The following is a 257999-nucleotide window of genomic DNA, read 5'->3' on the forward strand; positions in this document are numbered from 1 at the left end:
GAGGAGGGTGAGGAGAGGAGAGGGAGAGGGTGAGGAGAGGAGAGAGGAGAGGAGAGGAGCAGGAGAGGAGAGGAGAGGAGAGGAGAGGAGGGTGAGGAGGAGAGGAGAGGAGAGGAGAGGAGAGAGGAGAGGAGAGGAGGAGAGAGGAGAGGAGAGGAGAGGAGGAGACGTGCTGTATCAGCTGTTTCCAGCAGACTGATGGTTTTTGTTCAGATCTAATAAGCAGCAGTTTAACACTGAGTTGTACCTGAGGAAGTTACATCATCCTCATCATGTCCGACCTGCATCTCTGTCCTGACTGCAGCTCTTTGATGGTTATCGGAGATTAGTGTTGCTCTGGTCAGAGGGAAGAGGCTGCCGGCCTGAATCACAGTCTAAATTAACGAGCCGTGTTCACACGAGAAGAGCGAATCTGATCCGAGGCCGCGGCTGCTGCGTCGACACGGGAAGAAAAACGTTATACTGAGCAATTTAAAAGAATCTACAGCAGGTTTGAGTGTTTACCCCGTTAAATCCCCGTCACCTGAAACATCGCTGCTCAACAGTTTTGAAAAATAACGTTTCACTTCTGTTTCCTCAGTTATTTTCTATCACAGTAAACATGCACAGACTCTGAGTCATGTTTGTTACGTACCGCTCTGAGTGACTGCAGCTCAGACACCTGTCGTCTGTGGTGCGTTCAAGGACCCTCCAACTTCAGCAAAGTCACAGTCGGCTGGTGAAATATGTTGTTTTAATAGAGACACAGACATGAATGTCAAAATTATTGACTGTTTCTTGAAAATGAAAAACATTTGTGTTCTGGAGATGAATCTGAGATCGCTGCTGAAACTGAATATTTTTTGGGTTTTCTTTAAAAAACATCTGAATGTCACTTTGGGAATTTTTCTGACATCACCGCTGAAGACTTGATTAAACGGAGTGAATGGAAAAACAAAAACAGGAAGTTTAACTAAATAAATGCACCAAAAACAATATTGACTAATTTATAATGTGACATGAATAAATAATTGTGTTTTAACTCACTCATACAGACGTCCTGAGGAGCAGTGAGGATATCTTCTCTGACTCTGATCTAAATTGTTTTTTCTCCGGTGTTTATGACTCGAGACCTGATGGAACGGGAATCTTTCAAAGTTCCTCAACGTTTTTTTTTCCATCTGTGAAACATGGAAACACAAAATTTTCAAGAGGACAGAAAAATCGATGTATGTTGTGTTGAGAGAAATTAAAACGACTCTTGTGGTCAAAATGAGTATTACAAAAACAAACACACAAACATTAGCATTACAAAAGAAACATTTTTCTCTCTGCCAACTTTTTCTTTCTACTCTGTTTCAAACACAAAACAAACCACTTCTCGAGTCGAAGATTAAACAATTTAGATCAGAATCACCAGAAACACAAATTAAGTGGCTTATTAATTTATTTATTTATCTTGTTTTTTTATTTTGGCAATTTCCAAGTTTAAAACAAGCGTACACGTTCAACAGATCGGCCGGATGTCAAACTTTTTTTTTCGTAGCAACCAAAAAGTTCCTGTTAACTGTCAAATACCAAAAATGTAACGATGAAGAGTCGTTCCTGATTTGCAGATTTTCACCTGTATACGTTCTCATATCGCCTGCTGCCAATTCATATTTGAGAAGTTGGACTTTTTTGTTGAATGAAAAAGTTTTGGTGACTCTTCACTCAGATATAAACGGAGACTCGCTGTGATTATATCAGTTCACAAACTCAAACTAAACATTTCAAAGTATACTGAGCACTCGGAAACAGTCAGGGGAGTAAAGGAAACTGGCTCTAAGATAAATTAAAGATAAGTACTGTACGGTCCTTTAAATGGCTCCAGGAGGCCTGTCAGCAGTACGGTCGCTTCCACACTGAACAGTCTGGTTTCCTGCAGTGAAGAGGACACAGAACAGAAACATCAGCGCAGTATTGTCCAGCCGTCTGTGTGCAAGCGCAGAGGTCGTCTTTTCTAAATGTTTTATATTGAAGCATCTGATTCTAACTCGTCTTCATCCACACAGACACAGTGAAGAACAGGAATCTCCGTCTGTTATGAAACAAACTGTCTGAAAGTCGATTAAAAGAGTCACTGCTGTTGGTTTGTGATCTGACTCCTGATTGGTCCGTCACTGGGAGAAACAAACACGACGGCTCGTTTTATAAAAGGGTTTTTTATTTGTATGAAGATGCACTTGTAACCTTCAAAATAAATTTGTTTATTCATTTGGTGGCTGTCGGTTCCGTCCTCTAAACGTGCTCTCAGCTGGAGGACTGAGGGGAGACGGAGACACTGTGACATCACTGATGACGGACTCACAGCGCCACCCGGTGGGCCTCACCAGAATGACAATGTAATAAAAGCTATTATGTTTACCTTACTGCTATTAATTAACGATGTGGATGACGGTGTAAATAAAGGATACTGTGGAGTCGACTCTTGTCTCTGTGGACTCTTATTTTGAAGTTCTGATTGAAAATATAAACAGTGGTACTCACTCAGGTGTGCAGACCTGCAGTCCTTGAGATGAGCTCAGGGGCTCAGAAAGGCTCCAGAATATGCTGATTCAGGGATTCAGAGGACCTGTTGGGATTTCTCAGAATAAAGGAGGTTTAATTGGATCCAGGGACCTTGAGGACGTTACAGAAGCCCTGAATGATTTCCAAGAGCTGTTTTAAGAGTCCTGAAAGAAAGTGGCGCTCCCTCCAAGACTCCTGAAGGTGATCAGGGAGTCTCTCAGTGGTTTCAGAAGACCTGTAATGGCTTTAGGGCTGCCACAAACGATTATTTTGATAGTCGACTAATCACCGACTATTTTTTTCGATTAGTCGACTAATCGGATCATACGTAAATTGAATGTATAACATACAGTTTATCGCACCAGCATGCAGCTGCTCTTATATAACAATCATTAGCTTTCAGCTTGAAGTGTTACTTACTAAAAATGAAGACAATTAAGATGATAGTTCATTAAACCTTTAATGAAATATAGGGGTGCAACGACTAGTCGACAAATAGTCGACTACTAAATTAGTCAATGACTAATTTAGTAGTCGACTAGTCGTTAGTGACGTCATCGTGTGTGTATCCCACGGCATGCAATGCCACGCTAAACAGTGTTTCACCATAGCCAATTGAAATAGCTCAGAGTGAGACATCTCACTTTCCCCAACTAAATAAGAGCCATTGTTTTTTGTGCAATTCATAATCTGAATACTTTGATAATCGACTAGTCATCGACTACTATAACGACTAGTCGACTAGTCGTTAGTGGCAGCCCTACGTATACTTCGGTCGTCACGATTCTTCAAATTCACGATTCGATGTGACTTTCAAATTTAATGTCACAATTTGATCTGATTTTGACGGCTGTGTACGGAAGCCCGGAGGAGTAAGTGAAGACATTATTTCTCTTGTGATCCGTTTTCTAAGTCTGATCTAAATTGTTGTATGTTTATAACTTGAGAACTGTTGGGAAAAAATGTTTTGCAGCACAATCTTTATAAGTTCCTTCATATTTTTCCATCTGGGAAAAAACCTTTTAGGAGAAATTTTTTTTTTCATGTGAAATTGAGTGAAAACACATTTGTTCACTCGGTTTGACACGTGAAAAAACAATTCTCAACATTTTTCAGAATATTTTTTCTTAAAAACATGTTTTCTCTTTTTTTAAACCAAATGGGAACAAGTGAAGAAAAAAAAAGATGTTTTCTACGTCTTGTCTAAACGGTTTTCTCTCCTGTGTTTATGACCCGAGAACTGGTCTCAACAAAACGTTGCAGGATAATCTTTCTAAATTCTTAAAATTGTATCTGTGAAACCAAGTTAGTAAAAAAATGAGTGTGAGAGGATTCAAGTTAAACACGGGAGAGAAAACAGTTTAGATAAGACGCAGAAAACAGATCATCAGAAAAAACACAAAAAAAACAATCTTAACTTGACCCTCAGGGCTGCCGTACGTGGCCATCCTAGCTGAAGAAACCTCAGAATTGAAAGTCACATTGAATCGTGAACTTAGAGAATCAAACATCAAACTATTTGTTTTGCTTCTTAAATATTTTTCCCCACTTGGTTCTCCACCAGTTTTGTCGAATAATCTTTCCAAATTCATTAATCTCTTTTTCCATCTGCGAAAACACGAGTCGGAAAAATTTCAGGAGAATTTTTTTTTTTTTTTGTGAAACCAATTAAAAGAAACAGTTTTGGCAGGAGAAATGTTTTTTATAAGGTCATCTTTCTTAATGTTTTTGTAATTCTCATTTTGACCACAAGAGGCTGAAGTGCACCATGTTCATGTTGAATAGGACTACAAGCGTTCATGTTTTCTTCCAGCTGAGTTTTAATTTCTTCAGATTTTTTCCCAAAACTTGTTTTTTTCAAACATTAAAAAATATTCTTTTGATTTCAGTTTCAGAAATCAGATGAACAAAAACATTTAGGAACTTATAAAGATTATCCTGCAAAACCTTTTTTCCAACAAACAATTGAGATCAGATTTAGAAAATGGATCACCAGAAAGTTAATGTCTTCAGTCACCTGTCAGGACTTTTGTCCTTCAGGACGTCCCAGAGATCTTCGGAGGGCGTGAAGTAATTTTGGACCAGATGTTCTTGACGGTGACACAAACTTCTCGACTCACATAAAACAAAACAAAGGAAGCATTTTCCTCCGGTCGGTCACAACGAGCAGCGTATTCTATATTCTGCTGTCATCCTCAACAGATGGAGTATGAAACCCTTCTGGTTATTTTTTCTTTTCATTCTAATTTGAATTTTTGTAAAAAAAAATATACAAGTGAGTTTTCCTCCCGAGACAAACAGCACTCAGTGCCTCGTCAGGAGAGGTGATTAAGTCGGTCAGTCCATGTGTGTTTACCATGAAGCTGTTTCAAATCAGAGTTCTGCTGCCATCTGCTGGTGTAAAGACGTCATACAGTAAATGACTTCACTGATCCAGACTTCGTATCTTTCTTTCTGAGACACTGTGACATCGTCCACTATGAATATATTACATTTATAAATGGATAAAATGTGATAGTTTGTGTAAAATGTTTTGTTTTTTTTAAATTACCAATTTCCTTTTTTTAATTAAACACATTTTCTCACACCAGTATTTTGTGTTTTATTTGGATTTATTTGAAAAAAGAAGCAACTGTAATCTTTTTAATCGAAACTGAATCTGAACGGAGATTAATTGATTAATAATAAATCATAAACATCCCTAGCGACGGGAAAAAGGTTCAAATTAAAGCTTGAATTAACTCAAATTTGTGATATAAAGAAAATGAACATGAGGAAACAAACATTTGTGGTAAAATGTGAGATTTTGAAACACAAATCATTTGAATCAGTTTTCAATCGTGTGATTTTATTATCTCAGTAAAAGTCATACAGTCTCATTAAAGCTGATTTACTGCTTATTTGACAGCTGGTCCTGACATCCAGAAGACAAACTACAGACTACAGATGTTTCTGTCAAGTAGTGACTTCATCATATTTGTGCTACAGACGTCTGCACCGCCTCGCTATCAGCAACATAAAGGATAAAAAGGTTTTCACAGAAAAGTCAGTCTGAGCTGTCGCCTCCTCCTCCAGTGTACAAACGTCTGTCAAAATATATAATATAGAAAAATACAATATGTCTCTTCTTCGTCCGTTTATCGTCCACAAAAAGCTTTTAAATCGTTACTGCAGTGAACAGAATGATGTGACGTTTGGTTGATCGGCTCTCTTCATCCATTCTTTCTCCTCTGACTCGAGAAAAACGGAAACTAAAAGTAAAACCTGGAGATCTTTTAAATCTGGAACATGGACTCTGATAAAATACTTTGTGTTTTACTTTGAAATGTTTCTGTAGTTAATAAAAACAGACGACGCACACGGACACTAAAATAAATAAAATCAACAGCGCTGTGAAGGAGACAGGATGAGGGACGTGTTCGTCCACGACACGTCTGTGCATGAAAACTGAGCTGCAACGATTGATTGATTAATCGCAAACTATATTGGTAATCGATGAATCGCTTTGAATGATGTTCTCTCTGACTGCAGCTTCTTAAATGTGAGTATTTTCTGGTTTCTTTCCTCCTCTGTGACAGTAAACTGAATATCTTTGGATTTGGGGGCGTTGTCCACATGTTATTGACCAAACGACTGATGGATTAATCGATAAATAATCTTTAGTTGCAGCTCTACATGTTGTTAAGACATCAGCCTTGGTCAGCAGCCTCAGCTCTGCTGTGTTTTCTGTCCCATGTGTGTGCGAATGTGACGTTTGTAGTTCGAGTTGTCGCTGAACCTGCGGCCGCACTCGTCGCAGCTGTACGGCTTCTCACCCGTGTGAATCCTCAAGTGTTTCTGATAACCGTCAAACCGCGTCAGTCTCTTCCCGCAGATGTCACACGTGTACGACTTGTCCACTTTGGTCTCGACCTTGCGGTGGACCTGGACGTGTTTGGCCCAGTGGCCGCGCTGAGCGAACGCACGGCCGCAAATGGTGCAGATGTACGAGTCCACCACCTCGGACAGCGGCGCCTCCAGGTCGACACAGTCGAGCTGGCCGTTACCTGAAGCTGGATCTGAAGCTTCAGGGGCGTCCTCGTCCAGGTCTGAGCAGGACTGCTGGACTGAGGTGCCGGGCTGCTGGTCCAGCTCCGAGTCCTCCGAGGTCATGTGGTCGTTATCCCGCTTGTTTCTCACACTGCCGCTCTGGAACAACAGGAACTTCACGCTGTTCTGCTCCAGATTCTCCTCCTGCTGAGGAGGCCACAGCTCCTCCTCCTCCTCCTCCACCTTGATGTGAGGAGACTTTATCTCGCTCAGGTCCAGACTGGAGCTCCAGTCCTGCTGCTCAGAGACACCTGCCAATCACAACCAAGAACAGAATCAGAACACGTTTAAGAACTGCAGCCGGTCGCATTTACACCATGTTCAAAAATTAAATCATGATATGATGCAATGATAACATCGAGCTCACATTTCTGTCCTCATGCTGCGATTAGAGCAAACAGACACCAGAGTTTGATCCCATGTTGACACATCACGTTACTTTGTACAAGTTACTTTATGTGATCTTGTAAACATTTGATGTAACATACTGAGCCTGTTCACACCTGGGAGTAACATGTGTCTGAGTGACCACCTGTGATCTGATGTCACTTCCTGCTCTATATGTAATCAACCCGTCCATCACTGGGACAAACAGACTCCATGTTTCTGCTCAAAGACAGAAAGAAGTTCATGCAGAACATTTGCTGAATTTACAAGAAGGAACAAATAAGTGAGAATCAGTCAGAGACAGAGTTTCACACAGTTTATAAAGTTTGTTTTAACTCAACAACTCTTAAAATCAGCTGATTTGTTAAGGGAGTCTGGTGATGTTGTGGTCTGACCTGTGCTGCAGGTAGTTACAGTTAAAGGACTGTGACTGTTGACAGAACTGTGTCAGAATCTGCTCCTTCACCTTTAAACACTAAACAGTCAAACAGTTAGAAATCGGCTCATTATCGATCAGCTGACTCCCCCTCAGCTTCTGAATCGGTGTCTGACCTGAGCTGTTGACCTGCAGGGAGATCTGCGGCTTCCTGGAGAGGTCCAGCAGCCGGCGCTGGCGGTCGATCTCCAGCTTGGAGCGGGAGATCTCCTCCTCGTACTCGGCTATGGTTCTCCCGAACACCCCGAAGATCTCCTCCGCGGCCTCGGTGAGCCGCTGGTTGATGAGCAGCCGCAGCATCTCGATTTTAGACATTTTAACGGCAGTCTGGGAGAAAACCCGGAGAACTTCACTCACCGGAGCGTCGTGCTCGGTTGTTTATTAGCTACACTTCCGGGTCAGTGTCTGTACGCATGCTCAGTGAGGTATTCGCCGGTAACGGTCGTGGCTCTACCGCCCCCTGCCGGAGAGGAAGTCTGAACGCAGGCTGTGAATCTGCCCAGGAGCTCACTGATGTTAAAGGCAGAATTAAACATCCACGTGATTTCAACTGATCTATCTTAATGCACCAGGGCCTCCCGTTCATGACGTCACTTCCTGAGAGCGTGTGATGTTCTCACAAAATGTCAGACTGTAAGAAAATCCACAGATTAATTCTTGTTTAGTCAAAAAGTATTTTATTGCCACAATTCATGTATTAATGTGGATGAACCACAAGAACATGAACAGAGTATTTCAGCATTAAAAACTGAAGTGGAAACACAGGATACATTTCATACATCTGGTCTGTTTGTTTCTTCCATCCACACGGCAGATTCTTCAAAACCAAAGTTCAGAGTTCAGATTTCATGTAATCTTTCAGAAACATGTGGTCAATTCTTTTTAAATATAAAACTATTAAATATTAACACTTGTCGGTATTCAGTCTGGTTTACATGTAGTGCAGCTTTTACCAGCTTTCGTTTTATAGAAATATATTAAATACAAGGAAACACAGTCAATCTATGACACTTCTTCTTTGACTGCACCTCATTTAAAGAAACAAGGCACCATTTTCAAGTTAATTTCACAAACCCAGGCAAGTAGTGTCACAATATGGAACACCTGTTTCGAAGTCATGACTGACAAAAGTATCAGTCCCATGTGCAGCACATTTAAACAGGTTGTATGATCTGTGTTTCCATGTTTCTTCCGTCCAAACAAAGCAGCTGCTGCTGTGTTCAGCCAGGCATCAAATTAAAAGTCCTCAAGTTCCTGAAACGACACCTCGTCTTTTCAACAACCCTGAAGAGAAAAACAACACAGGAAGAAGAACACGTCAGCATCATCAGTTACATCCTACTTTCAACAGTATATAAAGTAGAAACTCGTTGAGACGTGTCGTTAGTTTAGTTTGATTCCAGAGGACTTTAGACTTGTGAACACTCACAGGACAAGACATTTAGTTTGAGTGGGTCATTTTTGTTTTTTACCATCTCAAGTTAGTTCCTCCTCACACATATAAAATCACTGAGTCTGTAATGTCACTGTAAGTTCTGCTTGTGACGGCTCTGGAGATTTCAGTGAGGAGAAGCTGGAGCACCTTTAACAGATCTGTAAAGATCATTTCATGTTAAACAAAGCAGAATAAATAAATAGCCTGAGTGTGAGAGGCTTTTCCTTTACGTGTCTGAGTCAGCAGGATCTGTGGCTCCTCGTCTTTCATGTCGATGAGCAAAAACTCAGATGGAAATAACTTACTGTCTGCACAGAGGTGTGTGGAGTCAGGACTCTGGTTTCAGTTTCTGAGAGGTCTGATCGTCTTCAGGAGCTGAAGGTAATAAATCATTGTTAACACATTTATTTAGTACAGAGCTACAGTAAGTACAGAGTGTGGGTCAGACTCTATGAGCAGAAGGAAATACTAAATACTCACTGTGTGAAGGGCCCTGGGCTGAAATGAAGAGAGAATAGAAAGGGTTACTCTGTGAATCACAGCTGTAAGCATCTGTCTCTTTTGGCACCTTATAAGCTCATTGTTGAGCCACAATGACAATACTAGCATGCTGATGGTTAGTTGGTATAACAGCCACATCTATATATAATGTTATAATGTTAGATATAATGTTAGCAGTAAACTGCAGACACACGTGTTGAGATTTGTACCAAATGTGCCATAATAACGTTCACATCACATGTTTATTAGCTGACTTTCACATCTGGAGGTGGAGAGGATGGTGTTGGTGTTACAGCCCTTGTGGCTGCTGCAGTTTGAGTCTTCTAAGTGTGACACCACAGGATAATTTAAGGAGACACTTCCAGCTGTTTGTGACGACAAAACCAGGCATTTTAATCCAAACCATGATGTTTTCTAACCCCAACCAAGTGATTGTTGTGCCCAAACCTCACCAGAGCATCAGCACAGTGCTGTGACAAGAGAGAAAGAAATCTGAACCTAATCAAACGTGAAGTTTCCTACTGGGATGATGAGGAAGATCAACTCATGATTTACATGAAGCCTCAATTTATGATCAGCTGAACTTCAGACTGAGGACTGTAGTTTTGGTTCTTCACCTCCTTCAGGACAGATCACTTCACATGGACAGCAGAGAGGAGGACTAACAGCAGTAACAAGTTTCAGTCTCTCACCTTTTCTCTTTCTGTAAACTGTGACTCCGATGACCACTGTGAGGATGATCAACACTGCGAGCACTGCAGCCACAGTGATGGGGAGTGATGAGGACTCCTCAACTGAACAACACAACAGAGAACAGAATCAGGTTGTTTGCAGGATGCAGGAAGACAACATCCATCTGCAGATCTGCAGATGAATTATTGCCGTTATGATTTACTAGTTTGTTTAAAAAACTAATTTGTAGGATTCAGAAAGCTCATGATGTGAGGCAAGACTGCTTTCACCCCACTCAGCTGCAAAACCTAATGATCCAGTCAGCACCACAGACGTGACTAAAGGCATTAAAACACCAGTGTTGACCCCCACTGCTTGGTAGAATCACATTTTCCAGCTTCACCTCCAGCACTAAGCGATGGTGCTAATACTGTGGACTGTGACCTGTAGTTTCCCCAGTAAACACACCACCATCTTCAGCTGTTGCAGTCCCTCCTGACTGGCCGGCTGCAGAGTGGACAGGCTGGATGTCCGAAGGGCGGGCTGCCCCTCCACAAGCTGCCCGGTGGAAAAACACCACCTTGCTGAAACCAAGTCCTTCAACCTTGGTGTGTATGAAGAGGCAGCCCTTCCTGCAGAATCTCTGCCTCGCTCAGACAAACAGCTGTGAGCTGAAGGGGGTGGTGTGTTTACCCGGGAAAGTACAGCTGGCAATACAGAAACACAGACATGCCACATGTATAAATGGCTTAGGCCACATGCATAGGTTACGTCGTAGACTCTGCACAGAGCCTATGTTCGACTGTAAATCAGCCTTTAATGCTAAGCTAAATTAAGTTAACCAGCTGCTAGCTGTAGCTTCATATTTACCTCACAGACATGACAGTGGAATCAGTCTTTTTACTTTAACTTTTAACTTTTAAGTACTTCCCAAAATGTCAAATTCTTCCTTTAAGTACAGTACATGTACTTAGTTACACTGTCTAAAGGAAACATCAATGTAGAAACTGAAAAGTGGATTCAGACTCTTCAGTGCTCAGTTGACATTATATGTAAATGTCAAACAGGTTAGCAATAATGATGTATTTCAAAATGAGCCACACATGCTAGCTCGCTACAGTACTGTCTGTTGTATAATATACAAACAGTCCAGTCCATTCTTAATGTACCCCAGTTAGTCTTGATCTGCGCTCGGTCCAGCTTGGTCACGATGTCCACCTCAACACCTTGGAGCTGAAAAACACAGTCGTACCTCCTCCAGTCGTCAGCTTTGATCAGTGAAATATTCAGGTCCACACTCATCTGGAAGGCTCCATCATGGTTGCTCAGGAGCTCACCGTGGTCCACTTCCTCATGAATCTCCTCTCCATCTTTCCTCCAGAAGATCGAGGCTCTGTCAGGGTAGAAACCTGCGGCAAGGCAGCTCACTGGAGACCAGGGAGTCTTCTGGAGGAGATACACCAAGGGAAGCTCTGGAGGGAGAACACCAGGACCAAGAGAGGTCACATTTAATCTGAACTAAACTGAGGATCAGACGGTGCCATCAGTAGATCAACGTGTCACCAGGCTGCTCAGTACTAAAACTACAGTGAGTAACTGTCTCAGGAAATTACCGAAACCTTTTTAAACTTGAAACTTTAGATTTGTGAGGAGTTTTCTAAAGATTTAGGTTTTAAGAAGGAACCCCCTGGCTCGGAGACAGAGACGGGGAGTAAGACAGTATTGTGAGAGTCTGACGTGTTGGTTTGGATCTCAACATGAGAGTTGATGTCAATAACAAAGATATAAAATAAAGCCAGCCTTTTGATTTACAATGGACTTAACATGTGAATCAGGTGAGGTAACTGGTGAAAAATGTGATTTAAAGTCAACGTGCTACAGATCAATATTTAATCAACATTTCACATCCTACACTGCTCATCTCATTTTCAGGTTGTGAGTGAATATGCTACCACTCAAAACTGAGTGTTTTTGCCTTTTCAATCTGAATCTAAATATATTTGAGTGGAGATTTGAAAAGATTCGGGTACGTTTATTTGACACTGGAGGATTTATGTACATACACACGCACATACATGCATAAGGTTAATCAATGAAATGTATGTTATCAATATTAATTAATAATCTTCGGAGCACCACCCTGGAATCAGTGATCAATAATGAAATGATACACTTTTAGTCTCAAGGGCCAGAAGTTTACCAAAAATTGTTAATATTAGAGAAATATTAATAATTAAAGAGATAGAAGACGTAAATCTGAGCACTGACGTCTCAACCAGCTGTTTTTATAAAATTAGATGTGCAAAATAATCACAGAGAAATAATCACAACTGCTTAGTTACAATCAACAATGTTTATTAAATCAAACAATCAATGTCATTGATCCATAAACCAACTCACTAGGGAATATTCAGACAAAAAGAAAAGAAGGGGAGAAAACAGTCTCTGCCTCATCCAGCGCACTAAGAACTGTGGCCTTGGTTGAAGCAAATTCAAATACCCTTAACACACCCTCATGTTTACTGCTGCAAAGCCGGGGCTCCTTAAAAGCGACGCATTACCTTGACATGCATCAGGCATGCTCTGCGGCACTATAGCCTTCAGTGACGTCATGGTCATCTGCCAGCTGAATGACATACATTTCATTGATTAACCTTATGCATGTATGTACATAAATCCTCCAGTGTCAAATAAGCTTCCCCGAATCTGCTCTGCTGGCTTGAGAGGGTCTCGTAGTTAGGCTTCTGGTTTTACCTACAGGCCTCTCTATTGTCTGCAACATCGGGATGAGGTCCCAACATATGCATGTATGTATGTATGTATGTATGTATGTATGTATGTATGTATGTATGTATGAATGAATGAATGTGTGAATGCCTGCATACCTGTTCTCTGCAGCATGCTCTTCCCGTAGTACAAACTCTTCTTCAGCCTCTCAGGGTACTCCTCCATCAAACGGTGCTCAATGAATTTTAACCCACCACTGTTCTTGTTCCACCTATACTGGGTGCTAAGAGCCTCTGGTTTTATAGCGATCCATCTCAGTGCCTTCACATCAAATGTTAAGAGGTCTTCTCCGTCATAACTAATTACATTAAAAACATTAACTTCTCCAGTCTCATCATCCCATTCACAGCCATGAAACGCCTGGGCAACATGGATGCCTGAGAGAGCGAGAGAGAGAGAGGAGCAAACAGACATCAGTGACTCTGTCTCATCAGATTTAATTTGTAGCAGAGTTAGAACATGCCGTCTGGATAAAAGATAAAATACCACAAAAGATCAGTGAATACCGAAGAGGAGAAGGAATACTAGAATTAAAGTAATGGAAAATGTTAAAAGATCACAGTATGAAAATAACTTAAAGCATCAGACTGCGTCACATCTATTTTGCTGATGCTTTAATCCTCAGGGACTTACACTGAGTGCATACGTAACAAAAGCAATATATATAAAATATATCTTAAATCAGAAAATAGTCATCAATAAAAATCTTGTTTCAACAATACCTCAACAACAGTCAACTACCATGCCAGCAGCTCAAGTTATTTTGGCTCAGCTGTGCTATCAGCTAAATACTCATCGACATGCTAACATGCTCACGGTGGCAATGCTAACATGATCTCTGGCAAATGTAATGTTCACTATGTAGCATTCTAACATTAGCTAATCATCAGTAAACACAAAGAGCTGAGGCTGATGTGAATGTCATTAGTGCTGCATGTAGGACTTGATCAAAATGGAACCCAAATGTGAGACACTCAGAGGCTTGTAGGTACCGAAACAAAAAAACAAGCTTTAATGCAACCAGAGCTGTAGTCCATAAAAGTCAGAGTCCAAAATCCACAACAAAAGGCAGGGGAAAAAGCTAGCAACAAAACAGGAGCAAAACTTAGAACAAACCAGAATACCACGAGGTCTCAGGCAGCAAAAGCAGGTAAAATATGATGGTAGGCAAAGAAAGAGAAACACAGTCTAACCAATGAAGAGTGAGGGGAAAACACAGGCTTAAATACACAGGAATGATTGATGGAACACAGGTGAGCAGCAAAGAGGGCAGAAAAACACACAAAGAGACGAAGTGGGAAGTGAAACATCTGGATGAATTCTACAAAATAAGACAGGAAACGATGAACCAAAAATCATCATTCACCGCAGGTATTTGGTCATAAACCAAAGTATTGGACACATTAACATGTTGACCTGATGATGGCGCTAGATGACAGTGAGAGGTTCACCAAAGCAAACAGGAGTTTTCCTCTAAGAAACATGACCATCCAACTAGGTGCTGTTGAGATATTTCAGCCTGACAGTCCCACGGATCTGTGCCACAAGAAGAGCTAAAAACCCTTTTAGCAGTAAGAAGTGAACATTCAGTGAACGTACCTCCAGACTGGTTGAAGCGCTCCTTATAAATCTCGATGTGGGCTCTTGCACGCTGCTCTTGACCTATCCAGTACGAAGTTTCTCTCTCCCAGTAGTCTGGATCGTCCTCTGAGACTCGACTCATCCAGGTCTGCGTAGGAACCGTTTTCCTGGTGATGCTGTCATAGTAATCTGTTTGATATCCATCAACAAACACAGCAGCCACAGTGTCGGGGAAATTTGGGATCTCAAGGGACGCAGTGTGGACATACTTCAAGGAGTGTATCACTGCAGAGAGAGGCAGAAACATTCAACACTCAAGCAGGTCGTTTTTTAAACAGCTCAATGTATCAGGTATTAATGACTTTTTCATTGGCCGTATGTGAGCAGATTGTAACGTGACATGTAAAATGAGACCTTCCCGTCTCTCTCGGTTGCCTACACAAGCCTGTGGGTGATTTGTTGAACTTGTTTAATGCTGCTGGACTGTGGGTTTCTTTGTGTTTTACAGTTCCAGCTCTGCCCTCTTACAAACTTTTAGTCTTGTCATGATTTGACGTCATACAGCAGCAGGATAATGAGCCTCAACACACCTGAAAGCTTCGACACAACTACTGAGGACCAAACAAGACCAAGGAGTCCTGGATCGTCCTGGACCGTCCTCCACAGTCACCACAACCACATTCAACATTTATGGGGGCACTTGTAGTGCATCTCAAAAAATTTGAATATCATGGAAAAGTTCATTTTTTCCATAACTTAATTCAAAAAGTGAAACTTTCATATATTCTAGATTGATGATAACAGCTCATGAAAATCGAAAACTGTCCTAACATGCACTAAACAAGCATGATCAGGCTGGACTCACTTAATATAGATCTACAACATACAAAATATCATGTAGATAGACACTAGCTGGCTGCTGGTTTGGAAAGTCTACCTGTATTCCAGGTGTGACCGTTTCACTGGAGTTCATTTTTACTGGTGAGGGTCCCAGGTGTGCTGGCGCGTGGTCTGAGGATCCCGCCTCGGGAGGGTCCTCGTCCCTGTGCGCTAACCAGGAAACACCTTCCGATCTCATGCATCTAAATCATATATATGTGTATTATCTTTAACGTGGCCTGTACAGCACTGTTCATCCCCGGAGATCCCGCAGTCTGCGACCCGCAAACCACACAATGACAGTGTAGGTGACTGTGTCGATGCCGGTGCAAATCGTCCAAATGTGCATGTTGCGAAGCGCGAGACGCTCAGTAACAGTTACTGCACTCTTTCACTACAGGAAGCTGTTAAATGTGATCTTACCCGGAGCTGCGACACGACATGAAAGCAGGAGCAAAATCAACCTCATCATTTCTGTTCACAAGTTTTAGAAGAGAGAAAAGAGGAAGTCCTCACTCCGTCTTCTTCTTCTTCTTCTTCTTCTTCTTCTCTGAGTTTATTGGCGGCTTCTTCCTGATCAAAATACTCAAAGTTCAGACAAATAGGAGCACAGAAAAGGCTCAGACGTCATCAGTTACTAGGGCGATTTTAGGAAATGAGGTTTATTGTGAAAGCAAAACTATTTTAAAACTTTTATTGTGCAGACAATATTCATACTCACAAATACATTAAAGGACACAAAGTTAACCTCTTCATAACCTTCTTGTTTGTTTCTAGAAATAATAAATAAATAAGGTTCAGAGTTATTAAATGTAGATATGAAATGTTGCTGAGAGAATGACAGACTAATATTTAATATACTTTGATTTTACTGCTGTGACCTTTATTAAAACCAAAGAGAATATTCTTCAGGCTTAAAGTGAAATTAAAGTCAATATCATCAATAATGAACCTACTCAAGTCCTCCCACGAACCTGAGGTGGCAGCAGATGGAGGTTTCAGGGAGAACGTCACAGAATAAACGCTGATATCCTTCTTCACCTTGACAAGATAATGATCTGCTGGGTTTTATCCATTAATGAGTTTAAAGGAGAATTAAATGACAACATGGGAGAAGTCATAATTTATACCTGAAGAAAAGAAGAAATCTAAATATGATTGTTCTGTCGTTTCCTTCCCTGAAGAGGTAATATTAAAGAATATTTATGGTAATTGTTTGTTTGAATATTCAAATTATTTACCAGAAAATCAGCCCGTCCGATCCGTTTTTATTCATGAAGGGACAATCAGAGTATCAGAGACAATAATTACAACTTCTGATCACATTATTAACCCTGAAGAGCTGTTGTATTAAACTGCATTAGATTGGACAGGAGTAAAAACGATAAAATAGAACATAATAAAACAAAATAAATTACATTCAAATACAATAAAATAAAATATAATAAGTGTCTGTTTCAGGTTCACATCAGCTCATTTCACAGCAGTCAGTTGCCTCTCAGTGGCTGCCAGGATGGTTTGGAGTCTCAAGCTAAAGATCTGTGAGAAAGTTTGTTTCTTGGATGAAACTGTTTCATTAAAATCAAATTTCAAAACCAAAACCTCAACAGGAGACCTCACCCTGTTCACCCGCTGTTCCTCTGTGGTCTGAATTCAAGGATGTGGTTCATAAATGTTGGCACATTGACACATTATTACAAATCCAACACGCCCACTTCCACCTCTGATTGGCTCGTGTCCATCATTTTTGTATGACGAAAGGATTGACTGCAACATGGTCCTGTAATATTATTTTTTTCTGACGGGAGAACAGCAAACAGCAAAGTTCAACTGGAAGCAAAACACCTTAAAACCTGTAACCTGGCAACACAACACAGTAGCTTGTCAGTGGCCTTTTGCTTCTAACTATGACGCTCTACCTGGCACTCAGACCTAATGTGTGATATGCAACTTCCTGTTAGAAAATTGATTAATGTTCTGTTTGATAAGTGAGTGCTGATGTTTGGAAAAAAGTGGTGTTAATATTCTTTAAAGTCAAACAACCGATGAAACCAACACTTTACTCAGCTGTCTCTATCAGCACCTTGATACTGACATGCACTTGGTACTGTACTGGTTTTCTTCTGCTTTCAATACTATTGAGCCTCAGATTCTGGCTGATTAACTGCTACATGTTTTAAATCTTGACTTTAATATTATCTGATGCACCTGTCCATCTCTTTTAATGTATTTTATGTACTTTTTAAGTGCTCTCAACTGCTGCACAACTGGTCGAATTCACAAGGTGTCATCAGCCTGTTACGCACTTTAGAGTGACAAAACCACTGCCTGTGTATTTCAACATATTTCCCTGCAGTGTTTGGCTGAACACACATCCTGCTTCATGAGTTGCTGTGTTGCCTGTCTGTATAAGTAAAGGCAGAAGCCTTGGTGATGTGAAGGGTCGTCATGTTCCTGCAGTAATCTTGGCCTTAACACTGAGACGACCCTGAGCAGCTCTGAAAACACCCAACCATGAAGCCAACATAAGAGACCTACAGCAGGCTGTGTCAGCCTTCACAGCCCCTGAGGGAAGTTTATTTTGAAAGGTTCAGTGTCCCGGTCATGTTTTGGGGCAGTCGGTATTCAGGCCTCTTCTCTGACAGGGGTGTTTGTAGAAGCAGGAAAGCTGACTGAAGCGCCTGTTGCAGACGGAGCACCAGTACGGTTTCTCGCCGGTGTGCGTCCGCAGGTGCACCGTCAAGTTGCCTTTCTCCACAAAGCCGTGGCCGCAGTACGTGCAGACGAACGGCTTCTCGCCCGTGTGGCTGCGGACGTGCCGCACCAGCGTCGCCCTCCTGCCGAAGCTTTTCCCGCAGACGGTGCAGCCGTACGGTCGTTCGCCCGAGTGGATCCTCATGTGCGTCCGCAGGTTCCCCCGCAGAGTGAAGCTCTGACCGCACACGCCACAGTGGAACAACGCCTCTCTGTGGACTCTGAGGTGAAGCTTCAGGTTCTCGCTCGGCTCCAGATGTTTCCCACACAGGCCGCAGTCTCTCACATGTGCTGAAGAGTGAGTGAGCAGGAAGCTAATCCTGTGGAAGGACTCGCCACAAACTTTACAGGTGAACAGCGGCGCCGGCTGGTGTGACAGATCAGTGGAGTCCTTCGCCCTCAGAGATGAACTCTGTCCTCCGGCGTCTTCTGTCTCCTCTGGTCTCCAAAGTCCTGCATCCTCTCTCCAGTAGTCTCCGCTGTCTTCCGTCTCAGAGTGTTCAGCCAGGAGTTGTCCGTCACTCGCTGCGTCTAAACCAGCGGCTGGATCAAAGTCACTGTTCAGTTCGGACTCGTCTCCAGCACCGACTTCAGTTTTAATCTGAGCTGCCGAGGTGCCGGCGTCCATCTCAACCAGACTGTCCGTGTGGACGGTCAGAGTGTTCGTCTGGTCATCAGGACACGTTTTTATCCAGGAGGACGTCTGCAGAGGGACTGCAGGGAGGACACAAATCAATCAATCAATCAATCAATCAATCAATCAATCAATCAATCACACTGTGGGTATGTTTCCTAATCCCTCAGCACTGACTGACAGGAAATCAATAACTGTCTGCAGGGATTAACATTAACGTGGTGATATTATAATATACTCCACTACATTTGTCTCACAGCTTTAGTTACTTTTCAGATTACAATGTTTTACACTCTTCCTATTAGTAAAAACCACGAATCTCCAAATGTGGTGATTCTGAATTTGGCTTTTTCTGATAAACTGAAGGACAGAGTTGATAAAAAGGTCCAGATTTAGTGACATCTACTGCTCGCACGACAAACTGCAACCAACTGAATACTCCTCACCTCTACTAGGAGTCCCCAGGATTTTTTTTAACCGGCATGAATTTTCTTGAATAAAACAATGTAAAAACTTCTATTAAATTCATGGAATTTTTATTCATGATGTATTATTTATTACAGCCTATCTGAGTGAAATGCATCGCTGGCCTGGAAGTAAATGAATAACTTAACATTAACATTAGCACATTAAAACTTTATTCACAGCAGCACCGGGTGTTTACATTGGATTAACTTCCTTTACGTTGAGTTTCCCCTGCAACCAACAGCGGAGGCATGTTTGTGACAATTATACACTAAAAACGAAATAACGCAAAAGATGACATGTTTTGATAACGTTAAGCCAGAAAAGGCGTTTCAGTGGAGAACATTTGAATTGAATTAGCGTTTAAAGGGCTAAAATCTGGTCACCTCATAACATCAGCTGATACATAATAATGCAGCAGGAATATGAACCCATAAACATCAGATATCACAGGAAAACACTCACAAAGAACATTTTACTGCAACAACAGTACTTTTACTTTAAATACTAATTAATACTTACATTTACTTGAGTAAGGTTGTGAATTGCTTGTAGTATTGGTATCATAGTATTTTCACTGTGGCATTAATGATCTTCGATAACAATATGAGTATTTCTGTGCTGTAGTTTTGTTCTGTAGTAAAGAAGTGTTAAACACTGACCCGCTGCCTGGCTCCACCGGCCCTCCTCCGACTTCAGGCTGTCCAGCTGTCGCTGCTGCCGGTCTATGTGCTCCCGGTACCGGGACACGGTCTTCACGAACACTCCCAGGATGTCGTCCACCGCCGCCGTCAGCCGCTCGTTGACGAACATCCTCAGGGTCTCCATCTCTGCCTGCGGGCTGCTCAGAGCCTCCACCGCTGCGGCCGGGAGCGGAGACGAAGGCGGGAAACACATCTGCTGCTCTGCCGACATGTTTGTTTTAACTCTCGCGATGATTTGAAGCGTTTTAATCTCCGAACAACGAAACACTTTGAGTCCGAATGGATGAAGGTGAAGACGACGGTGACAGAAACACGACGCAGCGCAGAGAGACTGAGCAGAGAGTGATCTCTGCCAACAGACTGACTGCCGGAACAAAGTAAACAAAGTGCCTGAGCTCCCACGCTAATACAGGTCCGTCGGAAACGATGTTTGCTCATCATGGTTCCGGTGGAACAAAACGTATTCAACAAAGAGTGGATAAAAACTTGGTTAACAGTAACGTAACTGTAGAGACCCAGCTACTCTGATAATGTAATGAGACTCTGAAGTGAAATAACCAGTGGGGGCTGTGGGGAGTTTTATTCCTGCCACCTTTTAGACACCAAGGGACCAATATGCTTTTGACCCTTTTTGTGAATTGTTAGTTTCCCCACCAGCGACCCCTGTCCTTCAGGTTTTGCTTTCTAGGGAAACGTAACCGATACATACATATATTACATACATACTGTACAGTGTACAAACATACAGGGGTAACAATCTTCTATCATCTTTGGAGGGAAGAACTACATGAAATTTCCTCAAAAGTATTTCCCGAGGGATCCCTATGGAGGGGCCCCACCCCTGGGTTGGGAACCACTGAACTAAAGTAGCTCCAACACTGACAGTCAAGTTACTGTAAAACCAGTACTACTGTACTTTTACTGTTGACTTTAAATACAAAAATCTGGTCATTTTTGTGTAGATTTTTCAACAAGTCAAGAATAATTATTAATTCCTTGAACCAAAAACAGATAAATCAATATTCCAGAGCACACCAGAATATGATGAAACTTTTTATTAACAGTTTATAAAAACAACAGAGAGAGAACTACATGTTTCACATGTGGCTTCATCAGATTCGCTCTGTGCTTCATTGCCAACAGCTGTTTCTTTAAAGGTGCAATATGTAAGAATTTAAGTTAAAACAGCCGCCACAGTTCCACTGAACTGAACTGTCAACATTCGTTTCTCTTTACATAAAATAAAGAGATCCAAAAAATTAAAATCTGGCTGGTTCATCTACAATAGTACAGAGAACAACGAGATACAGGATCCATCCAACAACAGTACAAATTACATACATGTACTCATAAGATACATATCTTGTGTATATGCGAGGAAAAACTACTTTGTTTTCTATGAGCAACAGATGCAAACGAACTCTAAGAAGGTGAAATTAACTGACACGTTTTTAACGTGAAGGAAGGTATCGAACAATTATATAATACAGTGATGTCCCTGCAGTCACAGTCTTAACTGGTCTTAATAAAATCCACAGTCCTCTTAGTCTGATACCGAGACAACACTGAGTAAAGACGTGGTCCTTAGTAGACCTTCAAAAAGTATTCTTGAGACGAAGACTGACGTCGACTATCCACAAGACAACCACAGAGTGAATGTTTTGTCACAAACACTGCAGCTCATTTCTCAAGTGACGTGTCGTTTGTGGTTTGAGTTGACCCTCTAGTGTAAATCTTTCACCACATTCAGAGCAGCTAAACAGTTTCTCCTGTGTGACAAGTCATGTGTTGTGTGAGATTTTCTTTTTGTTTGAATCTTTTACCACATTCAGAGCAGCTGAACGGTCCCTCCCCTGTGTGTATGGCCATGTGGATTGTCAGACTTTCCTTTCGTGTAAATCTTTTGCAACATTCAGAGCAGCCAAACAGTTTCTCCCCTGTGTGACGTGTCATGTGTCGTATCAGGTCTGCGTTTCGTATGAATGCTTTACCACATTCAAAGCAGCTGAACGGTTTCTCCCCCGTGTGACATGTCATGTGTAGTTTCAGTTGACCCTCTAGTGTAAATCTTTCACCACATTCAGAGCAGCTAAACGGTTTCTCCCCCGTGTGACATGTCATGTGTAGTTTCAGGCGATCCTTTCGTATAAATCTCTTACCACATTCAGAGCAGCTAAACGGTTTCTTCCCTGTGTGACGTGTCATGTGTCGTATCAGGTCTGCGTTTCGTGTGAATGCTTTACCACATTCAGAGTAGAGCATGACACGGGAGTGGATTTTCACTCCCGTCCCATCCCACTCCCAGAGAAAAAATCCCATCCCATCCCAATCCCGGGCCGGAGTAAAAAAAAAAATCCCATCCTGTCCCACTCCTGTAGAATGCCTCCCGCTCCCATCCCGCTCCCACTCAAAATTACTCCCACTCCCATCCCACTCCGTTTTTTAGTGGCCGGCCCGGCCGGAAGTCAAAGCACTGTTGGATGTGTAGTTCTAACGCAAGTCAAAATAGTTTTGGCTCACTGAAAGATGACTACAAAAATGGACGTGTCTGTCCTTTTGGTTGTTTAACACGGCTGAAAATCATCATCTATTAATGGCGTTCCCGCTCCTGCCCGCTCCCGTTAATTTTTATTCCCATCCCGTCCCAATCACGGGATTAATAAAACTTTGACTCCCATCCCGCGGGAATCCCACGGGAATCACGTGACCCGCGGGAATTCCCGAAAAATGTCATGCTCTAATTCAGAGCAGCTAAATGGTTTCTCCCCTGTGTGACATGCCATGTGTAGTTTCAGAGTTCCCTTTCGTATAAATCTTTTACCACATTCAGAGCAGCTAAACGGTTTCTCCCCCGTATGTATGGCCATGTGTTGTGTCAGATTTCCCTTTCGTGTAAATCTTTTACCACATTCAGAGCAGCTAAACGGTTTCTCCCCCATGTGTATGACCATGTGGATTGTCAGACTTCTCTTTCGTATAAATCTTTTACCACATTCAGAGCAGCCAAATGGTTTCTCCCCCGTGTGTATGGCCATGTGTTGTGTCAGATTTCCCTTTTGTGTAAATCTTTTACCACATTCACAACAAGGAAACAGTCTCTCTCTCGTGTGGATCCTCCTGTGCATCATCAGCTTTGAGTTTTGACTGGATCTTCTTCCACAGTCAGACGAGATGAATGCTTCCTTGTCAGAGCTACATCCTACACTGACTGTGACTTCATTATTTATCTGAGAGTTTAAATCTGACTGAGGCTCTCTGGTCTCCTCCCAGTCACCATCACTGACTTCAGTCTCAGGTTCAGAGGAGTCTTCAGTCTTGTCTTCGGAATCAGGTTGTAAATGTTGATCTGGATCTGAGGTCCTGGCTGCTTCTGGTCCTCCACAGTCCTCTCCATCAGCTTCTGTCTCCATCTGTTCAGACTGTCTTTGATGAAGCTGTGAGGACTGAGGTTTCTCTTCATCACCATCATCTTCACTCTTCACAGGGACATGAGTGAAGGTGAACCTGGTGGTCTCAGCCTCCTCCTGATTGGTCCAGAGTTCCTCCTGTTCCTCTTTAATGTGTGGGGGTTCTGGTGTCTCCTGGTCCAGACTGGAGCTGCACTCCTGCTGCTCAGGGGGAACCTCTCCTTCACTCACTGACCGCTGGACGTCTGCAGGACAAAGGAGACAGACAGATGTTATAGAAAAACAACAGGAGCCAGGCTGGATCACTTTGGGATCATTGTAGATACACAGATTCTTCTATGTTGTAGCTGGTGACTGTAGCCATCTGGACATTTATCATCAATCCCATAATTTGTCTGGATGACGACAGGAAACTCTTGGCTGCTGTTCGGTCACCGTGCTCTTTGCAGCGTTGGTGCCAGACTAAATAAAGACAGAGACTAGTAACTGATAACAGTCGCTTTCCTTCATTTACATTAAATGTCTGGCAGTAGTTTTATTCGGTCTGTGGGAGTATCGAACAAGAAGGAGCTGTTTGATGAGGAGCTGCAGGCGACAGGCAGCAAACCTCCAACTTCACAGTGAAGTAAGTAACTCCTTCTCCCTCATTAACGTTATCAAGTTCTCCGTTTTCACTGAGTTTAAATCTGACATATTTCCAGACACTTTAGCTCTTCGCTCTGACAACAAGTGGTCTTCCATCGTCTCATCAGTCAGCTGTCATTACTCTCATCATGTTACGAGTGAAATGTGACTCCTGCTACTCTGTGCTGCGACTCTGCTGCTGGCGCTGCTGCTACACACACTGGAGCAGTTTGTAACTGTAGCGTCCATCATCAAGCTAAGTTTGGATTTTTTAAAAAGCAACATGACAGTGGGCAAGTAATGTTGGTGTAATGATACGACCACCAAGTCCATGATCAACCTTTGGCCTAAGTGGTCTGGTACCGAGTACAGGATGAACCAGCTTATGCTCAAACATGGTGTTAGTAAAGTTAGCTGTAGGCTGGATTACGACGTGGTCGGAGGATCCCAACTAACCAGGAAATGCATTCCAATCACTTTGTTTATGGAAATAAATAATATACATTTATGTATATTTTTCTGAATGCAGCCTGTACATAATCATCACACACAGACATGCAGGGGTCTCCAACCTGCAAATCAGTTTAAGACGTTCGAGACTTTTTTATGGGGGAGCTCAATCTTTGAAAATATTCTGTGAGTGAGAAGAAGTAAACAGAACCAACCTGCTCTGTGTAACTGGACCTGAGGCTTGAAAACAGCGTCCAGTAGTTTCCGTTGTCGACTCAGTTCCTCCTCGTACTCTGCTATCGTTCTTTCAAACAGCTCAAATATCTCTTCAGCAGCCGCAGTCAGTCGCTGCTTCACAAAAACTCTCAGCGTTTGGACTTTAGACATTTTTACTGACTCACACGAACTTTTCCTCCAGAAACACTCCGTTAAAAACTGTCTGCTCTCCATCACACACCCGCTCTGTTGACAGCTAGCATGCTAAGCTAACGTGTGTAGAAACTGTGAACGTAACGACGGGACTCGACGCCATTTTGCTAGCGACAGGGAGTAGACTCACTTCCGGGTGTCACTTCCTGTCTCCCGTCAAAATAAAACCTCGATTTGATGTCGTCACTTCCCTTTGTGTTGTTACCTCCAGTGCCAAGTAAATAAGATATTAACCTACTCATTTTATGTTTTATATTTATTTTTTATAGAAATAACCCTATTTTACTTGATTGTACTTTATAGGTTGAATGTTTTTTACTCTGTACTGTCTTGATCAGCTGACTAAATACAGTAAAGAAAATAAGAAGTCTCATCCTGAGGAGAAGCTTTGTGATGCTTTAGAGAAACTCTGAATAAAAACAAGAAAAAAAGTCTGACTTTAACTGCAGGTAAAGTATTTTATTTCCTTTAGTAGAAGATTATAGCAGAGGACTGATGATATCAAACATAAATGAAAATAAATCATTTTACACTTTACATATTTATCCGCCATTAAACTGTTGTTTCCTCTGTGTTGTTCCTTATTTTCACTGGGTTTGTGTCTTCTTTGGTGAACAGCAGTTCAGGTGTAGGATTTATAATTCTTCCTGATGATCACTCTTCTCTGGGCCGCCTGTCTCGTGTCTGCAGCCTCGCAACTCTTCTGTCTGGACCGTCTTCACAGGGTCTGTGAGGACGTCTGAATTTAGCATCAACATCCGATTCTGACACCCAAGATAAGTTCACAAAGCTGTTCAGACCTGGTATCAACATCCGTCCTGAGAGATCTGATCGCATGTGACCACATTCGTTTAGCAGCGTGTACACACATATTAACGGACTGCCTGTTCAAATGATGTCCTCTGGGAAGAAGAAGCCACAACAACAGTCAGAATGGATCACTCTGTCTGATCTCCACTTGATTCACTGTGATCTAAATGACATGTTTGTGAACACACCGTCTGTTGCAACTGATCCAACCACTGAACCAGTCACCACAACATCACCAGACTCCCTTAACAAATGTAGTGATTTTAAGAGTTGCTGAGTTAAAACAAACTCTCTAAACGTAGTGAAACTCTGTCTCTGACAGACTCTGAATCATTGTCTCCTTCTTGTAAATTCAGCATTAAATGAAAACAGTAAGTTGTTTGTTTCCTTGTAAAAAGTGTCAGTTTGTGGCAGCATGGCTGTACCAGCCTGTCTGCTTCTGTGTCTACAGTGCTAAAGTCTTACCTGCCAACATTTAGCAGCTGTTTGAACACACTGTTTACAATGAGCTCAGAAACCAAGTGAGTGTTTTTTTTTGTATGTGTGAATACTCATCTTAGGACTAAAATCATTCATGTTTCTTCCAGTGTTTGAATGAAAGCTGCAGGGACACAAACTCTGCTCACATCATGTGTATAGTATATATATATAGTGATGTGTCGTACGTGAACGATTCGTTCAATATGAACTAATCTTTTTTATGACTCGGGAGTAATGAGTCGGCTCAGTGAGTGATTCGTTAATTTTCATGCAGTACCTTCCCTCGCCACATGGCAGCTGCATAAGCTCATTCAGGAGGACAGGAAACCGAAATGATTAGTTCACGACTCACTCAACTGCGTCCGTCCTCAGGTCCTCGTTCATTTGTCACGTGACAGCCAGGCCGCTCAGACTGTGTGACGAGCAGTAAGCATAGGCCTACTGATCGTTCATACGGATCGGTCTCTCGTTCATTTGTCACGTGACAGCTATCTAGTCACTATCGTGCTGTTAAACAACAATGGCAGGGAGGACACAGGATACAGTCACTTTATTGTGGTGTGTATTTGCTTTCCTAGGTTTTCATATGGTTTTAATTGCTTGTGGCATTTTGTTTATTATGCTTTGTCAGCTGAAGCAAACTATGTTGCCTTCAGTGTTAAGTGTTTGAGAACCGCGGTCTTTTTTACCATGCCCACAAGAGAGCTACAGCGCCACCCGCTGTAAAAATGAACGAAATGACTCAAAAAAAGATTCGTTCAATTTACTGTTCGAGAGTAAAAGATCCGAGTCAGTAAAAAGAGTCGAACTTCATGTGTATAATGACTGAAAGGATGAAGCCAGGTTTCCTCAACACAGCTCACCAGCTGCAGCTCCCCCTGCTGGAGCCTCCTGGTAACTACTACTGTTGGTGTTACAATGGCACTTTGAACATAAAACATAAGAAAACACTTAAGTACTGAACTCTAACTGCTGCAGCTGACAGTAAACATTACAGCCATGAACTATGATGTAACATGAAAAGGCTCATATACCAGAATGAGGACATTAAATGTTCCTGTTGATCTGATTTAATGATAATCCACAATATTCCACCCGTGACACTGACGGCAGATTAGCACCATTTATAACATATAACCTGCTAACACACAATAGACATGAAAACATGAATGCTTTTAAATGTATTCAGAACGTGGGGAGTGGTGCACTTCAGCCTCTGGTGGTCAAAATGAGTATTACAAAAACAAACACTTAAAAAAATTCTCCTGTCAAAATAAAGAAATTTCACTCAGGTTCTCACAAGAGGAGGGAAACTTTCTCCTGTATTAATTTCTTTATTTATGAGCTCTGCTAAACACACTTCCTGAAAATATTACATCAATTAAAAATATTAAATAAAATAATAAATACAACTATTTTCAGTCATAGGTCATAAACAGACGAGAGGAAGAAATTTAGATCAGACTTAGAAAATGGATCACCGGAATAAAAAATCCTTGCTTGAGCCTCAGGGGTTCTGTGAGTAAAACTTTATAAACTCTGTCAAACCTTCTTATGAATTAAGCAAATGTTCTACATGAACTTCTTTCTGTCTTTGTGTAAAAAACATTGTGTCTGTTTCTCTCAGTGACGGACGGGTTGATTTCAAACCAGAGCAGGAAAGTGTGATCTGATCACAGGTGGTAACTCAGACGCTGAGTGACGGTTTAAAGCTGCCCGCTTGTGATCGGATCACTCAACAGATGTTAACACCGAGTCTGAATTCCCTCCATGAGGCTGTGAGGACTCACCACCATCACATTTGTGTCTTTTGAGCTGATAATGCCAAATGAATCTTCTGTCACAAACGCTGCAGCTGAACCTTTTCTCCCCAGTGTGCGTCACCATGTGTTCCTTCAGACCTCCTCCTTGTGTGAAACTTTTCCTACAAACCGGGCAAGTAAATGGTTTTTCTCCCGTGTGAGTCCTCATGTGTCTCGTCAGATTGTATTTACGGCCAAATCTTTCACCACATTCGGAGCAGCTGAATGTTTTCTCATCAGCTATACGTCTCAAATGACCTTTATTCTTCTTCTTAGAGGTTGAACCTGTTTGATCCCCGTTTTTATCCTTGTTGTCCCTCCAGTCACCACTGTCATCACTCTCAGGTTCAGAAAAGTCTCCAGTGTTTTTATTATCACTATCAGGATGTAAATGTTGATCTGGATCTGAGTTCCTGGCTGGTTCTGATCCTCCACAGTCCTCTCCATCAGCTTCTGTCTTCATCTGTTCAGATTGTCTGTGGTGAAGCTGTGAGGACTGAGGCTTCTCTTCATCATCATCTTCACTCTTCACAGTATCAGGAGTGAATGTGAACTTGATGATATCAGCCTCCTCTCCCCTTTGAAGCTGCTCTCCCTCTTGATTGGTCGAGAGTTGGTTAAGCTGTGAGGTCTCATCACCACACGTGTGTCGTTTGAACTGATACAACCAGGTGAATCTCTTGTCACAAACGCTGCAGCTGTATGGTTTCTCCCCCGTGTGGGTCATCGAGTGTCTTCGTAAATCTCTCGACCGAAAGAAACGTTTGTTACAATGAGAACAGCTGTACGGTCTTTCTCCTGAATGGCCTTTCAAATGGAACTGCAGATGTTCCTTCTGCCCAAAGCTTTTACCACAAACTGAACAACCGAATGGTTTCTCTCCTGTGTGCGTTCTCATGTGGGACTTTAAATATTTACTCTGTGTGAAACTTTTATTACAGACTGAACAGCTGTAAGGTTTTTCGCCTGTGTGGGTTCTCATGTGTAGGACCAGATGTTCCTTTCGGTTGTAGCTTTTACCACATTCAGAGCAGCTTACTGACTTCCTTATTCTAAATGATTTGTCCATAGTGTGAATTTTCATGTGTCTCATAACAGATCCTCTGTATCTGAAACTTTTCTCACAGATTGAACAGCTGTAGGGTTTCTCTCCCGTGTGGCATGTCATGTGCCGGATTAAGTTTGTTTTACGAGAAAGTCCGGCGCCACAGACCGGGCACTTAAATGGTTTCGCGCCACATTCAGAGCAGCCAACTGGGTTCTCTTCAGTATTACATTCTACATCATTTACAAGGACATTTTCTTTGTGAGAGTTTGAACACGTGTGAGGCTTTCTGGTTTCTTTCAGATCATCGATGTGATCAGTCTCGGGTTCAGAGGGGTCTTCAGTGTCACCATCTGGTTCTGGTCCTCTACAGTCCTCTCCATCAGCTTCTTTTTTCATAAGTTCAGTTTGTCTTTCATGAAGCTGTGACGACTGAAGTTTCTCTTCTTCTTTGCTCTTCAAAGGAACAGGAGTGAACGTTCCTTCGAGCTGTTCTCCCTCCTGATTGGTCGAGAGGTCGTGAAGCTGCGAGGACTCGTCACACTTGTGTCTTTTGAGTTGAGTCGGCCAAGTGAATCTTTTGTTACAGATGTTGCAGCTGAATGGTTTCTCCCCGGTGTGTGTCCTGATGTGTAACCTTAAATGTGCAGAGAGTGAAAAGCATTTTTTACAGAGTGGACAGCTGTACGGTTTCTCTCCTGTGTGAGTTTTCAGGTGCGTGTCCAGACCTGCCTTCCTGGTAAACTTTTTACTACAGACTGAGCAGCTGAACGGTTTCTCTCCTGTGTGATTTCTCATGTTTGGCTTTGATTTCTGGTTATATCCTTTCCCACATTCAGAGCAGCTGGATGGTTTGTTGTCAGTATCACATCCTGCTTCACTTACAGGGACTTTGTTCATTTTCAGAGAGTTAAAACCTGTTTGAGGTTCTTTGGTCTCCTTCCAATCATCATCATTGTCATCGCTGCCAGCTTCAGAGGAGTCTTCAGTTTTGTCATCACTATCAGGATGTAAAAGTCTATCTGAACCCGGGTTCCTGTCTGGTTCTGGTTCTCCACAGTCCTCTCCATCAGCTTCTGTCTCTATCTGTTCACTTTGTCTTTGATGAAGCTGTGAGGACTGAGGTTTCTCTTCATCATCTTCTTCACTCTTCACAGTGACAGGAGTGAATGTGAACTTGATGATATCAGCCTCGTCCAGCCCTGGAAGCTGCTCTCCCTCCTGACTGGTCCACAGTTCATGAGGCTGTGAAGACTCACCACCACACTTGTGTCTTTTGAGCTGAAACTGCCATGTGAATCTTCTGTCACAAACGCTGCAGCTGAATCTTTTCTCCCCGGTGTGTTTCGCCATGTGTTCCTTCAGACCTCCTCCTTGTGTGAAACTTTTCCTACAAACTGGGCAAGTAAATGGTTTTTCACCTGTGTGAGTCCTCATGTGTCTCGTCAGATTGTATTTTCGGCCGAATCTTTCACCACATTCGGAGCAGCTGAATGTTTTCTCGTCAGTTTTACAGCTTAAATCAACTTTATTCTTCCTCTTAGAGTTTGAAGCTGTTTGAGGTTCACGCTTGTCCTTCCAGTCATCACTGTCATCAGTCTCAGGTTCAGAGAAGTCGTCAGTCTTGTTATTATCAGTATCAGGTCGTAAATGTCTATCTGGATCTGAGTCCCAGTCTGGTTCTGGTCCTCCACAGTCCTCTCCATCAGCTTCTGTTTTTATCTGTTCAGTTTGTCTTTGATGAAGCTGTGAGGACTGAGGTTTCTCTTCATCTTCTTCACTCTTCACGGTGAATGTGAACTCCGTGATATCAGCCTCCTCCAGCCCTCGGAGTTGCTCTCCCTCCTGACTGGTCCACAGCTCCTCCTCCTCTTCTTTAATGTGTGGGGGCTCTGGTTCCTCCCGGTCCATAGTGATGCTCCGGAGGAACCTTTTCTTTACTCACCAACAGCTACTGGACGTCTGCAGGAAGCACTGAAATTCAAACACATTGGGGAAAGCTGTGATTTCATGTTAACTAGCAGTGTAACAGTGTGAAAGGCTCAGGTTTAAACATGTACTGCACCGAAAGATACACTGAAAGCTCAAGCTGTAAAAGATTAACAATCATTGTTGTTCATGTTCATGATTGTTTCAGACACCTGACCAACTGATCTCTGAGCTCTCCTCCCGTCATAAAGAGGTTTCGGGTCAGAGCAGAATCTGACCAGGTGTTTATTCCTCCAGAAGCTTCGTCTCTGCACCAGTTTGAACTGAGTGTGTTTCACGATGAGTTAACGAGGCGATTAACCTCATCTTAGTTCAGTCAAAGAGAGAAACTTGTATTCAGATGGTGTACTTTTGCATTTTTCTGTTTTTAAGGAAAATAGGTGTCAAAATATTTCCTTTCTTGACATTTTGTGAGTTTATTTTGTTGACTTACTAGATTTAGTGGCGACATCACTGCTGTTGCATCTTCCAGACTATCACAGGACGGGACGGGTCACTTTTTAAGCAAAAATTCTAGACATATCTAACAAATTGCCCCTTTAATGCTATTATTATTATTATTACTATTATTAATATTAGGGATGCATTATAATTATCAGCCCGATAACAGGAAATTTTGTGTATTTATGTTTCCAATTATCAAATTATAGCCAATAATTCCCCCAATACAGTCGGTGGCGCTGCACCACTTTAAAGTTGGTTTGCTAGACGTCACAGCTGAGCCGAAGTCCTTCCTGTTCCCCTCATGGTCCTTATTGATCAGAGCTTTGTCTGGCAGTGATGAAGAGCGACAGATGATGTGCTGATCCTGTTTGAATCACACATGCTGTTTGTCAGTTTGTTTTATTAAAGTCAAACCTCATGTAGTTTTGTGTTAAAGCGCTCAGTGAACTACATCGTCTCATCAACACCAGAACCAACACCAACATGGAGCCAACTGGGCTCAGAAAAGCTCGTAAACAAGATGAACATCACAATAAATCTGCTCATATTGACAACTGCAGTTCTGGTTCTGGTTCAGTTCTGTGAGCTGCTGATATACAGGAGCCGCTCTACAATGCTTGAGTTAGGAGACGACGTCACTAACGACGCCGTCGGCTGTGTCGTCTTTATAATGACGTCACAGTCTGATGACAAACTGACAAACATCATCTGTGAGATTCAAACAGGATCAATACATCATCTGTCTCTCTGCATCACTACAGACAGAGCTCTGATCAATGAGGTCCATGAGGGGAACAGGAAGGGGCGGGGCCTCGGAGCTCTCTGACGTCACAGTCAGTAAACACTGTGACAGGTTGTTTACTGTAACAGCTGATTGTTGTATGAAAAATTACGTCACAGACAGCAGACACACTGAACCGCGTCAGCGCGGTTAAGTTACCGTAAAGTTGAGAATACAGACGCCCTCCTGTTGTACCGGCGGCTGCTGTGACGTCAGTATAAACGCCACAGAAGAAGAAGTAAACAGAACCGACCTGCTCTGTGTAACTGGACCTGAGGCTTGAAAACAGCGTCCAGTAGTTTCCGTTGTCGACACAGTTCCTCCTCGTACTCTGCTGTCGCTCTGTTGACAGCTAGCATGCTAAGCTAACTCGTGTAGCTTTGCAAGCTACCGGGAGATGAGTCCGGTAAAACGGAACAAAGTCCATTCACACACGTTGATCAGACACACAGAGGTTCTGATGGAGCAGCGCTGTTCGGCCCACACACACTCTGAACACAACGACGGAGATCTGTGTCTGCAGGACGCCATCTTGGTTAACAGTGTCAAGTTAGCGGCAGTAAAGAATATACAACTTCCGGGGCAAATTAGTCGCTAAACTTCACAATAAAGGTATAACTGTCAAAATTACAGGCTGACTCAAACACATGAAGGAAGACAAATTGGCATAAAAGTGCAACACAAGTAAGCTGATGTATCTGTTACGTGTAGAAGGATGTGTTCATGATGTGTTCACCCTCGTGCTCATATTCTGCATGACAACACTCAAGGCCACGAAATAAATACCTGGGCGAGCTCGAGACGATCGGGCTCCTGAATCATGTTAATCATCGTCGTCTACACCGAGCATGATTGATGTGAAAGAGGATCTGTCTTGGATCCATACTTTACTTTACATATTTTGCGTTGACAAAAAGAAATGACTTATTTAAGGGTGAGAAAATGGCCAAATTATCGTACATTATGGTACTTTTATCATTATTGATCGTACACTGTAGAGAAGGCAAAATCGTCGCATTAACACATTTATTATCGACCATCTGGCAACGCAAGTGTTACTGCAGCTCAGAGCCTCATTTTAGTTTCAGCGCCTTGTTCTGATGAGCAGCAGGGGGTAAAACAGGTGGAAGGTTCCTTCTTGAGATGCAGCGGGTCAGATACTGGATGATGTTGGCAGAGTTACTGGTATTGTTTATCTGCAGACAAATCTAAAGGTGAAGATAACGTTATTTTAAGTTCCTCTCCTGACAATGGTCGAACCTCTACACATTTCTGTTCATCTCTGTTGTTGCACAATTAAAAACATTTAAAAAATAGATGTAACTGCACACCTGTGCCTTCATGTAGTACACGTGGATCTAAGAGGTTCCTGTCTGTCTCCACCCACCTGCTCCACCTGTAGCTTCTGTATGCTACATAATAACAGCAGGATAATGAGCCCAAACACATCTGAAAGCTTTGACAGAACCAAAGAACAAGGAGTCCTGAATGTCATGAACTTTTTTAATATCAGAAATGTGCTCATTGAATACATTTATTACTTTAAAGTCATGTTAACACTGTGGAAAATAATGATGAGAAATGAGAGTGGAAGTACATCACAGCCAATCAGAGAGCTTCATCGGCATGATGGAGTAAACTCAGCTCGACCTGTCGGCGCCTGCAGCGTCTGACTTCTACCTGAGCGTCTTCGTTGACCCGCAAGATTTCTTGCAGTCGCAGTCTCATGAATCCTCACAGTATACTGTCACACATTATTATTATATTACGTTTGTGAGGTGAAGCCCTCTTGAGGAGGAGTCTGCCTGATAATGTAGGTTAATTAGTAAATGTGATGTCAATCGTTCTCAGAGTCCGACAGGCGGCAGCATCAGGCGTGTCAACAAAGAATATTTATGGAGGAACAACAGTCGGTGTAACACGAGGCTCGACGATCAAATACATTTACATACAACCACTGATCCCGTCACTTTGTGTTCGAGTGGAGACATCGAGGCTCAGACAGGAAACAATTTGAAAATCTTTAAGATTTAGAACTTAAATTTTCAGGCAGTGTAATGAGGATCATGTGATGCCAGAGGACTTTATTACAGCAGGAAAACTATAAAAAGGTGCATTCATTTATTAATTTATTAGTCAGCAATTCTTGGTCAAGCTCTTTTCAACACATTTTTAAGTAATTAGGCTTCATGTCCACATTTTTTATCGCTTTATTGGTACAGGTGTAGCTTCTGAACCTGGACTACAACATTTATGAATATGATAATGTAGGTTTTGGTCTTTGAACCAAAATTAGAAATTCAACTTCCTTCAGCTTCCTTCACGTTGTTGCAGCTGGATAAACTTAAGTTCCTGTCTGGTTCTGGTCCTCCACAGTCCTCTCCATCACCTCCTGTCTCCATCTGATCAGTCTGTCTTTGATGAAGCTGTGAGGACTCAGGTTTCTCCTCATCTTCCTCATCATCTTCCTCCTTCTCAGCCACAGGAGTGAAGGTGAACTTGGTGACATCAGCCTCCTCCAGCGCTTGAAGCCGTTCTCCCTCCTGATTGGTCCAGAGCTCGTGAGGCTGTGAGGACTCAACACCACACTTGTGTCTCTTGAGTTGAGCCGACCAGGTGAATCTTTTGTCACACGCTCTGCAGATGTAGGGTTTCTCCCCCGTGTGGGCCCTCATGTGTAACTGTAAATATCGATACCACGAGAAACATTTATGACAAACCGGACAGCTGAAGGGTTTCTCCCCGGTGTGAGTTCTCATGTGAGCCTGTAAATACGTGTACCGTGAGAAGCATTTCCCGCAGAGGGAGCAGCTGTGAGGTTTCTCTCCTGTGTGAGTTCTCCAGTGATAATCCAGACCGGCTTTCTGAGTGAACCTCTTGCTGCACAGAGAGCAGCTGAATGGTTTCTCTCCCGTGTGAATTCTCATGTGTATCTTCAGCGCCGCATTTCCGCAAAATGTTTTCGCACATTCAGAGCAGCTGAACTGTTTCTTCACAGCGAGACATCCTGAGGCACTCACACCGACTTTATTATTTTTCAGAGGTTTTAAACCTGCGTGAGGTCGTCTGGTCTCCTTCCAGTCATTGCTCTCAGGTTCAAAAGAGTCCACAGCTTTGTCGTAAGTCTCAGGTTGTGAATGTCTATCTGGATCTGAGGTCCTGTCTGGTTCTGGTCCTCCACAGTCCTCTCCGTCAGCTGCTGTTTCCATCTCTTCAGTCTGTTTTTGATGAAGCTGTGAGGACTGAGGTTTCTCTTCCTCATCTTCTTCACTCTTCACAGTGACAGGACTGAAGGTGAACTTGGTGATATCAGCCTCCTCCAGCCCTCCAAGCTGCTCTCCCTCCTGACTGGTCCAGAGTTCCTCCTGTTCCTCTTTAATGTGTGGCAGCTCTGGTGGGTCCTCCTGGTCCAGACTGGAGCTCCTCTCCTGCTGCTCAGGAGGATCCTCTACTTCACTCTGTAACAGCTGCTGGACGTCTGTGGAGAAGAGAAAAATACATGCAGGCTTCAGAAAAGTGTCATTTCCAACTTGACATTTAAAGAAACCACCAAGGAGTCAATCACATGTCAGCCCAGCATCAGCACCAACCTTCAACTGACCCTGAAGTATCCCAAAGATGCTGAATGAATTACAGGAGAGAAGGAAGATTCATTTGTGTTGGTGTCAGTGAGTTAGCCTCGAGCTACGAGCCTCAAGCTATGACAGGCGCTCCATTTGTTTTAGTCTTTATTTGTTCACATAATCTTCATTAAAATGAGCTGAACTAGCAGCTCCTGTCTGCAGTGTACTCATGAATGTACAGACAACTGTCAACTGTGGATCACTTTGATACTGAAGAAAACTTCTCAGGCAAGTTCTGCAGATATAAGAAGTGGGTTTTAATGGTTTTTAAGCAGATGTATGGAAACATATTCCATTAGTTGAGCTTTACTTTTTAATGAAATTCAACTGAGCCTAACTGAATGAACTGTGTCATGGTGTGATTGTCATCTCCTTATTCCAGCGTAGACAGCAGGAAGAACTGAAAGGTTTTGTGTTTTGAAAGGAGGAGCAGCAAACATCAGTGACTGTTTTCATATGTGACCCAAGGAAATGTCTGTTTTTACAGAGATGGATAAACATTTCCTCTCTCAGGAAAACTGCCAGGTCAAAATAATAACTTCAGAATAGAAAACCCTCTGTCACCTAGCTCTCATACAATTTTTTCATCGTGTTATTTTAAAGTGTGTTTGAGGGCTGGGTGATGTCTGCTGAATGAGGTGGTGTGTCCCCTCAGATCTGCTGTAAGGAAGAAGTTAGCTCACCCCTGTGGTCACCAGTGTAACATCAACCAGTGTCTTGGGTTCATTTAACTGAGCAGGTTTGAGAAGTAGATAATAAACAGGACGTGGCGCAGCAGAGAACTGACACTGAGGGGCGGCGGCTTTTAAATCACGATGACTACGACGGTAGAGGGCTCAGTAGTCACCTGGTGTCGACATCTCATTCATCTAAAATTAATGTGTAATTTCACAAGGTTTTCGACACAAACATTAATTTGTGGCCGCCCGCCACATATCGATTTTTTAGAGCTGCACGTGTTCTCTCTCTCTCTCTCTCTCTCTCTCTCTCGCTTTCTCTCAATGTCCTGTTCCTATTTTTTTTATTTCAGCCCTTCGTCTCTCAAACACTCACCAGGTGACGTCAGCAGAGACTGCGAGGCTTCAGGTGGGGCGTCGGGATGAGGCCGACCTGTTGAGACGAGAAAGAGGAAACTTTACATTCATCAATTCAGTTTTACATGTTTTTAATTGACTTTGACGTTTTGATGAAGGGCTGTATGAGGGACTTAATTTGTCCTCCTGCTGCCGACAGTGAGGACGCTGAGGAAGAGACGCTGCTCGGTGTCTCCAGAGTGATTGTCTGTCCAATATCCAAATTAAAACTAAACTTATAACAGTTTCACTTTTATTTTGCCTGAAGTCCATTCCAGTGTGAGTAATCCTTCTTTTATCCTCAGCCTCATACAGGCATCAACCCTCGGGCTTGAGAATAAAACACAACGATATTAACTTGATACGATTCTGTGTAGGCTATGAATTTTTACTGTTCGAGGATGTGAGAATCACTGCAGCCCAGAAACAGTGATGATGATAAAAGTAAAGAAAACATGATTCATTTCCATGTAAAATGTCAAAGCCACAGGGAGCCAAACAGCTGCAGGTCGGACTAGAGATCGGTACCTCATACAACCCGACATCAGAAGACCCAAACTATCACTCAAGTGTCGTCACAAACAAGCTGAGTGATGACGTAACAGTGTGAGACAGTCAGGAAACAGAAAGAATTTACAGTTCAGGTAAATCGAACTGTAGCACTGACAATCAAATTTAAGTGGAAATAATGTTACATAGAGGACATCAAACAAGGACAATACAAATAAATATGTATGAAACATAAAGTATGCTCAAATTTAAAGAGAACACAACAGACAGATGGGAACATATATAGATTAGTTTAGATATCATTAGTCAGAGGTTTCAGAATTACTCAAATTAATTACATTTTATGTTTTTTACTAACTTAAGTGATGTAGTGAGAAAAACTGAGAATTTGGGAAGTGATGTGGAGTAAAGAGAGGATTTAGTGTGTATCATGATTAAACTGATCTCCACTGAATTGATATTATCTTATATATAATAATATAATATATTTCTGATATTTCAGAGAAAAAACAGGTGAGAGACTGTTTCTACAATTTGTTTACAACAAGTACAAAACATCTCAACATCTGTGAGTGAAGCAACGAGACAGCTGAGAGCACAACACCTGTACATGCACCTGTACATGGACCTGTACATGCACCTGTACATGCACCTGTACATGCACCTGTACATGCACCTGTACATGCACCTGTAGTACCGGCGGCTGCTGTGACGTCAGTATAAAGAACAGGAGCAGAAAAAGAAGTAAGCAGAACCAACCTGCTCTGTGTAACTGGACCTGAGGCTTGAAAACAGCGTCCAGTAGTTTCCGTTGTCGACTCAGTTCCTCCTCGTACTCTGCTATCGTTCTTTCAAACAGCTCAAATATCTCTTCAGCAGCCGCAGTCAGTCGCTGCTTCACAAAAACTCTCAGCGTTTGGACTTTAGACATTTTTACTGACTCACACAAACTCCGTCACAAACACTGTCTGCTCTCCATCACACACTCGCTCTGTTTACGGCTAGCATGCTAGGCTAACTGGTGTAGCTTTGTAGGCTAGCGGGAGATGAGTCCGAGGAGAAACATTCAGAAGAAAAAGGTGAACAGCACAAAGTCCATTCACACACGTCAATCAGACACACAGAGGTTCTGATGGAGCAGCGCTGTTCGGCTCACACACACTCTGAACACAACGACGGAGATCTGTGTCTGCAGGACGCCATCTTGGTCAACAGTGTCAAGTTAGCGGCAGTAAAGAATATATCACTTCCGGGGCAGATTAGTCGCTAAACTTCAAAATAAAAATCCAACTGTGAAAATTACAGGCTGACTCAAACACATGAAGAAAGATAAAGACACTTTTTTTTAAAGAATGGGAGGAATAAATTAGCTGTAAATGAAATGTAATAAGACACAAGCAGCATTTCCAGATGGGAAATGTTAAGCTTTCACACTAGAGGTAAAATTATTATTTATTATTTTGGGGACATTTACTTTGTGCAAGTTATAACCACGAGAAATAGTGCAATAGTGTTCCTCTATAATATGTGGCAGCTCTGGTGGGTCCTCCTGGTCCAGACTGGAGCTCCACTCCACCTCTTCTTTAATCGCCAACAGCTGCTGAAATTCTGTGGAGTCATGAAATACATACACAAGTTTTAGAAAACTTAAAACTACTTTATTTGGAGCTATTTATATAATACATGGGCATTATAAAGACCAGGTCTGACTCAATAAATATAGTATTAATAATTTTCCCTGAAGTCACTAAATCTAGAGACAAAGTCACCTGGTCTGCAACACTGGGCTCAACGGTGTCAGAGAGAATGAGGTAACATTTACCCGACTGAACATAAAGAAGGAAGCATCCTGTTGGTAGGATCATGGTTTGACGTTTGGGAACTTTTAATAGAATAACACACTGATATTGTGCAGGACAGGTTTATAACAAATGATGCATTTACATTTAACCCAATAAATATTAGCAAAGATTAGTCATTTACCCTGATAGGTACGAAATCAAAATCAAAGAGCAAAAAAATCAATGTAAATGTGTTTTATGCACTCTGTAGGTCTCATGTTCTGAGATCGGCACACTGTATGTCCATAAGTCTCATCACGTCCTCTTGTTTTAGCCTAATAACAGAGTTCAAATGAGACCACCAACAGATCAATCACAAGTCAGCCTACCAATACTGCCACCTCAACTGAACCAGACGTGCCCCAAATATAGAAAAGATACCAAATGACTTAAGAAGCCAGGAGCAGATTATTATAGTGTGGATGAGGTACCTGTGTTTACTGTGGAAAAACAGTCTGTGGGAGTCGTGTCCGTGATGTGGACAAAAGGTTTGACATGCTGGGGACAAAACTACTTCATGTACTTTTGAAATCAAAACTCTACCAATCTTTTCCATTGAGTCAACACTGAGAGCAAGATCACAGAAACAAAGACGATGACTGTATAAATAATCTTTTATTCACTACAGAAAAGACACTGAACAGTGGAAATGTTGTTTCTGACCGGTGTGACTAGGTGAAGATGTGCCTCAGTGTGAGCTCGTTCACACTCCTCCTCTTCTTTACCTCTCATTAACAAAACATTCACTCATCCTAAATTCTTACTAACAAATGAATAAAGTCTGTTATGAGGTTGAAGTTCAAAGATTTGAAGGTGTGTCTCACCGTGCTCCTGAATGATATCAAACTACATGTGAATTCACAGGATGTCACACATTAGAGTGAGAGATAAACATGATTAATCCAAATCTAAAATGCTTTGAATGCTGATCATGTTACAAACATCACTTTTATTCATTTATTTGTACATCAGTAAATTTAAAGCACAACAACATGTGCAACTAAGTGGTTTCTCCAGTGTGGACTGTCGAGTGTCGTTTCAAAACTGCATGTTGTGTGAATCTTTTACCACAAACTGAGCAGCTGAATGGTTTCTCCCCTGTGTGGATTACCATGTGTCTCTCAAGATGTATTTTCCATTTAAAGGATTTTTTACAAACTGAGCAGCTGAACGGTTTTTCTTCTGCGTGAAGTCTCTTATGATCTCTTAAAGAGTTCTTCCAGCGGTATCTTTTACCACAAACTGAGCAACCAAATGGTCTCACTCCTGTTTGGATTTCATCTTCTTCCAGCAGATGTTTCCTGTGGCCAGAGGTTGCAGCACATCCAGAAGCGATAATTGATATTGCTCCAGGATTATATTCCACATCTCCTATAGGTGCTTTATTGTCTTGTAGAGGGTTTGAACGATGTTTCCTGGTGTCCTCCCAGTCCCAACTGTCATCAGACTCCGGTTCTGAGGAGTGTGATGCCTCGTCATTAGTAACTGGTTGTAAATGTATATCTCTATTTAAGTTCCTGGTTGGTTCTGGTCCTCCACAGTCCTCTCCATCAGCTTCTGTTTTCAAATGTTCTCCATCTCTGACCTCTTCAGTTTTGATTAGGTGAAGCTGTGAGGACTGAGGTTTCTCTTCATCATCTTCTTCACTCTTCACAGTGACAGGACTGAAGGTGAACTTGGTGTTATCGGCCTCCTCCAGCCCTCCAAGCTGCTCTCCCTCCTGACTGGTCCAGAGTTCCTCCTGTTCCTCTTTAATGTGGGGCTGCTCTGGTGGGTCCTCCTGGTCCAGACTGGACCTCCACTCCACCTCTTCTTTAATCGCCAACAGCTGCTGGATGTCTGTGGAGTCATGAAATACATACACAAGTTTTAAGAAAAATCATAATGCTTGGATGCTTTTGGTTGCAGATTAATAGCTGAGCTAAATTATAGCTGAATTATTAATATCACTACGGCGTTCAGAAAAGTTAGTATACAAAATACTGTCAATCATTTGACCACAAATATAATTTCATATTCTGCACAAGAACACTAATAAAACGTCTTGTTGATCAGTCGTGGAGTGTCTATAAAACACACATTATCTTAGGAACATAATCAATTATAATTATAGGTAGAGCATTAGTACAATCAGACTTTGCTCAGGAACTGAGTGTAAGATCACAGAAACAAAGATGATGACTGTATAAATAATCTTTTATTCACTAATCTACTGACAAAAACAGACAACAAAACACAAAGAACTAAACTACAGAGAAGACACTGAACAGAGAGCCGTGGAAATGTTGTTTCTGACCGGTGTGACCAGGCGAAGATGTGCCTCAGTGTGAGCTCGTTCACACTCCTCCTCTTCTTTACCTCTCATTAACAAAACATTCACATTTGAAGGTGTGTCACTCTGTGCTCCTGAATGATATTGAACTACATATGTGAATTCATTTCACAGGATGTCACACAGAGTGAGAGATAAACATGATTAATCCAAATCTAAAATGCTATGAACACTGATCATGTTACAAACATCACTTATATTCATTTATTTGTACATCAGTAAAATTAAAGCACAATAATATTAAACAGATAATAATGATTATTGTTGATTGTTTACAGAACTGTCTCTGGTTTATCTTCCTGAAGAATGAGAAGGTCCGCAGTCTGAGTTAACAAACAGGCACACATGAGCATTTAAACAGATGCAGGCACCCTGGTGGTAAGAGGGTGCCGTGGTTCTGTTCCTTTGTTCTTTAAGTTCACACTTCCTTGTAAATCCCGGGCCATGCACGAACATCTGACTCTCTGGGTTTCTCTCCGTCCTGTGTCGCACGTTTCTTGGCATTGTTTGATGTCACTAGAAAAGTGTTTGTTGAGCTGCTTTGTGACTTTTAGAGAGCGTTCTGAAGACGACCATGCTGGGGATGAATTTCCTCAGGTCAGTTTCTACACATCCCCTTTTACAACAGCGCAGTCGTCCAGATCATCAGAGCAAGTTAGGGAAATGTTTTATTGTGACAATCTTCTTTATGTGGGGCAGTAGTTGTTTTCTTTGCTCACAAGTACTGCAACTAAATGGTTTCTGCCGTGTGGACAGTCGAGTGTCGTCTCAGGTTGTACTTTAAAGCAAATTCTTTACCACACACTGAACAACTAAATGGTTTCTCCCCTGTGTGGACAGCAGAGTGTCGTCTCAGGCTTTGCGGTAATGTGAATCCTAAACCACAAACTGAACAATTAAATGGTTTCTCCACTGTGTGAAGCGTTGAGTGTCGTCTCAGACTTTGCTTTAGTGCAAACCGTTCATCACAAACACTGCAACTAAACGGCTTGTCCCTCGTGTGGATAATCAAATGTTTTCTCAGAGAACAATTATAGCGAAATTCTTTCCCACAAACTGAGCAGCTGTATGGTTTCTCCCCTGTGTGAACAGTTTCATGTCGTTTCAAAGCTCCATGTTGTGTGAAACTTTTACCACAAACTGAGCAGCTGAATGGTTTCTCCCCTGTGTGGATTCTCATGTGGGTCACAAGATTTAATTTCCATTCAAATGTTTTTTCACAAACTGAGCAGCTGAAACTTCTTCCTTCCGAATGAATTCTCATATGAGTCTGTAAGGAGTCATTTGAGTAGTATCTTTTACCACAAACTGAGCAGCTGAATGGTTTCTCCCCTGTGTGGATTCTCATGTGTGTAACAAGATTTAATTGCCATTGAAAGGATTTTTGACAAACTGAGCAGCTGAAGCGTTTTCCCTCTGAATGAAGTCTCACATGATGCCTTAAGGAGTCCTTTGAGTGGTATCTTTTACCACACACTGAGCAACTAAATGGTTTTTCTCCAGCTCGGATTCCTTTGAATTTCTGTAGACGTTCCTTGTGGCCAAAGGTTGCAGCAGATTCAGAGGAGCCAGAAGTTTTTCCAGTATGACGTACCATATCACTTACAGATACTTCATTATTTTGGGAGTTTAAACCTAACTGAGGTTCACTGGTCTCCTCCCAATCACAACTGTCATCAGTCTCAGATTCAGAGGCGTCTTCATCAGTCTCACCTTCAGAGGAGTGTGACGTCTCATTGTGAGTAGCTAGTTGTAAATTACTATTGGGATTAAAGTTCCTGGCTGGTTCTGGTCCTCCACAGTCCTCTTCATCAGATTCTGTTTGCCAAAGCTCTACATTCCCGATCTCTTCAGTTTTGATTTGGTGAAGCTGTGAGGACTGAGGTTCATCGTCATCTTCTTCTTCACTCTTCACAGGGACAGGAGTGAAGGTGAACTTGATGATATCAGCCTCCTCCAGCCCTCCAAGCTGCTCTCCCTCCTGACTGGTCCACAGTTCCTCCTGTTCCTCTTTAATGTGTGGCAGCTCTGGTGGGTCCTCCTGGTCCAGACTGGAGCTCCACTCTACCTCTTCTTTAATCGCCAACAGCTGCTGAAATTCTGTGGAGAGTGATAAAACACATACACAAATTTTAGAAAACTGTACATTTCCATTGACAATTAAACCACTGACACCAATACTTTCTAAACGTTTGGAGAAACACTTTGTTTATCCAAACGTAAGTTAAGCGTGGTGAGACAACTTGCTGAACGGAAAAACACAAAACATAAACAGTTTAAAACGAGTCTGGATGTCAACATGGCTTTTGTTATTCAGAATGAACTGGAGGTGACCATCAAACACTCTCATCTCTGCTTGGTGTCAGCTGACAGGAGATATCTGTGAGTTTGCCAATTTGTCAGAAAAAGCTACTGATGGGTGAAGTATTACAGTTTCACTATATCACAGTCATACCCCACTATATGAATAAGGACCAACTGACCCGGGAATTCCACTGGTTGCATGTACGTTGCGGGACGGCTCCGCTACAGTTTTGCTCTGTGCTTCATCTTCCATCAACCCCCACCGGCTCCATTTTGAGTGCAGTACTGTCCGACAGCTGGAGTTGTGAGGCCGAGGAGTTCCCTCAATTATTACAGAATCATGCACGACCACAGTTATATGTGTGTGTTATAAACACAACAACAATAAGCGTTCCCAACCGAAGGATTAGAAGAAGTGCTTGGATATGTCTCTTTCTTGAGATTTTTGTGTCGAGTGTTTTATTATGAAAATTAACCGGATGTTACGTTGGTGTTTCAGTGTGACTTCCTGTCGGCTCTGCGCTGAATTTAGCTGAATTGATGCGCCGTGCTCCGGCATCCGGCAGAAATAGAGGTCTTGCGTATCTGCTATGGAAGAGTCCGGACACCGCAGCTGCAAGGGAGTAGATACAACACAGCAGAGCCAGTGGAAGTACACACATAGACTAGAGTGAAACCTATCAGCTCTGCTGCCGTGGCAGAGTGGAAATGGACCGAACACGGACCTGGTGGAAATAAGGGGTGAGAGAGAGACCTAATGACCCAGGTGGTGTATGAGTCACAAATTGGTCCTGTTGTGGCTGAAAACATAGAATTTCACTTAGGATTTGGTGTAAGAGAGAAGGTTGTACAGTAGATAATGCTGCAAATATAGTAATGGCTGTATGACTGCTCCTAATCATAAAGCTGGGGTGCTTCAGGTTGCATGGAAATTATCGCTCATTATCAATATTCCCATGGTGTTAATTAAAGTTATTACAAAAACAACTGTTAATCATTCAATCAGCAATATAACTCCATAGTCGCCATGATGACATCAATAAAACCTCTTGCTCTTCAGGCAGGAGTGGGTCTATAAAACACATTATCTTTGGAGGGCAATGATTATAATTATAAGTTAAGCATAAGCAGAATCAGAATGCCTCCAGGGACTGAATGTAAGAGTACAGAAACAAAGACAACGACTGTATAAACAATAATTTATTCACTTATATACTGACAAAATCAGAGAACAACATAACACAAACTAAACTACAGAGAAAACACTGAACCTTTTTACATTCAGTTCAACTTCTTTATGAATCCTGGGCGATGTCTGAAGATGTAACACTGATGTCACCAATGATATGTGAAGTTTATGACTGTCTTTTTCATGTGGGGCGACAGCTTTCTCAAGTGTTTTCCCAGATGTTCCTTCCTATGATCACAGGCACTGCAACTAAATGGTTTCTCCTGCGTGGACAGTAGAGTGTCGTTTCAGGTTCTGCTTTGCTGCGAATCCTTTACCACAAACTGAACAATAAAATGGTTTCTCCCCTGTGTGGACAGTAGAGTGTCGTCTTAGGCCTTCCTGTAGTGCGAATCCCATTTCACAAACTGGACATCGAAATAGTTTCTTCACTTTGTGAACGGCCATGTGTTGAGTCAAACCTGAACGTTGTGTGAAACTTTTACCACAAGCTGAACAGCTAAATGGTTTCTCCCCTGTGTGGCTTCTCATGTGTGTCACAAGGTCAGATTTCCATTTAAAAGTTCTTTCACAAACTGAGCAGAGCAAACTTTTTCCTTCTGTATGAATTCTCAAATGAGACTGTAAGGAGTCATTTGAGTGGTATGTTTTACCACACACTGAGCAGCTAAATGGTTTCTCCCCCGTGTGGACTCTCATGTGCGACACAAGATTTACTTTCCATTGAAAAGTTTTTTTACAAACTGAGCAGCTGAAGCATTTTCCTTCTGAATGAAGTCTCTTATGTTGTCTTAAAGAGTCCTGCGAGTGGTAGCTTTTACCACACAGTGAGCAACTAAATGGTTTCTCCCCTGTGTGGGTTCTCATGTGGTCCTCAGCATGTCTTCCATATTGAAAAGTTTTTTGACAAACTGAGCAGCTGAAGCGTTTTCCTTCCGAATGAAGTTTCATATGACGACTAAAGGAGTCCTTTGATTGGTATATTTTACCACACACTGAGCAACTTAATCGTTTTTCTCCAGCTTGGATTCCTTTGAATTTCTTCAGATGTCCCTTGTGGCCAATAGCTGCAGCGCATTCAGAGGAGGCAGGAGATTTTCCAGTATGACGTACCATATCACTTACAGATACTTCATCATTCTGCAGAGAGTTGAAACCTGACTCAGGTTCACTGGTCACCTCCCAATCACAACTGTCATCAGTCTCAGAGGAGTTGTCATCAGTCTCAGGTTCAAAGGAGTGTGATGTCTTGTTGAGAGAAGCTGGTTGTGAATGACTATCTGGATCAAAGTTCCTGGTTGGTTCTGGTCCTCCACAGTCCTCTTCATCAGCTTCTGATTTTAAATGCTCTCCATCTCTGACCTCTTCAGTTTTGATTTGATGAAGCTGTGAGGACTGAGGTTTCTCTTCATCATCTTCTTCACTCTTCACAGTGACAGGAGTGAATGTGAACTTGGTGTTATCAGCCTCCTCCAGCCCTCCAAGCTGCTCTCCCTCCTGACTGGTCCAGAGTTCCTCCTGTTCCTCTTTAATGTGGGGCAGCTCTGGTGGATCCTCCTGGTCCAGACTGGAGCTCCACTCCACCTCTTCTTTAATCACCAACAGCTGCTGAAATTCTGTGGAGTCATGAAATACATACACAAATTTTAGAAAACTAGACATTTCCATCGACATTAAAACCACTGACACCAATACATTCTAAACGTTTGGAGAATCGTTGCACATTTTGTTCATCCAAAAGATAGATAAGCTTGGTGAGACAACTTGCTGAACGTAAAAAAACAAAACAAACAGTTTCAACGAGTCTGGATGAGTTGGGAGATGCAGCCAACACAGGTTTTCTGTTATTCAGAACGAACTGGAGGTGAAATTGACCCGAAAGTGCCCCAAATATAGGAAAGGGGCAGGACGACTTAAGAGGCAAGCAGCAGACGATTGTTAAGCAACAAATAATTTGATTGGATCACAGAAAGAACACGTCTTTTGTAGTTCCAATTTTTTGTGAAAATACAAACTGAACAGTGTTTTTGCAGTTAAGAACCTGATCTCCCTGTTGAGTTTTTGTTTGAAATACACCATATTTCGACGCATTTAATTTTACTCTTTTTTTTGCCGAGCCCGAGCCTTCAAGTCTTCAACCATTGAGACGGGCATGGCTGAAGAGATGTGGACTCGCCATTGTGGTTAATCAATAATAACTCATGAAATGAATACAGGACTGTAGGTTTTCAAGCTACACAACTTTTTTAAGTCCCCCATGAGGATTCTCACAATGATCCCATTAATAGAATTCAAGATGTCCAACTTATTTTTGAGAGCTTATTATCATGATGTGTGATAGAAATCTTGTGTTGTCCCATCCATAATTTATATTTTCAACCGCGGGGAGATGAGCACAGCCCTTAAGCCCAGATCCCAGCCCCCTTCCAGAGACAAACACCCTCATCTCTGCTTGGTGTCATCTGACAGGAAACATCTGTGAGTTTGCCAATTTGTCAAAAATCGCTACTGATGGGTGAAGTATTACAGTTTCACTATATCACAGTCATACCCCACTATATGAATAAGGACCAACTGACCCGGGAATTCCACTGGTTGCATGTACGTTGCGGGACAGCTTCGCTACAGTTTTTCTCCTTGCTCCATCTTCCGTCAACCCCCACTGGCTCCATTTTGAGTGCAGTACTGTCCGACAGCTAGAGTTGTGAGGCCGAGGAGTTCCCGCAACAATTACAGAATCATGCACGACCACAGTTATATGTGTGTGTTATAAACACAACAACAATAAGCGTTCCCAACTGAAGGATTAGAAGAAGTGCTTGGATATGTCTCTTTCTTGAGATTTTTGTGTCGAGTGTTTTATTATGAAAATTAACCGGATGTTACGTTGGTGTTTCAGTGTGACTTCCTGTCGGCTCTGCGCTGAATTTAGCTGAATTGATGCGCCGTGCTCCGGCATCCGGCAGAAATAGAGGTCTTGCGTATCTGCTATGGAAGAGTCCGGACACCGCAGCTGCAAGGGAGTAGATACAACACAGCAGAGCCAGTGGAAGTACACACATAGACTAGAGTGAAACCTATCAGCTCTGCTGCCGTGGCAGAGTGGAAATGGACCAAACACGGACCTGGTGGAAATAAGGGGTGAGAGAGAGACCTAATGACCCAGGTGGTGTATGAGTCACAAATTGGTCCTGTTGTGGCTGAAAACATAGAATTTCACGTAGGATTTGGTGTAAGAGAGAAGGTTGTACAGTAGATAATGCTGCAAATATAGTAATGGCTGTATGACTGCTCCTAATCATAAAGCTGGGGTGCTTCAGGTTGCATGGAAATTATCGCTCATTATCAATATTCCCATGGTGTTAATTAAAGTTATTACAAAAACAACTGTTAATCATTCAATCAGCGATATAACTCCATAGTCGCCATGATGACATCAATAAAACCTCTTGCTCTTCAGGCAGGAGTGGGTCTATAAAACACATTATCTTTGGAGGGCAATGATTATAATTATAAGTTAAGCATAAGCAGAATCAGAATGCCTCCAGGGACTGAATGTAAGAGTACAGAAACAAAGACAACGACTGTATAAACAATAATTTATTCACTTACATACTGACAAAATCAGAGAACAACATAACACAAACTAAACTACAGAGAAAACACTGAACCTTTTTACATTCAGTTCAACTTCTTTATGAATCCTGGGCGATGTCTGAAGATGTAACACTGATGTCACCAATGATATGTGAAGTTTATGACTGTCTTTTTCATGTGGGGCGACAGCTTTCTCAAGTGTTTTCCCAGATGTTCCTTCCTATGATCACAGGCACTGCAACTAAATGGTTTCTCCTGCGTGGACAGTAGAGTGTCGTTTCAGGTTCTGCTTTGCTGCGAATCCTTTACCACAAACTGAAGAATGAAATGGTCTCTTCCCTGTGTGACGAGCCATGTGTTGATTCAAATTTGAACGTTGTGTGAAACGTTTACCACAAGCTGAACAGCTAATTGGTTTCTCCCGTGTGGACTCTCATGTGCTTATCAACATCTTTTCCATACTGAAAAGTTTTTTTTACAAACAGAGCAGCTGAAGCGTTTCCCTTCCGAATGAAGTTTCACATGTTGTCTCAAGGAGTACTGCGAGGGGTATCTTTTACCACACACCGCGCAACTAAATGGTTTCTCCCCTGTGTGGATTCTCATGTGAATAAAAAGATTTAATTGCCTTTGAAAAGTTTTTTAACAAACTGAGCAGCTGAAGCGTTTTCCTTCCGAATGAAGTTTCATATGACGACTAAAGGAGTCCTTTGATTGGTATATTTTACCACACACTGAGCAACTTAATCGTTTTTCTCCAGCTTGGATTCCTTTGAATTTCTTCAGATGTCCCTTGTGGCCAATAGCTGCAGTGCATTCAGAGGAGGCAGGAGATTTTCCAGTATGACGTACCATATCACTTAAAGATACTTCATTATTCTGCAGAGAGTTGAAACCTGACTCAGGTTCACTGGTCACCTCCCAATCACAACTGTCATCAGTCTCAGAGGAATTGTCATCAGTCTCAGGTTCAGAGGAGTGTGATGTCTTGTTGAAAGAAGCTGGTTGTGAATGACTTTTAAATGCTCAACATCTCTGATTGCTTCAGTTTTGATTTGGTGAAGCTGTGAGGACTGAGGTTTCTCTTCATCTTCTTCACTCTTCACGGTGACAGGAGTGAATGTGAACTTGGTGATATCAGCCTCCTTCAACCCCCCAAGCTGCTCTCCCTCCTGACTGGTCCAGAGTTCCTCCTGTTCCTCTTTAATGTGTGGCAGCTCTGGTGGGTCCTCCTGGTCCAGACTGGAGCTCCACTCTACCTCTTCTTTAATCACCAATGGCTGCTGAACTTCTGCAGAGATACACACATTTTAGAAAACTGTACATTTACATTAAAACCACTGAAACATTACTTTCTTAAACATGTGGAGAAATGTTGCACATTTTGTTTATTTAAAAGTACTTACAGAGAATAAAGAAATGTATAATCAACTATAATTGTAGGTAAAGCACGAGCAGAATCTGAATGTGTTTTAGAACTGAGTGCAAAATAAAAAAATCAAGAAGACGGTATAGACAATCTTTTTTTATTCGTCAATGTATTCACTAATGTACTGACAAAACCAGACAACAGCAAAACACAAAACTAAACTACAGGGACTGAAACGGTTGCTTTTTCTTTTAGTTCAACTTCCTTGTCAATCCTGGGTGGTGGGGTACAAAGGTAGGGTAAATTTGGTTATTAGACATTAATAATTACTAATAGTAATTTCTTCCATCTATCCACTTTCTTTCTTGAGAAAGATGTCCGCCAAATTGCTTCAATTTTCTAAAATGTTGCAAACTCAACTTGTTGCGATTGGAGAAAACCTCTCCTCTGAGTGGCTTCAAATATTGTTTCCCATACATAGGGGGTGTTTTGGCGAGCCACCCAGGTTCCACCAGCACTTTGAGCTGCACTAAGTCAAACCGAGCCGCGCTGATTTACTATTCCATCACCAGTTTACTGCAGCAAGTTGAACCATGCCGCACTGGTGATGGACCTGCTATGGAGTAGGGCCAAGCTGCGGCCACCCCGCCTCCAAGCAGACTGCAGTGACCGCTTGCAACTGAAAAGCAATCTGTAACAAGCACCCGTCTCCTCCTCAAATCAAGACTCAAATCATGTCTGTGCAGGAAACCTGAGATAAAGACGTTTTTAAAAGTCAGTGTGGTCAGCTCTCACTACTGGTGTAGCCTCTAACTGAACCGTTCACTTTCAGCTGTTTCAGGAGTCATTTTTAGTTACTGCTTGTGAAAACACAACGTTTCCTGTAATGCTGCTCAATAATAAAAAGTTTTAAGTGACTAAATAATGGGGGGCTCATTGTAGTCCAAAAGGAACCACATGCCCGTCAATATGATTGGCTGAATTCCATAGCTGTCAGCAGAATGTGTTGGAGTTTTTTGTCAGACGTTCGGTGACACCTCAGGGAGAGGACCCGCTGCAGAACCGTCTAAATGTAACTCAGATAAAACAATGAAATCCTAGACTTAAGCAATGGGTGGTCCTGCTCACTCAAGCCTAAGGAAATGCTGCACCAGGAGGTGCTAGGCAAATCTAGCAAATGCAGGTTAATAGGCCTAGAACTGAGACTGAGGACATGGGGGGACATGAGCGGGTCCAGGGATGCTGTATTGTTACATTTATCTTTTACTTTGATGCTTTACTTACTTTACTTCATTATATCACTATGACTGGCCTCATAGGACAGCTAGTTAAAGGTAGAAAATGAGCACACTGATACTCACCTCAGTATGCAGCAGAGTTGCTGGCGGCAGGTGCAGCTGCTGTGACGGTGTTCCTGTTGTCTGCACCAGGAGAGCAATATTTTGTTGGATAATTGAAAGTGCAAACTGCGGCTCGAGGCAGGTGATCACAGTCCAGTAGGCTCAATCCACATGACAATTGGTGCCTAATGTCTATGTCTGCTGGAAAGCTGTGCAGGAGTCTGGGGTAGATTTTGCAGCCAGGAGAGAGACAGTGCCGGCATCTTCTGGACACTAACTGGTTAACAGATAGTAAGATGAAGCTAGTGCTAGATCAAACAACAAATGTTTAAACCACAAAAAGTTAAACTAATGTTAGGAGATTCACCAAACTGTCTAAAATCACTACTGAATCTTAATCTTTCCGCTGGTAACATTCAACAAAAACTTTGCCCCCACGACAAAAGAAAGACAGACTCTTTTTACATAAGAATAGTTTACATGAGGTGTTTTTTTTCTTCCATTTAATGAAATGCAGGAGAGATAAACAGGCAAAGCATTTAGTTAGGAAGGCCCGACTACACACCTCTCAGGCTCGTTAGCTGGTTCTCTTCTAGGACGGATTGCACCGCTTGAGTTGTAGTTTGGTCTGGCTGAGTAATCAGAAGATGTCGTAGGCAGTGATCACCTCAAGCTTCGCTGCACTTAATCTAATCCTGCACTTCATTGTACAACGTGTGTTTATGATGAATGCACTGACTCTCAGTAGCTATTCTACTGCAACCTGATTGAGCTTATCTACACAGTTCATGACCGAATAAAGCAACGTGGCCACCGCTAATGGCACACACACTTTCTTTAGTAACAAACGTACTAGACTGGATCACTAGTGTTGTGCAAGTTTACACTAAACAGGAGTTACAAAGTTCTGTTCACACAAATTAAAATGAACTAGTTCATGTTCTTATTTGGTTAAATTTAAAAAGACTATCTGTTACATTAAAATAGAAATTAATTTTACTGTAATAAACTCTGTCTCACACAGCCATGGCCAAATGCCTCAGTTAAGCAGTTTGGAGGAGAAATATTAAACTATTAACTTAAAATGTTCTTCGACTGTGCAGAGTTATGGCTGGATAAAGTGTCTGATATTTGTGTTTTTGTCTTGAGTTTACTTGCTTCTACGTCCCTCGCATAGATGTCAGCATGGCATCTCACCAAGTAAGTGTGGTAATCGCTGTTTTACAGACCTTAGAGAGCTAGAGAGCTTAACACACTGATTTTTTTTAAAACAAAAAGTCTTCTATCTTACAAATGAAGTACAAATGTCTTCCAAATTTTAGATTTGATGGCGCACTATAACCATATCGACGTTGTCGGACATGTTTTTGTTGATCCCTCGCAACTGAGCTAACATGAGTCTTGTAAAAGTAATCCAAGAGATTTGCTGTGAAGGACTTCAGTTAACCGATAACCAACTTTAGGATTTGGGCCATCGACTAGCTCATTGTACATTTAGACTGAACTGTGGGCCTGCAGATCGATGTACTCCTACTTAAGAACCCTGATCCTAACCAAATGCTGCAGTTAATCTTCAAATGTGTGGGTTTTTTTAAATAAATATGTTGGCTATGATGAGTGAATCCCTCTCTGCCTTCAGCCCCATGTCCACAACGTTTTATTCTGACAGAAAAGTACTGGCAGAGTGCTGGGCAGCACTGAGATGAAGCACTTGTGTGGCGGGGCAAACGATATTTAAAAATGGCTTTTGATTGACATTAGCTTGGCAGCTAACTTATCAGTACATTAACAGAGTATTGCATTAGCAGCCAACAACAAGTTAACAATGTGCAGGATGATAAAAGCACAACACCTAATACCATCTCACACTGCATTATCATGACTGTACAAACAACTGCTTGCACTGTGAAGAATAAGCAATAAACACAAACATACACGTTCACTTCATCTTGTAAAATCATTGGTGGAATGTAACTGCGTACATTTAAAACCCTTGTGGATTAGTTGGAAAATGCATCGTCACAAAGCTGAAAAGTTGACTTCTGAGAGAAACGTGGCTCTTACCGGACAGCCAAAATACAAACATATGATGATGCATCACTGTAGATTAAAATAGCCAACAGTATAAAGTAGCTAACCTACAATCCCAAAACGTCAGTTTTACTACCTTATCAACAGAAGCTTTAATTACATTCTGCTGATAATACTTAAATACTCTGATTTACACAATTACTATCCAGGGTTTCTATAAACTGATCAATGTACAAGTTGTAAAGTCAGAGTTAGAATAGTTTGTAACTAAAGTGGGCCTGTAAAGACGGACGAGTGAGTAGATGAGTCTCCGTGTTCGCTCTGATGACGTTATTAGCGATTAATAATTACTAACAGTAATTATTCAAATTAACAACCACTAAAAGCAAATTATTAAAATTAATAATCACTAACAGTAAATTATTAAAATTAATAATCAAAACTATTAATTAAATCAATAAAACAGAGCACCACCCTGGAATCAGGGACCAATAACCAGACCAAAAACAGTCTCAAAAGTAGGGGTTCACTTTAAATGCAAATATTTGCAAAATATTTAAAGATAAAGTGAAGGAAATTAATCCGAGCACTGACTGTCACAACCAGCTGTTACCACAAATAATAACAGAAAAATGCTCTGTAAAATATATTAGAATATACTAATGTGACCAAATTGACCAATAATCAATAATACTTCAATCAACAAACATCTATCATTCAACTACAGCCTCTAAATTCTGAAACCGAAACACTAAGACAAACTCAAGCAACAAACAAGCATGTGGTGCTTGTGTGTCAGAGACAAAGAGGGAGAGAGAGCCAAGATGGCTGATCCTATCTCTCGGAAGATGACGTCACGGATTGTTCAAGATGGCAGACGTGGCCACGTCACGTCGAGGGCTGATGAATGGAGGTGATGGCGCGAGGCTTCAACAATCAATGGCAGACCAGTGTGTGTCGACCTAACATGCGCCTTTAATCAGTGCGGTTTGGACAGAGATAGACTCTGATGCATTAAATTTGGTGTAGGTGCTACCACAACACGTGTCTGATGTTATGGGTCATTGATGGCTACTTTTCAACACGCATGACACTATACCAAAACGTATGTATGTGTGTGTTTGTGTGGGCTAGTAGAGAGAGAGAGAGAGAGAGAGAGAGACAGAGAAACCTGGAGAGGGGGACTGTGGCAACCAGGCGCCATCTACTGGACACTATGGTTGGTGCATTTTCCTTTGTTAGTGGTGGATGCCGATTGTTGGGCTTTGGTCTACATGCAGGCCGCTCTTGTCAGACCCATGTGGTTAGGTCCCACCAGCACAGACTTCTTATTGCCGTTTACCAACAAGTTGACGCCTTAGATGCAGGTAGCTGTGTGGTTTCACGTCACGTTGAATACGTTTTCTGCCTTGAGCAAAATGGGTAGTTTCATAAATATTATCCAGCAGACAGTAGTACTGTTGTCTGAGAGCTGCTTGTTGAAGTCAAGCACAGCAAATAAACACAAACTTGAACAGTGATTTCATCTTATAAAAGACACCAAACATGAGCACATAAATCTGCTGCAAAGACCGGCAGTTGAACCTTTATTTGAGGGAAATCCGAAAGTCTTTACCCCTAATATCAGCTGATTGAGCTCGACATGAACACAAACATTCTCGCGAAGTATTCAAAACACTCTCACTGCAACTCACACCACCATCAGAAGCGTCCATACCTGCTCTGTGTACCCGGACTTCAGGCTCGATGACACCGTCCAGTAGTTTGTGTTGTTCCTCCTCCTTCTCAGGCGGATGAATTGTCTCTTTAGCCGCCGCAGCTCGTCGCTTGTTGGCAGCAGCTCTCCGCGTTTGGGCTTTAGACATTTTTATAAATCCACAGTAACTTTTCCTCCAGAGACACAAAGCTGGGTCGCTCTGATGCTCTGATGTGCGCTGTGTTGCTGGATTAGGCTCTGTTCGGGTCCGTCTATTTCCAGGTAGCAGGCTAAGCTAACTTCATCAGCTTCGTAGGACACCAGGTCATTCAGATGTAAAAAGGTTCGGATAAGAGCATAGAGTCTCTTCAGCCACGTTAATCTGGACATCTGAACATTTTGGGTCCGAGAAAAACCAACTTTAGTCTCTATCGAAGCTACTCACTACACATTACGTAGTTTAGTCCCGTCTCCGTCTAATTCCTGTTAGCATGCTGCGCTAACTTCCTTTTCCCGACAGGAAATGAGTCCGGAGTGAAACTTGACGGAAATATAACAAAGCCCACTTGAACAAGTTTATCCACGAGCGCTGGTGGTTCACTCCGCTCCTGTCTTATGCATGCAACGCGTGTAGTGACACATAGCGAGGAAAGAATAACTTGTTCGCCATTAGAGTTAGAGGGGGAATCACTTCCGGTACCACTTCTTCTTCTTCTTCTTTTGGTTTTATGGCGGGTTACAACCGATCTTTGAGATGCACACCGCCACCTGCTGTACCGGAGTATGTAGTGTAAGACACGGTCCCTGGAATACTTTATGAAGTAAATAAGTCTTTAAATGTGGTTATTAATAATAAAGAAACGGTAAAGAAACAGAATACAACAAAAGGGAAAACCTGTGACGACTTTTATAGATAGATAGTAATATACTTAATAATAAGTAATATAAAGCATTACTAATAATATTTCAGTAATATATTACTACAGTTATGTCACGTATCGCATTACAATCCACCTTACCAATCAAAGTGAAGTGTTTATTGTTGTTTTTTTAAGAACCCATCCACACCAACATGAACATATTAATATAGGCTGTGTGTGTTTAATACAGCCGAGCCTATAAGTTCTGTGTTCAGTCTCTGTGTGACTGAAATGAGCCTAATGATGAAGCCTGATCCTCAGAGCGCACTTTAATTTATATTCTTGAATCACACCATGCATTCCTTGTTCTGTGGACTAAAATATGTCATTATAGGCTACATTATAGAAGCTATAGGTCTGTTGTGTTTCATATAACTGAGAATACAATTAGAAATATTTATTCCTATCTTATGATATATCAGACTGTCATCCTCTGTCTGTCTGCTCATCTCAAAAATGAATCAGTAATAACTCAGGACACAGCATCAGCTTCATAATAATCCCAGAGCAGCGGCCGTTTGCATTGTTGCCTAACAGGTTGGAAGCCTGGCTGTGGCAGGACCTTCCTCCTCGTGCTTGCATGGGCTTTTCCCAACATAAAAAACATGGACATTAAGTCAATTCTCCAGTCAGTGCCCTTGGGTTAAATGCAGAGAATCAGTTTCACTACATTGTACATTGTATGAATGTATGTGATTAATAAAGATTATTCTAGAGCAGCAGATTCACCTTCATCAGAGGACAGCTGAAGTCCGACCCATTCACCATCGCTAGACGAGGGAAGATCACACAGGAAAAACCAGCAGAATGTCACCGGGCTGTCGACGAGTTTATTGTGAGATTGACAGTTGGTTTTGGTCAACAACTACGATAGCATAAATTGCTAATTGCTAGGAAGTAGTATGAACTTTCAGTGAGCTGCCCTGACAGCGATAGATAGCAGATTTTCTACTGCTAATGGTTGCTAATATTTTTAAAGCTGCTGTAAGCGTGCTCGTCGTTTTAGCTTTAACTTCCTGTCTGTTTTGCAGTTAGCAGCAACTGGTTGCTTTCTCCGTTCCACCACTGCCGGTGTGAGGGCCAGATCAACAGGATCTGTGTGTTCATTGAGCAGACGTTAAGTGGGCAGGGACGAAAATGTATTCTCTCTTTTTACTGCATGAGCAGGGTGAGGAGAGACATGAGTTACTGAACAAACCCTCTATAACAGTGATTACTGTCAGACTACAGAGCTTTTTAACACTTATTTTAATAAAATATATCACTTACAGCAGCTTGAACTGTCGGGTAATGACCACAGCCTGTATAACTTATTATTTCTTAACCTTTTAGTATATTTTCCTGTCATGTCCTCACTTTTTGCACCTTGTTATAGAGACTAGTATCAGTATCATCGAGTATCAATAAATATCAGTATCGATATCAGCAACAATAAAATCCTATTAATGCCCATTCATGATTACATGTCATACTAAAAAGCACAGAACCTGAAAAATAACACGAATAAAAACAGAATGATAACACGGCTTCATCACAGATGAAACAACAGGTTTTGTTTGTATCACAGGTTTGATCTGATCAGTGTTGAGTCGAGTCGTGTCCTCAGTACTTCAGTCCTCCTGGAAATATTGGCTCAACAAGCATCTCTGCAGCTTCACTTCCCTCGGCTCCTCGCACAGCACACTTGTGTTGTTTGACGTAATAAAGCCGAGTGAATCTTTTATTGCAGACGCTGCAGCTGAACGGCTTCTCCCCCGTGTGGACGGACAGGTGTCGCCTCAGTTGGTTGCTTCTGGTAAACTTTTTGTCACAGACTAAACAGCTGAACGGTCTCTCGCCGGTGTGGATTCTCATGTGTTGGGACAAATTGCTTCTATCACTAAAACTTGTTTTACAAACCGAGCAGGTGAAAGGTTTCTCTCCTGTGTGAACTCTGATGTGTGAGGTCAAGTTTGAGCTCCGTGAGAATCTCATACCGCAGATAGAGCAGCTGAAGGGTTTCTCCCCCGTGTGGATTCTCATGTGCCTCACAACGTTGATTCTCACTTTAAAAGCTTTTTTGCACACCGGGCAGCTGAAGTGATTTAATTCTGGCTGTTGTCCCTTATAGTCAGAGCTTGTAGCACATTCAGAGGAGCTGAATAATGTTCCTGTATTACATTCAACATCACTTACAGGTACATCATTGTTTTGTAGAGGATATAAACCTGACTGACGTTCACAACTGTCATCAGTCTCCGGTTCAGAGAAGTGTGGAGTCTCGTCATGAGTAGCTTGTTGTAAATTAAAGTTCCAGGCTGGTTCTGGTCCTCCACAGTCCTCTCCAACAGCTTCTGTTTTCAAACGCTCTCCATCTCTGATCTCTACAGTTTGTCTTTGATGAAGCTGTGAGGACTGAGGTTTCTCTTCATCATCTTCTTCACTCTTCACAGGGACAGGAGTGAAGGTGAACTTGGTGATATCAGCCTCCTCCAGCCCTCCAAGCTGCTCTCCCTCCTGACTGGTCCAGAGTTCCTCCTGTTCCTCTTTAATGTGTGGCAGCTCTGGTGGGTCCTCCTGGTCCAGACTGGAGCTCCACTCCTGCTGATCAGGAGGAACCTCTTCTTCACTCTCCAACAGCTGCTGGACGTCTGTGGAGAAGAAGAAAACTACTGAAATCACGACTTTCTCACATGTATACAGAAATGTTTTGTTTAACATATTTGAAAGTCATTCAAACTATGTAAGTATATCACTCACACTGCATTCCCTCAGAGAAGAAATTTCATGAATTCTACCATATTAGTGTTATTTAAAAAAAAAAAAATCAAGTTTATATCAAGATTCCTGTCTGTCAGGACACAATATTTAGTGAAAGTGATTTGTTCATACAAAAAAAAAGAAAAAAAGGTGTTTGTAACCGTCCTATCTGGACCTAAACTAATAGGAATAATTTTTTTAAATATTTATTTTAAAGCATTCTTGCAGTCTCTCATTGTTGTGATCACTTTAATTTCTGCTGTTATAGTGTTATGGTGTCGGGTCAGATCAACCACAAACATCCTCCCTGCACCATCTAAACTGTGGCGTTTCATTTACTGACTGTCAGTCAGAATATTCCTCTTTGTCTTTCTCACAGCCTCAGTGTGTCATCTTATATCTCACACAGAAAGGTGGGTTTACAGTCTGTGACTGGCGTAAATTAACTTGTTAGCTTTATGAAATACGTTTTTACTTTTACACCAAACATTAGTTCACATCTTCACTGAGACTTCTGAGTGTCACTCTGAAAAAGATAGAAATGACTGAATCCTTTTCGGTGATAAAAGTCAAACACTATAGTTAATTTGACTCATAATGATCAATACATGAAATAAAACAGCCTATAGTTTGTATTAGATCAATTAAAACTGATTCTTGCTTGAATGAACTATGAGCATCAATTCACGTCTGTTGCTTCAGTTTATTGTGTCAAATCATTTCCTGGTCTCCTTTATCCACTTTAATGCGACATGAAGCACATTTGGAAATTAAAATAAATTGTCTTCAACCTTTTTCATTGACGAATTAATTTATTCAAAGGAGCAGTCTGTAGTTATGGATAATAAATGTTAATGAGCAGAGAAAGATCTTCATTGGCTGATACACAAACTAAGTAAAAAAACTCTCTTTGTTTTCATGACTGAATAAACAAACTGACCTTAAAGAACAACACAATTTATACTGGTTTACTTTGTTTATATGTGGTGGACCCTGCCACCTTTTCTAGCTTCAAACAGTGTTCTGGGACCTTACTATTGACCTCATTAATTAGCAAATATTAAAAATCTGAAAAAAAAAAAAAAAAAAAAATCTGACTTTGAATTTCTTCTCCAAAATTACAGAGTGCCCCTTTAAATGTGAATAATATGTTATTAACATGATGAATCCAGCATCGGAGAGCAGCCTCTCTGCTCCGGAGGAAGACGTTGTTCACTGTTGGAGTTATTTTCTTAATAACAGAAGTTAAATGTGTGTTCGTTACTGCTGATCGCTGCTCCGCCTCGTTAACGTGACTCTCTGGGTGCTGTAGATTCTCAGTGCGCTCGCAGCTGAGCTCCACCTTTGTTCACCGTAAACATCATGTTATGAATTAACATTTAGAAAATCAGTTTAAGACATTTTTGGATTGATTATGAGTCACAGGATAAAAGAATTAAGATTCTTATGTGAATCCATTTTTGTACCCGCTTTGTCAAAGTTTGCTGGACAGCAAAGAAATCAAAATGTAAGTTTTGAACCATCCGGGCGACAGAGAGCGCTGTGGTTTATTAAACAGTGTCTTCCTCCTGCAGATGAATTGTGCTGATTCTACCTTGTTTTCACTCAAGTCATTCATAAAGATAGTGAACAGAAGTGGACCTAGAAAACAACCCTGTGGCACACCTCTGTGAAAACTGATAAAACTGGACTGACAGCCGTCAGCAGCAGAAACCTGTGTTTGCAAATAAGTTGACAGATTTTTCATCAAATAGATTAAGGTGTTTCAAAAGATTTTAATGAATCAAGTATCAAAATCCTCAATAAATATATCTTCATAAAAAAATCTCAATCAATGTTTTAAAGCAGGCCTTTTAAAAGACTTCATAAGAAGGACCAGATTAAAAATAAAGCTAAGTGCTAAGAGGCCAGACTTTCACAATCCATTTCTTTTTTTACACTTTGTTATTTAGATGTACAGCATTTGTTATCCTGTGATTTGGACATAAATAATGAGAAAACAAATAAAATTGCACTTTTCATCACAGGAAAAATATTTTCGCTTATTGACAGACATAATTAATGAATGGGCTTTAAAGGTAACTGAGGAAATCAAATACAACAGCTGTTAAAATGTGTCTGATCAAGTTTTGTCTGTAAACAACCCAAATAAAACCAAATACAGTACAAGCATTTAAAGAATCAATCATTTTTACACATCCTGAGGTGAATTAATGGAGTGTTGTATAGGTGGCATATATCACTTTTACACTAAATCCATATGAAAAGGCAGTGGTTCCTGAAAGCACTGAAATAATGAACACACAAAAACAAAGTTTGAACAATCACGTGTCTTCACCTCAGCTGAAAGGAAAAAAAAGTACAACTTTTTTTAAGAGTCTCTGTCTCGTTTTTAATTGGCCGGTGTTGTACCGGTGTCTCGCCCTCAGTTTCATTTATTCCTGCTGCTCTCACCAACACACTTGTGATTTTTCATCTGAAAGCGCTCAGTAAATCCTTTACCACAAACACTGCAACTGAACGGTTTCTCCCCCGTGTGGAGAGTCAGGTGTCGTCTCAGGTGCGTCTTCTGTCCAAATGTTTTACCACAAACTGAACAACCGAATGGCTTCTCCCCCGTGTGGGTTCTCATGTGTTGGTCCAGATTGTTTCTGCGGCTGAATCTTGATTTACACACTGAGCAGGCAAAAGGTTTTTCTCCAGTGTGAACCTTTAAGTGTGCGTTCAGATTCGAGCGTTGTGCAAATCTTGCACCACAAACTGAGCAGCTGAATCGTTTCCCTTCCGTATGAAGTCTCATATGAATTATGAAGGATTTCTTCCTGGGGTATTTTTTACCACAAATTGAGCAACTAAATATTTTAGTTCCTGTTTGGACTCCACTGGGATCCTGCAGACGTCTCTTGTGGCCACACTTTGCAGCACGTTGAGATGAGCCGTTTGATTTTTTTCCAGCCTTTCGTTCAACATCACTCACGGTTACATAATCATTTTGCTGACGGTTCAAACCCGATCGAGGTTTCCTGGTTTCCTCCCAATCACATCTGTCACCAGACTCAGGTTCAGAGGAGTGTGACGTTGTGTCATGAGTAACTGGATCAAAGTCACAGGCTGGTTCTGGTCCTGCACAGTCCTCTACATCAGCTTCTATTTTTGCAGCGATGTTCTCTTCGGTCTGTCTTTGATGAAGCTGTTTGTTCTCTTCATCATCTTCTTCACGCTTCACAGGGACTTGAAGCTGCTCTCCCTCCTGACTGGTCCAGAGTTCCTCCTGTTCCTCTTTAATGTGTGGCAGCTCTGGTGGGTCCTCCTGGTCCAGACCGGAGCTCCATTCCTGCTGCTCAGGAGGAACCTCTTCTCTGCTCACCAACAGCAGCTGGGCGTCTGTGGAGAATAAAGAAAGACACACACGTTATAGAAAATACTGTTAAAGGTGCGAGGAGTTATTCGTTAGGTAGCTTAGCATTTCAGATCATGCATCAATCCAGAGAGTCTTACTGTGCTAGTAAACGTGTGTTTCTAAGACTTCCAGACAGTAAAACTCTTTGCAAACATGCAGACAAATATCACGATGTGGAGCAAACAGCTATGCATTAATGTCTCTAACATTAGCTAAGTTGTGGGTTAGCAACCTGTCGCTACGGTTGCGGCTGTGAAGCTAACATGCAGTAAGCTGAATGTCCGAACGTAAGGTTACCTGAAAGACAACCAACAATCATAAACATTACACGAGCAAAACATAGCAACACTAGTGTTACCTACCTATCAAGCAGAAACCGAACAACCACCGCATCCGTCTTCATGATGAAAGCCTCACCGATGTTAGACGGCTCTTCGCCCTGATCATAAACCTTTTTAATTTTTGCTCTTCTGACCTTCAGCTGTTCAAGATTTACCGTCTCTCTCTCTCTCTCTCTCTCTCTCTCTCCCCATGTCCCGTCATATCTAATGATGGGAAATTATTTTTAAACTAAAATGTTTTACATGTAGAGAACTCCTTTAAACAATAACTCTGAGTGTAGGTTGAGTATGTAAGTGAGTTTTTGGTCAAGAGAGAGCAAAGGTCATCCAGATAGTGAAAATCACCGAGCTGGTAACGACAATAAAAATTAATAATCCAGCGATTTGGTCTGAATGCACCATAATAACAATGAAGCAGACATTATTTTTAATAAGCATATACATACATAAACACACATTTTTTGTGATGATCCTTCAAATATACTGATCAATAAATGACGATATGTACGTGCGAGAGGCAGGATATTTTACAGATATAAAAGTAAAAATGACCCATGTACAGAGGCCGTGTCCTGACCTGTGGCTATTTGCTGCATGTCATCCCCTCTCTCATCACATTTACTGTTATTTTTGTCAAGCTGTCCTGTCAATAAAGTTATGAAAAGGCCAAAAATAAATAAATGAACTGAAACAGCAAACTTCTCCAGGAATTGATAATTATAAATTATCCGATTTATCTTTTTTCTGAATAATGTTTTGCAAAAAAGTCTTTTCATATCGGCACATATTGAACTACGTAAACACTGTTATTGATATATTTGTGATAGGTCGACGTACACACTTTGAAATAACAGCATGAAAAGGAGACATTAAGTTGTGAAGGTGAGTGCTGCAGGCGTTTCCTAGCCAGAAGTTATTGTAAATAAACATTGTGATTGTTTTTAAGTTTGTATCTATTGGAAATATGTTGTTCATCCCTCCAGAAGAATCAATGACAAGACGCACTGATCCAACAAACTGACCAACACAATTTATACCGTTTTACTTTGTTTACATGTGGCGGACCCTGGCCCCCAGGAAGAGCGCCAGGCTTTGAAGCCGCACCATTAAATCATCTTTTCTCTATTCAAGTTAGCCGGGTGCTAAACTGGAAGTTAGCTGGCTCAGTTGGTGGAAGTTTCTAGTGCGCAAACTCTGTGGGCCCTCTGGGCTCTGCCTCCAATGATGTGTACAGATGTAATATAACGTCCTTTGGCGGACCCTGCCACCTTTCTAGCTTCAAACAGTGTTCTGGGACCTTATTTTCCTCTGAGAACAGCTTCCTTATTCACTTGAGGAACAAGTGAAACAACAGTTTGTATTATTACCTCATTAATCTTGTAAATATTAAACTTCAGAGCTTGAATTTCTTCTCCAAAGCTACATAATGCCCCTTTAACTGTCAGTCTGATAGATGGTGACTTTATTTTCATACATTTACAGTCTTATTGCCATGATCTGCCTCACTGTGTCTGTTGTGAATATGAGAATAAAGAAGTAATAAAGTGAGAAGAAGAAGTAAACAGAACCAACCTGCTCTGTGTAACTGGACCTGAGGCTTGAAAACAGCGTCCAGTAGTTTCCGGTGTCGACACAGTTCCTCCTCGTACTCTGCTATCGTTCTTTCAAACAGCTCAAATATCTCTTCAGCAGCCGCAGTCAGTCGCTGCTTCACAAAAACTCTCAGCGTTTGGACTTTAGACATGTTTCGTCAGCAAGTTGTCAGCAAGATGTGCGCTGTCGGCTCCGTCTATTTCCTGGTAGCAAGCTAAATTAGCTTCTTTAGCTCCGTAGGACACCAGGAGATTATTCAGATGTTTAACATGTTAAATTAAAGGGGACATCGCTGAGTCTCTTCAGACAGGTTCATCTGGACATGTTGTCCATGAAGAATACAGTCTGGTCTCTACTGAAGCTACTCCGACTAGCACTGTCTCCGTCTATCTCCTGCTAGCGAGCTACGCTAACGTCTGTTGGCTCGACTTTTAGCTTCTTCTTGACTAAAACAGTCGATGACTTTGAGGTGAAACATCCCAAAAGTTCACACGGAGTCCAGTTAAACACGGTGATCCTCACAGGTTCCGGTGGTTCCCCTCTGATCGTATTTTATGTCAGATGTACGAAGCTCAGCGCGGAACAGGTTCGCCTGTTAGCCGCCGTCAGTGACAGTGACAGTACTTCCGGTACGAGTTCTTTGCTGATTTCCAAAATAAAAGTGAGAAATCTCTTATGTACAGATTTATGAGCTTTAGTCAGAAACAAATGGAAATATGAGAATGTTACAAACTAAATTAGAATTAACAGAACAAAAGCAAAATGTCAACAAAATATACTTACTCATCAAGTCATGGTCCCTGTGAATGTTTTTTCTTGTGTTACGATGTTGTAGTGCTGAGCTGTAGGCTGATGTGCTGATGATTACCATTTTAGCGCTTTGGACTACAGTTACAAGTTACTATCAATATTACATCAAATGGCCGAGAACAGTGAATCAAAATCACCAAATACAGCAGTGACCGTACATAATGTAGACAAACAAAAAAGCAGATTTTAAATGATCACGTGGCTTCTCCTTAGCTGAGAAGACTTATTGTTTGTTGTCTTGTCAGCAGGATTACAACAAAACTTTAATGAAACTTGGATGGAGGACGGGTTTCTGCCCAGAAAAGACCTGATTGGGTTTTGGTGCAGATCTGGAAAAAGGGGTCGGGTCCTGGATGCGCTCTAATTTTAATCACAAACACTGCAGGTAAACAACGTCTGACAAGTTATTTATTTATCCTGTCATTATTTGATTATTTGGTATTGAACTAGTTCAAAAGTACCTGAAAGTAATCAGAATAAATTACTTTAATATTGTGATTGTGAATTAGGTAACCAACATTTTTTTAGCAGGTAACTATTTTATGATCTGTTGGGAAGTTGAATCTGTTTAATGATCCTGCGAAACCCGTCTGCTGGTGGTGAACGCACCGTTAAACAACCACCACTGATGAAAATCTATCTGATGTGACAAACGTTCACAGACGAGGTAAAGTTTGAAGTTTTATTCTCGTTATTCTCTCTCTCTCTCTCTCTCTGAAGCAATAGGTGAACAAATTAAACTGTTACTTTGAGGAAACTTGTGGATTTCTCACGTTTGAACATTGTTGGAAACATTCGGGTGAATGTAAGAACACGACTCAACAAAATACAGAGGTCGAGTTGTTTTAAGACATTTTATCCACCGTCAGTTTTTATGACGGCCACATTTGACTTTCACTCTCCCAGTAGAGCTTCTTATCATCTTTGTGAAATACCATGTCTTGGTCATCCAACCGTCATCAGTTCAACTATTGTTCCAAGATCCGATGATCAAACACGGTATCAGTTCATAAATAGCTCTCCTGGTAAAGTTCACGCCTCATGCATGCTGCTGAGGTTGAGGCTCAGGGTTTGAATCCTCTCTGTAGCTTCTACAGCATGAAGTTAAACTTGGCCTTCATGAAAATTTTTATTTTGAACCACAAGAAGTTCTTTAGATGTCTGTAACTTGAAAAGATGTCTAAAATTACATTTTAAGATGTCAAAGACGTCAAAAAACTTTCATTCTCTCCACTCTCCTTTCTGCTCAGTTAATATGTTGGACATTAAGTGAACAGTCTCACTACATTTAAAACACAACATGAGAAGTTTTCTTTTCTAAATAACTGTTATACTGGCATACACTGTCTAGCACTTCAGATTTGTTCTCTTCTGGACCGGAGCAGAACAATAACCTGCTTCAATCAGCTGAAGGACAGAACGATGGTTTCAATCACACACACACTTCCAAAGTTTTTTTCTGGTATCTAAATAAAAATTAAAAGTCACATTCAAGGGGAGGTTTGATCTTTTTCTGACACTTAAATGTAAAAGACAGACGTCAAAATCCACAGAATAAAAAAAAGCACTCTGACGTTCAGAAGAATTTAATCTGAAGCTTCAGCAGTTTGAGTTTGACAGGATCAAGCAGTGATTTTCCAAAGTTACACTTGTCTTTCATACAAAGTCATTTATGTTTTCACAGACATGTTTTCTCACCGAGCCGGGGTGGAGGGATACGTCTCGGTCGTCACCTGGATGTGTGTGTGAATAACATAAACAAGACCCACTTGATAAATGAAATACATACACAAGCTTAAAACATCTGAACCCCTGCTGTAAAGGCAACTGTGTAAATCCAGCACTTGGACCATAGTGTAGTATTAATGTAGTTCTGTGTAGTGAAGTCTGAGTGAATGAAAATATAATTATCAGTTTAAATATATTTTTAGATGAAGACAGACGACAGCAACATGCACAGTTCCTGGAGCAATCAAAACAATGCAGACACATAAAAATGTAATTTAAATCATGTTGCTTCATCATAGATGAAAATATGAAGTACGACTGACTTTGTAGTCTGTGTTACAGTTTTGAACTGTTTCCCTCTGCACTCCTATCCTGCTGGAAACATTCACCAGCGTCTCTGCAGCCTCATTTATTTCTGCTGCGCTCACAACAGACTTGTGTTCTTCAGCTCAGTTGTGTCTCCTGTGTGGACAACCATGTGTCGTCTCAAAGATCCATGTTGTGTGAATCTTTGACCGCAAACTGAACAACTGAATGGTTTCTCCTCTGTGTGGACAATCAGGTGTTGTCTCATATGAGCCTTTCGTGCAAACGTTTTGCCACAAACGGAACAACTGAACGGTTTCTCTCCAGTGTGGACTCTCATGTGTTTGATTAAAGTGCTGCTGTTACAGAAACCTTTACTACAGACTGAGCAGGTGAAAGGTTTCTCTCCTGTATGAACTCTTAGGTGTGAAGTCAGAGTTGACCTTTGTGCGAATCCTGTACCACAGAAGGAGCAACTGAAGGGTTTCTCCCCCGTGTGGATTCTCATGTGCGACTCGAGTCCTGCTCTCCATGCAAACGTCTTTTTACAAACTGGGCAGCTGAAATGTTTTCCCTCTGAGTGAAGTCTCATGTGACCCTTTAAGGAATGATTCCCGCCGTATCTTTTACCACAAATTGAACAACTAAATGGCTTCACTCCTGTTTCATCTTGTTTCTGCAGGTGTCCCTTGTGGTCAAAGCTTGAAGAACATTCAGCAGAGATAACAGATTGTGTTTCAGTGTTACAGTCCGTGTCACTTCCAGATGCCTCATTGTTATGCTGAGGCTCCCTGGTCTCCCTCCAGTCACTACTGCCATCAGACTCGGGTTCAGACGAGTGCAACGTCTTGTCATGACAAATTGGATTAAAGTTACTAACAGACTCTGGTCCTCCACAGTCCTCTCCATCAGCTTCTGCTTTCAAATCATCATCATTATCATCTTCTTCACTCTTCACAGGGTCAGGAGTGAAGGTGAACTTGGTGATATCAGCCTCCTCCAGCCCTCGAAGCTGCTCTCCCTCCTGACTGGTCCAGAGTTCCTCCTGTTCCTCTTTAATGTGTGGCAGCTCTGGTGGGTCCTCCTGGTCCAGACTGGAGCTCCTCTCCTGCTGCTCAGGAGGAACCTCTTCTTCACTCCCCGACAGCTGCTGGACGTCTGTGGGGAAGAAAGAAAAGCAAAAACGTGTCACAGAAATCTGTAACTTCCTGTTAAACTACTGACAAAACTATGCTCTCAAATGTGTGGAAGATTTTTCTAACATATTTGGAACTAAAACAGATGACAAACATATTCAGCACTTTGCATTTCGTCAGATCAGAAAAGTCATAAAATGAGACGGTGATCAAGGCGGCTGTGAGTCCATAGTCATGTTCTGTTTTAAATAAACCTCTCAGCTGAAGATATAAAAACGTTTTACTGCTTTAGAGCGAGAAGAAGCCGGGCGCAATAAACCCAAAGTTCAATAACAGGTTCAGAATGATAAGTTGACCATCATCAGACATCAGCTCAGAGTGCAGTAATTAGCCCGAAAGTGCAAATGTTCATTTTCTCCAAAATCAAATAATTCACGTAAAAAAAACGACACGGATCTAAAAGAAAACAAACTAAACTTTTCTACAGTGTAAATCACAGCGAGGCTGCAAAGCTCCTGATGACGAGGCAGAAAGTTGTGTGTGACGGCGGCGATCTGACGACTTTAAAAGTTGTGTAGTGTGGCCGAGGAATAATACACGACTGTAGGTTCACTGCTGCACAAACTGTCTACATGACAATTGTGTCATTTCATACCAACTCACCTCAGGCCTACCAGTTCACTTTACCAGTTTACTTGACAAAATTCATGTTGAAACTTCTATCAAAATTATGGGACCTTGTAAAGTCCTACAGCTGAACTCCAAATACTCTTTAAGTTGTTCATTTTTTGGAGTTTGGCCCTAAATTATGAAAAACGGGCTCAACAGGTATCAGACAGATAAAGAACCTGAGGTCAACACAATCCATATCTACTGATGAAATAAAGCCAATGAATGTAATATTACAGCCAGTGAATGCAGAAAAAAATGAACACATTTAAATATATATATCCACATGGCACCAGGATGCACTATGGGAAGAAGTCAAGTGGACGGAGGCCGTGTGCTGCGCCATGCAACAAAGCAAAAATGGTTCAGGAATGGTCTGAGGAGCAAAACGAGTTTGAGGTGTTGACTTGGCCTCCAAATTCCTCAGTTCTCAATCCAATCGAGCATCTGTGGAATGTGCTGGACAAACAAGTCCGATCCATGGAGGCCCCACCTCGCAACCTACAGGACTTATAGGATCTGCTGCTAACGTCTTGGTGCCACATACCACAGCACACCTTCAGGGGTCTAGTGGAGTACATGCCCCGACGGGTCAGGGTTGTTTTGGCAGCAAAGTTTTTATACAGGGCCAAATAACTTCTACATGTAACAGAACTACATTAATACTACACAGAACTACATTAACACTGAACAGAACTACATTAATACTACACAGAACTACATTAACACTGAACAGAACTACATTAATACTACACAGAACTACATTAATACTACACAGAACTACATTAACACTGAACAGAACTACATTAATACTACACAGAACTACATTAACACTGAACAGAACTACATTAATACTACACAGAACTACATTAACACTGAACAGAACTACATTAATACTACACAGAGCTACATTAATACTACACAGAACTACATTAATACTACACAGAGCTACATCAACACTGAACAGAACCAAAGTCTGGTCAGAAGAAAGTGAAAACTAGTGAAGAAACTAATTCTTGACAATAACAGATTCTTCATTCAGGTAAAAATGACTTCCTGTTAATAATTCGATGACTGTAAACATTCAGTAACAACTATTGAAATGAAAACATGATGTAAATGATCCTCAGGGTCTCGTTCATGTTCACGACAAATTTCAACCCAGTCCAGTGAAAAATAAGAGATTAGTGAGGTCAGAACACACAGAACCGGAGTACAGCTGTAGAATCAAACAAGGTCTCGTGAATCTAATAGAAGTTTCAACATGAACTGTTTCAAGGTGAACTGGGAAAAGTTCTGGATTTGCAGGAATGATCCCATTTTATCACCACTGGAACACCTGCCGACCTCAGTATTGTGAGGCAGATGATGTCAGCTGGTTTCAGTGTAAAGTGAGAAGAAGTAAACAGAACCGACCTGCTCTGTGTAACTGGACCTGAGGCTTGAAAACAGCGTCCAGTAGTTTCCGTTGTCGACTCAGTTCCTCCTCGTACTCTGCTATCGTTCTTTCAAACAGCTCAAATATCTCTTCAGCAGCCGCAGTCAGTCGCTGCTTCACAAAAACTCTCAGCGTTTGGACTTTAGACATTTTTACTGACTCACACGAACTTTTCCTCCAGAAACACTCCGTTAAAAACTGCCTGCTCACTCTGATGTGCGCTGTGTTTACGGTCCGTTCGGCTCCGTCTATTTCCAGGGAGCAAACTAAGCTAACTCCATTAGCTTCGTGGGACGGCAGCAGATCATTCAGATGTTAAACATGTTTAAAGCTCAGAGTCTCCTCAGGCAGATTCATCTGGACATGTTGGGTCCGTGAATGACACAGCTTGGTCTCCATTGAAGCCACTCCGACTGCACTTTGACCGAGTCCGTCTCCGTCTACTTCCTGGTAGCGAGCTACGCTAACGTCCTATAGCTTAGCCTTTAGCTCCTTCTTGACTAAAAAGCTCGATGACTTTGAGGTGAAACATCCCAAAAGTTCCCACAGAGTCCACTTAAACAAGTTCATCCACGCAGGATCTGGTGTTTCACTCTTATCTTACAGTAACTCACATAAACACTACAACACGGAGAAAGTTAGCGTGTCGGTCACGGTAAGTACAATCGCTTCCGGTCCGATTTATTTGATTATCAAAATAAAAGTGAACACATTTTTAATTTATACATTTCTTTTTCTTTTTCTTTATTCTGTTCTTATCTTCTACACTTTTAATTATATTGTAAGTTTCTCTATTTGTACTTATTTCTGCCTCTGTTCTGCTGTATTTCAATAAGGGATTGTCCTATTTTCACTTTTCTTCAAATTAAATAACAGAATGAGCAACTGTGGATGTTGATTCATGCTTTTCTTATATAATTTGATTATTATTACTGATACACTCACATACCAGCAGCACTAAATAAAGGAATGACTTTATTTCGCACCAAAAATAAAAACAACAATTAAAAAAAAACAAAAACAAAAGTAACAGTGTCCAAAAATGAGTAGATAGAAGTAAAACTTACATATATCTCTACCGCTTTCTCACTTTTCTTCTTTTAACTCATATTATTATTTATTACTATTATTTCAACAAATTCTCAAATGTATTTACAACTAATATACAAACAACTATCCCCAGTTTATTTGCCACCCAATTAAACCAATAACAGTCCTAATTTATTTCTAAACCAAATATCAACCCTGAACACAACCTTTCCTCTTCCGTATACCTGCCAAAAATATATTTTTTGTATAGCTTTTAAATTGATTTATATTTGTGCTGTTTCAGCTCATCATCCAACCCGATCCACCCCATACACTGAAATACAGACTTGTAGTTAGTAGTTGACGGCGGTGGAAATACACGTGACTACTGCATGTACTCTTTAGGATAGTTTCATCTGCTAAATCTGTGTCTGAGCTCAGGTGTGAAACAGTAAACTGAGGTGTGTTTTAGTCTTCAGGATAAGTTAGTCAGACTTGTCACACTGTGGTGCCACCTGCCAGACAGCAGAGGAGGAAGACTTATAAAATCTGAAGAGTCTTAAATCAAGTGAATACAGTCAAGACAAACAGACTTACTGAAGGTATCTAAGTGAGACTCTGCTGCCCTCCAGTGGACATCAAGGAGAACATCATGAAAGCAGAATTAAACGAGGCGTTCCAGTAGTAGTCGGATATTCTGCCAAATGTTTCAGAATCAGAAATACTTTATTGATTTTCTTATGTTGTAGAGAATAAGTACAGATTAATAAATTAAACTACCTTTTTTTCTAGTTTTTTACTTAAAAAGTATTATTTATGATCTCTGATCATAAATGATGAAAATGTATTTAAGTGTTGGTTTCATTCTTCCAGAAGTGAGACTAAACCCACAGTACAGTAAAAAACTGCATTCAAATCTTCAGAAGAATGTAATCTGAGGCCTCACAGTCGTGAATTACACAAATCAATCGTGGATCTTACAAAGGTAAAGTCGTCTTTAGAACAAAAGTCCTTGTTTTCACAGACTGCATTTTCTTACTTACACTCGGTGGATTTGTCCGGGAAATTACTACGGAGGGTTTTTGCTGCAACAAAAAAAACACACGAGTCTCAGGATGAAGAAAAGCACTTTAAAAAGGAGGGAAGTCATTTGATTTGTACATCACATTTTCAATCAACAAACGTTGACCAAAGTGCTGAACAGGTGACACAATGTAGTGTTAGACTATTTAAATAACTTAAAATACAAAAGACACATCAAATTATAAAACATCATAATAATGCAAATAACAACAGATATAAGATGATGATGTAGAAATACTGTTCAAAATAAAATAAAATAAATACATAATTATGTTTGTGTATTTTCACAGTAATCAAGGAAAGAAATAAATCCTTATAAAAAATGTTTCAGTCATTCAGCTCATCATAACATTATATAGTACAGATTCATGAAACATCCCTTAATACTGTTTTTTACTATACAGCTACCTAGTATTGATTATTATTGAGTATTATGAGTATTTATACTTTCATATTCTCTAAAATTACAGTGTGGATGTCACACAATGTCTATATCACCGTTTTGAACTGCTCAGTGTTGAGCCGAGTCTTTCCCTCAGTGTCTCGTCAGTAATCTCTGCAGCATCCTTTACTTCTGCTGCTCTCACCAACACGCTTGTGTTTTTTGATGAGAGGGAACAGAGTGAATCTTCAATCACAAACTCTGTGACTCAGTGTTTTCTTGCCCCTCGTGGACACTCATGTGTCGTCTCAGAGTCACATCTTGTGCAAATCTTTTCCCACAAGTGGAACAACTAAATGGTTTCTCCCCAGTGTGGCTTCTCATGTGTGCAGTCAGATTCTGTCTGAGTCGGAAGCTTGCGTTACAAACTGAGCACGTGTGAGGTTTTTCTCCTGTATGAAGTCTTAAGTGTGATGTTAAACTTGAGTTTTGTGTGAATGTTTTACCACAGACAGAACAACTGAAGGGTTTCTCCCCTGTGTGGATTCTCATGTGCATCACAACATCGCTTTTCCAGTGAAAGGTTTTGTCACAAAATGAACAACTTAAAGGTTTCTCCCCAGTGTGGTTCATCAAGTGCTTTCTCATTTGTCCCTTTTGTGCAAATTTCTTGCCACAAACTGGACAACTGAACGGTTTCTCCCCGGTGTGGACTCTCATGTGTTTGGACAAAGTGCTGCTGTCACCGAAACTCTTCTCACAGACAGAGCAGGTGAAAGGTTTTTCTCCTGTATGAACTCTCAAGTGAAGAGTCAAATTTGAGCGTCGTGCAAATCCTGTCCCGCAGACAGAACAACTGAAGGGTTTCTCCCCTGTGTGGGTTCTCATGTGCGACACAACATCTCTTCTCCACTGAAAAGTCTTTTCACAAACTGAGCAGCTGAAATGTTTTTCCTTTGAATGAAGTCTCATGTGAGACTTTAAGGAGCTCTTGAAGTGGTAACTTTTATGACAAATTGAGCAACTAAACGGTTTCAGTCCTGTCTGGATTTCATCGTGTTTCTGCAGATGTCCCTCATGTCCAAAGCTTGTAGCACATTCAGAGAAGTTAACTGATGTTTCTCTAGTATAACACTGCATTTCACTTTCAGTTACTTCATTGTTCTGCACAGGGTTTGAACCTGTTTGAGGCTCCCTGGTTTCCTCCCAGTCATAACTGTCATCAGTCTCAGGTTCAGAGAATTGTGACATCTCGTCATCAGTAACTGGTTGTAAATATCTGTCTGGATCAAAGTTCCTGGTTGGTTCTGGTCCTCCACAGTCCTCTCCATCAGCTTCTGTTTTCAAATGTTCTCCATCTCTGAGCTCTTCAGTTTGTCTTTGGTGAAGCTGTGAGGACTGAGGTTTCTCTTCATCCTCTTCTTCACTCTTCACAGGACTGAAGGTGATATCAGCCTCCTCCAGCCCTCGAAGCTGCTCTCCCTCCTGACTGGTCCAGAGTTCCTCCTGTTCCTCTTTAATGTGGGGCAGCTCTGGTGGGTCCTCCTGGTCCAGACTGGAGCTCCACTTCTGCTGCTCAGGAGGAACCTTTTCTTCACTCTGTAGCAGCTGCTGGACGTCTGTGGAGAAAAGAGAAATATACACAAATGTTGGAAAACTGTCATTTCTTGTTAACATTTAAACCACTGACACCACTGTTAGATGTTTGGAGAAATGTTTCACATTTTGTACGACATGTTCAGAATTCATTAAACCTAAGAAGAGCCTCAAGTATTGGGGCATTTATTTAATTTATTTAAAATGTCTTTGTAACAGTACAATTTCATTAGTAATGCGATAATGGAAAAAAACAGGTTTACATGATTCAGTCAATTAGTTGGATTTCTTTCCAAGTACATGACATAAAACTGTTTTGTTTCATTCAAAACATCCTGTCAACATGATGTTGTTTATCATGGCGTCTCTGCTGGTCAGGGTTGTCCCTATGTGGGATTTGTTAGGTTTGAAAAACATGCAAAATTATGCTCTCAATCACTACACATATGAGCAGAAAACACATCTGCTCATGTTTAACAACATCCAGTTTCTTAAAAAGAACAAAAAGAAAACAGATTAACAGTTTACATGCACCGAATAAAACAGAATATTGGGCAAAAACTAGGTGTGTTTATCAGATTTTTCATAATCCGATAACAGCTTTAATCTGATAAAGCGTATCACATTATGTTGTTGTTACATGACCACTTGAATAATCTGGTAAATCACATAATGACTGCTTTATTAGTGCATGTAAACCTGCTCAGGTGTCTTCATGGAAAACAGTTTTCTAACAAAAGTTGCTCTCTGCTCTCTGGAGTCACTGGGTCACATGAGATGGAAGCTACTGGAAAAAACGGCTTTATTTGATAAAAAATGTTGATATAAAATAGAAGAAGCAATAAAATATAATAAAAGAAAGTGTGTCTTATTTGTTCTACTTAGTAATATAATTCGGCACTGGTTTGGAGTCACTGGGTCACATGAGATGGAAGCTATTGAAAAGAAATCGTGAACCAACCTGCTCCGTGTGACTGCTCAGTGCTACAAACAGCGTCCAGTAGTTTCCGTTGTCGACTCAGTTCCTCCTCGTACTCTGCTATCGTTCTTTCAAACAGCTCAAATATCTCTTCAGCAGCCGCAGTCAGTCGCTGCTTCACAACAACTCTCAGCGTTTGGACTTTGGACATCTTTTTCTCAGCAGACTGTCCTCAAGAAAACCCGTTTTGTCTCTGTGATGAGCGCTCCGTCTATTTCCTGGTAGCAAGCTAAGCTAACGCCATCAGCATCGTAGGACACCGAGAGATAATTCAGATGTTAAACATGTTCAGATAAAGTGCACAGAGTCTATTCAGACACGTCTATCGGGACATTTCGGGTCCGTGAATAATAAAGTTTGGTCTCCATTACAGCTAACTCGACTAGCGGTGTGTGGCCGACTTCTGTCGCCGTCTATTTCCTGTAAGCAAGCTACGCTAACGTCCTTTACCTCAGCCTTTAGCTTTTACTAGGCGACAAAGGTCGATGAGTTTGAGGTGAAACATCCAAAAAGTTCACAACGACTCTCCTTCCACACGTTCATCCACACAGGCTCCAGTGTTTCACTCTGATTTATGTTTTAATAACGAACGCAACCGCAAACACACCGGGACAAGTTAGCATGTCTGCCATGCTAGGTACAACGGCTTCCGGTACCACGTCTTTGCTGATTTTCAAAATAAAAGCAACGCCCAGCTCTCTTTAGTAAGAATTAATTATTGCTTTTTTCTATTATTCTTCTTTAAGTCTTTACATTTTCCATACTTATATCAAGTTTCCCGATTTATCTGTCATTTTTCTGGATTGTTTTATTTTAAATCAAGTATCAGTCAGCAGCAGAACGACCCCTGTGGAGGTTATTCCATGTTTCTTGTATCATTAGATTATTAATACTGATATATTAACGTGTAAGCAGCACTTTGATTTTGCAGCTGTTTGAGGTGGAAAAACCATTTTACTACTTAATGTACTGTCGGATAGTTTAATCTGTAACAATCATTGTGTTGAAATACATCTGTGATGTAACTCAATGTCGTGTTCAACAACAGTTTAATTTGTCCAGAACATTTAGATGAGAAATACTGAAAGTTAAGTGAATTTTAGTTTTTGGGTTGGGTGTGTAGGGAGACGTGGTAGTGGACGGACATCAGCTGTGAAGTGTTACCACCTGTCAGACAGCAGCGGAGGAAGTGTCATTGATAAAATCTAAAGAATCTTATATCAGGTAAATTCACACAATTATAACAACAATCCAACTCAATAAATGTCCGACGCATTAGAAAGACTTTGCTGTCGTATATTTCATTTATTCAGCACTTCAGACAACAGTTACAAGTTACTTTATGAAGTAAAAATAACAACAGTGACAAAAACTCTCAAACAATTTCAGTATAAATCCAATAACTTACAATCAAATGAGCGTGAGTATAGAGATTTAAACCAACAGTAAATCTTTACAATATTTTGAGCTGCTCCTGGCAAAAACTGTACACTTCCTGCAGGGATTTCAAAGTAAAAGTCAACTCTGAAGTAGCAGCTGGGGAACAGAGCGGATCAGAAACAGATGTTTTAAATTTTTCTGCTCTCCAACAAAACTTTAAATTACTTAAGCATGAATTAATACAGGCTACACCACCAAGTAGTGTCTGTCAATACTTCCTGTTTTTTTTGTTTGTTTTTTTTTAGGAATTGTTCTTTGCACTCAAACTAACAAATGACACAAAAATCAGCAGGAACGGTCATAAAAAAGTGGAAAAGTTGAATTTACTTTTCTGAAAGAGGCTCAGTGAGGCTCTACGGCCATCCAGTGGACATCAGGGAAAACTTCATCATTCTGGTCATAAAGGAGTGATCCCAGCAGTAAATTAAGTTTCTCGTACTGAAGATAATAGACCTTAAATAATCTGGAAGATTTTCATGTAAATAAATATCTGTTAAGTCACCATCCATCTCCGAATGAGGTAACACAATGATGACTGAGCCTCTGGCCCACTGAGGAAACATGTCGGTGGCAACTTTCCCAGAAAAAATTCCAGAAATCTTCAAGATCACCACTTTAAAGAGTATTTTTCTGTGTATTATAATGTGCATAAAAACTACAGTGAGAAGCTGTTTTTCAGAAATATCTTAACCTTTTTTAAAAAAAAGGAAACTACATATGTTTTTTAAAGATTCATGTCCAGTAGGAACAGATGGGCTTCCTACTGCGGGACGGACGAACACGTTATTATTTTGAGCCTCATCTTTTAACTCCGTCATCAAGTCTTTCAGTAAACAGTCTGTTCATGGATGAGAAACATGTCTGAACAAAATCTGTATCTGTTACAGTGACCAGATCGCACCTGATGAGGTATTTCTAAATAACTTATGTTTCCTCGTGTTTTAAATGTATCACACCAGTATACACTGTCTTTGTACTGCTGACTGAAGCAGAAAAAAAACTGCTTTCAATTAACCGAAGAAAGAAAACTTTAGATGCATCAATAGCAGACACTTTGTAAGGATGAGTTCTGATAATAAATTAGATCTGATTAACACCTACTCATTGATACATATTTGAATTAACAGTGTTATAAACTGATGGTGTGGATGTTACGGGCCAGCAGCTCAGGAATGTACCAACACAAAATGTAAGTAACACAACAGAGAAATATCAGCCTGTGGCATCAGTCAGTGTTCTTATTTAGCTAAAAGACAAACAGCAGTAAACAAGTGAATATCAGCTGATTCCCTTCTTTTGGACTCTGTATTACAGCTCAGGTCTGTCGTCTCTGCAGCTTCATTCATTTCTGCTGCTCTCACAACACACTTGTGTTTTTTGAAGAGTGAGTCTTTAATCACAAACTCTGCAACGAAATGTTGTCTTCCCCCGTGTGGACAGTCCGGTGTCGTTTCAAGGTTCCATCTTGTGTGAATCTTTTACCACAAACTGAACAACTGAACGGTTTCTCCCCGGTGTGGACTCTCATGTGTCTGGACAAAGTGCTGCTGTCGCGGAAACTCATTTTACAAACGGAGCAGTTGAAAGGTTTTTCTCCTGTGTGAACTCTTAAGTGTATGGTCAGATGTGAGCTCCGTGCGAATCTCGCGCCACAGAAAGAACAACTGAAGGGTTTCTCCCCTGTGTGCATTCTCATGTGCGATACAACTGCTGTTCTCCATGGAAACGTTTTTTTACAAACTGAGCAGCTGAAATGTTTTTCCTTTGAATGAAGTCTCATGTGAGAGTTTAAGGAGCTCTTACAGTGGTATACTTTACCACAAACTGAGCAATTAAATGGTTTCAGTCCTGATTGTACCTCGATGGGTTTCTGTGGACGTCCCTTGTGTTCCAAGCTTGAGGCTAACTCAGAAAAGTTAATTGATGTTTCTCTAGTATAACACTCCACATCACTTCCAGGTGCTTCATTGTTTTGCAGAGTGTTTAAAGCTGTCTGAGGCTCCCTGGTTTCCTCCCAAACATTACTGTCCTCAGTCTCAGGTTCAGGGGAGTGAGACTTCTCATCATGAGTAACTGGTTGTAAAAGAGTATCTGGATTAAAAGTCCTAGCTGGTTCTGGTTCTCCATCAGCTTCTGTTGTCCAACGCTCTGCATCTCTGATCTCAAAGACAGTCTGTCTTGGATGAAGCTGTGAGGACTGAGGTCTCTCTTCATCGTCTTTACTCTTCACAGGGTCATGAGTGAATGTGAATTTGATGATATCAGCCTCCTCCAGCCCTCGAAGCTGCTCTCCCTCCTGACTGGTCCAGAGTTCCTCCTGTTCCTCTTTAATGTGCGGCAACTCCGGTGGGTCCTCCTGGTCCAGACTGGAGCTCCACTCCTGCTGCTCAGGAGGAACCTCTTCTTCACTCACCAACAGCTGCTGGACGTCTGTGGAGAATAATGAAATACATACACATGTATTAGAAAACTGTAATTTCCTCTCATCTTAACATCTAATGTCTTTCTTAAATGTGTGGGGTCTGTGATCAAAGCAGCTGTGATTTCACAGAATGTGAAGCAGCAGCCGTTCTAGATGATGCTCGTGTTTCCACCGGCTGCACCACGACACATTAGCGTCTCTCCGCTCCACGGAGAATTCACAGCAAGTCTACTTTTGACGGAAGCGGACCGCAGCCACGCCAATCAACACAGAGCAAACAGGAAGTCAGACAGTGGAACAGAATAGTGCATATGCTCAATTTTCAAAATAAAAACAGCCTGTGCAGACTTGGGATGTACAGCACAACAAAGTCGGAAATATTACATTTTATATAATTTTATAATATATAAATATCAAACACACTTAAAACAGACAAATAACGGAATGATTTAACTACTTAGCTACGCAACCACAGTTGAATCACAAAAATCAAGTGGAAATGATGAAATAAACACAATCTGATCAGGTCAACATCATCAGGTAGGCATGACACTGAGTCACGGAGCAAAACAGCGTCGCACTCACTGAGTAACAGAGACGTGACCGCTGCAATCAAGGAGGTTAATGATGCACCGATCTAATTTTATCAGATCTCATTTAATTGTGAAAGGTTAGTTTCATCATCTTCCGATTGAGACCGGACTTCATTTTTTGGCGAATATTACTGAGCATGATCTACAGAGACTGTATGATTTTACCTTTAAACACGAGCTGTGGAACAAAGTTTAGACACCCTGTGATCATTCTGACAGTGTAACGTTTGCACATTAAACGTGAGGTTGTGATTCTTCAATGATGGCTGTATTCAAAGCATTAAGTTAGCTGCTTAGCTAATGTCAATTAAAACACCACCAAATGGTGAACACCAAAGTTCACCATTTGTTTGTCTTACCAACAGCCACAGTTCACAAACCTGATGCTGCTTTAGATGCAGGAAACTGTAAAGTTATGTAACAGGACTCAGCTGCAGTGGTTCTGTTAAATACTTTGACTAAACTGTAGGAAACAAATGACCCATTATCAAAGAAGGTGGCAATTACTTTTCTTCCAAACAGCTGATTTATCAAGGGACTAAATACCATGTGACTGTTTTTGACTTTGAGCACCTGTAAAGTTTCTCTGAAACTGACCAGAAGAGTCAGAACACCACATGATGTTGTTTGAGCTTTAGGTTCATTGACTGCTTCACTGTATCTGTTGTGAATGTGACAATAAAGACCTTGAAGTGGTTTAGTGAGGCAGATGATGTCAGCTGGCTTCAGTGTAAAGTGAGAAGAAGAAGTAAACAGAACCAACCTGCTCTGTGTAACTGGACCTGAGGCTTGAAAACAGCGTCCAGTAGTTTCCGGTGTCGACACAGTTCCTCCTCGTACTCTGCTATCGTTCTTTCAAACAGCTCAAATATCTCTTCAGCAGCCGCAGTCAGTCGCTGCTTCACAACAACTCTCAGCGTTTGGACTTTAGACATGTTTTCTCAGCAGATTGTGCGCAGTGATGTTACATTACGTTCGTTCGAGTCCATCTATTTACAGCTAGCAAGCTAAGCTAACTTCATTGGGTTCGGAGGACAGCAGGAGATAATGATGCGGGACGTTTAAATAAAGTGAACAGCACAGAGTCTCTTCAGACAGACTTATCTGGACATGTTAGGTCCATGAAAGACACAGTTTGGTCTCCACTGAAGCTAAGAAGCTACTCTGAGCTGTGTGAGTTCCGCCTCCGTCTGTTCCCTGCTAACCAGCTACGCTAACGTCCTTTAGCCTTCTTTGCTAACTGGAGTGAAACATCGAGACAGATCACACAAAGTCGTCTTAAAGCAGTGTATCTACACACGTGCTGCTCATTCACACCGACCGTAGCGCCAGTGATGGGAAACAGAAGAAGTTAGCATGTAGCCGAAGTAAATACAACTACTTCCGGTAAGATTTCTTCTTCTTTTTTATTTGATGCAGACAGCAAACGTTACTCATAAGCTGCATATACCGCCACCTGCTGGACCGGAGTGTGTAGTACTGTCCCTTATACTGTCTCATTACACACAAAAACAGTAAATACAGCGCCGGGAAAATAAATTATATCATTGCACATGTAAACATTATGTACAAGGGGAATGCAGGGGGCTCTTTACATTCAGTACAAATATATATTACAGAAGAAGAAAACAGAAGCAGGTGAAGATGTGCAATAATTCTGATCAACTATCTTTAATGTCAGATGTTTGAATATTTCACCTGAAGCTCTGATTGACCACATAAAGATTTTAAAGTTTGTAGATCTCACATGTTTTGGCAGAAGTCTCCAGTGTCACCACTGGGTGGCAGTAAAGTGAAGTTAATAGAGTTTGATTAAAGTCGATGGCTGCAGCAGAGGAGGCTGCTGCTTCTGTCGGTCTTTCTCAGATCGGATGAAAATGATCTTGAAACTGGTTTCACTTCTGTCTCTGAGCTCAGTAACCATGGCAACAGAGAGGCATCACTGCTGAACCATGACGACAGACAGGTTTCAGTCCTAAAGATAAAAGTGTCTGAATCCTTTCAGATGTATTTTCAGTCACAGAAAAAAATGTATTGTAATAAATATTACTTTATAAAAGTATTTTTCTCACAACTTATTGAATTTATTTATGTATTTGTCTGTTTTTTGAAGAATAAACAGATTCAACAGTTACACATGAGGTGCATCTCCTCTTCCCTCCGACATTTTAAATTTATGATGCCATATCTCATAAATGACAAAGAGACACAAAGATAATCATCAAATGTAATTGTGGACAAGTCGTCCAAATATCTGTCCACTCTAGTGAACAGCATGCATGAAAACTAAAAATGTGTCTCTGTTCTGTAAAGTTTCATTCCTGAACAAAACCATCAGTTTGTTGTGGTTTAACGTTTACAGTAAAATCAGTTTAAATAAAAAGTCACCTGATATGAAAAGAAAAATCAAGCTGCAATCAAATGTTTCAAGGTAAATGAATCATTTTCTATGAAGTGTAAGTTTGTGTGGATCTAGATGAGGATGATTTAAACAGTGAGTGGTCCAGCAGTGAGGAGGGAACAGGCTGGTGTGTTGAGGACAGCTACACTTCACTGACTCTGTGTGTTTGCATATGTGTCCTGCCTCTCTGCTCCCAGCCGTTAAGAGGCCAGTGTTGATCAGTGGCTGTCCAGGCCTTTCAGAGCCACTGACACGCCGGCAGCACAATGATGATGTCACTGATCCTACTGCTGGCCACCCTGGGGCTCCTTGTTCAGGGTGAGACTCTCTGCTGAAAGCTTTGCTTCAGGATGCGACCAGGTTCACCACAGTGATGTTCTGCTATGATGGAGAAACACTGAAACAAGCAGCATGGACCTTCTTCCATCTGTTCTCCATGTTAAAGAAATGATCCTCTTCTGTTTGGATGTTGATCATCTTTCTCCAAACTGGATTTGTCTCAATAACTCTTCTCCTCTTTTTCATGTTTTCCAGGTTCATCAGGAGAAATCATCCTGACTCAGTCTCCTGGAGCTCAGTCGTCTACTGCAGGACAGACTGTTTCTATCAGATGTAAAGCCAGTTCATATGCTGGTGCTAGCTCTCTTCATTGGTACCTTCAGAAACCTGGTGAAGCTCCTAAACTCCTGATTTATAATGTTCAATCCCGTCAGTCTGGAGTTTCAAGTCGTTTCAGTGGCAGTGGATCTGGCACTGACTTCACTCTGACCATCAGTGGAGTTCAGGCTGAAGATTCAGGAGTTTACTACTGTCAGCAGGGTTACAGCACACCGTTCACACAGTGAAAAAGCGTCGTACAAAAACCTCCCTCAGCTGGAGAGGAACTGATCTGACTCAACAGCTGCACTGACACTAAACAACAGAGGTTTCACTACAAAAATGTCATCAATAATAATCACTTTGAACATTTTAACACTAAATATACTGTATTTAATCCAAAAAGTTCTGCTTTTTACACTTTTAGTAAAACAGGGACTGGAACATTCTTCTGTCTGTAGATGCTAACCTCTGCTGAAATACTTCAGCTCTAGAGTTTAATAACATGTGGACACTAAAATTATCAATATGTTTTTAATCTTCTCCCATTTTTCATAGAAAACCAAATACTCATTAGTTAAAGTATAAAATTGAATCTATAAAACACCTGGTTTCATTCAAGTTGTAAAATTATTAATCATGTCAATTTGACATTTTAGTCATGTTTTGTGTTTTGCATTACAACAAAAAAAGTTTTATGATCAAAACAAAAACATTTCTGGAGTATGAAATTCAGCAACACTTTTATTTATTGCTTTTTCCAACCTTCATTAGTCTCTGTGGTTGAAGTTTTTAGCAGAAGCAGCATATACATATTTTGTAGGTTAAGTTTGTTGATCACACTCATTTTATTTCTCTCTATGTCGATGATATCATGCTGTTGTTTTCAGATTTAGGATGTTTTTCAAAATGATTCGAGGTTTACTTAAAGGGTAATGCATTTCCTTTGGATACGCTCAAAACAACGAGTCTTTAACATTATCTCACAGCAGTAATAAGAGATGATTGGAGGATTTTAATTAAAATGCTCCTCCCATTAGTTTTTGATCAATTTGTATTATTACAGACAATTCTGCAGCGACTACAACAGAGATTTATTTTACAGTCCTGAAGGTATTTTATTAATTATGAAAACAAGTCATGAAGTTATACTACTGCCATCAATGGTTTGTCCTGATTAAATTATAATTATGAGTTTTGTCTGAGTTTACAACCTCCTTTAATATTCAGTGTATTTGGCTGCACATGATGTGATCTCACACATTTGTTTTAAAATCATCACAGGGAAATGAGACTTTTTTCCAGCTCAGTGTTTCTCTGGATTTAATACAGTCACTGACACATGAAGATAAAATCATTCAGACTCTTTGATAATAATAAACATGAAAACAGCTGCTTTGATCAACACGTCTTTATTATGTGGAAACAGTGAAATAATATTGAGACACAGCAACAAGCTGGTAAATATTGCTGCTGAAACATGTCAGATGAAAGAGAGAGATAGTTACAGAGTGCAGACTGAGAGCAGTAGCAGAGTAAAACCAGCAGCAGAGTCCCAGTGAGTCAGGTCAGGACTGGGAACACTGGTCTCTCCTCAGTGTCTCTGTGACTGGAGTCTGGGAGCCCTGGGTGGCCTCACAGGTCACAGAGCCCACCTTCCTCCACTGGTCTGCAGGGAGCCTCAGGGTGCTGCTCCAGCTGTAGCGGCCGTCGCTCTCCAGCACCCCGGGGCTCCTGCTCTCCTCCCAGCTGCTGCTGCTGCTGCTGCTGCCGTCCACCTTCCAGGACAGACTCCAGGCTGAGGGGAAGCCCTTGTTGGCCAGACACATGAGCGTGGCCTTCCCCTGCTGCAGCTCCTCACTGGAGGGGGGCAGCACCGTCAGGGCGGGACGGACATCACCTAGGAGACACCAATCAGCTTAGAGGACAGGGACCGCACAGCTGTCAATCAAACTCAACCTGGACACCTTCACTGTGTGAGACATGATTCAGTCCTTTAAGGAGTTTCTGTCAGAGGGTTTTTCTGCTCCACCAGTCACTCACTCACACATGGTTTCACTTCCCTTTAAGAAACCTCTCATGCATATCAGCACACAAAGAGTCCTCATATGAGCTGAAACATGTCAAACTACACTGGAAATAAAAGAGCAAAGACTTTCTCATCAGAATCATCCAAAACCTGAACTATATGTGACTTTAAAATATTTAGTGGACACAAACACAAAAACAGAAGATGAACCGACTACAATCAAATGTTCTACATGTGGATTTTTAAAATCCTCATTAATACTGTTATCATCGAGGTGGAAAATAAACAATTCATCTTGGAAAACATTTGAAACAGTTTTATCTTTTCTACACTTCAAGCTGTTTAACTTTCAGTTTGACAGGAACGTGTAAAGAAATGTTTAGTAAAGCTGCTCTGAGTTAGCCTCCATGATAAAGGAGGAGAATTAAAACATGAAGACTAAAAGTGTCAGAATTAAAACAAGATATATTTATCTGCCTCAAACATCCAAAAAATAGGAATTAAAAAGTAACTTTACAGTATTTTATTTAGTATTTGTGCAGAAACTTACTTCCAAGTTCCAGTCTGGTTCCTCCACCAAAAGTCCACCACAGTGATACAAACTGACTGAGCCGTCGTACAAAAACCTCTGACTGTAGAGAGACACGGCTCTGACTCTGTCTGACTGAACTCAACCTACAAGATTTACTATTAAAGTGTAAAATAATGATTCATCTTCTGGCTTCATATTTTCTATCTTCATATTCTTCAATGAGTTTTTGAATGTCTATTTCTGAAGTGAACTTTGTCTCTTAGCAAAAAATTATTTATGCAAAAATTAAACATAAATACAGAGAAGAGACTGTTTTCCTTAAAATTTAAAGAAAAAGGAAAAAATCGTGACTGAAATAATAAAAACCTTGAAATATTTGACTTACTTCCAAGTTCCAGTCTGGTTCCTCCACCGAACGTGTACCACAGTGATACAAACTGACTGAGCCGTCGTACAAAAACCTCTGACTGTAGAGAGACACGGCTCTCTGACTTTGACACAAACACACTCAACAAAATCAGTCTGTGATTGTAAAATATCATCAGCTGATATGAAAAGTGACAAAAACACAGAGACACAGATTTACAGAAAACATGTTTTTATTTCATATATATTCATTTTTAAATGAAACTTCATTTTCTCTTCATGTGAATTTAAATTAGACAGACGACATTTTAAAACACAATTTTTTTCGATAACCATGAAGCCAAAATGATATAAAATTGGTATTAAAATATTTTCTAAACAATACTCTGATAAATTGATTGATTGATTGATTGATCAGCAGCATGATGAGAGTGATCCAAGTCCCTGTCTGAGTCAGTCAGAGCATTTCCATAGAGAGCCACTTTGCATCAGCAGCAGCATGCTCCAGTGCTCTGGGAGAGTTTATAGTCCTGAGAGTTGAACACTGGATGACTGACAGCTGTCCTTCATGACCACAGAAGACACAGAAATCCTCCTCATCAGAAACATGACTTTGACCTCCGTCCTCATCTGGACTCTCCTCTGCTTCACTCAGGGTGAGAACATAATTTTTCTGTCCTGTGAAAATCATCTGGAGTGTAGCTGAGCTTCACTTCACCATCTCATGTCCAGTGTTTCTTCTCTCTCCTCAGGCTCTGTTGGACAAAATGTTGTCTTGACTCAGCCAGCAGCCGAATCACTGCAGCTCGGTCAAACTATTTCTATTGACTGTAGGGCCAGCACACAAGTTGCTCAGTACTCTGGCTCTCAATACTACCTGGCCTGGTACCATCAGAAACCTGGAGAAGCTCCTAAACTTCTGATCATCCGTACAACAGAGAGATTTTCTGGAATCTCGTCCAGATTCAGTGGAAGTGGAGCAGGGAATGGAGTTGACTTCACTCTGACCATCAGTGGACTTCAGGCTGAAGATTCAGGAGTTTACTACTGTCAGAGTTATCATAACATCAACAGTCAGTATGTGTTCACACAGTGAAAAAGAGTCGTACAAAAACGTCCCTCAGAAACTGAACTGACTGCTGCAGCTGGAAGCTACTGCAGAGACTGATACACTTCACTGAGGACACACACACACACACACACACACACACACATGATGTTCAGTCCACATCAACAACCTGAAAGTTTCCTCAATTGAGGAGAACAGGTCCAGTGAAGAAGCTCAATCAGACCATTAAAGCTCCACTGATGAAGAGATGTAGCAGTCCAATTGTTTGTGACTTGCTTATTTTCTTTGTTTGGGCTGATTTTCCTTATGACTGATGCAGGAGATTCAGAGCACCTGTGCACAGGTGGGGGACTGACTCCTGATTGAGGAGTGGAAGCAGCTTGGGGCATTTCCCTCCCAGCTAATCAGGGTGCGACAAGAGGGGTGGGAAATGGCACACCGCTGGCTCTCACCCTCATACTGAATCTGCCCTTGACCCATTCTCAATCGCTCCCTGAATTACTGAGAACCTCATTCCCCGTTAGATTGCCAGCGAGAAACTCTGGTCTTTTTAGGCCCTATTTTGTTTTCTTGGCTGCCCACATCTTTCTTGAGAGAACTTTGTTTATTTGGGGAACCCCTTAAAACCCAAGCCCCTTCACCTTCAGTTTACCATTTTATTTCCCTGGGACTTGTAGGAGCACATTTATTTATTACAAGGGCGTAACCATGGTATAGATATTCGGGGGGTCCAAATGTGAGCCCTTCCCCGGATATTATTTTCTGTGTGTCCTCTCCCTATATCTTGCCTGTGACTGTCCCTCTCTCTGTCTCTCTGTGCTGCCTGCATTGTGACCAGATACCATTATTGTACCAGAGGAACAATGACTGACCCTAATGATCGTTTTAATTTGAATATTATGCTCTTATTACTAGTTTACTGCTGACATGTATGACTAGGTAAAAATAATGCTATCATGTTGTTTAGACTCATATTATGTCTTACCTGATCATCTTCAGAGCAGGTCTCTGTGGGTCCTCTCCCTCCATCTTGCCTCATTATTGTACTAGAACAATGACTGACCCTAATGATCATTTTAATTTGATGCATTAAATATTTAGCTTTTATTGCTGCTAGTGTTATTTGCTTTAACCTTACCAAGCCTGTTTAAGTGCCAACTGAATTTTAAAACCATCAATCACACACCCTTGCCCTTTTAAAAGTCTTTCCCCACCAGAATTTAGCCTAACTTTGGACCATTATTCAGCCCATTTTCCAACAAGCTATTATGCTCATGGTTGGTACCAATGGATGCCTTATATATTCTAGTTTCATATGCTGTATCTTCATTCTAGCTTTAATACTGAGCCATTTAAACGCGATAATTGTTTCACATTCATTCAAAAATTAGCACGCTCATTTTGACCATAGCACTACTTTTTAGGTGTCTAGTTGCTTACCGTCTGACACGTCCCCCCCTCAAAGTATATGGTGGTTACGCCCATGATTTAATATAGTGAGAAGAGGCATTTGTTTATTGTTTGTTGTCCAAGTAGCAGACATTGGGCATTCCCCTAGTTTTACATGTTTTTTGTTTAGATTTTTTTGTAGGTTGGGCTGGCCTGTAAGGAATTTACAGCCAGTACTACCACAGACACACAAACCAAATTCACATCATGTGAAACATCAACATCAACACATCTCACCAGAGGCAGCTTTTAAACTCCTCCATCAGCACCAACTGTTCTCACTGCTCAAAATCTCATACTTCATTAGCTGTGCACCAGCGATCAAACAGAGCCTCCTTCTCCCGAGCAAATTCCATGTAAGTCTGATGTTCTTGCGTCCTCAATCTACGGACATTTGACGGTAAGCTTCTGCTACCAACTGGTAAACTTTAAGCACCGCAACTTTTACTGTGTCAAACTCTAGACTGTCATCCACCAGAATTAATGAGTAAACCATCTGCGTTTTACCGGACAAGACACTCCGCAACAACAGCGCCCACAAATTTTTCGACCATTTAAGTGCAGAAGCCACCCGCTTAAACAATATGAAATATTTATCCACATCCTCCTTATTAAAAGGAGGAACTAAGCAGATGTTTTTACTCATGTCAAAATCTGCACTTTGCAGCAGCTTGACCTCAAGAGTAGCAGCTTCAACAAACTCAGCCAACTTGAACTCCATCTTCATCAGAGGCAACACACACAGCCTACGGCACAAAACCCTGCTGCCTTAAACAGCAACTGACTGCAACTTCAGTTACAAAAGTACTACACTGCAACAAGCACGACTACAAAACAACCAACAAAACTGTGTCCACAAAGTTACCCAAACCCCACAAGAGCAACACACAGTACAACTGGCTAATAACAAATTGACATTCAAACTACAGGATACACAGATTTACTGCCACTAAGCAAACATCTACAGGAAACACAAAACCCAGCTTCATTTAGTTAGGACAAGCCCCAAATTTATGTTACAACACCCTACAAGAGGTCTAACATAAGACAATCAAAGAAGTTTAAAGGAAGGTTAGTTTATTAACTGAACAACAACCAAACAAAGGGGAAAACCCAGAAACAAACAAACAAACAAACTGATGGGCCGGCCAAACAAACAAAAGGGCAGCATCAACGCACCAGGGCCGTCAGAGCTGGGGGCTAACACTCGACCCCAACACAAAGAAACAACTGAACCTAGCTGAAACTATCAAACCATCAAAACTTCACTACTGCACCCATCAGATGAACATAAGACAAAACATAATACCACAGCCAGCCAGAGGGAGAGAGAGAGAGCCTAGTGCCCTACCCCCTCTCATTGGTTATTCATAATCAGCCAGACCGCGATCACCTGGACAGACAGGAGGCCAAGCACCCTGTTTAAATATGGGATGTTTAAATATTTCACCTGAAGCTCTGATTGACCACATAAAGATTTTAAAGTTTGTAGCTCTCACATGTTCTGGCAGAAGTCTCCAGTGTCACCACTGGGTGGCAGTAAAGTGAAGTTAATAGAGTTTGATTAAAGTCGATGGCTGCAGCAGAGGAGGCTGCTGCTTCTGTCGGTCTTTCTCAGATCGGATGAAAATGATCTTGAAACTGGTTTCACTTCTGTCTCTGAGATCAGTAACCATGGCAACAGAGAGGCATCACTGCTGAACCATGACGACAGACAGGTTTCAGTCCTAAAGATAAAAGTGTCTGAACCGTTTCAGATGTATTTTCAGTCACAGAAAAAAATGTATCGCAATAAAGATTACTTTATAAAAGTATTTTTCTCACACCTTATTGAATTTATTTATTTATCTGTCTGTTTTTGGAAGAATAAACAGATTCAACAGTTATACATGAGGTGCATCTCCTCTTCCCTCCGACATTTTAAATTTATGATGCCATATCTCATAAATGACAAAGAGACACAAAGATAATCATCAAATGTAATTGTGGACAAGTTGTCCAAATATCTGTCCACTCTAGTGAACAGCATGCATGAAAACTAAAAATGTGTCTCTGTTCTGTAAAGTTTCATTCCTGAACAAAACCATCAGTTTGTTGTGGTTTAACGTTTACAGTAAAATCAGTTTAAATAAAAAGTCACCTGATATGAAAAGAAAAATCAAGCTGCAATCAAATGTTTCAAGATAAATGAATGATTTTCTATGAAGTGTAAGTTTGTGTGGATCTAGATGAGGATGATTTAAACAGTGAGTGGTCCAGCAGTGAGGAGGAAACAGGCTGGTGTGTTGAGGACAGCTACACTTCACTGACTCTGTGTGTTTGCATATGTGTCCTGCCTCTCTGCTCCCAGCCGTTAAGAGGCCAGTGTTGATCAGTGGCTGTCCAGGCCTTTCAGAGACACTGACACGCCGGCAGCACAATGATGATGTCACTGATCCTACTGCTGGCCACCCTGGGGCTCATTGTTCAGGGTGAGACTCTCTGCTGAAAGCTTTGCTTCAGGATGCGACCAGGTTCACCACAGTGATGTTCTGCTATGATGGAGAAACACTGAAACAAGCAGCATGGACCTTCTTCCATCTGTTCTCCATGTTAAAGAAATGATCCTCTTCTGTTTGGATGTTGATCATCTTTCTCCAAACTGGATTTGTCTCAATAACTCTTCTCCTCTTTTTTATGTTTTCCAGGTTCATCAGGAGAAATCATCCTGACTCAGTCTCCTGGAGCTCAGTCGTCTACTGCAGGACAGACTGTTTCTATCAGATGTACAACCAGTTCAAATGTTAATAGCTACCTCCACTGGTACCTCCAGAAACCTGGACAAGCTCCTAAACTCCTGATTTATTATGCTACAACCCGTCAGTCTGGAGTTTCAAGTCGTTTCAGTGGCAGTGGATCTGGCACTGACTTCACTCTGACCATCAGTGGAGTTCAGGCTGAAGATTCAGGAGTTTACTACTGTCAGCAGAGTTCCAGCACACCGCTCACACAGTGAAAAAGCGTCGTACAAAAACCTCCCTCAGCTGGAGAGGAACTGATCTGACTCAACAGCTGCACTGACACTAAACAACAGAGGTTTCACTACAAAAATGTCATCAATAATAATCACTTTGAACATTTTAACACTAAATATACTGTATTTAATCCAAAAAGTTCTGCTTTTTACAATTTTAGTAGAACAGAGACTGAAACATTCTTCTGTCTGTAGATGCTAACCTCTGCTGAAATACTTCAGCTCTAGAGTTTAATAACATGTGGACACTAAAATTATCAATATGTTTTTAATCTTCTACCATTTTTCATAGAAAACCCAAAAACTCATTAGTTAAATTATAAAATTGAATCTATAAAACACCTGGTTTCATTCAAGTTGTAAAATTATTAATCATGTCAATTTGACATTTTAGTCATGTTTTGTGTTTTGCATTACAACAAAAAACGTTTTATGATCAAAACAAAAACATTTGTGGAGTATGAAATTCAGCAACACTTTTATTCGTGGCTTTTTCCATCCTTCATTAGTCTCTGTGGTTGAAGTTTGTAGCAGAAGCAGCATATAAATATGTTGCAGTTAAAGTTTGTTGATCACACTCTTTTCATTTCTCTCTATGTCGATGATATCATGCTGTTGTTTTTAGATTTAGGAAATGTTTTTCAAAATGATTCGAGGTTTACTTAAAGGGTAATGCATTTCCTTTGGATACACTCAAAACAACGAGTCTTTAACATAATTTCACAGCAGTAATAAGAGATGATTCTGCAGCGACTACAACAGAGAGTTTTTTACAGTCCTGAAGGTATTTTAATGATTATGAAAACAAGTCTTGAAGTTAAACTACTGTCATCACTGTTTGTACTGATTAAATTATAATTATGAGTTTTGTCTGAGTTTACAACCTCCTTTAATATTCAGTGTATTTGGCTGCACATGATGTGATCTCACACATTTGTTTTAAAATCATCACAGGGAAATGAGACTTTTTTCCAGCTCAGTGTTTCTCTGGATTTAATACAGTCACTGACACCATGAAGATTAAATCATTCAGACACTTTGATAATAATAAACATGAAAACAGCTGCTTTGATCAACACGTCTTTATTATGTGGAAACAGTGAAATAATATTGAGACACAGCAACAAGCTGGTAAATATTGCTGCTGAAACATGTCAGATGAAAGAGAGAGATAGTTACAGAATGCAGACTGAGAGCAGTAGCAGAGTAAAACCAGCAGCAGAGTCCCAGTGAGTCAGGTCAGGACTGGGAACACTGGTCTCTCCTCAGTGTCTCTGTGACTGGAGTCTGGGAGCCCTGGGTGGCCTCACAGGTCACAGAGCCCACCTTCCTCCACTGGTCTGCAGGGAGCCTCAGGGTGCTGCTCCAGCTGTAGCGGCCGTCGCTCTCCAGCACCCCGGGGCTCCTGCTCTCCTCCCAGCTGCTGCTGCTGCTGCTGCTGCTGCCGTCCACCTTCCAGGACAGACTCCAGGCTGAGGGGAAGCCCTTGTTGGCCAGACACATGAGCGTGGCCTTCCCCTGCTGCAGCTCCTCACTGGAGGGGGGCAGCACCGTCAGGGCGGGACGGACATCACCTAGGAGACACCAATCAGCTTAGAGGACAGGGACCGCACAGCAGTCAATCAAACTCAACCTGGACACCTTCACTGTGTGAGACATGATTTAGTCCTTTAAGGAGTTTCTGTCAGAGGGTTTTTCTGCTCCACCAGTCACTCACTCACACATGGTTTCACTTCCCTTTAAGAAACCTCTCATGCATATCAGCACACAAAGAGTCCTCATATGAGCTGAAACATGTCAAACTACACTGGAAATAAAAGAGCAAAGACTTTCTCATCAGAATCATCCAAAACCTGAACTATATGTCACTTTAAATTATTTAGCGGACACAAACACAAAAACAGAAGATGAACCGACTACAATCAAATGTTCTACATGCAGATTTTTAAAATCCTCTTTAATACTGTTATCGAGGTGGAAAATAAACAATTCATCTTGGAAAACATTTGAAACAGTTTTATCTTTTCTACACTTCAAGCTGTTTTAATTTCAGTTTGACAGGAACGTGTAAAGAAATGTTTAGTAAAGCTGCTCTGAGTTAGCCTCCATGATAAAGGAGGAGAATTAAAACATGACGACTAAAAGTGTCAGAATTAAAACAAGATATATTTATCTGCCTCAAACATCCAAAAAATAGGAATTAAAAAGTAACTTTACAGTATTTTATTTAGTATTTGTGCAGAAACTTACTTCCAAGTTCCAGTCTGGTTCCTCCACCAAAAGTCAACCACAGTGATACAAACTGACTGAGCCGTCGTACAAAAATCTCTGACTGTAGAGAGACACGGCTCTGACTCTGTCTGACTGAACTCAACCTACAAGATTTACTATTAAAGTGTAAAATAAAGATTCATCTTCTGGCTTCATATTTTCTATCTTCATGTTCTTCAATGAGTTTTTGAATTTCTATTTCTGAAGTGAACTTTGTTTGTTAGCAAAAAATTATTTGTGCAAAAGTTAAACATAAATACAGAGAAGAGACTGTTTTCCTTAAAATTTAAAGAAAAAAAGAGAAATTGCGACTGAAATAATAAAAACATTTAAATATTTGACTTACTTCCAAGTTCCAGTCTGGTTCCTCCACCGAACGTGTACCACAGTGATACAAACTGACTGAGCCGTCGTACAAAAACCTCTGACTGTAGAGAGACACGGCTCTCTGACTTTGACACAAACACACTCAACAAAATCAGTCTGTGTTTGTAAAATATCATCAGCTGATATGAAAAGTGACAAAAACACAGAGACACAGATTCACAGAAAACATGTTTTTATTTCATATATATTCATTTTTAAATGAAACTTTATTTTCTCTTTAAATTGATTCAAATTCGACAGACGACATTTTAAAACACAATTTTTTCGATAACCATGAAGCCAAAATTATATAAAAATGGTATTAAAATATTTTCTAATCAATACTCTGATAAATTGATTGATTGATTGATCAGCAGCATGATGAGAGTGATCCAAGTCCCTGTTGGAGTCAGTCAGAGCATTTCCATAGAGAGCCACTTTGCATCAGCAGCAGCATGCTCCAGTGCTCTGGGAGAGTTTATAGTCCTGAGAGTTGAACACTGGATGACTGACAGCTGTCCTTCATGACAACAGAAGACACAGAAATCCTCCTCATCAGAAACATGACTTTGACCTCCGTCCTCATCTGGACTCTCCTCTGCTTCACTCAGGGTGAGAACATCATTTTTCTGTCCTGTGAAAATCATCTGGAGTGTAGCTGAGCTTCACTTCACCATCTCATGTCCAGTGTTTCTTCTCTCTCCTCAGGCTCTGTTGGACAAAATGTTGTCTTGACTCAGCCAGAAGCCAAATCAGTGCAGCTCGGTCAAACTGTTTCTATTGACTGTAGGGCCAGCACACAAGTTGTTCAGTACTCTGGCTCTCAATATTACCTCGCCTGGTACCATCAGAAACATGGAGAAGCTCCTAAAGCTCTCATCTACCTAACAACAACAAGACTTTCTGGAATCTCGTCCAGATTCAGTGGAAGTGGAGCAGGGAATGGAGTTGACTTCACTCTGACCATCAGTGGACTTCAGGCAGAAGATTCAGGAGTTTACTACTGTCAGAGTTATCATTACATCAACAGTCAGCATGTGTTCACACAGTGAAAAAGAGTCGTACAAAAACCTCCCTCAGAAACTGAACTGACTGCTGCAGCTGGAAGCTACTGCAGAGACTGATACACTTCACTGAGGACACACACACACACACACACACACACACACACACACACACACACCTAAAGCCTGTCACTACAATATATGGACAACAGCCATCAGAAAAATCAACATTTTAATGACTTCTCAAACAACACTGAATAAAACTAGAAACAGAAACATACAGTTAACACAACTCTCCTGCTTCAGGCTGCGTTTCTCTGGATGTTTTCTGCTGCTGCTTGTTGCCTGACCTGAGCTACTGTTAAACATACAGTACATCCATACTGTTACACCACTGCATTGAGTCTGTTGTGTCATTCTACTTCATATAAAATAGGCACTGTACTAATAAGCTTTATCCATTTTGACTAAGACCTTCATTTAATTAGTAACAAGGTTTAACTGTAACATTCAGTGATAATACAAACAATAATAACACAGCAGTGTATCAGAGACCACGAATCATTTTCTGAACTCACATGCTTCAGAGAGTGGTGTACATGTCAGAGTAGAAGGCTCCTCTCCAGCAGCTGTAGGAGGCTTCTGCAAAAATGTCCTGAGTGCATCTGGACAGTTACAGAGTAGATCAGCCTGATTAATACTGTACAAGCAGACACATGTAGCTGCTGCAGCCTGCACACTACTACTTACACCAGTGGGCCAACATGACACATTATTACCTACTTGTGATTATGCATTAGTCAAATATAATAGGTTGCATTACAATTAAATAGTTCCACACGCCCAACAATATGGCTAATTATTTGTCCAAAGTGGTCAGTGAATTTCAGCACCATGTCAAACACTGTAGGTAGGAGGAGTAACGCTGAACAGCAGCAGCAGTTAACCAGACAGCAGCAACAGTTAGCCAAATAAGCTAACAGGCTTGACACTCAGATGATTCAGAAACATCCTTAGCAGCTAACATCAGCTAGTTTTGCTCTTTTTTAATGTAAGCTAGATGGTAAAAATGAAACGTCTTTGTACAACACTGTATTGTTTTTAATGATATAAAAGATGACACACCTCTATATTGGGATTTCATTTCCTCCTCCTCTTTTCTCCATTTTCGAAACTGGGCGCCTGAAGGCTCGGACCTTGAAATGTAAAAATAGAAAACTTATAACCTGCCTCTTGACATCTGTCAGTCAGGCCTGCCGCTCTCTCTCCTCTGACCGCAGATGTAACGCCCACTTTCAGCAATTTTTCACACAATTTAATCGACGTGTTGATCTTTTAAAAACTTCACCATGATCCTTTAGCCACTAATGAAAACGTAACAAAACAAATTCAGTTACAAAAGAAGACTCAAAATACTTTCTCCATCACAGCTTCTCACCATACACTCATATATAACCACTATGAGACCCTAGTTTGTGTGTAGTTTGACAAATGTTTGATAAAAAGTACAACTTATAATGTCTCATTACTCTAAAATAAAGTGTGACCAATGTCACTAATCATTGTCAAAGAAGGTCAAGTTACCAAACTGGAAAGTCTGAACCAAACTGTCCACAAATCACTGGATCACTTTGCTCCTAAAGCTCTCAGTATCCTCTACATGTCAGTGTGTAAATCTGTAGGTCAGTGCCTTCAGCAGTGAGGAGGAAACAGGCTGGTGTGTTGAGGACAGCTACACTTCACTGACTCTGTGTGTTTGCATATGTGTCCTGCCTCTCTGCTCCCAGCCGTTAAGAGGCCAGTGTTGATCAGTGGCTGTCCAGGCCTTTCAGAGCCACTGACACGCCGGCAGCACAATGATGATGTCACTGGTCCTACTGCTGGCCACCCTGGGGCTCCTTGTTCAGGGTGAGACTCTCTGCTGAAAGCTTTGCTTCAGGATGCGACCAGGTTCACCACAGTGATGTTCTGCTATGATGGAGAAACACTGAAACAAGCAGCATGGACCTTCTTCCATCTGTTCTCCATGTTAAAGAAATGATCCTCTTCTGTTTGGATGTTGATCATCTTTCTCCAAACTGGATTTGTCTCAATAACTCTTCTCCTCTTTTTCATGTTTTCCAGGTTCATCAGGAGAAATCATCCTGACTCAGTCTCCTGGAGCTCAGTCGTCTACTGCAGGACAGACTGTTTCTATCAGATGTACAACCAGTACAAGTGTTAGTGGCTGGCTCCACTGGTACCTTCAGAAACCTGGACAAGCTCCTAAACTCCTGATTTATAAAGCTACAACCCGTCAGTCTGGAGTTTCAAGTCGCTTCAGTGGCAGTGGATCTGGCACTGACTTCACTCTGACCATCAGTGGAGTTCAGGCTGAAGATTCAGGAGTTTACTACTGTCAGCAGGGTTCCAGCTACCCGCTCACACAGTGAAAAAGCGTCGTACAAAAACCTCCCTCAGCTGGAGAGGAACTGATCTGACTCAACAGCTGCACTGACACTAAACAACAGAGGTTTCACTACAAAAATGTCATCAATAATAATCACTTTGAACATTTTAACACTAAATATACTGTATTTAATCCACAAAGTTCTGCTTTTTACACTTTTAGTAAAACAGGGACTGAAACATTCTTCTGTCTGTAGATGCTAACCTCTGCTGAAATACTTCAGCTCTAAAGTTTAATAACATGTGGACACTAAAATTATCAATATGTTTTTAATCTTCTACCATTTTTCATAGAAAACCAAATACTCATTAGTTAAAGTATAAAATTGAATCTATAAAACACCTGGTTTCATTCAAGTTGGAAAATTATTAATCATGTCAATATGACACTTTAGTCATGTTTTGTGTTTTGCATTTCAACAAAAAAGTTTTATGATCAAAACAAAAACATTTGTGGAGTATGAAATTCAGCAAGACTTTTATTTGTTGCTTTTTCCATCCTTCATTAGTCTCTGTGGTTGAAGTTTTTAGCAGAAGCAGCATATAAATATTTTGTAGGTTAAATTTGTTGATCACACTCATTTTATTTCTCTCTATGTCGATGATATCATGCTGTTGTTTTCAGATTTAGGATGTTTTTCAAAATGATTCGAGGTTTACTTAAAGGGTAATGCATTTCCTTTGGATACACTCAAAACAACGAGTCTTTAACATAATTTCACAGCAGTAATAAGAGATGATTGGAGGATTTTAATTAAATTGTTCCTCCCATTAGTTTTTGATGAATTTGTATTATTACAGACAATTCTGCAGCGACTACAACAGAGATGTTTTTTTACAGTCCTGAAGGTATTTTATTAATTATGAAAACAAGTCATGAAGTTATACTACTGCCATCACTGGTTTGTCCTGATTAAATTATAATTATGAGATTTGTCTGAGTTTACAACCTCCTTTAATATTCAGTGTATTTGGCTGCACATGATGTGATCTCACACATTTCTTTTAAAATCATCACAGGGAAATGAGACTTTTTTTCCAGCTCAGTGTTTCTCTGGATTTAATACAGTCACTGACACCATGAAGGTAAAATCATTCAGACACTTTGATAATAATAAACATGAAAACAGCTGCTTTGATCAACACGTCTTTATTATGTGGAAACAGTGAAATAATATTGAGACACAGCAACAAGCTGGTAAATATTGCTGCTGAAACATGTCAGATGAAAGAGAGAGATAGTTACAGAGTGCAGACTGAGAGCAGTAGCAGAGTAAAACCAGCAGCAGAGTCCCAGTGAGTCAGGTCAGGACTGGGAACACTGGTCTCTCCTCAGTGTCTCTGTGACTGGAGTCTGGGAGCCCTGGGTGGCCTCACAGGTCACAGAGCCCACCTTCCTCCACTGGTCTGCAGGGAGCCTCAGGGTGCTGCTCCAGCTGTAGCGGCCGTCGCTCTCCAGCACCCCGGGGCTCCTGCTCTCCTCCCAGCTGCTGCTGCTGCTGCTGCTGCTGCTGCTGCTGCCGTCCACCTTCCAGGACAGACTCCAGGCTGAGGGGAAGCCCTTGTTGGCCAGACACATGAGCGTGGCCTTCCCCTGCTGCAGCTCCTCACTGGAGGGGGGCAGCACCGTCAGGGCGGGACGGACATCACCTAGGAGACACCAATCAGCTTAGAGGACAGGGACCACACAGCAGTCAATCAAACTCAACCTGGACACCTTCACTGTGTGAGACATGATTTAGTCCTTTAAGGAGTTTCTGTCAGAGGGTTTTTCTGCTCCACCAGTCACTCACTCACACATGGTTTCACTTCCCTTTAAGAAACCTCTCATGCATATCAGCACACAAAGAGTCCTCATATGAGCTGAAACATGTCAAACTACACTGGAAATATAAGAGCAAAGACTTTCTCATCAGAATCATCCAAAACCTGAACTATATGTGACTTTAAAATATTTAGTGGACACAAACACAAAAACAGAAGATGAACCGACTACAATCAAATGTTCTACATGTGGATTTTTTAAATCCTCTTTAATACTGTTATCATCGAGGTGGAAAACAAACAATTCATCTTGGAAAACATTTGAAACAGTTTTATCTTTTCTACACTTCAAGCTGTTTAAATTTCAGTTTGACAGGAACGTGTAAAGAAATGTTTAGTAAAGCTGCTCTGAGTTAGCCTCCATGATAAAGGAGGAGAATTAAAACATGACGACTAAAAGTGTCAGAATTAAAACAAGATATATTTATCTGCCTCAAACATCCAAAAAATAGGAGTTAAAAAGTAACTTTACAGTATTTTATTTAGTATTTGTGCAGAAACTTACTTCCAAGTTCCAGTCTGGTTCCTCCACCAAAAGTCCACCACAGTGATACAAACTGACTGAGCCGTCGTACAAAAACCTCTGAGTGTAGAGAGACACGGCTCTGACTCTGTCTGACTGAACTCAACCTACAAGATTTACTATTAAAGTGTAAAATAATGATTAATCTTCTGGCTTCATATTTTCTATCTTCATGTTCTTCAATGAGTTTTTGAATTTCTATTTCTGAAGTGAACTTTGTCTCTTAGCAAAAATTATTTGTGCAAAAATGAAACAAATACAGAGAAGAGACTGTTTTCCTTAAAATTTAAAGAAAAAGGAAAAAATCGTGACTGAAATAATAAAAACCTTGAAATATTTGACTTACTTCCAAGTTCCAGTCTGGTTCCTCCACCGAACGTGTACCACAGTGATACAAACTGACTGAGCCGTCGTACAAAAACCTCTGACTGTAGAGAGACACGGCTCTCTGACTTTGACACAAACACACTCAACAAAATCAGTCTGTGATTGTAAAATATCATCAGCTGATATGAAAAGTGACAAAAACACAGAGACACAGATTTACAGAAAACATGTTTTTATTTCATATATATTCATTTTTAAATGAAACTTCATTTTCTCTTCATGTGAATTTAAATTAGACAGATGACATTTTAAAACACAATTTTTTTCGATAACCATGAAGCCAAAATTATGTAAAATTGGTATTAAAATATTTTCTAAACAATACTCTGATAAATTGATTGATTGATTGATTGATTGATTGATCAGCAGCATGATGAGAGTGATCCAAGTCCCTGTTGGAGTCAGTCAGAGCATTTCCATAGAGAGCCACTTTGCATCAGCAGCAGCATGCTCCAGTGCTCTGGGAGAGTTTATAGTCCTGAGAGTTGAACACTGGATGACTGACAGCTGTCCTTCATGACAACAGAAGACACAGAAATCCTCCTCATCAGAAACATGACTTTGACCTCCGTCCTCATCTGGACTCTCCTCTGCTTCACTCAGGGTGAGAAAATCATTTTTCTGTCCTGTGAAAATCATCTGGAGTGTAGCTGAGCTTCACCTCACCATCTCATGTCCAGTGTTTCTTCTCTCTCCTCAGGCTCTGTTGGACAAAATGTTGTCTTGACTCAGCCAGCAGCCAAATCACTGCAGCTCGGTCAAACTGTTTCTATTGACTGTAGGGCCAGCACACAAGTTGCTCAGTACTCTGGCTCTCAATACTACCTGGCCTGGTACCATCAGAAACATGGAGAAGCTCCTAAAGCTCTCATCCACCGAACAACAACAAGATTCTCTGGAATCTCCTCCAGATTCAGTGGAAGTGGAGCAGGGAATGGAGTTGACTTCACTCTGACCATCAGTGGACTTCAGGCTGAAGATTCAGGAGTTTACTACTGTCAGAGTTATCATTACATCAACAGTCAAGCTGTGTTCACACAGTGAAAAAGAGTCGTACAAAAACCTCCCTCAGAAACTGAACTGACTGCTGCAGCTGGAAGCTACTGCAGAGACTGATACACTTCACTGAGGACATACACACACACACACACACACACACACACACACACACACACACACACACACACACTTTTAAAACTTCACCATGTTGCTTTAACCACTAATGAAAACGCAACAAAACACATTCAGGAACAAAAGAAGACTTTGGCGGAAATCAAATGACGTTCTCCGTCACAGCTTCTCACCATACATTCATATATAACCATTATAAGACCCCATGTTCTCACCTGATTAACCAAATCATCAAGAGGAGCCAACCTGGGCCAGTTAATGAGAAAAGTCTTGGCCATGACCTTTGACCTCAGCTTCAAACTGAATAAAAGCCATCTCAACTATATCCATTTAAAGAAAATATGACGACACGGATCAGCATCAGAATCTTCATGATCAGAGACGGACCAAACAGAACCTGGACATCCCTCAAATTTCAGATCGTATATTTTTAAAATGTACAAATTCATATCTTCTGAGGAAAATCTCATCTCTCATCACTGTTTAACTTGGTGATATCTCCTCATTACAAACAAACAAATATATCAAACCTGCTTTTATATCAATGTCACAGTGGTTTTATTTTGAAGTACAATTTCTGTGTCGCTAATGAATCTCTAATAAAGTCTGATAACAGTCTAACAGGTAGGAAATAAAAATGGTCTGTTTTATTTTGCACTACAGTTTTCTTGTAATGTGTCACTAATAAACCTCTAAGAAAGTCGAATAAGGTGCCAACACGATTGTAATTATCAACAAATGATCCTGTAATAAAGTGAAACTCTGTTAAATAAAGCCCAAATAAATGCATCATCCTCTGAGCTCTGTTCTTTGTCTGACCATTATTATTAAAGCACCACATCCGTCAAATTACAGCCTGTGTTGTCTAATGAAGCCATCGTAGCTCCATGTTGGCAGCATTAAGTGTGGTGTCTACAGTATTATCTGGTAGTAAGGGTAGTGTCTAATGAATATGTGTTGGATCTCATATGGTGCTGCAGTTGATTTCTTACTGCATGATCTTGTTTGCAATAGTATATGAGGATCTCCTATTTAATCTACAATTAGAGTATAATTCAGTGTAGTAGTCTAAGTATATACATTTACATTTATACATTACATCGTGATTTAAAAGTTTGTCTATAACTTGGGTATAACTTTGTTGACTGTAAGTTTTTGTCTAATTTGATATAAAATTCAGCTTGCTACGTCTTATTAGTCAGTCAGTGTATAACACTGTTTTTTCACTTTCTATGAAAGACCATATCATTTCTAATTTTCACATAATTTGAAACAGATTATGGCTTAATTTGTTTTATTAGTTTACTGAGGATATAATTGTCTGTTTACTGTCTAATAAAGACTATATTACCTGTAGTTTCTGTCTAGTTTGACAAAAAGTACAACTTATGATGTCTCATTACTCTAAAATAAAGTGTGACCAATGTCACTAATCATTGTCAAAGAAGGTCAAGTTACCAAACTGGAAAGACTGAACCAAACTGTCCACAAATCACTGGATCACTTTGCTCCTAAAGCTCTCAGTATCCTCTACATGTCAGTATGTAAATCTGTAGGTCAGTGCCTTCAGCAGTGAGGAGGAAACAGGCTGATGTGTTGAGGACAGCTACACTTCACTGACTCTGTGTGTTTGCATATGTGTCCTGCCTCTCTGCTCCCAGCCGTTAAGAGGCCAGTGTTGATCAGTGGCTGTCCAGGCCTTTCAGAGCCACTGACACGCCGGCAGCACAATGATGATGTCACTGGTTCCACTGCTGGCCACCCTGGGGCTCCTTGTTCAGGGTGAGACTCTCTGCTGAAAGCTTTGCTTCAGGATGTGACCAGGTTCACCACAGTGATGTTCTGCTATGATGGAGAAACACTGAAACAAGCAGCATGGACCTTCTTCCATCTGTTCTCCATGTTAAAGAAATGATCCTCTTCTGTTTGGATGTTGATCATCTTTCTCCAAACTGGATTTGTCTCAATAACTCTTCTCCTCTTTTTCATGTTTTCCAGGTTCATCAGGACAAATCATCCTGACTCAGTCTCCTGGAGCTCAGTCGTCTACTGCAGGACAGACTGTTTCTATCAGATGTACAACCAGTACAAGTGTTAGTAGCTACCTCAACTGGTACCTTCAGAAACCTGGACAAGCTCCTAAACTCCTGATTTATTATGCTGCAACCCGTCAGTCTGGAGTTTCAAGTCGTTTCAGTGGCAGTGGATCTGGCACTGACTACACTCTGACCATCAGTGGAGTTCAGGCTGAAGATTCAGGAGTTTACTACTGTCAGCAGAGTTCCAGCACACCGCTCACACAGTGAAAAAGCGTCGTACAAAAACCTCCCTCAGCTGGAGAGGAACTGATCTGACTCAACAGCTGCACTGACACTAAACAACAGAGGTTTCACTACAAAAATGTCATCAATAATAATCACTTTGAACATTTTCACACTAAATATACTGTATTTAATCCACAAAGTTCTGCTTTTTACACTTTTAGTAAAACAGGGCCTGAAACATTCTTCTGTCTGTAGATGCTAACCTCTGCTGAAATACTTCAGCTCTAGAGTTTAATAACATGTGGACACTAAAATTATCAATATGTTTTTAATCTTCTACCATTTTTCATAGAAAACCAAATACTCATTAGTTAAAGTATAAAATAGAAACTATAAAACACCTGGTTTCATTCAAGTTGGAAAATTATTAATCATGTCAATATGACCCTTTAGTCATGTTTTGTGTTTTGCATTACAACAAAAAAGTTTTATGATCAAAACAAAAACATTTGTGGAGGATGAAATTCAGCAAGACTTTTATTTGTTGCTTTTTCCATCCTTCATTAGTCTCTGTGGTTGAAGTTTTTAGCAGAAGCAGCATATAAATATTTTGTAGGTTAAATTTGTTGATCACACTCTTTTTATTTCTCTCTATGTCGATGATATCATGCTGTTGTTTTCAGATTTAGGATGTTTTTCAAAATGATTCGAGGTTTACTTAAAGGGTAATGCATTTCCTTTGGATACACTCAAAACAACGAGTCTTTAACATTATCTCACAGCAGTAATAAGAGATGATTGGAGGATTTTAATTAAAATGTTCCTCCCATGAGTTTTTGTTGAATTTGTATTATTACATAAAATTCTGCAGCGACTACAACAGAGATTTTTTTTTAGAGTCCTGAAGGTATTTTATTAATTATGAAAACAAGTCATGAAGTTATACTACTGCCATCACTGGTTTGTCCTGATTAAATTATAATTATGAGGTTTGTCTGAGTTCACAACCTCCTTTAATATTCAGTGTATTTGGCTGCACATGATGTGATCTCACACATCTGTTTTAAAATCATCACAGGGAAATGAGACTTTTTTTCCAGCTCAGTGTTTCTCTGGATTTAATACAGTCACTGACACATGAAGATAAAATCATTCAGACACTTTGATAATAATAAACATGACAACAGCTGCTTTGATCAACACGTCTTTATTATGTGGAAACAGTGAAATAATATTGAGACACAGCAACAAGCTGGTAAATATTGCTGCTGAAACACGTCAGATGAAAGAGAGAGATAGTTACAGAGTGCAGACTGAGAGCAGTAGCAGAGTAAAACCAGCAGCAGAGTCCCAGTGAGTCAGGTCAGGACTGGGAACACTGGTCTCTCCTCAGTGTCTCTGTGACTGGAGTCTGGGAGCCCTGGGTGGCCTCACAGGTCACAGAGCCCACCTTCCTCCACTGGTCTGCAGGGAGCCTCAGGGTGCTGCTCCAGCTGTAGCGGCCGTCGCTCTCCAGCACCCCGGGGCTCCTGCTCTCCTCCCAGCTGCTGCTGCTGCTGCTGCTGCTGCCGTCCACCTTCCAGGACAGACTCCAGGCTGAGGGGAAGCCCTTGTTGGCCAGACACATGAGCGTGGCCTTCCCCTGCTGCAGCTCCTCACTGGAGGGGGGCAGCACCGTCAGGGCGGGACGGACATCACCTAGGAGACACCAATCAGCTTAGAGGACAGGGACCGCACAGCTGTCAATCAAACTCAACCTGGACACCTTCACTGTGTGAGACATGATTTAGTCCTTTAAGGAGTTTCTGTCAGAGGGTTTTTCTGCTCCACCAGTCACTCACACACACATGGTTTCACTTCCCTTTAAGAAACCTCTCATGCATATCAGCACACAAAGAGTCCTCATATGACCTGAAACATGTCAAACTACACTGGAAATAAAAGAGCAAAGACTTTCTCATCAGAATCATCCAAAACCTGAACTATATGTTACTTTAAAATATTTAGTGGACACAAACACAAAAACAGAAGATGAACCGACTACAATCAAATGTTCTACATGTGGATTTTTTAAATCCTCTTTAATACTGTTATCATCGAGGTGGAAAATAAACAATTCATCTTGGAAAACATTTGAAACAGTTTTATCTTTTCTACACTTCAAGCTGTTTAAATTTCAGTTTGACAGGAACGTGTAAAGAAATGTTTAGTAAAGCTGCTCTGAGTTAGCCTCCATGATAAAGGAGGAGAATTAAAACATGACGACTAAAAGTGTCAGAATTAAAACAAGATATATTTATCTGCCTCAAACATCCAAAAAATAGGATTTAAAAAGTAACTTTACAGTATTTTATTTAGTATTTGTGCAGAAACTTACTTCCAAGTTCCAGTCTGGTTCCTCCACCAAAAGTCCACCACAGTGATACAAACTGACTGAGCCGTCGTACAAAAACCTCTGACTGTAGAGAGACACGGCTCTGACTCTGTCTGACTGAACTCAACCTACAAGATTTACTATTAAAGTGTAAAATAATGATTCATCTTCTGGCTTCATATTTTCTATCTTCATGTTCTTCAATGAGTTTTTGAATTTCTATTTCTGAAGTGAACTTTGTCTCTTAGCAAAAATTATTTGTGCAAAAATGAAACATAAATACAGAGAAGAGACTGTTTTCCTTAAAATTTAAAGAAAAAAAGAAAAATTGCGACTGAAATAATAAAAACATTTAAATATTTGACTTACTTCCAAGTTCCAGTCTGGTTCCTCCACCGAACGTGTACCACAGTGATACAAACTGACTGAGCCGTCGTACAAAAACCTCTGACTGTAGAGAGACACGGCTCTCTGACTTTGACACAAACACACTCAACAAAATCAGTCTGTGATTGTAAAATATCATCAGCTGATATGAAAAGTGACAAAAACACAGAGACACAGATTTACAGAAAACATGTTTTTATTTCATATATGTTCATTTTTAAATGAAACTTCATTTTCTCTTCAAGTGAATTTAAATTAGACAGACGACATTTTAAAATAAAACTGTTTTGATTAGAATGAAACCAAAATTCTCTAAAATTGGTATTAAAATATTTTCTAATCCATATTCTGATAAATTGATTGATTGATTGATCAGCAGCATGATGAGAGTGATCCAAGTCCCTGTTGGAGTCAGTCAGAGCATTTCCATAGAGAGCCACTTTGCATCAGCAGCAGCATGCTCCAGTGCTCTGGGAGAGTTTATAGTCCTGAGAGTTGAACACTGGATGACTGACAGCTGTCCTTCATGACCACAGAAGACACAGAAATCCTCCTCATCAGAAACATGACTTTGACCTCCGTCCTCATCTGGACTCTCCTCTGCTTCACTCAGGGTGAGAAAATCATTTTTCTGTCCTGTGAAAATCATCTGGAGTGTAGCTGAGCTTCACCTCACCATCTCATGTCCAGTGTTTCTTCTCTCTCCTCAGGCTCTGTTGGACAAAATGTTGTCTTGACTCAGCCAGCAGCCAAATCACTGCAGCTCGGTCAAACTGTTTCTATTGACTGTAGGGCCAGCACACAAGTTGCTCAGTACTCTGGCTCTCAATACTACCTGGCCTGGTACCATCAGAAACCTGGAGAAGCTCCTAAACTTCTGATCATCCGTACAACAGAGAGATTTTCTGGAATCTCGTCCAGATTCAGTGGAAGTGGAGCAGGGAATGGAGTTGACTTCACTCTGACCATCAGTGGACTTCAGGCTGAAGATTCAGGAGTTTACTACTGTCAGAGTTATCATTCAATTAACAGTCAGCATGTGTTGACACAGTGAAAAAGAGTCGTACAAAAACCTCCCTCAGAAACTGAACTGACTGCTGCAGCTGGAAGCTACTGCAGAGACTGATATACTTCACTGAGGACACACACACACACACACACACACACACACACACACACACACACACACACACACACACACACACACACACACACACACACACACACACACACACACACACACACGATGTTCAGTCCACATCAACAACCTGAAAGTTTCCTCAAATGAAGAGAACAGGTCCAGTGAAGAAGCTCAATCAGACCATTAAAGCTCCACTGATGAAGAGATGTAGCAGTCCAATTGTTTGTGACTTTTTCTTTGTGTGGGCTGATTTTCCGTATGACTGATGCAGGAGATTCAGAGCACCTGTGCACAGGTGGGGGACTGACTCCTGATTGAGGAGTGGAAGCAGCTTGGGGCATTTCCCTCCCAGCTAATCAGGGTGTGACAAGAGGGGTGGGAAATGGCACACCGCTGGCTCTCACCCTCATACTGAATCTGCCCTTGACCCATTCTCAATCGCTCCCTGAATTACTGAGAACCTCATTCCCCGTTAGATTGCCAGCGAGAAACTCTGGTCTTTTTAGGCCCTATTTTGTTTTCTTGGCTGCCCACATCTTTCTTGAGAGAACTTTGTTTATTTGGGGAACCCCTTAAAACCCAAGCCCCTTCACCTTCAGTTTACCATTTTATTTCCCTGGGACTTGTAGGAGCACATTTATTTATTACAAGGGCGTAGCCATGGTATAGATATTCGGGGGGTCCAAATGTGAGCCCTTCCCCGGATATTATTTTCTGTGTGTCCTCTCCCTATATCTTGCCTGTGACTGTCCCTCTCTCTGTCTCTCTGTGCTGCCTGCATTGTGACCAGATACCATTATTGTACCAGAGGAACAATGACTGACCCTAATGATCGTTTTAATTTGAATATTATGCTCTTATTACTAGTTTACTGCTGACATGTATGACTAGGTAAAAATAATGTTATCATGTTGTTTAGACTCATACTATGTCTTACCTGATCATCTTCAGAGCAGGTCTCTGTGGGTCCTCTCCCTCCATCTTGCCTCATTATTGTACTAGAACAATGACTGACCCTAATGATAATTTTAATTTGATGCATTAAATATTTTGCTTTTATTGCTGCTAGTGTTATTTGCTTTAACCTTACCAAGCCTGTTTAAGTGCCAACTGAATTTTAAAACCATCAATCACACACCCTTGCCCTTTTAAAAGTCTTTCCCCCACCAGAATTTAGCCTAACTTTGGAGCATTATTCAGCCCATTTTCCAACAAGCTATTATGCTCATGGTTGGTACCAATGGATGCCTTATATATTCTAGTTTCATATGCTGTATCTTCATTCTAGCTTTAATACTGAGCCATTTAAACGCGATAATTGTTTCACATTCATTCAAAAATTAGCACGCTCATTTTGACCATAGCACTACTTTTTAGGTGTCTAGTTGCTTACCGTCTGACACGTCCCCCCCTCAAAGTATATGGTGGTTACGCCCATGATTTAATATAGCGAGAAGAGGCATTTGTTTATTGTTTGTTGTCCAAGTAGCAGACATTGGGCATTCCCCTAGTTTTACATGTTTTTTGTTTAGATTTTTTTGTAGGTTGGGCTGGCCTGTAAGGAATTTACAGCCAGTACTACCACAGACACACAAACCAAATTCACATCATGTGAAACATCAACATCAACACATCTCACCAGAGGCAGCTTTTAAACTCCTCCATCAGCACCAACTGTTCTCACTGCTCAAAATCTCATACTTCATTAGCTGTGCACCAGCGATCAAACAGAGCCTCCTTCTCCCGAGCAAATTCCATGTAAGTCTGATGTTCTTGCGTCCTCAATCTACGGACATTTGACGGTAAGCTTCTGCTACCAACTGGTAAACTTTAAGCACCGCAACTTTTACTGTGTCAAACTCTAGACTGTCATCCACCGGAAGTAATGAGTAAACCATCTGCGTTTTACCGGTCAAGACACTCTGCAACAACAGCGCCCACAAATTTTTCGACCATTTAAGTGCAGAAGCCACCCGCTTAAACAATATGAAATATTTATCCACATCCTCCTTATTAAAAGGAGGAACTAAGCAGATGATTTTACTCATGTCAAAATCTGCAGACTTTGCAGTAGCTTGACCTCAAGAGTAGCAGCTTCAACAAACTCAGCCAACTTAAACTCCATCTTCATCAGAGGTAACACACACAGCCTACAGCACAAAACCCTGCTGCCTTAAACAGCAACTGACTGCAACTTCAGTTACAAAAGTACTACACTGCAACAAGCACGACTACAAAACAACCAACAAAACTGTGCCCACAAAGTTACCCAAACTCCACAAGAGCAACACACAGTACAACTGGCTACTAACAAATTGACATTCAAACTACAGGATACACAGACTTACTGCCACTAATCAAACATCTACAGGAAACACAAAACCCAGCTTTATTTAGTTAGGACAAGCCCCAAATTTATGTTACAACACCCTACAAGAGGTCTAACATAAGACAATCAAAGAAGTTTAAAGGAAGGTTAGTTTATTAACTGAACAACAACCAAACAAAGGGGAAAACCCAGAAACAAACAAACAAACAAACTGATGGGCCGGCCAAACAAACAAAGGGGCAGCATCAACCCACCAGGGCCGTCAGAGCTGGGGGCTAACACTCGACCCCAACACAAAGAAACAACTGAACCTAGCTGAAACTATCAAACCATCAAAACTTCACTACTGCACCCATCAGATGAACATAAAACAAAACATAATGCCACAGCCAGCCAGAGGGAGAGAGAGAGAGCCTAGTGCCCTACCCCCTCTCATTGGTTATTCATAATCAGCCAGACCGCTATCACCTGGACAGACAGGAGGCCAAGCACCCTGTTTAAATATGGGATGTTTAAATATTTCACCTGAAGCTCTGATTGACCACATAAAAACTATTTCAGGTCTATTTTAAAGTTTGTAGCTCTCACATGTTTTGGCAGAAGTCTCCAGTGTCACCACTGGGTGGCAGTAAAGTGAAGTTAATAGAGTTTGATTAAAGTCGATGGCTGCAGCAGAGGAGGCTGCTGCTTCTGTCGGTCTTTCTCAGATCGGATGAAAATGATCTTGAAACTGGTTTCACTTCTGTCTCTGAGCTCAGTAACCATGGCAACAGAGAGGCATCACTGCTGAGCCATGACGACAGACAGGTTTCAGTCCTAAAGATAAAAGTGTCTGAACCCTTTCAGATGTATTTTCAGTCACAGAAAAAAATGTATCGTAATAAATATTACTTTATAAAAGTATTTTTCTCACACCTTATTGAATTTATTTATTTATCTGTCTGGTTTTGGAAGAATAAACAGATTCAACAGTTATACATGAGGTGCATCTCCTCTTCCCTCCGACATTTTAAATTTATGATGCCATATCTCATAAATGACAAAGAGACACAAAGACAATCATCAAATGTAATTGTGGACAAGTTGTCCAAATATCTGTCCACTCTAGTGAACAGCATGCATGAAAACTAAAAATGTGTCTCTGTTCTGTAAAGTTTCATTCCTGAACAAAACCATCAGTTTGTTGTGGTTTAACGTTTACAGTAAAATCAGTTTAAATAAAAAGTCACCTGATATGAAAAGAAAAATCAAGCTGCAATCAAATGTTTCAAGATAAATGAATCATTTTCTATGAAGTGTAAGTTTGTGTGGATCTAGATGAGGATGATTTAAACAGTGAGTGGTCCAGCAGTGAGGAGGAAACAGGCTGGTGTGTTGAGGACAGCTACACTTCACTGACTCTGTGTGTTTGCATATGTGTCCTGCCTCTCTGCTCCCAGCCGTTAAGAGGCCAGTGTTGATCAGTGGCTGTCCAGGCCTTTCAGAGCCACTGACACGCCGGCAGCACAATGATGATGTCACTGATCCTACTGCTGGCCACCCTGGGGCTCCTTGTTCAGGGTGAGACTCTCTGCTGAAAGCTTTGCTTCAGGATGCGACCAGGTTCACCACAGTGATGTTCTGCTTTGATGGAGAAACACTAAAACAAGCAGCATGGACCTTCTTCCATCTGTTCTCCATGTTAAAGAAATGATCCTCTTCTGTTTGGATGTTGATCATCTTTCTCCAAACTGGATTTGTCTCAATAACTCTTCTCCTCTTTTTTATGTTTTCCAGGTTCATCAGGACAAATCATCCTGACTCAGTCTCCTGGAGCTCAGTCGTCTACTGCAGGACAGACTGTTTCTATCAGATGTACAACCAGTACAAGTGTTAGTACCAACCTCCACTGGTACCTTCAGAAACCTGGACAAGCTCCTAAACTCCTGATTTATTATGCTACAACCCGTCAGTCTGGAGTTTCAAATCGTTTCAGTGGCAGTGGATCTGGCACTGACTACACTCTGACCATCAGTGGAGTTCAGGCTGAAGATTCAGGAGTTTACTACTGTCAGCAGAGTAACAGCTTCCCGTTCACACAGTGAAAAAGCGTCGTACAAAAACCTCCCTCAGCTGGAGAGGAACTGATCTGACTCAACAGCTGCACTGACACTAAACAACAGAGGTTTCACTACAAAAATGTCATCAATAATAATCACTTTGAACATTTTAACACTAAATATACTGTATTTAATCCAAAAAGTTCTGCTTTTTACAATTTTAGTAAAACAGAGACTGAAACATTCTTCTGTCTGTAGATGCTAACCTCTGCTGAAATACTTCAGCTCTAAAGTTTAATAACATGTGGACACTAAAATTATCAATATGTTTTTAATCTTCTACCATTTTTCATAGAAAACCAAATGCTCATTAGTTAAATTATAAAATTGAATCTATAAAACACCTGGTTTCATTCAAGTTGTAAAATTATTAATCATGTCAATTTGACATTTTAGTCATGTTTTGTGTTTTGCATTACAACAAAAAACGTTTTATGATCAAAACAAAAACATTTGTGGAGTATGAAATTCAGCAACACTTTTATTCGTGGCTTTTTCCATCCTTCATTAGTCTCTGTGGTTGAAGTTTGTAGCAGAAGCAGCATATAAATATGTTGCAGTTAAAGTTTGTTGATCACACTCTTTTCATTTCTCTCTATGTCGATGATATCATGCTGTTGTTTTTAGATTTAGGAAATGTTTTTCAAAATGATTCGAGGTTTACTTAAAGGGTAATGCATTTCCTTTGGATACACTCAAAACAACGAGTCTTTAACATAATTTCACAGCAGTAATAAGAGATGATTCTGCAGCGACTACAACAGAGAGTTTTTTACAGTCCTGAAGGTATTTTAATGATTATGAAAACAAGTCTTGAAGTTAAACTACTGTCATCACTGTTTGTACTGATTAAATTATAATTATGAGTTTTGTCTGAGTTTACAACCTCCTTTAATATTCAGTTTATTTGGCTGCACATGATGTGATCTCACACATTTGTTTTAAAATCATCACAGGGAAATGAGACTTTTTTTCCAGCTCAGTGTTTCTCTGGATTTAATACAGTCACTGACACATGAAGATAAAATCATTCAGACACTTTGATAATAATAAACATGAAAACAGCTGCTTTGATCAACACGTCTTTATTATGTAGAAACAGTGAAATAATTTTGAGACACAGCAACAAGCTGGTAAATATTGCTGCTGAAACATGTCAGATGAAAGAGAGAGATAGTTACAGAGTGCAGACTGAGAGCAGTAGCAGAGTAAAACCAGCAGCAGAGTCCCAGTGAGTCAGGTCAGGACTGGGAACACTGGTCTCTCCTCAGTGTCTCTGAGACTGGAGTCTGGGAGCCCTGGGTGGCCTCACAGGTCACAGAGCCCACCTTCCTCCACTGGTCTGCAGGGAGCCTCAGGGTGCTGCTCCAGCTGTAGCGGCCGTCGCTCTCCAGCACCCCGGGGCTCCTGCTCTCCTCCCAGCTGCTGCTGCTGCTGCTGCTGCTGCCGTCCACCTTCCAGGACAGACTCCAGGCTGAGGGGAAGCCCTTGTTGGCCAGACACATGAGCGTGGCCTTCCCCTGCTGCAGCTCCTCACTGGAGGGGGGCAGCACCGTCAGGGCGGGACGGACATCACCTAGGAGACACCAATCAGCTTAGAGGACAGGGACCGCACAGCTGTCAATCAAACTCAACCTGGACACCTTCACTGTGTGAGACATGATTTAGTCCTTTAAGGAGTTTCTGTCAGAGGGTTTTTCTGCTCCACCAGTCACTCACTCACACATGGTTTCACTTCCCTTTAAGAAACCTCTCATGCATATCAGCACACAAAGAGTCCTCATATGACCTGAAACATGTCAAACTACACTGGAAATAAAAGAGCAAAGACTTTCTCATCAGAATCATCCAAAACCTGAACTATATGTCACTTTAAAATATTTAGTGGACACAAACACAAAAACAGAAGATGAACCGACTACGATCAAATGTTCTACATGTGGATTTTTAAAGTCCTCTTTAATACTGTTATCGTCAAGGTGGAAAATAAACAATTCATCTTGGAAAACATTTGAAACAGTTTTATCTTTTCTACACTTCAAGCTGTTTAAATTTCAGTTTGACAGGAACGTGTAAAGAAATGTTTAGTAAAGCTGCTCTGAGTTAGCCTCCATGATAAAGGAGGAGAATTAAAACATGAAGACTAAAAGTGTCAGAATTAAAACAAGATATATTTATCTGCCTCAAACATCCAAAAAATATGCTTAAAAAAGTAACTTTACAGTATTTTATTTAGTATTTGTGCAGAAACTTACTTCCAAGTTCCAGTCTGGTTCCTCCACCAAAAGTCCACCACAGTGATACAAACTGACTGAGCCGTCGTACAAAAACCTCTGAGTGTAGAGAGACACGGCTCTGACTCTGTCTGACTGAACTCAACCTACAAGATTTACTATTAAAGTGTAAAATAATGATTCATCTTCTGGCTTCATATTTTCTATCTTCATATTCTTCAATGAGTTTTTGAATTTCTATTTCTGAAGTGAACTTTGTCTCTTAGCAAAAAATTATTTGTGCAAAAATGAAACATAAATACAGAGAAGAGACTGTTTTCCTTAAAATTTAAGAAAAAAAGAGAAATTGCAACTGAAATAATAAAAACATTTAAATATTTGACTTACTTCCAAGTTCCAGTCTGGTTCCTCCACCGAACGTGTACCACAGTGATACAAACTGACTGAGCCGTCGTACAAAAACCTCTGACTGTAGAGAGACACGGCTCTCTGACTTTGACACAAACACACTCAACAAAATCAGTCTGTGTTTGTAAAATATCATCAGCTGATATGAAAAGTGACAAAAACACACAGACACAGATTTACAGAAAACATGTTTTTATTTCATTTATATTCATTTTTAAATGAAACTTCATTTTCTCATTAAATCGATTTAAATTAGACAGACGACATTTTAAAACACAATTTTTCTGATAACTATGAAGCCAAAATCATATAAAATTGGTATTAAAATATTTTCTAATCAATACTCTGATAAATTGATTGATTGATTGATCAGCAGCATGATGAGAGTGATCCAAGTCCCTGTTGGAGTCAGTCAGAGCATTTCCATAGAGAGCCACTTTGCATCAGCAGCAGCATGCTCCAGTGCTCTGGGAGAGTTTATAGTCCTGAGAGTTGAACACTGGATGACTGACAGCTGTCCTTCATGACAACAGAAGACACAGAAATCCTCCTCATCAGAAACATGACTTTGACCTCCGTCCTCATCTGGACTCTCCTCTGCTGCTGCTTCACAGGTAAAGTCCAGAGAATCAAACTCCTCTCCTCCATGAACATCCGTCCCTCTGAAGTGAAGCCGACAGAACCATGACGCTGCTTTATGTTTCTGTCTCTGTGTCCTCAGAGTCCAGAGGTCAGGTCACAGTGACTCAGCCTGGAGCAGTGAGCTCTGCTCTGGGAGGCTCCGTCACCATCAGCTGTAGGACCAGTCATGAGTTCTGGAGCTGTAGCAGTGCAAACTGTTTAAGCTGGTACCAACAGAAAGATGGAGAAACTCCTAAACTGCTTATTCGCAACACCAATGAGAGAATGTCAGGGACACCAGGTCGTTTTACAGGCAGTGGATCAAGGAAAGACTTCACTCTGACCATCAGTGGACTTCAGGCTGAAGACGCTGCAGTTTACTACTGTCAGGGTGCAAACACTGTCAACAGTCAAGCTGTGTTCACACAGTGAAAAAGAGTCGTACAAAAACCTCCCTCAGAAACTGAACTGACTGCTGCAGCTGGAAGCTACTGCAGAGACTGATACGGTTCACTGAGGACACACACACACACACACACACCAAAAGAACACAACCACCAAATGATGAAACAAACCTCTTCATAATTTTTTACCATTTTCCACATCTCAAAATTTCTAATCCACATTTAATTAAAGTGCTCATTGCGTCTGGACGTAAATAACTCATGATCGAAAATGTAAATTTATAACATTCATATGGGGAAAAAAACTATCTCTTGAACACATGTCCATGTGACATTATTTTATTTAAACACGTCAAAATTTTAGTTGACATGAATTAAAATAAATGAAATGAAAATGAGTCATGAGAATCAAATTTCATGTGATTTCATGTCTCATGTTTTGTTTCTAAATATGGAAATTCACATGAACGTCTGTAACTCACATGTGAAAAATGTAAATTACTCATGTGGACATTTTCATCCATATGTGGAAAAAAGCTAGTCGTTTGTGAAAGTGTCCAGTTCACATGTGACATTATTTTATTTTGATATGTTAAAACTTCACATGTAAAAAGACTTTCTAGGTCGTTTTACAGGCAGCAGATCGAGGAAAGTCTTCACTGTTCAGGCTGAAGATTCAGCAGTTTACTTCTGTCAGAGTTATCACTGGATCAACAGTCAGCAAGTGTTCACACAGCGAAAAGTTGTTCCTCAGAAATTGAACTGACACGTCACTGACTGACCCCAAATGTTAAAAACTGCAGACTCGTCATCCTGACCTGTGGGTATTAGATAAATTGCTAACTCAAGATAAGATGTCCACATTCATTTCCCACTAAGAGAACAACATTCTGACTGAACAGAGTAGCTATGTATGAAACATCACCATAATAAATCATAAGAGGTTTCTCTTCGGCTGAAAGTTTAGAGCAACATTTTTACAAAAACACCTCAATACTTCCACCTTAAATCTCAGAGCTTCACCTGAAATAAACAACTTTCCAATTCTAGTTAGTTTTTCATGACTCTGCAGAAACACACTCACTCTGAGAGGCTGATCCATGAATCAAACTCTGAATAAATTATATGAAAACGTCAGAACTATCAATCTTAATTAGACACATTTAAAGGCAATTTAGTGTCTGTTAATACGTCTACGAACTGTTTGTTTTTTTACACAGAAATAATACAAACATCAGCAGGATATGTATAAAACAAAGTGTAAAAGTAGGTTTTCTTTTTTTCTGTTTTATATAAACTTTATTAGTGTTTAACTTCCAGGTGCAATTATCCACCTTGGTCACATTTGTATGTGAGTGTACGTTCATTTTTATTATCTTTCACTCAATCTGTAAGCCGCTGTGATCAATAAAGTCTTATTTCTGTTTGTGAAAGTGGTTGAGTGAGACTCTGCTGCCATCCAGTGGCCATCAGAGAAAACAATTGTGTTTCTCACACTGTAGAAAATAAATACATTTGAAGTATAGATTTCTACATGTTATACAGGTGCATATAAGCTACAATATATTATCAAAAACAAACTCTTTTCAATTATTTAAAGTAAATTATTTTGCTTTAAAGGCAACGCGGTAACTCAACACATCAGCTGTTAAATCTGTCAGACCAAAATCCTACGAACTTGTGATTCGTCCAAAATGTATTTAAATGTATTTAAAGCAAATAGTTTGAGCAGCTAACAAAGAAATCAACTGATCATGTTTTACACAGAGTAAGACGTGAATTAAAGATCAGGAGAGTCTGTTAAACTACAAGTACATTTTATTGTCAGGAGGTTAGTCGACACATTTTATTTATTAATCACACTTCAAACAATTGATGACCATAATGCTATACGAGTGATTTAAAACATTGTCAGTATGTTATTTATATTAATATATTACACAGTTTAAATACATTTTAGATTAACAAAATAATTCTAAAAAAGCTCAGTACCTGGGAGAAAACAAAACCGTGTAGGACACGAATAAAAACTTAATTTAACAATCATGTCGCTTCATCGTTCATGAATTTATTTTGGATCCCTGTCACAGTTTTAAACTGATCAGTACTGACTAAAGTCTTTCCCTCAGAACTTCAGACCTGCTGGAAAGAAATGGGTTCAACAAGCCTCTCTGCTGCTCTCACCGACACACTTGTGTTCTTCCATATGGACACTGCAACTAAACGGTTTCTCCCCCGTGTGGACTATCGAGTGTCGTCTCACAGATCCAAGCTGTGTGAATCTCTTACCACAAACTGAACACCTGAACGGTTTCTCCCCAGTATGGATTCTCATGTGTGTGGTCAAATTGTATCTGTGACTGAAACTTGCTTTACAAACGGAGCAGGTGAAAGGTTTTTCTCCTGTGTGAACTCTCAAGTGAGCCTTCAAAGTTGAGCTTTTGGCGAATCTTGTATCGCAGACAGAACAACTGAAGGGTTTCTCCCCTGTGTGGGTCCTCATGTGGCTCACAACATATCTTCTGCAGTGGAATGTTTTTTTACAAACCGAGCAGCTGAAGCGTCCTCCTGAATGACTTCTCATGTGAGTATTTAAAGAGTTTTTAATGTGATAACTTTTACCACAAACTGGGCAAATAAATGGTTTCACTCCTGCTTGGATCCCATCGTGTTCCTGCAGACGTCCCTCGTGTCCAAAGCTCGTAGCACAATCAGAGGAGTTAATTAATGTTTTTCCACTATAACATTTCACATCACTTACAGATACTTCACTGTTCTGCAGACAGTTTAAACCTGGCGGAGGCTCCCTGGTTTCCTCCCAATCACAACGGTCAGTACTCTCAGCTCCAGAGACGTCGTCATCAGTCTCAGGGTCAGAGGAGTGTGACATCTCATCATGAGTCGCTGACTGTAAATGAGAATCTGGATTAAAGTTCCAGGCTGGTTCTGGTCCTCCACACTCCTCTCCATCAGCTTCTGTCTCTATCTGTTCAGTCCGTCTTTGATGAAGCTGTGAAGACTCTTCCTCATCTTCTTCACTCTTCACAGGACTGAAGGTGAACTTGGTGATATCAGCCTCCTCCAGCCCTCCAAGCTGCTCTCCCTCCTGACTGGTCCAGAGTTCCTCCTGTTCCTCTTTAATGTGTGGCAGCTCTGGTGGGTCCTCCTGGTCCAGACTGGAGCTCCTCTCCTGCTGCTCAGGAGAAACCTCTTCTTCACTCATCGACAGCTGCTGTGTGTCTGTGCAGAAAAGAGAAATATCTTGTTTACATTTAAACAATTGAAATCAACACTGAAATTTGGGAGAAATGCTTCACATGTTTTAAATTGTGATCCTCCACGTTATGTGGACATATAAACAAGTTTTACTGCTGAAGAAAATGAAAATGTTCTCATCATTAATATTTGCATTAAATATTCAGTCATAGTTACAGCGACACCTGCTTGCTACAGGGAATGTTTTTCTCCACCTTGTATTATCATATCAGTCCGTTATTAAATTCTTTAAAACATTATGGTTTTGTACAGGAGGTCTTTTAACTGTCCCGTTGAATCCAAGTAACATATCAGGGTCAGACAGACCTCCTGAGAAAGTTCAGAAGGAAACTGTCGTATTAATTAAACACAAATGGATAACATTAGGTCCGGCTTGAGCGCTTAGATTATTGCAGTTCCTTGCTCTCTGGTATTAGTAGAAAATCCCTCTCATCCAAAACTCTGCTGCCAGAATCTCAACTCAGACTAGAAAACACAACGACATCACACCGATCCTGGTTTCCTGTTGCTTTTAGAGTAAGATTTTATTGATTGAGGCTTCACTCCAAGTTATTAACAGATCTTTTATGTTCCCTCTCGCACCCTGAGATCCTCAGTGAGTCTCTTCTCGTTGTTCTGAAGTTTACATTAAGTCTTTGCAGACAGCGGTCCAGCCTGCCTGAGGAGCTCAGAGCTGCAAACTCAGTGTCATCTTTTGAAAATCCATCTGTTGAAAATTGCAGTCAGTGATTTTATCTGCTGTGTTTTGTTTTTATTGCTTTTAGCTTGTTTTATTCGCTTTGTATTTAATCGGTTTCTAAAGCACTTTGTCACTGTGTTTCGAAAGGTTCGAGATAAATAAAGTTTATTATTATAATTATTGTTTTTTATTTTACACCACAAATAAATCAAGGTACGTATGTAAAGGGAATACTGCACTTTACTTTAGCTTCATGTTATTTTTACTGCCCATTTACTTCTTTATACATTTACATCAGCAAGTTGTTTAAACATTGTAGTTTGATTTATCCACATCCTGTTAACAGCGAGGCGAATCATCAATTTTTTTTTTCAGTCTTGTTTTGTCTGTCGTTTTAAATCCTCGTCGATATGAAATCTTTTTCTGTTAGAGATTATAATGCAGACGAGGCGTGAGGGAGGATTTATAAGTATTATTCAAATTAATAATTAACTAAATAATATATACTGTTTCATTGCACTGATGTCACTTAAGATAATAAAGTTTATTGTGACAACTGGAGAAAGTCAAGCCTCCATCAGGGTCCGCGTCCACATTGTGATTTTTTTCAGGCAGATCAGCGCGAGATGAAGCGTCTTGTCTCTATGACAACTACATGTTGACAGCCGCCGCTGTATGATGGACCCTGATCCTCTGTGGTTTAATATCTGTTTGTTTTTTAATTTGACATCAGGACATCAGAGCGAGGAGGATGTGGGTGATGACATCATCCACACGGTGAATATTATCACCTCGGCCAGGAAAAAGAAAAAGAGCCACGGTGTCGTCACCAGAGGCTTTCTGAAGAGTTGAGAGATTTCTAACCCTGAAGCGCCCGGAGGGATGCACAGAGAAGACAGAGCGCTCAGAACAACGACGCTGAGACTTTTCATTGGGAACAATTGAAAAAGCTTCTGGTGCTCAGAAAAAAACACCATGTGGACACGAGCCCTCACATATCTTTGTCTTAAGTATTTCGTAAACACATTTAAAGGCTCAAAACTGTGTGGAGATCAGCAGGTATGTTGATATCACTTATTACTCCCTGATGTCAGTACCAGCCCGGTTGCTGGTTCACCAGCAGTTGACCAAAAACTGAGAGTTTTGGGCAAAAAGAGCATATCGACGACCAAACAATCGAACTGACAGCTTAATGTTTTGTACATATTACACTATTTTATGTCTTTACATCCATATTTTAAAGTTAAATAGGGAAAAACAACATTTTAGAAGAACAGAATCGTTCTAATACTAAATATAAATGAAGAGAGTTGTTCAGACGTACAGTTAACACAGATCTTTAACCGGATGGTGAACAAAATTAATTAATGAACTTGTGAGTTACAGTTTGTATGAGACTCCAACTTTTATTTGCATCATACAAATTTTATGAGCTTTGTTGAGAGAGTCAAGGACTGAGAGTTACTCAGGTTTAAACTCATTTATTATCAAGTTTGTCTCTTGAGAAACTAACTTATATAATTATGAAGAAGGCCTCCGAGTTTAACAACATCTGGGAGACGAGTCATGAAAATATCAATGTGAGGACCGTGTGCTGTACTGAGTGTTTTATATTTCTATTATCTTTCATTCATTTATATCTTTCATTCATTTTTTCCTTTTCCCTTGTTTTAGTTTTGTATTCTGTCATATGTTCACTTTGAGGGAAAGTTCTGCGTTTATTTGTATGAACACATGTTGCCAAGTTTCCTCAGGGTCTTGTTGATGTTCAGAACAAATTTCAACCCAGTCCAGTGAAAAATGGGAGATTAGTGAGGTCAGAACACAAAACCAGAACAATGATTACATTCAGCGCAGAGAGACAAACTTCAAACATTCAGAACTTAAGTAAAGCTGTTGGATTTTACAAGATCTCATGAATCTAATAGAAGTTTCTGCATTAACTTCTCTGAGAAAGTCTGTGACATGAACTGGGAGAAGTTCTGAGTTCTGTGAGAGTTGGTACTGAATGACCCGGAAACACAAACTTTATGCACAAACCTGTTTGTGTCACCACTGTACACCGGTACTGTTTATATCACACTTTCTGTGTCTTTCTGAATCTCCTGTCACATAATTGAAGCAGTGAGCTGAGGAGCAGTTTCACTGATGAAGAACGGAACCAACCTGCTCTGTGTAACTGGACCTGAGGCTTGAAAACAGCGTCCAGTAGTTTCCGGTGTCGACTCAGTTCCTCCTCGTACTCTGCTATCGTTCTTTCAAACAGCTCAAATATCTCTTCAGCAGCCGCAGTCAGTCGCTGCTTCACAAACACTCTCAGCGTTTGGACTTTAGACATTTTTACTGACTCACACGAACTTTTCCTCCAGAAACACTCCGTTAAAAACTGCCTGCTCACTCTGATGTGCGCTGCGGTGATAACTCACATCACGATGGGCTCCGTCTATTTCCAGATAGCAAGCTATCTTCGTTAGGACCGCAGGAGATAATTCGGATATTAGACATGTTCCAAGTAAAGTGAACAGCACAGAGTCCAGTCAGACATTTTGGGTCTGTTAAAAACATCAGGAGAGCTAGCAAGCTACGCTAACGTCCTTTAGCTTAGCATGTATAGCTTTTTCTTCACTAAACTGAGAGTGAGTCTGAGGAGAAACATCCTCAAAGTTCACTTAAGCAAGTTTATCCACACAGGGTCCAGTGGATCAACCCGGTTTATCTAATGGAAACGCACAGAACCGCCGGTACAAACCGGAAGAAGCTAAAGTGTTTGCCACGGTTAGAACAATCACTTCCGGGGCCATTTCTTCGCTGATTTTCAAAATAAAAGTGCTCTTTACAAGATCATCTCTTTATTAAGCATTAAAAAGAAAAGAAACATCCAGATGCTTGAATTAAATAAATATAGAGATGCTACAAGTGAAACAAAAAGCAAACAGTACAAAATGTACTCATGTTATTTCAAACTGTCTGTTATATCATTGGATTATTATCACATTTAACAACCAGTATGTTGCATTTGGTCGAGGTGGAAACAAGTTTAACTACTTTATGTGCTGTTGGATACTTTGATCTGTTACAATAAATCTGTGGTGTAACTGAACAACTAAAAGTAAAGTGAGGTGTGTTTTAGTCTTTAGGTGTGTGAGGAGATGTGGGAGTGGAGGGACATCAGCTGACTGAAGATAAGACAGGAGCTAGTTTAGAGGATGAAGAGCTGCTCACCGGTATCGTCTCTTCTCCCAGTGGTTCTACTGTCAGACAGCAGAGGAAGTGTCATGATAGTCTGTTGGGCTGACTGAGAAGCTACACTCAAATCTAACAACCATCCTGAATGTAGTTCAGTGTGACTCTGCTGCCCTCCAGTGGACATCAGGGAGAACAGCATGACTCCAGATATAAAGGAGGTTTTTCCAGTAGTAGTTGAATATTCTGTTAAACAATGTTTCTCATGTTGTAGAGAATAAAGAAAACAGGAAATAGACGTCCTTAGGTCAAGCGACGTCCGTTTCTGACGTCGGCTTTTGCTAAATTTGAGTCTGCGCACATTCAACAAACACCTGAACATGAATAACAAGCACACTTCTGTATTTAGGGGCACAGAAAACATTTTGACTGACAGAACGTGTTTTTGTATGATTTATTCATAAACCAGAAAGTGATTATGTTTTTTTTTTTTCCAACACTGGATATTATGCATCAGGCTAAATGTCTCAGGGAAAATGGAAATTATACAACATATCAAACCTCACATGTGACTACATTGAAACAATGATTATTGCTGACAGACAGACTCTCCTTCTCTCTCTGACTTCAATCATGTAAATAAAAATCTTTCTAATAATAGAAGACACAGATCTTTAACTGAATGGTGAACAAAACAAATGAATTTACTCTGGAGTGATGCACTTGAGTTTGATCTGTTGTTTGTCGTCACTTCACGACTCCAGTGATGTTGTGATGTATCAGATCAGTCCGATCAGCTGCAGCAGCCAATCAATAACTGATATCCAACAAGGAGGTGTGCTGGGTATTAAAAAGACTTCTGTGAAGGCTGCTCTTCGCTCCTCACAGCACAAATAAGAGCTTTGGGACGGCCTGAAAGATGTCGGACCAGAGCAACTTCTGGTTCAAGCCAATATGTGTCTTTTGATGGAAAATGGAACATGTTTACGTTGCATATGATGATTAAAGAGGCAAAACCTTTCTTAACAGATTGTGAACAAAAGCAAAGCAGTCTGGGTTCGTGCATGAGTTCTGCAAACCATTACACCCCTTTAAAAACAGCTGATCTAATCACATATAAGTACACAATTACAGTTCTTCAACATGTCAAGTCGTTTCCTGCTCATGGCAGTACATTTGAACTGTATATTTTACTATCATGTTGTCTCTGTTGGTTTCTGTTCAGTTCCTGCTCTCACAGCAGCTCTCCACCTTCAACTGCTGCCGTCAGCACACTTGTGGTTTTTGACCTGTGAATGCCAAGTGAATCTTTTGTCACAAACACTGCATTTAAAAGGCTTCTCCTCGGTGTGCAGGGCCATATGTGTGGTCAAATTCGCCTTCTTTGAAAACCTTTTACCACAAACAGAGCAGCAAAATGGTTTCTCGCCAGTATGAACTCTCATGTGATTCACCAACGTGCATCGCAGGCTAAAACTTGCGTTACAAACTGAGCAGGTGAACGGCTTCTCCCCCGTATGAACTCTCAGGTGAGTTGTCAAATTTGAGCTTTTTGTAAAGTTTTTACCACAAAATTGGCAAGTAAATTTTTTCTCTCCTGTGCTGCAGCTCGTTTGGATCTGCAGACTATCCTTGCTGCCAAATCTCTGACCACATTCAGAGTCGCTGGAATATTTTCTGGCCACATTACATCCTGTATCACTATTAAAACCTAACTGAGGTTCCCTCGTCTGCTTCACACCATCATTACTGTGCGACGTTTTATTATCAGCTGCTTGTAAATGTCTTTGACCAGAGTTCCTGTCTGGTTCTGATCCTCCACAGTCCTCACCATGTCTCATCTCTACAGTCTGTCTTTGATGAAGCCTTGAGGACTGAGGTTCCTCTCCATCATATTCGTGACTCTTCACAGGGTCAGGACTGAAGGTGAACTTGGTGTTATCAGCCTCCTCCAGCCCTCCAAGCTGCTCTCCCTCCTGACTGGTCCAGAGTTCCTCCTGTTCCTCTTTAATGTGTGGCAGCTCTGGTGGGTCCTCCTGGTCCAGACTGGAGCTCCTCTCCTGCTGCTCAGGAGGATCCTCTATATTCACCAAAAACTTCTTGACATTTGCAGGAAACCCTGAAAAACACAAACACATGACATAAATATAACATTATCACTAATTTGAGGATATTATATATACAGGTGCACGGAAAAACCTGGTTCTGAACTGGAGTTGGTTCTAAATAAAAGGGTCCAGTGTGTAGCATCAAAGATTGAACAGAGCCCAGGTGTCTCACTCGGTAGCTAAAACAGAGCGCTCAAGACACAGTGTGAAAAGCGACGCTGCAGCAATGACAAAAATAACGTGTTCTTTGGAAAGTAAAGTATGTAAACCTGTTCTACTGGGACCCCCAAATAAAAGTATGAACCTGAAAATGAGCATAACATGACCTCTTTAATAAAAGCCTCCACACACCTGCTTTGTTGTGGGTGTCAGAGATGCCAGCGTCCTGCAGCAGTTTGCTCTGTCGTTCAATCTCTTCCTCGTACTCTGCCATTGTTCTTTCAAACAGCTCAGATATCTCTTCAGCAGCCGCAGTCAGTCGCTGCTTCACAAAAACTCTCAGCGTTCGGACTCTAGACATGTTCACACAATTAAACCAACTTTAGCAGGTGCAATACAAAGTCCTTGTCAGTTTATTTCACGCTACTCTTGTTGCAGGTTAGTAGACTGTCAGGAAATGACTCTGAGGGTTCCTGGTTCTGGTTTCCTCCTGCTGTTTCCGGGATTAACGGCAGTCATGAGACGGGGCTCCTTCTGTTCGCCGCCATCTTGTACAAACAGTGAAAAGAAGACATACAAGTGCTTCCGGGGCCATTTTCTAAACTTCAAAGTAAAATAAGAGCTCCGACACATTGAACGTTCATGTCACCACTGTAGCGCTTTTACTTTGGAAATCACCGACAACGCTGCACCGGAAAGGATTTGCCTCACTGTGATATGCTAACTGTACAAAGCGCAATGTACCGCGGCTTTTTCGTTACATATTACGTGCGTTTCAACAATATACAGTCTGATTAAAACACCAGAGTCTGTATTTATGGATACACTTGTCCAAAAAGTGAAATCCGTGCAAATGTCGGGATGTTTCAGCATGTTAGTGCTAAAGGACGTTAGCGTAGCTTGCTAGCAGGAAATAGACGGAGCTGGGCCACACAGAGCTACTCAGATTTATTAGCTTTAATTTACAGTCATCGAAATCGTACAAACGTCCAGATAAGCCTGTGTGAAAAGCCTCTGTGCTGTTCTTTTAAAATGTAAAAATATTTGAAGTATCTCCCGGTGTCGGTCGATGTGAGGCTAACGGCTGCTAGCTGGAAATATAACATTCAGCATCACAGCGCACATCAGAGTGAGCAGACAGTTTTTAACGGAGTGTTTCTGGAGGAAAAGTTCGTGTGAGTCAGTAAAAATGTCTAAAGTCCAAACGCTGAGAGTTTTTGTGAAGCAGCGACTGACTGCGGCTGCTGAAGAGATATTTGAGCTGTTTGAAAGGACGATAGCAGAGTACGAGGAGGAACTGAGTCGACAACGGAAACTACTGGACGCCGGAGGTCGGTCACACCGAGCAGGTTCGACACTTCACACTCTGACATCAAGCTCTTTATTGTTATGAGCAACAGTGTTATTATAGGATCCTTGAACAGCAACACAGCGGGAGACATCACCGTCTGTGTCATCATGTGAGGTTCAGGAGATGTGATGATACTAGGGACTCAAGATATCGATTTTTTTTCAGCCGACACATAACTGATAATTATCTGACTCTCATGGCCAATACCGATAAAATAACCGATAATAGAAACCAACACTTTAATGCTTTTTTAATGCACAACTGAGTGTGAGAAAGGCTACAACGTAGTGAGCAAAGATGCTTTATTTGATATGTTATAGCTTTGATAAGACTTTTTCCCTCATGTTGTGTTCTTCTTGTAAAGACGTGTGGCTCATGTCTACATTGTGTGGCTTGACACAGCTGCAGCAGTTTGACGTTACGAGCGCTACAACAGCGTGTTTTTTGTTGTTTCTTCTGTTTTAATTGGCTGCTAACAAAACAACTTTAAAGGTGCCACCACCTGCTGTGTGTAGACGCTGCACTTGCTAAGCCTTCAAAAGCAATTTTTTATCTGCCGATATGGCTCCATATCTGAAAATGTGTCATGGCCTCAAACTGTGCAAGTGCACAAAGTTTCATGCTTTTATTAAAAAGTGAACGTTTTTTGTGAGTGTTTCGTTTCTGCATAGCCTTGGCTTCTGGCTATTGGCTCATCACTGTTGGCGATATGACGTTAATAACTGCACAGTGGAGCTGTTGTGTTATTAACAAAAAAGCAGAACATTTGTTTTCAAAAATAATTTATCAATTAATGCAGTCAATTTCATAAAATAAAAGGAATGCAGCTCTTTCATCTTCTCTACCAGTTATGTTTCATATTATATTTCAGATGACTAAGGACACCAGGGAATGGTTTGGCACACTGTAAACTGGAGCATATCACTGAAAATAATTCCACCATTCCTATTCATTTAAATGAAAATCAGTTTTTAAACAGGATTCTGAATCAAATCTACATCCAGTTTTTCTGATAGTACTGAATCGGAGATGTTGGCAGTGTGATAGATCAGTAGGAAACAGAACGGTTGGGAAGCTCACCAGTGACGTCTGTTGGTTAAACCTGCACTGATCAGATAAGACACTTACCACCAGGCTAAACAACTTTTCTGGAGAAAACCCTGATACCTGTAAAAAGTCTCAACAACTACCGATCTGTACCAGTCACTCGTTCTCCTGCACATAAGACGACATCCAAGCTAGCCTGGACCCCCACCAGTTTGCAGTCAGATCCACAGATGCCATCTCCACTGCCCTCCGCTCAGTCTTCACACGACTTGAAAACACCCACAGAATGCTGTTCGTTTATTTCAGCTCAGCATTCAACACAATCTCCCCCATGAAACTGCACTCTGAGCTTGAGTACCACACTATGTGATTAGACCTCCATGCAAACAACTGGTTCACAGTTGGGAGGAGTGACTGTGGACCAGGCTACACAGCCTGTGTGTTCCTACTGTGAGCCTTACCATGCTGCCACTAGGGACAAGCTAGCAGGCCTGATATTATGGGCTAGGGCTAGGGCTAGGATTAGTTGTCGACATCTTTATATCGGATATTCAATATCTGGCAAACACTGTCCATCAACTGTGACTGTGTGTGAGCACCAAGCATCGATGTTGTAAACACAGAGTCCAGTTTACATGTGAACATAACATGAACGTGAAATTGCAGCTGCCTTGCTAATAAGCACTGTATGCTAATAGTTTTAGTTTGAAGGACTGTGTAACATGTGCATATCATTATTCTCCACAGATGTCCAGCAGCTGTCGGTGAGTAAAGATCAGGTTCCCCCTGAGCAGCAGGACCAGGAGAACCCACAACAGCTGCTACACATTAAAGAGGAAGAGGAGGAACTCTGGACCAGTCAGGAGGGAGAGCAGCTTCAAGGGGTGGAAGAGGCTGATATCATCAAGTTCACCTTCACTCCTGTCCATGTGAAGAGTGAAGAAGATGACGAAGAGAAACCTCAGTCCTCACAGCTTCATCAAAGACAAACTGAAGAGATCAGAGATGGAGAGCATTTGAAGGCAGATAGTCATGACAAGACGTCACACTCTTCTGATCCTGAGACTGATGACAACATCTCTGAACCTGAGACTGATGACAGTTGTGACTGGAGGGAGACCAGAGAACCTCAGCCAGATTTAAATCCTCTGCAAAACAATGACGTACCTGCAGGTAATATGGACCGTAGTAATGAAAAACACTCAGTCAGCTCCTCTGAATGTTCTTCAAGCTTTGGGAACAAGAGTCATCGGCAGAAACCCGATGAAAACCAAGCAGAAGTTTCAACAATTAGTTGCTCAGTTTGTGGTAAAAGTTACGACTCTAAGAACTCTTTGAAGTCTCACATGAGACTTCATTCAAAAGAAAAACGTTTCAGCTGCTCAGTTTGTAAAAAAACTTTTCAGTGGAGAAGAAACCTTGTTGCACACATGAGAATCCACACCGGGGAGAAACCCTTCAGTTGTTCTGTCTGCGGCACCAAATTCACACATCGCTCAAATTTGACTTCACACTTAAAACTTCATACAGGAGAAAAACCTTTCACCTGCTCAGTTTGTAAGATGAGTTTCAGTCTGAGAAAGACTTTGGACGCACACATGAGCATCCACACTGGAGAGAAACCCTTTAGTTGTGAAGTTTGTGGTAAAACATTTGCACGAAAGGCTCATATGAGACAACACTTAGCTCTCCACACAGAGGAGAAATCATTCAGCTGCTCAGTGTGTGACAAAACTTTTTCATGGAGAGGAGATTTTGTGAGTCACATGAAAATCCACTCAGGTGAAAAGCACTTCAGTTGTTCCTTCTGTGGTAAAAGATTCGCACAAAACTCAAGTTTGACCTCTCACCTAACTCTCCACACAGGAGAAAAACCTTTCAGCTGCTCAGTTTGTAGCACGAGTTTCAGTCTCAGAAAGAACTTGACGAGGCACATGAGAATCCACACTGGGGAGAAACCATTTAGTTGTTCAGTTTGTAGTCAAACGTTCACACAACATGGAACGCTGAAACGACACCTGGCTGTCCACACGGGGGAGAGACCATTTAGTTGTTCAGCTTGTGATCGGAAATTCACTCGGCTCTCGCATATCAAAAATCACAAGTGTGTCGGTGAGAGCAGCGGCGTCAACGAAGCTGAAGAGACGGAGGGCACGCGTGACTCAGCGCTGAACAGCTGAAAACTGTGACGCATTCTCAAAATAAGTTGTGCTAAAACTCTTCTATGATGAAACAACATGACCATTTATTTTGTTTGTTTCTGGGAACTGTGCTTTTTTGGTTTTATGTGTATTTGTTAATTTAAAATGTATTAAACTGTCAAACAGTATTTTAGGACACCTATGCAGCACTTAGGTCTACATTAGTTTGAAATGTGATTTAAATTAAATTTCTTACCTCCCAAGAATGGAAGTTAGTAATTTAATGGACTGTCCCGGTCTTCTGTTGATCTTTCATTATGTGAAAGCATAAACAATTGAATTTTTGACTGCTCATACTGTATTTTTATTATTTTGATAAAATCACGTCTGTAGACCAACTCACAATACAACAGCTGATGTGTTGGATCAGCACAGCTGCCTTTAAAGCAAAGTGCATCAACTCAAAAATAGAACTTTGGAAGTGTTTGTTCTGGATAATATCATTAATAATGATTTTACTTAATTGAAGGGTTTATTTTGCTGCTTCAGTCAAGAATCAAATCATGATGTAATAGTCAGTGTAAACTGGTACAACTGAGCAAAAACAGGTTCAAACAGCAAATTCTGTATAAACACGTTTATTGTCATGAACAGACTGTTTATTGCTAGATGATGACATAGTTAAAGGAAAAGGCTTATGATTTTCATTTTTTAAAGTATTGGCAACGAATCTTATGCAGATTTAAACCAACGATGTGTTTGTCCGTCTCTAAAAACATCCAGATTTGCTCATTAGTTCCTACTGAAGGCATGAATCTTTAACGCACAGTTACAGATAATTACAAGTTAAAAGACAACCCTTCAGATGTTCTAAAACAGCAGCGCACTGTACTTTATATACATATATAATGATTATAGAAATATATACAGTAACTTGTATTTATTCTCTACAGAATGAGAAACATAATTTAGCTTAATAAACTAGCAGGTTTGATGATGTTTGCCTGACGTCCACTGGACGGCAGCAGTCTCACTGAGCTACGTTCAGAAACATAAATTCAAGTTTTACACTTTTTTAAATGAATATTTCTGCTCATTTTTGTGTCATTTAGTTTCTACTAACCCCTTTAAATGTGCCTAAATGAAATTGATAATTTTCATTTTCTCTGACATATATATTGAATTAAGGACTGCAACTTTATCAGTGGGATATTTCAGGGGTTGATTCATAGTTAAAGTTATAAACTTCTGATGATTTAAAAAACAAAAGTTTTATGGGTACACGGCCATGAATCTGTTTCTGCCCTCATGTATCTGCAGAAGAAAGGCTGTGTGTGAACTGGGATTTACTTTTATTCTATTATTATTGTCATTTTGATAATGTAGACTGTTTGAATTCATGCTAAAATAATGTACAGTATCGTAGGAGAGATGAACAATAAGAAATATCTCCTGTTTCTGTCGACTTTTACTTTGAAATCCCTGCAGGAAGTGTACAGTTTTTTTGCCGGCAGCAGTTCATCATATTGTAAAAGAAGTTACTGTTGGGTTAAATCACTGTATTCATGTTCATTTGACTGTAAGTTATTGAATTTCTACTTGCTGTATTTAAGGGTTGTTTTTGTCACTGTTGTTATTTTTACTTAGTAAAGAAACTTGTAACTGTTGTCTGAAGTGCTGTTTAAATAAAATATGTGCCAGCTGTTCATTTATTGAGTTGGATTTAAGTACCGTTTACTTTAACTTCACTTGTGGTTTTCTATGTTGACTTAAATAGATGATGGTGTGTCTACCAGTGTTACTGCTAACGAAAGATCAATACATTTTATTTTGAAATGCAGCAAAATGACACCGGAAGCGATTGTGCTTACCTGTGACTTTGATGCTAGCTTTTTCCGTTTTGTAGCAGCGGTTTCGTGCGTTACAATAAGATCAGACCGGAGTGAAACACCAGATCCTGCGTGGATGAACTTGTTTAAGTGGACTCTGTGAACTTTTGGGATGTTTCACCTCAAACTCATCGAGCTTTTAAGTCATGAAGGAGCTAAAGGCTAAGCTATAGGAACGTTAGCGTAGCTCGCTAGCAGGAAGTAGACGGAGACGGACTCGGTCAAAGTGCAGTCGGAGTGGCTTTAATGGAGACCAAGCTGTGTCATTCACGGACCCAACATGTCCAGATGAATCTGCCTGAGGAGACTCTGAGCTTTAAACATGTTTAACAGCTGAATTATCTGCTGCTGTCCTTCGGAGCTAATGAAGCTAACTTAGCTCGTTAGCTGGAAATAGACGGAGCCGAACGGACTGTAAACACAGCGCACATCAGAGTGAGCAGACAGTTTTTAACGGAGTGTTTCTGGAGGAAAAGTTCGTGTGAGTCAGTAAAAATGTCTAAAGTCCAAACGCTGAGAGTGTTTGTGAAGCAGCGACTGACTGCGGCTGCTGAAGAGATATTTGAGCTGTTTGAAAGAACGATAGCAGAGTACGAGGAGGAACTGAGTCGACAACGGAAACTACTGGACGCTGTTTTCAAGCCTCAGGTCCAGTTACACAGAGCAGGTTGGTTCCGTTCTTCATCAGTGAAACTCCTCCTCAGCTCACTGCTTCAATTATGTGACAGGAGATTCATAAAGACACAGAAAGTGTGATATAAACAGTACCACGAAACTGTGCTGCTGTTGAAGGTGTACAGTGGTGACACAATGACTAAACAGGTTTGTGTTTCCGAGTCATTCAGAACCAACTCTCACAGAACTCAGTTCATGTCACAGACTTTCTCAAAGAAGTTAATGCAGAAACTTCTATTAGATTCATGAGATCTTGTAAAATCCAACAGCTTTACTTAAGTTCTGAATGTTTGAAGTTTGTCCCTCTGAGCTGAATGTAATCATTGTTCTGGTTCTGGGGGGGGGGGGGTGAAAGAATGAATGAATAGATATAGAAAACACTCAGTACAGCACACGGTCCTCACAGTAGATTGATATTTTCATGATTCGTCTCCCAGATGTTGTTAAACTCAGAGGCTTTCTTCAGAATTATATAAGTTAGTTTTTCAAGAGACAAACTTGATAATAATCAGCTTTAACCTGAATAATCTTTCATTTTCAAAAACTAGAATCTCCACTAGTTTTCATTTTTTTGCAACTAAATTAGTCGGTGTTCTCGATGTAACATCTAGAATGATTTGCTCCTGTATACATATCTCTGCAGATGAAGCTTTGGAGCTGAAAAACACACTTTTTAAGCTATTTTGACTGTATATTTTGCGAAAGGATTAGTTAAAGTGATGGTCGAGGTATGTTGATGTGGGGTTGTATGAGGTACTGATCTTTTATCAGTGTGTTACCTGCAGTAGATGACCGTAAGCTCTCCCGTGTGGAGAAGCAGCGCATAGCACCGACAGCAAGACGGCCTTTTCTGTTGGGACTATGTTCCCTCAACTGTACGACAACCATACATACGCAAACGTGCAGCTGTGCCTGCTGCGCATTGTGTTAAGCCACAGATCAGCCAGTTGGGTCAGACTTTCAGCGGCTGTCTGACGTCAATATAAAGCACCAAAAATGTTCAAAAGATTCTACTTTTTACTCAATTCGATACGCTGATTTGATCCTTTTTGCTTCCCTGCAAGTATCTTGATAAGTTGTCTTGGACTCTTGGACCCTGCTGCATATAAAGATAAATGTTATTCCATCCGCGTCCCTTCATGATCTTAAGCAGTAAAACATTCGAGAATCTTCAGCTGAGAGGTTAATTTGAACTTGTGGGTTGACGTGCACATTATATGAGCGTTGAGCTGCAGCTGCCTTGATATCAGTTCTGCTCTGATGAAATACGCAGCGCAGGATTTGCTTGTCGTGTCGGGAAACACTTCCTGTACAAGCAGCGTGGCTCCAGTGGCGTCTCATCTTCAGTGTAACACGGTCGGTTCTCATCAGAAATAGACGATGAAAATGATGTTTTGATAATCACGTCTCCTTCATGTCATCATTTCACTTCTTTAGTTGACAGTGAAGCACAAGTTATATTTAGTTGTTTTTTGGTTTTGTTACATTTAAAGTTGAAGGAATTCCACAGTGAAAAGACATTTTTTTTTAAAAGTTGAATGAATGTTTTGTGTTTTCATAGTCAGTGAGTCGACTGAACTGGAAATATTAATAATTTGTCATGAATGAGCCCCGACGCTTGTAGTTGTTTTTGTTTTGACGTCTGCACATGTGATACAAAATGTGCAACACTTTTCTCCACAGATGTCCAGCAGCTGTTGGGGAATGGAGAAGAGGTTCCTCCTGAGCCGCAGGAGGGGAGCTCCAGTCTGGACCAGGAGGACCCACCAGAGGTGCAGCCGATTAAAGAGGAACAGGAGGATCTCGGGACCAGTCAGGAGCGAGAGCAGCTTCAACTCCCGGTGAAGAGTGAAGAAGATGATATAGAGAAACCTCAGCCCTCACAGCTTCATCAACACCAAACCAAAGAGATCAGGGATGCAGAAGGTCTGAAAACAGAAGCTGACGGAGAGGACTGTGGAGGATCAGAACCAGCCAAGGACCCAGATCCAGATAGAGAATTACGACCAGTTAGTCATGACGAGGCGTCAGACTCATCTGAACCCGAGACTGATGACAGTTGTGATTGGACGGAGACCAGGGAACCTCAGCCAGATTTAAACCCTCTGCAAAACAATGACGTACCTGCAGGTAATATGGAACGTAGTAATGAAAAACACTCAGTCAGCTCCTCTGAATGTTCTACAAGCTTTGGGAACAAGAGTCATCAGCAGAAACCCGATGAAAACCAAGCAAACATTTCAACAATTAGTTGCTCAGTTTGTGGTAAAAGTTACGACTCTGAGAACTCTTTGAAGTCTCACATGAGACTTCATTCAAAAGAAAAACGTTTCAGCTGCTCACCAGTTGTCTCCTCTGAATGTTCCACAAGCGTTGGTCACAAAGAACATCTGCAGAAACCTGATGAAATCCAAGCTGAAACGAAGACATTTAGTTGCACAATTTGTGATAAAAGTTATGGATTTAAGAGCTCCTTAAAGTCTCACATGAGAGTTCATTCAAAGGAAAAACATTTCAGCTGCTCAGTTTGTAAAAAAACGTTTCAGTGGAAGAGAAACCTTTCGACACATGTGAGAAAGCACACCGGGGAGAAACCCTTCAGTTGTTCTGTCTGCAGGAAAAAATTTGCACAGCGGTCAAATTTGACTTCACACTTAAAACTTCACACGGGAAAAAAATCGTTCTCCTGCTCAGTTTGTAAGATGAGTTTCGGTGACAGCAGCACTTTGAACAGACACGTGGGAACCCACACCAGGCGGAGACCTTTCAGTTGTTCAGTTTGTGGTAAAAGATTTGCACGAAAAACACACATGAAGCAACACTCAGTCGTCCACACAGAGGAGAATCCGTTTGATTGTTCAGTTTGTCAAAAAACTTTTCAGTGGAAATGCGACGTTGTGAGGCACATGAAGATTCACACAGGGGAGAAACCCTTCAGTTGTCCTGAATGTGGTAAAACATTCATACTAAAGTCAAGTTTGACTTCACACTTAACACTTCATACAGGAGAAAAACCTCACAAATGCTCAGTTTGTGACGCAAGTTTCAGTCTGAGAAAGAATTTGAATGCACACATGAGAATCCACGGTGCTGAGAAACAGTTCAGCTGTTCAGTTTGTGGTAAAAGATTCACACAACATGGAACTCTGACCCGACACCAGGCTGTCCACACGGGCGAGAGGCCGTTTAGTTGCAGTGTTTGTGAAAAAAGATTCACTCAGCATTGTCATTTTAAAAAGCACAAGTGTGTTCAGAGCAGGAGAAGTAAATGAAGCTGCAGAGATGCCTGAACGGAAAGACTCGACTCACAACTGATCAGTTAAAAACTTGTGATACAGACGACTGTGATAAAAGGGGGAACGACTAACATGGTTGGTGTCCGATATTCACGCTTGTTGTACCTCGCGTGTATATGTTAGCATTTTGTTCTGTCACTTTAAATACGAATGTGTTTGCCTTTAAAGGAATGACGCACCGCTCGGTCTTGCTTACCTCTGTTAGTGGTAAGTCATGTTGAGGCTGTCTGTCCACAAGTGCTTTTTTCTTAACGCCAGCGTCTTTTTTCAATTGTTCCCAATGTGCTGTGAGCGGCTGCAGTAGCAGGTCTGTAAATATATTGTTGTCATCGAGACAAGACCTACAAACGCTTCATCTCAGCTCTTGAACGCACAGCCAGCACTTCACTGCCTCAAAATAAACACTATGTGGACACGGACTGTAAGAGTGCTTTATCTTTGTTCATAATTTGATTGTTCTTTCAATGCATACACTATTAACCTTCAGGACTTCAGACAAGGACAAAGACTTGTACATCTGCATATTATTCATCATATCTGTTCTGTGAACATGTAGGCTATGATGCGAGCTACGTTAGCCAAATATTAAGTTGTCTCAGTGTATGTGGTGACACAAGTGTTAACTCGAACATCATTGATGCTGAAGATTTACTGTTTGTTCCAGAGGAGTTCAGTGATGCACCGTCTGTAAACCTGCGGCGTCTTTATTTCACACTACACAAGATTACACCTGTTGCATAAGAACAAATACTGACCAGTGAATGTGTAGTTGTGTAACAATAAATGATCTGTTTTATGTGATTTAAAGTAATATTAAAAGTTGTTTTCATAAGTTTGTATGATTCAATTTGGACTCTTTCAAAGGTCGTGTAATAAGTTTCAAACTTCAGCATTTGTCTTGAATTTCTAAATCAGTGAATCCCTGAGTGTGTTCCTCTGAGGTGATGGGTTTATTTTGTCTTTTTTGTGTGTGTGTCTACATTATTTTGTCTGATATTTGTTGTTTGAAAATGTGATTTATGAATTAAACAACTGAACTGATCTCCCAAATCATTTCATTCTGGGACTTGTGTGTGTTTATTGCAGTTGTTCTGTAAACGAATTAAACTTCACAAGATCCACACTTGATCTTTTTCCAGCTCAGATTAAATTCTTCTGAACTTCTGAATGCATTGTTTTTAGTACTGTGGATTTTGACTTAATCTCTTTCATTATAGTCTCATCACAAAGGGATTAAATCTATCATTAAATCGATTTTTATCATTTCTAATTATAAATCAGTAAGGATACTTTGGTGTTTGTGCTGGATGTTATGAGTATAAAGTTTCCTTTGTTTAACTGAAAGCAGATTTTTTTTCCTGCTTGAGTCAAGAGTTTGTTTTTCAGAAAATATGTTTCTCATCCCTGGTTTAACATGTGTATCAGTTCACTCATGTAGCAAACTTAAAATGTAAAAAACATGTCTTTCAATCATGAACAGACTGTTTACTGGAAGACTTAAAGACACAGTTGAAGGGTGAAGCTTGTAATATTCAAATGTTTGATTATTGTCAACAAACCTCGTGGGTTTTTAAACCAACAATAAATTTGTACATCTCTTAAAACTGTCTGACTATAGTTTATCTCCCTGATGTCCACTGGAGGGCAGCAGAGTCTCACTGAACTACATTCAGGATGGATGTTGGACTTGAGTGTTTTCAGCTGATACAAGTTTCTTTAGATTTTATAAAAGTAAGTTTGTGGTAACTAAGTTGAAGGTCAGTTTTGTTCAGCTCAACAGACGTATCAGTCATGACACTTCCTCCTCTTGCTGTCTGACAGTAGAACCACTGGGAGAAGAGATGATACTGGTGAGCAGCTCTTCATCCTCTAAACTACCTCCTGTCTCATCTTCAATCAGCTGATGTCCCTCCACTCCCACATCTCCTCATACACCTAAAGACTAAAACACTGCTCACTTTACTGTTTTACATCTAAATGTAGCATACTACTGATGCACCCAGATTTTTATTTTGATATATTATTCAACGAGGAAGCTTCAACCATTATATCACAAAATCAGTTTCTGGTTGAGCAAGAACAGAGAAAAGTTTCCACATGTATGATATGAAATACAGCTGGTTCAGAAACAAGTGAAAGAGGCACAAATAAATCAAATTAATAAGTAAAGAATGAAAAAAAGGAAATAATCATAATAAATAAATAAAGAATAAAAGAAGCAGGGCTCATCTCAGATTTATACAGTACAGGGGGAATGAAGAGAATACAGAAGTTATTATTCGCTACCATGGAAGGTAATGTAATAATAGTAATCTTAATCTTATTTTACTTTTATTTTACTCGTAGTATTTCTATATTTACTTAAATAAGGATTATAATCTGGATGTTTTTGTTCCATTGTTACTGCTTAATATAGAGACAGAATCGGATCACTTTTATTTTGAAAATAAGCAAAGTAGTACCGGAAGCGATTGTTCTTCCCGTGGCTAACAAGCTAACTTGTTCCGTTGTGTGTTAGCGGCGGTTTCGTGCGTTACTGTAAGACACAGTCAGAGTGAAACAGCAGAGTCTGGATGGATGAACTTGTTTAAGAGGAGTCTGTGTGAACTTTTGGGATGTTTCACCTCAGACTCATCGACATTTGTAGCCAGGAAGAAGCTAAAGGCTAAGCTAAATGACGTTAGCGTAGCGTGCTAGCAGGAAATAGACGGAGACAGTGCCGGTCGGAGTCGCTTCGATAGAGAACAAACTGTAATACAGAACCAACATGTCCAGATGAACCTGTGTGATGAGACTCTGTGCTGCTCACTTTATTTTTAAATATTTAACATCTGAATTATCTCCTGGTGTCAGACGAAGCTAATGAAGCTAACTTAGCTGGTTTTGCAGGAAATAGACGGACCCGAACCTGCTCTAATGTAGCATTAGCATCGCAGGACACATCAGAGTGAGCAGACAGCTTTTAACGAGTGTTTCTGCAGGAAGAGTCACTGTGAATTAGGAGAAAATGTCACTGGACGCTGTTGTGAAGACTGAAGACGGAGCAGGTTTGTTCTCTTTACTTCTGATTCTCACTTTAAACTGAAACCAATTCATTATTGTCTTAATACACAAATACTACAAGCAAAGAATGAATTAATGCAAATGAATAATCAATTTACTTCCATTACTGAACCTGTGGACCATTGTACGCTCCCATATAACTATATACAAGGACCAATGCCAATGAAATTAATGGTTTTTATGAAAATGTATTCACAAAGGCACATAAAGTGTAACATTTAGACTATAAGAAATATATAAACTATTGTTGTAGGTTTACAGTGATGATAAAATGACTAGAACAGGTGATTGTAAAGTAATCTAATGTGTTTTTTGGTCATTCATCATCAACTTTTCCAAGTTCATGTTCTGAAAAAATCACTGTAAAAGCTTCTATAACGTTCACAGGACCTACAGCTGCACCCTGGATCTTTATTAGTTCAGCTGTCAGAGGTCATTTAAAGGAGCACTGTGTAGTTTTGTAGAAGAAATTCAAACTCAGAATTGTAATATTTACAATATTAATGAGGCAACAATACAAACTCAGAAATATGTATTAAACAAGCTGTTCTCAGAGGAAAATAAAGTCCCAGAACACTGTGAACAACCAGGAAACTTTAAGGATCATTTACAACATGTATTGATTTAAATAGTTGTTGCAGAATCTTTACAATCGTCACATTAATATGTATAAACAATAAATAATTTTATACCTGAACAAAGAATCTTTCGTCTTCTAAAAATAATATCTCCTTTAGTTTTCACTTTGTTGCAACCAAATTTTGATTCCTTGTAGATAAATATGTATAAATATATAGATCTAGATATATATCCACTTGTAAAGAACGTGTTCATCATGTCCGTCTTCAGTTCCAGTGATTTCTAACGCTTCATGTTTCTGTGATGAAATGACTGGAACACAAACTACTTTGTCACAAAAAACATTCATGAAGTTTGGTTCAGTGATGAATTTATTAAAGGTCTTCTGACAATGTGACCAAATCTGCTGGATCAAAAATATACATACAGAAATTCTAATATTTGGTTGAACTTCTCTTGGGCATTTTCACCTCAGTTAGCTGCATTTGATATCCATCCTCAAGCTTCTGATCGTCCTCTGGATGAATTTTTAACCGCTCCTCTTGACAAAATTGTGACAAAACCTCAGTTCTGGCCTGATTGATCCGTTCCTTCACCACTTCTGATGTGTGTTTGAGATCATTGTCCTGTTGGAACACCCACCTGCACCCAAGAGCCAACCTTCAGCTGCTGATTTTAGGTTTTCCTGAAGAATTTGGAGATAATCCTCCTTCTTCATTATTCCATTTACTTTCTTTAGAGCAGCAGATCCACTGGCAGCAGAACCGCCCCACAGCAGAACACTACCAGCACCATGCTTGACAGTAGGTTTGGTGTTCTTGGGGTTAAAGGCCTCACCTTCTCACCTCCAAACATATTGCTGCTCATTGTGGTCAAACAACTCAGTTTGTTTCATCCGACTGCAGAGTTTTCCTCCAGAAGGTGTTTTCTTTGTCCACGTGATCAGCAGCAAACTTCAGTCCAGCTTTAAGGTGCCGTGTCTGGATCAGGAGCTTCTTTCTTGTTCATGTTGGTGTAAAACACACCTGACTGTGGACACTGACACCCGTCTCTTCCAGCTAATTCATTGCAGACTTGCTTTCTGGTGGTTTTTTGTTGACTCTTGACCATCCGGACCAGTTTTCTCTCAGCAGCAGGTGATAATCTGATGGTGGCAGTGACACAACTGTGACATGCACTTTATACTTACAGTTGTTTGTACAGTTGATCTTGGGACCTGTAACTGCTTTAAAATGACTCCAAGTGACTTTCCTATAATAATGGGCCCTTTCAGATCAATGCTGAGCTCCTTAGACTTTTTAGTGTTTGTGGCTGAAAAGTCACCAGCTGTTATCAATCAGAACCACTCAGGAGAAGTTAAGAGGCCATGCTACTTTCTATATCACCAAAATTGAAATAATGACTTCACAGTATGAGAAACAAAATGAGAAACATTTCTTCAAACCTTTAAGGAAGCAGTGATGTCAGCTGTCTAATTGTTAAAAGGAAACATGCTTTTCTAAAACATGTATTTCTTTATTCTCCACAGACGTCCAGCAGCTGTTGGTGATTAAAGAAGAGGTGGAGTGGAGCTCCAGTCTGGACCAGGAGGACCCACCAGAGCTGCCACACATTAAAGAGGAACAGGAGGAACTCTGGATCAGTCAGGAGGGAGAGCAGCTTCGAGGGCTGGAGGAGGCTGATATCACCAAGTTCACCTTCACTCCTGTCACTGTGAAGAGTGAAGAAGATGATGAAGAGAAACCTCAGTCCTCACAGCTTCATCAAATCAAAACTGAAGAAATCAGAGATGTTGAGCATTTGAAAACAGAAGCTGATGGAGAGGACTGTGGAGGACCAGAACCAGCCTGGAACTTTAATCCAGATACTCATTTACAGCCTGCTGATGATGAAAAGACTTCACACTCCTCTGAACCCGAGTCTGATGACAGTTGGGTTTGGGAGGACACGAGGCAACCTCGGCCAGCTTTAAGGAATAAGGACATGAAATGTATCATTGGAAAAACGTCCAACAGCTCTGAATGTGCTACAAGCTCTGACAGCAAGGCACATCTGAAGAAACAAGATGGAGGACAAACAGAAGTGAAACCATTCAGTTGCTCAGTTTGTGGCAAAAAATACCCACAGAAGAAGTCTTTAACAAGTCACATGAGGATTCACTCAAAGGAAAAACGTTTCAGCTGCCCGGTCTGTAAAAAATCGTTTCTATGGAGAGGAAGTGTTGTGGTGCACATGAGGACCCACACAGGGGAGAAACCCTTCAGTTGCTCTTTTTGTGGCACAAAATTCACAGACAGCTCATCTTTGACAAAACACTTGAGAGTCCACACAGGAGAAAAACCTTACAGCTGCTCAGTTTGTAAAAAGAGTACAAGCGACAGCAGTTCTCTGATCAAACACATGAGAATCCACACTGGAGAGAAACCGTTCAGTTGTTCAGTGTGTGGTAAAACATTTGCACTACAAGGAACCCTGAGACAACACCTGACTACCCACACGGGACAGAAACCATTCAGCTGCAGCGTTTGTGATAAAAAATTCACTCGCCCCATTCACCTCCGACAACACAAGTGTGTGGGTGAGAGCACCAAAAATAAATGAAGCTGCAGAGATTCTTGTTGAGCCATTTTTTTCTTGCAGGATTAAAGTACTGAGAGCAAAGCTTGGTTCAACACTGATCAGTGATCAGACTCCAAAATAAGAAGTGAATCAGCCGATATTCACCTTGTTCACGGCTGTCGGCCTGTAAGGCAATAAGATAATAAGATGATTTTTATCTGTACATTTTGCGTCAGGACATTCATGACATCCACACCGTCAATTTGTAATGCTATGGAAGAACTAAACTAGAACTATGCCTCCGCTTCAAAGAAAGTAAAGCTCCTATGAAGCTACGATGTGGTTCAAGGTCACTTCGACCCCTCAATATGTAAGGTTGCAGTGACCTTTGACCTCCAATATCTAATCAGTTCACTCTTGAGGCAAAGTGTAGATTTGTGCTAAATTTGACAAAAATCCCTCTTGAAATATTGTCCTCACAAGATTTGAGGTCACAGTTATCAGTTATTCCTTCCAAGTGGACGTCTGTACCAAATTTTAAGAAATTCCCTCGGGCGTTCTTGAGGTGTTTTAGTGACCTTTGACCTCGAACCACCGAAATCTAATCAGTTCATCCTTGAGTGTATATAGATAAAAATATAACAGAATTCCCTCACGGCGTTCTTGAGCTATCGCTATCACGCTCACAAGAAAGGCCCAAACAGACAAATCGCCGTCGGAGGCATAAACATATTATGAATGAGCAGGTGGCTGTAAAGCTGCTGAAAAGACTTTCAAAGCAGTTAAATCTCACAACATGCTTCTATTAAAGGTTTCTTACATTTATATTATTTTTTTACTCTTTGAAAGATGAGTGTAATGAAGAGTCTAATGACTTTATCTCCCTGGCTGTATTACTGAACAAAATAAACATGTTATCCACTAATTTATTTTAAACATCTGTGTCGGCTCAGAATTTCCCGATCGGTGCATCCATAAAAACTACAATGGCACTCAGAAGAAGAGAGTAGACCGATTATCAGGGCGGATATTCAGCATTTTTCTTCCCCGAACAACTTTCTGACCGCTGAGTAATCTGAATCTGCAAAGAAACTAAAGTAATCAAATAAATGTAGTGGAGAGGAAGTATGAAGGAGCAGAAAACAGAAATACAAGTACCTCAAGATTTTACTTAAGAACAGAACTTGAGTATATTTTTTATTTCATCTCTGGTTGATCTGAATATTGACACTAAGATCTTAATTTTTACTGTTTTACTGTAAATGAATATCGCTCGACCCCTACAATAGAGCGCATACCTTCACCAAACTCCGGCAGTCCCCTGTTATATTCGATCTTAGATACCAACCACTTTAAAATGCCTTAAAATCTGTTTTATTCCCTGAGAAATTAACAAAATTGTCGTCAAACATCCGGTGAGAATGAAGTGTTCTCTGTAGCAGAAGTTACTGTGGTCTGTTCTGTGTTCAAAGTTTAGTGGAAATCTGTTCAGCAGAAACAGACAAACAAATGGACACAAATGGAAACAACGTACATAGTGATAATTTAAAAACTTGATTTATTTTATGTCGCCTAAACAGCTTCATGGTCAACAGCAGCTGGATGAGATTTCCAAGTTAAATGGCCTGACTTACCTCAAAACAACGTGATTTATTTCTGATGATTCCTAAACTGCACATCTTGTTTGTCTTGTTGTTGTTTTTTTGTCAGATCACAAGCAGACTTTGTATGACTCTATGTTGAGTGATGTTTTGGCTGCTGTTGTCATTCTTTAAGTGAATATTTTCATCCTGGGAATCATGTTTGTTTATTACAATTTGTAGCAGCAGCAAAAATTCCTGTTAGAAAACAGCCGTGACAACATGAAGAAGAATTGTTGTACTAAAATGATTGTAATATTGGGAAAATCCACACTTGATTAAATTCCTCTGAACTTCTGACTGCACGTTTTTGAGTCCTGTGTTTTCTGACTTCATCTCTTACATCATAGACACTATAAATAAAAGATTGATTACTTTTACTTTGAAAATCAGCTAAGAAGCATAAGATATTTGTTTTTTGTGTTTTTTAATTATTATTTATTTTGTTTATTTATTCATTTACTTGCAGAATGTACCCTCAAGTACATGAAGCCCTGAGGCTACACAGTGTGTACTACTGTCACCTACTGTCTAGTGTGTAGTACACACTACACACTATACACTCTAGGGTGTAGTACACACTAGACAGACAGTAGGTGGCGGCATGCACCTTCACACGGTGGTTTGCGATCCGCCATTAAACTAGAGAAGAAGAAAAAGAAGGAGACGCAGAAGAAGAAAAGACAACGAAGAAGAAGAAGCGGTACTGGAGGCGGCATTACTTATCGGTGCTAACATGTTAACTTATTCGGTTTTGTACAAAGTGCCTGGTCGATAGATACAATATAGATACAATCAGAGAGAAATATCAGAACCTGTGTGGATCAACTTGTTGAAGTTGACTCTGTGGGATCGTCTCCTGTCCTACGGAGCTAATGGAGTTAGCTTAGCTTGTTAGCAAGAAATAGACGGACTGTAAACACAGCGCACATCAGAGTGAGCAGACAGTTTTTAACGGAGTGTTTCTGGAGGAAAAGTTCGTGTGAGTCAGTAAAAATGTCTAAAGTCCAAACGCTGAGAGTTTTTGTGAAGCAGCGACTGACTGCGGCTGCTGAAGAGATATTTGAGCTGTTTGAAAGAACGATAGCAGAGTACGAGGAGGAACTGTGTCGACAACGGGAACTACTGGACGCTGTTTCTGGGCCTCAGGTCCAGTTACACAGAGCAGGTTGGTTCTGTTTACTTCTTATTCTCACTTTACACTGAAACCAGCTGACATCCTCTGCCTCACTAAACCACTTCTTTATTGTCATGTGCAGAAATGTTACTCCCTCCAACAATATTTATGCAATTTATAAAAGTAAAAAAGAGAATATAGAAATAAAGACATAAACTGGTGTAATATAGTGTTTGTGTCAGATATTCCTCCAGGAGAAGTTCAGATACTTGTGTAAAAACAGACTCTGGTAAAAGTAGAAGTACTGATTCAGCTTCTTTACTCCAGTAAAAGTAATCGAGTACAGGCTCTGACATGTACTCAGAGTATCAGAGTAAAAAGTGTCCCTCTGAAGGACATCTGGTCAAAGCTAACTGAAGCTCACTTCATATTAATATAATTCAAAGACTATTAAAGTTAAAGGTAGAATCAGTCGGATTTGTCCCAGCTGTTCCTGAACGCACCACAAAGATAGTTGATAGTTGAGTCTCTTTCAGTGACGTAACAACGTGACAGCATGAATATGACATTAGCATATTACTTTGTGTGTGTTAGTGTGTGTTCGTGACGCATCTTAGAGATGACTCTGCAGTAAAGAGCGCCATGTAAATAAAAATAATTGTTTTTCCTTTAATTGAGCCCAAACCTCCGTGTGGCGTTTAAAGGAAGATGCAACATGATCAGTGGATTTATTGATGCTGCAATCGTCATGTCACAGTGTTTTTAATAAAGTAGCTCGTCTAGTGAGGATGTCCCGTCTGTGCGATCATGTTTGTCATCACGAATTTGCTAACAATGAAGACAAGTCATAGTTCTCAAACTCGGAGGAGGCTCGATGCAGACAGGCGCGTTACTTTCTCATAATGCTCGCGTTGTTTTGATGCAAAGGCTAAAATGCACCTTCAGATAATCACAATAATATATAATAGATGATAATAATAATAATAATAATAATAATAATAATAATAATAACAGATAATCAAAAGTAATTTATTGGAATCAACAATATTTAAAGCCTAAAATGTAGCCGGTTGGACTTGATTGAGTAGTCTGTGACTGGGGTGATTGAGGTCTCTGGGGATCCTGTTGGCCTTTTAATAAACGAGAGTCAGAACAAACCTAAAGAGATAGTGCGTAGTGAATGACAGACTGAAGACACGGGCCGGCCTTTCTTTTTTCTTCTCCTCTTTCTCTTTTAAAGTTTTCCTACATTTAGCTTTAATTGTCTACTTAACAGCCTGCACACTGGGCTGCCTCACCTTTCTGTTTCTTTCTCCTCGTATGTTTCTGCTCTGTTGACTGTCTTCAGCAGTTTTCACAAAGACATTGTTTATTCTCCACAGACGTTCAGCAGCTGTCGGTGAGTAAAGAAGATATTCTCCCTGAGCAGCTTCGACGGCCAGAGGAGGATGATATCACCAAGTTCAAATTCACTCCTGTCCCTGTGAAGAGTGAAGCTGGTGAAGAGAAACCTCAGTCCTCAAAGCTTCATCAGAGACAAAGTGTCTTTGGGATCAGAGATGTAGAGTGTTGGACAACAGAAGCTGCTGGAGCGGACTGTGGAGGACCAGAACCAGCCTGGAACTTTGATTTACAAGCAGCTACTTGTGAGGAGACTCCACACTTCTCTGAACCTGACACTGATGACAGTAGTGATTGGGAGGAGACCAGAGAACCTCAGCCAGGTTCAAACCCTCCATATTACACTGAAGCACCTGTAAGTGATATGGAATATAATACTGTAGAAACTCCTGGCTCCTCTGAACTTGTTACAAACTCTGACAATAAGGAACATCTGCAGAAACTCGATAGAGTCCAAACAGGAGTGAAACCATTGAGCTGCTCGGTCTGTGGTAAAAGGTACAGGAGGAAGAAATTCCTCATGAATCACATGAGACTTCACGCAGAAAGAAAAACTTTCAGCTGCTCAGTTTGTAAAGAAGCCTTTCAAGAGAGGGGACATTTGGTGAAGCACATGAAAACCCACAAAGAGGATAAACGATTCAGCTGCTCTGTTTGCTGGAAAAGTTTCGGGCAACTTCCAACTCTGACACGACACTCGTTGGTCCACACAGGGGAGAAACCGTTCAGCTGCACTGTGTGTGATAAAAGATTCACTCGCCGTTATGTCTTCAGACAACACAAGTGTAACGGAAGCAGCTGAGATGCTTGTTGAGCCGATGTTTGTCCGGCAGGACTAAGGCACTGAGATGACTCAACAATGATCAGTTGCTCTATGATGAAGTGATGTGATTGTTTTAATTGTTTTTATTCGTGTCTATGTTATGTTTAATAAAGCTTCACATATTTCTTAAAACTGTCCCTCCTGTATGACCAGTATGATGAAGTTTTCCCTGATGTCCACTGGATGCCAGCAGATACATTCAGAGACAGAGAAGTTTAAATTTTACACTTTTTAGGAACATTTCTGCTGATTTTTGTGTCATTTATTAGTTTCTGTGCAAAAAACAGTTCCTAAAAAATTAAGGCACTACAAGACTATAATTTAATACTATTATTTTATTAAAGGAAGGATAGGTCACGTTGAAGCCACATATCCATGATATTTTGTGTTTTTTTCAGGAAATTAAGTTGTTGTCTAGAGGACATATCTTTAGTGATATCTATGCCTAAGTATTTGTATACTGTTTTTTTTAACTTGGATGTTACATACGTTTGCACAATCTGTATGATAAAGACACAAGATTTCGCATTTGTTAATATTGAGATGTAAATATTTTTCTTATTAATTTTTATATGTAAATATTAGCATTTTAGCTCAATAGCTTCCAGGTCATTTGATCAATTGACTCAAAATCATGTTGGGATCATGTAACTACACTGGCTGCATGAGATACACCTCTTGTTTTTACATTTTACATCTGTAAATATTTTTTATTAATTTTTATATGTAAATATTAGCATTTTAGCTCAATAGCTTCCAGGTCATTTGATCAATGGACTCAAAATCATGTTGGGATCATGTAACTACACTGGCTGCATGAGATACACCTCTTGTTTTTACATTTTACATCTCTACATATTTTTTATTAATTTTTATATGTAAATATTAGCATTCTAGCTCAATAGCTTCCAGGTCATGTAATCAATGGACTCAAAATCATGTTGGGATCATGTAACTACACTGGCTGCATGAGATACACCTCTTGTTTTTACATTTTACATCTCTAAATAATTTTTATTAATTTTTATATGTAAATATTAGCATTTTAGCTCAATAGCTTCCGGGTCATGTAATCAATGGACTCAAAATCATGTTGGGATCATGTAACTACACTGGCTGCCTGAGATACACCTCTTGTTTTTACATTTTACATCTTTAAATATTTTTTATTAATTTTTATACGTAAATATTATCATTTTAGCTCAATAGCTTCCAGGTCATTAGCATTTTTGCTCAATAGCTTCCAGGTCATTTGATCAATTGACTCAAAATCAGTGTGCGATCATGTAACTACACTGGCTGCATGAGATACACCTCTTGTTTTTACATTTTACATCTCTAAATTTTTTTAATTAATTTTCATACGTAAATATTATCATTTTAGCTATAGCTTCCAGGTCATTAGCATTTTAGCTCAATAGCTTCTAGGTCATGTGATCAATGGACTCAAAATCATGTTGGGGTCATGTAACTACACTGGCTGCATGAGATACACCTCTTGTTTTTACATTTTGCATCTCTAAATATTTTTTATTATTTTTTATATGTAAATATTAGCATTTTAGCTCAATAGCTTCCAGGTCATGTGATCAATTGACTCAAAATCATGTTGGGATCATGTAACTACACTGGCTGCACGAGATACACCTCTTGTTTTTACATTTTACATCTGTAAATATTTTTTATTAATTTTTATATGTAAATATTAGCATTTTAGCACAATAGCTTCCAGGTCATTAGCATTTTAGCTCAATAGCTTCCAGGTCATGTGATCAATTGACTCAAAATCGTGTTGGGATCATGTAACTACACTGGCTGCATGAGATACACCTCTTGTTTTTACATTTTACATCTGTAAATATTTTTTATTAATTTGTATATGTAAATATTAGCATTTTAGCTCAATAGCTTCTCAATAGCTTTAAACACAGTACCTCTGCTTTAAATATCCCACATTTTTATTTTGAAAACAGGAAGTCGGTACACGCTGTAGCCGTCTCCGTGTGTTTACTGTAAAGTCTGCAATACGGGTGCACTTGAAATGTTGGAGTGGCCTGCGAATGTGTGTCGAACATCCAACTTAAAACTAACTTCACTGAAGTGGAAAACACATCAATTACGGGCGCAGACATCTGTGTTTGTCTAGTCGTTTGTCTACCCTCGCTCTACGTGGTGTAAGAAGCCTCGAGTCGGACAGTGGATATTCGGACCAAAAGGGGGCGTGCCTCGGTGAAATGTCGCGAGACATCTGCGAGATTTCCCACTTTGCAACTCTGGCGGGTGTTGTCCCATGTAACTGGAATGCAGCTAACATGCAAACCGTGTCCGTCATAGATACACACTGTAAGATACAGTCGGAGTGAAACACCAGAGCCTGTGTGGATGAAGTTGTTGAAGTGAACTTTGTGGATGTTTCACCTCAGACTCATCGGCCTTCTGTTAGCCAAGAAGAAGCTAAAGGCTAAGCGCAGAATGCTAGCAGGAAATAGACGGCGCCGGAAGTCGACAACGCAGTGCTGCTCGAACGAGCTTCATTAGAGACCAAACTGCATTTTAACGGACATAAAATCTCCGTTTAAACGAGCCTGAATAGACTCTGTGCTGTTGTCTTTATTCAGCATTTTAACATCTGAATCATCTCCTGGTGTCCTACGAAGCTAATGAAGCTAACTTCAGCGTGCTAGCTGGAAATAGAGGGACCCGACTCAGAGTGAGCAGATAGTTTAAAATGGACGTTTATAAGCCTGAAGTCCAGTTTAACAGAGCAGGTTTGTTCACTTTACTCGATTATAAACAGTGTTGGATGAGTTACTTTTAAAATGCATTATATGTTATATATATATATACCAGAATGGTCTGGACACAGTGATGAGCAGACAGACAGAGGATCACAGTCTGAGATATTATGAGATGGGAATAAATAAATATCTGTATATTTCTTTGTTCTCCACAGACGTCCAGCAGCTGTTGGTGATTAAAGAAGAGGTGGAGAGGAGCTCCAGTCTGGACCAGGAGGACCCACCAGAGCTGCCCCACATTAAAGAGGAAGAGGAGGAACTCTGGACCAGTCAGGAGGGAGAGCAGCTTGGAGGGCTGGAGGAGGCTGATATCACCAAGTTCACCTTCAGTCCTGTCCCTGTGAAGAGTGAAGAAGATGATGAAGAGAAACCTCAGTCCTCACAGCTTCACCTAATCAAAACTGAAGAGCTCAGAGATGTAGAGTATTTGAAAACAGAAGCTGATGGAGAGGACTGTGGAGGACCAGAACCAACTAGGAACTCATACTCCTCTGAACCTGAGTCTGATGACAGTTGGGACTGGGAGGACACCAGGGAACCTCGGTCAGGTTTAAACCCTCTGCAACACAATAAAGCACCTCTAAGAGATGTGGAAGATGATCCTGAAATCCAAACAGCAGTGAGACCATTTGGTTGCTCAGTTTGTGATCAGAGATACCGCTGGAAGAGCTCTTTAACAGATCATATGAAAATTCACGAAGAAGTAAAACATTTCAGCTGTTCAGTTTGTGAAAAAACTTTTAATTGGAGAGAAGGCCTTGTGAAACACATGAAAATCCACACAGGGAAGCCGCCATTCAGTTGTGCAGTTTGTAACAAAAAGCTTCAAAGCAGATCACACCTTGTGAGTCACCTGACAAGCCACACAGGGGAAAACCCATTTAGTTGCCCAGTTTGTGGTAAAATATTCAGATGGAGGAACTCCTTAACAGCTCACATCAGACTTCATTCAGAAGAAAGAGTTTTAAGTTGCCCAGTTTGCAAAGAGATTTTTAAGTGGAGAAGTTGTCTTTTGAAACACATGAAGATCCACGCAGGGAAAACACCATTCAGTTGTTTTGTCTGTGGTTTGATATTCACACAAAGCGGAAATTTGACCAAACACTTAGAAGTTCATTCTGGAGAACAATGTTTCACATGCTCGATCTGTAAAATGAGTTTCAATGACAGTGGCTCTTTGTCCACACACATGAATCTCCACACCGGGTCGAACCCATTTATTTGTTCAGTTTGTAAAAAAACCTTTCGGGACAAATATCAGCTTGTGAAGCATGTGAGAATCCACACAGGAGAGAAACCGTTTAGTTGTTCAGTTTGCGGTAAAAGATTTGCACAAAACTATGTGCAACGACACATGAGAGTCCACACGAGGGAGAAATCTTTCAGTTGTAGAGTCTGTCATAAAAGATTCGCTCTACCTTATTGGTTCAAAAGACATAACTGTGTTGGTGAGAGCAGCAAAAATAAATGAAGCCGCAGAGATGCTTGTCGAGCCTCGTTTTTCTCACTTCTATCAGTCTGTAAGCACCTAAAAACGTTTGGCAACGTCAGATACATTGTGAGCTGATAGAGACTTCAAGTTAACAACAACGCTATATTTTAAGACTATGGTGTTTTTAAAGGATTATTTCAGGGCTGATTCATAGTTAGATCCATTGTAATGTCCTTTTTTAACATGTTTGCTGGTTGTTGGGGTGTTAATGTGAAAAGTTTATTTATTTGAGCTGCCTGGGATGATCTCTGATCCCAGACTCCTTTATAAAATCACTAAATTTTGTGAGTTGTTGAGTGAAGAGAAGCTTTATAAACTTGGTGAAGTGCTTTTTCTGAAGAATTCCTCATAATTTGGGCCTTCTTGTGAATTCGGCATATGTTAAAGCCTCATTTTAGTTTCTGCGTATATGCCATGGTACCACACTGAAATAAAAAAAAAAGATAACTGGTGAAGAGAAAAGCTCAGTTGACTTAACTGTTTCTATTTCACATCTAAATTACTGTCCTGCCTACTGCAGCGAGGTGGAAAAACAAGTGTAGATGTGATTGTGGAGCTGAGGTAGGTCAGCACCATCCATCAATGCATTTTATGGGACTGAGCTGGAAAAAGGATTAACACCTTCCAGTTTGTCCACATCATTGAGGACTTCACCTGGACGAAACATCACTCAGCTTATCAGAGGGGCTAAATATGTCATTACATTGATGCCTTGTTTATCTCTGCAGTAAACAATAAAGCCTTTAAATCTTTGAATCCTACTTGAAACAATAATACTGTTGTTGCACACCCATAGATATACTGTACCACAGTGATAGTTACAGATAAAATCATTAATTGCACAGAAAGTAGTTATAATTTCCACATTAGCCGACTACAAACATCATGTGTTGCTTTTATTATCAGTAATAATATCCTATTAATTTAATTAACATTGAAATAACTAGTTTGTGGCATTTCTGTATTTACAACAGAGGATCTGGATGTTTCTAACCTTGTTAATTCTCATTCAACAGACGCCTATAAATAAAAGCTTGTTCACTTTTATTTTGAAAAATCAACGTGACACCGGAAACAGTTGAACGTACGGTGGCTAACATGCTAACTGTTTTCGTTGTGTTGTAGCTGTTAGGTCCGTTACTATTAGATCAAATCAGAGTGAAACACCAGAGCCTGAATGGATGAACGTGTTTAAGTGAACTTTTGGATGTTTCACCTCAAACGCATCGACATTTATTAGCCAAGAAGAAGCTAAATGCTGAGGTAAAAGATGTTGTAGCTTGGTAGCAGGAAGTAGACGGTGACGGTGCTAGTTGGAGTAGCTTCAATAGAAACCAAACTGTAATTTTCTCAAACACAACATGTCCAGATAAAGCTGTCTGAGACTCTGAGCTGTTCACTTTATTTTAATATGTCAAACATCTGAATTATCTGCTGCTGTCCTTCGGAGCTAATGAAGCTAACTTAGCTCGTTAGCCGGAAATAAACGGAGCCGACCGGACCGTAAACACAGCGCACATCAGAGTGAGCAGGCAGTTTTTAACGGAGTGTTTCTGGAGGAAAAGTTCGTGTGAGTCAGTAAAAATGTCTAAAGTCCAAACGCTGAGAGTTTTTGTGAAGCAGCGACTGACTGCGGCTGCTGAAGAGATATTTGAGCTGTTTGAAAGAACGATAGCAGAGTACGAGGAGGAACTGTGTCGAAACCGGAAACTACTGGACGCTGTTTTCAAGCCTCAGGTCCAGTTACACAGAGCAGGTTGGTTCCGTTTACTTCTTCTCACTTTACACTGAAACTTCTTTATTGTCACCTTCACAACAGAGACAGTGAAGAGGTCAGTGGCGGTGTTCAAGCTGTTTCTTAAATGAAAATCACCTAAATAATAATGACAGTCTAAGATCTGAAGACATGAAATGGTGCATTATGTAAAATATATATCACATCGTTGTTTAACAGATATTCCCTCATTTGTTTTTTACAGTGTTGGTGGTGAATCCAGGTCAGAACCATCGGCCCGTTACACCTGGGACTTTTCTAAATGAGTAGTTTTTATATTAGTGCCTTGTAGTTCAGTTCACTGCTATTTTTATTTAAGAAGCTATTGAAGCTATGTTAAATTACTTTTAGTTTTTTAACACATTCGATGATGTGATCTGAGGAAAAGCCCTCTGGAAGAAACTGTCAAATGTTGCTGTACTGATTTAAAGTTGGTACCGAGGTTGAGTCCTCATCAGCAGCTTTCCAACCTTTGCTGCTCTGTATTCTTCTCTCTGTCTCTCTAAACTGCTTAATCAAAAATAAGAGCTGAAGTCCCCCAAAGCAATCTAAATCATGATTTAATCTGAAAAAAGTTAAATAAATGTGTCAGTGGTTGTGTTGAATAATCATGATTTAAATGCTGGTGGTTGTGGTTGTTGCCATAATCGAACAAAATGTTCCACACATTTACGAAGTCTTGGTGTCAGTAGTTAAATGATAGCAGGAAGGTTTTCTGAAACATGTATACATTTCTCTTTTCTCCACAGACGTGCAGCAGCTGTTGGTGAATAAAGAGGATCCTCCTGAGCAGCAGGAGAGGAGCTCCAGTCTGGACCAGGAGGACCCACCAGAGCTGCCACACATTAAAGAGGAACAGGAGGAACTCTGGACCAGTCAGGAGGGAGAGCAGCTTCGAAGGCTGGAGGAGGCTGATATCACCAAGTTCACCTTCACTCCTGTCACTGTGAAGAGTGAAGAACATGATGAAGAGGAACCTCAGTCCTCACAGCTTCATCAAATCAAAACTGAAGAGATCAGAGATGGAGAGCATTTGAAAACAGAAGCTGATGGAGAAGACTGTGGAGGACCAGAACCAGACAGGAACTTTAATCCAGATACTCTTTTACAACCAGCTGCTCGTGTGAAGGTTTCACACTCTGAACCTGAGTCTGATGACAGTTGGGAATGGGAGGACACCAGGAAACATCAGTCGGGTTCAAACGCTCTGCAACACAATAAAGCGCCTGTAAGTGACGTGGAAGGTGGAACAGGAGTGAGACCATTCGGTTGCTCGGTTTGTGGTAAAAGATACCGCTGGAAGAACTCCTTAACAGATCACATGAGGCTTCATTCAGAAGAAAAACGTTTCAGCTGCTCAGTTTGTGAAACAAGTTTTCATTGGAGAAGAAACCTTGTGAAACACATGAAGATCCACGCAGGGAAAAAACCCTTCAGATGTTCTGTCTGTGGTATGAGATACGCACGAAGTGTAAATTTGACAAAACACTTAGAAGTTCATACAGGAGAGCAACGTTTCACATGCTCGATTTGTAAAATGAGTTTCGATGACGGTGGCTCTTTGTCCACACACATGAGTCTCCACACCGGGTCGAACCCTTTCAGTTGTTCAGTTTGTAAAAAAACATTTCAAAGCAGATTTCACGTCGTGAAGCACATGAGAATTCACACCGGGGAGAAACCGTTCAGGTGTTCGCTTTGTGGTCGAAGATTTGCACAAAACACGCATCTGAAACGACACTTGATCGTCCACACGGGGGAGAAATCTTTCAGTTGTTCTGTCTGTGGTAAGAGATTCACACAAAAATCAACGTTGACTGTACATCTCGGACTTCATACAGGAGAAAAACCTCACACATGCTCAATTTGTAAAAAAAGCTTCAGTCTCAGAAAGATTCTGACGGCACACATGAGAGTCCACACGGGGGAGAAACCTTTCAGTTGTAGAGATTGTGGGAAAAGATTTGCACGAAAGGCTCATCTGAGACGACACACGACGATCCACAGGGGAGAAACTGTTTCCCTGCAGCCATTGTGATTAAATGTTCACTCAGCTTGCTTCGGTTACAAAACTCAGTGTGTTGGTGGGAACAGCAGACATAAATGAAGCTGCAGAGATGTTTGTTGAGCCTAGTTTTTGTAGCCGGATTGAAATACTGAGGACAAGACTCGTCCAAACACTGATCTGTTGAAAACTGTGACACAGACTCACTAACGATATTTGCCTTCACTGCTATCAGTCTGTAAGCAAATGCAAACATTTAGCGATGTCAGATACATTTTGAGTTGGCACATTCATGAACTTCTGGCTGTGGAAGTACTGATTTATAGTCATCAGTGAGTACGAGCTTGTGTTGCAGCATTTAAAGGCTTAAAAATAATATTTTTCATGTGAGAGAAGGTTTCATTAATTTGTATGATGAAGTTTGTACTCGTTCAAAGATAACGCAATGAAAGACTGAAGAACTGAGTAAATATCAACAAAACAAATAAACATTGGCATCAGTGATCGGCTAAATTATTCTAAATATCGATACTGGCCTAGAATTTCCTGAAAAGTGGCTCCCTTAAAATAAGTCTCCTCGTTTAAAGTGAGGTTTTGTGTTTAAATAGTCTGAAACTATTTTATGTTCCCCAAACAGCATCACAGTCAACATGTGTTGTTTGAAATTGTGATTAATAAATGTAATGACTCGATTTATCTCCCAATTAAACAAGTTATTTCTGTCATAACGGACTCTCCTGGTCCCTCAGACTTCTTATTATTTAAATAAACAGTTCATTGTTAAACTGCTCGTTCAGTGTTTGTTATTCTAGTCAGATCATAAGTACACCATATGTACATTGTTGACAGTTGTTGGTTGCTGATGGTGTTGTTCAAGTGAATATTTTCACCCTGATCAGTAAGGAAACAATATTAAACCTCAGAATTTATTTATTCACCTGGATGCGACTGTCATCTAAGTCTGAATCTGGCAGATGCAGGAAAATCATAAAAATATGAAATATCAGCATTTATTTTAAGAATTCTTACTATTATCTGTCATTATTCTGAACAGGATTGAAATGAATCTGATAAATAGACTAACAGAGACTTTGTGTTAAAGTTTGAATGAGTGCAGGGTCAGCTGGGTGCTGCCTTAGCTATACAGGTGCATCTAAAAAAATAGAATATGATGTATTAGTTCCTTATTTATATTATTATTTTATTCATATTATTATTCATTATTTATGTGCAATGGATCTAGAATATATTCAACTTTCACATGATATTCTTATCTTTTGAGATGCACCTGTATTTATTTCCACATTAGCCGACTACAAACATCATGTGTTTCTTTTATTATCAGTAATAATATCCTATTAATATAATTAACATTGAAATAACTTTAGTTTGTGGCATTTCTGTATTTACAACAGAGGATCTGGATGTTTCTAACCTTGTTAATTCTCATTCAACAGAAGCCTATTAATAAAAGCTTGTTCACTTTTATTTTGAAAAGTCAACATGACACCGGAAACAGTTGAACGTACGGTGGCTAACATGCTAACTGTTTTCGTTGTGTTGTAGCTGTTCGGTCCGTTACTATTAGATCAAATCAGAGTGAAACACCAGAGCCTGAATGGATGAACGTGTTTAAGTGAACTTTTGGATGTTTCACCTCAAACGCATCGACATTTATTAGCCAAGAAGAAGCTAAATGCTGAGGTAAAAGATGTTGTAGCTTGGTAGCAGGAAGTAGACGGTGACGGTGCTAGTTGGAGTAGCTTCAATAGAAACCAAACTGTATTTTTCTCAAACACAACATGTCCAGATAAAGCTGTCTGAGACTCTGAGCTGTTCACTTTATTTTAATATGTCAAACATCTGAATTATCTGCTGCTGTCCTACGAAGCTAATGAAGCTAACTTAGCTCGTTAGGCGGAAATAGACGGAGCCGACCGGACTGTAAACACAGCGCACATCAGAGTGAGCAGGCAGTTTTTAACGGAGTGTTTCTCGGGGAAAAGTTCGTGTGAGTCAGTAAAAATGTCTAAAGTCCAAACGCTGAGAGTTTTTGTGAAGCAGCGACTGACTGCGGCTGCTGAAGAGATATTTGAGCTGTTTGAAAGAACGATAGCAGAGTACGAGGAGGAACTGTGTCGAAACCGGAAACTACTGGACGCTGTTTTCAAGCCTCAGGTCCAGTTACACAGAGCAGGTTGGTTCTGTTTACTTCTTCTTCTCACTTTACACTGAAACTTCTTTATTGTCACCTTCACAACAGAGACAGTGAAGAGGTCAGTGCTCATTAGGTTTATTAAATCACCAGAGTGATAATGACAATATAAGAATCTTCTTCACAACTTTAACTTATTTGGCAGCAGGTAACACACATAAAACACAAACATGAACATGAAACAAATCCAAAAGTATTGTTGACAATATAACAAAAAATCTGGAGTGTTTGCAGAAAATGTCGTCTTCACATCCTTAAACCGTCTCGTCTTCGGCTGAGAGTTTTATCTGAACTCGTGGGTTTACATGTTCACATAACATGAGCACAAATTTACAACCATTTTCTTGAACTACTGCTCTGATGAAACTCAAAGCTCGTGATATTATTGTGAAAACCTCTTGCTTTTCCTGTTGGCGCCCAAATTAGCAGGTTACAGCAGCAACACAGCCTGTTTACTGAGCTGTGAAGTCAGCTCTGCCCCCAGAGGACCGACTGCTGTCAGGAACCACAGCTGACGTGAGAAAACTCCTGCTGAGAGTGAACATGACTAAGGCTGCTGGTCCAGATAATTTAACTGGCTGTGTACTAAAAGCATGTGCCGATCAGCTAGGTGATGTCTTACTGACATTTTTAACATCTCACTCTCACAGGAGAATGTTCCCTCCTGCTTCAAGACAGCGCTCATCGTTCCTCTACCTAAAACTCCTTCAGCGTCCAGTCTAAACGACTACCACCCTGTGGGGTTTGGTGATTAACCCACTTATATTTCCATTTACAATTTCTGCTCCTCATGATTATGTCAAGATAATCAAGATTAAACGGTTGTTGTTCAACTCTCTGTTCACAACGAAGCTCTGGCACAGAGCAGACCTCTTTATTTTACAGGCTGGCCACACAGGATGACGGCTGTGTTGCTGCTGCAGCACAGCTCCTGCCTCCTCTATATGTTGACATGAAGTTTGCCTTTGATAATTATCAATAAATATGATGATGTGATTTTACTTTATCTCCGTTGAAAGAGTGAGAAAGTGGGAGGGAGGAACGAGAGGGAAGGAGGGAGAGAAAGAAAACAAACTGTCCTTCACCTGTTGAGTGTTTTCTCTTCATGTCTGTGACATATTCTACTGATACAGACATTAAAACTGTTGTGAAACTCTGATATGATGTCAATATAACTTTGTACAGGTCTATTTTTGCAGAGGATCGCGTGTCGTGGCACAAACAGGTGAGGCTCTGAACCTCTAGATGAAGCGTTGCTGCAGCCTCGCTTGACACACGAGTGAGACTCACACAGACAGTGTAGCTGCTCTAACCTGTTAACATGGACACCGAAATGAAAAGCAAAGACATAACACCACAAACACAAGCTGCTTGCTCAGCAAGTGTGTCCAGCCTGTAACAGTGGTGCACTTTCAACCCTCCCTAAAAGCTTTAAGTCATCGTCAGCGAGGTTGTGCCATGTTTAATTCAACTCGAGCCAAACATGTATATATTTCTCTTTTCTCCACAGACGTCCAGCATCTGTTGGGGAGTGAAGAGATTCCTCCTGAGCAGCAGGACTGGAGCTCCAGTCTGGACCAGGAGGACCCACCAGAGCTCCTAGACATTAAAGAGGAACAGGAGGAACTCTGGATAAACCAGGAGGGAGAGCAGCTTGGAGGGCTGGAGGAGGCTGATATCACCAAGTTCACATTCACCCCCGACCCTGTGAAGAGTGAAGAAGAAGATGAAGAGAGACCTCAGTCCTCAAAGCTTCGTCTAAGAAAAACTGTCTTTAAAATCAGAGATGCAAAGCGTTGGACAACAGAAGCTGATGGAGAGGACTGTGGAGGACCAGAACCAGCCAGGAACTTCAGTCCAGATAGACGTTTACAACCAGCTGCTCGTGATGCGACATCACACTCATTTGAACCTGACACTGATGACGTCACTGAACCAGAGATTGATCACGACGCCTCTGAAGCTGAGACGGATGACAGTTATGAATGGATGGAGACCAGGGGACCTCAGTCAGGTTTAAGCCCTCTGCAAAAGAATGAAGTACCTGGAAGTGATGATGTGGGAGAAACATCACTCAGCTCCTCTGAATGTGCTCGAAGCTTTGCCTACAAAGGACATCTGCAGAAACACGATGGAGTACAAACAGAAGCGAAACCTTTTAGTTGCTCAGTTTGTGGTAAAAGTTACCACAAGAAGAACTCTTTAAGGGCTCACATGAACCTTCATTCAGGAGCAGAACGTTTCAGCTGCCCACTCTGTGAAAAAACTTTTCAATGGAAGAGAAACGTTGAAACACACATGACGATCCACACAGGAGAGAAACCCTTCTGTTGTTCTGTCTGCGGCACGACATTCGCTCAGAGCTCGACACTGAGGGCACACTTAAAAGTTCATACAAGAGAAAAACCATACGCCTGTTCGATTTGTAAAGCAAGTTTCGGTCTCAGTAGCAATTATTATAAACACATGAGGATGCATAATGGTGAGAAACCGTTTACTTGCTCAGTTTGCGGTAAAGGATTTGGAGAAGGGGGACATCTGAAGAAACACATGACCGTCCACACGGGGGAGAAAAAGTTCGGTTGTTCAGTTTGCGGCAAAAGTTTTGCACAACACGGAACTCTGAGGCGACACTTAATCACCCACACAGGAGAGAAACCGTTTAGTTGCAGTGTTTGTAATAAAAGATTCACTCGGCGACATATCTTGAATAAACACAAGTGTGTCGGTGAGAGCAGCAGGAATAAGTGAAGCTGTGGAGACACTTGTTCATCAGATTTCTTGCAGCAGGACTGAAGCACTGAGGGCGAGACGTGATGAGTTTAAAACTGACACGTTCTCCAGAATAAGTTCTTTTCATCTAAGATCAAGTCACACGGTTGTTTTAGATTTTTTCGTCTGGGAACTGTGCTTTTTTGGTACATGTTTTCATTGATTCAAAATAAATCTAAATAGTATAAAAGTATTTTGTCCCCTATAAAGCACTACACTCGAAATGTGATTAATAAGAGCCTGAAGAGTCTCTGATATGAAAAGGAAATTTAATATTGAGGATGCAACAACATCTTTCCATGTGATCTTAAAGTTACTCATCGGTTGGCAGTTGCTTATTCTGCTCCACGTCTTCAAATCTTGTTTAACGTCATGAATTAATTAATTGCTGCTCAGAATTTAATCGATCTAAACAGTGACGGGCACAAATACATCAAAAAGTGTTTAGAAGTCATTTGTAAATTAGAAATTACAAAAAGACCTTCGCTACAAACTGATATTATTAATATATCCATGTAGTAGCCTCAGGAAGTGTTGGACTTTGTTGTCCAGTTGTTGATTAGTGACTGAAAATGAAAATATTATTTTATGTTGTATATTTTGGTATATTTCAGATAACTTGTTTATCTGTTCGTTGAACTCCTAATGTGGTTTAGCATCAAACACAGATCATGTCAGTTGTTAAAACAGTTTTCTAATAGAACACTTTTAATATGTTAATGTTAATGATTAACCAATAATCGATTGTTAAGGGAGCCTACTGTCAATTAAAGAAATTGCGTAATATTTGCATCCCTAGTTAAAGGTCAAAGTGAGACTCTTCCTGAAGAGTTACATTACCACACTATGTCTGTTGCTTGCAAGTGATAAACATTAACAATACGTACAACAGCGCCATCAAATCTAAAACTTGGAAGACAAATCTTAACAGTCACCTCATGAGGCTGCAGGTGAGACGTACGCAGGCAGTGAGCAGTGTGTTGATGTCAGCGCGGCTCGCTCAACAAGAAAAAGCAAAACAAAGACGCTGATCTCAAACACTTTCTGCCACAACTCAGCAAGTCTGAGGTGACCAGAAGGTAATAATTAAATTAGTTAAACAACTAATTAAGCAAAGTACAACAACAAAGTAATAATCACAGTGACGTGTTACTCTGAAATGATTCATCCTTCATTTTTCCCTCAGACATAAAGTCACAGCAACAGATGGGATTTATCTGAAGTTTCAGATAAAATCACAAGGAATCACAAGTATTGGCACTTTTATAGAAATGGTTTCTATTAATTTTAATGGAAAATTTAAGGATTACATTAAACTAATGTTAATATCTGTATCAGATTACATCGAATCGTACCAAACTCTGTTTTTAAAAAAGTATATCGTCCCCTAATCGTATCTAGACGTGTATCTGATCGTCTTAGGGTTAGAAAATGCTCACAGCTAGTAATTTGTGAATTAAATGGTTTGACCGACCTCTCAATTTATTTCTAACTGGAAAAATAGAGTTTATGTTAAAAAGAAGTACTGCGACATAACGAGCAGAGAATCACTGAAGTCGAGACGAGACCTTGAGGTTTATAAATAATTACTCATACATGATTTTCTTGTATTAATAATGCAGAATGAACACTTTCTCAGTGTTACTACATAAATAATACATTCTTAACATTATACTTTTATTTATATACATACAAGCATTAAATCAGAGCGTGATTAACCCTCTCAGGGGCCTTTTGGCAAAAACGAGCTGTGGCCACGCAGTGACCCCGCTGCTTCTCTCACTCTGTTGACTGTATGTGATTGTTCGTCATTAATTGGTGGTTTTAACGGCTTATTGTGTTGGAGCCCGCCGGTACAAGGAGAAAGTATATCAGGATATTTGTCTGGCAGTAAACCTGCTCTTTGGAACAAGCCGCTGAACAGCTCGGTGCTTCCCGTTTCTCCAGCAACTACTCCAAAGCTGACTTTGCTGACTTTTACTTTGAAATCACTGCAGGAAGTGTGTTTTTAAATACTGTAAATCTGGTTGGTTTAATTCACTGTGTTCAGGTCCATTTGATTGTAAGTTATTGCATTTATACCTGCTGTGTTTTACACCTTATTTGGTGCTGTTGTTGTTTTTTCTTTGAAAAATAACTTGTAACGTGCTGCACAAATAAAATGTATGTATTATAATAATGTATCTTTATAATCTGTCTGTGATTGCTTTCAGAAAACAGGTCTATATATATATATATATATATTATTTTTCAGATGAATGCACATGTATTGGTTGTTAGAAATGAGTGTATTCACCTGATATTAAGTTATTTTGATTTTTTAACTGGCCTTACATTAATAGGTACATTATTCTGCATCCTACTTTTGTAATTTCTTTACTTGTACTTTACTTTGAGGCATTTCAGTAAATGATCTGTGTGTTTCTAACTATTGATTCCTACTGAAGTCACGATGGGCCTGTAAATAAAAGATTGCTCACATTTATTTTGAAAATCACCAACGAACTGCTCCCGGAAGCGATTGTACCCACTGTGGCTAACATGCTAACTTTATCCGTTTCGTACCAGCGGTTGGATGAGTTAGCATCACATAAAAGCGGAGAACCAGCTGATCCGGAGTGGATGAACTTGTTTAAGTGAACTTTAGGAATGTTTCACCTCAGACTCATTTCTTGTTAGCAAAGCATGCTAAAGGATGTTAGCGTAGAGTGCTCGCAGGAAATAGACGGAGACACCGCCACAGAGTGCTAGTCGGAGTAGCTACGATAGAGACCGGTGTCCTACGATGCTGATGGAGTTAGCTTAGCTTGCTCCCAGGAAATAGATGGACCCGACAGCGCACATTAGAGGGACCAACGGTTTTTCTGGAGGAACAACTTGCCGACGAAAAATGTCTAAAGTCCAAACGCTGAGAGTTGTTGTGAAGCAGCGACTGACTGCGGCTGCTGAAGAGATATTTGAGCTGTTTGAAAGAACGATAGCAGAGTACGAGGAGGAACTGTGTCGACAACGGAAACTACTGGACGCTGTTTTCGAGCCTCAGGTCCAGTTACACAGAGCAGGTTGGTTCACTTTGCTGCCATCCTCTTCTTCACTAGACCAAAGTTAATCACAGACAAATATAGTGTTATACATGTTATAATGTGGTTGGTCAGTGCCTGGTGTGCACATTTAGGGTAACGCATCCTTAGAAGAGCATTAAAGAGCCGAGGACACGCCCCTTCCGGTATCCCTCATGGGACCTTATTTTGAAAATCTTTGGTAGTGAATGAAGAGAGACCATTAATGTATTGATCCTGTTTGAATTGTGTCATGAATCACACAGATGATGTTTGTCAGTTTGTTGTAATTAAAGTCAGACCTCATGTAGTTTTGTGTTGAAGCGCTCAGAGAACCACATCATCTCATCAACACACGTCACCAACACCAACGTGGAGCCAACTGAGCTCAGAAAAAAGATGAAAGTCACAGTAAATCAGCTCATGTTGACGATTTAAATTTTTTAATCTCGAACAGCTGGACATCTGACACGTGTGTATGTATTTTTTTAGTCTCCACAGACGTCCAGCAGCTGACGATGAGTGAAGGAGAGGATCCTCCTGAGCAGCAGGAGTGGAGCTCCAGTCTGGACCAGGAGGACCCACCAGAGCTGCCACACATTAAAGAGGAACAGGAGGAACTCGGGACCAGTCAGGAGGGAGAGCAGCTTGGAGGGCTGAAGGAGGCTGATCACACCAAGTTCACATTAAGTCCTGTGAAGAGTGAAGAAGATGATGAAGAAGAGAAACCTCACTCCTCACAGCTCCATCAAAGACAGACTGAGGAGATCAGAGGTGAAGAGCTCTGGACCACCGGAGTTGATGGAGAGGACTGTGGAGGACCAGAACCAGCAAGGATCTTTAATCCAGATAGTCATTTACAACCAGCTCATGTGAAGATTTCACAGTATTCTGAACCTGAGACTGATGACAGTTATGACTGGGAGGACACCAGAGAACCTCAATCAGGTTCAAACGCTCTGCAAAATCATGAAGTATCTGAAAGTGATATAGAGTATATGACTGGAACAACATTAACAAACTCTTATGAATGTGCTACGAGCTTTGGACATGGTGGCCTTCTGCAGAACCAAGTGGCACCATTTAGTTGCTCAATTTGTGGTAAAAGATACCCTCAGAAGAGCTCTTTAGGGGCTCACATGAGGCTTCATGTAGAAGGAAAACGTTTCAGCTGCCCAGTTTGTAAAAAAGATTTTCAATGGAGAAGAGATGTAGTGACGCACATGAGAAGCCACACAGGAGAGAAACCATTCACTTGTTTAATTTGTGGTATGAGATTTGCACGAAAGGAGCATCTGAATCGACACTTGAAAGTCCACACGGGGGAGAAACCATTTAGCTGTTCAGTTTGTGGGAAAAGATTTGCAAGAAACGCACATCTGAGACGACACTCGACCATCCACAGGGGAGAAAGAATTTCCTTGAAGCCTTTGTGATGAGAGATTCACTCAGTTTGCGTCTATTAAACATTCAGTGTGTTGATGAGAGCATTGTAATTATTTACTTTGTCTAAGAGTGGTTTGTCACCTAGACCAGACCAGATCTGTTAATATGTGAGACAGCAGGAGCCAGGGTTCAAGCCATGAGTCAAATAGTTGTATGCTGTTTGGGATTTTTAACGGCACAAAGCGAGCCGCCTGTTCACAACGATGCTAACGGAAAAGGCAGTGATGATTCTGAATGTGTTAGAACAATTAGCAAGGACACTGAACAGGAGTCCAACATCACACGTTCGGTTCTCAAAAAACAGGAATGAATAATGTCTCGGTCGGAATATATGACTCTCAAAGTCACCTGATCAGCAACAGAAGGTCACTCGATCCAAATACTGAACAGCTTGTGTTTATATTCTTATAGAAATTATTAACTGTTATTGCTTCACAAAAACAAGTTCTTGTGGATTTGTTTTACAAAAGTTTACAAATGAACTGACCTCAAACCTGCTCCTCTCCTGCCGTGTCTTTGTCGTCACTGCAGTCAGAGTCCTGCTCAGAGCCGCTGTAAATCACCTCTGTACTGTATTCAGACGTCAAACAGGCCTCAGTCGGTTTTATTATTCAGTTTCCAAAGTTAATTTGTCATTATACAAACTAATGAATAAATAAATAAAAGTTGTTTTAGCAATTCCATGTGTCGCTGGACTGTTGATGTAAAGGGATTATTTATATGAACTGGTCATCTTAAGCTCACTTTTGTTTCTGATTTTTTTTATCTATAAGAAGTAATTATATTTCATTTACTTGCAGATTTACCTCAGAATTTATTGCTGATGCATTTTCCACTGTTTGTTTCTTGTTATGTTGGTACTTTGGTGCTTTGTTGCTTCGATATAAACTTTTTCATGCTCAAATAATGTAAAATTTTGCAAGAGAGTAAAACAATGTGAAACATCTACTATAATTTATTAATTAATGTACACAAACACTGAATGTTATACTTTATAAACTTAATTTATTTTTTCCTGTGATCTCACAATGACATGAATGAATGAATGATATTCCACTGTTACAGGAGCTACAGATCCTTTACTTAAGTTAAAGTGCTATTATGAGAAATGGTTAAAAAAAAACAATCCACAACAATTAACTGTTACATAAATCACCATCCTGACTTTCCTTCATCTTGTATCAATATTCTTTTGAGGTTGCTTAAGATCTGGCAGAAAGAAACCAGCTGTGAGAGCTCAAGACTTCAGATTTTGGTCATGTTGGGGTGGACAGGTGCCTAAAACCAACAATAAACGCTTCACTTCAGTCAGTAAAGTGGATTGTAACGTGTTACGTGACATAACTGTAGTAATATTAAGAAAAAAAAATTACTGATTAATTAAAAGTCGACAGTACTGTGTCTTCATAAGAGCCACAAGATTAAATTAATTTATTCCGATTCAAGTTAGCCGGGCGCTAAACCGGAAATTGGCAGGCTCGGTCGGCAGAGGTCTCGGGTGTGCACGCTCCATGGGCCAGACATCATGAAAGATCCAGGTATTTTTCTTATTTTTAAAACTTTATTAGTGAAGACAAGTCTTACAAGCATAATCATTTCCAGCACAAATTCACTTTGTGACTGAGTGAAAACAGTGAAAAGAGAAAACGTACAAAAAAAAGGGGAAGGCATAAGAAGGGGAAAATACATTTAAAATAATAATAATAATCAGTAATAATAATAATTTTCTGGGGTCTGATTAAGAGAAAAACAAAACTGACAAATGTTCATACAGACACTGTGCCTTTTTAGATTTAATAACTTTTAAGGAGTCAAAAAATACAGAAAACTCTTTCAAGAAAACAGGACATGTGGGATAACATTCATTAATTTACACTTGTGTATAAAATATTTTGCAAGTATTATTAGATTGTTTAGCAGAAATTCTAATTTTGAGTCCTCCAAAATAAGACCAAATCTAATATTACTATAGGTTAAAGCTGACAGAGACACGTTACAAGAAAAGAAAAGATGTTCCTGAGTGTCAATTCCATTTTTACAGAATGTACATTTATTTAAATCAATATTAAACTTCAGGTGCATAAGTTCTCTGCATGGGTAGATCTCATGCATTGTTTTAAAGTGCACCTCTTTAATTTTAGGTGGAATAGAGAATTTCATACAGTTGCATCCAATTCTCTGAGAGGTAGAAGCATCAGTTGAGTATCTTTTTAACATAAATTCTCTTTTTAAGGGGGAAGGGAAACATCCTTTAGAGTGAGGATCTTAGAAACTTGTTTTTGCTACATTTATCATCCGAGAAAAGAAAGTCTTGAATAAATAAAGGGTGAATCCGGATACTGAAGTAAAAACTGTTTTGGCTTCAAAACGCCACTGAGCAGTTTTAATCGGAATGAACAGGCTGGGTCCAGATGTGATACAACGTTCTTGGTTTTATCACGTACGTCACATAACAGAGTGAACCACCGGAAGCCGCTACATATGGATCAACTCCGAGGGAACTTTACGTGTTTCCCCCCGGACTCATTTCCTGTTACCCAAGAATGCAAAACGGAGCGCGGCTTGCTGCCAGGACATAGACGGAGACGGAACACGACCACAGAAAGTTCGCCAGAGCAGTTGACTGTAATGAAAACTGTTTTACATGGAGCCAAAGAGTCCAAATGTCCGAACAGACTCTGTGTCATTCACTTTATCGGAACATGTTAAACATCTGAATTATCTCCTGGTGTCCGACGAGGCTAAAGAAGTTAAGAAACTAAGTTAGCTAGTTTGCAGGAAATAGACGGACACCAAGGCGATCAAACAGAGTGAGCAGACCGTTTTTAACGGAGTGTTTCTGGAGGAAAAGTTCGTGTGAGTCAGTAAAAATGTCTAAAGTCCAAACGCTGAGAGTTTTTGTGAAGCAGCGACTGACTGCGGCTGCTGAAGAGATATTTGAGCTGTTTGAAAGAACGATAGCAGAGTACGAGGAGGAACTGTGTCGACAACGGAAACTACTGGACGCTGTTTTCAAGCCTCAGGTCCAGTTACACAGAGCAGGTTGGTTCTGTTTACTTCTTCTTCTCACTTCACACTGAAACCAGCTGCGACTGAAACACTTGAACGTGTTTATTCTCATATTCACAACAGATGCAGTGAAGCTGGAGCTCTCGGTTCCACCAACACTGCTCAGACAACTTGTATGAAAAGAACAGAAGTGAAAACGAGAGTTAATACATAATGTCAGGACATCAGTAGTGTAGCATACATAAAAACATGTGTAATACTGTGGTAGTAGTTTTACATATAATGTGTGTGTGTTATTAACATTAACACAGCCTCTGCTCCCGGAGGTCTGTCCAGTGGACACACTGTTAAACCAAACAGCTGTTTTAAGGTCAGGCCTTATTTTTCACAGTAAAATCTGTAGTTACAACTTTACAAAGGCTCTTTTTTTATTGGGCAGGTGTACAGTGGTGATAAAGTGCCTGAAGTGTAAAGAGGGTAAAACTCATCATTCTACCAAATTCATTTTAATCCTACAGCTGTGCTCCAGATAAAAGTTTCAACATAAATATTTTTCAAGAAAAGCCCTGACATGAACTGAGAAAAAGTTTGGGATTTTAGGTGAGTTTGCAGGAATAACAGCTTGCAAACACGCAGTAATACAAACAGTATTTATACAGCACATAGATGTAAAAGTATCAAAGTGCAGAGAGTTCAACAGTCTGATTCGGCATGATCGATGGTAAAATGTTGCACAAGAGCGCACTGCGCTCAGCTGATACAGCGGTCTCTGAGGATTTAAATACATTAATCCACTGAACTTTTTAATCTTAACACTAAAATCATAAAAGAGAAAAAAAGTGGTTATTTAAATTAAAGTGGATAAATTTAACTGTGCAAATGTCTCCACACATTTTAGAAAGAAGCGGTGCTGCTGGTTGAAATGTTAACAGGAAATCTTTCTTCTCCACAGACGTCCAGCAGCTGTTGGAGAGTGAAGAAGAGGTTCCTCCTGAGCAGCAGGAGAAGAGCTCCAGTCTGGACCAGGAGGACCCACCAGAGCTGCCACACATTAAAGAGGAACAGGAGGAACTCTGGACCAGTCAGGAGGGAGAGCAGCTTGGAGGGCTGGAGGAGGCTGATAACACCAAGTTCACCTTCAGTCCTGTGAAAAGTGAAGAAGATGAGGAAGAGAAACCTCAGTCCTCACAGCTTCATCAAAGACAGACTGAACAGATGGAGACAGATGGAGAGGACTGTGGAGGACCAGAACCAGACAAGAACTTTAATTCATTTAGTCATTTACAACCAGTTACTGATGATGAGACGTCACACTGCTCTGAACCTGAGATTGATGACAGCAGTGACTGGGAGGAGACTAGGAAGCCTCAGGTTCATTCAGAGGAACGAGGTTCCAGCTGCTCAGTTTGTAAAAAAACGTTTTCAAGCAGAGCTCATGTTGTGATGCACATGAGAACCCACACAGGAGAGAAACCGTTCAGTTGCTCAGTTTGTGGTAGAAGATTTTCACAAAAGGTACATCTGACTCGACACTTGATTGTCCACACGCGGGAGAAAGCGTTCAGTTGTTCTCTCTGTGGTGCAAGATTCACACAAAGCGCAACTTTGGCATCACACTTACAAGTTCATGGAGGAGGTAAACGTCACACATGCTCAGTTTGTAAATCAAGTTTCACTCTCAGAAAGAATCTGAACACACACATGAGAATCCACACTGGAGAGAAACCCTTCAGTTGTTCAGTTTGTGGTAAAAGTTTTGCACAAAAGGGACACGTCAGAGCACATATGACTGTTCACACAGGCGAGAAACAGTTCAGTTGTTCAGTTTGTGGTAAAAAATTTGCACGACCGGGAACTCTGCGACGACACTCGACTACTCACACACGGGAGAAACGATACAGCTGCAGCATTTGTAACAAAAGATTCACTCGGCTTTATAGTATCAAAATACACAAGTGTGTTGGTGAGAGCTGCCAGAATAACTGAAGGGACAGAGATGCTTGTTGGTCCAATTTCTTCCAGCATGACTGAAGTACTGAGGGCAAGACCCGGTTCAACACTGATCAGTTAAAACTGTGATACAGACGATAAAAGAAGAGGCGCTTCTTCTTTTATCTCAGAGGAACTTGGGCGTAGGGATGGGTACTGAAACCCGGTGTTACACGTACCCGAGGCAAAACAAATACGACAAATTGTGGCATTATTCCCCAACAGCCCAGTCTTAAATGGTAATCTATGTAAACATTGTATATATTACGTTTGGGTGGGAACAAAAAAGTAGCATGGATAAATACTACAAAGGGAACACAACAGACATTTCTCTGTGTAGCATTAAGTTTCACTTTCCCCCGGTTCAGTCTTGTCCCTCAGTTTAAAACACAGTAATGATCTGCTTCATCCTGGTTGTTTACTGTTATTTTTAATCCATCCATGAGGACAAACAATCACCAGTCGGACCAGCATGCTAGTAGCATAACAACAAAGCAGCTTCGACTTTCAGCAAACTGATCAGTGGGGGTTCCCAACATGTCACACACACAGACCATGGAGTGACACTCCCACACTGCTGCACCAACCTGCAATGTTTCACCGCACCGCTGGTTACATCCTCTGCGTTGACACATGCTACGTAAATCAACATATTTACGTAATCAATTACATTGATAATGTCGACATGTCGCACCAGCCCTTATTATATTTTAATGAAAAGGAAGTGACGAGAATACAGAACGAAAAGCACAAGGAGTATCAATAATAGTAGTACTGAGAAAATCATAACGATACCCCTCCCTGGTCCTGTGATTAATTTAATTCAGTTTTTATTTGTGTTAATAAAAACCCTGTTATTTACTAGATGTAATTGCTTGATTCTCATGTTTCACGTTGCTCTTTTCAACAATTTCACTGCACTATTGTGTTTTTTTATAGCCTCCATTCCCGAGCACTTCCCTGTTCTTCCCACAGTATCATGTCTGCAGCGATATATCATGAAATTAAAGGGGCAATATGCAAGAATTCCAGATGAAAACATTCACAAATGAACTAAGATTATCATCAGAATGTGAATACATTAAAGTGTTTACATTATGACGTCGATGTAGGCTTCGATGTTGCAGAGATATCTACAAAAGTTAGCATGCTAACAGTTAGCCCTGATCCATCCTGGTCCAAAGCTCCAGTGCTGATGGTGTAAACACCTGTGTAGAATAAAGTTAAACTATAAGTAGTTATTGATTGATAATAATTGCTGTGTTAAATGATAATCAAGTGTGATGAAATGGTCGATGGTTGAAATATGTGTTTTTCCGCCCCAGTTGATTAAATGTGCACCTATAAGTTGAATCACTGTATTGTAAAACCTATGAGTGGGAAATGTAACCAAAGATACAGTACTTTTACTTTATGCAACACTTTTATTACTTTTTAAAAAATGCATTAAAAAAATAACCAAACATAATGGACATTTACATTTACATTTGTAATTTTATGGAATATATCAAGAAGGAAACTTGGGTTTTTAAAAAACCCAGGCCGGAGCTACTGAAAGCTAATGGAGTAGTTTTAGGACCAATGCCTTCTAAGGCTGTCTTTGTGAATATAAGGACGGCACTCTACTCAAGGTTGGGTCATTCCTCATAGACTTTGTCTGTGTATGTGATCTTGTGTTTTGCTGCCGGCAATAAAACTCTACTGCACTCAGCTTTGAAGACTCCTGATGATTTTTTGGTGACTTTTGAAACTCTGAAAAACCTTTTGAACAAACAAAGAACGAGAAGTCGTTACAGGACACATGCACAGCTTACCAAGCTAACTCGCTAACAGCAGCTACATCTTCTGTAAAAAACAGAAAGAAGCTGAGCTGCTGAATTCTGGACGAGTTGGAGGCAGGAGAGAGTTTCAGAAGACTATGGATTATGATAAGTGTAAAAGCACTCAGCTGATCTAGGTTCTTCTCAAGGAGAAGTTGAAGAATGAAAGTGGTTAGTTTCCTCAGAATACACATTTATTTAGCAGAAACATAGTGTCTGTTTTTTAAATGATGTGTCAAAGCCGGAGGCATTATCTCTGATTGCTATTTGAAAAAGTGATCATCAACACCTGAACATCAATTCCAAAACAGACAGGGAGCCAGTGAGGAGAAGCCAGGACAGGAGTGATGTGACATCTTCTGTAAAAAACAGAAAGAAGCTGAGCTGCTGAATTCTGGACGAGTTGGAGGCAGGAGAGAGTTTCAGAAGGTTTGATGATGTTTCCCTGGTGTTCCCTGGACGGCAGCAGAGTCTTACTGAACTACATGCAGCAACAGAAAGCCAACTTTTCCACTTTATAATGAACATTTCTGCTGATTGTTGTGTTGGTTTTTAGTTCCTGTGCAAGACATAGTTTATAACAATATTTAGGCTGAGATACTAAACAAGAGAAGTATCCATCTCATACACAATGTGCCTAACAGCTGTTCTCAATTGTTCAATAAAAAAAAAAGCTAAAGGACAACATTTATATTCAGAAATGTTTAAATAAAGTTGATTAATGGACCTTATTTTGGATCTGTGATGTCTTTGCTCCACTTTGTATTTTGATTTAGTTTAAGAGCTTAACCTTTATATATGTGTGTGTGTGTATATATATATGGAGGGAAAATAAATCACCAGAAGAAGATACAAAACATACAATGTCTTGTGGAGGATATACAATCAATACAAAACAGATTAGACAATAATCAACTTCGATGAAGATAATCGAAGTTGAAGATAAGTTGATTTATTGATGAAGAAGAAGAGGAAGAAGGAGAACGTGTATATTTGGAACTGTTTAAATAAAGTTGTACAAAAAAAGAAGAAAAAGCTCAAGTTAGTTAGCATAGCTTGCTAGCAGGAACAATAATGTGCAGACGAGGAGGCCAACAGGAAGTAGTCGGAGACGGAACTCGGTCGCACAGAGCTGGTCGGAGAAGTTCGGACAGAGAACAAACTGTATTTTACGGACCTTGAATCTCAGAATAGACTCTGAGCTGTTAACTTTATTTTAACAGCTGAATTATCTGCTGCTGTCCTTCGGAGCTAATGAAGCTAACTTAGCTCGTTAGCCGGAAATAGACGGAGCCGACGGACTGTAAACACAGCGCACATCAGAGTGAGCAGGCAGTTTTTAACGGAGTGTTTCTGGAGGAAAAGTTCGTGTGAGTCAGTAAAAATGTCTAAAGTCCAAACGCTGAGAGTTTTTGTGAAGCAGCGACTGACTGCGGCTGCTGAAGAGATATTTGAGCTGTTTGAAAGAACGATAGCAGAGTACGAGGAGGAACTGTGTCGACAACGGAAACTACTGGACGCTGTTTTCAAGCCTCAGGTCCAGTTACACAGAGCAGGTTGGTTCTGTTTACTTCTTCTCACTTTACACTGAAACCAGCTGCGACTGAAACACTTGAACGTGTTTATTCTCATATTCACAACAGATGCAGTGAAGCTGGAGCTCTCGGTTCCACCAACACTGCTCAGACAACTTGTATGAAAAGAACAGAAGTGAAAACGAGAGTTAATACATAATGTCAGGACATCAGTAGTGTAGTATACATAAAAACATGTGTAATACTGTGGTAGTAGTATTACATATAATGTATGTGTGTTATTAACATTAACACAGCCTCTGCTCCTGGAGGTCTGTCCAGTGGACACACTGGTAAACCAAACTCCATTCAAAAAACAGCTGTTTTAAGGTCAGGCCTTATTTTTCACAGTAAAAACTGTAGTTACAACTTTACAAAGGCTCTTTTTTAATTGGGCAGGTTTAGAGTGGTGATAAAGTGACTGAAGTGTAAAGAGGGTGTTGGAGCCATTTAATGATGACCAGGGTGGCGCTGTGTGGAATCCAGGCAGTCGATTTAAGTGTAGGACTAATTGTACAGGTGTGGCGCACAATGAGAGTCTATGGTTTTTGACCGTGAGACGGTGAAGTTGGTGTTTATTTTGAGAGATGTTCTTTTTTGGTATAATGTGAAATACATGGATTGACATATCTGACCATCGTTTTTTGGCTTGACCATTTTGACTTGACCATTTTTTAATCAAAACAGCTGATACAAAGAGCAGGAAGCCCACCACGCGTACATTACTGACCAAACAAACGGTGCGTCAACAGATGGTAAAACTCATCACAATCATCCTGAACTATGATGCAGACAGACTGTAAAAAATGAACTCAACTCACCTCCCAGTTCATGTCAGGGATTTACTTGAAACATCTCATGTTAAAACTTCTATTAAATTAATTTGACCTTGTAAAAATCCTGCAGCTGTACTTCAGATACTTTTTTAATGATTATTTCTTGTGGAAATTTGCGAGTTACAGCTTGTAATGCTTCGGTTTGTTGCACATTGGTGATAAATGCTGCCAGGATTCCTCAGTGTCTGTCAGATGTTCAGGACAAACTTCAACACAAACCAGTTAAAATGAGCGATTGCTGAGGTCAGAATACACTGAAATTTAGCTCTGAGGTCCAAACTTAAATAATTAATAATTTAAAAAGTATTTGGAGTATAGCTGTAGGACTTTACAAGGTCTCATGAATTTAATAGAAGTTAACATAAATGTTTTTTCAAGAGAAGACCTGACATGAACTGGAAAAAATTCTGGATATTCGGTGAGTTTGCAGAGATAACAACTTGCAAACACGCAGTAACACAACAGTATTTATACAGCACACAGATGTAAAAGTAGTCTGAAGGTAAAGTATCATCCATGTGTCGGTTCAGTGAGAGGAAAGTATCAAAGTGTAGAGAGTTCAACAGTCTTAATCTAATTTGCACATTGTTGTTATTTAATATCTCAGAAATCTGCACGTTGCACATTTATTTTTCACATGTATTATATATTGCACACATCACGTACACACAATGACAGTTACTGTATATAGTATGCTTATGCTTACCTGTGAATTTCTCCCAAGGGGGATCAATAAAGGAACATCTTATCTTATCTTAATCGTCATGAACACTGGTAAAAATGTTACGTCAAAGCACACTGCACTCTGAGGATTTAAATAATCCACAGATATTTTCAAATTCTACCGGAGAGGCAAATAAAACATTTTCATTTAAAGACTAAAATCTTAAAGAGAAAAATGTGGATGAATTCAACATTTTTCTCCTGGTCTTTATTTAAAAAATACATCATTCAAGATGATTACTGATAATGACTGAGATTAAATATTTTAGTGTGATCAATTTCTCTAGCTGTATTGAGCATCTTATTTTCTAACGTGTTACACACCGTGTCTCCACACATTTTAGAAAGAAGCGGTGCTGCTGGTTGAAATGTTAACAGGAAATCTTTCTTCTCCACAGACGTCCAGCAGCTGTCAGAGAGTGAAGAAGAGGATCCTCCTGAGCAGCAGGAGAGGAGCTCCAGTCTGGACCAGGAGGACCCACCAGAGCTGCCACACATTAAAGAGGAACAGGAGGAACTCTGGACCAGTCAGGAGGGAGAGCAGCTTCGAAGGCTGGAGGAGGCTGATAACAGCAAGTTCACCTTCAGTCCTGTCACTGTGAATAGTGAGGAAGATGATGAAGAGGAACCTCACTCCTCACAGCTTCATCAAAGACAGACTGAACAGATGGAGACAGAAGCTGATGGAGAGGACTGTGGAGGACCAGAACCAGACAAGAACTTTAATTCACTTAGTCATTTACAACCAGTTACTGATGATGAGACGTCACACTTCTCTGAACCTGAGATTGATGACAACGCCTCTGAACCTGAACCTGAGACTGATGACAGCAGTGACTGGGAGACCAGGAAGCCCCAGGTCCATTCAGAGGAACAATGTTTCAGCTGCTCAGTTTGTAAAAAAACGTTTTCAAGCAGATCTCATGTTGTGAAGCACATGAGAACCCACACAGGGGACAAACCGTTCAGTTGTTCAGTTTGTGGTAAAAGATTTTCACAAAAGGGACATCTGACTCGACACTTGGTCGTCCACACAGGGGAGAAACCGTTCAGTTGTTCTGTCTGTGGTAAGAAATTCACACAAAAGTCATCTTTGGGCGTACACTTTAGACTTCATACAGGAGAAAAACCTTACACATGTTCAGTTTGTCAATCAAGTTTCAGTCTTAGAAAGAATCTGAACACACACATGAGCATCCACACTGGAGAGAACCCATTCAGTTGTTCAGTTTGTGATAAAGGATTTGGAAACAGGGCAAATCTCAAAGTGCACATGAATGTTCACACAGGAGAGAAACCCTTCAGTTGTACAGTTTGTGGTAAAGAATGTGCAGAAAAGGGACACGACAGAGCACATATGAGTAGGCATACTGAGGAGAAGCAGTTCAGTTGTTCAGTTTGTGGTAAAACATTTGCACAACCGGGAACTCTGCGACGACACTCGACTACTCACACACGGGAGAAACGATACAGCTGCAGCGTTTGTAACAAAAGATTCACTCGGCTTTATAGTATCAAAGTACACAAGTGTGTTGGTGAGAGCGGCCAGAATATATAAAGTCACAGAGATGCTTGTTGGTCCAATTTCTTCCAGCATGACTGAAGTACTGAGGGCAAAACTTGGTTCAACACTGATCAGTTAAAACTGTGATACAGACAATAAAAGATGAGGTGCTTCTTCTTTTCAGGGGGGGGGGGATTAAGTTATGGTCGCCTTGACTGATGTCTGTCTGTCTAAATTTGATATTTAGTAGACTTGTCGCGGCAGCCCTAATTATACTGTAATTAAAAGGAAGAGACAAGGATACAGAACCAAATGCACGAGGAGTATCAATAATAGTAGTACTGAGAAAATCATAATGATACCACTCCCTGGCCCCGTGACTAAAGTCAGTTTTTGTGTTAATAAAAACCCTGTTATTTACTAGACGTAATTGCTTGATTCTCATGTTTCACGTTGCTCTTTTCAACAATCTCACTGCACTATTGTGTTTTTTTATATGACGTCATAATCAAAACACTTGAATGTGAATACATTCAAGTGTTTTGATTATGACGTCTATGTAGGCTGTTATGTTGCAGAGATATCTACTAAAGTTAGCATGCTAACAGCTAGCCCTGACCCATTCTGGTCCAAAGCTCGTGCGCTGTCGGCGTAAACAACAATAGTCTTCTGTTGCTACGAGCTCCCTGTCCGGACCACTGCATACACAGCTTACCAAGCTAACTAGCAAACTGCAGCTACAGTTAGCAGCAGCTAACTGTTACTATGCTGATACATTGGGCCCTGTTTGTTTTGAGTATTCAACAGCTTCAACAGCTGGACGGTTCTTACATACTGCACCTTTAAAGTTGATGATTATCGCACCACGTATGTTTGTTCATTGATGGTATTGAATTGTAACGTAGTTAAAGGAATTTGTCAAGTTTATATCAAGTTTCATGTCTGTCAGGACATTTTGTGAAATTATAGTAAAGTGTTCGTTCAACGAAAAAACCCTGTTGTCATTTTTTAAGAATCATTGTAACTGAAAATTATAATTATAATTGTGTAAAATCGTGATTCTGTGAAACTGATATTTTCTGAGATATTTTCTTACCTTGTAAATCTCATACTGTTGCAACCTGACTATGTTTATTGATAAATGTAAGAGCACTCCGCTGATCTAGGTTCAACATGTTTATGTACATATATGTATATATACACGCATATATATGTATAAATATGTATATACATATATACACATTTAATCTTAAATTTCATCTTAGTTGATTATTGTCTAATCTGTATTGTATTGATTGTATATCCTCCACGACGTATTGTATGTTCTGTGTCTAAATCAGTTGATTTTTTTAGAAGAAGAAGAAGAAGAACGTGTATATTTGGAACTGTTTCAATAAAGTTTTATAAAAATGAAGGAAAGCTAAAGTTAGTTAGCAAAGCTCGCTAGCAGGAACAATAATGAGCAGACTGTATAAAATGTAAAGCAGTAGAAGGAACCATAGACGTGTACCCTAACCCTCACTGAGCGGGTTGGCCCGTTGCTGCGATACGTCAGCACGTGGGCAGATCCGGGCAGATCTGCCACATCCAATATGGCGGCGACGTCGACGCGTCTGTCTATAGACGCTATAGAGATATAACCAGCAGGAGGCAGTGATGCTACATGAATGAAGCTAAACGCTGTTAAACACCAAAGAAGAAGAAGATGCCAACAGGAAGTAGTCCGAGACGGAACTCGGTCGCACAGAGCTGGTCGGAGAAGTTCGGACAGACAACACACTGTATTTTACGGACCTTGAATCTCAGAATAGACTCTGAGCTGTTAACTTAATTTTAACAGCTGAATTATCTGCTGCTGTCCTTCGGAGCTAATGAAGCTAACTTAGCTCGTTAGCTGGAAATAGACGGAGCCGACGGACTGTAAACACAGCGCACATCAGAGTGAGCAGACAGTTTTTAACGGAGTGTTTCTGGAGGAAAAGTTCGTGTGAGTCAGTAAAAATGTCTAAAGTCCAAACGCTGAGAGTTTTTGTGAAGCAGCGACTGACTGCGGCTGCTGAAGAGATATTTGAGCTGTTTGAAAGAACGATAGCAGAGTACGAGGAGGAACTGTGTCGACACCGGAAACTACTGGACGCTGTTTTCAAGCCTCAGGCCCAGTTACACAGAGCAGGTTGGTTCTGATTACTTCTTCTCACTTTACACTGAAACCAGCTGCGACTGAAACACTTGAACTTGTTTATTGCAGCAGCGCCGAGATCGAAACGTGGCCGACGGTTTGTTAATTGCTGCTCAGCGGCACATACCGATGCTTGCTGCTGTTATTGCACCGACACATGACGGTATGTGCCTCTTGAGACTGTTATGCCATTGAAAGACTGTTGGATGGGCACGGCCCCCTGATGAATATGGAGATTAGGCTGGTTCAGATGAGCTGCGTCTCACCTGGAAGGTGGACGAGACCAGGCGGCAGCAGCAGGGGGCGCTGACAGAAAGCTGCAGTCCAGTCGGACAGTTTCCAGCCGCCGTCAAAGAAAATACAGGAAGTCACAGAAACATTTACATCCTGTTAGATCCACCTGTAGCTACCTGTGGTGCAGAACACGTTTGGATACGGCTGGAGAAAATTCTTATGCGTTCTTGATGGCTGATGAAACTGAAGCAGAAGAGATCCCCCTACTTTTCCACTTTACACATAAACTCCACTGTGTTAATCCTCTTAATGGGCAGATGGGATGTGGTGTGATTTTTACTGTTTAATCTCACAAATGTAACAAATAGAAACACAAACTTTGTATCAATGAATTGATCATACTTTTTAGGTTCACGGTTTTGAGGTCATACAAAGTGGATTTTTCTAAAATGATAGCTACTTTTCACTGTGGTCTAAATTTGTCAATCATAACTTTTTATTTGTTTAACGATGCCACTGTTATGACTGAGGTGAGAGTCAGAACGACTGGGCAGATTTCAGCCCTTGGAAGTCATATTTATTGAATAAGAATGGCCTACAAAGTAGTTTTATGTAAAGGCACTGTCATTTATTAATCATACAATCCCTAAATTTAAGAAATTGAACCACTGAATTAACAGTCCAAACGTTCTCACCAACCACACAAAATATGTTAACAGATTAAACCTTCATTGCACAACATGAGATTCATATAATCTAGCATTAAATATAACAATTACACAGAAAATTAGGATTTTCGGCTAAACGTACTGTTTGTGGTCCTAACTTGGAGCCAATCAGCTCTGTGATCAGGCGACAGCCAGGCGTTTCCCATCATGCCCTGCGGTCTTGCAGTCGGTGGAGAGCACCTGCAGCGCCTGGCTCTAAAAACTGCGGCCGCCTTGATCTCGTGAGGTTATCGTTGCCGGCGCGTGCATTACGTCAGAGCAAGTCAGGATCAAGTCGGACACGAATCTAACCGAGATGCATTGTGCGGTGGTCGCTGGTGACTGATTCTGCGCAGGCCTGGCTCATCTCAAACAAGCCTAGTGCCACTGGGCTGGTTTTACAAGTACTGCCATAAATGTATACATTTTTTTAGTCTTTATTGACAACGCTAACTTAACACATTGCCGTGAATAAAGAAATGTGTGCATTTCTGTTGGATGTTGTGTTGGTGGGATGTAGGCATATACACAGTAGGGACACGTGGGATTGTTGCGATATCAAAGCAAAGTAATGTGTCTAAATTTCTGCCTTTAAACTACTCAAAGCTAATGAAAGAGCTAGCCTTAGCTAACATGGCTAATGTTAGCCCAGCCACTGTAGCCAGTCTGACTAATCGAGGGCAGAAACTTTGAGCCAACCAACCAAACAATACTAACTGACAGGTTTTCTTTATTAGGAGAACACAAGAATACATTACTACATATCAAATCTACGTCGCAGAACATTAACCATTGTGGCATATTATGCATCATGTTCACTGTACTCTGAATGACAGGAATAAGCTGCTAATAAAGAAAAAAGATGAGTGGCATAGACATTGGGATATTTTCTAACTATTGTCAATCAATGTGTGTGTATATATATGTGTGTATATGTATGTATGTATATGTATGTGTGTGTATGTGTGTGTGTATGTATATGTGTATATATACGTGTGTATGTATATGTGTGTGTGTGTGTGTGTGTGTATATGTATATATATTAGGTCTGCTCGATTATGGAAAAAATCATAATCACGATTATTTTGGTCAATATTGAAATCACGATTATTTAAACGATTATTTTTGAGATTACATCTGCATATTCATCGCCCATCCAACAGTCTTTCAATTGCATAATAGTCTCAAGAGGCACATACCGTCATGTGTTGGTGGATACAGCGGTATACTACTCCAAGGATCAGCATATGCCGCTGAGCAGCAATTAACATGCCGTCGGCCACTTTTCGATCTCTGCGTCACTCCAGCATTCTCATATTCACAACAGATACAGTGAAGCTGGAGCTCTCAGTTCCACCAACACTGCTCAGACAACTTGTATGAAAAGAACAGAAGTGAAAATGAGAATTAATACATAATGTCCGGACATCAATAGTGTAGTATACATAAAAACATCTGTAATACTGTGGTAGTAGTATTACATATAATGTATGTGTGTTATTAACATTAACACAGCCTCTGCTCCTGGAGGTCTGTCCAGTGGACACACTGGTAAACCAAACTCCATTCAAAAAAACAGCAGTTTTAAGGTCAGGCCTTATTTTTCACAGTAAAATCTGTAGTAATCTGTAGTTTTAGAACAAGCAAACTTGTTGTGCTCCTCCTCTACACGAGAGACGCGCTGGGAGTCCACCGGAAGCTGCTCTATGACGTCACGTCTGCTACAGGTTTTGTTCTGCCCTCCGCATGGCATCATACCATGAATGTATGAAGAGAACCCAGCGGGAACATTTCAGAAGCGGAGCCTTTGGCCTGCCCGATATTGTTGACTTGCTCAGATTTTGTTGATCTGGTCATTTTTCATTTTTATACACTCAGGAGACTGCACACGGTGTTTTATTTTGAAAATTGACCGGCTGCTCTATGCCGTTCCTGTGTCTCTGACTTCCTGCCGACGCGATCTGCTCTGTGCAGCTTGTTGCGGCTTCCGTCATAAATCGACCAGGCAGTCAGAACTCAAAGCAGCCGTGCATGGCTTGACTCCACTGTGAGCTGTCGATCACGGCCGCTTGTGATTTGTAACACATACTAGGTAATGGAGAGTGATGGCAGGTTAACAAGGGGGATGCTTTCTGGTAATTTTGCTAACAAGGGGGACGGCATCCCCCCTCATCCCCCCTCATATCGCCTACTGACTATGATGCAGACAGACTGTAGAAATTAACTCAACTCACCTCCCAGTTCATGTCAGGGATTTACTTGAGACTTCTATTAAATTAGTTTGACCTTGTAAAATCCTGCAGCTGTACACCAGATAGAAGTTTCAGCATCAATGTTTGCAGGAATCACAATTTGCAAACATGCAGTAATACAAATAGTATTCATATGGCACATAGATGTAAAAGTAATCTGAAGGTAAAGTGACATCCATGTGTCGGTTCAGTGAGAGGAAAGTATCAAACTGCTGAGAGTTCAACAGTCTTATTCGGCATGATCAATGGTAAAATGCTCAGGGCAAACTACACTCAGCTGATACAAATTCAACCAGAGAAGTGAATAATCTTCATCTTAACACAAAAAAAGTGTGAATAATGTTTCTAGCTGTGTCAACCAGCCCTACTTTCTAACGTGTTACACACCTTTATTCTCCACAGACACCCAGCAGCTGTTGGAGAGTGAAGAAGAGGTTCCTCCTGAGCAGCAGGAGTGGAGCTCCAGTCTGGACCAGGAGGATCCACCAGAGCTGCCACACATTAAAGAGGAACAGGAGGAACTCTGGACCAGTCAGGAGGGAGAGCAGCTTCATGAGGGAGAGCAGCAGCTTCAGGAGGGAGAGCAGCTTCAGGAGGGAGAGCAGCAGCTTCAGGAGGGAGAGCAGCTTGGAGGGCTGGAGGAGGCTGATAACACCAAGTTCACATTCAGTCCTGTGAAGAGTGAAGAAGATGATGAAGAGGAACCTCAGTCTTCACAGCTTCATCAAAGACAAACTGAACAGATGGAGACAGAAGCTGATGGAGAGGACTGTGGAGGACCAGAACCAGACAGGAACTCAGACCCAGATAGATATTTACAACCTGTTACTGATGATGAGACGTCACACTGCTCTGAACCTGAGACTGATGACAGCAGTGACTGGGAGGAGACCAGGAAACCTCAGGTCCATTCAGAGGAACGAGGATTCAGCTGCTCAGTTTGTAAAAAAATGTTTCCAAGCAGATCTCATGTTGTGAAGCACATGAGAACCCACACGAGGGAGAAACCATTGAGGTGCTCAGTTTGTGGTAAAATATTTTCACGAAGGTCACAGCTGAGTCGACACTTGATTGTCCACACAGGGGAGAAACCGTTCAGTTGCTCCGCTTGTGGTAAATTTTTTTCACAAAAGGGACATCTGAAACAACACTCGGTCGTCCACACGGGGCAGAAACCATACAGTTGTTCTCTCTGTGGTGCAAGATTCACACAAAGCGGAAACTTGGCATCACACTTACAAGTTCACAGAGGAGGTAAACGTCACACCTGCTCAGTTTGTAAATCAAGTTTCAGTTTCAGAAAGAATCTGAACGTACACATGAGAGGCCACAGGGGAGAGAAACCCTTCAGTTGTTCAGTTTGTGGTAAAAAATTTGCACGAACTGGAACTCTGCGACGACACTCGACTACTCACACACGGGAGAAACGATACAGCTGCAATGTTTGTAAGAAACGATTCACTCGGCTTTATACTATCAAAACACACAAGTGTGTTGGTGAGAGCAGCCAGAATAACTGAAGAGACAGAGATGCTTGTTGATCCAATTTCTTCCAGCATGACAAAGTACTGAGGGCAAGACTTAGTTCAACACTGATCAGTTAAAACAGTGACTCTCCTCTTCAACATCAAGTTGTATTTGTTTTAATGCTGTTTTTATTTGTTTCTACGTTACTTTTTAGTATCACATGTATTTCACTTAAAATGTATTTAATTGTTCCAAAAGCATTTTTTTTGTCCTATCCAGCATTAAGCTCAGCATTAATCGTTGGAAGACGTTTGTGAAAACATAACAAGGGACTTTGTGTAAAAACAGCTGTGACTTTGGATGATCTTCACTCCATTTGTCAGAACTCTTGTTTTACTTTGGATTGTGACTTGAAACTGAAGCCAGATCTATTTTTCCTGCTTCAGTCAAGAGCACAAACACGACGTGGTGGACGTGTTTACTGGTGTAACTGATTAAAAACACATCAGCAACACTTTTTATTTATAAAAAATCCTCCTCATTCCAGGTTTAACATGATTTAAACCGTTCACTTTAAAATATAATACAGTGCATCTAGAAAGTATTCACAGCGCTTCACTTGTTCCACATTTTGTTATGTCACAGCCTTATTCCAAAATGAATTAAATTCATTATTTAATACCCCATAATGACAAAGTGAAAAAAGTTTGTTTGCAACTTTATTAAAAATAAAGAACGAAAATATAACATGTACATAAGTATTCACAGCCTTTGCTGAATACTTTGTTGAAGCACCTTTGGCACCAATTACAGCCTCTAGTCTTTTTGCGAATGATGCTACAAGCTTGGCACACCTATTTTGGGGCACTTTCTCCCATTCTTCTTTGCAGGAACTGTCTGGGCTCTGGCTGGGCCACTCAAGGACAGTCACAGAGTCGTCCTGGAGCCATTCCTCTGTTATCTTGGCTGTGTGCTTTGGGTCGTTGTCCTGTTGGAAGATGAACCTTCGCCCTAGTCTGAGGTCCAGAGCGCTCTGGAGCAGGTTTTCATCAAGGATGTCACTGTACATTGCTGCATTTATCTTTCCCTCGATCCTGACTAGTCTCCCAGTTCCTGCCGCTGAAAAACATCCCCACAGCACGATGCTGCCACCACCATGCTTCACTGTAGGGATGGTATTAGCCAGGTGATGAGCGGTGCCTGGTTTCCTCCAGACATGACGCTTGGCATTCAGACCAAAGAGTTCAATCTTTGTTTCATCAGACCAGATAATTTTGTTTCTCATGGTCTGAGAATCCTTCAGGTGCCTTTTGGTAAACTCCAGGTGGGCTGTCGTGGCCTTTTACTGAGGAGCGTTAAGCGTTAGTTAGAACTGAAGAAGCCTCGTGGATGAGAGGTGAAACGTCTTCAAGAAACTGAAACATGTCCAGTTGCCTACGATACAGCACTTAGATATAATATGTAAGCTTTCTGCATTAAAATGTCTAGAAAGCACTTGACCTCTGTTCTGTATGTTGTTGAGTTGTGAACTTATTTCATCCCAAATGTTTCCAACAATGTTCAAACTAAAGAAATCTGTAATTTTACACAATGTAACAGTGCGTTGCATTTTGCTGATTGCTGTAACTTGATAAAGGGCACACACAGAAATCTTTGAACTGTATTTATTCTCTACGGTGTGAAAAACATAACTCGGAATAAAACACAAGTACTGCTGGAATACCTCCTGTATGACCAGTTTATAATAATAATAAACTTTATTTATACAGCACCTTTAAAAACAGTCTGCAAAGTGCTTTGACGAACAAGCAGGTAAAGTAAAATAAAGTGATAAAACGAAAAAAAATCACAGAATAGAGATAAAAGAATAAAATCAATAAAAAGGATGATAAAAGAATTAAGAGCAGTAAAAATAATAAAGAATGATAAATAGACCAAAAATAAACAAAATCAATAGAAGACGATAAGACGACATCATATCAGAGGAATTAGAAACAGATAAATAGACTAAGAATAGTAAAAGGAACAAAAAGATGTAGATGAAGAATTTGTTTATTAATGTTGACTTTACATAAAAGCAAAGTGGGTTTTGAGAAGTGATTTAAAAGAAGTGACTGATTCTGTGATTCTCCTCGTGTAGCTCGTTTCAAAGTCGAGAGGCACTGATCACAAAAGCTCAGTCGCCTTTTAGATTTGAGCCTCGACTTTGGACCAGTTAGTCGCAGCGTGAGAGATTCTGGTTGATGCCAGAGGGAGCTGCAGAAAGTTTGATGATGTTTTCCCTGATGTCCACTTGATGGCAGCAGAGTCTCACTGAGCTACATTAGAAACAGAAATCCAACTCTTCCACTTCTTTAATGAATGTTTCTGCTGATTTTTGCATCGGTTATTAGTTTCTATGCAAGAAATGGTGGAATGTAGAGACTCAAGCAAATCAGGATGATTACAAGACAAAAAATAAAGAATGCGTTTTGTCAGATGATTGTAGGAAAGTCACTTTCAGCACGAGGTCAGTTTGGATAATCCATCATTCATACTCATGCATTTCTGGTTATTTTAAGTTTTGTCACATCTGTTGAATAAACAGTTTTTAGTCAGAACCCATGGACGTACAACGAGACCTGGATACAGCTTCAAAGACGGAGCCCTGGTCATTCAATGAAAGCTGCTCGACTTCCCGGGTATGAAAACATCTGGATTTTTCATGTTGTGCACATTAGAGACTGCCGCTGACCCGAGTTGGCTAACTTGAGGAGATAAAATGATTCATAAAATGATGGCTCTTCTACACTTTTCCAAATTTTATTGGACCCAATGGCTCAAATTGTGAAGTCATTCTGTGGGGGGGTTGTGACACTTAAAAAAAATTCATCCAGCATTTTACAGGAGCTTCTTTCACACTGTGAGGGCTAAATGCATCACATGATGATGTAATACAGTTTGACCACGATGAAAGTTGGCTTCAAAAGTCGTTCTTCCTGGGGTCTCACATGAAACTTCAACAAGAGGAATGGGTCATTATGTCACTAATATTATGTCACTAAACTGATACCTTCACACCTAATTTCTATCCCCACACGATTTACAGGACTGTTAACATTGTGATCAAACGGGGCAGGTCCGACTACTTTCCGCTGATATGACTGCAATAACACTGAACAGCAGCTTTTCCTACACAAATACAGTTTTTTTTGGTTAAACAAAGACTTTATTATAAATTCACAAATTGTCCTGACAGACATGAAACTTGTTTTAAACTTGAAATATTCATTAAACTACGTTAGAATTCGAAAACATCGATGAACAAACATATGTCTTATATGTCATATATATCTTATCAACTTTAAAGGTGCAGTATCATAGAAACAGCTAACTTAGCTAGTAAGCTTGGCAAGCTGGGCATGTAGTGATTAAAGAGTGCTGGTGTTTATGTCGTCAGCACAGGAGCTCTGTGGATTCTCATGTGTACGGTCAACCTTTGTCTGAGACTGAAACTTGATTGACAAACTGAGCTATGTGAGGTTTTTCTCCTGCATGAAGTCTCAAGTGTGGGCCCAAAGACGACTTTTTTGGGAATTTCTTGCCACAGACAGAACAACTGAACGGTTTCTCCACTGTGTGGACGACCGAGTGTTGTTTCAGATTTGACCTCTGTGAGAATCTTTTACCACAAACTGAACAACTGAATGGTTTCTCCCCTGTGTGGACAACCAAGTGACGATTCAGATGTCCCTTTTGTTTAAATCTTCTACCACAAACTGAACAAGTGAATGGTTTCTCCCCTTTGTGGACAACCGAGTGTTGAGTCAGATGTGACCTTCGTGAAAATCTTTTACCACAAACTGAACAACTGAACGGTTTCTCCCCTGTGTGGACAACCAAGTGACGATTCAGATGTCCCTTTTGTTTAAATCTTCTACCACAAACTGAACAAGTGAATGGTTTCTCCCCTTTGTGGACAACCGAGTGTTGAGTCAGATGTGACCTTCGTGAAAATCTTTTACCACAAACTGAACAACTGAACCGTTTCTCCCCTGTGTGGGTTCTCATGTGCATCACAACATGAGATCTTCTTGAAAAAGTTTTTTTACAAACTGAGCAGCTGGAACCTCGTTCCTCTGAATGGACCTGAGGCTTCCTAGTCTCCTCCCAGTCACTGCTGTCATCAGTCTCAGGTTCAGAGGCGTTGTCATCAATCTTGGCTTCAGAGCAGTGTGACATCCCGCCATCAGTAACTGGCTGTAAATATCTATCTGGATCTGAGGTCCTGGCTGGTTCTGGTCCTCCACAGTCCTCTCCATCAGCTTCTGTCTCCGTCTGTTCCTCTTCATCATCTTCTTCACTCTTCACAGGACTGAAGGTGAACTTGGTGTTATCAGCCTCCTCCAGCCCTCCAAGCTGCTCTCCCTCCTGACTGGTCCAGAGTTCCTCCTGTTCCTCTTTAATATGTGGCAGCTCTGGTGGGTCCTCCTGGCCCAGACTGGAGCTCCTCTCCTGCTGCTCAGGAGGAACCTCGTCTTCACTCTGTAACAGCTGCTGGACGTCTGTGGAGAAGAAAGATTTCCTGTTAACATTTCAACCAGCAGCACCGCTTCTTTCTAAAAATGTGTGGAGACATTTGCACGGTGTGTAACACGTTAGCTGTATCAGCTGAGTGCAGTGCGTCCTGATGCAAGATTTTACCAGCGTTCATGCAGAATAAGACTGTTTATTCTGTTTATTTACTGACTTTGATACTTTCCTCTCACTGAGCCGACACATGGATGTCACGTTACCTTCAGACTACTTTTACATCTATGTGCTGTATGAATACTGTTTGTGTTACTGCTTGTTTGCAAGCTGTTTAAATTTTACAGTGTAATTTGTCTGTCTGCATCATAGTTCAGGATGACTGTGGTGAGTTTTACCCTCTTTACACTTCAGTCACTTTATCACCACTCTAAACCTGCCCAATTAAAAAAGACGCTTTGTAAAGTTGTAACTACAGATTTTACTGTGAAAAATAAGGCCTGACCTTAAAACAGCTGTTTTTTGAATGGAGTTTGGTTTACCAGTGTGTCCACTGGACAGACCTCCGGGAGCAGAGGCTGTGTTAATGTTAATAACACACATACATTATATGTAATACTACTACCACAGTATTACACATGTTTTTATGTATACTACACTACTGATGTCCTGACATTATGTATTAACTCTCGTTTTCACTTCTGTTCTTTTCATACAAGTTGTCTGAGCAGTGTTGGTGGAACCGAGAGCTCCAGCTTCACTGCATCTGTTGTGAATATGAGAATAAACACGTTCAAGTGTTTCAGTCGCAGCTGGTTTCAGTGTGAAGTGAGAAGAAGTAAACGGAACCAACCTCCTCTGTGTAACTGGACCTGAGGCTTGAAAACAGCGTCCAGTAGTTTCCGTTGTCGACTCAGTTCCTCCTCGTACTCTGCTATCGTTCTTTCAAACAGCTCAAATATCTCTTCAGCAGCCGCAGTCAGTCGCTGCTTCACAAAAACTCTCAGCGTTTGGACTTTAGACATTTTTACTGACTCACACGAACTTTTCCTCCAGAAACACTCCGTTAAAATCTGTCTGCTCACTCTGATGTGCGCTGTGTTTACAGTCCGTCGACTCCGTCTATTTCCGGTTAACGAGCTAAGTTAGCTTCATTAGCTCCGAAGGACAGCAGCAGATAATTCAGCTGTTAAAATAAAGTTAACAGCTCAGAGTCTATTCTGAGATTCATGGTCCGTAAAATACAGTTTGTTCTGTCCAAACTTCTCCGACCAGCTCTGTGCGACCGAGCTCCGTCTCCGACTACTTCCTGTTGGCGGCGTCTTCTTCTTTGGTGTTTAGCAGCGTTTAGGTTCCTTCATGTAGCATCACTGCCTCCTGCTGGTTCCATCCGTCTACTGCTTTACATTTTAAACGTAATGACGTAATGACCCGTCCTTCTTTCTTGGGTTCCTTGGAGGTTTGCAGTTCACACACTTCCCTTCTGGTCCAAAGTTAAAAATTGGCCGGAATAATGTTGTTGCAGGAAAAATATGATGTCACAGTGACGATAACCTTTGACTTTGGTATAGAAAATCAGCAGAGTGTTTTTACATTCATCAATATCCATGGTCGGGTTGCAACAGTGAGATTTTCAAGGTATGATTAAAGTCTCAGAAAATATCAGTTTCACAGAATCAAAATATTTAACACAATTATAATTATCAGTTACAATGACTTAAAAAATGAGAACAGGGTTTTTTTGGTTGAACAAACACTTTATTATAATTTCACAAAATGTCCTGACAGACATGAAACTTTATATAAACTTGAAATATTCTTTAAACTACGTTACAGTTCGATAACATCGATGAACAAACAAACATAGTGGGATAATCGTCAACTTTAAAATGTGCAGTATGTAAGAACTGTCCAGATGTTGAAGCTGCTGAATACTTCAAACAAACAGGCAGCAGCTTATCATCATAGTAACCACTAACTGTAGCTGCTGTTAGCTAGTTAGCTTGGTAAGGGGCATGTAGTGACCAAAGAGTGCTGGTGTTTACGCCGTCAGCACAGGAGCTCTGTGGATTTTCATGTGTGTGGTCAACCTCTGTCTGAGACTGAAACTTGACTGACAAACCTGGCATGTGTAAGGTTTTTCTCCTGTATGAAGTCTAAAGTGTGTAGTCAAAGACGACTTTTGTGTGAATTTCTTACCACAGACAGAACAACTGAACGGTTTCTCCCCTGTGTGGACGACCAAGTGCTGTTTCAGATGAGCCCTTCGTGAAAATCTTTTACCACAAACTGAGCAACTGAACTGTTTCTCCCTCGTGTGGGTTCTCATGTGCTTCACAACATGAGCTCTGCTTGAAAACGTTTTTTTACAAACTGAGCAGCTGGAACCTCGTTCCTCTAAATGGACCTGAGGCTTCCTGGTCTCCTCCCAGTCACTGCTGTCATCAGTCTCAGGTTCAGAGGCGTTGTCATCAATCTTGGCTTCAGAGGAGTGTGACATCCCACCATCAGTAACTGATTGTAAATATCTGTCTGGTTCTGGTCCTCCACAGTCCTCTCCATCAGCTTCTGTCTCCATCTGTTCAGTTTGTCTTTGATGAAGCTGTGAGGACTGAGGTTCCTCTTCATCATCTTCTTCACTCTTCACGGGACTGAAGGTGAACTTGGTGTTATCAGCCTCCTCCAGCCCTCCAAGCTGCTCTCCCTCCTGACTGGTCCAGAGTTCCTCCTGTTCCTCTTTAATATGTGGCAGCTCTGGTGGGTCCTCCTGGTCCAGACTGGAGCTCCTCTCCTGCTGCTCAGGAGGAACCTCTTCTTCACTCTCTGACAGCTGCTGGACGTCTGTGGAGAAGAAAGATTTCCTGTTAACATTTCAACCAGCAGCACCGCTTCTTTCTAAAAATGTGTGGAGACATTTGCACGGTGTGTAACACGTTAGCTGCATCAGCTGAGTGCAGTGCGTCCTGATGCAAGATTTTAACAGCGTTCATGCAGAATAAGACTGTTTATTCTGTTTATTTACTGACTTTGATACTTTCCTCTCACTGAACTCACACATGGATGTCACGTTACCTTCAGACTACTTTTACATCCATGTGCTGTATGAATACTGTTTGTGTTACTGCTTGTTTGCAAGCTGTTTAAATTTTACAGTGTAATTTGTCTGTCTGCATCATAGTTCAGGATGACTGTGGTGAGTTTTACCCTCTTTACACTTCAGTCACTTTATCACCACTTGTAGCATCCCCGGCTAAATGATGGTCGAACTCTCAAACTGATGGTTTACACTCATTTATTCCTTGGACCGTATTCAATATAAACACACCGTAAGAGCTATGAAAGAAGAAAATAAAATACAGTTACCTTTAATTGAAATTACTTTTAACTTCTTTTATCCCATAAACAATCATGTAAGTTGACTCTCCTTTTATCTATTTTAATAAACTCATTGTAGACTCACAGGTTTTACTCCATGAATTTAAATATATATTTTAACTGCTACGATTGATGTTACAATCATGAAGGAAAATTCACATTTTAACTGAAGGACAACCTCCCATAGAGTGCAATATAAAACAATATTTAACATGAAATTAGCATTTTTTAACCGTTCGTTTTTAACTCAATAAACAGTTTTTAACCTTAGCAGACCTCACATAAAACAGACAAAATACATCTTGTTGCATTAATAAAACAACCTACGAGTTAGCTTATAGCTTCATCTCATTTCCAATACAGACCGGCAGCTTGGCCGTTGCTAATAGTAGTTACCGTTAACCACAACACGTTCTATACATAAAAAATATCTACGGCAACCAAACTCAAGCCGGACATAAATATGGCATGAAAAGGTAACAAAACAAACCTTGTGCCCCTTATTAGCCAGGTGCTAGGGCGTTTCATGTAAGTTAGGCACACTTTAGCATTGAAGACACTTTTCCTATTGCCGTTAAAGTCCGAAGCACCGGACGTGTACGAGTTCTAGGCGAGACGCTTTCAAAATAAAAGCACTGAATGTAACGTCTGCTTAATATATAAAAAATAAAAGCCTGGCTTTAAAGAATGTTAATAAGTAAACATAAAAACACATAGAAATACTACACTCATATTAAAGGTCATTTACACCACTGTACATCTGCCCAATTAAAAAAGAGCCTTTGTAAAGTTGTAACTACAGATTTTACTGTGAAAAATAAGGCCTGACCTTAAAACAGCTGTTTTTTGAATGGAGTTTGGTTTACCAGTGTGTCCACTGGACAGACCTCCAGGAGCAGAGGCTGTGTTAATGTTAATAACACACATACATTATATGTAATACTACTGCCACAGTATTACACATGTTTTAATGTATACTACACTACTGATGTCCTGACATTATGTATTAACTCTCGTTTTCACTTCTGTTCTTTTCATACAAGTTGTCTGAGCAGTGTTGGTGGAACCGAGAGCTCCAGCTTCACTGTATCTGTTGTGAATATGAGAATAAACACGTTCAAGTGTTTCAGTCGCAGCTGGTTTCAGTGTGAAGTGAGAAGAAGTAAACAGAACCAACCTCCTCTGTGTAACTGGACCTGAGGCTTGAAAACAGCGTCCAGTAGTTTCCGTTGTCGACACAGTTCCTCCTCGTACTCTGCTATCGTTCTTTCAAACAGCTCAAATATCTCTTCAGCAGCCGCAGTCAGTCGCTGCTTCACAAAAACTCTCAGCGTTTGGACTTTAGACATTTTTACTGACTCACACGAACTTTTCCTCCAGAAACACTCCGTTAAAAACTGCCTGCTCACTCTGATGTGCGCTGTGTTTACGGTCCGCTCGGCTCCGTCTATGTCCGGCTAACGAGCTAAGTTAGCTTCATTAGCTCCGAAGGACAGCAGCAGATAATTCAGCTGTTAAAATAAAGTTAACAGCACAGAGTCTATTCTGAGATTCATGGTCCGTAAAATACAGTTTGTTCTGTCCGAACTTCTCCGACCAGCTCTGTGCGACCGAGTTCCGTCTCCGACTACTTCCTGTTGGCGGCGTCTTCTTCTTTGGTGTTTAGCAGCGTTTAGGTTCCTTCATGTAGCATCACTGCCTCCTGCTGGTTCCATCCGTCTACTGCTTTACATTTTAAACGTAATGACGTAATGACCCGTGCTTCTTTCTTGGGTTCCTTGGAGGTTTGCAGTTCACACACTTCCCTTCTGGTCCAAAGTTAAAAATTGCCCGGAATAATGTTGTTGCAGGAAAAATATGATGTCACAGTGAAGATAACCTTTGACCTTTGGTATAGAAAATCAGCCGAGTGTTTTTACATTCATCAATATCCATAGTCGGGTTGCAACAGTGAGATTTTCAAGGTACGATTAAAGTCTCAGAAAATATCAGTTTCACAGAATCACGATATTAAACACAATTATAATTATCAGTTACAACGACTCTTAAAAAATGAGAACAGGGTTTTTTTGGTTGAACAAACACTTTATTATAATTTCACAAAATGTCCTGACAGACATGAAACTTTATATAAACTTGAAATATTCTTTAAACTACGTTACAGTTCGATAACATCGATGAACAAACACACGTAGTGGGATAATCGTCAACTTTAAAATGTGCAGTATGTAAGAACTGTCCAGATGTTGAAGCTACTGAATACTTCAAACAAACAGGCAGCAGCTTATCATCATAGTAACCACTAACTGTAGCTGCTGTTAGCCAGTTAGCTTGGTAAGGGGCATGTAGTGACCAAAGAGTGCTGGTGTTTATGTCGTCAGCACAGGAGCTCTGTGGATTTTCATGTGTGTGGTCAACCTCTGTCTGAGACTGAAACTTGACTGACAAACCTGGCATGTGTAAGGTTTTTCTCCTGTATGAAGTCTAAAGTGCACAGTCAAAGCCGACTTTTGTGTGAATTTCTTACCACAGACAGAACAACTGAACGGTTTCTCCCCTGTGTGGACGACCAAGTGTTGTTTCAGATGAGCCCTTCGTGAAAATCTTTTACCACAAACTGAGCAACTGAACGGTTTCTCCCTCGTGTGGGTTCTCATGTGCTTCACAACATGAGCTCTGCTTGAAAAAGTTTTTTTACAAACTGAGCAGCTGGAACCTCGTTCCTCTGAATGGACCTGAGGCTTCCTAGTCTCCTCCCAGTCACTGCTGTCATCAGTCTCAGGTTCAGAGGCGTTGTCATCAATCTTGGCTTCAGAGGAGTGTGACATCCCACCATCAGTAACTGATTGTAAATATCTGTCTGGTTCTGGTCCTCCACAGTCCTCTCCATCAGCTTCTGTCTCCATCTGTTCACTTTGTCTTTGATGAAGTTGTGAGGACTGAGGTTCCTCTTCATCATCTTCATCACTCTTCACAGGACTGAAGGTGAACTTGGTGTTATCAGCCTCCTCCAGCCCTCCAAGCTGCTCTCCCTCCTGACTGGTCCAGAGTTCCTCCTGTTCCTCTTTAATATGTGGTAGCTCTGGTGGGTCCTCCTGGTCCAGACTGGAGCTCCTCTCCTGCTGCTCAGGAGGATCCTCTTCTTCACTCTCCCACAGCTGCTGGACGTCTGTGGAGAAGAAAGATTTCCTGTTAACATTTCAACCAGCTGCACCGCTTCTTTCTAAAAATGTGTGGAGACATTTGCACGGTGTGCAACACGTTAGCTGAGTGCAGTGCGTCCTGATGCAAGATTTTACCAGCGTTCATGCAGAATAAGACTGTTTATTCTGTTTATTTACTGACTTTGATACTTTCCTCTCACTGAACTCACACATGGATGTCACTTGACCTTCAGACTACTTTTACATCCATGTGCTGTATAAATACTGTTTGTGTTACTGCTTGTTTGCAAGCTGTTTAAATTTTACAGTGTAATTTGTCTGTCTGCATCATAGTTCAGGATGACTGTGGTGAGTTTTACCCTCTTTACACTTCAGTCACTTTATCACCACTGTACACCTGCCCAATCAAAAAAGAGTCTTTGTTAAGTTGCAACTACAAATTTTACTGTGAAAGATAAGGCCTGACCTTAAAACAGCTGTTTTTTGAATGGAGTTTGGTTTACCAGTGTGTCCACTGGACAGACCTCCAGGAGCAGAGGCTGTGTTAATGTTAATAACACACATACATTATATGTAATACTACTACCACAGTATTACACATGTTTTTATGTATGCTACACTACTGATGTCCTGACATTATGTATTAACTCTCATTTTCACTTCTGGTCTTTTCATACAAGTTGTCTGAGCAGTGTTGGTGGAACCGAGAGCTCCAGCTTCACTGTATCTGTTGTGAATATGAGAATAAACACGTTCAAGTGTTTCAGTCGCAGCTGGTTTCAGTGTGAAGTGAGAAGAAGTAAACAGAACCAACCTGCTCTGTGTAACTGGACCTGAGGCTTGAAAACAGCGTCCAGTAGTTTCCGTTGTCGACTCAGTTCCTCCTCGTACTCTGCTATCGTTCTTTCAAACAGCTCAAATATCTCTTCAGCAGCCGCAGTCAGTCGCTGCTTCACAAAAACTCTCAGCGTTTGGACTTTAGACATTTTTACTGACTCACACGAACTTTTCCTCCAGAAACACTCCGTTAAAAACTGCCTGCTCACTCTGATGTGCGCTGTGTTTACGGTCCGTCGGCTCCGTCTATTTCCGGTTAACGAGCTAAGTTAGCTTCATTAGCTCCGAAGGACAGCAGCAGATAATTCAGCTGTTAAAATAAAGTTAACAGCTCAGAGTCTATTCTGAGATTCATGGTCCGTAAAATACAGTTTGTTCTGTCCAAACTTCTCCGACCAGCTCTGTGCGACCGAGTTCCATCTCCGACTACTTCCTGTTGGCGGCGTCTTCTTCTTTGGTGTTTAGCAGCGTTTAGGTTCCTTCATGTAGCATCACTGCCTCCTGCTGGTTCCATCCGTCTACTGCTTTACATTTTAAACGTAATGACGTAATGACCCGTCCTTCTTTCTTGGGTTCCTTGGAGGTTTGCAGTTCACACACTTCCCTTCTGGTCCAAAGTTAAAAATTGCCCGGAATAATGTTGTTGCAGGAAAAATATGATGTCACAGTGAAGATAACCTTTGACCTTTGGTATAGAAAATCAGCCGAGTGTTTTTACATTCATCAATATCCATAGTCGGGTTGCAACAGTGAGATTTTCAAGGTACGATTAAAGTCTCAGAAAATATCAGTTTCACAGAATCACGATATTAAACACAATTATAATTATCAGTTACAACGACTCTTAAAAAATGAGAACAGGTTTTTTTTGGTTGAACAAACACTTTATTATAATTTCACAAAATGTCCTGACAGACATGAAACTTTATATAAACTTGAAATATTCTTTAAACTACGTTACAGTTCGATAACATCGATGAACAAACACACGTAGTGTGACAATCATCAACTTTAAAAGGTGCAGTATGTCAGAACTGTCCAGATGTTGAAGCTGCTGAATACTTCAAACAAACAGGCAGCAGCTTATCATCATAGAAACAGCTAACTTAGCCAGTTAGCTTGGTAAGGGGCATGTAGTGACCAAAAAGTGCTGGTGTTTACGTCGTCAGCACAGGAGCTCTGTGCATTCTCATGTGTACGATCAACCTCTGTCTGAGACTGAAACTTGACTGACAAACTGAGCATGTGTAAGGTTTTTCTCCTGCATGAAGTCTCAAGTGTTTAGTCAAAGACGACTTTTGTGTGAATGTCTTACCACAGACAGAACAACTGAACGGTTTCTCCCTTGTATGGACGACCGAGTGTTGTTTCAGATAATCCCTTCGTGAAAATCTTCTACCACAGACAGAACAACTGAACGGTTTCTCCCCTGTGTGGATGACCGAGTGTTTTTTCAGATGTCCCTTTTGTGAAAATCTTTTACCACAAACTGAGCAACTGAACCGTTTCTCCCCTGTGTGGGTTCTCATGTGCATCGCAACATGAGATCTTCTTGAAAAAGTTTTTTTACAAACTGAGCAGCTGGAACCTCGTTCCTCTGAATGGACCTGAGGCTTCCTAGTCTCCTCCCAGTCACTGCTGTCATCAGTCTCAGGTTCAGAGGCACTGTCATCAGTCTCAGGTTCAGAGGCATTGTCATCAGTCTCAGGTTCAGAGGAGTGTGACATCCCGCTATCAGAAGCTGCTTGTAAATATCTATCTGGATCTGAGGTCCTGTCTGGTTCTGGTCCTCCACAGTCCTCTTCATCAGCTTCTGTCTCCGTCTGTTCCTCTTCATCATCTTCTTCACTCTTCACGGGACTGAAGGTGAACTTGGTGTTATCAGCCTCCTCCAGCCCTCCAAGCTGCTCTCCCTCCTGACTGGTCCAGAGTTCCTCCTGTTCCTCTTTAATATGTGGCAGCTCTGGTGGGTCCTCCTGGTCCAGACTGGAGCTCCTCTCCTGCTGCTCAGGAGGATCCTCTTCTTCACTCTCTGACAGCTGCTGGACGTCTGTGGAGAAGAAAGATTTCCTGTTAACATTTCAACCAGCAGCACTGCTTCTTTCTAAAAATGTGTGGAGACATTTGCACGGTGTGCAACACGTTAGTTGAGTGCAGTGCGTCCTGATGCAAGATTTTACCAGCGTTCATGCAGAATAAGACTGTTTATTCTGTTTATTTACTGACTTTGATACTTTCCTCTCACTGAACTCACACATGGATGTCACTTGACCTTCAGACTACTTTTACATCTATGTGCTGTATGAATACTGTTTGTGTTACTGCTTGTTTGCAAGCTGTTTAAATATTACAGTGTGATTTGTCTGTCTGCATCATAGTTCAGGATGACTGTGGTGAGTTTTACCCTCTTTACACTTCAGTCACTTTATCACCACTGTACACCTGCCCAATCAAAAAAGACGCTTTGTAAAGTTGTAACTACAGATTTTACTGTGAAAAATCAGGCCTGACCTTAAAACAGCTGTTTTTTGAATGGAGTTTGGTTTACCAGTGTGTCCACTGGACAGACCTCCAGGAGCAGAGGCTGTGTTAATGTTAATAACACACACACATTATATGTAATACTACTACCACAGTATTACACATGTTTTAATGTATACTACACTACTGATGTCCTGACATTATGTATTAACTCTCATTTTCACTTCTGTTCTTTTCATACAAGTTGTCTGAGCAGTGTTGGTGGAACCGAGAGCTCCAGCTTCACTGTATCTGTTGTGAATATGAGAATAAACACGTTCAAGTGTTTCAGTCGCAGCTGGTTTCAGTGTGAAGTGAGAAGAAGTAAACAGAACCAACCTGCTCTGTGTAACTGGACCTGAGGCTTGAAAACAGCGTCCAGTAGTTTCCGTTGTCGACACAGTTCCTCCTCGTACTCTGCTATCGTTCTTTCAAACAGCTCAAATATCTCTTCAGCAGCCGCAGTCAGTCGCTGCTTCACAAAAACTCTCAGCGTTTGGACTTTAGACATTTTTACTGACTCACACGAACTTTTCCTCCAGAAACACTCCGTTAAAAACTGTCTGCTCACTCTGATGTGCGCTGTGTTTACAGTCCGTTCGGCTCCGTCTATGTCCAGCTAACGAGCTAAGTTAGCTTCATTAGCTCCGAAGGACAGCAGCAGATAATTCAGCTGTTAAAATAAAGTTAACAGCTCAGAGTCTATTCTGAGATTCAAGGTCCGTAAAATACAGTTTGTTCTCTGTCCGAACTTCTCCGACCAGCTCTGTGCGACCGAGTTCCGTCTCGGACTACTTCCTGTTGGCCTCTTCTTCTTCTTTGGTGTTTAACAGCGTTTCGCTTCCTTCATGTAGCATCACCGCCTCCTGCTGGTTCGATCCGTCTACTGCTTTACATTTTATTTGCTCATTATTGTTCCTGCTACCAAGCTATGCTATGCTAATTTTAGCTTTTCTTCTTCTTCTTCTTCTTCTTCTTCTTCTTCTCAGTTGTTCAATAAAAAAATCAACAGAAGAAGAAGATACAAAACATACGATATTTCTTGGAGGACATACAGTTAGTACAAAACTAAATAAAATATAATATATATATATATGTTCCTTCAGTCTCATTAGAGAAAGGGTAAAAGGGTCCACTTCAAATTTGAACTTTAAAATAAAATTTTTAAAAAAAAAAAACTCAGCCACTTGATAAATCTCATGAATAATTTTAAAATTAGTTCAGTCAATCTTTGAGGAAACTGACCTTTTCATACATTTGGAAGATGCTTTTTTCCATAATAGTTCATTCTCAGCAGGAGTTTGGATTAGATGATTTTTTTCCCCCTCTTGTTTGATTTGTTTCTCTTTTATTATTATTAATACTTTCATTTAATTATAACTTTATTTACCCTCTGATGTAAAGCAGTCCTTGGACAGTAGCTCATACTACATTCTCCAGTACAGCAGGTGGCGGTATACATCTTATGGATAACTGTTACATCCCGCTATAAAAAACAAAAGAAGAAGAAGTGACACCGGAGGCTCTGATCGGAAGCATTCTGATGGCAAATGTGAGTGTGGAGATAGCGAGACAGTAAAACATGTACTACTTCACTGCAAAATATACTCCAGTCAAAGAAGGACTCTCTTCAGGAAACTTGGGGCAGATGGGGAAACTGTTTTCAAGCTGCGCACGCTTCAAAATTTGGATTCTTGGGTTTAAAGAAAGAAACTGGTGGACTATCTTCATAAAACAGGATTGTACAAAAGGATTTGATGTAGGTCTTAATAACAAACAGTGGGGGCAGCAATACACCATAGCTGTGTCCAGTCTGCCTTACGAAAGAAGAAGAAGAAGAAGACGTGGCACCGGAAGCGATTTTAGCTACCGCGGCTAACATGCTAACTCTTTCTTTTACCTTTCACCACCGGTACCACAAAACAGAGTGAAGCAGCAGAGCCTGTGTGTACAGACACACTTGTTTGGCTGGACTTCATGTGAAACTTCCCCCCAGACGCATCTCCTGTTAGCTCATAATGCTAAAGGCAGTTAGCGTAGCTTTCTAGATGGAAATGGACGGATGCAGAACTGGACCACAAAGCGCTAACAGCACCGTTAGCTTCAGTGGAGAACAAACTATGTTTTTCACCGACCAGAAATGTCCAAATAAACCCGAAGAATAGACGGGTTTAAGATCTGGATTATCTGTTGGTGTCCTACGAAGCTAATGAAGCTAACTTAGCTTGTTAGCTGGCAAACAGACGGACGCGACAGTGATCTAATGTAGCAGCTCGTCCAAAGTTAGTCTGACTGACTGCGGCTGCTGAGAGGAAACTGAGCTGTTTGAAGGAAGATGACGGACAACGAGGAGGAACACAAACTACAGGACGCAGGTTTGTATGTGTTTAATGTTAAACTCACTTTAATAATCTGAACTTTACAGACATTAAAACTGCTAAACTGGACTGTTTGACGTGACATTTGTATTCTCGCTTAGCAACAGTAATAATAGTAATATTAGTGATATTCAGCAAACTTAACTGGAGTCAGATTGCTTGTTTGTGTACACATACTTAGCCAACAAAGCTCGTTATCATTACAGTTTGTAGAAGTAGTGCTGTTACTCAAGAAAATGCAATATAACTATTAATAATACTTTATGTATTGACTCCATTTCAAAAGTAATTAGTTAAACTACTCATGACATTATTCTTGAGTTACTGGTTTGTTGTAAAGATCATTACAGAGAACATAAAGTCAGAACTGATTGCAAAGATTCAGACAACTGATTAAAACTCTGGAGAGAAATAATCTCTCATTCACTGAAGAAATTTAAACTCAGAATTTATTTATATTTAAAATATTAATAAGGTAATAATACAAACTGTTTCCATAAGTGAATAAACAAGCTGTTAAAATATTGTCCCAGGACTTAAAATCAGCAGTGGGTCAGTCCTGATGTCGCTGCTCGATGTAAATAGGTGAAACACTGATGTATGTATTTCTCTCTTCTCCACAGACGTCCAGCAGCTGTTGGTGATTAAAGAAGAGGTAGAGTGGAGCTCCAGTCTGGACCAGGAGGACCCACCAGAGCAGCCCCACATTAAAGAGGAACAGGAGGAACTCTGGACCAGTCAGGAGGGAGAGCAGATTGGAGGGCTGGAGGAGGCTGATATCACCAAGTTCACCTTCACTCCTGTCCCTGTGAAGAGTGAAGAAGAAGATGAAGAGAAACCTCAGCCCTCACAGCTTCATCAAATCAAAACTGAAGAGATCAGAGATATAGAGCATTTGAAAACAGAAGCTGATGCAGAAGACTGTGGAGGACCAGAACCAGCCAAAGACTCAGATCCAGATAGTCATTTACAACCAGCTGATGATGACAAGACGTCACACTCCTCTGAACCTGAGACTGATGACAGTTGGGACTGGGAGGACACCAGGGAACCTCGGTCCGGTTTAAAGGGTCTGCAAAACAATGAAGAACCTGTAAGTGACATGAAATGTAATGTTGGAGGGAAACCTTTTAGTTGCACGGTTTGTGGTAAAAGATACCCCCGGAGGAACTCCTTAAACGATCATATGAAACTTCATTCCGAAGGAAAACGATTCAGCTGCTCAGTGTGTAAAAAAACTTTTCAATGGAAAGCAGGACTGGAGAGGCACATGAGAATCCACACAGGGGAGAAACCCTTCAGCTGCTATTTCTGTGGGCTAGAATTCGCACAAAACTCCAGTTTGATCTCACACATGAGAGTTCATACAGGAGAAAAACCTTTCAAATGCTCAGTTTGTAAAGCACGATTCCGTGTCTCATGTAATTTGTCCAAACACATGAGATCGCATTCTGGAGACAAACCGTTCAGCTGTTCAGTTTGTGGGAAGAGATTCGCACAGCGTGAAACTCTGAGACGACATTCGAGCGTCCACACGGGGGAGAAACCGTTCACGTGTTCAGTTTGTGGTAAAACATTTGCACGGCCGGAAAATCTGAGACGACACTCGGCCGTGCACACGGGGGAGAGACCGTTCAGTTGCAGCGTTTGTGATAAAAGATTCACTCAGCTGGCTGTGATGCAAAAACACAAGTGTGTTGGTGAGAGCAGCCAAAAAAAATGAAGCTGCTGAGATGATTGAGACACTTTTTTTTATCAGTAGGGTTGAAGCAATAAGGACCTGAACTGTGACACACTAAACTGTGATACAGCCTCTAAAATAAGTTGTCATTTTAATTCTGATTTTATTAATGTCTACATCACTTCATCGTTTTTCGCTGCAGCTTTTGAAACTTAAAATGTATTTAAATTGCCTCAGAGTGACAGCTAGAGATGTTCAAATACTGTTTTTTTCCTTCCTGATACTGAATCTGATACCTGCACTTGCTCTTCCGCCAATACTGAGTCCTGATCTGATTCCTGTGCTTTTTAAAAAATTGTGATGTGATTATTATCATTGTTGTATGATCTGGCTCAGGTTAAATCCTTTCATAAAACATGCACTTATACAAAACCAGAACACAAATAACAAATGTCAGTTTGCTGAAGAGTGCTTGAAGTCTCTTGCTGTTCATGGATTTGGGCTACTTGTGCAGTAAAAAATAGTTTTGTTAATAAATTCCATTTTATCAGATCAGTGCATTAACACAGAACTAACTACCCACCGGTATGGGAGGAACTTCTGATGCTGGTATCAGAGCAGCCCAATCCTTCTGCTCCAGCTCAGGAGGGAAACATGCCGTGAAAACACAACTGTAGCTGAGGCAGATCGCTGCTTGATTACTCCCGTCTCTTGTAATATTGTTAGGAAGGGATAAAACGTGTCCTTAAAAAAATCTTAAAGGTTTTTATTGTTTAATTGAAAGCAGGTTTATCTTTCGGCTTCAGTCAAGAGTGAAAACATGACGTGTTAGGCAGTGTGTACGGAGTAAAAACACTCCTGCTGCAGTTTATTTAATAATAGAAACGCTGTAAACATTTCACTTAGACGTAGCACAACCTGTCCACACATTTCTCAACATTGAGCAGAAGATGAGGCGTGTAGGTTTCTAACTTTGTGTCTTTGTCAACAAATCTCATATGCAGATCCAAACCAGCAATGTGTTTGTCCGTCCCTCAGTATTGTCTGACTTCCTGTCTGTGGTTGTCAGCTCCAAGCCCGTTGGTTCCTACTGAAGAATAAAGTCTCAAAGTCAAACAAGATTGAATTCGCTGCTGTATTCTTTAACTACACAGTAAGTGCAATTACTACCACACTGTACTAAAACTTTAATTCAGTATTGTCATGTTTATTGTACATTTTACTCCACAACATTTATTTAACTATGTTAATACCTGTGTAGCACCTGAATAACTTCCCCAGACGTCCAGCAGGTGGCAGCAGACTCACTGAACTTCATTTAGAAACTTTTACCCATTTTTAAACTTTAATCACGGGACTTTTTCTTGTAACACCGTCACTGACATCTGATTCCTTCTTCCACCGCTGCCAAAAAGTGAACAGATACAGGCTGATAAAACAGGCGGCTCAGTTTACAACTCACAGTGCGATTATCTACAAAATACAAGAAAGATGCAGAATAATAACGAGTGACAAAATCTTATAGTCCGAACTTTCTGCGCGTTTCAACATCAACAATATACAATTAATGCAATATAGATTAGACACTTATCAACTTTGCTGAAGAAAAGGTTAAATAAAATAAAACTAAGATAGGGGGGATTTATGCAAAAAATATATATACATATAGAATTAAGCTTGTATTGTATTAGCTTTAAAAACTAAAATACAAAGATGGAGCAACAATATCAAAGATCCAAAAATAAGAACCATAAATCATTTTTATTTAAACTTCTTCTTCTCAATTGTTCAATAAAAAACCAACAGAACAAGAATACAATACACAACATACAATATCATGGGGAGGATATACAGTTAGTACAAAACTGACTAAACAATAATTAGATGAAGATAAGGTCAAAATAATATAAAATTAAATAGGGACTTATGTGAAAAAAGGTGTACAGAAAGGGGTCCACTTCAAACAAGAACCTTACAAAAAAAAAGAAGAAAAAAACCTCAACCACTGGATAAATCTTATGAATGTTTAAAATTAGTTTATTTAGCCTTTGGGGAAACTGATCATTTCATACATTTGTAAGGTGCTTTTTTCCATAATAGACGAGTTAATTCTCAGCAGGAGTTTGGATTAGATGATGGTATTTTTTTTATTTTGTTTGACTTGTTTCTCTTTAATTATTATTAATACTTTCATTTAATTATAACTTTATTTACCCTCTGATGTAAAGCAGTCCTCGGACAGTAGCTCATACTACATTCTCCAGTACAGCAGGTGGCGGTATACATCTTATGACTTACAGCCCGCTATAACAAAAACAAAAGAAGAAGAAGTGACACCGGAAGCGATTGTAGCTACCGCGGCTAACATGCTAACCCTTTCTGTTACCTTTCACCACCGTTACCATAAAACAGAGTGAAGCAGCAGAGCCTGTGTGTACAGATACACTTGTTTGGCTGGAAACTTCCCCCCAGACGTATCTCCTGTTAGCTCATAATGCTAAAGGCAGTTAGCGTAGCTTTCTAGCTGGAAATGGGCGGATACAGAACTGGACCACAAAGCGTTAACAGTACCGTTAGCTTCAGTGGAGAACAAACTATGTTTTTCACAGACCAGAAATGTCCAAATGTCCAGATAAACCCGAAGAACAGACGGTTATAAATAACAGTTGTAAACATCTGGATTATCTGTTGGTGTCCTACGAAGCTAATGAAGCTAACTTAGCTTGTTAGCTGGCAAACAGACGGACGCGACAGTGATCTAATGTAGCAGCTCGTCCAAAGTTAGTCTGACTGACTGCGGCTGCTGAGAGGAAACTGAGCTGGTTGAAGGAAGATGACGGACAACGAGGAGGAACACAAGCTACAGGACGCAGGTTTGTATGTGTTTAATGTTAAACTCACTTTAATAATCTGAACTTTACAGACATTAAAACTGCTAAACTGGACTCCAGCAGCGCCGAGACGGAAAAGTGGCCGACGGCATGTTAATTGCTGCTCAGCGGCATATGCCGGTCCTGGGAGTGGCATACCGCTGTATCCACCGACACACGACGGTATGTGCCGCTTGAGACTGTTTTGCCATTGAAAGACTGTTGGATCTGCACCGCCCCCTGATGAATATGCAGATATAATGCCACTGGGCTGGTTTTACAAGTACTGCCGTATATGTATAATTTTTTTAAGTCTTTATTGACAACACTACCTTAACACATTGCCGTAAATAAAGGAATGTGTGCATTTCTGTTGGATGTTGTGTTGGTGGGATGTAGGCATTACACAGTAGGGACACGTGGGATTGTTGTGATATCAAAGCAAAGTAATGTGTCTACATTTCTGCCTTTAAACTACTCAAAGCTAATTGTTAGCCCAGTCACTGTAGCCAGTCTGACTAATCGATGGCAGAAACTTTGAGCCAACCAACCAAACAATACTAACTGACAGGTTTTCTTTATTATGAGAGCACAATAATACATTACTACATATCAAATCTACGTCGCAGAACATTAACCATTGCGGCATATTATGCATCATGTTCACTGTACTCTGAATGACAGGAATAAGCTGCTAATAAAGAAAAATGAATCAGTCAAATAGATGTATACCCAAATTTATCCGGTATAATACCTGAAGACTTTTACTGCTGAATCAGTTGGTATATCGATGCCCAAAGGCTTTTTGCTGGATCAACAAGCCAGAAGTAAAACAGTAAAACTACCAGGTGTCAGAAAGTATCTCAATGCACAGTGAACATGATACGTAATATGCCACAATGGTTAATGTTCCACGACATAGATTTTATATGTAGTAATGTATTGTTGTTATCATTATTTTGCTGACATTATCAGGTGAGTGCAGAGATTCTTGTTTATGTACTTGACCCAGAAGTGTGTGAATCAAACCTGGACATGAAATCAGCAGTGGGTCAGTCCTGATGTCGCTGCTCGATAATAGGTGAAACACTGATGTATGTATTTCTTTGTTCTCCACAGACGTCCAGCAGCTGTTGGTGATTAAAGAAGAGGTGGAGTGGAGCTCCAGTCTGGACCAGGAGGACCCACCAGAGCTGCCCCACATTAAAGAGGAACAGGAGGAACTCTGGACCAGTCAGGAGGGAGAGCAGCTTGGAGGGCTGGAGGAGGCTGATAACACCAAGTTCACCTTCAGTCCTGTGAAGAGTGAAGAAGATGATGAAGAGAAACCTCAGCCCTCACAGCTTCACCTAATCAAAACTGAAGCATTCAGAGATGTAGAGTATTTGAAAACAGAAGCTGATGAAGAGGACTTTGGAGGACCAGAACCAGCCAGGAACTTTAATCTAAATACTCGTTTACAACCAGCTGATGATGACAAGACGTCACACTCCTCTGAACCTGAGACTGATGACAGTTGTGACTGGGAGGACACCAGGGAACCTCGGTCCGGTTTAAAGGGTCTGCAAAACAATGAAGAACCTGTAAGTGACATGAAATGTAATGTTGGAGGGAAACCTTTTAGTTGCACAGTGTGTGGTAAAAGATACCCCCGGAGGAACTCCTTAAACGATCATATGAAACTTCATTCTGAAGGAGAACGATTCAGCTGCTCAGTGTGTAAAAACACTTCTCAGTGTTCCTCCTGTGAGCATGGGCCCTGCTACAGTGGTCAGTTGGTGTCTGCTCCAAGAATCGGCACGCTACGTTTGACTGATCTGGATAGGGCCCGGGTGATGGAGCAACTTCAAGCTGGTGTTATGCAAAACCAAGTTGCGGCATTATTTGGAGTGAGCCCTAGTACCATCTCCAAACTGAAGGCCAAGTTCCACATGACAGGGGATGTCATAGACAGGCCGCGAAGTGGGCGTCCTAAGAAGACCACACCCCAAGAAGACCGTTTCCTCACCCTGTCAGCACGGAGGAACCGTAGGCAGTCTTCTACAGATTTGCAGTCGAGGTTTGCAGGACGATATGGCCGACGGCTTTCTGCCCAGACAATCAGGAACAGACTGCACGCAGCCAATCTCCGGTCTCATAGGGCTGCAAGGAGGCCGACCATGACTGCCCTTTCACCGCCAGGCTCGTTAAACAATCATATGAAACTTCATTCTGAAGGAAACGATTCAGCTGCTCAGTGTGTAAAAAAACTTTCCGATGGAAAGCAGGACTGGAGAGGCACACGAGAATCCACACAGGGGAGAAACCCGTCAGCTGCTATTTCTGTGGGCTAGAATTCACACAAAACTCCAGTTTGATCTCACACATGAGAGTTCATACGGGGGAAAAACCTTTCAAATGCTCAGTTTGTGGTAAGAGATTCACACAGCGTAAAACTCTGAGACGCCACTCGAGCGTCCACACGGGGGAGAAACCGTTCAGTTGCAGCGTTTTGTGATAAACGATTCATTCGGCGCGCTGTGATGCAAAAACACAGGTGTGTTGGTGAGAGGAGCCAAAACAAATGAAGCTGCTGAGATGTTTGCTTTATTCGGACCTGTTTAGAAGGAGCGCTCCCGCAGATCATTTATCTCCTCAGCCATCAGACTGTTTAACTCGAGCGCTACATGAACAGCCACTTTCCACTCTCACTTGTTTGCTTTTGTAAATATCTTGTGTTTTTCTATTTATTTTCTATTTAATATTTCTATGCATATTTTTCTGATTCTTACTTGTACTGTTGCATCTCGAGCTGTTGTAACGTGAATTTCCCCGTTGTGGGATAAATAAAGACAATCTTAATCTTAATCTTAATCTTATAATAAATACTTTAACTTCTCAGTTGACTGTTGTGTCCGCCCCATATTTGTCGTGGCCTCGGAGCAGGGACATGACAGAGGCGTGTAGGTTTCTAACTTTGTGTCTTTGTCAACAAATGTCATGTGCAGATCCAAACCAGCAATGTGTTTGTCCGTCCCTCAGTATTGTCTGACTTCCTGTCTGTGGTTATCAGCTCCAAGCTCGTTGGTTCCTACTGAAGAATAAAGTCTCAAAGACAAACATGTTTGGATTCGCTGTTGTATTCTTTAACTACACAGTAAGTACAATTACTACCACACTGTACTTAAACTTTAATTCAGTATTATTGAGTCATTTATACTTTAAATACTTTTAAAGTTCACGAATTTGCTAAAACTAAAAAACATAGTTCAGCACTTGTTTCATTGCAGTAGGTTTTTAATTATATACCTGTGCAGCACCTGAATAACTTCCCCAGACGTCCAGCAGGTGGCAGCAGACTCTCACTGAACCTCATTTAGAAACTGGAGGATTTTATCTGAAACATTTCAGCTGATTTTTTTATTCAGTTTCTGATCAGAAAACTTTTCCACATTAACACAAGAAATGAAAGAAGTCTTTAAATATTGTTAATGTGTCCAGTGAATCAGGATTATTGGGTCATGAATAATGTCAGAGCCTGATGAAGGAAACTGAACATGTTCTGAATGGACTTAATGGACACTGAGTGATTTTTTATACTTTATTTATGGATCATTACTGAATTAATAATGTACAAACACTGATTACAAAGTTAATGACCTCTTACTGGAAAAAGGTTTCTTACTGACTCGTACTTATCCTGTACTTTCTTTGAACTTTAGGTTACAAGTAACATTATAAGTTCAGATGATAAAATTAACATAATATAACATAAAAATACAAATTGTGTGTTTCACCTGCAGCTGAACCATTAAAACGTTGATATCTGACATTTCTACACTCATTGTAAGACTTTAAGCACATTTAGTTTCGCAGTGTTTTTATATTAAATGTTCATTTGTTTAAACTTGTGAGTTAAATATAAACTCCACGATGATTCAATGAAATCATACGGATGACGTGTGTGTGGTGAGTAGACAGGCAGGGGGAGTGTGTGTGTGTGTGTGTGTGTGTGTGTGTGTGTGTGTGTGTGTGTGTGTGTGTGTGTGTGTGTGTGTGTGTGTGTGTGTGTGTGTGTGTGTGTTCACCTTGTCTGGGTGTGTCCCTGTAAAAGCAGCAGGTACTGCCGCATTTTCGTCTCTCGTCCCTGCTGGAAACACTTGAACCGTCCGGGATGGATCTGCTCTCCGTGAAGACGCTTCTGTTTCTGCTTTATTTAACAGGTGAGGAGAATTAAACAGTAAGAAAAGCTCAGCGGGTTGATGATGAAGCTGCAGACTGAACTGGGATTTATGTGATTTTAATTTATTTAGTGTGTAATGTGCGTTTCCTTCCGCACTTGATGGGTGGAGACTGTCTGGGTGTTAGAAATAGTTTATTTTCTGGAGAAACTTTTCTTTAGAGGCTGTTTTTTCTGTCCCTTCACTGAACCTCCATCTTACCTGTCCTCCTTGTGCCCCCTCTCCTCAGGACCCTGTGTGGGGCAGGATGACATCCTGCCGGAGGGTCCGGTGGACGCGATTGTGGGGAAAAATGTGACTTTAAAAACTCTGCTGAAGAACCCGACGTTCATCATGATGACCTGGAGTTACAGCGACGGGGCTGAGCTGGCCCCGATTGTCACCGTGGCTCAGGGGAGCTACAAAGTGACCGAGCCTTACCAGGGAAGAGCGTGGATCAACCAGACCACGGGGGACCTGACCCTGGGCCCCCTGAAGCCCACAGACAGCGGGGACTACAGCATCTCCGTCGTATTCAGTGGCCTCTTAACCAAAGCCGCGGAGATAAAGCTCCGGGTTCTGGGTGAGTCATTTCTCTTCTGGAGATTTAAGTTCTGACTTGAACCAGGCTACATATATGCCGAATTGAACAGTGTGTCCTAACGACGTAGACTGTAAATTGCTTTAATCAAATATGTTGCTGCTTGCAAACTATCTGAACTTTAAAAATGCAAAGTTTTAACGTGTCTGTCGGCTTAAACAGTCATTTAAAAACTATTTTTTAAGTGGGTGTAAACCGCTTCTTGGACTTTATCTACGCCGAATTGATCAGCAGCTCCTACAAATCCAGAAACAAGTGCTTCAGATGATATTTTGTGCTCACAGCGTTTCTCTGAGACGCTCACACGTATAATTACGAGATTTTCTAATGCAGTTTGGTGCAGCGCGAAGGCGCGAGCCACACCTGTTACGAGTGCACACATATCCCTCCGCCGCCGCTCAATCTGCAAAGGGCAGTTCAGGCGTCTCTTAGCAACCGACCCGTGTAGCCCCCCTCTGGAGGACTATATTCTTTGGCGGAGGAAAAGTGAAGCTACTTTCCTGAATATTTTACACAGTTTAAGCACTTTTCTGCGTTAAAATACCAACTCAGCTGTTGCTGTGACGTCACTGTACAGTCGAGTGAGTTCTGTAGTTTTTACTTTTTAATAAAAAGCTCTTTTGAATTTAAAGTCTGATTCAGAAAAACAGAAGAAACCAGCAGCTTGTGACACTGTGCTGTTTGTGGGTGTGGCCTTACATACTGTACTTTACTGCTGGAGCGCTAGTGTGTGTGTGTGTGTGCGTGCGTGTGTGTGCGTGTGTGTGTGTGTGTGTGTGTTTATGCTGATGTCCTCATCAAAGATTGTCTCCAGTAGAGATGATCCACTAAAATGCACCAGTGGTATGAAGTGGTGTTCGCCTCCTTTACTTCCTGGTCGTGCGCCCCTCTGATTTGTGCGGTAGTTTTTTCTCCAGCTGGCCCCGCCCACAGACTTTACATTGTGATGACATCAGAGTTTTGCAAATATAAACCTCCATGGATCAAAATTTCATAAAAAACAGAGTCAGAGTTGAACTTTTTACAGACGTGTCTTTTATAACGGGGTCGTAATGAGTCCTAAAACACAGAAATCAGTTAGCATGTTAGCATGTTAGCACATCTGGTTCCCTCGTCTCAAAGTCTGCGACATCATTAAATGTCCCACAGCTTAATTATAAATCTCCTCCATGTGTTGAAAACGGTTAGCGGTTGCTAACAAGTGTCTGAATGAGACTACAGAGGTTGTCGGGGACATTAAACGTCCTCACAGCGAACACGGAGACTCATCCACTCACTAGTCCGTCTTTACAGGCCCACTTTAGTTACACACTGTTCTCACTCTGACAAGACGCTCAGTGGTGGAGACGTTTAAGTCATGTGACCGTGATGTCGTCTGTTTATAGCCCAACATTAGCTTTTTGCTGCTACACATTTAATTTACACTTCAAACATCACAGAGTGGAGTTCCTCTGTGGAGATGATCTGATGAACAGAACCTGAAGGATCAGAAATAGATTATTTTGTGCTAAAATCTGAAACCCAATTTTAAAAATCCCCTAGGTTTATGGTGGAGGGAACCAGGGCGATGCTAACTTCAGGGTTAGCTGCAGCTCTCTGTTGGGAAAATATATTGGGAGACTATTTCTAAGTCTGTCTAACATTATTGATTTCGGCCTGATATTTACTCTGGAGACAATGAGGCGAGTGAATCGGTCATAGTCTGATAATCTCAGGCGCTGCTGGTCTCCTGTAGGGGCGAGGCACAGGTGCCGTAAGTGACTCGTCAGCGAGCTGCTCGTTAACGGTGTCATACTGTAAAGCTGTTGATCAGAGTTTTAAAACACACACACACACAAACACACCCTGTGTTTACAAAGGCCTGTTGACTTTTGCAAAACCAAGGACTCTTGTTTGAACCCGCAGAGAACAATGACTAAGTCTGCAGCTCCAGAAGTTGTGAGATTATCTCTGTTTAAATGACCTGAAACACAACAGCACCACATTGGCCCTTCCCACCCTGAGTGTGTGATGTCAGAGGAAAATGGCTGCTGTGTGAATGTGGTTCATGTGACTATTAGAGCTGACTTGGTTTCTGGGGCTGGTGCCAGTACGAGGGAGTAAAAAATTCAATTTTTTGTGCACTGGAAAGGAAAAACTTCCCTGTTACTTTTACTGGAGTAAAGAAGCTCAATCAGTACTTCTAGTTTTACCAGAGTCTGTTTTCAAACAAGTATCTGAACTTCTTCTGGAGGAGAGGACGTGTGGACCTCTGATTTTTCCAAAGACTCCAAAGCGTCCATGTTTGTTTTGATTCCCTCGTCTCTTCCTGTTGAGCGGATCCTTCCCGTCCCTGCAGGCAGTTCAGTTCAGACAGTGAACAAAGTTTATCTGAGGGAAATGATCTTTAAAGGCGATCGTGTTGAAGTTGCCGGTTGAACTCCTGTCTGTTGCTCTGCTGTAAGAACGGGTTACCACTCCTTCACATTGTTCACACACACCTACAGTTGCCCAATCATCAATAAACAGACGGCACATTTAGAAACGGAGCTGCAGGATTACTGAGAACGAGTCCAGCAGGTCGAGTCGCTGCGATTTCTCTGCCATCTTCATTCACTCCATTCACATGTTGATTTTAGAGTACGGTCGGCCCGAGGCGAGCTGCTGATGAATTGTCCACCCCCACGTTTTTAATCATGATAACCTTAACGGCTCATTTCTTGGAGGATTTCTTTAACAAAAGTGTTTATACCTTTAATCCTGATGGAAGAATCCGCCCTGAAATACCTGAGGAGTCATTCAGATTTGACTTTTGCCTGTTCAGTCTTTGTTGTTTTCTTATTTCTGCTGGATAACTGAACTTTTGTGAAACAACAGAATCATTTTTCACCAAACAGTTTAGATTTTATTCTGCCCCATGTCATTTTTGCATTGCATTGTGGGAGAAATCATAAATGTTTTTTAGTTTTAGTTTTTTATAATACTGAATTTTGACAACATATATGTGTGTGTGTGTGTGTGTGTGTGTGTGTGTGTGTATTTCTGCACAACTAGTGCTGCAGCAGTTCGTAAATTAATCGATTATTGGAGTGAAACACATAATTAGTAGCTATTTTGAAAATTTGGAAATCTTTTAGTAATTTTTTGGCAAATATTAGATGAAGCTGCTGTTTTTCTCGCTCTCACTTTATTATAAACAGAATATCTTCCTGCTTTATTATGAATCCTGTTCATTAATGTTTGTGGATCTCAGTACCACCGTGTTTCTTCAGATGAGGATGAGGAATAATAATGACCTCATTTCTTTCTCCCACATTCAAATCATTCAACAGTTCATTCATTTGTTCCTCGTGTAAAAACTTCCTCCCTCGTTCTCCCTGCAGAGCCGGTGTCCGATGTGGCCATCAAGTCCAGCCTGGCCGAGGCGATCGAGCACAACAGCACCGTGGTTCTGACCTGCTCTGCTAAAGGCTCCTTCCTCAAGTTCACCTGGACCAACGGCACCGCGCCCATCGTGGCCGACGGCAAGCGGCTCACGCTCAAAGAGGTCGGCTCAGACGGAGGGAGATTAATTTATCTTTATTTTAAACCCTGAATTTATGCATTTAAATGGATTTAATCAAGAGATAATTAAATGATTCATAATGCAGATTTTCATTCATTCATTCATTCATTCGTTCATTTGTTCCAGTTAGAGACAGTTGTCTGGTTTTACTTTTGCATAAACATTATGAAAATAGTTTTGCTCTCACGACGCAGATATGCAAGTTAGCGTGTGATATAATCTCCATTAAAAAAAAAACAGGAACACGGGACACACAAAGTGTTTTGATGAGAGATACTGAAAATAAACTTTGAAGTATTCATTTAAAAAAAAAAAAAAAAGTATTAATTGTGTTAATTAATGTAAATCTTCTGTATTTTGTGCTTTGGATTAAATCACAGGAGGATAGCTCCAGTACGTTGACCATCACAGGTGTCCTCAGGACGGACCTGGTCGGTCCGATCTACTGCACAGCTGCCAACAAACTGGAGACGGAGAAGAGCGCCCCCTTCAACCTCACCGTCTACTGTGAGTACTGCAGAAACCACCCCAACGAGCTCACGAGGCAGAATATCTGTTTCCATTCACATAGATGTGGTCAAACACTCAGATGCTCTGCTACGTCCTGAAAAACACCCACCTGTCCTGGTGAGAACACCAAGTAAATACCAGACGGACTCTTTCTGTTTATATACCTTTCACAATAAAAGCCCAAGACACACTAGAACACAGTGCACTGACTGGCCGCTCAATAAAAAAGCTCACAGTGTCAACATTTACGCACGTAATATATTTTCAGCAGTGAGGCTAACGCAAGTCAGAACATATCCTCATTATTTCTGTTTAATAGTTACTAAAACACCTTTATTTATTTTTATTTTCAGATAATTAATTCTTTGATTGGAGGACGTTATTTGTGGTGAAAGTAATTTATTGTTGTGTCTCAGAGGCTGAAGTTGATAGCTTTTAATTACATTTTTGATTTGTTCTCGATCTGCTGTGGACCTCCTCAGCCACCGTAGCATTGTGTAAAAGTGGGCGTGTCTGTCGATGACGCGTCTCAGCATGAGCAGCGACAGAGGAGAACACAACCTGCACAAAAACACGACATACAAATCCTTTTTTTCAGCCAGTAGCTTAGTTACTAATTAATGAATGATTACTTCCTGACCCTGGGCGGTTCCTGTTAAATGTCATAGTTCATCTCATTACTGTCACACTGAGACGACCTTTCTTCACTCCAGCAGTCTTCCACCTTCGTGACAGTTTTCTTTTCGCTCTGACTCGTACATTGTTTGAAAGGCTGTTTTATTTAATGAGCTCCACACCTGTTGGACAACAAAAGGTCACACATGAGTCAGTCGCTGTCGCCTCCCCAGCAGCTCGTCTGTCAGAGATGGTTTCACTGGGTTTCTTTCTCTAAATCACGTCTCTCCTGACTCACTTTGACTTTTCTGTAAAGACTTTAAGTCAGATTCCTGAAACGTTCAGGTGTAGCTGAGCAGCCTGTGGTCATGTGACTCCTGCAGTGTGTTTACACTCAAACCGCACTGTGTACACAGCAGCCCACACTTCCACTCCTTCCCCCATGACTCACCCGAGGCAGTGAAACCAAACCGACCGCTGCTCAACCCGGTTATCAATTATCCAGACTCACAGCTGCAGCTCTGGGCGGCTTCATGTCGGGAGAATCTACTCATGATTAAATACACTGAGCGACAACAAGTGTTGTGGAAAGTATCCAGAGGTCATACTCAAGTAAAAGTAAAGATAGTATGTTAAAATATTACTTTGGTAGTGGAGTAAAAAGCATAATATTTGCCTCTGAGTACCTCAAAACTGCTCAAAGGTGCAACGTTTGAGTAAAATGTTCGTTTGAAATTGTCCAAAAAAACCTAAACAACAGAAGAAGAAACAAGAGATTCAAGTTTACGTCAAAGATGTTACTGAAGTTAGCATGCTAACATGCTAGCCCTGGCACGTGTTTATTACAGGGCTGCTAGCTGCACAGCTAACTGTGCTAACTAGCTAACAGCAGCTAAATTTAGCAGCAGTTAGCCTTTACTCTGGTGATACGTTGCACGTTTAAGTACAGTTACTTGAGTACTTAGTTACATTACATCACTGGCGGCTGCAACATCAAGATATGGATGAAATAATGATGATGTTTTACAACATTTTGCCTCTTTGGAAGGATTTTAAAAAATGTAAAACATTGAGTTCATTTGTTAAATGTAAGAGAAAGACTAGAACAATTTTGACAATTAAGTAGAAACTCAATGTTCAGGTAACTTTAAGTCTTCAATTGGACTCGTTATCAGCAGATACTCGGGGTGTTTTCACATGAAGTCCTTTTTAAACGAATCAAACTCAGTCCTCTTAACGTAAAGAGACAGCTGCTGACATTTATTTCTTCCTCCACAGATGGACCAGAACAAGTCACCATCACTCCTCCGAACCCTCCCCCGTTCCTCCAAACTGGCTCCAACTTCAGCCTGTCCTGCGCAGCCGTCTCCAGCCCGCCCGCCACCATCGCCTGGTACCACAACAACACGATGATGGAGGCCGGAGGTCCGGTCCTGACTCTGGAAACGATTGAAAAACACAAACTTGGGAAGACAATGGGAGAATACGCATGCAGGGCCACGAACGCCAAAACTCTAATGACCGTCTCCTCTCCTGTCGTTTCCTTCTCCGTGATGGGTGAGTGGCCAGACGCTGTGGTTTGAGTGTTAACGAGCACATTTTCTTGTATCTTTTTGTATTTTAGACTTTTGACTCCTTCACTGCTTTGGAGTCGCTTCTCGTTTAAAAAAAAAAACTTGTCCTGAAAAGAAAATAAAGTGCCATCATCAGGTCAACCTTTTTTAAAGGAACAGTTCAACCAAAAATATAAACCCAGTCACCAGTGCTGATGATATAAAGTCAGGCTCAGTCATCATCTCCGTTACATGTTCATAGTCAGAGTTTAACCTGTGAGGTGTAGAAATGTTGTGTAACACAGAGAACATGAAGCCGTGCTGCTTCTAACGGCACAGGAATTTTCTACTTGTTGGGAGGATGTGGGTTACAAGTTTCTGTGTGTGTGTGTGTGTGTGTGCGTGTGTGTGCGTGTGTGTGTGTGTGTGTGTGTGTGTGTGTGTGTGGGAGGATGGTCTTACATTTTGCCCTGGAGAGTTTCAGTGTTTCTTCTCTCTGGATGATAACAGAGCAGCAGCAGCAGCAGAGATGACGTGAACATTTTATTTTGGTGAATCACAACATTTGTTTGATTTCAGTCCTTCGTTTGGTTTTAAAGTAGATTCTTGATTAAATTTTTTTTAATTTCAGTTTCCTTCCTTGTTATCAGAGTCAGCGAGTCTGTTTTTATTTGTTGTGTGTTTGAAGTTTTATTTATTCAAATGTCGGAATGTTTTTCAAAATCAAAAGCTCACTGCTCTTTGAATCTGTGGCATAAAGTCTGAAAATGATTAAAAGAAAATCATTTATCGCAATTTTTTCTGGGATTTCTGGCCTCTAATTAAAGACACTACCCAGCTGCATGATGGGAGATGTTGGAGCCTGTGTTTCAGGAGATTGACCTACAGTAGGACATCCTCAGCCTGCCATTGGGCGCTAATTTCCACTTCCTGTTTTTATAAAATCCCTGTTGCTACAGTAAAACCACGACAACAGTCAACATCGGCGTACTGATGTTACGCAGATGGCGTCTGTCAGTCGGCTACAGCTAATTCAAACAGTAACGTTTAAATGTACATACAAGTTGTTTTAATATTAAAACAACACATCTGTTCTTCTCAGGACAGTTTGAGAAACACTTTATTTCCTCCTAAACCACAGTAATAATGACCTTCTCCTCCGGCTCGGTCTGATCAGGCAGGACTAGAATATCTTCCACTCGTCTGCTTCAAGTTTTAGCATTCTGTGTTATTAATGTGACTCTTGTGACTGACTTTTACATCATCAACAAATACAAAACCTCTCTCTCTCTTCCTCCCCTGAATGTTTACAGACCCGATCACCGGCGTTAAAGTCACCGGCCCGACAGCAACCCTCATCGCCGGCAACAGCTCCGCAAACATCAGCTGCATGGCGGCGGCCGGCAACGTGATGACCACGACCTGGCTGAAGGACGGCAAGCCTCTGGCTGCCAGCCCCCGCCTGGTGTTCGCCGCCGACCTGAGCTCCCTGATGATCAGCATGCTGCAGAAGGAGGACAACGGAGTGTACATGTGTCAGCTCAGCAACCCGGTCAACAAGGAACAGGTCTCCTACAAGATGGTGGTCAACTGTGAGTGTTTGTCACAGTGGTTTTATGGTTTTACATCGCGAGGCTTTTACGAGGGTGTATTTGTCCTGGCACTGATTATTTTTTACAACCAGAACTCATTCAGAAGACCATAAAATGTCTTTATACTCAAATAAAACAATATATGACGAGATAATTATTAAGTAAACAGACGTTAATTGACGCTGCATGTTTGTTTTTTTATTGTCAAACATTAGTGACAGTCAGAGGAGACATCCTTCTAGTTTCTCTTCATTCTTGACCAGAATGATAAACTGTCTCTCTCTGTTTTTATCTCCAGACGGTCCAGACCCGGTGGCGGTGACGGGCGAGAGCGCCGTGGAAGTGAACGACAAGGTGACGCTCACGTGCGCCGCTGCCTCCGTCCCTCCCGCCAACTTCACCTGGAAGTTTAACGGAACGTTGATGGACGTCAAGACGGCCGAGTACGTCATCGAGGAGGCAAAATACAAAAACTCTGGGACGTACATGTGCGAGGCGAACAACGCCGTCACTGGCAAGAAGTCCGCTTCTTCCCACTTCCTGTCTGTCAAAGGTAAGATCCACGTCTGTGGCCTGGAGTGTACTGTCCCGTGTCGGCTGTAGGTGCGAGCAGACAAAACCAATTAGCAGTACAACGACCCATCAGTGTAAGAATCTTGTTGTTTCTGCTTCTTGATTAGAAAAACAAGTACATTTTTAGTTTCTGTGATTCAGTTTTATCGTCAGCGTAACGAGCAGCGGCAGCGTTGGAGTTTTTTCTTCTCGTGCTTAGATCGTGGAGGAATGTGGCTCTTCAGTAAAAAAATCAAATCAAATCAAATCAAATTTTATTTGTATAGCCCAAATTCACAAATCACAGTTTGCCTCAGAGGGCTTTACAATCTGTACAGAGACGACACCCTCTGTCCTTCGACCCTCGATTCGAGTGAGGAAAAACTCGAGTACTGTGAACTCTTTACAATCAAACGTATGTGCTGTGTGTGTAAGTTACTCACCAAACTGCGTTTACAGTCAGACTGAGTCATGTACTGACATGAAGGTGCAACTAAATATATGAGCAATAATTAAATAACAGATATTCAGAATATGTCCACGGTTCCCCAGATGAGTCATGACTTGAATTATTACAGCTCTTATTGTTGTTGTTGTTGACAGAGGAAGGAGCTCTCGATGAAGGTCTCTCAGACGGAGCCATCGCTGGAATCGTCATCGCCGTCCTCGTCGCTCTCGGTGCCGCCATCGGTTTAATCATCTGGTGCCGACAGAAAGTACCGTAAGTACTCAGAACTCAGAGTCTTCATGTGCGTTGATCCGGTGGATCCCAGAACAGAACGAGAACCGTTGGAGCGGTTGTGTTGTGATATATATTGCGGAAAACAAGATATTGCGATGGCAGGTTTTTCCAATATTGTGCAGCCCTACTACATGGCCAAATGTATGTGGACACTCAAACATTCTGGGGCGGCCTTTCTCCACATTTATGGGATAAAACTGTTTCTATTTTGAGCTGCTTGGTCCCGTTTGAACGGGAAAAGAGACAAACACAAACTTTATTCAGAGTTGGAAGAACGTGATTGGGTAAAAATCGCAGGGTCATCTCAGATATAGGATCCTGGAGTGTCCACATACTTTTGTCCAAGGAGAGAGTTGTGTTATAAGTCTTCTGGTTACCAAAACACACAAAATATTTCTCTGTGTGTGTGTTTGACTGTTTGAGTGTGTGTGTGTGTGTGTGTGTGTGTGTGTGTGTGTGTGTGTGTGTGGCATACAGTATCTGTCCTCTTTTGTGTCTGTATGTATCACGTCTGCCATTTCATGACCTTCGAGGAAATTCTTTTCATTCCTCTCACGCCTTGACGTCTTGCAACATGTTAGGCTAACGTACACACACACATACACATTAAACACACACACACGCACACACACACACACACACACACAGACACACACACACACACACACTCTGTAGAGCTGCCACGCCCTTCAGCAGTATTGCAACTGTAACTGTCACACTGGTGCAATTGTTTTCAACATGTCCACCTTCAGAAAAGCTTTTTTTTTTGAGTATTTCTGACTTTTAGAAGTGAATCCACTCCTGCAGACATCATTCAGATTCAGACTGACAGGCCTGAGCAGAGAGAGATCTCAGTGGAAAAGCTTCTTTTTCCGACAGCGTAATTGAGGGTTGGAAAGTGTGTTTGACATCAAATCTGACAGTCAACACAACTCGTCCTGTCGGCTCTCCACCCACATTCAGATGTGGTCGTTAAGAACTAGTAGGAACACTCTCGACTTAAAGATTTAATATATTAGATTTCTGCATTTAAATGTCTAAAAACAACTAGATTTCGTTCTATATGTTGTTGAGTTGTGTTCTCACACTATCCCAAATAAATCCTCAAGGTAACGGTGCGTTTCATCCGGTCACCTGTCGCTATAACTTCAGGAGAGAGAGACGAAACCTAACGTGAAGAAAACTTTAAAGCGTAACCTTGTCGCGTCAGATTTTTATTCATTAGCAGTAAACTAGCCAGCAACAGCACACACTGAGGGTGTGTCTTCTTCTTCCCCTCTCCTCTCTGTAACGTTACGTTCATGAAGTAAAGTCCATTTCCCCTCCAGCTCCAGTCAGCAGTCGACATTACAGAACAGAACCACCCGACAGTGGAGGTCACCTCCGGATCACTGCTGCAGTCAGGCTGATAAACAGGAGTGAAGATAAATCCACTTTTTAATCCCAGAAGTTAAAGAGTAACTCTGAGCTCTCCTCCCGTCGGTGGTTCAGGATCTGCACCCGAGCAGCAGCTGACGAAACAATCTCACTTCGTCCTTTTGTATTTGTTCTGCAGCTTTTGATCATCATGATGATCTTCATCAGAAGATGGATCAGTTGTAATGAAAGTGTAGATTCACGTTGTCTTCAGTATTCCCCATTTTTCCTCCATTATGAGGTTTTATTTTGTTAGACAGACTTTAGACTTGAAACCAAAACCCTTCGTGTCCCAATAAGCTGGAACAAGAAGATCCTACACGCCCACATAGATAAAATATCTCATATTTCAGCCTTGGCATTGAAAGAATTTGGCTCTGTTGTATAAAACATTAACTCTCATGAAGGTAAATGATGAAACATAATTCCTGATGAAGACATTACACAGAAACAGAGCGAGACGAGCTGCAGCAGAGCACATCTCTTCACTCCTGAACGTCGCGTTCCTCCCAATCAGCCGTGGTGATGCAATCCTGCGCCACATCCCGTCGGTTTCAACACACTGAGGATCACAGCAGGAAGCCACGTCCTGAAACAAAGAACAAACGGATGAGTCAGTGACAGACGAAGCTCCGACAGGCCGACACATTCCTGACTTTGGCAATTTGAGAGTTTGCAGCTTTGACAGTCACAGACAGTAAAGCGATCCAGAGGTGTTTGTCTTTAGGGTGACTGATTTCCCTTCTCCATCATCATTGTCCTCTTACTTCCTGTTTTCATTTAATTCGCGCTCAGCAGTGGTTGATCCTCCTTCCTCTAATTCAGCAGCTTCACTGAATCTATATCCCCTTTATATATTTCAAACAGTTGAAACTCGGCTTCTTTCTTCTGGTCTGATGATGTTTGGGAAACATCCTTTAGTAAAGCGGGTTGTCTTTAGAGGGATTGCCAAACATCCCTCCCCTCCCCCTCTGACTTCTCCTTTGACAGTCAGTCATGCAGAGCTGTCGCAGCCGGATGATCACCTGATGCTTCAGGTAGAGGTGGTGTTCAGGTGTAGAGCCCCTCTCGGGCCCCCGGGGGCCTCAGCATGACTGACTCGTCTGCCCCTCTGTCGTTTTAACTTCACCACTGTTAGTAGGTGTCAACAGTGATGACAGCAGGTTTTTGTTCTGCTGTCAGACTCAATGTTTGTGTTATGGATGGAGGTGAAGGAGTCTCAGACTGCCATCTGTTTCTTTGACAGTCGAAGGTGACAGTGTTGGATTAATTTTAGATATTTAGAGAAGATTAAATGCCGAGAGGACGACGGAGGAGTGTGGATGTTTACAGAAACAGAAACAGAGCAGCGTCTTGAGAATGGAAGATAAAATCAAAGTCAGTCAAGAGATGGAAAGATAAAGAAGGCAGACTGTAACTCTAACCTGCAGCCTTCTTCAGACATTAAGATGTTTATGTGCAACAACCTGCACTCACACAAACACACACACACAAACACACACACACACACACACACACACACACACACACACACACACACACACACACACAAACACAAACACAAACACACACACACACTTAGACGTCCGGACGTCAGGGGAGTGGAGAGAGAAGCCATTAATGGTGCTGATAGCAGATGGATGACTCTCCGGTATCTATAGTGTGTTTCCTCCCCTCTTCCTTCAGTCAGCAGTAAGTGTCACACATCATCATGTTCAGGAGAACCTGAAGTTTCAGTCCGACTCATTTGAAGTCCACATTTTACACTTGCTTTGTCTGAGAATGGATGAATTTAACAGATTTAAAAAACAAAAAACAAAACCACCATTCAAGTCTTTCTTCACTGTGAATTCAGACAGAACCACAGCAGGTTTTTTTATTTTTTTATTTAAAAAAGATGAACTTTCATGTTTTAGACTTGCATATGAATTTTTGCGTACATCTGATCTCTACAGCCATTATTATAATATCATCCTCTGCGTTTCTTCAGTTAAAATCAGAAAGACTGAGAAACTTCTCTTTACATGAGTTTTTAAACATGTGAACAGGATTTGCGGTTCAGAAGTTATTAAACATTTTGGAACAATAGTTATTTTCAGCTGCTGCTCCAAAAACCACCTGCACAGGTCGGCAGCTATCAGCGTCTTCAACCACCGAAGATGAATGAATGGATTATTTTCATAACCGCTCAGAAGGCGATAGATAAAGCTGTTTACATCACGCCCACTGGAGTCGATCTTGTTCATTCATTTTTTGAGGGTTTGAGTGAGTGAGTGTGTGGGAACGAAATGAATCCTGAAGCACGTCGGTGAAACTGATCTGAAACATGTCTTTAAAAGGGAAAATGACCTCACTGCACAACAATGTCCTTGTCCTGAAGGTCTCACACTAGAACCGGTTCTCTGCAGGTAACATAACACACCTGTTATGTGGGAGCATGAGAGAGAGAGACACAGACGTGTGTTCAGGGATCAAAATAAAGATTTAGTCCTCTGATAATCAACAGGAGCCTGCATGAACTTTAAATAAGAGAGGAATCAGCAGATTGAGCTGCAGGTGCAGACAGAAACACAGTAAAACCACCTGCAGCAAACATGACGAGGAAACCTCGAGGGGTTCATGACGGGAATTACCTGATAACATCAGTAAACAGTCGACAAGTTGTTGTGAAGTGTGGGAGAAACTTTAAAGGAACAGTTCACTCGATTAGTAAAATCAAGTCAAGTTAAGTTTTTTAGTCCACAAAACATTTCTGGAGCTTCACAGCAGAACGGAGTTGCAGCATTCTGCTGAACACCTGAAGCAGCTGGAGATGATTTAAAATGTAATAAACAGCTCGTCGCTGATCATAATATCTGAGTCTATATGTTTTCAGTCCCACTACACGCACACACACACACACACACACACACACACACACACACACACACACACTTGTTGAACCCGGCCTTGAGTTTCGGTATTTTTGAAAACAGTCCGACTTCATTCCTTCTCTCTGCTGTCAGTCACAGGTAGGCAGACCCCGCCTCCTCCTCCTCCTCTCTGATTGGGTGTTGCGGTGTTTAGTTGACAGGAAGTGTGGAGCAGCTGGTAAACTGATCACTCATTAATATTTATGTGACAGAACGATCTGAGCTCAAATGTCCAGACACTAGCAGAGGAAACAGTGGTTGAGTAGCAGCCTGGAGTCTCGCCTGCTGCTGCTTTCAGTCGGGTCTCTTGGTCTTCTGTCAGTAAATGGCTCAGGTGCTGTTGTGTCATCCAGGTGTGGATTTTAGGTCACATGATAACAGGTTGTTTGTGGGTGTGGATGCAAACTCTCAGGTGTCGTCCTTGATCTTTTCTCCTGGTCGATGACCTTTGACCTCATCCCAGTGGAGGCTGAGTGGTTCTCAGCAGCTGATGTCTGTTTCCTGTGTTCATTCAGCGTCTTGTCCAGCGAGAACTGAACTTTATACATACGTTCTATTTAGTTTTTGTTTTTAGATGAACAAAGGCTGCATTTTCCACTGAGGATGTTGCCGTCACCTTTTCTGAGATGGCGGAGTAATACTTTTAATGATGATCTCGCTTAGTTGGAACTATTTGTTGTATAGAAAAGAAACTAAATCTGTTAACCACAAAAATAACTACATTATCATAGCATGGGATGATAACTAAAGCTTGACTCATGCAGCGACTCTGATTGGTCCGTTGGTAACATCGCATTTTCCAGCTTCTCCTGTGGTGCTTCGCTGCGTTGCTACGAACGGTTTCCCCAGTAAACACACCGCCCTCTTCGGCGGTTGCAGTCCCTCCTGACCGGCCAGCTGCTGCTCTTCTTGGCTGCTCAACCTTTTTAGTTCATCTCCTCTTAAAACGAAGCTTCTTGCAGAACCTCATCACGTTGCAGTTGTCGACTGAACCAGCGATTTTATTTGCTTGATCTTGATTTCGCTTTTGTACTGTTTGAAGTAAATCATAAATCTGTCCTATAACAGCGGTGTGTGCAGCAGAGATGTATGTCTTCAGCTCTCTCTTGTTAATCTTGGCACTGAGCTCATCGTTTCTCAACCACAAAACCAGTATGTACATTTGAATACTGTGTCTGTGTCCCGTTCACTGTATGCAAACTGTAGGTTTGACATGCAGCAAAGCTGAGCAGGAACAAAATGTCCCTCAGGGGAAAAATGAAATATTGTATCAGATTGCACAACTTCTCAAATTTAGTTGGTTGTAAAAAGTTGTTGTTAGCAGCTGGAGGGGAGTCGGTCCTGGATCACATTACTCTATACGTTAAGCACAAACTTAACGAGCCTTCAGTCTGTAATTAACTTGCTGCTGTGTAATCTGATGAACTGACTCTGGAGATAAAAGCTTTATTTTTACATAATGAAAGGGAGCTGCTGTATATGAACGTGGCTGCTGAGATACATCTGTATTGTATCAAGTGTGTGGGGATTTTCATATATTTTAACTTTATTATTTATCTTTTTAAAACCAGTTAGATGAGCTGAGAAAGATTTGGAAACAAAACTAGAATACACACGTTTCTTTTAGCAGCAGAACATTTGATGTAAAACCAGTCAGATCGATCGATTCAAAACCCTTCGTCTTCAAAAAAACAAGCTGCCAACGGGGAAAACCCGTTCACGTCACACCCCTCAGGCATAATTACACGTTGGATATTCAGGAATTTATTTTTTTTTGCCGGCTCCACATCTACCACCGAGCTTTATTAGCTGCAGGAGTGCAGCAGCAGATGGTTTTCATCCACAGCAGTGCAGACGGATCTACTCGTGACATGCTGCCGACTGCTGCAGCTTGTTTTTGGTTCATTTGAGATTGAGAAATTAAAATATTTCCTTTCCTCTGAGAACAGCTTGTTTATTCACTTATGGAGAAACGTTTGTATTATTACCTCATTAGTAATACATAAAATTCTGAGTTTGAATTTCTTCTCCAAAACTACACAGTGCCCCTTTAATCCCAACTTAAAGGGTAACTCAAGTGTGTTGACAGGTCTTGGGGAGTACTAAGTTGCATTGTGGGTAGCGTAGACCCATGTTTGACTTATTATAGACGGTGTAGAAAAAAAAAAGTTTAAAGTCGTTGGAGCAGACCAGAGATATCACCTTTTTATTCCACTCACTCTTCAACACCTGGAGCCTACATTACCTACAATGCAACAGTGACATCACTGTAGCCAATTATCAGATTACATGCAGCTTCCTCTGGAGCCACAAACAGCTTTATACTACTGTCTTTTCATTCATGCAGCAGTACACCCTGAGACCTGTAAGGTGGAGCTGCCCTTTAAAGTCATTGGGCGAGCGGGAACATGTGGGCGGGGCCAGTGGGTGAAACACTAATGAGCATGTGCAGTGGGTTACGTAACAAGGTTGTAAACTTGGAAGGTAGAAAATGTTTTTGTCTGATGCACTCGTGTTTCATAGACCCATAGTTACCTATGTAACCCTCTTATTAAAGTATGCGCCCACTGTTAAGGGCTTTCTTATTGGCTGAAATGTAAAGCAGTGACGGTGACCTCGGTCCCAGAGTCTCCACCTTCACTGACGGCAGAAACTGTAGTTCAGCTGTTTGAACTGTTAGCGTAGCGTTAGCTTAGAGAGGCTTCAGCAGAGGCAGTGCAGAGGGAACAGTGCACGATATTTTGGGGTCCGGAGGACAAAATTACTGGATTTTCTCTGGAAAAACTGGAAAATATCTTTCTGTATTAAAAACAACAGAATGAGACCAGGATGAATAGATGAAAAAGTGACTGTACGTGTGATTAATTGACTAAAAAAGATGTTTGAGTTGCTCAGGAACAGGTGAAAGCTGCTCAGTCTGTCTATATGAGACACAAAGACGAGCCCCTCCAATGACCTTTGACCTCTGAAGCATCTTTTCATAAGCACTTGGTCGTGTTCCTCACAATGAGCCGACCTTTGTTTCCTAACGGGAGATTTTTTTGTTGGTCTAACGAGGGCGAGGCCGGCGCTCGGGGAATGGCAGGAATGTCACTGTCATGTCTGCACTCGTCTTCTTCTGCTCACGTTTGTGTCGCTGCGTCTTCATCTCTCTTCATCCTCCACGTTATCTGATTTCTCACCTCGCTGTGCGTCTGACCTTTGACTTCTCACAGTGTCGCTGGCCGTTGAACTTTATTTAATATCCGCTGAACTCTTCGTCTTCTCCTCCTTGTGAGTGTTTGAGCACTGATGTTTTGTCTCTTATCAGTTTCTGTGTGACTCAACAGAAATGTATTTTACAGGCTGATGTTTACTCTGTCGCCGCTCCCGACTCCCTCAGTGAGGCCACGACACAAAAATGACCCGACAGCTCAAACAGTTTAATCAGTCAGTGATGGAATGTAACTAAGTACACACTCACATTACTCAAGTAAAGGGAAGTACTATTTTGAGTTACTTGAGTTGAGTATCCACTACATTACGAAGGTTAATACTTTATTTTATTCTGGATTACATTTATTTGATTAGTTTAGTTACTAGTTACTTTGCAGATTACATGCTGCATCAGAGTAACACATTTTTAAATGTTGGTCCTGTTTATTGTATCGACAGTCAGTAAATACACACATGTAAATATGTATAATTTACGATTACTAGTACTTTTTATACTTAAGTACATTTATTATCAGATACTTTGACGAAAGCATTCTTCATATTCAGTGACGTTTAATCAAAGTCATCTAAGTTAAAACCAAAGCAATAAGTTTGTTGGTTGAAATCCTGTTTTTTAAAACTCGACCAGAAGACCGACAGAGAAATGAGCAACTTTCAGCTCCGGCTTCATACTTCAGAGTCGAGACCTTTCACCTTCTTCTTCTTCTGTGGTTTCAACCCCCGACACTGAGAATCCGCACCAACGTGTGTGTGTGTGTGTGTGTGTGTGTGTGTTTGTGTGTGTGTGATGAGATGACATCATCCTGAAAGTGTGTCAAGGATATAAAGATGCTGTCAGATAAACATGTCGGAGCAGACTCAAACACGGTGCCGCTGAACTCAACGCTCCGTCCATCCTTTAACGAAAACACGTCACAACATTTTATCTTTTTTCTTTTGCGTTTATCTCAGTTTATATATTTAATCTTGTTTTTTCTGAGTGTTCGTACCATCTGAACCATAAACATTTACCTCCGGCTGATATCACAGACTACGTGAAGATCATGTCGATGATGATGTTTCAGAGCGAGCTCGTCACTCTGCTGCTCTAATCACTGTTTTCTGTTTTCTGTTTCAGGGTCGAGTCACCGTACTAAAGACGCTCCTGAACACTGCTGGTAAGAAACTGACCGACACACACATGAACAGAATGATGTTAGAATAAACTAACGGACCGAGCTTTAAGTTTGACTGGATCCAAGTTTGATGTATTGATCCATTACCGCTGGTCTTCATCTGCATAAAAATACAAATGTTGTGTCAGCTGAGGCTTTAGGAGGCACTGAGTTCAGTAGATTTGGAAGTTATTAGTAGATCTTTTAAACATATTAAATAGATAATATATTATTTAAGATATAAATACAAGAAAGTGACACAAACCTGTTTCCTAGATGTGTTTATGTGCGACTGATCCACCGTATCACACAGAAAAGAATTAGTTTCATGTTTAGATGTAATATAACACAAGATTAGCATAAATAGTGTTTTTATGGCTTTTATACTTTGACTAAAGAAACAAAAAATCAAGTAATAATAGACTTTATTTGTACAGACCCTTTCAAAATAAAGTTACAAAGTGTTTTACATGTTTGAATCAGTATTGACATAATACAAGAATGAAATAATCTGTGTGATAGAGTGAACCGTTAATAAAGCTTAATAACGACAGAGTGAAGATTTAAAGACACGCCGCTGATCAGAAACACGTTTATTAATCTGGCCTGGATCCGGTGTGTGTGTGTGTGTGTGTGTGTGTGTGTGTGTGTGTGTGTGTGTGTGTGTGTGTGTGTGTGTGTGTGTGTGTGTGTGTGTGTGTGTGTGTGTGTGTGTGTGTGTGTGTGTGTGTGTGTGTGTGTGTGTGTGTGCGTGCGTGCGCGTGCGTGTGTGTGTGGAAACAGTAGCTACCAAGGCTGTCTCCACTTGGTCGAGCAAACAAAGCCTTGCGGGTGTGTGTGTTCATGTGTAGAAGCAGGGTCATAGCGCTGTGTGTGTGTTTGAGTATCTTTATGTGTTTAACGTGTGTGTGTGTCTGTGTGTATGAGTGTGTGAGGCTTTGAGATAAGACTGTTGATTTAGAGTTGAGTCGCACAGAGCCGGTCTGTGTGTGTGTGTGTGTGCGTGTGTCTGTGTGTCTGTGTGTGTGTGTGTCTGAGCCCTGCAGCAGCTTAAAGCTTCACCTGCAGCTTTTCAGGTGTTTTTAAGGAAATGTGTGTGTTTGTGGTTCTTTGATGTTTCGACACGAGACGACAGACGAGACTGAAAAATAAAGGAAACAGAACCAGCGAAGCCTCGAACAGGTTTCTGAACACTACAGCTTTATTTATCCCGAGTGAGGCTGAGAGGTCACACTGTCATAACATCATAATATAATATAATATAACATAATATAATATAATATAATATAATATAAGATAATATAATATAATATAATATAATATAATAAAGACATGAAAGCAGAGACGCTGACAGAGAGGCAGCAGGTGTGAAGGAGGTCTCTGCTCTATAATGAAACATTTCCTTCCTTCTCTCTGTAGGAGACGTCGGCCCAAACATCCGACCATTTTGTTTCCCATGATCCATCTGTGCAGCTGGAAGGAGCGTCCATTTGGATCCCGCTGGTTTCCTGTGAAGTCCTCGCCCCAAACCAGCTTTCCCATCATCCCTCTCTCTCGCTCTCTCTCTCTCTCTCTCTCTCTGGCTGATGAGGACGATGGAAACTTGATTTGGACGTCAGAGTTTGGATTTTATCGCTGGATATCTCCCCGTTATTCTGATTTTAACTTCCTTTTTTTTCTTTTTTACATTTTTTGAGCTTTTATCACTCGTCCACCGTCACTGGATCGTCTCGTCCTCTCTCAGCTTGTCAACAAACGTCTTCCTTCACCTTTTGTCCGGCTCGCTGCTTCCTGCAGGAAACTGAAAACACCAAGAAACACTGTGATCAGAGACGTTTCCTGGACTGCAGCTGATGGACGGACGGTTACGATGAGTGACTCTCTTTATCCTGCTGGAAACCTGAGGAGGACACACACACACACACACACACACACACACACACACACACACACACACACACATGAATACTGGATGAGTGTGATGGCTGGGTGATCACAGGCCACACACGTCGACATTCACGACTCTGGCTACAATAATATCTGAAAAACGTTCCCCTGGTTTGATTTATCTCCCGGTCTGTGCCAGGTGGGTGGAGTTAGTCTAGTCAAGTGCAGCGAAGGGTTTCAAAATCAACTTTCAGATGCTTCTCTGTACTTGACAGTGTTATTGATCCAAAATACCTCAGTTTCTCTGGTGCTCACCGCTGTGAGAAGTCTTTCCAACACACCTGTCGAGCCACTGTTAGATTCTCTTTTATTACAAAACCTCGTTAGAGATTCTCTCTTTTCTTTCCGCTCCTGCTGCTTTCCTTCATGTTTCTTTTGTCTTTTTACAATAAGCAACACAAACGTTTGAATCCACTGAGCTTCAAGCTTGAAACATCAAAGCAAGATTAATTAGGTCTTTTTTAATTAATATGTTAACGTTCTGTTTTGGGATCAGATCAGGATCATGGCGTCATTAAGTAAACAATGGTGCAAAACAATAAGTCTCATTATAACAATAAAAATAAACTGTAGGTTAATAACAACTTTATTTATATCGGCCAAAACAAAGTGAGAAAAAACCCCTTTTTAATGCTAATATGCTAATAAATAATGCTAATAATAATAATAATAATAATAATATAAATACATTTTATTTGAGCCTTTTAGACGCTTTTTAATGATCAATTAGTTTAAAACTGATTTTAAAACTGAAGCACAACACGAGCACATCGTTCCACTAGTTTTCATTGATTTGACAGAAAACTGTTCTGTCTATGTAGTGACATCATCGTTACATCATCGTTGCATCATTGGCATAGAAGTCGCACTGAGCCAATCAGCAGCACCGAGCTAAAAGAGCCACAGCGTCTGAACAACACCTTTGATATATCTATGATACCTTACACTATCTGATGTTTTACTGATGGTAGCATGACGCTAATCCTCTTTTCTTTTTTTTTTTAAAGTTACTCATTGGCGTGTCATTTATTCATTTATTAAGATCTAGTTAGCTGAACTGGCTAATGATGTGGGAGCACAGCCACTACTGACACTATTATTATTGTTTAGCCTTCTAAGCTAACGCTTCTGAAGCCTTGAAAGTGCGAACATCAGTTATTATTATTATGATACTTTGATAACAGGACTAGATCGTAGACCCAAAGATGCTCGTCTGGCGCATACGTCAAAAATGTTTCTAGCTTCGTGGTTTACTTCCTGGTCAGTGTTTTTTAAATGTCTGTTCTTGGCTCAAGGAAAGTTTTTTAAAATAATATAAAACTGTGTGAATCAAAAATTCAGAATAGAAAGAGTGATAATTGAAACTGTTTGCAGTTCGAGGTGTCGCATCAACAGTTTTAAAGACGTCTCTTTTATAAAGGCGATCTATAGGGAAACAGATCCGCTGCGATACCAGAAGAGACCACTGGCTGCGCGGCATATTAGCTTCATGCTAAAGTCTCCTTCTCCTATCGAAGTGCTACACGGAGGCAACCGGACTTTCTTGAGGTTTTAAGAAACTCAAGAAAGTCCAGATATTGAACGATCTGGATGACTGAGAACGTTCATAAACATGACTGCACATCTTGTCCTGATCCTTAGCTTAGCTTAGCTAAAGTGCACAGCTAACGTCAGTTTGCGGGCTAGTTAGCACATCTGTTGAGCACATTAAGCAGCATGTAGACGTCTGCAGATGTCCCTTCGGTCCAGTTAGATTAAAACATGCTTACTAGTTTGTCCACCACTGACGGGTTTATATTCCAGCTGTAAAGTGTCAGGCTGTAATATCTGCGCACATAAATCCAAAAGAAAAAGATACACAAAGCCGTTCTCCTTCTATCTTTTGCTCCGTCTGGATTTCTTCCAACTGTTTTTCTTCCTGGCTTCACCTTCATCCTCCCCTTCTTTATGCTCCATAATGTTTGTTTAAATCATTCTACGCTGACGTCTGTGGAAATGCATGAGAGTAGAGAAGAGGAGGAGGTTTTGGACAAGATTCAACACGCAGGGACGAGTCAGCGAGGTGAAGGTGAGGAAGACAGAAAACAGGACGGGAAGAAAAGTGCGGGAAGGAGTTTGTTTGTTCTGCAGGTTTTGGAGGGAAAGTCTGGTGAGCTGCGGGGCGGTGCTAACCGTTTCTACCACAATTGGATTGAAGTTGATCTAAATTATAGTTGTTGCAGGTTAATAATACACCTGGATGTTATCTTTATATAACTATCAAAGAAAACAAACCACTTTTTGTATTATTTGAAGTTCAGATCACACATGTTTTTGGGGGTATTTTGTCATCGAGCCTCAGATAATTTATCCTGCGCTTTGAGCTAGTTGATGATTTGTTTTTGTTTTGTTCGTGTGGTTCGTGGTTGTGTGTGATCTCAGACTTCAACATGCACTGATCTCCAGTGAGAAAAGTATTTATTTTGTTTAGAATATAAACCTTGATAACTGGAGCTGAAGATCATAGCTGGTCTGCAGATCACACATTCAAAATCTCATTAGCTTTTTTAGTGTTTTTTCAGTTTGTGCATTTCCACCCTGAGCTGAGTCGTGGACGATGCTAAAAACAACGTGTCGTTTTCAACATATATGTGCGTCTCCAGTTCCGGACGACTCGCAGCGCAGAATGTTTTAATAACACTTCGTCATCTTTGTCGTCCTGAACGAGACACGATTATCTGTTAGAGACGAGACGAGCAGCCTTTAAGAGAAACTGCCCTCATTGTAAATAACCGATCGATACACTGTAAACCGTTTTCAGAGGGTTTGTGGGGTTTTTATTTCTTTTCATGATTTATTTGTTTTTAAAAAAAAATGCTTGTTTTGTTTTGTTGTTTAAGAAATTCCTGTAAAAAAAATCTTAAAAGATGAAATAAATGTCCCCTCGGTGAAACTCATGTCCAATTTAACATCCTTGTAAAGCCATAAAAGTTGTGGAAATATTTTCCTAATTTTTGCTTCGTCTGTTGTGTTTTTATTGATTTATTAATTTGCAACGGTGACGCTTCTGTTTCATTTGTTCAGAGAAAAGAAAACAACCAATCAGAGTCCGCGTATCTTCAAACCATCCAATCACAGACAAAAGTGCTCTTTGAAATCGTTTGTCGACTGTGTGTGTGTGTGTGTGTGTGTGTGTGTGTTCCTTACAGAGAGGAGGGTGTGGCAGGTGAGGAAAGACAGAAAACCCCCTCGGCTGTAGATGACGGACACACACACACACACACACACACACACACACACACACACACTCCACTCTCAGTATGTGGTTAAACCGAACTTCCCTGAATCTGTGACGACCTGAAAACGAAGCTGATCAAGAAAAAAAAACCCTAAAAACAAATCGTATATTTCTAAAGTGAAGACATGAGGATGAGACAAAATGTCCTCACAAAGACAGAAGTACAAAGCACAGCAGAAGCCGTGTGTGGTTGGGACGTTCTGTTCCTCTGGGTCGGGTCGACCACCTGATAATCCTTCAAAACACACTCGCTAACATGACTTCATCTTAAAAACACAGAAGAAAACGTACGAGATAAAGCCGCTCGAGAAAACAAGAAATCATTTTTAATGCAGTAAATGAGTCACTGAAGGGGCTCTAGCCACTTTGTATGTCGACAGAGGAAAGTCTGATAGTAAACAACAACAACAACAACAACAACACTTCCTCCTGTGCTCCCAGTCTGAATATGATGTTTGTCAGTTTAAAAGGTCATTTTTCAAGTCAATAGTGTCAGTTTGTTGTATTAAAGTCAAACCTCATGTAGTTTTGTGTTAAAGCGCTCAGTGAACTACATCGTCTCATCAGCACCAGAACCAAGATGGAGCCAACTGGGCTCAGAAAAGCTCGTAAACAAGATGAACATCAACACCACAAACTATTCTGAAGGTACCGTAGTCAGGAAAGTGAAAATAGTAGCATAGTGAAGATGTGTGAAACACTGCAGCCTGCTGTGATCTGACCAGTGTGAAGCGTCAGTTTCAGTTGTTTGAGGTTCACCTCAGTGGAAGAAGCGTCTGGTAAAAATAAGTTTGCATGTGAGAGAACAACATCAGTGGTTTCTAAAACACACACAGACACAGACACACACACACACACACACACACACACAGAGTTTACACCAACATCCAGGTAAACACACAGAAAAACATCTTTCTTTTTATTAAATTTGAAGCTTCTTGCATTTTCTATTCTGAAACTGAACCAAACCTAACTCACATTTTTATGTATTTTACGTTGTTTCATCTCGCCTCCATCTCTAAACACTTGTTGTTGTGCTTTGGCAACACAAGCTGTGAACACACACACACGCGAAACACGACCTTTGACCTGCTGCCATTTGACAATGAATTCAGTGATTTGTAATCTTTGCACCAGGTAATCCACCTGATAACAGTTAATCTGTGGATTAACAGAGTCTATCGGCTCCTTTCTCCTGACATCTGTCCGTTCAGACTCAGTCAGATGAAACACAACAGTTTCTCTCCACCTGCACACACATGCAGACTGTGTCTAAAGCTCTTGAGTGACTCTGAATCTCACAGAAGTGGATTATGTAACCGGTGTGAGTCTATAGAAGATGTTTTTGTAGCATCGAGGTGAACTTTTCAGAGCGGCTCTTTTGCCTCGAGGCGGTGAGGTGTGTCGTTAAAGATCGATCAAACAAACAAACCGAGCTGTGAATCTGGTCCTCTGTCAGCCAATCAGTGTGGCTCAAAAAGCTCATTCATGAAACACAAAGTCAGCCAAAGATGAGAGCAGCACATCCGGATGCTTTGCCCCTTAGTCATGCCCCGCCCCTTTTTGGTCTTTGCCAAATTAATAGCATAAATGAGAATATGGTATCGCTTTTGAGTGATTAGGCGCCCAAACTTTGTCGCTTGGCAGGTTATTGTGGCTCTACAATCAGTGTCATTCTGTCCGATGTTACGTTAAACACTTAGATTTCGTCGTGCAAGTTTTTTTAGCCTCAAACTGGTTTAATTTCACCCAAAAGGGAGCGACAGGAAAGTGACGTATGGCTGCTCTCATCTATAGCAACAGAGTTAAAGGAAAAGTTTGACATCTTTTAGATTCAGACTTCTTCCCCTTCTTGCCTCTAGTTAGATGTTAATCTTATCTTAGCGTAAAGACCACAAACAGGAAACGGCTTTGAAAACGTTTAAAGCTCACTGACAAACAAACCATATATTTATTTAAGTTGCCAGGAAACCGGCTGAGACAACAGGAAGTTTCAGGTCCAGCCACATAATTCTCCTTAAAGTAGCAACTTGTTATTTGTAGACTTTGTTTTTTGTTTGAATTAAACAAACAAGATATTTTGTGTTAATCTGCGAGCTGTAGAGGTGCTCTTCAGTGGGTTTTGTTACCGATATTTCCGGTCTTTATGCTAAGCTAGGCTCGCTCCCCAAAGTTTTAAACTATTCCTTTAAACTTTTACTTTGACAACAGTTAACTTTTAGCAGCTTTGTGAAGTCTTCCAGAAGCTCTGAGGGCGTGTTCGTGCAGATTTAAACATTCAGAGGCGGAACAACAGTACACATCATGTTTTCAAATTCAAAAATCAAAGTAGCGACCAATGAGAGCCCAGTGAGAGGTGTGTCCATCCAATCAGGTGTAAGAGGAGGGTTCACGATGTGTGAATGAGTCATCTGTTGTAGAAACCTACTCTGTAGTTTGAATGTTGTTCCTCAGGCTGTGTTTTAAAACTGACACACTGATGATTCAGAGAGACGAGGAGACTCTTAGCGTTAAAATCACAGACCGGCCCGGACTCAGAAAAGTCACCTCAGTTCAAAAACCTCCTCCTGATACCTCAAATAAACCGTGAATAAATGTGAAGAGAGAAACCTGAGGCCCGACCGTCCTCTGCTGTGCTGCACACACCTTCATGTTCCTGTGTGTGTGTGTGTGTGTGTGTGTGATGCAGGTGGAGCTGACAGGACTGAACACGCCTGCAGCATTTAGTCAGGAATGTGTCTGTGTTACTTCTTTTTAAGTCGACACCAAATCATGCAGGGACGCAGGGGGCGGGGCTAAACGGGAAAACGTAACCATAAAACTGAACAGCAGCCGGACGCGTTCAGCTCCTCAGCACAACCACAAGATCCACTTCTGTGGAGTATCTGTACAACTCTGATGGATTCATGTTCCCCTCAGCTGAACTGCTTTAATCCTCTGACTTTTCATCCAGCGCCATCATCAGGTCAACATGTTAATGTGTTCAATACTTCAGCTGGACTCACTGATTATCAGTAAACACAAAGTGTGAGCCAACACATGCAAAGTTGTGTGTGTTCATGTGTGAAACTGAGTGAAAATAAAACATTCTGGACAAAATGTTTCGGTTTTTCATGTGTGATGCAGTCAAAGGCATTTTTTTCAGGGGAGGTGAGAAATTGTTTTTCATGTGTGAAACTGGGTGAAAGAAAATTCTTCAGGGGAGGGGAAAAATTCTTTATCATGAGAGATTTTTTTTTCTTTTAAAGGAAAAACAATTCAAGAGATCATGACAAACATTTCTGGGAGATTTTTTTTCCCATGTGTGAAGCTGAGTGAAAAAAAAAATCAGGAGGAATTTCTTTGATTTTTCATGTGTGAAACAGTCAAAGAAAGTTTTTCAGGGAGGGGAAAAATTGTTCATCATGAGCGATTTTTTTTTTTTTTTTTTTTTTTTATTCAGGAGAATTTTATTTTGGTGAAAACAGTGAAACCAAGTGGAAAAAATTCTTCAGTAGAAATATATTTTTTTGGTAAAAATAAACAAACGAGATATATTTTTCTTTGAAAGGAAAAAAATGTTCCCAAGTGAAAAAAAAAAGTTTTCAGCAGTTTTCTGGATATTCTTAAGTTTTTATTGTCGTTATGTGTAAAACAGCCCAAAAAAAGTCTTGGCAGGATAAATTTGCAAAAATCTTTTTGTTTTTTTTCTTGTATGAAAATCAGTGGAAATGAATAAAAAGCTTTTTCAGGAGAAAAAAAAAGGTGGGAATTTTTTTTCCCAAAATATTTTTTTCCTGAAACTGATTGAAAACATTTTTACAGGAGAATTTTTTAAAGTGTGAAATCGAGTGAAAAAAAAACCTGGAGAAAAATGTATGTGTATTTTTTCCCAAGTGAAAAAAAAGTTTTTTCAGGAGGAAAATAAAAGTGGGATTTTTTTTTCTTCCCAGGCAAATTTTTCATGTGTGAAACCAAGTTTTTAGGGTTTATATGTGTGAAACTGAGTGAATTTTTTTTTACAGGAGATTTTTGTTTTTCATGTGTAAAACCATTTTTTCAGGAGAAAAAAAAAAATTCTTTTTCAGGAGAAAAAAAAAACCAAATTTCCAGGAGAAAAAAAAAGTGATTTTTTTTTTGTGGATACTTTTTAAAAAAAATTATTGTTTTAATCTATAAAACTGAGTGAAAACATTTTTACAGGATTTTTTTTGTCATGGGTGGGTCAAGTTAAAATATTATTTTCAGGAGAATTTTTGGAAGGTGAAACCAAGTTTTTATTGTTTTTATGAGTGAAACTGAGTGAATTAAGTCTACTAAAATCTTTTACTCTGCTGAGAAAAACAGGGTGAAAAAGGAAAAATTCAGGAGAAAAATGTGAGTATTTTTCCCAAGTGAAAAAAAAAGTTTTTTTAGGAGGAAAAAAAATGCGGGATTTTTTTCCCTTTTTCAGGGTAAATTTGTGTGAAACCAAGTGAAAAAAAGAAGTCAGGGGAAAAATGTATTTGTGGATTTTTTCCCCAAGTGAAAAAAAAGTGTAAATAATCTTTTTTTTTCAGGAGAATTCTTTGTATGTGAAAGTTTTTAAGTGTGAAACTTGAGTGAAAAAAATATCAGGAGAAAATTGTATAGGTGTATATTTTTCCCAAGTGAAAAGCAGGAGGAAAAAAAGTGGGAAATTTTTTTTGAGGATAATTTTTTCGCGTGAAAGCAAGTGTTTATTGTTTTTCATGGGTAAAACCATTTTTTCAGGAGAAAAAAAAAAATTCTTTTTCAGGAGAAAAAAACCAAAAATTTCCAGGAGAAAAAAAAAGTGATTTTTTTTTTTTTGTGGATACTTTTTTTTTAAAATTTATTGTTTTAATCTATAAAACTGAGTGAAAATATTTTTACAGGATTTTTTTTGTCATGGGTGAAACTGGCTGAAAACAAAAAGTTGTCTCAGGAGAAAAAAATAGTGGGGATATTTTTTCCTGAATTTTTGGTATGTGAAACCAAGTTTTTATTGTTTTTATGTGTGAAACCATAAGGAAAATTAGTGCATTTTTTCCCCAAGTGAAAAATAAAGTTTTTTCAGGAAAAAAAGTTTAAATTCTTTTTTTAAGAGAATGATATGTGAAACCATTTTTTTTTGGTTTAATGTTTTTATGTGTGAAACTGAGTGGAGGGAAAAAAAGTCTTGGCAGAGGAAATTTTGCAATAATCTTTTTTTTTTCATGGGTGAAACCAGGTGAAAAAAATTGAACGTTATTAAAGGAGAAAAAAAGTGGGAATTTTTTGTGTGTGAAATCAAGTTAAAATATTATTTTCAGGAGAATTTTTGGAAGGTGAAACCAAGTTTTTATTGTTTTTATGAGTGAAACTGAGTGAATTAAGTCTACTAAAATCTTTTACTCTGCTGAGAAAAACAGGGTGAAAAAGGAAAAATTCAGGAGAAAAATTTGAGTATTTTTCCCAAGTGAAAAAAAAAGTTTTTTTAGGAGGAAAAAAAATGCGGGATTTTTTTCCCTTTTTCAGGGTAAATTTGTGTGAAACCAAGTGAAAAAAAGAAGTCAGGGGAAAAATGTATTTGTGGATTTTTTCCTCAAGTGAAAAGCAGGAGGAAAAAAAGTGGGAATTTTTTTTGAGGATAATTTTTGAGGATAATTTTTTCGCGTGAAAGCAAGTGTTTATTGTTTTTCATGGGTAAAACCATTTTTTCAGGAGAAAAAAAAAAATTTCTTTTTCAGGAGAAAAAAACCAAAAATTTCCAGGAGAAAAAAAAAAGTGATTTTTTTTTTTTGTGGATACTTTTTTTTAAAATTTATTGTTTTAATCTATAAAACTGAGTGAAAACATTTTTACAGGATTTTTTTTGTCATGGGTGAAATTGGCTGGAAAAAAAAAGTTGTCTCAGGAGAAAAAAATAGTGGGAATATTTTTTCCTGAATTTTTGGTATGTGAAACCAAGTTTTTATTGTTTTTATGTGTGAAACCATAAGGAAAATTAGTGCATTTTTTCCCCAAGTGAAAAATAAAGTTTTTTCAGGAAAAAAAGTTTAAATTCATTTTTCAAGAGAATGATATGTGAAACCATTTTTTTTTTTGGTTTAATGTTTTTATGTGTGAAACTGAGTGGAGGGAAAAAAAGTCTTGGCAGAGGAAATTTTGCAATAATCTTTTTTTTTTCATGGGTGAAACCAGGTGAAAAAAATTGAACGTTATTAAAGGAGAAAAAAAGTGGGAAATTGTTGTGTGTGAAATCAAGTTAAAATATTATTTTCAGGAGAATTTTTGGAAGGTGAAACCAAGTTTTTATTGTTTTTATGAGTGAAACTGAGTGAATTAAGTCTACTAAAATCTTTTACTCTGCTGAGAAAAACAGGGTGAAAAAGGAAAAATTCAGGAGAAAAATGTGAGTATTTTTCCCAAGTGAAAAAAAAGTTTCTTTAGGAGGAAAAAAAATGTGGGATTTTTTTCCCTCTTTCAGGGTAAATTTGTGTGAAACCAAGTGAAAAAAAGAAATCAGGGGAAAAATGTATTTGTGGATTTTTTCCCCAAGTGAAAAAAAAGTGTAAATAATCTTTTTTTTCAGGAGAATTCTTTGTATGTGAAAGTTTTTAAGTGTGAAACTTGAGTGAAAAAAATATCAGGAGAAAATTGTATAGGTGTATATTTTTCCCAAGTGAAGCAGGAGGAAAAAAAGTGGGAATTTTTTTGAGGATAATTTTTTCACATGAAAGCAAGTGTTTATTGTTTTTATGTGTGAATCCAAGTGAAAAATAATCTGCTAGAATATTTTTTTTATCCTGAAAAAAATTTGTGAAAAAAGAAAAATTCATGAAACATTTTTTTGGTCTTTTGAAACAGAATGGAAACATTTCTGAAAAAAAACTGAGGGAAAACGTTTTCTTCCAGAAGATTTTCTTCTTTCTTTTTTAGTGTGAAACAGAATAATACAAAAAAAAAATTCAGGAGAAAAATAATTTTCATAAAAAGTAAAAAAAATAAAATTTGATGCTTGTTTCTTCTTAATGTGTGAAACCAGGTGAAAAAAGGTTGTCCTCTAAGAACACGGGGCGGTGCTGCACTTCAGCCTCTTGTGGTCAAACTGAGCCCCACAAAAAAAAAACATCCAGCCAAAATTATTTTCACTCAGTTTCATACATTACAAAAATTCTCCCAGATTTTTTTACAATTAAAAAAAATCCATTTTTTTTTTGCCTCCTCTGTTTTAATAAGGCAGAAAACTATGTTTCGACCTTCAGTAACCATTCTGTGTGTTTTTGTCTCTCTTGTCGTGAAGGCCTGAATAAACAAACTCAGACCGTCTGAATGAAGCTGTTTCTGTGTGTTTCCTCCGTCAGCTGCAGACTGTTAACGTATAAACGAGTCACATCAGCGTTCAGACTGGATGTAAACACTCGTCAGTGTAAACTAATGAGTGTGATCCTTTAAACTGCAGGAGGAGATCAGTGTGTGACGGAGCGCCGCTGTGGGCCTGTACCAACACGTTACACTGCCTCTGTGTGTGTGTGTGTGTGTGTGATTACAGGGTAGTGTAATGACGGCCTTGTTGGTGGGATGACAGAAAAATAACTCACAGCTAAAACACAGAGCGTCTTCTTCCTGTTTCACATGTATGGAAGCTCAGTGGGCACAAAAAACACTTCTTTAAACACAGACCTGCTGACATCATCGACAGGCAGAGTTCAGAGGAGCAGCATGAGCCTCTGCATGTCTGTCGATATCTGATATCTGACAAATATCAACAGGATTAAACAAGGTTTTCTTACTTCTGGATCGTTCACTTTAGTTTCTACGTGAGCAGAAATCTGTCAGTCAGTTAGTCATAACTCCAGTTATGTCTCCAAAGGTCAGCCAGGACGTATATGAATATCTTTGGGAAGTCCAGAAGAGTTTAAACAAACACTCTGCAGGTTTCAACTCAACAACATGTAATTAAACAAATAAAGCTCAGAAATAAAGAAATTCCAGGAATGTATCTAATCTCAGCAGGCACAGCGGGAGCGAACGATGTGTCCTGACATGACATCCTTAAACTGACAGCAGCGGAACAACAACAACGGGGTTACTAATGGAGGTTAATCTGCATGTATGTATTCACCTCCAGTGAGAAGTCACAGTCATGGAGGAGGAGATGAAACAGACTGACGGAGTCGGGCGCCTCCTCGAGGAGCTGACGGTGAGATTGGAGGGAAAGAGCTGCTGCTGCCAGGCTCGGTCTAATTAATGGAAATATTTGCGTGATGATTCATTCTGTTTTAAATGTCACTTTCTGTGTGGAAGGGGAGAGGCGTGCTGGATGCATTTCATGGTTTGACTTCTTTAATGCCAGCAGAGTGATTAGAGCAGAATAAACAGAGGAGGCTGAATTTAATGCAGCACGACACAAGAAACGCATTTTATCCATGAAAAAGTCTTTAATCTCTCCATTCAATCAAGATTTCATGAAGCGGCGCTGTCGCTGAGAGAATGAAACATCTTTTGGTGATAGACATGCGACATATACAAGCAGTGACATGTGCCTACAGGGCATCAAAGTTAATGACAAACTATCAGTCTTAAATTTTACACTCACCTCACCACATCACTCACAGCTGAGAGTTTAAGCATCTGTATGTGAAAAACCAGGCTGAAAATATAAATCTCTCCTCGTTTAGAGGATGTAGTTTGTGCTCCCGTTGAATTGTGTTGCATCGTAAGCCGTGACTGTAAATAACTGTTAAACAAATCTGAAGTGAACTTTTGAAATGCACTTTACCATTACCTGGTTCAGAGTGGACACATTAGTCTTTGTGAAGGTCAGAGATCATGGACCAGAAATAAAACCATTTGTTTGCCACCTGCTGATAAACCTCAAAGAAGAAGAAACAGAACCAGTCGCCTCAGACATGTGTTGAGGATGAGTCTTTTCCGAATAGGACAAGTTATAATTATCTTTATCTTCTGCAGAAACAACTGCGAGGGCCTGAGGGGTGATAAAAAAAAAATCAGGAGATCTTTTTGTTGTTGGGTGAAACCAACTGGAAAAAAACTGGGGGGGGGATTTTTTTCTCCCCAGGTGAAAAAAAAGGTGGGAAATTTTGTCAAGAGAATTTTAGGTATGTGAAACCAAGTTTTTATTGTTTTGATGTGTGAAACTGAGTGAAAAAGCAGTCTTGTCAGGAGAAATTTGCAAAAACCTTTTTTTTTTTTCACGGAGAAAAAGAAAGTTTTTTCCAGGAGGACATAAAAAGTTTTTTTCCAGGAGAAAAACCATGATTTTTCCAGGAGGAAAACATTATTTTTCTTTAGATTTTTTAGTGCGAAACCAAGTTTTTTTTGTTTTTATGTGTGAAACTGAGTGAAAAAACAGTCTTGGCAGGAGATATCTGTAAAAAAAAAAAAGAAAAAAAAAGAAAAGAAAAGCCTTTTTTTTCGCATGAAACGGAGGAAAAAAAAGTTTTTTTCCAGGAGAAAAAAAAAAAGGTTTTCCGGGGGGGCGGAAGGTTTTTCAAGGAGGAGAAAAAAAAGTATTTTTCCAGGATAAAAAACATGATATTTTAGGAGGAAAAAAACATGAAACCAAGTTGTTATTGTTTGTATGTGTGAAACTGAGTGAAAAAAAGACTTTGTAAAACATTAAAAAAAAAGTTTTTTCCAAGAGAAAAAAGAAAAGATTCTTTGTGCAAAACCATGTTTTTATTGGTTTTAAGTTGAAACTGAGTGAAAAAACAGTCTTAATGGAATACACTAAAAAAAAAAGATTTTTCCAGGAGATTTTTTTTTATTTTTTTTATTTTATTTTTGAGAATATTTGTGCGAAACCAAGCTTTTATTGTTTTTATGTGTGAAACTGAGTGAAAAAACAGTCTTGGCAGGAGAAATCTGTAAAAAAAAAAAAAAAAAAAGAAAAGAAAAAAAAAAAACTTTTTTTCGCATGAAACAGTGAGAAAAAAAAGTTTTTTTCCAGGAGAAAATAAAAAGGTTTTTCCAGGAGGAAAAAAAAAGTTTTTTCAAGGAGGAGAAAAAAAGTATTTTTCCAGGAGAAAAAACATGAAACCAAGTTGTTATTGTTTGTATGTGTGAAACTGAGTGAAAAAACAGTATTGGCAGGAGAAATTTGTAAAAATCGGGGTTTTTTTCGCTTGAAACATTGGGAAAAAAGTTTTTTTACTGGAGAAAAATAATATTTTTTGATGATTGTTTTTAGAATTCTTTGTGCAAAACCAAGTTTTTATTGCTTTTAAGTTGAAGCTGAGTCAAAAAAAAGTCTTGGCATGAGAAATTTGTATTCCAAGAGGAGAAGAAAAAAAAATTCCAGGAGGAAATTTTTCTTTTTCCCAGAACAAAAAAACAGGATTTTTCCAGGAGGAGAAAATGATCTGTTTTTATTTTTTATTTTTTACACCAAGTTGTTACTGTTTTTATGTGTGAAACTGAGTGAAAAAAGACTTGGCAGGAGAAATTCGCAAAAAACTTTTTTCCCCCGCCGTGAAACAGTGGGGATATTTATCTCTCGAGGAGAAACAAAAAGTTTTTTCCAGGAAAAAAAAGATTTTTTTTTTTTTTAGAATAGCAGGAGAAATTCGTAAAACACACAAAAAAAATTTAAACAAAGATTTTTCCAGGAGAAAAAACATGATTTTTCCCGGAGGAAAAAAAAAAAAAAAGAGTTTTTCCCCGGAGGAAAAAATTCTCAAAAAAAATTCTTGGCAGGAGAAATTTGCAAAAAGGTTTTTTTTCAGCAGAATTTTTTACGTGAAACCAAGTTGTTGTTTTTAACTTGAAAAAAAAATATATATATTTTTTCCTCCTGTTTTCACTCAGTTTCACTGAAATCAAGTTTTTATTGTTTTTAAGTTGAAAGTGGGTGAAAAAAAAAGATTTTTCCAGGGAAAAAAAAAAAATTCCAGGAGGAAAAAAAGAAGAGATTTTTCCAGGATGGTAAAAAAAAAAATCCAGGAGGAAAAAAAAATTTCCAGTAGGAAAAAAGGATTTTTCCAGGAGAAAAAGAAAGATTTTTGGGGGGAGAATATTTGTGTGAAACCGTTGAAACTGAGTGAAAAAACAGTGTTGGCAAGAGAAAACACTAAAAAAAGAAAGTTTTTTTCCAGGAGGAGAAAATGATTTGTTTTTAGATTTTTTGTGTGAAACCAAGTTTTTATTGTTTTTAAGTTGAAACTGAGTGAAAAAACAGTCTTGGCAGGAGAAATTTGTAAAACACAAAAAAAAAATTTAAACAAAGATTTTTCCAGGAGGAAAAAAAAAAATTTCTCAAAAAAAAAAAAAAAAGTCTTGGCAGGAGAAATTTGAATAAAGTTTTTTTCAGCAGAATTTTATGTGAAACCAAGTTGTTGTTGTTTTTTTGTGTGAAACTGAGTGAAAAAAGACTTGGCAGGAGAAATTCGCAAAAAACTTTTTTCCCTCGCCGTGAAACAGTGGGGATATTTCTCTCTCGAGGAGAAACAAAAAGTTTTTTCAAGGAAAAAAAAGGGGTTTTTTTTAGAATTCTTTGTGTGAAACCAAGTTTTTATTGTTTTTAAGTTGAAACTGAGTGAAAAAACTGTCTTGGCAGGAGAAATTCGTAAAACACACAAAAAAATTTAAACAAAGATTTTTCCAGGAGAAAAAACATGATTTTTCCCGGAGGGAAAAAAATGATTTTTCCAGGAGGAAAAAAAAGAAGAGATTTTTCCTGGAGGAAAAAATTCTCAAAAAAGAAGTCTTGGCAGGAGAAATTAGCAAAACGTTTTTTTTTCAGCAGAATTTTTTACGTGAAACCAAGTTGTTGTTTTTAACTTGAAACTGAGTAAAAAACAGTGTTGGCAGGAGAAATTTGTAAAACACTAAAAAAAAGTTTAAACAAAGATTTTTCCAGGAGGGGAAAAAAAAAAGACTTTTTCCAGGAGGAAAAAAAAGTTTTTTCAAGGAGAAAAAAAAGAAGATTTTTCCAGGAGGAAAAAAAAGATTTTTCAAGGAGAAAAAAAAGAAGATTTTTCCAGGAGGAAAAACAAAAAGTTTTTTCCTCCTGTTTTCACTCATTTTCACTGAAATCAAGTTTTTATTGTTTTTAAGTTGAAAGTGAGTGGAAAAAAAAGTCTTGGCATGAGAAATTTGTAAAACACACAAAAAAAGAAAAAAAAAAAGTTTTTTTTCCCAGGGAAAAAAAAAGAATTTTTTTTAGATTATTATTTTTTTTTAAAGATTTTTTTGTGTGAAACCAAGTTTTTGCTGTTTTTAAGTTGAAACTGTGTGAAAAAACAGTCCTTGCAGGAGAAATTTGCAAAACACACAAAAAAATGTAAACAAAGATTTTTCCAGGAGGAAAAAAATAGATTTTTCCAGGGGAAAAAAAAAAAATTCCAGGAGGAGGAAAAAAAAAAAAAGAGATTTTTCCAGGAGGGTAGAACAAATTCCAGGAGGAAAAAAAAAAAAATTTCCAGTAGGAAAAAAGGATTTTTCCAGGAGAAAAAGAAAGATTTTTTGGGGGAGAATATTTGTGTGAAACCGTTGAAACTGAGTGAAAAAACAGTGTTGGCAAGAGAAAACACTAAAAAAAGAAAGTTTTTTTCCAGGAGAAAAACCATGATTTTTCCAGGAGGAGAAAATGATTTGTTTTTAGATTTTTTTGTGTGAAACCAAGTTTTTTTTGTTTTTAAGTTGAAACTGAGTGAAAAAACAGTCTTGGCAGGAGAAATTTGTAAAACACACAAAAAAAATTTAAACAAAGATTTTTTTCCAGGAGGGAAAAAAAGACTTTTTCCAGGAGGAAAAAAAAAAGAATTTTCCCAGGAGGGAAAAAAAAAACAAATTCCAGGAGGGAAAAAAAAATTTCCAGTAGGAAAAAAGGATTTTTCCAGGAGAAAAAGATTTTTTGGGGGGAGAATATTTGTGTGAAACCGTTGAAACTGAGTGAAAAAGCAGTGTTGGCAAGAGAAAACACTAAAAAAAAGAAAGTTTTTTTTCCAGGAGAAAAATTTTTTTAAAAATTTTTTTCCAGGACAATAAAAATTCTCCCAAAAAAAAAAAAAAAAAAAAAAACTTGGCAGGAGAAATTTGCAAAAAGTTTTTTTTCCAGCAGAATTTTTTGCGTGAAACCAAGTTGTTGTTTTTAACTTGAAACTGAGTAACAAACAGTGTTGGCAGGAGAAATTTGTAAAACACTAAAAAAAAAGTTTAAACAAAGATTTTTCCAGGAGGAAAAAAAAAAAAAAAAAGACCTTTTCCAGGAGGAAAAAAAAAGATTTTTCAAGGAGAAAAAAAAGAAGATTTTTCCAGGAGGAAAAACAAAAAGTTTTTTCCTCCTGTTTTCACTCATTTTCACTGAAATCAAGTTTTATTGTTTTTAAGTTGAAAGTGAATGAAAAAAAAGTCTTGGCATGAGAAATTTGTAAAACACACAAAAAACAATTTAAACAAAGATTTTTCCAGGAGGGGAAAAAAAAAAAAAGACTTTTTCCAGGAGGGGGGGAAAAAAAAAAGATTTTTCCAGGAGGAAAAAAAAAAAAAATAATAATAATTTTCCAGGAGGGGGGAAAAAAAAAAAAATAATAATAATTTCCAGGACAAAAAAAAAATCTAAAAAAAAAAGTCTTGGCAGGAGAAATTTGCAAAAAGTTTTTTTCAGCAGAATTTTATGTGAAACCAAGTTGTTGTTGTTTTTGTGTGTAAAACTGAGTGAAAAAAACAGTCTTGGCAGGAGAAATGTACAAAAGTCCTTTCTTTTTTCCCGCCAGAAACAGTGGGGAAAAACAGTTTTTCCGGAGGAATTTGTGAAACTGAGTGAAAGAAAAATCAGGAGAAAAATGTATATGTGTATTATTTCCCCAAGTGAAAAAAAAAGGTTTTCAGGAGAAGAAAAAAGTGCATTGTTTTAACAGGAGAATTTCTTGTATGTAAAACCAAGTTTTTATTGTTTTTATGTGTGAAACAGAGTGAAAAAAAAATTCTGCCTGCTGTTCCTGGTGGCTTGCACACAGTTTGCACACAGTTTGAAATTGTACAGTTGTGTTATTAGCGCGCAGACTAATGAGATCAGGTTGTGTTGCTGTCAGACTTTATCGTCACCTATTTGTTCAGATGCTTATTAGAATATTTGAAATCTTTTTCACGTTCTCACGAGCAGAAGTCGAGTAAAGAGGAACTGAAAACTGTGTGTGTGTATGTGTGTGTGTGTGTGTGTGTGTGTGTGCAGCAGGGCAGATGAGCCCGCACATATTCAGATTACATCTCGATTTTATCTCATTTCCTTCTCTGGCTCTTTGAATCCGGTTTATTCTGACTGTGCCTCCCTCTGCACGTTAGCCACAGTCTCTCCTGTCCACTGAGAACAGTTTGTTATGCGTTGTTGAGGCAGTCTGTGGTCCTGATGACAGGACAGACCGCTGACGTTCTTGTGTCTGCAGCTTCGGTCGGAGAGGAGCCGTGGAGTATTTGCATCAATGTGTTATTTACATATAGAAGAAGGACAGGACGGACGAGATCTGCCCGACTGTAGGACGACTGTGACAAAAAACAACTGTCACATGACGATGTCTCCTGTGTTTCACTTGTTTTCTTTATCAGTTTAAGTATTAGTTGAGCCAAAACCAAAAAAACTGAATTCATTTTTCCACTTGGCTCCACACATTGGGAAAAAAAGTTTAACAAGGAAAAAAAATCATGAAAAAAGAAATTCTCATGAAATAAACCAAAAAGTCCCGCTCGGTTTCACACAATGAAAAGAAAATATTTTTGTCATGATTTTTTTTTTCCTGAAAAAACTTTTTTCTCATTTGGGATAAAAAAAAAAAAAAAAAAAAAAAAAAAAATATATATATATATATATATATATATATATATATAAAAAAAAAAAAAAATCACAAAAAAAATCCCACTTGGCTTCACACATTTTTTCTCCTGAATAAAAAGCACACAAACAATAACAAACAAACACACACACACACACACACACACACATATAAATATATATATATATACATAGATATGATACATTTCACCTATTTTTACAGATAACAAAAAAATTAAGGAATTTATGCTTCTATTGAGGGAGATTATTCTGACCAAACTTTCTTTCCACCAGGCCTCAAGTCATTAACACGAGAGAAAACCATTTAAATCCTAAACTTGGATCACCAGAAAAAAAAAAACAGTCCTCACTCCCACAGCAGCGTTTTCTGCAGGAGAGAGATCACGTTGATGTGGACTTTTTAATTTAAAGACCTTTTTACATGGCCATGAACCAACAAGACGCACTGAAGGAGGGAAAAACACAAGAAAGCATAATGTGGAGCAGAGACTGGATCCAGAAACAAACATTCACACATGGATGAAAAGTAAATAAACATTGTTTTCATAATTCTAATAAGCAAAAGTCACCATGAGTGTTTTTATTTGATTTATTTTCTCCCGGCAGTATCATGCTTCCTCACAATATGAGTCAGTTTACCTCCTGTTTCCCAAGAAGAGGAGGAGGACGTCCACCTTACTGGATTGTTGCATCATTTTCATTCTCAGAATAAATTCAGTGTAATCGCAGTCGTTGTTGAAATGTGTGAACTCATCACAGGAAGTGTGTGTGAGGAAATGTTGGTGAGGCCCAGAGTCTGCTGACAGTGTGTCTCTGTGTGTTTCATGACCTGCAGCCTGCAGTCATGTTCATACTCCTGTTTACATTTTATATCTCATCATGTGTTTTATCTGTCCAAGTGACTGTAAATCAAACTGCTCTGTCTGAGGAATAATCATGTGGGTGTGTGTGTGTGTGTGTGTGTGGTGTGACCCAGTTGTGTATCAGTGTTTGTGGCCGTCCAGCCTTCAGCTGTGTGGCTCCTCAGCTTCATATCAGTCAGGACGACATAAATGACCCGTCACACATTTATCAGCTCTGACGGTCACAGCTGACGACTCTGAACAGACAGTTCCTCCTCCACACGTCAGCTGATGAGTCGACGATGTGAACCTGCTGGGAAAAAGTCTGAGTCTCAGAAAACAAAGAAAACTGTCCAGGAATAAAAATGACGAGTTCGACAGATTGATCTTTCTCTCACTGTGTCTCACTGACGTAATTCACATGTTTAGACATTATTTGCAATAATGGAATAAACCCAAGTACGTTTACACAAGAACAATGTACATTTCCATTTTCTGCCACATTATAATGTACTTTTTACTCCACTACATTGATTTGATAACTTTAGTTGCATATTACTTCTTTACATTTAATAGCAGATACTTTAAAACGTTTGCTACTTTAACCAAAGTTATATTTAAATGTAATATCTTTGCTTCCTCATGTATGACTGCTCATCTATAAAATAACCAAAATCAACTAACGTACAGATTGTAACTTGATTTATCGAGCTAAAAATATCATTTCCTCTAGTTTTCACTTCCATCTGTGTCATTTTTTCAATGATTCATTTTTTGCAGTGAGAAAAGATCTTTATTATATAATAAATAAATAATCTTAATTAGTTTGAATGAACTTTGAAAACAATGATCAATAATAAAATCAGCTGAAGTGAACTGAACATGTTCTTGTGTCATTAAATCTGATTTGATATAAATTCAGTTACTTAAAAACAAAACCTAGTCTTGTTGGTTTTAATGTAATAAACTACTCTGAGTACTGATACAGACCAACAGTCAGCTCTCACTCTGCTCCACTGTTACTGTCCAGGTTTTTCCTCTGGCCTGCAGCGCCCTCTGCTGGCTGGACGCTGCTGTTACAGTCAGATTTTCTCCTCTGACCCTCCTGAAGTTAAACTCCTGACTGTCCTGAAAGAAGCTCTCAGATGATTTCATGCTCAATAAACAACTTTGTTTACTTACATCATCCTAAATGTTTCCAACAATGTTCAAACCACAGAAATCCACAAGTTAGCTTCAGCTGTGACATCGGTGGAAACTTTAAAACAAACACCTTGTCTGTAAACATTTCTGTCTGAGTCACGTCCGATAGATTTTCATCATCAGTCGTGGTTGATTAACAATCAAGACAACAACTCCCATGATCCCACACTGCATCACAACCTCATCAAACGTTAAGGCAACACGCAATAAAACTGCTGCAACAAAGACAGAGCAGAGAACAAAGCTGACATGATGAAAAAGATACAATCAGATTTAGAAATTACAAAATCAAAAGAAGCAAAAAAACAACAAAAATACACTCAAATAAAAAACAAAAGTGGTGATTCAACAAAAACTAATGTGACAAAACAAAAACAAGAAACTTAAAAAAAAACTAAAGAAAACGTGATTTTGACTGTGAAGCTCCAGAAATGTTTTGTGGACGACGAAAACTTCACCTGACTTTATATCAACATGGAGGGAGGAGATGATGTCTCCATAAACAAGACGCTCCTTCTATGTGCAGAACTTGCCTTAGAAACATCATGTTTTTAACTTTTCTTCAGTATCAAAGTGATCCAGTGATGGTTGTCTGTACATCCACAGGTTGACTGCAAACAGGAAGTGCTAACTGCAAATTCGGCAAAGTTTGAATGAAGTTTTGAGGTTTTATTTATTTATTTTGATTGTTTTTTTCCGTTTTAAAAGAAGTCTCCAGCTACTTCAGTTGTTTAGGAGAATGCTGCAACACTGACTCTCCATCAGCATGGAGGGAGGAGATGAGATGTAGTTTGTGTGTTCAGATCACCTGCTGCTGTCTGATTTAACTTCACCTGTTACCTCCATTTTAACCTTCTCCGCGTGGCTGCAGACGAGCGCCCATGTCGTGAAAGATGAGATTAAAAGGTCAAAGGTCAGGATAAAAAACAACACGCCACCAACAGAGCGGTTTTGGTACATTGACTGTATTTTTTTTATTCCAAACGTGTGTCTATATATCGAACATCAGAGGGCTGGTCCCCTCCTACAGTCACCCCACACGTCAATATCAATGATCAATTATCAATAATAATGATAACAAGAGAATCATCAGAATAATATCCACCTGTCCACTGAGTCCTACTGATGAGCTGCTGGTACAAATCTGAGGGAGGAGAGGAGGAAATAAAACAGCTGACAGTGTGATGACACACGCACGCGCACACACACACGCACGCACGCGCACACACACACACACACACACACACACACACACACACACACACACACGCACACAAAGTAAAGTCACATTACATCAACATTCGGTGCGTTTTTCCTCAATTTTCAGAAACAATTTCTTCGTCTCGGACGCTGCTGGCTCATTTTATTCAAACTGTTTCTCTGCAAATAAAATAAAAATAATAATAATAATTATATTAATAATAATAATAAATCAAACTACAGGCACTGCTCTTCAACTAAACAATGTTTCCAAAGTCTTTGAATAAAAAAATTTGCAGGCATTGATTCACATTTGGCTCCTTTTTGTTCTCAAACACTGTAAAAGCAATTACATGTGGAACCAATGATCAATACTTCAATACCAGCACTTATGTTGAGTAATCCAACGATGTGATTAGCTGACAGGTACGTTTTTGAACTCGAATCGTCATAGCAACAATGTAAAAGGACTCGAGGTTACCAAGAAAAAAAAAAAAGAAAGAAAGAAAGAAAAAGGAGCAGCGACACTCAAACTGGACACGCTGACAGGAAGGAAATTACAATCACAAATTTAGTTTTTTTCTTTGCCTCCAAGTTTACCTGTGTGTGTGTGTGTGTGTGTGTGTGTGTGTCTGTGTGTGTGTGTGTGAACAGCTTCAACACTCACCTGTACCGACCGTATTAAACTTATTAGACTGATTCAAGAGGCTGAAACTGATGTTTTACTCTTTTTTTAAAAAAGCAAGAAATCTTAAAATAACCTCGCAGTGTTTAAATGCTACAACTCGTTTCACAAGTAAAAACTAAAGAATTTAAGATGGTGGACTCGTAATATCGTCACGGTAGTTTAACAATTTGCACATCTGAAGAAAACCTACGATAGAAGAGTAAATCTCACAAAGGAAAGGCTTTAATAAAATATAAATCTGCTGTGAGAAAAATAAAGACGACCTCAGCGCGCTCTCCTAAAATCAACATCTAATAATTTCTGTACTGTCGCGTCTGATTCACAACTGTTCACCCAAAAATGTGAAACCCAGTCATCATCTCCTCCTGATGATATAAAGTCAGGCTCAGTCATCATCTCCTCCTGATGATATAAAGTCAGGTGAAGTCTCGTAGTCCACAGAACATTTCTGGAGCTTCACAGTAAAACAGAGTTGCAGCGTTCTGCTGAACAGCTGAAGCAGCTGGAGATGATTTAAAACATCAGATGTCTCCACACAGCTCGTCTGTTGTGATCCAAGTCTGCAGAAGCCCCGAGATCCCAAACTGTTTTGAACAGACTCGGTCGATCCGTGAAGATTTCAGCTCTAAAGGGTCTAAATAAGATAAAGATAAAGAAACTAGATATGAGCCTCTATGCCCGCCCTAGAGCCTACAACAGCCAATGAGTGGTCGTGTAGACAAGTGACCCACCCTCTCCTGAGCCACTCACACGCCATCTTCGTGATGACTGATGCATCATGTAACCAATGAGATTTCAAATGCAGTAATATATAGTTTATATAGTGAGTTTTTTAAAGCCCTACACTTGGAAACAGCTCCTGTTTCCAGACGCGTCTGTTTCCATAAACACCATCGACAACTACTGATGACGTGTGAGAGTCTTGGTCTTTAACTCTGTTTTTGAAAATAAGGGGTAGGGGTAGTAATTGGTCTTTGGAAGCCCCGAGATCCCAAATTGATTTGAAAAGACTTAATTTACAGCCTTTTTCATCAGGAGGAGATGATGACTGAGCCTGACTTTATATCATCAGGAGGAGATGATGGCTGAGCCTGACTTTATATCATCAGGAGGAGATGATGGCTGAGCCTGACTTTATATCATCAGGAGGAGACGATGGCTGAATATTTCATTTTTGTGTGAACTGTTCCTTTAAAGATGCCTCTCTGCGAGGCTGTGTGTGAAAGACGACCTGCCTCAGCACAGCTTCGTACCTGTCAGGTGAGTGTTGATGCACCTGTGTTTCTGCTCTGTGGATCTGAGCTCTGATTGGTCAGTTTTTTGGTCAGCAGGTTTCTGCACAAACAGCAACAACACGGTTGTGAAGAGCTACATCCTCCAGAGACGACAGATGATAACTGTACAGCTGCTCTGCTACTGAGTGAGTGTGTATGTGTGTGTGTGTGTGTGTGTGTGTGTGTGTGTGTGCGTGTGTGTGTGTGTGTGTGTGGTCTCCTTCTATACAAACACCTGGTTCAGTATTCAAACAGTAAAACCTCAGAGCGCTGATGAACGCAGCCTGTCTCTCTGAGTCCTCCTCACTTGGCACGGAGCGTGGTGATTGGCCGAGGCAAGAGGCGGAGGACTGAGTGTGGCGCCCTCAGGATGGTGTCCGTTGGCAGGCACTTCCTGTTTGTCCTACGAACACGTCAGCTGGTTTCATCCACAACGTTTGATCAGAGCGGTTTAATCCGTCCACCCCTGTTGAAGGTTACTGGTATGATCCACTGAGCCAAAGTGGCTTTTAATGAGCGACCCTGCAAACGGGTCAGAATGGTTCCTTCCACCCACCCCTGCTGACAGGCCGCTTTGGACTGATCCAGTTCACTGAGGGTTTATAACCACGACCTTTGACCCCTCTGATGACGCTCCGCTCAGTCCTGCCCGCCCAGTAAGTCTGTCGGCGGCCGTGTCGGCGTCTTGGGCGGAGGCATCGGTCGTGGCGGTGGCAGCGGTTTGGTGTTGGCCTGCCCCGGACTCCCCGCCCCCCCGCCTCCGTCGCTGTCGGCTCTGTCTGCTGGGATCGGAGGAGGAGGCGGCGGGAGGCGGGGCAGCGACATGGAGCCGTGGTGGTAATGCAGGTGGTGGAGGTTGTGGCGGTGGTGGTGGTGGCCCGGTGTCGGCCCGGAGGCGGGGATCCGGGAGCAGGAGGAGGCGGAGGAGGATGAGGAGGGGGGAGGAGGCGGGGGAGGAGTGAGAGCGTTCGGCCGCAGACTCTGAATCCGCCGACACTCCTGACAGATCCTGACGTGGCTGCAGCCCTGCAGGAAGCTGCGTGGTGGCGCTGGAGGAGCCACCAGAGCCGACGCCGGAGGAGGAGGCGGCGTGCCGGTGGAGGTGTTGTGGCCCAGCGCGTCCTCCAGGAGCCTCTGAGGCCCCGGGCCCAGATCAGGGCCTCCTCCCATCCCTCCTCCCATCCCTCCTCCCATTCCTCCTCCCATCCCTCCTCCCATCCCTCCCCCATGCCCTGCCAGCCCGCCCGTTAGCGGGCCGGCGCCACTGTACAGTTTACCGTTACTGAGACGCATCTCGCGGACCAGACGGATGGGGCGAGGGGCGGCCAGGGCGAGGCGGGACGGGTGACGCAGGACTCCGCCTCCAGCGCTGCTCAGAGGTCGGCGGCGGCGAGAACGAGAACTCTTCTTACAGGAGACGGCGTTGCGAAACTCCGTCAGCATCTCCTGACAGACAGACACCTGAAAGAGAGACAGACAGACAGACAGACAGACAGAGAGACAGACAGAGACACAGAGACACAGACAGAGAGACAGACAGAGAGACAGACAGAGACAGACAGAGAGACAGACAGAGACACAGAGACACAGACAGAGAGACAGACAGACAGACAGACAGAGAGACAGAGAGACAGACAGAGAGACAGAGAGACTAATATTGTTAAAGCTAATAAATTCTTTGAACTGACCAGAATAAAATGAATATTGTTGTTTGTTTGTATGTTTTTCCTTATTTCAATGTGTTCACTGGTAAAAACACACACACACGTCTACACACAGACTCAAACTAACATCTGTCCTGTTCATATTTCTTCTTCTTCTTTATTGTAAATCTTTATTTAAACAGCAGGAAGTGACGACATGAAGACATCATGTCTCATTATCCTCATAAACATTAAAATACCCTGAAAACTCTTCTGGAGTCACTTTAACTTACATTCAGTTCAGAAACAAATGGTTTTGTTTGTCTGAGTAGAAAACAATGAAACAATCTTAAATAATTATTCATAACTCATAAACTAAAGATAATAAATGGTCCTTTAGTCTGAAATCTATATTCAGTGATATAAAGTTGCCATGGTGACGGGTTAAAGATAAAAGAGCTCTTGTGGTCATTTAACATAAATCAGTATATTTACTTTGAAGTCATGATGAGATATTTACAACAATCATCATTTTGTTTATCAAGTGAGGATTTTCTGTTTTTGTCCTGGTGATCGAATTCTTGTCAGGATCTTTTTTTCATCTGATATTTATTCAGAAGATTTGTTTCTTCATATCTGGAGCTGTGGGAAAAAAGTTTCAGGAGGAACAAAAATTCATGTGTGAAACCATGTGAAAATAAAATCAGGATATTTATTTCTTATATTGAACAAAAATAAAAAAAAATCCTGAATTTTTTCTTCACCTGGTTTCAGACAAGAAACAAAAAGAAACAAGAGAAAAAACTAAAATCCTGAAAAAATATTTTTAAAAAATTCTGTTTCAGACACAATTTTTTTAATTAATTTTTTTATTTTTTAAATCCTTATTTTTTTCCTTTCACACAGTTTCAGACGTGGAAACGAGAATTCTCCTGAATTTTTTGTTTCACACATTTTTTCTGTTCTCACAGCTGAAAAAATGAAACGAGAACTTTGAAACTTTTCTCTCAGCTAAACATTTTATTTTTCCACATGTTCTCAGGTGATAAACACAAGAGAGAAAAAACTATTTAGATCAAACTTAGAAAATGAATTTCCCAACCTGCCCCTCAGGGCTTCCACACTACTTCCATATTAGTTTGGTAAAAGAGAGAAACTTGAATTAATTCAGTGTGCGATTGTATTTGTTCTGTTTAGTAAGAGAAGCAGGTGTGTAAATATAAATACATAAATATATAAATATATAAATATATAAATATATAAATATAAATATATAAATATAAATATATAAATATCTCCTGACATCTTTAAGTGTTGTGACTTTAAAGGAAGTTAAAGACAAACAGACACATTAATCAGGCCTGAAGGTTTCAGTGTGACGTCTGTATGAACTCTGAATAAAACACATTGTGATCATCATATACAGTGACGTCACACACACACACACACACACACACACACACACACACACACACACACACACACACACACACACACACACAGGCGGATGACCTACTGAGGTGTCTGGGCTGAGGTTGAGGCCGGGGGCGGGGCAGGAGGAGGAGGACGAGAGAGGAAGAGGAGGAGGATGATGATGATGAAGGTTTACCTCGTCCGTCTCGGCGGTGCGGCGCGTCGACCACACGAACTCCATGATGGCCACGAAGACGGCGATGATGAGGCCGCAGATCAGGACCACGAAGATGCCGCCGATGTTCTCCATGCCGAGACCTGCAACACACACACACACACACACACACACACACACACACACACACACACACACTCTGTGGTGAAGGAAGCTGTCTGAACAGATGACACAGAGCAGCTGATCAATACTCAGACGGGACTCACACTCCTGTAACGATCGGATCCTAAACACAGGATCTGGGTCGATGAACAGAAGCTGCTGCCTCGTCTCGTTACAGTGAGACAACAGAGACACAACAGAAACATACAGAAACATACAGAAACACACGTCTGTGGGTCGATACAGGAAACTTTGAAGGAAGAAAAAAAAAAAATCAGACAATCAATTCAGAGACGGAGAGAAAAACAGGATGATGGATGAGACCTGACGGAGCTTCTGCAGCATCGGAGGATGTTTTTACGTTTCACGTCTCATTTTACAGTCGAAGGAAATACAAAGTCAGAGACAAGAAGATAAAAGAAAACAAGTCGTTAGGAAAATATCTCCTGATTGTTTTCAGCCGCATGTTAGCATCTGGCTAATGTGTGCGAGTCCTGGCTCGAAGAAGCTTTAGTGTCCACACGTAATGTGAAGACACATTCAGCTTTATTCGGATGAATTTCATCTCCTGAGAGTTTTTAAAATGTGTGTTTTATATTATTAACTAGCAACATATGCACCAAATGGCTTCCTACGTAGATTACTGTGGGTACTACAGCGCTCAGCTGCAGGTCAGTGGCTTCCTACATTTCCCAGAACACCTTTCAACATTAGAGTGTGTTATACCACTTCCACGCTGAAGTTAGCGTGTATCAGGTTTTAAAAAAACAAAACAGCAATAAACTCTTTTCACAGGCGGATGGCAGGAAGGTGAAACATGTTGATCAGTGTTTTCCAAGATGGCGTCCTTAAATGTGCTGTTTTGTCCACAACCCACATAAACACAAACAACGACATCATCACATCGAACAAGCTGCAAACACAGACTTTGAAGGTTTTTCTCAAAGGGACTGATGGATTATCACAATAGTCGGCAGTTAATTAAATAGCTGACAGCTACTCGATTAATCGTTGCGGCTCTAGTTTCCGTCTGAAGAGCACAAATGGCTGCCGTGACACCCACCTTTGGCCCGGTGGTCCTCCTCTTTGGGACACTGGCCTCCCTCCCACCAGCGTCTCTTCAGGATCTCCAGCCGGTTGCTCTCCTGCAGCTGAAGGATCCCCAGAGTGATCTCGTCTCTGTACGGAGAGCCTGAGGAGGAAGACGGGCCGAGTCAGTACTCAGTCGGGACCGAGGTCCATATCAAACATGAATTAAATATGTGAGTGTCTGGTTCTGGACCTCGCTGCTGTCGACCGCAGAAAGCGTCAGTTCAGCCGCTCACCTCTGCTTATAGCTGCACTAACAGGCCCGGTGAGGTCGGTACCGCTCGGTGGGTTTTTATATATTGACGTTCTCCTTCCAGGCAGCTCGTGTGCTGATAAAAGTGTTAATGGACCGGACAGAGAGACGAAGCGGCGGCTGCATCCTTTATACAAATCAACCAGAGTCTCATTCTGGACCCGGGCTCAGTGTTCTGCTGCTTTAACGACTCAAATAAAAAGTCACGACCGACCCGTGAAGAACCTGAGAGCCAATAATTTAAGAAACACTCAAGTCGTTGTTGATGATGTTCCAGCGCCACGATAATGTTTCAGCCTGTTTTATGTGTCATTAACATTTTGTCCAGAGTGATGAAGCGTCTCGTCGTCACCTCGTCTCATCCGTCTTCTTTCTTCTTCCATTAAAAAGTGACGTGGACTCTCTGAGTGACGGACGGCACGAAGCTTCAAGGTAAAAGATTCATCTCTGACAGAACGACGACACTTTCGCTGTCAGACGCTCCATATTTTACAGATTCGCGGTGATTCATGAGACAACTCGTGACTTCCTTTTCTTTTCTTTCTTGAATAAAACTGATTCATGTCGTTCTTTTGGAAACTTTCCCCTCGAATCACCTCGTTTGGCAAGTTTCCAGAAAAAGGCTCAACTTCAGGATGAACCATTAAGAAATGAACTCTTCTGGTTCACTTGTTGTTTAGAGATCTTTAGGTACTGAATGATCCAAGACCGGGTACTGATCCACAGCCCGTGGAAACCCAGTAGGAACTAGAGGAGGTGACTTGTGTACTGCATGGTGTTTGTTATTCATTCATCATTTTCATTTAACATGTCGTCGTCTCTAAATCTTTAACTCTTGATGTACGTTGATTAAACACTTGACGATCTCTACGTAACGTTTTCTTTTTCTAACGTAGTTTTTATTACAGTTTCAGCACCGACACGATCAAATCCACAGTTTTGCTTTTTTCTGCTTTTTTCAACATAAAATAATAAAAAATACAAAATAAACTCGTTCTCTTCAGCTTGAACCTTTAATCAAAATGGTTAGAATGAAGCAGGTACACATGAAGGGAATTAAATCAAATCATATAAATCAATAAATAAAGATAAATAAATATAATAGTGGTATCGGTGTGTGTGTGTGTGTGTGTGTGTGTGTGTGTGTGTGTGTGTGCATGAAAGCAAGCCTGCGTGCAAAAAATCTTTTTTAGCAAATTTCTAAAATCCAAATTTGGACTGAAGAGGAAGATATCTGCTGAGAAGGAGCCGACCTTTGTTTGATTAATACATCTTCAATTTAAATTTGGAAAGTTTCTGATCCAGTTTGATTCAGAACGACTTTCACGAGCTTCTTTTAAAAAAAATGTTGAACTGAAGACGCAAACGTTTTTGATTTGTCCAAAACTGAACAATCTGAGCGGCTTATTGACTTTACAGACTGATTCTTCTATTGAGGGAAATTAAAGCAAATTAAAAAACGTGTGAAAATGTTTTAAATCCAAGTTCAGACAACAGATCCAGAAACGTCCTGAGCTTCTGTCCCCTGTTGTCCAAACGTCTGAATGGATGAAACGTGGAGACGAGATGTCTCTTCATTGTAAATAACTACAGTCTGTTTGTTAGAGCGAGTTCCTCTTTTAACTGCAGAAGATTTAATACCGTCGTCCTTCTGGACTGAACGAGTCCGTGTTCTGATGGTTTTCTAAACCCTGCGTCTGTCTGAGGACTGAAAAATCATTTAGAAATCCAGTATTGTTGAGTGCTGAAGTCGCTTTAGGCAAAACATTTCAGTGTCTCTCAAGCTAAAGTCTGTCAGGCCTCCAACATGAGCTTCGTTCAGTATTGATCCTGACTCCAGATTATCAACAGCTCTAACTGTGCGGCCCAGAAACAAGTCCACTGTTTGTGTTCGGCTGCAGTGGTTTTAATTTAATTCGTTGCCATCTGAGCTTTAAAACGAGCCCGACCAATTTATCGAACTTGGTTTTAGGAAAATCAATCTC

General features: G+C 40.5%; 26 protein-coding genes, 1 long non-coding RNA gene, 1 pseudogene and 6 gene segments (V, D, J or C); 15 read left to right on the forward strand and 19 right to left on the reverse strand.

Annotated features, from left to right (window-relative positions):
• LOC311272448 (uncharacterized protein) overlaps nucleotides 1–8006 on the reverse strand; it is a 10705-nt gene extending 2699 nt beyond the window's left edge. The window contains exons 1-3 of one of the 2 annotated variants that reach the window (XR_014624563.1): nucleotides 7558–8006; nucleotides 6576–6869; nucleotides 248–1900 (exon numbers count right to left, since the gene is read on the reverse strand). Coding sequence is in view for 1 of the 2 variants with exons in the window: in XM_084378858.1 (XP_084234984.1) it covers nucleotides 6238–6869; nucleotides 7558–7756 (831 nt within the window). In the remaining variant the exon portion in view is untranslated. Of the gene's footprint in view, nucleotides 1–247; nucleotides 1901–5356; nucleotides 6870–7557 lie in introns of those variants that run through there. The other variant, XM_084378858.1, reaches the window with a different exon arrangement.
• Nucleotides 8007–8091: 85 nt separating this feature from the next.
• Nucleotides 8092–15829, reverse strand: LOC311272447 (major histocompatibility complex class I-related gene protein-like). 2 transcript variants are annotated; one of them, XM_084378856.1, is made up of 8 exons: nucleotides 15720–15829; nucleotides 14436–14702; nucleotides 12935–13213; nucleotides 11219–11521; nucleotides 10070–10171; nucleotides 9357–9374; nucleotides 9182–9251; nucleotides 8092–8725 (listed from the first exon to the last, which is right to left on the reverse strand). In XM_084378856.1, the coding sequence occupies exons 1-7, from the start codon at nucleotides 15766–15768 to the stop codon at nucleotides 9205–9207; spliced, it is 1065 nt and encodes a 354-aa protein (XP_084234982.1). In that variant the 5' UTR covers nucleotides 15769–15829; the 3' UTR covers nucleotides 8092–8725; nucleotides 9182–9204. The 2 variants fall into 2 exon arrangements, with proteins under 2 accessions (XP_084234982.1, XP_084234983.1); XM_084378857.1 differs by lacking the exon at nucleotides 15720–15829 and adding an exon at nucleotides 15355–15509.
• A 1686-nt stretch (nucleotides 15830–17515) lies between these two features.
• On the reverse strand, nucleotides 17516–24882 carry LOC311273235 (uncharacterized protein). The gene is made up of 4 exons (XM_084380188.1): nucleotides 24550–24882; nucleotides 22562–23505; nucleotides 19812–20256; nucleotides 17516–18764 (listed from the first exon to the last, which is right to left on the reverse strand). Exons 1-4 carry the CDS (start codon nucleotides 24782–24784, stop codon nucleotides 17899–17901), a joined length of 2490 nt encoding a protein of 829 aa, XP_084236314.1. The 5' UTR covers nucleotides 24785–24882; the 3' UTR covers nucleotides 17516–17898.
• A 2489-nt stretch (nucleotides 24883–27371) lies between these two features.
• LOC311273236 (uncharacterized protein) lies at nucleotides 27372–38573 on the reverse strand. Its single transcript, XM_084380189.1, has 4 exons — nucleotides 38080–38573; nucleotides 36791–36847; nucleotides 34420–35592; nucleotides 27372–30840 (listed from the first exon to the last, which is right to left on the reverse strand). Exons 1-4 carry the CDS (start codon nucleotides 38249–38251, stop codon nucleotides 27785–27787), a joined length of 4458 nt encoding a protein of 1485 aa, XP_084236315.1. The 5' UTR covers nucleotides 38252–38573; the 3' UTR covers nucleotides 27372–27784.
• A 1184-nt stretch (nucleotides 38574–39757) lies between these two features.
• LOC311272433 (uncharacterized protein) lies at nucleotides 39758–55705 on the reverse strand. Of its 5 annotated transcripts, none has more exons than XM_084378825.1 (2): nucleotides 55041–55705; nucleotides 39758–41000 (listed from the first exon to the last, which is right to left on the reverse strand). In XM_084378825.1, exons 1-2 carry the CDS (start codon nucleotides 55186–55188, stop codon nucleotides 40162–40164), a joined length of 987 nt encoding a protein of 328 aa, XP_084234951.1. In that variant the 5' UTR covers nucleotides 55189–55705; the 3' UTR covers nucleotides 39758–40161. The 5 variants fall into 5 exon arrangements, 4 of the variants coding, with proteins under 4 accessions (XP_084234951.1, XP_084234949.1, XP_084234950.1 ...); XM_084378823.1 differs by lacking the exon at nucleotides 39758–41000 and adding an exon at nucleotides 41044–43593; XM_084378824.1 differs by lacking the exon at nucleotides 39758–41000 and adding an exon at nucleotides 44985–46602.
• Nucleotides 55706–56755: 1050 nt separating this feature from the next.
• Nucleotides 56756–64619, reverse strand: LOC311272436 (uncharacterized protein). Of its 2 annotated transcripts, none has more exons than XM_084378829.1 (2): nucleotides 63992–64619; nucleotides 56756–58569 (listed from the first exon to the last, which is right to left on the reverse strand). In XM_084378829.1, the coding sequence occupies exons 1-2, from the start codon at nucleotides 64161–64163 to the stop codon at nucleotides 57542–57544; spliced, it is 1200 nt and encodes a 399-aa protein (XP_084234955.1). In that variant the 5' UTR covers nucleotides 64164–64619; the 3' UTR covers nucleotides 56756–57541. The 2 variants fall into 2 exon arrangements, with proteins under 2 accessions (XP_084234955.1, XP_084234956.1); XM_084378830.1 differs by lacking the exon at nucleotides 56756–58569 and adding an exon at nucleotides 60434–62062.
• A 1773-nt stretch (nucleotides 64620–66392) lies between these two features.
• Nucleotides 66393–70753, reverse strand: LOC311272435 (uncharacterized protein). Its single transcript, XM_084378828.1, has 2 exons — nucleotides 70078–70753; nucleotides 66393–68014 (listed from the first exon to the last, which is right to left on the reverse strand). Exons 1-2 carry the CDS (start codon nucleotides 70247–70249, stop codon nucleotides 66975–66977), a joined length of 1212 nt encoding a protein of 403 aa, XP_084234954.1. The 5' UTR covers nucleotides 70250–70753; the 3' UTR covers nucleotides 66393–66974.
• A 1491-nt stretch (nucleotides 70754–72244) lies between these two features.
• On the reverse strand, nucleotides 72245–81005 carry LOC311273237 (uncharacterized protein). The gene is made up of 4 exons (XM_084380190.1): nucleotides 80387–81005; nucleotides 78013–79038; nucleotides 75151–75339; nucleotides 72245–74212 (listed from the first exon to the last, which is right to left on the reverse strand). The coding sequence occupies exons 1-4, from the start codon at nucleotides 80556–80558 to the stop codon at nucleotides 72846–72848; spliced, it is 2754 nt and encodes a 917-aa protein (XP_084236316.1). The 5' UTR covers nucleotides 80559–81005; the 3' UTR covers nucleotides 72245–72845.
• A 3009-nt stretch (nucleotides 81006–84014) lies between these two features.
• LOC311272439 (Ig kappa-b4 chain C region-like) lies at nucleotides 84015–85269 on the reverse strand. The segment is given in 2 exons: nucleotides 85201–85269; nucleotides 84015–84521 (listed from the first exon to the last, which is right to left on the reverse strand).
• A 6996-nt stretch (nucleotides 85270–92265) lies between these two features.
• On the reverse strand, nucleotides 92266–94012 carry LOC311273238 (Ig kappa-b4 chain C region-like). The segment is given in 3 exons: nucleotides 93995–94012; nucleotides 93697–93778; nucleotides 92266–92653 (listed from the first exon to the last, which is right to left on the reverse strand).
• Nucleotides 94013–96576: 2564 nt separating this feature from the next.
• Nucleotides 96577–97152, forward strand: LOC311273239 (immunoglobulin kappa variable 1D-12-like). The segment is given in 2 exons: nucleotides 96577–96628; nucleotides 96845–97152.
• A 7365-nt stretch (nucleotides 97153–104517) lies between these two features.
• Nucleotides 104518–106197, reverse strand: LOC311273240 (Ig kappa-b4 chain C region-like). The segment is given in 2 exons: nucleotides 106041–106197; nucleotides 104518–104995 (listed from the first exon to the last, which is right to left on the reverse strand).
• Nucleotides 106198–111036: 4839 nt separating this feature from the next.
• LOC311273242 (immunoglobulin kappa variable 6D-21-like) lies at nucleotides 111037–111612 on the forward strand. The segment is given in 2 exons: nucleotides 111037–111088; nucleotides 111305–111612.
• Nucleotides 111613–112725: 1113 nt separating this feature from the next.
• Nucleotides 112726–114280, reverse strand: LOC311272438 (Ig kappa-b4 chain C region-like). The segment is given in 2 exons: nucleotides 114249–114280; nucleotides 112726–113203 (listed from the first exon to the last, which is right to left on the reverse strand).
• Nucleotides 114281–117094: 2814 nt separating this feature from the next.
• On the reverse strand, nucleotides 117095–122012 carry LOC311272434 (uncharacterized protein). Its single transcript, XM_084378827.1, has 2 exons — nucleotides 121416–122012; nucleotides 117095–118534 (listed from the first exon to the last, which is right to left on the reverse strand). Exons 1-2 carry the CDS (start codon nucleotides 121585–121587, stop codon nucleotides 117453–117455), a joined length of 1254 nt encoding a protein of 417 aa, XP_084234953.1. The 5' UTR covers nucleotides 121588–122012; the 3' UTR covers nucleotides 117095–117452.
• An 860-nt stretch (nucleotides 122013–122872) lies between these two features.
• LOC311272437 (uncharacterized protein) lies at nucleotides 122873–125252 on the reverse strand. Its single transcript, XM_084378831.1, has 2 exons — nucleotides 124892–125252; nucleotides 122873–124551 (listed from the first exon to the last, which is right to left on the reverse strand). Exons 1-2 carry the CDS (start codon nucleotides 125058–125060, stop codon nucleotides 123686–123688), a joined length of 1035 nt encoding a protein of 344 aa, XP_084234957.1. The 5' UTR covers nucleotides 125061–125252; the 3' UTR covers nucleotides 122873–123685.
• A 137-nt stretch (nucleotides 125253–125389) lies between these two features.
• On the forward strand, nucleotides 125390–136151 carry LOC311272431 (uncharacterized protein). Of its 3 annotated transcripts, none has more exons than XM_084378820.1 (3): nucleotides 125393–126030; nucleotides 127845–128270; nucleotides 133486–136151. In XM_084378820.1, the coding sequence occupies exons 1-3, from the start codon at nucleotides 125889–125891 to the stop codon at nucleotides 135072–135074; spliced, it is 2157 nt and encodes a 718-aa protein (XP_084234946.1). In that variant the 5' UTR covers nucleotides 125393–125888; the 3' UTR covers nucleotides 135075–136151. The 3 variants fall into 3 exon arrangements, with proteins under 3 accessions (XP_084234947.1, XP_084234946.1, XP_084234945.1); XM_084378819.1 differs by having other exon boundaries at nucleotides 125395–126048; XM_084378821.1 differs by lacking the exon at nucleotides 133486–136151 and having other exon boundaries at nucleotides 125390–126048; nucleotides 127845–130944.
• A 1435-nt stretch (nucleotides 136152–137586) lies between these two features.
• Nucleotides 137587–143244, forward strand: LOC311272603 (uncharacterized protein). The gene is made up of 2 exons (XM_084379136.1): nucleotides 137587–138145; nucleotides 140269–143244. Exons 1-2 carry the CDS (start codon nucleotides 138106–138108, stop codon nucleotides 141339–141341), a joined length of 1113 nt encoding a protein of 370 aa, XP_084235262.1. The 5' UTR covers nucleotides 137587–138105; the 3' UTR covers nucleotides 141342–143244.
• A 362-nt stretch (nucleotides 143245–143606) lies between these two features.
• On the forward strand, nucleotides 143607–146417 carry LOC311272817 (uncharacterized protein). The gene is made up of 2 exons (XM_084379509.1): nucleotides 143607–144107; nucleotides 145439–146417. The coding sequence occupies exons 1-2, from the start codon at nucleotides 143936–143938 to the stop codon at nucleotides 146257–146259; spliced, it is 993 nt and encodes a 330-aa protein (XP_084235635.1). The 5' UTR covers nucleotides 143607–143935; the 3' UTR covers nucleotides 146260–146417.
• A 2064-nt stretch (nucleotides 146418–148481) lies between these two features.
• Nucleotides 148482–150564, forward strand: LOC311272485. Its single transcript, XR_014624568.1, has 2 exons — nucleotides 148482–149048; nucleotides 149234–150564. It is a non-coding gene; the product is annotated as an uncharacterized lncRNA (long non-coding RNA).
• A 1082-nt stretch (nucleotides 150565–151646) lies between these two features.
• Nucleotides 151647–155081, forward strand: LOC311272598 (uncharacterized protein). Of its 2 annotated transcripts, XM_084379129.1 has the most exons (3): nucleotides 151647–152326; nucleotides 152550–152567; nucleotides 153094–155081. In XM_084379129.1, the coding sequence occupies exons 1-3, from the start codon at nucleotides 152155–152157 to the stop codon at nucleotides 154380–154382; spliced, it is 1479 nt and encodes a 492-aa protein (XP_084235255.1). In that variant the 5' UTR covers nucleotides 151647–152154; the 3' UTR covers nucleotides 154383–155081. The 2 variants fall into 2 exon arrangements, with proteins under 2 accessions (XP_084235255.1, XP_084235256.1); XM_084379130.1 differs by lacking the exon at nucleotides 152550–152567.
• Nucleotides 155082–155882: 801 nt separating this feature from the next.
• On the forward strand, nucleotides 155883–161519 carry LOC311272382 (uncharacterized protein). Its single transcript, XM_084378754.1, has 2 exons — nucleotides 155883–156546; nucleotides 158075–161519. The coding sequence occupies exons 1-2, from the start codon at nucleotides 156375–156377 to the stop codon at nucleotides 159313–159315; spliced, it is 1413 nt and encodes a 470-aa protein (XP_084234880.1). The 5' UTR covers nucleotides 155883–156374; the 3' UTR covers nucleotides 159316–161519.
• Nucleotides 161520–161849: 330 nt separating this feature from the next.
• On the forward strand, nucleotides 161850–163877 carry LOC311272523 (uncharacterized protein). The gene is made up of 2 exons (XM_084378986.1): nucleotides 161850–162398; nucleotides 162888–163877. The coding sequence occupies exons 1-2, from the start codon at nucleotides 162161–162163 to the stop codon at nucleotides 163829–163831; spliced, it is 1182 nt and encodes a 393-aa protein (XP_084235112.1). The 5' UTR covers nucleotides 161850–162160; the 3' UTR covers nucleotides 163832–163877.
• A 2508-nt stretch (nucleotides 163878–166385) lies between these two features.
• Nucleotides 166386–170549, forward strand: LOC311272383 (uncharacterized protein). The gene is made up of 2 exons (XM_084378755.1): nucleotides 166386–166883; nucleotides 167803–170549. Exons 1-2 carry the CDS (start codon nucleotides 166712–166714, stop codon nucleotides 168834–168836), a joined length of 1206 nt encoding a protein of 401 aa, XP_084234881.1. The 5' UTR covers nucleotides 166386–166711; the 3' UTR covers nucleotides 168837–170549.
• A 1134-nt stretch (nucleotides 170550–171683) lies between these two features.
• On the forward strand, nucleotides 171684–176614 carry LOC311272814 (uncharacterized protein). The gene is made up of 2 exons (XM_084379506.1): nucleotides 171684–172215; nucleotides 174191–176614. Exons 1-2 carry the CDS (start codon nucleotides 172044–172046, stop codon nucleotides 175348–175350), a joined length of 1332 nt encoding a protein of 443 aa, XP_084235632.1. The 5' UTR covers nucleotides 171684–172043; the 3' UTR covers nucleotides 175351–176614.
• Nucleotides 176615–176910: 296 nt separating this feature from the next.
• On the forward strand, nucleotides 176911–182405 carry LOC311272815 (uncharacterized protein). The gene is made up of 2 exons (XM_084379507.1): nucleotides 176911–177469; nucleotides 181071–182405. The coding sequence occupies exons 1-2, from the start codon at nucleotides 177298–177300 to the stop codon at nucleotides 182186–182188; spliced, it is 1290 nt and encodes a 429-aa protein (XP_084235633.1). The 5' UTR covers nucleotides 176911–177297; the 3' UTR covers nucleotides 182189–182405.
• A 532-nt stretch (nucleotides 182406–182937) lies between these two features.
• Nucleotides 182938–188088, reverse strand: LOC311272816 (uncharacterized protein). Its single transcript, XM_084379508.1, has 2 exons — nucleotides 187498–188088; nucleotides 182938–186679 (listed from the first exon to the last, which is right to left on the reverse strand). The coding sequence occupies exons 1-2, from the start codon at nucleotides 187667–187669 to the stop codon at nucleotides 185607–185609; spliced, it is 1245 nt and encodes a 414-aa protein (XP_084235634.1). The 5' UTR covers nucleotides 187670–188088; the 3' UTR covers nucleotides 182938–185606.
• A 298-nt stretch (nucleotides 188089–188386) lies between these two features.
• On the reverse strand, nucleotides 188387–191639 carry LOC311272567 (uncharacterized protein). The gene is made up of 2 exons (XM_084379082.1): nucleotides 191197–191639; nucleotides 188387–189485 (listed from the first exon to the last, which is right to left on the reverse strand). Exons 1-2 carry the CDS (start codon nucleotides 191366–191368, stop codon nucleotides 188686–188688), a joined length of 972 nt encoding a protein of 323 aa, XP_084235208.1. The 5' UTR covers nucleotides 191369–191639; the 3' UTR covers nucleotides 188387–188685.
• A 451-nt stretch (nucleotides 191640–192090) lies between these two features.
• On the reverse strand, nucleotides 192091–194441 carry LOC311272566 (uncharacterized protein). The gene is made up of 2 exons (XM_084379081.1): nucleotides 193998–194441; nucleotides 192091–193188 (listed from the first exon to the last, which is right to left on the reverse strand). The coding sequence occupies exons 1-2, from the start codon at nucleotides 194167–194169 to the stop codon at nucleotides 192389–192391; spliced, it is 972 nt and encodes a 323-aa protein (XP_084235207.1). The 5' UTR covers nucleotides 194170–194441; the 3' UTR covers nucleotides 192091–192388.
• Nucleotides 194442–194889: 448 nt separating this feature from the next.
• Nucleotides 194890–197485, reverse strand: LOC311272408 (uncharacterized protein). Its single transcript, XM_084378795.1, has 2 exons — nucleotides 196880–197485; nucleotides 194890–196070 (listed from the first exon to the last, which is right to left on the reverse strand). Exons 1-2 carry the CDS (start codon nucleotides 197049–197051, stop codon nucleotides 195178–195180), a joined length of 1065 nt encoding a protein of 354 aa, XP_084234921.1. The 5' UTR covers nucleotides 197052–197485; the 3' UTR covers nucleotides 194890–195177.
• A 407-nt stretch (nucleotides 197486–197892) lies between these two features.
• On the forward strand, nucleotides 197893–201720 carry LOC311272875 (uncharacterized protein). 2 transcript variants are annotated; one of them, XM_084379605.1, is made up of 3 exons: nucleotides 197893–198915; nucleotides 199542–200011; nucleotides 201604–201720. In XM_084379605.1, the coding sequence occupies exons 1-3, from the start codon at nucleotides 198876–198878 to the stop codon at nucleotides 201691–201693; spliced, it is 600 nt and encodes a 199-aa protein (XP_084235731.1). In that variant the 5' UTR covers nucleotides 197893–198875; the 3' UTR covers nucleotides 201694–201720. The 2 variants fall into 2 exon arrangements, with proteins under 2 accessions (XP_084235731.1, XP_084235730.1); XM_084379604.1 differs by having other exon boundaries at nucleotides 197903–198915; nucleotides 199542–201720.
• Nucleotides 201721–202801: 1081 nt separating this feature from the next.
• On the forward strand, nucleotides 202802–206572 carry LOC311272874 (uncharacterized protein). Of its 3 annotated transcripts, none has more exons than XM_084379601.1 (3): nucleotides 202802–203472; nucleotides 203551–203652; nucleotides 204589–206572. In XM_084379601.1, the coding sequence occupies exons 1-3, from the start codon at nucleotides 203433–203435 to the stop codon at nucleotides 205800–205802; spliced, it is 1356 nt and encodes a 451-aa protein (XP_084235727.1). In that variant the 5' UTR covers nucleotides 202802–203432; the 3' UTR covers nucleotides 205803–206572. The 3 variants fall into 3 exon arrangements, with proteins under 3 accessions (XP_084235727.1, XP_084235728.1, XP_084235729.1); XM_084379602.1 differs by having other exon boundaries at nucleotides 202803–203472; nucleotides 203554–203652; XM_084379603.1 differs by lacking the exon at nucleotides 203551–203652 and having other exon boundaries at nucleotides 202807–203472.
• A 983-nt stretch (nucleotides 206573–207555) lies between these two features.
• LOC311273140 (cell adhesion molecule CEACAM5) lies at nucleotides 207556–231012 on the forward strand. The gene is made up of 10 exons (XM_084380041.1): nucleotides 207556–207671; nucleotides 207919–208251; nucleotides 211632–211795; nucleotides 212194–212320; nucleotides 214217–214495; nucleotides 215805–216083; nucleotides 216382–216636; nucleotides 217239–217356; nucleotides 226039–226078; nucleotides 227495–231012. The coding sequence occupies exons 1-9, from the start codon at nucleotides 207623–207625 to the stop codon at nucleotides 226055–226057; spliced, it is 1623 nt and encodes a 540-aa protein (XP_084236167.1). The 5' UTR covers nucleotides 207556–207622; the 3' UTR covers nucleotides 226058–226078; nucleotides 227495–231012.
• Nucleotides 231013–249062: 18050 nt separating this feature from the next.
• Nucleotides 249063–257999, reverse strand: part of LOC311273243 (glutamate receptor ionotropic, kainate 5-like) — a 158461-nt pseudogene continuing 149524 nt past the window's right edge. Inside the window, exons 17-21 of the transcript XR_014624925.1 lie at nucleotides 256229–256239; nucleotides 255736–255864; nucleotides 254532–254653; nucleotides 252511–252740; nucleotides 249063–252449 (exon numbers count right to left, since the gene is read on the reverse strand). The product of XR_014624925.1 is annotated as a glutamate receptor ionotropic, kainate 5-like (transcript). The remainder of the gene's footprint in view (nucleotides 252450–252510; nucleotides 252741–254531; nucleotides 254654–255735; nucleotides 255865–256228; nucleotides 256240–257999) is intronic.

The sequence above is a fragment of the Pagrus pagrus genome (assembly GCF_965226575.1).
Source record: "Pagrus pagrus genome assembly, chromosome: 17".
NCBI lineage: Eukaryota > Metazoa > Chordata > Actinopteri > Spariformes > Sparidae > Pagrus > Pagrus pagrus.

Excerpts from the sequence above, each read along its gene's own strand:
- LOC311272408 (XM_084378795.1), bottom strand. The coding sequence starts at position 197,051 with ATGTCTAAAGTCCAAACGCTGAGAGTTTTTGTGAAGCAGCGACTGACT. Across the intron at positions 196,071-196,879 it reads GGTCCAGTTACACAGAGCAG|ACGTCCAGCAGCTGTCAGAG; the intron begins GTTGGTTCTGTT and ends TCTTCTCCACAG.
- LOC311272431 (XM_084378819.1), top strand. The coding sequence starts at position 125,889 with ATGTCTAAAGTCCAAACGCTGAGAGTTTTTGTGAAGCAGCGACTGACT. Across the intron at positions 126,049-127,844 it reads AGGTCGGTCACACCGAGCAG|ATGTCCAGCAGCTGTCGGTG; the intron begins GTTCGACACTTC and ends TATTCTCCACAG. Across the intron at positions 128,271-133,485 it reads AAACAATGACGTACCTGCAG|ATGTCCAGCAGCTGTTGGGG; the intron begins GTAATATGGACC and ends TTTTCTCCACAG.
- LOC311273237 (XM_084380190.1), bottom strand. The coding sequence starts at position 80,558 with ATGTCTAAAGTCCAAACGCTGAGAGTTGTTGTGAAGCAGCGACTGACT. Across the intron at positions 79,039-80,386 it reads GGTCCAGTTACACAGAGCAG|ACGTCCAGCAGCTGTTGGTG; the intron begins GTTGGTTCTGTT and ends TATTCTCCACAG. Across the intron at positions 75,340-78,012 it reads AGACAACATTTCGTTGCAGA|GACAGTCTGCTGAGAAAAAG; the intron begins GTTTGTGATTAA and ends GGTTTTCTTGAG.
- LOC311272447 (XM_084378856.1), bottom strand. The coding sequence starts at position 15,768 with ATGATGAGGTTGATTTTGCTCCTGCTTTCATGTCGTGTCGCAGCTCCG. Across the intron at positions 11,522-12,934 it reads GAGCATGCTGCAGAGAACAG|AGCTTCCCTTGGTGTATCTC; the intron begins GTATGCAGGCAT and ends TTCTCCCTCCAG. Across the intron at positions 10,172-11,218 it reads GCAGATCAAGACTAACTGGG|TTGAGGAGTCCTCATCACTC; the intron begins GTACATTAAGAA and ends TGTGTTGTTCAG.
- LOC311272874 (XM_084379601.1), top strand. The coding sequence starts at position 203,433 with ATGACGGACAACGAGGAGGAACACAAGCTACAGGACGCAG. Across the intron at positions 203,473-203,550 it reads ACACAAGCTACAGGACGCAG|CAGCGCCGAGACGGAAAAGT; the intron begins GTTTGTATGTGT and ends ACTGGACTCCAG. Across the intron at positions 203,653-204,588 it reads GTATCCACCGACACACGACG|ACGTCCAGCAGCTGTTGGTG; the intron begins GTATGTGCCGCT and ends TGTTCTCCACAG.
- LOC311273236 (XM_084380189.1), bottom strand. The coding sequence starts at position 38,251 with ATGTCTAAAGTCCAAACGCTGAGAGTTTTTGTGAAGCAGCGACTGACT. Across the intron at positions 35,593-36,790 it reads GTCTCTGCTGACGTCACCTG|ACGTCCAGCAGCTGTTACAG; the intron begins GTGAGTGTTTGA and ends TCTTCTCCACAG. Across the intron at positions 30,841-34,419 it reads CGTGAAGGAAGCTGAAGGAA|TAAAGAAAAGGTTCCTCCGG; the intron begins GTTGAATTTCTA and ends GCTGTTGGTGAG.
- LOC311272598 (XM_084379129.1), top strand. The coding sequence starts at position 152,155 with ATGTCTAAAGTCCAAACGCTGAGAGTTTTTGTGAAGCAGCGACTGACT.
- LOC311272523 (XM_084378986.1), top strand. The coding sequence starts at position 162,161 with ATGGACCCGACAGCGCACATTAGAGGGACCAACGGTTTTTCTGGAGGA. Across the intron at positions 162,399-162,887 it reads GGTCCAGTTACACAGAGCAG|TCTCCACAGACGTCCAGCAG; the intron begins GTTGGTTCACTT and ends GTATTTTTTTAG.
- LOC311272567 (XM_084379082.1), bottom strand. The coding sequence starts at position 191,368 with ATGTCTAAAGTCCAAACGCTGAGAGTTTTTGTGAAGCAGCGACTGACT. Across the intron at positions 189,486-191,196 it reads GGTCCAGTTACACAGAGGAG|ACGTCCAGCAGCTGTCAGAG; the intron begins GTTGGTTCTGTT and ends TCTTCTCCACAG.
- LOC311272603 (XM_084379136.1), top strand. The coding sequence starts at position 138,106 with ATGTCACTGGACGCTGTTGTGAAGACTGAAGACGGAGCAG. Across the intron at positions 138,146-140,268 it reads GAAGACTGAAGACGGAGCAG|ACGTCCAGCAGCTGTTGGTG; the intron begins GTTTGTTCTCTT and ends TATTCTCCACAG.
- LOC311272815 (XM_084379507.1), top strand. The coding sequence starts at position 177,298 with ATGTCTAAAGTCCAAACGCTGAGAGTTTTTGTGAAGCAGCGACTGACT. Across the intron at positions 177,470-181,070 it reads GGCCCAGTTACACAGAGCAG|ACACCCAGCAGCTGTTGGAG; the intron begins GTTGGTTCTGAT and ends TATTCTCCACAG.
- LOC311272435 (XM_084378828.1), bottom strand. The coding sequence starts at position 70,249 with ATGTCTAAAGTCCAAACGCTGAGAGTTTTTGTGAAGCAGCGACTGACT. Across the intron at positions 68,015-70,077 it reads GGTCCAGTTACACAGAGCAG|ACGTCCAGCAGCTGTCGGGG; the intron begins GTCGGTTCTGTT and ends TCTTCCCCACAG.
- LOC311272437 (XM_084378831.1), bottom strand. The coding sequence starts at position 125,060 with ATGTCTAGAGTCCGAACGCTGAGAGTTTTTGTGAAGCAGCGACTGACT. Across the intron at positions 124,552-124,891 it reads TGACACCCACAACAAAGCAG|GGTTTCCTGCAAATGTCAAG; the intron begins GTGTGTGGAGGC and ends TGTGTTTTTCAG.
- LOC311272816 (XM_084379508.1), bottom strand. The coding sequence starts at position 187,669 with ATGTCTAAAGTCCAAACGCTGAGAGTTTTTGTGAAGCAGCGACTGACT. Across the intron at positions 186,680-187,497 it reads GGTCCAGTTACACAGAGGAG|ACGTCCAGCAGCTGTTACAG; the intron begins GTTGGTTCCGTT and ends TCTTCTCCACAG.
- LOC311272875 (XM_084379604.1), top strand. The coding sequence starts at position 198,876 with ATGACGGACAACGAGGAGGAACACAAACTACAGGACGCAG. Across the intron at positions 198,916-199,541 it reads ACACAAACTACAGGACGCAG|ACGTCCAGCAGCTGTTGGTG; the intron begins GTTTGTATGTGT and ends TCTTCTCCACAG.
- LOC311272817 (XM_084379509.1), top strand. The coding sequence starts at position 143,936 with ATGTCTAAAGTCCAAACGCTGAGAGTTTTTGTGAAGCAGCGACTGACT. Across the intron at positions 144,108-145,438 it reads GGTCCAGTTACACAGAGCAG|ACGTTCAGCAGCTGTCGGTG; the intron begins GTTGGTTCTGTT and ends TATTCTCCACAG.
- LOC311272433 (XM_084378823.1), bottom strand. The coding sequence starts at position 55,188 with ATGTCTAAAGCCCAAACGCGGAGAGCTGCTGCCAACAAGCGACGAGCT. Across the intron at positions 43,594-55,040 it reads AGTCCGGGTACACAGAGCAG|AATTTCAGCAGCTGTTGGCG; the intron begins GTATGGACGCTT and ends CACTCTCCACAG.
- LOC311273140 (XM_084380041.1), top strand. The coding sequence starts at position 207,623 with ATGGATCTGCTCTCCGTGAAGACGCTTCTGTTTCTGCTTTATTTAACA. Across the intron at positions 207,672-207,918 it reads GTTTCTGCTTTATTTAACAG|GACCCTGTGTGGGGCAGGAT; the intron begins GTGAGGAGAATT and ends CCCTCTCCTCAG. Across the intron at positions 216,084-216,381 it reads CTACAAGATGGTGGTCAACT|ACGGTCCAGACCCGGTGGCG; the intron begins GTGAGTGTTTGT and ends TTTTATCTCCAG.
- LOC311272434 (XM_084378827.1), bottom strand. The coding sequence starts at position 121,587 with ATGTCTAAAGTCCAAACGCTGAGAGTGTTTGTGAAGCAGCGACTGACT. Across the intron at positions 118,535-121,415 it reads GGTCCAGTTACACAGAGCAG|ACACACAGCAGCTGTCGATG; the intron begins GTTGGTTCCGTT and ends TTTTCTGCACAG.
- LOC311272814 (XM_084379506.1), top strand. The coding sequence starts at position 172,044 with ATGTCTAAAGTCCAAACGCTGAGAGTTTTTGTGAAGCAGCGACTGACT. Across the intron at positions 172,216-174,190 it reads GGTCCAGTTACACAGAGCAG|ACGTCCAGCAGCTGTCAGAG; the intron begins GTTGGTTCTGTT and ends TCTTCTCCACAG.
- LOC311272566 (XM_084379081.1), bottom strand. The coding sequence starts at position 194,169 with ATGTCTAAAGTCCAAACGCTGAGAGTTTTTGTGAAGCAGCGACTGACT. Across the intron at positions 193,189-193,997 it reads GGTCCAGTTACACAGAGCAG|ACGTCCAGCAGCTGTGGGAG; the intron begins GTTGGTTCTGTT and ends TCTTCTCCACAG.
- LOC311272436 (XM_084378829.1), bottom strand. The coding sequence starts at position 64,163 with ATGTCTAAAGTCCAAACGCTGAGAGTTTTTGTGAAGCAGCGACTGACT. Across the intron at positions 58,570-63,991 it reads GGTCCAGTTACACAGAGCAG|ACGTCCAGCAGCTGTTGGAG; the intron begins GTTGGTTCTGTT and ends TCTTCTCCACAG.
- LOC311273235 (XM_084380188.1), bottom strand. The coding sequence starts at position 24,784 with ATGGAGAGCAGACAGTTTTTAACGGAGTGTTTCTGGAGGAAAAGTTCG. Across the intron at positions 20,257-22,561 it reads TTTTTCGGGAATTCCCGCGG|CGTGGGAGCTCAGGCACTTT; the intron begins GTCACGTGATTC and ends GACCTGTATTAG. Across the intron at positions 18,765-19,811 it reads CCGGTGGAGCCAGGCAGCGG|TCCCTCTGCAGACGTCCTCC; the intron begins GTCAGTGTTTAA and ends TCCTCCCTGCAG.
- LOC311272382 (XM_084378754.1), top strand. The coding sequence starts at position 156,375 with ATGTCTAAAGTCCAAACGCTGAGAGTTTTTGTGAAGCAGCGACTGACT. Across the intron at positions 156,547-158,074 it reads GGTCCAGTTACACAGAGCAG|ACGTCCAGCATCTGTTGGGG; the intron begins GTTGGTTCTGTT and ends TTTTCTCCACAG.
- LOC311272383 (XM_084378755.1), top strand. The coding sequence starts at position 166,712 with ATGTCTAAAGTCCAAACGCTGAGAGTTTTTGTGAAGCAGCGACTGACT. Across the intron at positions 166,884-167,802 it reads GGTCCAGTTACACAGAGCAG|ACGTCCAGCAGCTGTTGGAG; the intron begins GTTGGTTCTGTT and ends TCTTCTCCACAG.